The sequence below is a fragment of the Sceloporus occidentalis genome, unplaced genomic scaffold, assembly GCF_023333645.1.
Source record: "Sceloporus occidentalis isolate IW3139 unplaced genomic scaffold, rSceOcc1.0.p SCAF_5, whole genome shotgun sequence".
Taxonomy (NCBI): Eukaryota; Metazoa; Chordata; class Lepidosauria; order Squamata; family Phrynosomatidae; genus Sceloporus; species Sceloporus occidentalis.
Window position 1 is genome coordinate 158673226 of NW_028316985.1, and position 284255 is coordinate 158957480.

The 284255-nt window shown below is 39.1% G+C and overlaps 1 protein-coding gene across 3 annotated transcripts; it reads left to right on the plus strand.

Annotated features, from left to right (window-relative positions):
• Positions 1–48475: 48475 nt before the first annotated feature.
• On the plus strand, positions 48476–213267 carry LOC149313033 (N-heparan sulfate sulfotransferase 4). Of its 3 annotated transcripts, XM_089527066.1 has the most exons (16): positions 48476–48832; positions 74690–74810; positions 78142–79392; positions 111864–111951; positions 123306–123460; positions 141912–142097; positions 145460–145588; positions 189952–190134; positions 194038–194134; positions 197216–197339; positions 198973–199147; positions 200692–200862; positions 203046–203155; positions 207704–207806; positions 209164–209674; positions 212898–213267. In XM_089527066.1, the coding sequence occupies exons 3-15, from the start codon at positions 78412–78414 to the stop codon at positions 209281–209283; spliced, it is 2622 nt and encodes an 873-aa protein (XP_089383192.1). In that variant the 5' UTR covers positions 48476–48832; positions 74690–74810; positions 78142–78411; the 3' UTR covers positions 209284–209674; positions 212898–213267. The 3 variants fall into 3 exon arrangements, with proteins under 3 accessions (XP_089383192.1, XP_089383193.1, XP_089383194.1); XM_089527067.1 differs by lacking the exon at positions 74690–74810; XM_089527068.1 differs by lacking the exons at positions 203046–203155; positions 212898–213267 and having other exon boundaries at positions 209164–209240.
• The last annotated feature ends 70988 nt before the right edge of the window (positions 213268–284255 follow it).

A 284255-nucleotide genomic window follows, 5' to 3' on the forward strand; every position in this document is an offset into this window, starting at 1 on the left:
TGAACATTAGGAGGAACTTCCTGACAGTAAGGGCTGTTCGACAGTGGAATGCACTCCCTCGGAGGGTGATAGAGTCTCCTTCCTTGGAGGTCTTTAAACAGAGGCTGGATGGCCATCTGTCAGGGATGCTTTGAATTGGATTTCCTGCATGGCAGGGGGTTGGACTGGATGGCCCTAGTGGTCTCTTCCAACTCTATGATTCTATGATTCTATGATTCTATGATTCTATGAAATATTTAAACATTGCTATCATCATTTGCACCAGATCCCTGGCTTTGTCTGCCTTTGTCATTGCCTCCTAGCTACCCTTGCTCCAATCAGAAGCCATACCTGACAGATTTTCATTTTTACTATCTAGTACAGGGTTATTCTTTTTAACTGTTTTCAAATTGTCGTGCTTCTGCAATATTTTTTTCAATAAACATGTAATGCTATGTACACTTACCTGAAAGTAAAAACAAAGATGCTTCCTTCTGTGCAAACATGCAAGTTAAATGTAATTATAACATAGGGGGCTCCCCTCATTGGCGCCATACCAACCACACCACATCAAACTGCACAGCACTGACACACTCCCTAAAAAGAAACCACCTAGAGTGGTTTCTTTTTAGGAACATCATAATGGTGTTTGCATGCCTTGATGCTGCTGCTTCCGGGAAGTGCCATTTGGGTGCACAGATGCCCATGCATCATTGTTGCATGCCCTGTGTGGGTGGGGCCATGGCAAGATGGCACACAGGCACTGCTAATAAGGCTGGGCACATATGGACGCCCAGCCCTATGGAGCCCTTCAATTGGCCCCAGCATGGTGCTTTTTGCCCATCTGTATTGGGACATAGTTATGTGTATGCAACAGTGTATGTCTCTGTGAAACTCCTTTCCTGGACTGATTTTATTTTCATTTCAAAGAAGGATAGGAAAATATTTTGAAGCCAAAAATTCCAATTTGAGATGCATCTCATGAGCTACATTCAAACAATAAGCATTTCTGAGGCATGAGACAGGGCAAAGGACAAAGTAAATGGTGCTGAAACAAAAGTGTGTGGGGGTTTTCAATCCTGTATATGTCTACTCCAGAGTAAGCCACAATACAAAACCTTATCTACTTATAGCTTAGTTTCATACAACAGATTTCACGATTAGAAGGATCACCTAAGCTTTATACAAATATTTTAAAACCCTTATCTCTCATAATTACCATATTTTCCAGTGTATAAGATGACTGGGCGTATAAGGCGACCCCCAACTTTTCCAGTTAAAATATAGAGTTTGGGATATTCTCACCGTATAAGACTACCCCTCTTCCAACGCACACCAAATAAAAATTTAAAAAACATCAGATTTGATATCAATATGGTAATTTTAATTCAAATGCTTATGACATGCAGGTACTTAGCAGGAAACCTTGTTGTATACAAAGCCTGCTTAGATTGGTCAGCTCTCCCAGCTTGCCCAGCCCTCCCTGTCTCCAAGACTATCAGAGCAATAGCTACTTACATACGATCGTTGCATACGGTGGGGATGCGGCCACGGCTGTTTTTGAGCTCCCCTCACCATATGCGGTGACTGCAGATTCTCCAGTACAGCTCGGAAGTTTCAGCACCAGCTCTATAAGACGACACCCGGCGTAGAAGACGGCCCCCAACTTTTGAGAAAATTTTCCTGGGTTAAAAAGTAGTCTTATACACCAGAAAATACAGTAAATGGAGATGCAAACAGAAAAAGCTTGCTGACTGGCTGATGATACCCCATGGCTACATGCAACTTATAGACTTGGGATCCTTCATCTTTGATTTTTCCAAGCTAGCCACCCAATTATTAATCTGGTTGTCAGTATTACCATAGTAGCCATGAGTTGCCTAAATCCAGTTGCTCATTCCAACTAGAACAGGCTCATTGAATAAATTGCTACAAGAAGAAGACATGAAAGACACCACCATATAGCTTGCTGGGCAAAAATTCTGCACAGAGTACATACAAAGTTGATGGGACATGGATTTAGTACCATCAAGAGAGAGAAATACTCTTTCCCCAAGGTGAGTCCCAAGGCATGTGAATCAAAGCAGCTATAGGCACACTTTGAAAGCAGCAGTTTCCATTGACATGGGAACGACATGCCAATGCAAAGGCTCAGAAAGAACAAACCAATACTAGAACAAGGAGCTATCCACTGGAAATGAAAGACTGGAGAGCAAGGAAATATAAGGAAAAGAACTTTTTCTTACCACTCAGGCTGCTGCAATACTGCAGAAATAATGTAGTCTGACACCACTTTAACTGCCATGGCTCCATTCTATTGACTCCTGGAATTTGTGGTTTGTTGTATGGCACCAGACCTCTCCCACAGAGAAGGTTAATTATCTCACAAAATTACAAATGCCAGAATTCCATAGTATTGAGCTATGGCAGCTAAAGTACATCTGCAGTGTAGATGCAGCCATAGTTAAAATTTCAAAATTTCCAGAGCTTAGAATTTGGATTCTTGGAGTTACAGTTTAAAAAAGTAACTTTTTTCCCAAAATGCTGGAAATCATTATAAGAGGATAATGTAAACAACAACAACAAAAAAGACAGATTTGAAAGGGAATTAGACAAGTCCATGGCTGACAGGGCTGTGAATGCCCATCAGCTAAAAAGGAGTAATCCTCTGCTGAGGCTTCTGACTGGTCACTCTGAGAAAGAATTCTAGACTTAGATAGGCCTTTGGTCTAATTCAGTATGACTTTTGTTATTATGTTCTCAAATACCCAGGATAACATACACATTCCTTGACATATCCAGGCAGAGGTCCAGCTATTACTTGATTTCTTGTAGGGTTTAATTTTTAATTTGGGCATTTGGAACAAAAATGCACTGAGCTTTCTTCTAATCCATATTTCAGCAAACCCATTCTTTCTTTCAGGATTTCGCTTCATTCTCTAGTTCTTCTGTACATTCAGTTTAAGCCCTTTTTTAATCCCAAACCATAACAGGTATACACCATCCATTTAAAAAGTAGTCACTAACTAGGTCAGTATGAGCTTGTTGTGTGAATGTGCAAAAGCTTTAAACTCTATGGACATTATTTATTATTATTATTATTATTATTATTATTATTATTGGATGATACTCAAAGACTTAGAAAGTCATTGTAGCTGAATAAGCAGTCAAGAATATGGAGGCATTACAAGAGTAAATTCATCTTGGATTGAATATGCATCTTGGATTGAAATTACTTTACCTTTCTTTGGTTTGCAGTGAATCTTTTTAAAGCATAAACACACGCAAACACATATACCCACATAGCCAAGAGGTGATAAGTTGGCTGAGATACTGTACAGAAACATCTTTGTGGTGGGAGCAACTTAATTGTGAATGCTTCTCTCAGAAGAGACTAAGGCACGAGACAGACCGCCCAAAAGGGCGGACTCCCAGTGCCTGTTTTTCCGCTGGAGAGAAGCCGCAGCCACCAAACTGCATGGCTTACCTCTGGCGGAAAAAGAACCCACAGAAAAGGTTCTTCTAAAGCCGCAATGGCAGCATAACGAGTGCGCCACTGGTGCACTGGTTACATAAGCGCCATGTGGATGCTGTGCAGCGCTTACGTAACAATGGCAGCACCCATGTATACAGGGCTCCGCCATTGTTACGACCTCATCACATGCTAGGGTTGTGGGACGTGTGGGTGCTCTGCCCCCAGGCAACCCTAGCACATGATGAGGGCCTCACAAAGGGCCCGTATGTACCAGGCCTAAGGCTGCATCTGCACTGAAGAAATAATCCAGTTTGACACCATTTTTAACTGTCATGACAATGGAATTCTGGGAATAGTGGTTTTGTGAGATATGTAGCCTTCTCTGTCTAAGTGCTCTAGTGCAACAACAAATTACAATCCAGAGTTCCATAGCACTGAGTCATGACAATTAAAGTGGTGTCAAACCAGATTATTTCTGCACTGTGGAAGCAGCCTAGATGGCTTCCCCGTCATTAATGGTGTTCAAGCAGATGATAAAATTATGCTGGTTCACCAGGTCTTTGAGTTATTTGAATTACCATTTGTTTGTACACTGATGATAGGGTTTGGTTTAATGCTCCCTGGTTTTATAAGTTTTTTTGTCTGAGCTGTCAGTTCTAGTGTTTTATTTTATTTTATTTTATTTTATTTTATTTTATTTTATTTTATTAATATTTTTATTTTAAATCACTCAAATACAACAATATATGCCTATATGTACATGAACCATTGATATAAGTACAATCCTCCTAGCTTTACATTAGATTACTCGTTTTCATTATACAAATAATAATTCGTACAGGTCTATGACTAACAATATCACCTCCGGACGGGCGTGCCGTGTGGACCGGCGCACACCAAAAGGGCACCCTGGAGGTGGGGTTAGGGCATGCAGCATGCGGACGCTGCACCCTAACCTCGCCCATAGGCCGGCACAAAGTGCTGGTCTGTATTGCCTCTGAGTCTCCCAGGATTGGGCACAAGATTCAAACCATTTATTTTAGTTCATTGTTAGATTATGATGGTTTAGTTAATTGCAAGGTTTAAAGACTTTAAACGAACAAGTAGTAAGTGAAGCTTTAAAGGGAATGATCTTCTTTGCATCCAGAAATTCCTGTTGTGATATACACTGGATAACTTTGACAGACTCCTCAACTGTAAGAACCTGAATTTAGAAACTCTTAATCCTTGGTTTTTTACTTATGTAAATCAGTAAGCTAAAGAAAAGGTGGAGGAAAGGAGATAATTTATAAGGAAAGGTGAAAAGGAAAACAAGCAAAGGGTTTTTGATGGGGTGGATGACAAACAATGGCGGGTTACAGACCGCCATTAAAGTATGCGTGGAGCGCGTACTAGGGTTAGGAAGGGGCGGTGCTTCTGCACCCCCCTAACCCTAGTACGCGCTCCGCACGCACAAAACAAAATGGCGGCGGCCGTTCCACATGGCCGCTGCCATGGCATCACGAACGCGCTGCCTCCACACGAGGCGGCATAGACGTGACGCCATCGCTCCATGCGAGGGCGCTTAATGCGCCCTTTCGGCAGAGCAGGAAGGAGCTCCGAAACGGAGCTCTTCCTGGTTTAAGTTGCTGGTGCAGCCGTTTATTGATTTTGTTTGCTTAATCTTTTATGTATTGTATGTGTTTTGGAATTTTATAATTTTAATGTTGTAAACTGTTTTGATCTTCCTGAAAAGGCAGTATAATAATAATAATAATAATAATAATAATAATAATAATAATAATTTACAGACAAAGTGCTACACCAGTCACCGACCACAACAACCCAATAACAGAGATAGTCACCTTCTCCCTTTTATAGGTGGTCTTCTGTGAAGTCATTTGATAGCCATGCCACCAAAGAAACCTTGCTGGTTTCATCCCCAGGGCAGGTTGCATCATACCATATCCCATGATGCACCCATTGACTGACTTCACCTGCTGTGCATGTTGTATCAGATGTCCCATGATGCACAGCTCCCACATGCTGACTCATGCACACCTGCCACTTGAACTGTGGTTACCTCTGCTCCAGTTCCACTTACTGGCCACATCTATGTCATTTCCAGTGTGCCACATGGTCATGATAGTGTTTCTGGTTTCTGTCTTGAAATTTGTTGTTTAATTCATTTAATTTAAAATAGCAATTTCAGTGGAGTTTATTTATGTGGGAAGCTGCCAGAGTGTCAACCTGTGCCACAATACCCTGCAACCTGGCAGGAAAGGGAATGAGAAGGGCTTTGTTTTTACATGGTGCTAGATTTTGGCACTGTGTTACAATCAATGGTGGCTGCAACTAGAATTCCCAGATCTCAGAATCTGGCCCTGAATTTCAAGGCTGTGATCCTCAGAGTGAAAGCACTGCCTTGGAAAGTGTGTCTTTATATTTCTTCTTTGTTAGACCTGGGCCCAAAACACACTGGCACAATGCTTGTCCTGAACACAGCATGAAGCCACACCAAGACCACATCATTTGCAAGGAACTGGATCAAGAAGGAGCAGATAGAATCTGCTCCTTCCAGCAGCCCAGTTCAGGACCACAGTGGCAGGCTGGACTGGAAACAGGCAAGTACAATTGCCACAATCCCAGCATGACTGGTGCCAGTGCAGTCTCCCACTGCTCTTTTTGGCCTGTCTGTTTCAGGCCTTTTTTAAAAAATTAATGGAGTATTTTTCACAATAGTCGATGCTCAGTTTATCATGCTTAAACATATTCCTAGCAGCTCCTCCCCCTAAGATCACCCTTGTTAAGATCACAAGATCTCAGGTTTTGCTCCAGAATCTCAGGGTCTGGGGTGGTCTTCACCTGGCAAACTTATCATCAGTTAGGAGGTGGTGAGGACCACAAAACTGGCCAAGAAAGATGCACGTATTCCATTGGTCACAGTGCTTCCACAGTGCTCCTATATCAGCTGACATGATATTTTTGAAAGCAAACAAATTCCCAGATCAGAAGCAATATGCCTCTAATTTGCCCATTGTTAATAGCAATAGGAGAAGATTATTGTTGTCATGTGATACAGTTGTATTCAAAGAAACATCTCAATGAACACTGTGAGAAAGAGGATGCTGAAAGAGATGACTCATTGTTCTTATCTAGCTGATATCTGATTCTATCATTATGCTTACAATTGACATTTTGACAAAGGACATAATTTTAAACTTGTTTTACTTTCCTAATATGTTGTTGCTAGTTCTCTAAAAAAATTGCAGTGAAATCATATCATCAACTTGTTAAATTTAACCATTACAATATGAATTGGATGTGAACTCACTGTAATTCCATATTGCATAAAAACAGAACTACAACATGAGAATAATTTGCAGATGTTTTTGGAGGCTGTAATTCAAGAGAGTCTTCATGTAAATGAAGCAGGAACTACCAGTACTTCAAAGAATATTGTAATGTGTAAGATATGGTTGACTTGTATAAGTACCTGTTGAGAATTTAAATGAATAGCATCATAAAATGTTCAAACTGTCTTCTGGCAAATTCGTCTTCAAATTCTACTGCTAAATGTCTCTCTAAAGTCAGTTAGGTTAAATGTATTTTAATGCAATTGTTTCCAACAAACTTCAGTTTAGAGGAGATAGCTGCAAGCACTGACTATTTTGTAGAAAATTATTTGATTTAGCATCGTTTTACCCCAGGAAATGACAAGCAAAACCCCCTGCTGAGGCAATCCCTGTAATAGGTTTGGCTGGCACTGTGGGTCTTTATAGTCCTTAAAATGTGAAGAATGCAAGGATGTGAGCATTTCTTACAAAATTATTGATTCTCAAAGAGACAGGTTGCCACAAAGTGCCAAGAGAACCTGTCAAGAAATTGTTGATCCCTTATGAGTTTCTCATTCCTAGTGTGAGAATTTCCATCAACGTTTCTGCAATGTGTGCAAGCTATTTCTGTACAAAATCAGTGCATTTTTCCTTTGTACATAGCAAAACTGAAAGCACTGGCTGATTTCTCAAGAAGACACAAATAACTCATTTGCTTCTGATTTTTGCAAGTGTGTATAACATGGTAGCAGCTATGTTACTTTTGCACAATTTGTGAAAAAAATCATTCTGGAAAACATGCAATGCAAGCGGAAAATATATCTCTGAATCACAGGACAAGAGAAATGCTTTCTATCATTTTCTTCTTCAGAATGAGAATAAAAGAAGAAGAAAATTTTAACCCTAAGAATATACCATATTTTTCACTGGGTGGGCAAAGAGACAGGCAAACTGAACATTAAAAAGATCATTCGTCATGGGCAAGAATAATGTCTGTGAAATTGACTTGAGCAATTTTAATGTTGTTTAAGGTAGATGGGAGTGGAGGTAGTGGAGACAAAAACCATAACAAAACCCCCAAAATCATATGAAGACTGAACAAGTGTTGCAGGTTCCACTTGAAAGGAACTAGTTACACAGATAATTTGGTATTGGATGGTTCTGTGACTACACAATTTAAAGCTCTGAGAAGGCTTTCCCCATTCCTAACTCTACTAATTCCATCAAATCCCCAAAATTCCAAAGAATTCAAATTCAGTCTTGTCAAATCCAACATTAATTGTAAGTAATGTTAATTGTAAGAATGCAATAAATGAGTCTAATTCTGGATCCCGTTCAGAAGAAAGGTGAGATACGCATCACAATTTAAGGATGTGGGGTATGGCTTAGAGAGGAATACAAAGGTTGCCCTGCCCTGTTGTCCTCTCCAGTTAATGCTCAACCCACCCATCTATGGTAGCAGCCAAGGCAGGCTTTGGGTAGTCCCTGAAGCAGAGTGGTAATTTGTTTTCCATTCCCCTCAGTTTTAATCATTAGTTTTTTCATTTGTCTCACACCAAATCATGAACAATAACAAAACGAGATACTCTTTCTCCAAAAACTGGAGGCTTGTAATGTTCGATTCTCTTTCGTAACCTTCCAGTGTTTTCAATTATGTCTGATACATAAGAATTGTGAATATGGAAGGTTATTTTTAAAAGGCCTTAGATGATAGCTGTCATATCTTAAAAAGAATTAACATCCCTTGGTTTTCTGTATAAGTTCATTTCAAACGAGCCCCTTGTTGTATGGATATTTACATCCAAAAAATTAACTGTACAGGAACTATATATTATATCAAATTTGAAGCTTTCATAGATACCATTAAGAAAAACCAAAAATTCCCTCAAAGAAGTTTCAGATCCCACCCATATGCAAAAAATATCATCTAAAAATCTCTTCCACGTATTTATATGGGGGGGAAATAGTTCATTACTTAATATATATGAGCATTCAAAATGGTCCATGTATAAGTTTGCTAATTCTGGGGCAAACTTACAACACATTGCTACCCCAGAGGTTTGCCAATAGAATTGGTTACCATATTTGAAATAGTTTTTGGTCAAAGTTATTTCTATAAGGTGTAACAGAAAATGAATAGGGGGGAGTCACATATGTCTAGACAGTAAAACTGCTTCTAAAATCTCCAAGGCCTCATCTTGAGGAATGTTGGTGTAAAGTGATATGACATCCAGTGTCACCAAAAATAATTTTTCTACAGGTGGTGTAAGTTGTTCTATATATTTGATAAACTCCTTGGTGTCCTTTATATAAGATGGTATATCAGGAATTAAAGATTTCAGAAAAGATGAAATATATGTAGCCAATGGTTCCAAAATAGAACCACAGCCTGACACATAGGTCTACCCGGAACTGGAATCTTATCCTTATGTATCTTAGGTAATTTTTGGTTTTTTTTAATGGTATCCATGAAAGCATCAAATTTGATATAATATATAGTTCCTGTACAATTAATTTTTTGGATGTAAATATTCATACAACAGGGGGCTCGTTAGAAACGAACTTATACAGAAAACCAAGGGATGTTAATTCTTTTTTAAGATATGACAGCTATCATCCAAGGCCTCTAAAAAATAACCTTCCATATTCACAATAACAAAAAGAAACACTGATTTTGAATGCTACGTGTAACCAGGTGGGGAGAGGAGGGAAGGTTGCTGGAGGAGAAGAGGATGGACCAGCAAGAGAAGAGGGTGTGGAACGGTCCCCGGAGTGAGCAAGGAGATGGGAAGCACCTGCTGAGGAATGCCAGGAGGGGCGGGGCGGTGAGGATATAAGAAGGCAGGGAAAAGTGGCCGGAGGGAGGTGTGCCAGAAGACGGGGACGTGGAGACATGGACGCGCGAGGGTTAGAACAGGTGATGCTGAGCCCGAGAAGGGAAGGGTGGCTTGCACCCCTCCAACACAAAAGAGGCTGCATCTCTGCTGGGCACCAGGGAACCGTGTTGCTGAGGGACCCCACGTGGGAAGGCAACCTCAGGGTGAAGAAGGACTTCTGGTACCCCTTGCCCACAAGAGGACCCCCTGAAAACCTGGAAGGGACTTGGTGGGATGAGAAAAGGGCGTGCTGGGAGCACAGGTCGGGACCCAAAGCCCTAGAAAAGGCTGAGTTGGAGACGAGTGAGAAGGGCGGACGCCAACCCTGAGGGTGAGCCATAGCTCCCAGACGGGGTGGAGTGAAATAACTCTCCCCACCGTTTACTTTTGTGTTGGAGTCGGACTGTGGTCTGGAAGTTTCTTGGTTTGTGGAGTGAATTAAAGTTGGTTGCACTGCAGCACGTGTGCGGAGTTTATTGCCGAACATGGAGGTGAGGAGCCCAACCGGAGCCCCAGGAGTCCTAGCCCTGCCCACACTCCCTTTTTGAACAGTTGTTCAAGGTGAAATTTTAATATAGAAAGGAAAGTATCATTACTTCTAATGTGCATTTGGATTCACCTTTACAGTGAAAGGTTGTGTCTCTGGCTTACCCTTCATGCTTTCAGGTCTTGAAAATGTACATGGGTGGCTCACTCTTGCTGAACTCCTCTGTTGCAGTTACAAATGCATAGCCCAGAGTTATGCATTCATGACTGTTATGTATTCATGATTCCTATATAACCTGTTGTTTAGGGATTACATAGACAATGAAAGTTCCACAACTCTGCTTACCAGAAAGAAGCTGTTGCAATCAACAAGGCTGTTCATCTGTGAGTTGGGAAGCAACTGACTGACATTTCTAACCCCTCGTGCTAGCATCTCCAGTGTGCAGGAACAGTGTGACCATAATTCTACTGCACTGGACATCATTCACAAGAGAAGATAGAAACAGAAGTCAAATTTCCTGGTGTTTGACAGGGGAACAGATTGCCATCAATTGAAGCAACTGCTGATCAATAAATGTGGATCAGAGAGGGTCATGCTGGGATTTACTGTATAGCAATGTAACTACAGTGCTCACACATATGTAAATCTCATGCAGGATTCCAGCCCCTATTACTTGGCTGTAAGAGAAAATCTTAAGGGATCACAACGTCATGATAATTCTCACATTACAGGGACCTCTCAGAAAATCTCTTTGAGTGGTTTAAAGGGTCATGACCCTTTTTTACCTAACCTTTGCATCCTGCCTCATTCTTCCTATTGAGTGCACAATAATTGTGATATGGCCTTATCTTTCAATATGTAATTTTAGAGGGAAAGATCTAAATTGTGTTATCTCTTAGTACCTCACTGTATCAATGTATCAATGAGATTTACCTACGTGTTGACTCACTATTCAACACTGATTGAATGAGTTTATTCTACTTAGATCTTAAAAATAAGATCTAAGTGCATACATCTTCTAAATTTCTAAACTTGTTGTATGTCCATTTAATCTCTTCCTGGTTTTTGAGTAACCTTGTGGTAAATGTGTTTTAATTAATAATTTGAAATCATTCCAGGAAGGCATTATTATAACATAGTAGTAGATGTGTGGGTCTAGAGGGGAAAAATGGGATAGAAAAGCATAATTATTTTTAAAAGCTAAACTGGAATAACTCAGGGCCTGTTCCCACTATGATTTACATCAATTTACTGATCACTTTATTTGTGCCTCGTTCCCATTGGAAATGGTTTCATATGTGACTGTGATCATTCTGTCTCTCTTTGAAGAGAGGCAAATGCAAAAAAATCACTCTTTCCTGACACCAGATTTTTGTCAGTTATTTTGAAAATAAACAATTAGCAAGCATGTTCAGCAAGTGGGAATGACAGACCTGAATTACATCAAACTGGAGGGGAGGGATTATTGGGGCAGTGGGTGTATCCCATCCCCAGTTTTGGGGGAAATCCACCTTTTTCCCCTCTCCTTTCCCAGGACCTGCCCTACACTCCAGCCTTCAGCCCAGGAGGAATTCGAAAATGCCCTCCATTCCATTCAAATCTGCACTGAGCCATGGAAACTCACTGGGTCGCCTTGGGCAATAATAATCCAGCCAAGTCCTAAAAGGGATGGAAAGTGGGGGACTTTTGCTGGGGAAGGGCTGCTGACGTAGGCTGATGACTCACAAATTCCCCTTCCATTCAGGGATCCCAGCTGCTGCCTCCTTCTCCGGGGCTCCAGTCTCTTAGCCTCAGAAGATGGCAGTGGCAAAGCTTCCTCTGAAGAAACTGGCCAAGAAAATTCCCTCAGCTTCCTCTCCACCAGGGATGTTGGGCATGCCCCCCCCCCCCGCCAAGGAGAGGAAGTGCAAGAAGAGTGACCTCTTGGCCAGGCTTCCCTATGGTGGGTAAGTGGGGGTGGGGAGTCCCAAAATCTCTGGCAGGTGGTGGCAGCAGCAGGAAAACAGCTGGAAAAGGATGACATCTGGGGAGGAAGAGAAAGGTGGGAGGCAGAAGGATTTGAACTCCCACTGACCCATGCAAACCACTGGATGACTTTTGGCAAGTCCTATTCTCTCAGCTTCAGAGAACAGCAATGGTGAAGCCTCCTCTGAGGAAACTGGACAAGAAAACTCCCTTGTTTTCCTCTCCTGATCCTGGAGTCCCCGGAGTGCCTGTCCCTGGAGTGCCTTGGGAGCTCCGGTGGCCCAGGAAACAGTCAAGGTTGGCACCGATGACGCGTACATGAACGTCATATGATTCTCTCTCTCTCTCACACACACACACACACACTTGATCTTAGCCAAAAGGCCAAGAAGTGATATATATACTGGCTAGTGTGAATGACAAGAGTGTCAAAAAAGACATGAATGCAAGGAATTCTTGAAATAATTCATTTTCATAGTGGGAACTAGGTATTGGCCTCAATTGAATCTGCGACCCAGCATCAATACGATTCGCAAACTGGTTTAAATGTAAGTGGGAATGGGCCCTCAGGTAAAATAAGCCTCTTGGTCTTTCCCCCAGATCCAGTTATCATAACCATTTCACATTTTTGGTTGTTTTGTAAAAGGTTAGGTTTCTCCGCTTCTGGTTTTATGTGATTCTCTATGGCTCCAGATTAATTTATTTATTTAAGAAATTCAGTTTAAAGTACTTTTCCATAGATGTCTTATAGGGCAGTATTCAGGCTTAAAAATTTAGCCTTGTTTGGAAATAACATTGAAATTCCAAGGAGAAAGTAGTTTAATGCATTCAGCAAGCCCCAAACATCTACCTCTGTAATATATGATGTGAAATAGGCTATGATGCTTAAAGGCAGAATATAAAATAAAATAATAAAAAAATTAAAAATTCAATAGAATCCCACTGCTCCTGTTTCTCTAATGGTGTTTTGAGGAAGAATGTTTAATGCTAAAATGTGGCAGCACTGTTTGGACATGCTCTATCACAATGGATAGTGATGTAAATATGGCAGGCTTTCAGGACATAATGAGACTATATCTGTGGGAGTGTGCAGAACTGCCAATAACAAGAATGTTGTGGTTTCATGCTACAACAGAATGCAGAGTTCCAACAGTGCAGTAGCCCAAGCAACAAGCAGATATCTGATAACAAACAGTTAGGAATCAGGAGCCATAAATCAAAGGAGTAGTAAGAAATCTCAGTCAAGAAATAGTCCAGGGTTGTAAATCACAGGGTCATATCTCACAGGAGGCACAGGCTAAGAGTGAAAACCAGTTTGTTTTCAGCAGAGCAAATGGGGAAAGGACACTAAGGTATAAACCCCACCAACTTGCAGACTATATTTCAAGAAGGTATTTCCAACCTGCATGCATGCAACCTATCACTTTGCTTTTTGGGGAGGGAGTGGCTTTGTGCCAAATGCTGAAGTCTTCACCTTTCTGGAGGACTTGAAGATATCTCTCCAACCTCCACCTCCTCTGGACAACTCATATGACTGTCAGACTGAGCTGAAGGAAGGCTGAACTGCAGAAGGTCTGTTTTGTTTTCTGGAGCCAAACTTTAATGGTGGGGCAGCATGACAGGTAAGTCTGTTTTGTCTTGTGACAGTGAACTCTCAAGACATAAAGTGCCTTTCTTAATGGAAATATACTATGTAACTAAAAAGAGGAATCGTAGTATCATAGAATCGTAGAGTTGGAAGAGACCACAAGGGCCATCCAGTCCAACCCCCTGCCATGCAGGAAATCTCAATCAAAGCATACCCAACAGATGGCCATCCAGACTCTGCTTAAATACCTCCAAAGAAGGAGACTCCACTACACTCTGAGGAAGTGTGTTCCACTGTCAAACAGCCCTTACTGTCTCATTGCCCTTAATGTTTCATCAGCAATAGTGTCTGATGGCTTCCATGTCAGCTTGGTTGTGAATTTACCCTGTGTTTCAGACACAATTTTAAAAAAGCTGTACAAGGTGTGGAACAAAATCTTGGATAGGTTTTTTAATGTTCAGAGTAAAAAATCTAAACAGATTTACCAATCCACTGATATAGGAATTACCATCTACCACTGTTTTCTCTCCTTTAAAATATTGCCCGCTATACATTAGTGAAGATTTGAGGGTATTGAGGGATTTCTCTCGAAATACAAGGAAGTGTCATTCTAGAGAAGCACCCTACTCCCATAGATGATTCTTTGTGTGCATTCTGATGCAGCAGGATCATCTGATTTGTACCTATATTGGCAGGGCCAATGGTAAATGGAACCCTGATCAATTTGATTTACAGGGGATTTCATGTTCCTTGCCCTCATAAGGGCTATGCAGATCTGCAGCTTGGAGCAGCCTCTGGCTGCTCCAGCCCCAGTCAGCCCCTGACTGGTGCAGATCATGGTGACTGCATGGGCTCAGTTCCAATCCTTCTTCAGGTCCTCTGATAATGATATGGACAGTCTAGGCTGAATGACATGCAGTCTAATCATGCAGGAGCTGGAATCTCGATATGTCACATCTGGCCTGTATTCATTGGTGGTTTCATCAAGGCATGCACTGGGGGAATCTGCTGTCTTGGATCATCAAGTTTACTACAGCTGAGTCCTTCTCAATGTTATTCTTCTTCATTTGGGTGAGAATTATCTAGTTAAGATGTGTATGCGCTAGTTGCTTGACATGGTGATTGCTGACCTCCATAATATACAACACCTACTACCAGACATTTGCATCTTGTGGACAAAGATGTTACCAAGACAGGTATGGCATGACATGTGTAGTAACTCTACTATTGATGTAGATCAGCACCATGTTAATCAGAACATCATTCATAACCCTGCCTGGATACATGGCATTCCTATCAGCCACCCAGACATATGCACAGACTTGGTCTACCAATATATAGAGACATACACCTCTCTCTGTAGGGCTGTAATCTCTACTTTGACTCATTGATCCTTCAGTTATGGAAATACATTCAACAGGCATGTTGGGGGAGGGTGCCAACCTGTGCAGACTCCCTCCTGTTGTGAACGTGGAAGGAAAGAGGGGGCATAGGGCATGATTTAAATTTGGGGGAAGGGAAGCCCTGAGATGACTAATTAATGAAGGGTGAGCTCTGCCTGGCAGCTGTTGAATGTGACTGACATTCAGGGAGAGCTTTTCAACCTCCCCAACCATTTTAAGGGGTTAGATTCCTCCTAGCAGGCCTTGAAACGAAGCTTGCAGCTGTTGCAGAGCACACTTTACAGCATGTGTTAGCCCAAGAGTGAGAACAACAGAATAAAGAGCATGCTTCACACCTAAGGCTCTGCAACTGATAATATATAGATGTGACAACTGCCACTTAATGTAAGATGGTAGCATCAAATGTAATCAGTATCTTTAAAAATTAAGCCTTTGGCATGGCTGCTTTCCTCACAATGACTTCAGAGGAACATCTAGCCTTCATCAAAGAGAAATTGTCTTACAATGAAACTAGACTCAGTGGGATTATGGATGTTTGAGAAATTCAGTTATCATGAATTTTGATATGAAATGACCAGATTAGTTAGCTTCCAGCTTGCTTACCAAGTGTTCCATGTTTACATTTCCCAAATAAAGTTGTGTGACCCCCATCTTGAAAATAAATAAATAAATGCAATTATGATATTGCATTTCATTATTTTTGAAATGTACAAACCAACAAGTGATCCCACATACTTTAAAAGAATAAATCCAAATAGAAAATTGTATTATTGCAAACTAAGAGTCAAAGAATCCAGAAAACATATTCCAAGGTAGCTATGTTGGCCATAGAGCAAAACATCCAAAATCCACAAAGCAGTGATGCCTTTATGGGGCCTACAAAAATGCTCAAAACATATGATGCAGGCTTTCAAATCCTCACTGGCTTCTACATCAGATGAAAGTATTAAAAATCACATGGTTAGAGTCACATGCCTACAAAATCTTTTTGATGGTTTTATTTGAGGCAGGAAATCATGTCTTCAGGTCTACCTCTTTTTATCTATATAACAGGTTTTGATACTTACACTAGTAGTGGACTTGATAATATTATCTTTCAGATAACTTTCAGTTCTAAAGTTCTAGAAGTCTATATATTAGGGATGGGATGACATAGGAATTCAGTGATTTCATAAATGCAGTTGAAACTGGAGTTCCTGATCCATTTGAGAATTAGCTCAAGAAAGAACAAAAACCCACAAAGGCCTCAAACAGATGGCCTAAAAGGGCTTCTGGCTGCTGTCAGACTGATCCGGGGAAGGGCTGTGCATATGATGCATACCCTTGGAACACTTGAAGGCCACATTGGGATAGCTGAAAACAGCCCAAAAACAGCTCCTTTTTGCAGCCCTTTCAGGACCATGGCAGTGCGTGCCCTCAGGTTGCCATGGCCCCACGGTGGTACCATGGTGATCAGGGAGCGGCCTCTGGCCACAGCTTTGCTGGAACTTGTTTTTCTTCCCAGCCCAGAAGTGCACAGCTTTCATTGAAAAGTGCTTAGCTTTCCTAGCTGGCATATACTCTCTGCTGTTTTTTCTGCAACTTTTTCCTCCCTTCTTCTCTCATAGCCCCAAAGTTGTGCAAACATTGTCAGCTGTGAAAAGATGTTACAGCTGTCAAAGTGGCTGGGGCTGCTGGGGAGGAGAATAAAATTTACCAGAATGTTGAGAGCTCTCATTTGAGAGCTGCAGCCTCTGCCAGGATTTCTGTAAAAGATTGGTATGTAGGGAAGAGACTTGTGGATCTTTGGCAGCTGACGATCTAGTTTTTGGGTGGGTTCCCCCTTCCTACAACTCCTAGTAAACCCCAATTCTGATGGGAGATTGTGAAAAGGCATTTCAGCAGTCAAACCAGTTGGGGTGGTAGTGGAAAATGAAACATCTTTTCACAGCCCCTTAGTCAGAATTTTTCACCATGGCCTGTGAGGGGAAAAGTTGCAAAAAGCAAAAAACCAGAAACTGGATTGTCAACTGCCAAACATCCGTAACTTCACCCCCTCCTGATCTTTCACAGAAATCCTGACTAGAGGCTGTGAAAAGACATTTCAAGACATTTCATTCACATACACCCTGTTGGTTTGACAACTGAAATGTCTTTTTGCAGTCTCACTTCAGATTTAGGGCTTGGTGGAATGTTGCAGGAAAAGCAGAAACTAAATTGTCAGCTGCCAAGCATAGGCAAATCCTCTTCCTCTCCCTGGTCCCTCCACAACTCTTCCTCCTCTCTCCAATCTTTTAAAGCAATCCTGGCTAGAGGCTGCAGCTCTCAAATAAGAACCGTCCACTTTCCAGCAACTTCCCTCCTTCCCTTAGCCTCTAGCTGGTTTGATAGTTACAATGTCTTCACAGCTGATCATTTCAGCACAGCTTTGGGGCTGCAACAGAGAGGAGGGAAGGAAAGGTGTGGAGAAAATAATATATAGTACATGTCAGCTGGAAAAGCTGTGTGATTTTCAATGAAAACTGTGCAGGTTCCAGAGAAAGCTGCACAGTTTCTCATCATTTCAGGAGTAAAAAATATTTCCCATGCCTGCTGACTTCATAGGAGGAAAAATAGATGCCCCCCCACCCACCCAGCAGGACAGAGGAAATCAAGAATTATCATCCCTACTATAGATTCAGATGATGGGATTATCAAATTCATATTCTAATTTCCACTTAAAGCTCACATGGTCACCATGAATCAACTGCAGCCTCTTAGCTTAGCTTACTTCAAAGAATATTGGTATTAGAATAAAAGTGAGGGCAGGAAAAAAATAATGCACAACACCACCAATTCTGGGAGACAGATGGAATGAAAAGAGTTAAAATGCATATGGTAGTGATTGGGGCAGAATGACACCTATAGAAATACATGCATTTCCAACAGTGTTTTTAGGAAATTTCATTTGTGTTTGGAATTATAACCTATTTAACAGTTGTGAGGACTTCATTTAAAAAGCCGTCTCTGAATCCCTCTATAGTGGTAATTATTAGCCAATGTCCAACCTATCACTTTTGGAAAAAATACTAGAGCATGTGATGTCATCCTAACTTCAGAGGTTTCTGGATGAGATAGATTATCTAGATCCATTTCAATCTGATTTCAGGGCTGGTTATGGAACAGGTACAACCTTGGTCAGCTTAGTGGATGACTTATGAAGGAAACTGGACAGAGGTTCACAGTTTGGGTGTACTCTCAGACTCAGTTTTGAACCTGGAGGCTCAGGTTTCTGCAGTGACCAGAATTGCTTTTGCTAGTGAGCTAACCGTGCCCATTCCAGGACTGCAGCAAGACAATCCTGGGCTGGTGAGATAAAGTCTTCTAACTCCATCTGTAAGGTCTCTGAGCAGCCTTTCAGATATTGCTTCAAGAAGTGTAGTATCCTAGTTTCTCCCCTCTTTTACCTTGGGCTGGTATTTGCTTGCTCCTGCACCTCCATTAGAGTCCAGGGCAAATAGAACTGTTAGACAATATGATTTTTACTTAGTAACTCAAGGAACACACAAGATGGATGATAACAGAAACAATAAGAGAAGCAAGATGTCATCAAGGAAGAAGAAGAAATGGGCAGTGGGTCCTTAACTAATTGGGAGCCCATAATTATTGCACCAATTAAATCATTGCTAATTGGGTTTTGGCTTAATGTGCATATTAAATAATTTTATTCTTTGTTTTCTATTCCACTTGAATATGTACAGTACTAGAATATTGCAGGGGGGAGACTTTTTAAATTCTTCTTATTATTATATGTTTGACCAAATTAGAATGCAGAAGATTAATGCAGCTGCATTTTCAGCCAAAAGCAGAGAGAACTTTTTTGCATATTTTTGATATGTGATCTTATCAGCAGATAGCTTTTTTCCCTTCCCTTTTTGGCTTTATACAATAAATCCTTGTAATTCCACAGCACAGAAACCTGACAGTACAGAAAGTAATCTTTATGATTGCTACAAGTCTTTGAGCAGTATATATTGTAGATTACAACAGTTGCCTCTTACAAGCATAATCATTATAGAATGCTTAATTTGCTTCTGGACAGTGGGCAACAATATATGATATGAGGGAATGAACACACAAATGCCTTCCCTTAAGTGCCAGTTAGTTTTAGTGTTAAAACCAAGATACAATATTTTATCTGTAATGCATTATGGACCTTTAAAAAAATAGCAACTACAAGGCCAACATATGGATCTTGTGATTCATCTAGATAAATTTACCTACCTAGCCTCTTAACAACCACAGAGGTTAAAATACTAGCTTTAAAAGATATGTTAGATTTCCAGTGTGTTACTATTGCAAGATGGTTCCCTGAAGAATATCTTCCAGCACTTTCTTTTTTTACAATATTTCCCTTCCTTTATTTCAAATTTTCATTTCATTGCTTCAATGTGTAACAAGGTCTCATTTACTTTCCTGGTTAATTTATTCCATTGCCCGATTGACCTTAAGATTAAGGGGTTTCTTTTCTTTTCATTTCTTTTTTACCAATGCTTAATGTGAATTTTCTCTTTCTTACCTGCAAGCCATTACACCCTTTAAGTACCCAATCATTTCTCCCCATCGTTACTGTTGCTTTGCTTAGATACTTACCTATGTTAATCACCTCCTCTTTCTTCTCATCTTTTTCTGATGTGGTGAAATGTCAGTTGCCAAAATCACATTCAGTCCTGGTTTTGTGATGAAAGGTAGGCTATAAATAAAGTTCACCTTTGTCACTGGCTGAAAAATAAATAAAATAAAGGTGTTTTTTAAACATGAATATTTGTGGTATCTTTTTGATCTCTGAATAAATATTTCTCATATTCTGACATTTTATTTATTTACTTTAAACATATTGATCTTACTCTTCAGGTGGAAAACATACTTCCAAAGCCATTAACCACAAATTTAAATCTGGGAGCTAAAATGATGACAAATTGTCTAGAAAATAATAAATAAACAGAGGCTGGATGGTCATTGGTTGGGAATGTTTGGATTGGGATTCCTGCATGACAGAGGATTGGTTTGGATGGCCCTTGTGCTCTCTTCCCACTATATGATACTAGATTTCTCTCTTCCCACTATATGATACTAGATTTAGTTTAACTGTAACATCAGCCTAAGCAGGTGCCACTGCCATTTAAAAGCAATGTCCTTGCACCAGAAAGGTGTTTAATATCTATCTCCCCATCCAGTCAACCTGCCAACCAGGGGAACTTGGAGAATGAGCCAGACCACACACAAAATCTCACCTTGCTCTTAAGTAATGCCAGGCCAGTGAAAAATAAGACACATCTTTTATGATCTCCTCAAAGATTAGGGAGCTGACCTGGTATGTTTCACTGAAACTTGGCTGGGAGATGACAGTGCCCAGGCCCTCGCAGCCTGGTACTGTGTTAGTGAGCAGCTGAGAGAAAGTGGGGTAGCTGTGGTCTATAAAGACTATCTTAACCTGACCAGATTACCTGTTAGGATGATGAATCATATTGAGGCCCCATTTCCACACGAATCGATGGGCGATCCGAATCGATGGATCGATTTGACAGCAGATCATGGTTCCCATTACATTTGCCACAATCTCATTTTTTTCCACTGCATTTGCCCCAATCTAATTTTTCTCTCCAAAATAATCCACTTGTGGTTCCCTTTCACAAATGAATAGATTCAAAATAATTCGTTTCCAGCCAGCTGAAGGGGAAATTTGAATAGATTCCGATCCACGTGTGATTCATACTTGAGCAGATTCGATTTATTGAAAAAGAAGCGGAAAAAATCAGTGTCAAAAAGATGCAGGTTAAATGGGTCTAGTGCATGCCCCTCCCCCTCTCAAAATCACTTTAGCAATTCAGATTAAGTGGGAACCAGGGTTGTTTGAACTGGTTCAAACCGATTCACAATCCAGTTTAAAAGGTAGTGAGAATGAGGCCTGAGTGTGTGTACCTGACTGAAAACCAGGGATAGACTGGGTATTCTGTTAGTGTACCGCCCATGCTGCTGCCCAACAGACTCCCTGGCCAAGCTCATGGAACTAGTCTCGGAGGTGTTGTTGGAGTTGCCCAGACTTTTGCTTCTGGGTGACTTCAACTTACCACTTGGGGCTAGTTTGACAGGTGTGGCTCTGAAGTTCATGGTATCCATGACAAACATGGTCTATCCCAATTGGTTTCTAGACTGATGCATTCAGCAGGTCATACCCTTGATATGATTTTTAGCTCAGAACATATGGATCTGTGGGCAGAGGTGATCGATAGCTATGAATTGTCATGGGCAGGTCACTTTCTGGTCAGGGCTAGTATCACAGCTACAACCTACCCCTGCAGGGGTGGTGGGCCTATTAAAATGGTCTTCCCTCAAAGGCTTATGGAACCTTTGAGATTCCAGGACATCTTAGAGGGTACTGTGGCTAGCATCACTGACTGTCTTGTTTAATCCCTGGTCAATAAGTAGAATCAAAATTTGACCAGGGCTATTAACTTGATTGCCCCCAAACGTCCTCTCTGACCCATTACAAAATAGGTTCCCTGGTATAAAGAGACCCTCAGGGAAATGAAATAGGTCATACCTCTCAGGCAGGTCCCAGACTGTGGTGCTTGGGGATAGTAGCTCCTCAAAAAAAGGAGCTGCTATATGGCATCCCACAAGGTACCATTCTATCTCCAATGCTTTTTTATATTTACATGAAACTGCTGGGAGAGATCATCCAGAGGCATGGGGTGGGGTGTTATTAATACACTGATGACACCCAAATAAATTTCTCCATGCCTTCCAAAATAGCCTCAGCTAAAAATAGTGTGTCTCCTCTGAATTAATGTGTGGAGGAGGTAATGAGCTTGATGAGGAAAAACAAATTGAAACTGAATCCAGACAAAACAGAGGTGCTTGTCATCAAGGGTCCTAATTTGGGAATAGAGTTGTATCAACCAGTTCTGGATGGGGTTATACTACCCCTGAAGGACTGTGATTACAGCTCCTGGATTCGTCTCTCCAAATGTCAGCCCAGGTCAGGACTGCTTACTATCAGCTTTGGCTGATATGCCAGCTATGCCCCTTCCTAGATCTGGAGACCTAAAGATGGTGGTGCACACACTGGTAACCTAATGTTTGGACTTCTGCAATGCACTTTACATTGGGCTACCTTTGTGTCAAGTTCAGAAACTTCAGTTGGTTAAAATATGGCAGCCAGATTGGTTACAGGAGCATCCAGGAGTGAACATATTACACCCATACTCAAGTCATTCCATTGGCTGTCAGTTAGTTTCCAGGCAAAGTACAAAGTGTTGGTTTTGACCTTTAAAGCCCTACATGGTTTGGGTCCAGGTTATCTACTGGACCGCCTTCTCCCATACAATCCACCTTGAATATTGAGTTCCTCTGGGGGATAGTTGTTGCAGCCTGCAAGAACCTGACTGGCAGCTGTTACCTAGAGGACCTTCTCATCGCACACCCCAAGACTGTGGAATGACCAGCCAGAAGAGATCCGACAGCTTAAGCAGCTTTCGGAATACAAGACACATTTGAAGACACATCTCTTCCAGCAGGCCTATCCAGGCAGTTTTAATCATAAATTTTAAACATGAATTACATATTTAATTATTGTTCTTTGTATTGTAATATAAATATTGTGTAGATCTCTTAATATGTGTATTTTATTCATCTTAATATGTGTATTTTATGTAATGATTGTGTTTTTACTATATTGTAACCCACCTTGAGCCATAAGGAGAGGCGGGTAATAATAATAATAATAATAATAATAATAATAATAATAATAATGCTAGTTAGCAAACTTGTTGAGACCCAGTGTGCTGTAGATGGATTGAGCATTGGACTCACTCTGGAGACCAGGGTTTGATTCCCTGCTTAGCTGTGGAAACCTCCTGGGTTACCTTAACAAGTCATAATCTCTCAACCTCAGAGGAAGGCAAAGGCAAACCCTTTCTGAACAAATCTTTTCAAGACACCCCTGTGATAGCTTTGCCTCAGGGTCACCATAAGTTGGAAATGGCTCAAGGCCCTCAACAAAAACAATCAGCCTTCAGGTAAACATGCATTCCCTCCCCCCCAAAAAATTCAGGTACTGTTCTGCAATACCAATAGCAGGCATACGCATTTGGTAACCTCTGCAAAAGCCAGTGTTTATACCCTTAGGGCCAAGATGGGATGGAATAGTCTAATTTTGTTCCAGAAGGAAGTAATTAGTAATTTTAGCAATATTACTGTTGAAAGAACCTATTCTATGCAAAATCCACACATGTCTTTTTTCATAATGCAATGAGGGGGGGGGGGAGAGATAAGGAAAAAGAGAGGTGCTTTGATGGGGTGGGGATGAGAAATTTGTTTTGTTTTGTTTTAAACCTAATGTGGATATTTGCTTCTTTCTCAGTCTTAAAACATGAACAGCGAGTGAGGTATAAAACCCTGGTATTTTCCAGCTTCATTTTGATTATGTTTTTAGTGCAGGCATTTAATTTAAATTTAAACAGCAAATTGACTTCAAATTAATATTTAATACTTTATCCCGTCTAACAAAATTTCAAGTGAATTTCTTTTAAACTGTTTTTTAAATGATCAACTAAACACATTAACCTTATCTCATTATGTTTCCTATCATACAGCCACTCAGTAACATTAATAAGTTAGTGGTCTTCTTCATACAGATCCTAGGGTCTTATTTTTCTTCATGGTCCACTGTGACCTACGTCCAAAACATTTAAAGTCCAAACCACTCTGATGTATTAGACAAGGCATTGGTCAAAGTGGAGTTCTTTGTAGCGTGAGGCTCACCATGAAGAAGAGATAAAATATCAGATCTCAGAGATAAACACACATAAAGAAGAAAGGCTACAAAGGAGAAAGACAATCAACTCCTCAGTAAAAGAAGTTGAAAATATTTTGGTCTTAGCCTAGAGACATAAGGATAAAAAACTAGGTGTTCTTGGTTACAAAGAAAGCTACACAAGCAAGTTAACATGACTAGAAGCCCCCTTTCCTTCTTGTTATCTGACTCCTCTCAAAGTTGGGGACAATCACCACACAAGATGATTTCAGATTTTGAGGAAAATTGATGAGTTTACCAAACAATTAACTACACTGCAAGCAATTAATATTTGCTAATAGCTGTTTTACTGTGGAAATAACAAGAGTGACAACAACTTAGCAGGACTGCACACTCAATTACTAATGGATGAGAAGAATAAAAACAGCCTTACTTTTTATATATATACTATAGAATCAACTGTCATGTTTCCTGATTATAACACACTCCAGTGCTTTTGTTAGGAAACACAGGGTGCTTTTGACAGGACTCCAGTCAATCTTACCACTTCACCATCATTATTAAATAACTGGAGTTTTGAAGCATAAATTTTAGAAGATCTGTTAAGCAGCCCAGTTGCTCGCAATAGGGCTATTTCCTGGGAATTTTTCTTGTAATCTGTCCTCTAACCTGACAGTGAAATTCAATTCTTTTGGGTTGAAAGCTTCCTCGTCTTTACATTTCCCCTTCAGTTAACAGCAGGGGACAACCCCTCTTATTCTCTCTCTCTCTCTGTTGATACAGAATTGTAAAATGTGCATTTATGAAACCTAACCCATTTCAATGGCTATATATTTCTATTACCCAGCTTATATCAGGGTTATGCTGTCTGCTTGCATGTAGTCTTAGTATCCTTGCATGTAGTCTTAATATCTTTTATATAAGCTATTACCACTATAGTGCTGTTTTCCACTGCAAGAATGCTGGGAAGCTTGGTGTGTGGGTGTTTTGTGTGTAAGAGTGAGCGAGTGAGTGTGCATGGGTATAACATATCCCTTTGACACACTCATTCACACCTGTGTGAAAGCCTCTTCTCTAAATTTTTATCTTATCCCATTAAGTCAGTGTTGAGGTGGCTGTGTACACACACACACAAACACTTCTGATTTCCTACTGAGAATGACTCCTATCAGAGTTTCCTTACAAAAGGACAAATCTGTTTTCTTATATTCTTTGCAAGCAATGTAGAAGTGCACAATCTTTTGTCCAAGGGGTGCAAATTGTGTGACCCTCCAGCTGTGATTGCACTGCAACTCCTAGAAGCCTTGAGCTGGCATAGGCAATGGTAATAAACTCTTGGAGCAGGAATTCAACATTATCTAAAGGACTACACTTTGCTTACTCCTAAAATAAGCCTTTTCTGTGAGATTGGCACTCTTCCCAGGTACAGTTTTGTACCCGGGAGAAATCCCAGAGCTTCACCAAGTAATTATCCCAGATCTTCACCATGTACACATGAGTATGCCATGGGGGCACACTGTTGCATGGGAAGGGTGGATTACATTTGGAGAGTGGGAGTAAAAATACAGTAACACAGCCCTCACCAGGCTGTTGAGGATTCTGGGCCAGTCACTGTAGCATTCACTCCAGTATTTCACAGATGAAAATGGTGTTATAGCAAAGATCACTGTCTATTTCTTTTGTATGCAACTGATCATACTCATTACACAGTCCTACTAATCCTAAACTATCTTCTGTGTAATGGATTTGTTGTGATGGGTTGAGAATCAGAGTAGACCTCTGAAATGAGTAAGATCTAACTTTGGCTGGTGCCACACTGCAGAAATAATGCAGTTTGACACCAGTTTAACTGCCATGGTGCATTGCTATGGAATCCTACAATTTGTAGTTTATTGTGGCACCAGAGGGGTTTGTTGTTTTTTGTTTGTTTGTTTGTTTTGACAGAGAAGGCTAAATATTGCACAAAATTCTAAATCCCAGAATTCCATAGCATTGAGCCATGGCAGTTAAAATGGTGCCAGAATGCATTAACTCCACAATGTAGATTCAGCCACAGACAAAAACAATATTAGTCTCATTGAGTTCAATGGGTGTAGTCTTAACCATGGATAAGTATGAACTCAACATATTACTTATTGTCAACACTTGCGTTGTTCTTTTCCATACTCAATCCTCAAGGCATGGAACAAACATAAAAACACATCGAAACACAATTAAATATAATAGAGAAAAAAGATAAGAATTGTAAAGTTTTTTTTAAAAAAAATGCCCTTAAGATCTTGAAAATGGTGTTTTACAAACTGCTATAGCCATTTAGAAAAGTTAATATGCATAAAGAGTAACAATTATTCTTCACTCCTAGTTTGCACTCATTTCTCCACATTTGCGGCTTTGATTTTTGCAGATTTGATTATTCATGGATTTTATTAATATCTAGGGCTTCCAGCACAACTCTATGGTCAGCTTTAACCAAAGGTTACACTGAAGGAATTAGAGATTCCTAAAAATAACATTTCACTAGGTGTTTGTAGCTCCTCCAGTGCAATTCCACTGTCAATGTCTGGCAGATGTTTACCACAGAGTTGCACTGGAGGACAAGGAGATTCCTAGTCAGGTTAAAAACATAGTGTTTTTGTTATTTGTAGTTTTTCCATGTTCACAGGGTCCGGTGCCCCAATGCTAGTAAATGTGGAGGGACGAGTATATTACTATTAGGGAGTGAGTGATTTTTGAGAATTTTGGGCCATGTATTTTTAAGTGTATTTTTTAAAAAAAGTAATTTAAAATGTAACTAAAAGTAGCAAGCAACATAATCTGTTATTTCTTACATATCAAGCCATAAGTAGGTATAATCCTACTATAAACCACTTTTTAAAAGTCGTTTTCAAATTCTGAGGCCGTTATTATAACTGAAAAGTAAATGTAAAGTTGAAGGCTTTCATGACCGACATGCATGTTTTCTGTGGGTTTTTCGGGCTATGTGGCCATGTTCTAGCAGAGTTTCTTTCTGACGTTTCACCAGCATCTGTGGCTGGCATCTTCAGACATGACAAGTAAATGTTGCACTAGAATAAAAATAGACAAGCCAGATTAAAATAAATCCATTGGGCAAGTTTAAAGCCTCCTGGAACCAGAAATGTATTGTAGCTCAGGGAAATGCCAACAGAGAGGGTGCCACCCATGCCTTATTTGAACTGAAGTTCAAGAGCCTTGAAAATCCCACAACTAACTTTCAGAAGCTGGTGAGACAGTGCAACTTCTTGTCTTGTTCTTTCTAAAAAGCCTGACCTGTGCTCTGCATTAGAAATATGCCAAACTCCTTTTCAGGCATCTGTGTAATTTTATTAGGGAAAGAGAATGGGGTTGTGCACTGAATCACCACCATTATTCCATAGCCTTTCTGGGTTTACTGGGAGTATGTAGATAGATAGTTTTCTATGGCTGCATCCACACTACAGATATAATCCAAGTTTGCAACATGTATATGGTGCATTTTGGTTGGCCGATAAAAATATAACTGTTTAATGGAGTTTTTGATGTTATTGGATTTGCTACAGTATATGGCCAACATGGCTATGCCTGGATGTAGTTTTGAGAGATATTTAGCCTTCTTTGTTAGAGACCTCTGGTGCCACAACAAACTACAGTTCCCAGGATTCCTTAGCATGAAGCCAGGGCAGTTAATGTGGTCTCAACCTGGATTATTTCTGCAGTGTGGATGCAGCCTAAGCGTGAAGGAGGATTTCAAACTCTTTGGAATCTCCATCTCTGGGGAAATTGCAGCTGTTGAATGTCTGCATCTCCTGCATATGGAAGAAGAAAAGATTGTAAAGGCTGGTAAAGCAAAGGGCTGTAGAAGTGCAGTCCTATATAACGTGGAAAAAAAATATAACTGTCCATCTGTAAAACAACTTTGAAAAGAATACCTCTGAGTGAGTGTGAAATTAGCAGTATGTGTATGTGATGGTCAACCCTTCCATGACTAGGGATGTGAATCTGCCTAAAATTTGTTTCTGCAGGGGACACTGAATAATTCATTCCATTAGCTTCTCCCTCTGTGAATAGCTTTGAAAATGTGAAATTTTTGAGGACATTCTCACAGTAGGGAGCAAGTTACACCTTTATTTATTTATTTATTTATTTAATTTTTTTTATCCTACTCCTTTATCAGGGGATCTCAATATGGTGAACAGATGAAATAACACAAAGCAATTTAAGCCATCCCAGATTAAAATCAATGAATAATGTAAACAAGAAAAAATATACTAAACAGTTCAATAAGTTAAAATAGTTTGAAAAGGCTAAAAGAATTCAAAATATATATGTACATGCCTAAAAGTAAATTAGGTTCCAAAGGTCCAAAGAAAAACATGTCTTGGCCTGCTGTGGAAAAGAAATACTGATGCCAGTGAGGTCGAAAGAGGAAGGCATTTCACAAAAAAGTCTTTGGCTTTGTCTCTGATTTGTCTCTTGAGGTTTCCAGTAAGGGAATAGCAAATTTAAAACACTCCAGGAAAGAATTCATGGGGATATGTATAGTATTCAGTAGTCTGAATGAAGGTGGTGTAGAAGAGGCTCCTATTTATGTTACATAATTTCTTACCAATAAAGTAATACTACTCTGCAGTTTTTGGATGATTAAAGAGATGCAAAAGTGACATGTATATAAAATCCTATAGATACCTGCCTTTCTATGGCATCTTTAAAAGCTGTCATAGAATTTCTGTCTAAAAATGTGCACATCTGCATGTGCATGTGTCTATGTCTTTGTGGTGAGAGAGAGAAGTACCATATATACTCGACTATAGGTCGACCTCATATATAAGTCAAGGGCAAGTTTTGGGGGCAAAATTATGTATTTTGTTGTGACCCATCAATAAGTCGAGCTTAAAACTTAGGGACATATAATAAAGGATGTAAAGGATTGAGGTAAAGGAAAACAATTCCAAAGAACTTACAAAATTTCAGCAGACATTAACTATTAGTGCACATACTAAAGGCTGGATGGATGAGAAAGTAGAAGGGGGTCAGTGCTTCTTGGTCAGATTAAACTCTTGCCTTTCACCATATATATATATATATATATATATATATATATATGCATTAAACTGCAGTACTTACATTGACCCATAGATAGATAAGTGGACTCAGATTATTTGGGTCAGTTTTTAAACCTAAATTTCTAGACTTATACATGAGTATATACAGTAGTACAAAAAAAGAGAGAGAAAGAGTTTCATGATGCAGATGTTTCACAAAATGGTATTTTGCTTATTACAAAGATGCAACCATCTTTGTTGAAGACATGATCCCAGTATGTATTGCTATTTTATTCATCTGCTGAAAAACTGAAGTTTAAATGCGGTTGTTTATTCCCTGTACTCTAGTGGTGACTAGTCTACAAAATTAATTTCCTTCACCTTTAATGAAGCTCAGTTATGTGGTTATTGTGTGCATGATTGTATGTATTAGTCATAGTGTTACTGAAGGGAAATGCAGCATCAAATTTATTGTCACAGCAATTTTCTCGAAAGTATATTAAAAGACAAATTGGCTCATCCCTAGTTCATTTGCAGAAGCCAATATTTTATGCAATATTGCCCTCTATGGGAGCACTGGATATTTTCTAGATCAGACACAAGCTCTCTGTTTGTGATGTTCAGCTTTTTCTCATATTGCTGCAATCATCTCACTGTGTTGTTCAACTTGTTCTTGTCTTTAACACCTATTAAGAGAATGTGCCGATTGCTGTTGTTGTTTAAATCTTTTTTTTTAATGCTTCCCACCCAAGTGATCAAATTTCAATAAGCAATGTAATTTGCAATTCATTAAACCTTCCTGGAGTTTGTCCACTCACATTTGTTTTATGAAATCACTGCTCATTGGTGGTGGTGGTTGGTGATGATGCTATCACTGTAGATGGCATCTTACAGAAGAAATAAACAGCCCTCTCCTCCAGTGTATTTATATCTAAGAAGAAAACAAAGAGAAACTCAACTTCTAGAAGGGTTGAATGTATGCAAGTAGTATCACATTTATTACAGTTTGATAATAGTAAGGAAGTACAACTGAGAGGCTACTCTTCATATGTGGAATGGCTGCAGTGGCTACTCTTCATATGTGAAATTCGAGAATATTTGAAAGAAAGGAGTGAGCACATCCACATATTTTTTAAATAACCATGAGTGGACATGGTTTGCACGATCAGCATGAACAATAAAATAGATAAAAAATAATGCAATTCTCTTGTAGAAAATATTGCACAATCACACTTTTAAGGAGGAAACAGTTTCACATGTGCAAAGTGATAACTTCAGATTGCTTCTTTCAGCAAATGGAGATAATAACTATGGATGGTTAATTGCATGTTGTTGTGCAGAAAAGTTCCTGCAACTGGATCAGGATGAACAAATAATGCAAGCAAGAGAATGTATTTCATAACCGAGCATTTCCCATCCTTGCTGGCATTTTCACATTTTTATACTCTAGCTGATATTTTATAAATTTTATAAATTACATATTACCCATAGGTAGTCGAAAAATAGTGGAAGTACCTGAATGAGTAGCAAAATGATTTAAAAACTGAAATTCTTTGTCTCTCTCTCTCATATTGATTAATTTATAGTGAGACATATTCTAGCTGGCATAAAAATCTAATCAAACAATGATCAAAATAAGCCTGCTATTTTGCAGACACATAACTATATGATGGTTCAAGTCTCCTTTAGTAGCAAATGACTTTGTAAAGGAGCATATTTTTGTAAACTCTGGAATAAATTCATACATGATGAGATCATAGTCTTCATCCCACCACCACCCCACACCAAAAACTGTCATTATTTGCTTGATCAGATGAACATATCATTTGAAGATGGAACTTCAGTAACAACATCTTTGTATCCATCAACAGTATTTTTGCACATTTATCCATGGGCCACTATTTAAGGACTTCTCATTCCTTTTCATGTACTGAATGCTTTGGAGGTTTCCTTGTCTCCTCCCGCCACACACTTTTTTCTGAAGATAAATAGATTTAGGTCATGGTGCCCATTATTGCCCTGGGGAGAAATTAAGTCAGCCCTTGAAATAAGTGGCTTATGTCAGAGCTCCCCAAAGAATGTGGGCATTCAAAAGTTTCAAATGTTCAGGGTGATATGAATGGGAGGCTGTCATGATCGTGTCACGCAAGAATTATCTGGCTTTGTTCTTATGCTGGGTGGAATTTGGTGGGATTAACTGGAAGTAAAGCATGCTGAGGATGATTGATGGCCCTCTATGAGACCTTCTGCTATTCATAATGAATTTAAAAAAAAGACAAAGGGGGGAAAGGGGGTTGGCTGTATATGTGATTGCCAAGCCAGCAAACAGGAATTTATTCTTCAGGAAATGTACAGATTGAATTTCTTCATTTTCCCTCAGGAAATCCAGGATTGCAGGTGGTTCCTGTGCCACTTTGTATCCTTTTTGCAAAGCATATCATGTTCTAGTCTCTAGCATCTTGAGATCAAAATCAGTTTGTCACAGTGTATGTGCATGGGGCAGGGGGGGAGTATCCCTTAGAATGTGCTTCACAACACTATCCCAGAGTCCTAATAATTCACAGAAGAGAAAGGCATGGCAAAGAATTTTGTTGGAGTCAAGCTTCTCCATGAAAGTATACTACTTCAAGTTTGTTGTGAGATACCGTACATTGCATTTGTACTTGGTATATATTACAAGCTTGTGGTCCAGATAATAATGATTAGAAATGCTTAGCATTGAAACTTTGGTCACTGGGGAAAATACTTTAAAAATCCATGCATTTGGGGGAATGGTATGAAAAAATTACATATTCCCATGTGAGAGGGTAGGGAGAGAGCTTCATAGCCTCATGTGAGCAAAGTACAGGATGACAGTGAAGGTGGTATTTGGATGTACACAAGGAATTTAATACCACCCAAATGCTGTAAAGAATAAAAAATATTTGAAGGGGGCTTAGTACAACATTAAGATTTTTAGAGTTGATTGGCATGTTAGGGAGAAACTTAACCATAAGACCCATCACACTTTTCCTTTTAGGATCAAAACAGAGAGAAAACAAATCATGCAGGCATTCTTAACATATGTGATTAAATAACTCTCTGGGGCAGGTTAAAAGATCAATGTGATGCTAACTTTAATAGGTATGAAATGATTATTAGTGGAGCAATGTGTTTTCTTTGGGGTTCTAGGGACAGGATTGTACCCAGGATTTATTTTAGATGTTTTCAAATGAAATTGCCTATTAAAGCCATCCCTGTAAGAGCAAGAGTGGAGGGAAATGATCAATAAAATGTGATGGAAGCTTGATATCTGGATTGCAACAAAAGGGAAAGGAAAAGATAAATGCTTGTGTAGTTTTCCCTTTGAAAGTAATGTCTTTTGTAGTTTTCCCTTTTATTTCAAAGTGGTTAGGGGTATTGAAAGATCCCCCTCCATGGATATGTTAAAGGAGCTTCCCTTTGGTAATACTGTCTGACTAATTAAGGAACTATATAAGCTCTTCCACGTGTTTGAATAAGGTAGGGAGGGGGTGATAGAAAGAATAATTTAAGCTCTTAAACCAAGAATTCGCAATGTAGAGCTATCTGATTCTGAACCATCAAGGAGACAGAGAAATCTCCTCACTGGTGTTTGCATGCCATGACTTGGGTTGCAGAATGATCCCGTCTGATGTGAAGATTGGTTTGCCAAATGCTGTTTTTGATTTCTGTTTATTAGAATCTATTTGCCTTTAGGCAAGTTATGACCCAAACAAGGCTTTGACTCTTTGGAGCGTTTGTTCTCTTCTGTTGCTTGTGACTGTTGACTCTTCAAAGGATATATCAGAAGCATTGCCATGCTGCTTTACCCACTTGTGGAATAATACACTACAGTGATATAAGCTCTCTCGATCTCTCTACGTTTACTTAACAAAGCTCTTTTGACTGACAAGTGTAACTGATGGACATACCAATTAACAATGCTATACTCCTGTTTCTCTTCCATCCTGACCCACCTCTTTAATAAAATTGTTTTATCTTTACTCCCCACCACTTTCTCTTTAACCTTAATCCACAGATTTGACAAATATTTCACTTTCTTCCAAATTTGAATTCTAATTTTAGGCTTGTGAATTTCAGCTCATTGCTTTCAGTAGAACCTGCTTCCAAGTAAGAGTAACTAAAGCATAGTACATAACATCTTTTTGCGCCATGCTGGCGGCAATTTTAGGATTACGGACCACATGGCAACCACACAGTCCCTGAGCCTAATATGCCATGTCGGCATTACAATGGTGGTGCCCCGTGTATATGGGCACCGCTATTGTGACATAAGTGACATCAGCATGTTGCCGCGTGTTGCTTACATAACAAGTGTGCCATTGGTGCACTTGTTACGTCTGCCTTGCAGCAGAAAAAGAACCCACTTTTCCTGGGTTCTTTTTCCTCCAGAGGAAAGTAGGCCGCTGCCAGGCCACCCTTTTCGAGTGGTCTGTCCCAGGCCTAAGATTATGATTTAAAGGCATAGCTGTGTTAGTTTGGAAAATCAATATGCAAAGGTCCCTAAGATAATGATGATTCTTATAATGATGATTGTGGTTCCAAAAAAGAAAGATTTGGGACTTTGAATGTTGATAGTGTTTATAATAATCACAGAATCATAGAATCATAGAGTTGGAAGATATCAAAATGTCCTTCCAATCCAATCCCCAACTCTCAATCAAAGCATACCTGACAGATAGCCATCTAGCCTCTGTTTAAAGACCTCCAAGGAAGGAAATTCCACTACTCTCGGATGGAGTGTTTTCCACTGTCAAACAGCTCTTACTGTCAGGAAGTTCCTCCTAATGTTGAGATGGAATCTTTTTTTCCAGTATCTTGAATCCATGGTTCTGTGTTCTATTCCCGGGAGCAGCAAAAAGCAAGCTTGCTCTCTCCTCAATATGGCATTCCTTCAAATATTTAAACAGGGCTATCATATCACCTCTTAACCGTCTCTTTTTCAAGCTAAACATCCCCAGCTCCCTAAGTCGTTCGTCATATGGTTTCCAGACCCTTCACCATTTTAGTTGCCCTCCTTTGGATGCGCTCTGAATTGTGGTGCCCAGAAATGGACACAGTATTCTTGGGGGGGGGGGGGGTATCACCAAAGCAGAATACAATGGCACTATTACTTCCTTTGATCTAGACACTATAATTCTATTGATGCAGCCTAAAATCACATTGGGCTTTTTAGCTGCCGCATCACACTGTTGACTTATATTCAAATTGTGGTCTACTTGGACTCCTTAAGTCTCCTTAAGCCAGGTGTCTCCCATTCTATATCTATGCATTTCATTTTTCCATCCTAAGTGCAGTACCTTACATTTCTCTGTGTTGAATTTCATTTTGTTAGCTGTGGCCCAGCTTTCTAGTCTATTCAAGTCACTTTGAATTTTCATCCTGTCCTCTGGGGTATTAGCGACTCCTCCTAATTTTTTGCCACCTGCAAATTTGATAAGCATGCCCCCAATTCTGTCATCCAAGTCATTGATAAATTTGTTCAATAGCACTGGGCCCAGGATAGAGCCCTGTGGGACTCCGCTGGTCACTTCTCTCCAGGATGAAAAGGAGCCATTGTTGAGCACCCTTTGGATTCAGCCAATCATCCACTTACAAATCCATGTAACAATTACTTTGTCTATCCCACATTTTACAAGCTTGTTTGCAAGAATGTCATGGGGAACTATGTCAAAGGCCTTACTGAAATCAAGATATACTATATCCACAGCATTCCCTTCATGCACCAAGCTGGTATCAAAAAAAGAGATCAGATTTGTCTGGCATGACTTGTTTCTCTGAAATCCATGTTGACTTTTGGTGATTATGGTATTGCCTTCTAGATTTTCACAGACTCTCTGTTTAATGATCTACTGTAGAGTCTTTGCTGGTTTTGATGTCCGACTAACTCTCCCCCCCCCCTTTTTTTTTTTTTTTTTTTTGAAGAAGGGGACAATGTTTGGCCTCCTCCAGTCTGCTGGGATTTCTCCAAGGAATTCTCCTGTAATGGTGACACTAATGATGAGTTGATTGTGATTATGATTTATTTATCACAATTTCAGTAAAAATGGCTACTTGAGTATATTAAAATATAATTCATAAAAGATATCATGCCATACCTCATTATTTTCTTATTGTTATGTGCTACAAGTTCTTTCCAACTTATGGTGGCCATAATGCCATAAAACTCTCTCATGGGATTTTCTTAGCAAGATTTTTTCTGAATGGGTTTCTGAGGCTGAGATAGTGTAACCCAGTGGGTTTCTGTAACTGAATTTTAACCCTGGTCTCCAGAATCATAGTCCAGTACTTAAACTACTATACCACATAGCTTTCCATCATTGCATTGGGGGACAAAAATAAGTTAAAGCTTTCCCAATATGAAGGATTAAGATGTTTTCCCTCCAACTCCCCATATCATATACTTAAGAGAAACTTTAACAGACAAGATATATAGTTTTGGGGGTTTTGGGTTTGTTTGTTTTTTGGTTTTGTTTTGTTTTGTTTTTTAACTTTACAAAGATGCTTACTTCCAATTGGAGGAAGCAATTACAACCATTTCCCCAAAATCATTTTGCCATATCAGATTATATACAGGAAAACCTCAAATAAGTAGCCAAAGATTTGAACCTATGGATTTAGGAATGCATAGATTTGTTGTTGTTATTGGATTTATACCCCACCTTTCTCCCAGAATGGGAAAAGTGAGCAAATAGGGATGTTCAGAGTCAAGAGAAAATTCTTAGAGTTGTTTATGTGAAAGAAAGATCTTGAACTTGGATTTGATCCACTTACCAGTACACAGAGGTAAATATTCAGCCATTTTTTCTGACTACCTCCTTGCTTTTTTAAAATAATAATAATAATCTAATGAAACTAAACATCAGAAGTGGCCTTGAGCAGTAATTCAACACCAGGCTAACAATAATAACAATTGGTACCAAAAACTTGTAAGCTTCTTTTTGTATACAAAAAGAAAGAAAATTAGATAAGAAGGCCATGAATGCTGGTTATGTAATGCATCCCTCTGTAGATCAAGAAGATAGTTCATCTTAATGGCTCTTCAAACCAAAAAGAAACGGTAAACAGAATGTTCAGAGATATGAATAAAACTGGTGGAGGTAAATGAGTCTCCAGGTAATGATCCTTGTACTGGGAAACACATATTGTGTCCCCCTCACTATAATTTCAGCTTCTTTAGTTTTTGCTATAGAACTGAAAGAATCCCTATCATATCAACATGGTGTCCACCAGTTCTTCGGCATATGTAGCTAGTGCTTGCCTTGGAGACTGTGGGGTTGTACAGACTGCCCCAGAAGGGGTGGCCTGCAGCCTCCTCCATCTTCCCCAGATCGGGGCCGTGGCAACCACATGCTGCAGCCCTGATCTGGTCTTTTCATGGTGGAAAAGGCAGGCTGATTGGGAAAAGGAGTTTTGTTCAACTCCTTGTTGCAGGGTGCAAGTAGGATGCCCTTTCCAACCCCCTCTCACCAGCAAAAAAAAAGCTACAACACTGAAAAGAGGGGCCCCGTCAAAGTCTTGCATGCTGATGGGATGAGGCTGGAAATTTCCTTGCACTCCAATTGGTAGGTGACAGACTTCCTTTGTTCACTTTGGCTACTACCTGTTAATGTGGACTGGGGAACCATTTATGTAATTTTACAGTAAGACTGAAAAGTCTACTGCATAGAATACATAACAGTTACGCATCCAAATTCTAGGTTATGAATCCATAATTACAATACAAGCCTTAGTTCTAAGGTGGAACTTTCTCTTTTTGAAGATCTTCAAGCACAGCCTGTAGAGCCATCTTTAGATGTTGCTTTAGTTTGGATTTCCTGCATGGAGTTGCAGACTGGAATATGTATCCTATATATTTCCGCTCACATATCTCCCCTCACTATCATGCATTGACTTTGTGTACCTTTTCGGTGTGAAAAGCACACTTGTTGATCTTATTTCAAAAACATCTGCACTTATGGAAGGTTGACCCATTCATTTTTCATAGGAACCCAAGAAAAGTAATCTATCTACCCTTTCTGAAATATCAATATGTCTTATGGCATTACATCAATAATTATAATTTTGAAATTATTCTGTCAATACTATAGAGCACATCTGTAAAAAGATAAAACCTCAAAATCTAGGTCAGAAGGAACCTGTCATCCATATATCTTCAATAATTAATAAATTATATTAAGAAAAGGATCTGGGAGGGGGAGTAATAACATACATTAATGTTACATAGCATTAAAGAACCATTTTGTGGTTTCTAAGTCTCACTCCTTTTTAAAGCAAGGGGGATTTGGTATTGACTTTTGTCGGAAGAGGATACATCCACAAAGGGCTTTCATCATGGCAAAAGCACGGAATGTAATTGAATCCTGAAAAATTAATGTAAAATATACAATGGCATTTTAGTAGACCGGGGGGGGGGGGGGGGGGAGGTTCTCTTATAGTCTATACTTTAGTTAGACTATAGACTCTGCTTATAGTCTCAGCGTTCAATGTCAAAATGAACCTTATGATTCAAGACACAGTAGTATAAAGAACTTGCAAAGAATGTGGAGAATGTGTGTACAATCACATGAATAGTCTTTGCAACAAGTGTGGTTGATACCTTAATCCATAACTAAGAGAAAATGTTGCTACTTGGAGGGGCAGGAAATATTGCTGTAAGGTAGGTGTTGGCAACACACAAACCTTTGGCCATATGTGTCCCCACACACATATTCTTGCTTTCTGGTAGTATCACATTTATATCATAATGCAAAAAATCATACATTTTCAAATGAAAGTGTGGGTTTCCTTAAGAAAAAGGTGCACAGTCCCTTTGCCTGATTAAACTTAAAATGTTTTTTTTAAAAAGCTGGTTCAGAAAGCAGCACTTTCCTATCTTTTTAAGGACATTTTCCAAAAATATAAAGCCAATATGCCATGCTGTGGTTGACCATGGCTTCTGTGCAGTGTTGTGGCCTACAATGGAATTATTCCCCGAACATGTGGCCACTCATGCTGTAGAAAAATAAGCACGATAGCAGTGAGATAAATTAAAAGTGAAAACATTGCTCAAGATATTTTTTCCCCTTTGAATAAATAAATACATTACAAGGTGTTCATTGAAAAGCTCATTTAAATAAGTGTGGGGTTTTGGTGAGGTTTTGTGTAGTTTTGTTTAAAGATTATTCTATTTCCCCCTTCCCCATTATGTAATAAATCTCTGGAAATAATTAATCTTCAGGTGCAGTTTAAACAGGAAAACTGATAACATTGGGGAACCTGAGAATCCAAAATACAGAGGAGTATGAATGAATTCATATTTCCTAATTATTTAGTGGAAATTTTAAAAATTGTTGAATTATAAGCAATAGTATAATGTCCTATTACATGTAGAGTCTACACACCATCAGGCTAGTATATAAGTCTTGGCTTGCCAGACCTGCTATGTATAGAATGTTGTATATTGGCCAGTGCTCATATGAATATATTGAGATGTGCCCACCCCATATATTTGACACATTTGTTACAAAAAAATTAGGATTACAGAAGCCTGTAAATTTTCAAAAGGACTCATAATAACCTGTTTCATGAGTCATACTGCCCTGAACTATTTGTCTTTTGTAGATCATCTCATATGAGAACTGTATCTTCAATAATGGTGGTGGTGATGGTGGGGAGAGATTCAACTTCCCTGATGTTATTTTAAAAGATCAGTGTGAAACCATTAGTAGGAGAATTATTTTTGTCCTTCAAAGCCTGAAGTTTTCATTTGCTTTTAATACAAAATACATGCTAATACCAAACAGTTTCCTGTCTACAATATTCTGGAGGAAAAGAATGAAACCATATCACTTCAAGTTCCTTAATTTAATATCATCCATAACTAGTGGACTACAATCCCCATTATTCCCATCCAGAATGGTTATAGACATGGAAACATTGGAATTTACAGCCCACAGCATTTGGAGGATGCCAGATTGGGGAAGACTGATTTATTGTAATGCTATGTATTTATCACTAAACTGGAGAATCTATTGTTCTCCAGATCTCAGAAGCAGATGCAGGTAATAAAATGAAGTATATTTTTAAAACACCACAGTTCAGGCAAAATTCTCTTTATTGTGTGAAAACGGTGCTTGGCATTGCTTCTGGAAATTCACTGAAAATAATCTATAGAATACAAAAGAGTTAATTAAAAGATGGATTGCTGTCTGGTGCAGATAACTGGAGAGCATTGCCATTCCTAGTGTTCGAGCTATAAGTTCCTCACTAATGGGAACAAAACACATTAATGACAAGCCAATTGACAATCTATAATGTGTATAGATTGCACCCTCAGTAACTGAAGAACTCTGCCTTCCAGAATGTATAGTATAGCTGACATCAGATGATCTAAACATACATTCTTCTTTGGTCTCGGAAGCTGGTATTTCCATTGCGGCTTCCACCCTTGCCCACTTTAACTTAATTGTTTTTGTTTTGTTTTTTTCTTCTTTTCTTAAAACTAATATTTGCCTCTAAAATAAAATATCAATGTGGGGACTTTGAGGTGAGGTGCATTTTTTTAACAAGTTCTGGAAGCAAATACTACTTTGCTGAGATTGTTTTATTCAGTGCATTTCTTTGATCCTTACTACTCTGACATTAACACAAGCTTACATACCTCCATCTCTTTGCTGATGAGTGCTTTGAGCTGATACTACAAATATTGGTACTAGTTAGCCGTTCTTAAGAATGTTGTTCCAAGGCTGGGCACCACCACAAAAAAGGCTTTCTCATTCATGAATTTTTCATTCATTCATTCATTTTCCAGTGTTTTGTTTGTGGTGCTTTTTCAGTCTTATACTCTGGGAACAGCACTCATCCGTTTAGACAGGGTGCCAGTAACTGAAGATCTTAAAACCTGTCATTGTTATTTGCCTTCAAGTTCTTTCTGACTTATGCAAACCCTAAGACCCTATCATGTGGTTCTCTTGACAAGTTTCCTCAGGGTAGGTTTGTCATTGCCATCATTTGAAGCTGAGAGTGTTTGACTTGCCCAAAGTCACCCATCAGGATTCCTTGGCTATCCTAGGATTTGAACCCTGGTCTCTGGAGTCATTGTCCAGTAGTCAAACAACTATACCATTTTGGCTGACGACTCTTAAAACATGGACAGAATGATATTATTGATATGAGAGGAGGCAATTGGGTGTTTTTTTTTAAAAAATAGGCTTCTAAAACTAATTTGGGTCTGGGAATGAATGGACAGCCAATGCACTTTCTTTTAAGAACTGATGTGAAAGGCTCCACCTTTCAATCAGAATTGTAGAAGCTGATTCTGAACTAATTGCCCCTCCTATATCAATGTCAAGGACAGTTCCATGTATAACACACTCCAGTAATCTATTTGGGAAGTTACCAGAGCATGGATCACTGTAGCCAAGCTGTTCCTGTTCAGAGCAAAACACAGTTATTGAATTAATCAAGCAAGTAAAGGTACTCTGTCTGTGCCATTTCCATACCTTAGCTCAGTCGTTAATCAGAATGGAAATTGCAGTCAAGAAATCAGAAGAAGACTAGGACTTGGAAAGGCAGCTATGAAGGAACTGGACAAGATCTTGAGGTGTAAAACTACATAATTAAATACTAAGAAAGATTGTCCATGACATCATATTTCCCGTTTCTATGTATGGTTGTGAAAGGTGGAAAGTGAAGAAATCAAATAGGAAGAAAATAAACTCAGTTCATTGTGGTGATGAAAAAGAGTTCTTTTTTTAAAAAAAAAAAAAATTTTTTATTAAATTTGATTGTCTCACATACAAAACATGAATTCTTTCACATATAGACATGAAACATAAAACTATCTTATCTTCATAATATACATTCTCTTACATAAAACTCTTCTTTCCCAGGCTCTTCCTTTTTCTTCTCTCTTCCTTTTTCCTTCTTCTTTCTTCTCCTCTCTTTCACCTTATTCCAATTTCTTTCTCTCCTCCTCTTCTCTTCTCTCCACATCCTTTCCCCCCTCCTCTTCCCCCTTACTTCTCATCTCTACATACCCAAACCTTCATCCTACATATTTATACCCTCTATTCTCTACCCTCTATCTTCCTACATCTTGTTCCCTTACTTCTTTACCTACTACCTATTAATGTCTACTTCTATCTTCTTCCTTATCCTCTTTTAGTCCAACCTAATTTCACATCTTAAAAACTAATAAACTAAATAAACTACATAAAAGATGAAAGAGAGTTCTATGGATACCATGGACTGTTAAAAAGACAAATAAATAGGTCCTAGAACAACCAAGTCTGAACTCTTCTTAGGAACTTAGGCGCGTTATAGATGGGCCTAAGTGGCGCCATCGTCGCGCCGTGAATACACGCGAGGGGCGGCGCTTCCGGATGCACCTTGCCCCTCGCACGTATTCCGTACGTCAAGATGGTGGCGCCCTATACAGATGGGCGAGGCCATCTTGACGTAACGGACACTGTGCGTCCGGATATCCAAACCCGGAAGAGACGTCGCAAATGCGCACTTTGGCATTTGCGGCGTCTCTTCCGGGTTTCCGGAAGGAGTGCGATTTGCGCGCTCCTTTTTTACAGCACGGGGGAGTCACGCGGTTTGGCTGCAGCGGCTTCCCTGCGCTGCAACCGGCAGCGGCCCAAGACCGCCCCTTTTGGGCGGTCTGTAACGGGCCTTAGATGACTAAAATGAGGCAGTTGTACTTTGGCCATATCATGAGAAGACATAACTCAGTAGAAAAGACAATAGCACTTTGTAAGATATAAGGAAATAGGCAAATAGGTAGGCCTCGTTCCAGATGTATAAACTCAATCAAGGAAGCCATGGTCCTGAGTTTGCAAGACCTGAGCAGGTTGGTTGATGATAGGGTGACTTGGAGGTCTCTCATTCTTGAACAGGCTATAAGTTGAAGTTGACTTGATGGCAGTTAACAACAACAAATGTGCCATTGAGGCCCACTTGGGGCTCCATTAACAACACTGAATCTAAAAGGCAGTGTGTGTGTGTGTGAGAGAGAGAGAGAGAGAGAGCTTTCAAATCACAGGGTTTTCATAGGCAAAGAATATTCAAAGGTGGTTTTGCCAGTTCCTTCCTCTGACATATAGAATTAACCCCTCATTTTTATTCTTTTTGAAGGTGTACTTTCCTAAAGCTATGTTAAAATGCTTTGTCTTTCAAGGTACTAAACCATTTAAGGTGGTAAACACCACTAGACATGCTGCTTTCTGTTGGAATCTTCCTCAGGGCAGGCTATTCTGCTAAGGAACAAAGCTTTGGGACAGACTAAGCACATTGATTTTAGCATCTAAATTAAAACAAATTTCAGAGAACATTTGGCTGAAATCCCTCACCAGGAGCATCTGTGCTATTTCATTCTATTGATGTCCCATTAAATACAAAGGAATAGCATGGTGTGTATCTAGGAAAGCTTGGCAAAAAGGACAGAGAAACATGCCAGGTCTGAGGAACTTAACTGTTGCAAAAAAGTGGAAAATGTTGATCTATCCAAGGCAGTGTAAAATTTTAATAGACAGGAGACAGGAATTGTGTAAAGGCAAAATTCAGCATAGGCCAGGAGGGTGAAATTGATCTTTTGCATTGTTAAAATAAGTATTTCATTTAGAACTCCTGCATTTATTTTATGCTCATATACCTCATGATTAGTATAATGTTGCTTACTGATGACAGTCTCTCTCCTACACTCTCCTCTACAACATTTTATAAAAGCAAGCATGTGTATGTTTTCCAGGCCCCTTTCAGTTGTTCCCAACTGTGAGTTTTCGATCCACACAGAAATATTTGCTAAAGAAGACTTGAAGACAATAAAATAAAATGGATTATATGGATTTCTTCCCCCATCCTGCCTTTCATAAAGAAAAGAGTGGTAGTAGAGATTAACCCCCTGCTGGTCCACCCCAAAAGCCCATGGCCTGTCTGAAGGCTTGAAAACAAGACTTAAAAATGGGAGACTCACAACTGAAAACCCATTGTCTTTATTATGAAGCTCCTTTGAATTAGGTTGCCAGTTTCCTGTGATAGTTTTATTACTGAGTCCCTGAAGCAATCCTGTTTTTGTGAATTGATTTATCCACAAGAAAGAACTGACCCTGACAAAGATGTTCAAAGGCAATTCTATGGATGGAAACAGACTTTTAAATGTGCTTGGGATTATCCTTCAGTAAGATATATGGTGGATAACCTACTTCCATCTTATGTTTTCATAAGTATGAATTCATGAGAAAAAATGTATGATCCTACCCCATTATATCAAAACTAGCCCTATGTGATTTCAATAGGTCAAGTTCTCCTAAATTCAGAATGCATGCAGTATCTTAACTCTATCCTTTGGATTCATAGGAGAAAGCTCTAGTATGCTCTTTAGCAGATAATTCTAAGTATCTCACTAAATTATAGTATTTACAGGACAAAACCATGATAGAGTAGTATCAAACTGCTAGAAACTGTGTACCATAAATAAATACTCAAATTGGATACTAAATTGTGAATTCATATGTAGGGTGGAATTGGATCCTGGAAATTCTGGAGTTATCTTAGGGTGCGGGGGAAAGAGAAAATTGTCTAAATTTCCTGACTATATTCCGAATACTTAACTGTCATCAAATTGCATACAATATCCAACAGGATCTGGCTTCCTAGTATTCAGAATTGCAGAAGTGCCTAAAGTGGCAATTTTGTTCCAGCTTATTTGGAATCCTGCAAAATTTATAGCTCTATCATTTCACTTTAATTGCCATGGTGACATCTATGGAGTCCTCAAGCTTACAGTTTGGATTCTCAGCTGGAGAGTTCTTGTGCCTCACCAAACTAACTGTCTCATTAACCCATAAGACATCATTGTGGTCATTAAAGTAGAATCATAGTGCTGAAATTGTGTAATGTGAAAGGTCTTCAAGTCCTATTAAATTCAGTGGAGCTTAGTTACTTGTAAACTAGCACAGAAAGATGATAGTGAGATCCTGGATCATGTGAGTAGAGTGTGATGTCTGTCGATAAAATTCCATTCCCTCCTGTTTTTCAGCAATTGGCAAGCCATTAATAGTACATTACTGCTGCTACTACTTGTAGGGGAGGGAGGAGGCAATTCAGATGAGGAAGATATGGAGAGTATCCACTGCAAACAGGAAAGTAATGAATATGTGCTCCTAATTGGAATGCTCCCTCATTTCCCTCTCACTTAATGGGGAGATATGGTCTCTCAAATAGTCTGGACCTAAGCCATGTAAGGCTTTATAGGTCATGACCAGCACCATGTCTCAGAAACATCTTGAAGGCACACAACATACACAAAGAGAGAGAGGAAGAGAAGGAGAGAGAGAGGACTTGACAACTGACTGTGAAGGCACTAGGAGTTCCCCTGATCTTTCCTGGATTCCATTCTGGGAGTGGGTTGGCCAAAGGCTTACTGGTCAGGGGTTTTATTCAAAACATCAGGTTGTATTCATACTTTCAAGGAATTATCCAAAGTGTTGAAGCCTATCCCCAAAATAAGTTTGACACCATGGAAAGCTCCTTTAAAATTTGGAATAAAACCCAGCACAGATTCACCATAAAGAGTTGGAAGCCAGTGACTGCCCATGATTGCAACAAATACATACAACTCATAAAATGCAGGTTATGTTTTGATTTAGTCCATCACACATTGTGGATGCCTACTTTTTATCTGACACATTTTTACACAATTTGTGTATTCTCTTTTAAAGAAAAGAAAAGCGATGTATGGAAAAACATCAGATGCATAAGAGAATGATAGCAACTGATGAAGCAGCAGAATGAGCAGGTCAGAAGGACTGGTGCTGAAAATACATTGGTTTAGGCAGCATCCAGAAGAGAATTCAAAAGCAGGGTGCCACAGCTGAGAATGCCCTGTGAGCAGTTGTTTGCCATCCATGTCAAATAAGACAGCATGGCAGACAATGCAAAGAAGACCTCAGTGTATGAACAGGTTGCTATGTATGCCACTTATAATGATATATGGTGCCCCAAGACCATATATCCCATTTGTGCAACCTTGTGCATTGTATAAGTGATTGCTGGGGAAAGACATAGAGTCAGGAAGTGTTGCAAATGTCATCCATGGGGAATCTTCACTAGGTCTGATAGCAACATCTGATTGTGTCAGTTACTGCAATTGCTATTTAGATTCCTTTCATAACACTTTGGTTTGTAACAAAGCTTGAGCACTCAGGTTTCTGAAAGCCTTGTCTGAAGGGCTAAAGTATTATTAGGAACAGAAGGAGAGGTGACTCGGGGTGTTATGAGGAAGGGGAGGATCAGCCAAGACTACTTGTCTGACCTCTTCATCCACCGAAGAAATTCTGAAGAATCCCTTTGCTTCTCATGGAAAGACTCCATCGTTAGTGTGGAATCATTCCATAAGCAGACATTTGATTATGCTTTGTTTTGCTTGTTCATTCCATAAAAAGCAAGTAAAGGAACAGAAGTGTGTTGTGTGGTTAACACTGATCACTTTGAGAATACTACCACTGTGACTATGGAAACATTTTGTAATTTTGATAGGCCAAGTGAGCTCCAGAAGAACCCATGAGGGGTGAAAATTAGTTCCCATTCCTGCCCTAGAAATTAGAGGCAAGGCACAGAGTATCTGGGACAATGCCTAGATAGATTTGGGATGCCTGTCTTAGTAGTATCTATTCAATACCTTCCAGCATTTCACAGATGGTCACATGTGTACCAAGCAACATCAGAGTGTGTTCAAGATGGCCTCAGTTAATGAAGATTTTCATACCAGTGCTTATGATTCAGGGACGCTGGAGGTGAGAGGATGATTCCCTGCTGTTTGGGAAGCATATCAGGCTTTCATACATGCACGCTTCCCTGACATTTTACCAGTGTTTTACCAGTGTTTACTCTATGGTAAGCACTGATATGAAAACCTTCATCAATGAAAATGCTTTTGTCTGAGCCTAGTGGGAAGATCAAGAGTTCTGTCTCTCCTCTTCCTTGTGCTGAGTTAAATGAATGCACACTGGGAACTTTACTGCACTGGCCCTGGAATGGGCCTGTAGTGTTCCAAAACGGAATATTCTGGAAATGGGAGGCAGCGGGGAATGTATTTTATTGCACAGCAAGAACGTTTCCGCTGCCACCAAGCATCCCCATCCCATTCCGGATGTGTTCCCCAGGGGGCAATTTCCGGGAATGCTTCTCAAGCGTTCCCAAAAATCGCCCCCTCTGGGGACGCATCTGGAACAAGATGGGGATGCTTGGCGGTGCCAGCAGCATTCTCGCTGTGCAATAAAATACATTCCCCGCTGCCTCCCGTCCCAAGAATGTTCCGTTTTGGAATGCTACAGGCCCGTTCCAGGACCAATGCAATAAGGTTCTATGTCTGAAACTAGAACTCAGTTAGCAACAAAAGAAATAAGTCAAGGACAAAGAGGAAAAGCAGAAAGAGGAGAGTGAGAGTGAGAGTGAGAGTGAGGCATTAAAATGGGGGGTAACAAAAGCTTAATCTGGCTTGTCCTTGCCAAATAGGGACAGATGGAGGGCATGTTATTCCTCAGTCAGTTCATTATAGGAATTATGAGGCCTGTGGATCATATGTCAAGGCTCCGAGTGAATCTCCTGGGAAATTCCTGAATGATCCTTGACAAACACTGGGGGGGGGGGGGGGGGACAGCCAAAAATGACCAAATGTACCCTCAACCCCTCTGTTTTTGGAATAGACCATCAAATTTCTCCTTCCAGTTCTAGAGTTGAAATTGGTTTGTTTTTTCAGGAAGGGTGTAAACACATCTTTTCAACCTTGTTCTTTAACCTGTTTCAATGTTTATTAATTACTTATATTAATGTTTTAGTTTTTTGTGATAATTTAAATGTTTTTATTGTCCAACTTAATTTTTAATGATGTTTGTAGACTCCTTGAGCACTTATTTAGTAGAAAGCAAAGATTAAAATGTAATAATAAATACATCAAAGCAGTCCTAGGCTTTTTTTTTTTAAGGCTAATGTGCAGTAACAATTGAAACAACATCCTTGACAAGTCAGTCTTAATGTCATAGGTTGTTTTTTTTTAAAAGTTATTGCATTATTTCTATAGGGATGTGGTTACTTCAATTGACCACAGGCACTTCCCCAAGCATTCATATAGTACCATCTAAAACTGCTTCTACCCCCATGCAAGGGATTTGTGGTATCACAAGGTCAGGACAAGATAGCTGAGTATCGACTCATATAGTTGATGGCTGCAGCATATGAATGGGGTCTTCTGAGCAGATCAGTGGCAAACACAGTGCTTCTGAGCAAAGGAATTAAGTATCAGAAAAGTACCTCCTTTTGCTTTCTTTTCTTTACTTTCCATTTTAATGGAATTATTAGTCCTTAAGACTCAAAAGGTAAGCTTGAATATGTTTCTCATAAAATCTTCCAAAGTAAAAACAAACAAACAGGCTGACAAGAAGTTAATCTAGATGGGATACATTTTGTATTTCTAGACATGGGTAGTGCTGTGTCCCTACCAGTGACAGCATAGCCCTATGCATGCTTACTCAGAAGTAAGGCCCCCCTCAACTATGGAAACCCACTGCGTGACCTTGGGCAAGGCACACTCTCTCAGCCTCAGAGGAAGGCAAAAACAAACCTCCTCTGAACAAATCTTGTCAGGAAAACCCCATTATAGGTATGCCTTAGGTTTATCATAGGTCAGAAACTACTTAATGGCAGACAACAGCAACAAGGATTTCTGATTTCAACAGTGTTTATTCTTAGTAAGTGTAGATAGGATTGTAGCCTAGGAACAATGGAAGATCTTTATCAGTACATTAGTTCTGCTCTGATAATTCATCAGAGTAATAGCAGTCAGGATATTTTGCTTCAAACTGTGGGAGGGGTATGCATGGAAAGCAAGACAAACACACACATATATGTGCACACAATTTTTAAACCCACCAGCTACTGTAATAATTCTGGATTAAAATGGTCTTCATATTTTTCTGAATTAGGTAGTGGAGGGTTGAGACCCTATCAGTCTTGGACAAGCATGACACTCCTGCTCTATCCCCACATCCCTGCTTTAAGACTTTCTTTCTGATGACAGAAAAATGGCTCATCAAACTTTTCATTTCTCTCCAATGTCTCTTTTCCCCAGCTTTTTCAGTGTTAGGTGTCAAAAGTCAGGTATGGCATTTCCCACTTCTGGATCTAATGCAGCCAGGTGATAGAAAAATGGGGTTCAACTGTACAGTGACAGATTATGCAAATCCTTCAGGAGCAGCTAATCAATCACCCCAGTGTGAGAAGAATGCAGCTGATCTCTGAATTAGCTACTGCTGCTGGTGCTGCTGGAATGTGTTTGGTGTGTAACCCCACACTGCACTGTCTGGATGACATCACAACCGCTTCTAGTCCTTGAAAACCTTGAGGATGATTAGCTGAAGGAATTGGCTGCTTCTGCCAATCATAATCTGCCAAAGCTGCCTTTATAGTTCTATAGACATGCTGAGGGAGGGAGGGAGAGAGAGAGAGAAGAATACAGTCAGGCAAGAGTCGAAGCCACAGAAGCAGCTGGTAGTCGGATGATGAAGTAGTTCCCATAGCCTTCTTTTTTCTCCTCTTCGGCAACTGCTCCCCGATGCAATTCTGATGTCCAGAAAAGAAGCTGCATTTTAACGGTGTGCTGAACTGTGGTTTGAATCATTCCAGTTGGCTGGCTGATTTTGGAGAAAGGAGGGGGGGAGGCAGGGACCGTGTGTATAAATAAAAATGTGACTGCTCCTGAGGAGTTCAGTGGACAAGGAATGTCTTTGTGGGTTTATCTGCAAGCAGTGAGCATCATCTTTGGAAAAAAGTAAAGGAGAAACTCCTATCTTACCTGGGACTGAATGAAGAACATCTTAGGGACAAACTTCCCATGGGCTGCTACTTGGAAAGAACATCTCATTGGGTAAGCTTATTTTCTATTCTCTAGTTTGCACATCGTGTTGGTTAGGATGAGTTGTAATGCCCTTTTAGATGTATATGAACAGATAAATGTGGAATGCCTCCAGGGATGTAAATAATGTTTATTATATTATGTAGGCTGACTGAACAGGGAGAAGCAAGATGTATCATCCACACTTTGCGAAGGGAATTTTGGATCTGTAGTGCTTTTCATTTATGTTTCAGAGCTATGGGCCCCCATTAAATACATAGCTGTGATCTTTCCACTGATAAATGTTGGTCCTAGCAAGACTAGAATAGTAGAATTAAGTTAGCTGTAAATGAGTGACAGGGAGGAAAAGGACAAAATTAAGTTGAAACTCTTTCTCTGGAGTTGTACTTCATGCTCTCCACTTTCTGACAACTGTGCCTGTTTGTTTAAAAAGAAATCAAGCATAGGCAGACCAAAAGATTGTGATTTCCTAAGAAGATGACAATTTTGTGCTCCTCCACTAGGAACTAATCTGGTAAGTGGTTGGAATAAGCAAATGTGGTCTCTTCCACTGTTTTTGTAGTTGAACAGCATCCATCTGGGATGTTTAAAACTGAGTGATTGTTCCCTGCTTGCTTTAGACTGGAAGAGCAGGGGGGATGTGAAGGAAAAGGCAACAAGATATGAAGAGAAAGTGCCAACTGCTGCAAAATTAGAGCATGGCATCCCAGCCATTATATTTTCTGGCTCCAAGTTGCTGCTGCCAGTAATAAATACTCAAAGGAAAGTTATTCCTAGAAGTGAATCATATTCTTCATAGTTGCTGGAAGTCAATGTAAACCACGTGAAGGCAGCTACAGCTACTTCTGTTCTAGTTCCCTTGTATGCCTTATTCGTTAAGGGAAACCACTTTACAATTACATAACCCAAGGAAGCAATTCTTAAAACACACACATACACACAGAGTAATCCTTATTAGCCATGCCATATGAGGTTAGTCATGTCCAGCTGGAAGTAAACGTGTTTGAACTATGGCTATTCCAGGTAAGTGAGCAAAGGTTTGCACCTTTAGAGCTATTCTTCAAATATCCTTTGTTTTAGGGAGACATGAATTTCCAGTATCAATCCAGCAAGAAATACAATCATGTTATGTATGTGTAATACTGTATATACTCATGTATAAGTCTAGAAATTTTAATCAAAAAATTGACCCCAGAAACCTAGGTCGACATCCATGGGTCAATGTAAATACCATACTTTAACACCTATTAAAAAGAGAACCATCCCTGGTGAAATGCAAGAGTGATATCTCTCTTGGAAGCACTGATCTCTCTCTGCTCTCTCTTCCATTCATCCTTTAGAGTAAGCCAAAACAGTTATGCCTGCCATAATTTTGTAGGTTCTTTGACATTGTTTTACTTTGCTTTATCATTTAGCTCCTTTGTTTTAAGTTTTACCCTTGACTTATCCAAGGGTCATATCAAAATCCATAATTTTGCTCCCAAAACCTGTCCTCGACTTATACATGAGGTCGACTTATAGTCGAGTATATGCAGGTATACTTTGATATGTTTTATATCCAGTTATTCTGTTCTGTTGTTAGAGGAAAAGATGAATCTACTATTATAAAGCAATTTCAGTCATGTGAAAGGACTGTATTACAATAAGGAGTTGGTAGCCCAGTTCTCAGTCAAGTCAAAGAAAGAACTGGGCTTTCACATTTCTCTGAGTGCTTTTAGATGCCTCCCCCCCCCCCCAGCATTTCACATGTCAAGGTATTACCTGGAAGCTTAACTTTGTGCAGAAATGTTGAAGATTTGTTTCAGTGCCTTGTGGCATTTCTTTTCCTAGCCTTGGAGCCACTCGTTGATTCTCTGCACATGTTTAATGCCTTATAGCCTTCAGCAAGCCAAATATTCACTACTCAGTGCCAACCTGGCAGAGAGTAAGCTCTTTCGGTAATGCTACTGAATAGTTCTGCTCCGTCTCATCAATATGACAGAAGGAAACAAAGCCTGTGAATTAGTTTGAAATATAAATAGCAATGACTGAGTCACAGACTACTTGCTTGTCATTAACTTCTATCTTTCTATAGAAATTATATACTAGTGCTTCTTAAAATCCAGGAACTTCAGCAGCTCTGATTATTACTTTAAGACTGTCTAGATGCAGAGATAATACAGGAATGAGTGGACAATGTGATCCAAACACTGTGTGCTTATTTTGTGGTGCTTGTAGAATCTTATACTACAGGATTTATATAAAAGTGTGACAATCTAATGCAATGGCAATATAATCTGATTGACACATGCTTCACATAACTGGTCATCATTCCTGATCATTATCTCAATCGTAATATGCTTTCCTGAGAAATAAGACACTGCCTCCAGTTGAAAGTCCAATGTGTTTTTAATACAAGGCAGCTAAGCATTGCTCACAAGTAAAGCTCCTGCAAAAGTTAGAAAGATCTGAAGAGATTTTCTAGCACATTACCTAGCCAGTGCACCAATTTGATTCATTGGCAATGTGTGCATATTATGTGGAGTAGGCAACGTCTCTTGGCTAGACAGCCACATGGTCACATACCTTGTCTATGCCCATATGAAGAGTAAAAACACTGAGTATCTGAATGCTCTCTCTCTCTCACACACACACATTAAACACCAAGTCCTTCTGCAGATACCTGAGATGTGAGAGAAAGCTTTAATCTTTTCCTAGCTGAAAAAATATATTGGGTAGTATTACTGGGACAGAGGAGAGATTATAACCTTCCCAAACATTGCAGGGACCACTGTGCTGTGCAATAGGCTTTCATGTGACTGCTACCCAAGTGATGGGCAAGAATATACAGTCTCTCCCCCTATCACAGTACCTTAAGCAAGTATGTTCTATAGAATATACTTCTATAGTTTTATAGTTTCCTCCCCTATCACAGCACTTGAAGCAAGTATGTTCTGTAGAAAAGTGAGAGGCCATACTCTTGCACCAGTGAGTTCCAACAGGGAAAGTGGGGAGAGAAAAAGCAATAACTTAATTCGTAGCCACCTCTTGTTAATTTTGGGGAGGGAAGTGTTCAGCTGGAAAGACCTTTGGGAGTGTGTATGTTGCCCACAGGCTGCATATTGAACTACTTCTGAGAAACTGATACATAACTACCACAAACACTTTTTAAAACTGTGTGACAATGTGTTTGATTTAGATGGGTTGACTTGTTTATGAATATAGTCTTGATTGCACATATGTTGTTGTTGTTGTTGTTGTTGTGTGCCTTCAAGTCACTTCCGACTTATGGTAATCCTAAGGAGAATCTATCACAGGTTTCCTTCGCAAGTTTCTTCAAAGGGGTTTTGGCATTGCCATCCTCTGAGGCTGAAAGTATGTGAATTGCCCAGTCACCAAGTGGGTTTCCATGGATTTAAACCAGAGTTGTAATCCAATGCTCAAACCACTATACCTCACTGGCTTTCTTGATCACACATAGCTAGATGTAAGTCCCATTGAACTCACCAGGTGTTTACTTTTAGAGAAAGATGCCTAGAATCACACTATGAATTCTTCAGTTCTCTTTGGCCTAAATCCAATTGTTTATCCCAACTAGAAGAGATCTGTTGAATCCACAGAACTTATGTAAGTATTGACTTATCAAGCTCCCACTCATTCTGTGGGTCTTTTTCTACTTGAGACTAAGTATTGTACTTAGGCCTTTTCTGTATGGAATGACTGTGAAATTGCTCTTGGAAAGAACAGATTTCCTTGAGTTTACATTCAATATTCTTAAAATTATTCCCACATTTAGGTCAATCACATGCTAAATTCTGAGAAACTTCCCAGAGAAAATGGGGAATCTGACACATCAAATGTTTTTAGCATTACATAGAGATTAAAGCTAATAATTTTCTTTTAGAATATGCCAGCGTCTTGTTTGCAACTAAAAGATGGGAGAAAAAGACAAAAGTATTGTTATCTTCTTTTCTTTTCTTTTCTTTTTTTTTTTTTAAAAAAACCCACAGCAGAAATTCGGAAAAACAGTGTGTACTTACTCTATCCTGTGGGTAAGATGCTTCACAGAGATGCTTAGATGAAAATTAGAATTTGGAAGCAATTCTTTGTTTCTAGGGTCAGAAAAAAGCTGTGATCTTTACTTCTGGGGGCAACAAAGAAGCAGTGGTATTATTTTCAAAAATAACAATAACAACAAAAAGAAATAAGTATTATCATCCTTGCTTTTTGGCATAATAAATAATAACTACTCATTACTTCAAAATTTATATTGGGAAAGATCATTCTGTGGAATGGGGATCATGTTTGTGTTTATCAGTGATTATTTTTTAAAGTTCAAAAGTAGCACACATGCATCCTTAGTAGGGTTATTTTTCTTTCAAAGAAACAGCAGCACATTAGGTTTTTGGATAATATTTCTAAGATTTAATTAAAATCCCAGTGCAGCCTTGGATTCTTCAAGTAATTCTAAACAATTTGCCATCCCCATAAAGTGTGGCATGAGGATTTAATGCTCTGGAGGTATAAGACCAGGCAGCTGTTGCATCTGGAATTAACATATAAAGCCAGTTCACAGATATGCCTTCCTTGAAATGATTTCTGGGAAGAAAAAAAGTAGTTTGTGAAGGTTTCTTGTAATGCATTATTGCATACATGTTGATAATAGGACGTTTTGCTTCCATCAGATGTTTAGAATACTACAGAAAGCTGAACTCTTGATAGTCCATTGATGGCTGGACCATCATCTTCTATTTTCAAATGTTGTAGAACATTTATCTAACAAAATCAGATTTTTTTTTTGCATTTTTATTTTAAATTATTTTAAATCACTCAGATACAACAATATATGCTTATATGTACATAAACTATTGATATAAGTACAGTCCTCCTAGCTTTACCTTAGATTACTTGTTTTTGTTATACAAATAATATTTCGTATAGGTCTATGACTGGCAAGATGTCAAACAGACAGGCAGACCAGCCACTACTAAACAAAAAAGAAAAACACACCGCATTATCACTCACAAAAAATAACCAAGTGTATTGCTTAGTGACATTTCTCTTTTATATTTTCTGTATATCATTATATCCTTTTGGATTCCAAAGTTATCCTCCCAATATTGTAATACTGGCAGCCATTCCTCTGCCAGTTTGTCTTTGGATTTATTTCTAATCAGTTCAGGCCAGTATGGCTGCTGCAAAGAATGTATTCTTGACTAGTTTCTATAAAAACACTATGTGAAAGTACATGAATATACCTGAGCTTTGTCTTCAAAAAAGTTTTTATTTCGTATTGGCAAACTTCCTTTTTGTACTAATGAGAAGTTAGTGTAGCTTTATTTAAGAATACTTTAAAAGGCCTCCTTGATGGTATTCACTGAAAGACACTCAGAACAGTGTTATACCCATTCAAAAAGGAAGAGCAAATGTCCTTAAGATTATTTTAAATGAGAACAGACTTCAGCCTATTAAAAAATGGGTGGCATGAAGAAATTGAATATCATGTATAATAAATCAAAGCTTTTAGTAATTTGGGGATTGTCTACAACAGGAGAAACTGCTGAAGTTCAACCCAAAGCAGATTCTGGCAGTCCTCACAGCTTATGGCTACTTCTGGGGAGATACTGCAGGTTTTGGCCTTTAACCTGACTTTGCTCCAAACTAAGCAAAGACAGGGAAAAGTCTAGTATTTCCCTGAAAACCTAGAGTGATCTTAGGGATTTTGTGTGTGACTAACTGGATTGGGTCCAATTTGTCTCAATCCATAGTTCACATTAAAAATCATGCCATTCCTGTTCTCCACACTAAGCAGCACAGGAAAAGTGGGTGGCTTTTTCTTTTTTTTCTTTTTGGAGCAACCACTGCTGCTTCCTTGTGGTCAGGAACTTCAGAAGGCAGTGCCCCTGCAATCAACTAGGAGAGAGTAGTGCTCTCACAAGGAGCTGGCTGGCTGGCAAGGTTGAGGGAAGCAGGCCAGTAGGACCAATGTGGTGTCAGGCCAGTTGGCACAATGATGCAGTGTCACACCAGATTCAGCCCCTTGCTTGTGATTGCTACTGTGATCAGTCTCGATCAGTCCAGGGCATAGTGCTCTGCATTATGTGGCCAGTGTAGATGTGCTCCAAGAAAGGAACTGTGCTTTAATATCTGAAATATTAATGTAGTGTTTAGTAATAGTGTAAGGTTTTTTTCCCCATGGGATGAGTTTTTCAAGAGAACAAATGTTAATGTACAGCCACATAGGATTTCCCCGCACTGTTGCTCATATAGTCTGGTGGTCATGAACATGGACAATATGTTGGAAGTTCATGGTTGAAGTTACAGTTTACCTATGTATTCATGGATTTGCCTTGGATAAAGGTTTCAGTTCTTCCTCAAATCTTCCTTCTTCACAATTTAGTGAGGTCACACACAAGTGCAGTGAGAAACCTAACTAAAGGTTATAGTGTCACAACGGAAGGGATAAAAGCATTCTTCCTTCTTAAGATAAAACATTAATTTAGTGATGCCTTCATTTGGACAACATGAATTAATTGTAAGTAATTAGTTATTTGAAACCTTAGAAAACTACTGCCTGTCAGAGTTGTTAGTACTGGAGCAGAGGGACCAATGATTTAATTTTATGTAAGTTAGCTTCCTATGTTGCTAATCCTTCAAAAAGATGAGATTTTCTACAATGTAGGATATATGTATATGGCCATTCAATAAGCTGTAAGAATTCCATGTGCATATGATGAACAGGGAGCCCAGAAGTTAGTTAAGGGAGTTAAAGAAAGCTTGAGAAATCCTGTTGTAAAATGAATGTTTCTATAGGGAAAAATAGTGTGAATGAGTCATTTCTAACCAATTGATTGGAAAATTGGGGTGTAATTAGGTAAGTAGTGGCAGCTAAGGGCTACCCTATCAGTTGGGCAGATTTTAGTTTACACTAAACTTTAAAGGAACTATCCAAGGTGCCGAACTGTAGCCTCAAAATAGCTTCAGCACCTTTGGATAGTTCCTTTAAACTTAAAGCAGCTCCACCACCCCACTGGCATGGAAACCACCAGTTAGTAATGAAAGGAAGCCTCTCATTGCCAAGGTGTTTTTTTTAAAAACCACATTGAAATTGTCTCCAAAATAGTTTTGCTTCTTGTGAAGGAGAAATTTCTTACTATATAGGTTACTACACATACCAACTTTATCAGGAATGCTTCAAAAAGCAAAATGACCTTTTCATCTCTATAGCATACTTCTTCCCACCTCTTTCATCTCTGCCACAACCTATTTTCTGTTAAATTTTAGATATAGCTACAATTTCTCCTCTTGTTAAAAGTAGCCCCCAAATTGTCTACTGATAATTCATGGGTCCTACATCATCTAAAGAGCCTGAGAAACAGCGTTGGGGGATGTAGCTCCAATTCTATAATACTGTGCCTTTTTGGTGATGAATATAGGACTGACACTGCCACATAATTACAGATAGATCCAGATAAAATTCACCTTGGGTCCCATATTAGATACCTTGGCTCCCATAATAGGAGAAAAGCAGGATAAAATTAAATTAAATTAAATTAATAAAATAGATTAGAGATTAATCTGTTTTCTGCTTTCTCCTTTCTGCATGACCAGCCTGGCAATGAGGGCTGGCAATCAAACCTAAAATGGTGACAAAATGCCACCTCTTCCTATTCCAAGTACAAAAAGCAAAGTGGGATTTTTTTTTCCAGCTCTCATGATTGGACAACATCCTCTGCAGAAGGCAGCAGGCTAGCTTAGGGTGTACAGGGCAGGCTACTTAGTATGCAACTTCCTGTTTCAACAACTTCTTTCTGTCATCCAGATTCTACCACCTGGTGATTGTCTTACTCTTCCTAATGGCAGGTTTTCTGTTAATACAAGGAAAAGAATGATCTGGGAAATATAGTTTTTGGTGGGGAAACATTCTGGTTTGGATGAGAAATAATATAAAGTTATCTTCCTTCCTTCCTTCCTTCCTTCCTTCCTTCCTTCCTTCCTTCCTTCCTTTCCTGAAAATGTAGTGGGTCCTCTGGAAAGTCTTTTCATGTACAGTTCCAAACTTCCTTGTGTATAGACATAATAGGAAAACCAGAGGCAAAATGAGTGCAGATGGCAGCAATTCTTATCATTTTATGGTGTGCCATGATTACAGACATTCTTAGCAGTAGGGCACCAGCTGCACTCAATCACACCCAACAACCCAAGATACTTTCCTGTCTAAGAAGGAAGGGCACTGTATGGTACTCATCCCTAGGTACAGGTATATAATCAGTAAATTCAGCCAAATCTTTTTAGTCCATGAAGCAGAAAATGCCACTACCACCAATCCCTCTTCCTGGAAGAAAAAGAAACCTACAATAATCACAAATGAAATAGCCAACTAAAGCATAATAACTCTAAAAATGCCATCCAATGCATTTGCCTCATTAGATAATTTAGGTTCCTCTCTCACCCCAGATGCCCTGCAGATATGTAAGACAACAGTATCCATCTTAAACAGGGAGATGCCATGTAGGGTGTATGGGTGGGAAAGGCTGGGCTAATGGCAGGATTGAGCCAGTCTGGCATCTAGTTTATATATAATGTCTTCACTCAAACATGTTCCCTAAAGGAGAAGAACAGTCATGTGTTCAGTGTAGCTTCAGTCTCATTACTATTAGGGGTTGGGTGGAGATTGGCTTCACTATAATTATGGTACATCAGGATAGCCATAATCAAGTGATCTTTTCCTAAGCCTTTTTGCATTTGCAGGGATATTTCTCTTCAGGGTAAGTCCAAAACATTTTGTTGCATGAGACAATAGAGACAGAAAATTGCCCAAAGGTTATTCTGGAACTTGAGACAGAAAATACCACAATTACATCTTCTCATTCCTGGCAATTAAAGTACAATAACAAGTGAAATAACTAACCATGAGCTCCCGTTTCATGACATCCAAAATCTGTGTCCTCAGGTGGACTCCTCACCCTGACTAATATTAGGAACAGGCCTCACCCTGGTAGTGACACCAGCTACTGCTTCCTCTAATGCAGCTGGAATAGCAGAAAAGGAATGTTCTGAATGTTTGCATTTAGAGGCAGTCAGGGCTGATCAGAGTAGCAAATTAATATCTTGTGTGAACTAAGCACTTAAGTTAATGGAATATTGGAAGGATGTGCCATAACAATGCTTTGCGCTCTCTCTCTCTCTCTCTCTCTCTCTCTCTATATATATATATATATATATATATATATATGGTTTGGTGATCATAATATGGATTTGCTTGCCTGGAAATTAGCCTGAAGTGTAAATCATCAGATGAAGTTGTTTTTGCACTATGCACAAAACAGACTAGTATACAGAGAACAAAATGTCAGCTCTTGAACATCACCGAATAGTGTGAAGGAGAACATTTGGCATCCTTTAATGGCACCCCAGAGTGTGCTGGAAAAAGGCAGCATCCAACACAGTGTTGATGCACTTAGAATGACTCTGTCATTTGAGATGCTGAAATGTAATAGGGTGTGGTGTTCACAAACATTGACAGCAGTAGTATGCAGTAGCCAGAAACCTAATCACATATCTTCCTAAGGTTTAGGTGGAATCTCTTTTCCTGTAGCTAGCATCCATTGAGCCATGTCCTATTCTCTGGAGCAGCAGAAAATAAGCTTGCTCCATACTCAATATGACACCCTTTGGAATGTAAACAAAGATTTTGGTAATGAAGGGGCTCCATCCCAGGAAAGTGGGAGTTGGTTATCCTCATGCTGAACATATACTCATCTGAACATGTTGCTAAACATTCAGCCATTACCAGAAGTACAGCCATCCACCTTGTGATATACACACTAGCAAATCAACCCTTAAATTGAGACTGAACTGGGGAAGCTTGGGATCCTGGAGCACTTTTATGGTGACAGCAGGAAATCCTTCGCTTTGATATGAAGCCTTGTGTATGCACAGGGAGCTGCTATATAGAATTTTTTCCCATTTATTTTAAGAGGGGCAGCTTTGAATCTAGTTGATAGTCATACGTAGGTGTGTAAAGGAATTTAGATCATTTCCAGGTCAGGAGTGGGGAATATTTGGTGTGTCAGTTAGTTTGGATTACAACCTCCACAGTCACTTACTCTTGGCTATGAAGGGTAAGACTGATGAAGCTACAGGTAAGAATGTCTGGAAAACCAAAGTCTGCCTAGTCTTGTCCAAAGTTTTAAGATACACATTTCAATTAAGTATAGCATGTTACTTCATTAGAATGTTTTGAAAAATGTTTAAGAATGCTATTGTAATATGCCATGCTTAATTTCTAATACATATATTGTTGTTGTGCTGGTGTGGGAATTATCCAAAACCATAAGTTGTAATTTTACCTGATTTTTCCCATGTACAGAGAAATCATTGATTGGACTCACAACTTCTTTTACTTAGGGGATTATCATACAGAGGCTTACCATCCCCCAGATGTCACCAAATTATCAGTAAAGTGTGAGAGTGTGATCGCCGGTTGTGCTTGTCCCTCGTGATTAAATTGTCATAGAGGCGTCCTGTATTAAAGCATTCACGGAGCAGCCATTTCTCTGCATAATGGCAGTTCCCCACAAAGAAGGAAAAGTGAAGGCAGAATGTGCCTCCAGGTTGAGATGTTTATCAGCACTTCAATTCTCTCAGTGGGCTTGCACGAGCTTATGCTCATTCCCACAAGTATTCAATATTCATTGTGCCAGTGCACCAGTTGTAAAGTGTAATGGTGTGTACCAGTTTGCATAACTGATTTTTCCCAGAGAAATACAAGAAACAAGAGCACATTATCTCTGTATAAAGTATTTTTTTTAAAGACTAGAGGGATATGGGTCAAAAGTTTTAAATATAAAAAGTATAAGCTGCGCATATGCCCCAAAATTAGAATTGGGATATAGTAGCTTCCTGTGATATCTGACAGGAAGCCAGTGGGTTCAGAAGCTGATATGGAACTGATGTAGGAAAGCAGAAGGACAAAAAGCTCTTTTCTATGCCAAATTGTCTCTTTGAATCACAGTCTATGTATAGTCAGATACATTTGCCAAACGTTTTAAAATTATCCCTTTCCTACTACATTTCTCTATATAAATTTCTGAGCCAAATGAACCTTTGGGCTTTGCTGCTTTTTGAGCATGATGTCATGGTTGCACAACTCCTTATAATGTTATTAAAGCAGTTTCAATTTGGCATCGCTCTAACACTCTAAACATATTTAGTCATGTGCCCTCCAAGCAATTTCCCAGTACTTTTATAACCTAAAGACCTGTGATTTCATCAAGGTGAGGAATCCCTCCACCCGATAACAGACAGTAACTATTCCAGACCTAGTAGCTAATTACAGAGAGGATTACTCTGAAGGATTGCCATCAAGTGACTGAACAGCTAGGTTGATCTTCAGGTGACAAACACCCACTGCTGAAGCCCTTCCAGCCTGGTAAATCTGTCAGAGCGTACACTCTATTGGCATAGCCTTTGAAAATATTTCCATATCATCATGAGATAGTAGGGTAAGACCTGTCACAGCTGTTCAATTTAACTTTCTCTTTCAATGAGACGATCTCCCATTGTCTTAATGTAGCATAACTCACTCTCCTCACTTAAGAGATCTTAAAGAACATGAATAAATTAACCTAGCCTATATACATTATTTCTAGACTATATAGGCTATATAGTCATTTCTACATCTCTTTCAGCAAAGATGATAATTTTTTTTAAAAAAAACATAAATGTATGCAAAATTTAATCTCGCATTCAGTGGTTTTCTGCTCCTTCTCACCACACACTGGCTAAAAGCAATTTAGAAATGGTATACTGCTAGTGTAATAGACTTCCTTTTCTTCTCTCCTTCAGCCTACAGTGCTTCCCCCAAACCCTCCTAAAGAGCAGGTTTTGAGGGGACGGGGAGCAGGAGGGAAATTAGTGTTCTTTGGGTTTTTGCTGGTGGAAGCAGTTCTGTCAGTAGAAAATCTCCATTGGGCCATGGGCAACATCTTCATTATGGTTATGAATAAAGGAATATATCTCCAACACTGAACAACTGAACAAATGTTAACTTTCATAATGAATTGGCAATCAAGCTTGAGATATACTTGCAGTTTTAGAAGACATAACTCTCACAAGCCCATAGTTTTAGATCCATGTCTCATGACATGCCCATCCCTAGACTGAAATCTATTCCGGTTTCAGGAATTCTTTTTTTATTTATTCATATATTTATTTATTTTTTAAAAAATGGCAGACATATTGGCTTGGACACCAAATAAGTATCCTTCCATTTACGGATATGACCAAGGCATCAGGGAGGATTCAACCAATGAAATAGGAAAGCAGTCTTCGCCTATGCAGCCTTTTCCCACCATTGGTCCAGAAGGAGCTATCCAAAGTGTTGAACCCTGTTGTTCTCAATCATTTAAGTTCCTTGGATAGAAACTATAAAATTTCAACTAAATAGATTCACCTCCTGATTGAAATGGAAATCACCAGTTGCCACTGAGTATCTGAATTTTTGTCTTCTTCAGCATGTTGGATTTATGGTCATCTTTATGATTTACCAAAATGGAAAGCAGAGTTCCAAAGCTTCCAACCCAACTCTTCTCATACATACACTTTTCTGTCAACATAGGGAATACTGGAATCATTTCAGTCTTGCATGTGAATAAGTGCTTCAACAGTTTCAAACTCTATTTCCTGTCTGTTTTCAGTATCTAAGTTCTAAATTAATTCTACTTACAGAGACAAGATATCAAAGATGGAGTAGAAATTAATGTCATCAGCACTTTGGAGTGATCCGTTACACTTCAGACTAAAACCTGGTGTAAATTCATCACTCACTTCATACGGGAGCCATGAGTCGCCATAGCTTGCAAGTGGAATTTGATTAGAGGATTCTGAATTTATCTCTCTTCTAGGAACAAATTAAAGATGCTAGCCCTTATACTGGAATTCAAACTGCATGTCATTTTTCCTTATAGTAAATCTATGAATTGGAACCTAGTGTCCTGGCTCAATTGTATTTTCTGAAAAATACAAACAAGTTGCTCTGGCTGTTAATGATACTTCATCCTAAAGCACTGAAGATTTTTCAGACCAGCACTTAAGTGCTGGTAGAATGGCGCTAAAACATTTAGGAAGTGTGCATGTGTGAAAGCCTGATGTGCTTCCTAAACATCAGGGAATCATTGGCTCCTCTCCAGTGTCCCTGAATCATTTGGGAAGCAGCCATTTCCTATGAACACAAAGTTTACATTCATAGGAAATTGCTGCTCCCTGAACGATTCAGGGATGCTGGAGGGGAGCTGACGATTCCCTGATGTTTAGGAAATGCGTCAGGCTTTTAGCAGCGCTTGTCCCATGGTAAACGCTGGTCTGAAAATCTTCTTTATTCCCCAAACACTACTTAATTGTAAGTGCCTAGATCAGCTTCTTAGTTAAGGAGAAATAACTAGATAATGTCCCCTGGCTTGAATCCCCCTTTCTGTCCACCTTAAGAGCCAGTAACCTGAGAAAGGAGGTTCATTCATGACAAAGACTTGTGACAGGAATCCTGCTTCTGAATGTCACAGGCTTACTGGCTGGCAAGAAGCAGGAGGAAGTGTCATCCTCCTTGAACCTCAACTGTCAAATGAATGAATTTCCTTTGTCTGATCTGGTGGCTGGCTCTTAAGGTAGGCTGGAATGGTATTTATCTAAGATAATACTAAAACTATGCAGTTGTACTGAATATGGATGTCGTGGATCCAAGCCTCTAAGTTACGAATTTGTAACTGCAATACTGAATACCAGCCAAGTAATGTCAAATCAACTTTGGCTTCCTGAAATGTGGATTCAGCTGTCACTACACAAATTGGTTACTTTGAAGGATAAGCAAACAATAGCATTGGGAATTTGTACAACTGAGTTCCCAAACCATATTTACCCTTAAAGATTTTTCAAATGCCATTTCATATTATTATAGCAACTGTTCCAAGGTAGAAGACCCAAATAGCTTTAAGATATGAAATACTACAGAGCTTGTGGAAGTTTGGAAAACTTTTGTGTCATAAAGGAAAATACAATCTCTTTGCTACCATAAAATCTTTAGTGGATTAGAGAGTTTTACATTCATGCTGCCTTCATGGTATTTTTATTGCATTATGAATTTTTATATTCATGAGGCCTCATCCATTTTACAGACCACTGAAACAGCATACACAGACAGCATGTAATGTTGTAGTACTATAAGATTCCTATGAACCAAAAAAATGTTAAGCAATATAATGCAGGCAGTGAATCACACACACACACACACACGTACGTGCGAATATGATCCTATTTGGATCTGTACTCCAGTACTTGTTTGACTCTTCACTTCTTGTTCATGCAATTCCTTCCATATTATGTCTGTTAGCCTGTGAGTTCAGAAAATTTGTAGCAGTAGTACTTTTGGTAGTAATAGTAGTATTCTACTTTATTCTCTGTGTTCATGTCGTATTTCAATAATCTAACATATTTACCACATCTCATGAGTGAAGATCATAAGTGTAACATACAGAATCCAGCAATGTAGAAAGCAGAAGTCAGTATAACCCATCCTATTTTTCTTCCTCCTGCACCTTGAAAGCTTGCATCAAATATTTTGCACATTTTAGTCATTCTAATGAAAGTGTAAGTTTTCTGTGGATTTTTGGTGTTACATTCATCAGTGTGGTTTAACTTCCTAAGAAGTGAAACAAAGGCTGACTAGCAAACATGTTCCAAAGGATCTTGTAGCAACTAACTGTGTGAAAGAAGTTGTAGCATAAGGTTAAGTAGACAAGCCTATGAAAACTTATGCTACAGCATCTTTCACACAGTCTCAAAGGTGCTACAAGATCCTTGTAGACACCCAAACTAACATGGCTATGTCTTTGAATTTTGTTCATCAGGAATGAGACAAAACTGTGGATAAGGCCTAACCCTCTTAGGTTTGATTTCTTGCTTCCTTCTCAAAACACTCTAAAACAAAATGCTCTGGAGTTGTAAAAATGGGAGGAAATTGCAGGAACAATTCTTCTTTGTTTTGCATATTTTAATTTACTAAGAATTTATGCTAACACAGTCAAATATCTGCAAAGGTCTAGAAAACGAGTAAGAAACATGTTTTCGTACATAGATGGTGTAGAATTATACTTTTCTTCATCCATGCATTTTGGGCTGAATTCCAAGAACAATTGGCCACAGGTTCCCAGCATCTGGACAAGAGTGGTATAGTTAATTGTATGAAGTGCTGTTTATTTTAATGTACAGGACTCCCCTATTTTTTTTTAAAAAAAGCATTATAATCATTGGCAAAACAACTCTATGAGGAGATCATCCTAATATTGGGGACATGGTCCAAACTTGTACAGGCATGTGATTTTTTTTAAAAAAGTGTAGCCTTGTAGAATTTGAGATTCACTTCTCTTTCATAGCATAGGAATAACCTATGCTAAATGACAGAATCCTAAAATGTTTAGGAAATAGAAGGGCAGCTTTTCCTAAGGTACAGCTCTTTGTGTGCTGAGAAAGAATTGTGGATTTGAGGGGAGGGGTGCATTTTAAGGATGGGGCAGGAATTAATTTTGTGCACATTCTAATATGAACCAAATTCCCACTTCCGCAAAATAATTAATGAAGCAAATCACAGTCAACCTTTTAGTTTCAAATGTCACTGAATATTTGCAACACACTACTTTAATCAAAATATAGACATCAATCAGGGAAAACTGTATGCAGAAATGTGTATGGCAGGATAAAATCCATATATTGTAATAATGTAAAGCAAACCAAAATGTGTACAGTATTTATTTATTTTTTACTACCTGGGCTGGTAAAGAATTCTGGGGAAACCTGAATGTTCACATGCTTTAATTGCATTTTGGTTGGTCCTTGTAAAGGTGTAGCCCAGCTATGGGAAGTCACCAATGTTCTACATTGCTTACTTAATTATGTATGTGTAAATAAGTAACATCTCCTGGTTCAACTTCTCCAGTCTCCCTTAAGAGCCAGCAGTCAGATCGGGCAAAGGAAGTCTGTTCAATTGACAATCAGGGGTCATCTACATTTTCTAGAATGTAGTTATTCTAGATATATCCCCTCTAAGTATTCTGGCCCCAAATCCCCTCTTTACCTGCTGCAGGTTTTCAGCAAAGGATAAACAACTATCCTCCTGCTGCAGACACTCAGAACAACATTGCTTTGGGTTTTCTGGAAAACCTGGAACAAAATGTTATGTGGTTTTAATGTGGGACAAGGGATGGAAATCCTGAATGGGGTCCAGGTGTCATGTAAACAGCCCAGACTCAATTCATGGATTTGAGCCTGTGTAATTTAAACAGCACAGAGAGAGATTTAGGAGTATTCAGGGTTTATAAGTAATGCAGGATCTTATTGCTCTGCTTAAATAATCTGGTTTAGCTAATCCAAATTTAAGCCTAAATCAGGAGGCAGTTGGTCCTACCACAAGGATTTTGTTACCGAAGCTGCTAGGCGAGTACAGCCTGGCTGCAGCCCGGGTCCCAGGCAAGCTCTAGTGGCCATTTTTCCAAGTTGGAAAGCTCCTGGCTTTGAAATATGGCCACTGGAGCTTGCCTGGGACCCGGGCTGAAGTCAGGCTGTACTTGCCTAGCAGCTTTGGTAGCAAAATCCTTGCAGTAGGACCCTGCTGCCCCCCATTTAGGTTTGAATTAAGATGAGGTAAGCTCAGTTATTTAAGTGGAGTGATATGCTCCTACATAAACAAGAACTAGGGCTCAAAGAGGAAGGATTTTCAACTCTCTCCTGCCAGTGATTGCAACTGGGGGCCTGGTTCAGATTGTTACAGCCTCACCCATTGGTGGGGGGAGACTGGAAATAACATCCTCCTTGCACACTGATCAGCAGCTGAACAGATTTCTTTCACCCAGTCCAGCTGCTGGCTGATAAGATGGGCTGAGGAAGCATATAATAAGGCTATGTAATATTACTGAATATAGAGTAGTCACTCAAGGTTATGAATCCCACAGGGCTCTGTCCTGGGCCCAGTGATATTCAACATCTTTATCAATGACCTGGATGACAGGACTGGGAGCATACTTATCAAATTTGCAGATGACACCAAATTAGGAAGAATAGCTAATACTCCAGAGGACAGGATCAAAATTCAAAATGACCTGAATAGACTTGAAAGCTGGGCCAAAGCTAACAAAATGAAATTCAACACAGAGAAATGTAAGGTACTGCACTTAGGGCAGAAAAATAAAATGCACAGATATAGGATTGAGGAATGAAACGATGTGTGAAAGGAATCTAGGAGTCCAAGTAGACCACAAGTTGAACATGAGTCAACAGTGCAATGCGGCAGCTAAAAAGGCCAATGCAATTTCAGGCTGCATCAATAAAAGTATAGTGTCTAGATCAAGAGAAGTAATAGTGCCACTGTATTCTGCTTTGGTCAGGCCCCACCTAGAATATTGTGTCCAGTTCTGGGCGCCACAATTCAGAAAGGACATTGAGAAACTGGAGCGTGTCCAAAGGAGGGCAACAAAAATGGTGAAGGGTCTGGAAACCATGCCCTATGAGGAACGACTTAGGGAGCTGGGGATGTTTAGCCTGGAGAAAAGAAGGTTAAGAGGTGATATGATAGCCCTGTTTAAATATTTGAAGGGATGTCATATTGAGGAGGGAACAAGCTTGTTTTCTTCTGCTCCAGAGAACAGGACCCGGAACAATGGATGCAAGCTACAGGAAAAGAGATTCCACCTGAACATTAGGAGGAACTTCCTGACAGTAAGGGCTGTTTGACAGTGGAACAAACTCCCTCGGAGTGTAGTGGAGTCTCCTTCTTTGGAAGTCTTTAAGCAGAGGCTGGATGGCCATCTGTCGGGGATGCTTTGATATGGATTTCCTGCATGGCAGGGGGTTGGACTGGATGGTCCTTGTGGTCTCTTCCAACTCTATGGTTCTATGATTCTATGATTCTATGATTCTATGATCCATAGCTGCAATACTGATTACCAGCCTATGTTTGTAATTCCACAGACCAACATTCTACCTTTTTAAAAAAACTAATTTTTGTTTGTGTACTTAAAAAGTATAACCAGTTTGTGAACTATTGTGAATTGGAAAAGAGAGAATCTGAGCTTGAAAACCCCCCAAAATGTAAAATGTGAAACAGGCAGAGTAATCTGTCCCTAATACAGATAGCATTCAATTCATTATTACAGGTACTAATCTGAATCTCTCTGCATACCTTTCAAGGAGCTTGTAAGGAAAAGGGGATTTGTGTCAAGCCACATAAGAAATACATGGCACCATATGCTATCTAGTCCCAAGATATGAGGTATAGCAAGATTAATTGTTCTCTACAAGTGCATTCTATTCTAATGTATGAGCGTTATGGAAGAAAAGGGATGAGGCCTTAGCTTTGAAGCATGAAGACTTAAAGAATGGGAGACAAATCGAATAAAAAAGTTATTACTCACATGGACTTTTTTTCCTCCCTGTTTTGCTTTTAGTTTACTATGGCTGTTGAGTCACCAGCTGTGTGCCATAAAACCCACTGAGTACGTGTTCAAATTAACAGTGCTATTGGAACCTTCACATTTGCATTCCCTGCTTCTTTTTATTTTTAAAAGTGCAGCTTTAATGTTGCATTAATGCAGGTCTCTTGGCTGAAAAACGGAAAGCAAATCATACCTCAGAAACTTGATTGTGTTGTTGGCAGCGGTACAAAACCAGCAGTAAATGTAATATATATGGACTTCACCAAAGCATTTGAGAGTGTCTCACAAAAAGTTACTTGCAAAATTCAATTAAATCAAATTGGCTCAGAGCAAGGACTTGACACATGGTCCAAAAATGTAGCCAAAAAGCATTTTCAGATCCCAATGATTAATGTTAATGTATTGAATTGTAATATCTTGGGGACTGTCTAAATGCTGGTCACAATATCATTTGGTTATTCAGTCTGTATCATTATTGCTTATGAGGAGAGAAATGGTTCAGGACAGAATCATTAGATTTGCAGATTTTAGAAATGTGAGCAAAGACTTTAAAAGGAAATGTGGGATCAGGTTTCTCATATATATACATAGCGAGAGGAGAGAGAAGAGAGGGAGAGAAAGAGAAGAAGTGTGCTGAGTGTCACAATCTGCTCATCAGCCAATAAATTCTTGCAGTAAACCTTACCAGCTTTTTGAAAGATGCCCTCCAAATGCAGTTCAGTGCAATTCAGTCTATCAAAGGCATTTCAGAATGCAAATTATATATACATACAGTGCACCCACAACATACGTGGGCAGCTTTCAGCTTACGCTGAAAGCCGCACCAACGGGGTTGCAATGGCACGCATGCCACACCACACATCATGCACAAACCCCATTCTTTTCAATGGGGCTTGAGCATAAGCACTATTTGCCTTATGCAGAGGGGTCCAGAATGGATCCCCCACGTAAGGCAAGGGCACACTGTATATTTATTTGGAAGTCAACCCTGTTGAGCATAGTGGGGCTTTCATTGAGAGAAACCTTTTTCAGATGAATCTACAGTGCCATATAAATAAAGCATAATAATAATAATAATAACAACAACAACAACAACAACAACAACAACAACAACCCTCCACATGACCTCTGGGTCATCCCTTCCAGATGAATCTATGAAGTGAGGGAGCAGTAAGAATTGCTTGGAATTTAGTCACTTACTTACTGTGTGCTACTGGGTCTCTGTAGGACAGCTGCTTTAGAGTTTCTAAATATCTCCAGTTTCCTTTGCTACATTTTAGCCCTCCTCCATTATGTGTTATTTGAATGACAGCCTATGACCAACTGTGGTTGATGGCTGATGTCCTGCCTCCTGTTACTTTACAGTGGCTTTCCTAGTTTTTGGATTTGGCTGTGAAATTTCAGGGCCTGAAAAGTTGCTGACCTGGCAACTTTATTCCACATATCTAAAGTAACTTGCATAGAGGGGGAAAGAGAAAATTATTCTTTCAGGCCCTTGCTTCTCAAACAAACCTTAAAGTCCATATCTAGATCAGAAAGCTAGCTTGAAAAGTTGCTTTTGACTGCAACTTGAAGAATTTCTTAGACAGCAATCATGGCAGTGCATTGCCTGGATAAGAACATTCCTGTCTTTGATTCCTGACAGAAATTCAACAGACAGGGAGACCACCTCTAGCTTTCCTTGGCAGAGCTCCAGAGTGTGCAATGTCTACCAAGATGGTGTTCATTTTCATCCCAACCAGTTGTGTCTCAAATGTTTTCCCCTTCAATGCAGTTCTAAGTGAGTGTGTGTGTGTGTGTGTGTGTGTAAACAGATCTGAAACTTTGCAAGGCTTTCTCAGTGGTGGCATGCTGACCTTAGAGCTCCCTTCCAGATTGTGTTGTTCCCCACATTTTGTCTTTCAGACAGCAGGCAAAATGAGGTTTGTAAATATTTGCTCATTTCATTCTTTCAAGCAAGCATGAAACAATTCAAATTTTCCCTTACTGAACAACTCAAGTCATCACTGAACAACACAATGAAATTTTCTACATTCATCCATTATTTTTTTCACTTTCCAGTACTTCTCTCTGTGTGTGTGTGGGGGGGGAGGGGGGATTAGCAGGTAGTGTGCAAAATTCATTGGCCAAGATCTTGCATGGGGGACACAGCTATGATAATGTCTTCCACTCCAACCACTTAAAACTCACTGTAAAATACAGATAGCTAAACCAATGAAAGCAGTTCTGCAGCATGGGCAAACACATCCAGCCCTTCTTGCAAATGAGTCATAGTGTGACAAACAGCAGCAGGTACCTCTGTGGGATCCTGTCATAACTGTTTCTTGTAATGCTGCTTGCTGCTGGGATGGGGATGGATGTGTCATTTTTCAGTGCCCTGTTCAGCCATGCCACAGAACTTCTTCAGTTGGCACAGCTGCTTGGCTTTTAAGATTGGTTTCGGTGCACATTTGCAAGTGTGCCAATGATGCCACAATCATAAATGTGAGTATCAAAATTTATGGGGCTGGAAGTCTAGCTTACAACTTAATAAATATTGAACAGGATTATGGCCATTGCATTTTGAACCAACTACTTCCCCCTCCCCCCATTTTCCTTTTCCTTTCACATGTATGTACTTAGCTATTGCTGACAACTATACACAGAAAAAGAACTGGTTAGCTGGCCAAAATCTCTCATGGCTGTTAACATTTTCTTCAACAGGATATCTGAACATGACTAAATGCCTTACTCATCAAGGACAAAATAATTGCAAATATGCTTTACATCTCTAGGGAAAACATATTCTTTGTACACCAGTATAAGCAACTTTTTATTATTATTTTTACCATATGCATTTTCAATTGTTTTTATTCATGATTTTAGATATTTACAATTTGTGGTTTTAATTGTACCTTTATGTAGGATCCTATGAAATTCTGAAAGGGAGGGCAGGGTATCATTCAATCATTATGTACTACTCCTGTGCTCTGTCTCCTTTCCAAGATTAGAGAGCAGTAAAGCTTGGAAATTGACACTGTGGTCTCTCAACTTACACTGCCTGACATGAGGTAGAACGTGAGATCTCTAGTATTAGGAAGAGCAACAGTTCAGGAGAAGCTATCTCAAGATGTGGTATCTGTGCAGGAGGCTCTAGTTCAAGGGGTCCTGACTTGACAAAATCTAAGCTCAGGATCTGAGTCCAGGGTCAGTAACTCTGTGACTTATATTACTGGTCTTCCTGACCAGACTGATTCTTCATAGTTTTTTGTGGGTTTTTCGGGCTATGTGGCCATGTTCTATAAGAGTTTATTCCTGATGTTTTGCCAGCATCTGTGGCTGGCATCTTCAGATGCTGGTGAAACATCAGGAATGAACTCTTGTAGAACATGGCCACATAGCCCAAAAAACCCACAAAAAACCTATGGATGCCAGCCATGAAAGCCTTCGACTTCACATTGATTCTTCATCCTTTGTATCCTAGTCTTTTTTCTTCTTCTCCTAAGGGATGGGGCCATGAGAATGAAGGTGAATGAAGCAGAGACATCATCCAAATAAGTTGGCACCTACCAATAGGACAACTAAGGTCTGTGTGCAAGGGCCAAGAGGACCATGCTCCCCTCAGCCTCATGACATCCTTTATGGACAATGCAGGCCATTAGCCCCGGGTTGGAATCAGCCTGTCCAGATACCAATCTGGCAGTTCCAGACCAATCCCGACCAAAAGGGACCTTAGCACAAGTCAAACAGCCCCACAGTTTGCCATAAAGTTTAATGGAAACCCTGTGGCAACAGCTGGCACACTACACTGCCCCACATATTCTATACCTGCCTCCACTGTTGCATTTGCATGGAATACCCATGTCAGGGCCTATGGCATCTGATAGGAGTGCCTGGCCATGTGAATGTAGCCAGGCACCCTGTTTTTGTCTCTATGGGCTGCAGTGGGAGGGATCTTTGGGAAGATGTGACAGCTGAGGTAGGTACAAGGTGTGCGGTGGTAGCATGTCCATAGCATGGTAGTTTGTCAGGCATGTAAATACTTATTATTATTATTATTATTATTATTATTATTAACCTTTATTTATGAAGCGCTATAAATTTACACAGCGCTGTACATGCAATCTTTTTAGTTAGACGGTTCCCTGCCCTCGGGCTTACAATCTAAAAAGACATGACACAGAAGGAGAAGGGAGTGGTGGCGGGAAAGGGTAAGAGGTCCAGCAGTTCCTCTCTACCTCCGAGGCCTGGACCAAGGCAGATGGACTGGAGGGAGGGCTTGGCTTCAAAATGGAAGGTTAATCTTCATCCAGGGAAAATACATACCCAACTGTTATTGCACTGGCCTGAGGACTGACCCGTGTCAGAACTTGGGGCAGGATAGCAAGGGTTTGGCCATGCTATCCTGCCCATATGCCTAGGGCCTAAGACAAAAGGTATATGTTGTGCCTCTCTATTTTCATGCAGCCTGGAACATCAGTCCTCAAACAGCTACAAAACTGTCAGAAGAATAATTATGGGCATCTGTCTTTTATTTGAGCTGCTATTAAAACAACAACAACAACAACAACAACAACAACATTTAGTTGATAGCAGTTGCTTCATTCTTAAGCAGGGTTCCATTCTTTCCAGAGGAAATGGTCATTATTACCATAGCCTCCATCCTCTAGAATTCCTTTTGACACTACATCCTTTGGAAGTTCAACCATGAACTGAAAACAATGTATGCTTAATTTTGTCCTTGTGCCCTCACATGTTTGTCTAGTTGTTGGCCTTTTCCTGCTTGTTGTACTTTCTGCCATGCAATGACAGAAAAGGACAAGGCCTTTACACTAATTCAGTAACAAATGTTTTTCTATTTAGTAGTTCTTATAAGAGCAGCATCTAAACACCTGCTATTTGAAAATACCCATTAGATCAGGGAAGTGAGTGAATAGTGGTTACTTTGCTTTTTGCTCTTGAGCTACCATCAAAGTTTTAAGAAGTACGGGAAGTTTATAAATAGAGTCTACATCACATAGCTTACTGAAAATGGCTAAAGCAGTTTCCTCATCTTACAAGTGAAAAAAAATAATAATTCATATCAAGACAGAGCTGAAATTCACAAGAGACTTTTGGTTTTCAAACCAATTGTAAGTTTGCCACTGCAATAAAAGGGCTTCTGACATTTTTAGAGATGGTAGTGGAGAAACTTTGCCAATGTCACTGCTGATTTTCACAGTTATCTCATACTATTATCCCAGTTTAAAGATCTTGGAAGTGGTGAAACAGCAAATATGTGTTTGAAGGAGAAGGGGTTTGTCATTTCAATTTCAGTCTTAACCATCTTTGCAGAGAGTCTAGCAGATTACTCACAATCAGTACCAAATTTTACAGGACCAGCAAGTGGGAGGGGAGGCAAACAGAAGATGTTCCTATAGTGTAAGAATCCTCCATATTCTATATTGTTCATTATATCTAGTTATATTATGTCTTTAGTAACTTGTTGCTATGTCTCTTAACATGTTTATGCTGTTATTATATGAGAGTAATATGTAAGGATGTCAGTCTTCACTTATTTCATTCTCACATATAAAAATAAACATTTTCAAATGTTTTCTCTCTGGTGGGTGAGACTATTGCATATGGGGGGCATTTTTGTAGGAATTTTTTGAAAACAGCGCATGGATTATTTTTGGTGCTCAAAATTGTGGGGGGGGTTGTTTGTTTGTTTGTTTTTGTTTTGGAAAGCTCAATGTTTTGTGCAAAAATAATCTTTTCATGTGAAATACAAATTTTTTCTGCCAATTTTTAACCATGAAATATAGAATTGGAACATTAATATAGCAATACTTCCAGGATCTTGCAGTGGTGGCAAGAGAAGGCAAACTAAAATCTGCTGGCTCTGGGGAGTCTATTTCCACATTTGCCTTATTTGGTCATTGTCACTATATGCATTGCCACTATATGCATTGCCACTGACTTTGTAGTGCGCCAGCATGTTCCCAGCCACAATGCTATTTAGCAAAAAAAAAACAACGATGAAAATGGACAAAACGGGAAAACATTGGTCCTTTACCTCTTGCACATGGGAAACACAGTATTCTTGAACATAGAATCAAATAATCATAGAGTTGGAAAAGATCACAACGGCCACATAGTCCAAATCTCTGTCATGCGGGAATAAGCAATGGGAGCCTCTGTTTAAAAACCTCCAAAGAAGGAGGATCCACCTTTAACTGAGGCAGTGTATTCCACTGTTGAACAGCTTTTACTGTCAGAAAGTTCTTTTTAATGTTTAGGTAGAATCCCTTTTCCTGTAACTTGAATCCATTGCTCTGTGTCCTAGGAGCTTATCACATACCCCCGGATGTTATCGTACCTAAATCACCACCAATCTAGTTGGGATGCCATTGCCCAGATGCATCCCAGGTCAAAGCCTCACTCAGCCAGCACTTTTTTGAAATCAAGGAGGCTTCAACCTAGGATTCATCCTGGAGGCGGCATCCTGGCTAGATCGGTGGCAATTTAGGAATGATAACATCTGGGATCCAGAATTGAAGCCAAAAGAGGTAAACTGGCTTATTTGCCCAAGCAATGAGCTCCCTAGTCTCTAGGGCAGCAGAAAAAAAGCTGGATCCATCCTCAGTATGACATCCTTTCAAATAGTTAAACATTGCTATTTTAACCTTCTCTTCTCTAGCCTAAGCATACCCAATTCCCTAATCTTCCCCTCATGGAGCATGGTTTCTAGACCTATTACCATTTTGGTCACCCTCCTCTAGACACATTTCAGCTTGTCAATATCTTTCTTGAATTGTGGTACCCAGAACTGGACTCAGTATTCCAGGTGGGGGGTCTGATCAAAGCAGAATAGTGTGTTCCATTATATCCCTAGATGTAGACACTATGCTCTTATTTATGCAGCTTAGAATCACACTAAGATTTTTGCTGCCACATCACACTATTGACTCACATTATGCCTGTGCTCTATTAAGACTTCTTGATCCTTTCACATCTATTGTTGTCAAGCCCGCTGCAACCCATTCAATAACTGTGATTTTCATTTTACTTTCTGCCTAGGTGTAGTACCTTACATTTCTCCTTGTTGAAATATGTTTTGTTACTTTTGGCTCAACTTTTTAATCTGTTAAGGTTATTTTTAATTCTGATGTTGTCCTCTGGGGTATAAGTATGCCATCTAATTTGGTGTCATCTGAAAATTTGATAATTGTGTCCTCTATTCCATCATCCATCAGCATCATTCCATCATGCATTTAAGTTTGGCTCACTCATTTCCAAAGAGGCTTTGAAATGAAGCTGAAATCTAGTAATGAGACTTTTTGTTAGATTTTCTGAATTATGAAATAAAGAGAAAAACAAAGTGAAAAAGGAAATCTCATCAATAATATAATCCATAACATAGATTTTCTTTCTTTGTTTTATATCATAGAATATAAGTGCCAAAGGGAAAGGAAGCATTAAAACAAAGACACAAAGAAATAAAATGACAGCCTTCTGATCCCATGATATTCACATGTTCTACAGATCTAAACTTTAAAATAGGAAATATTGTAAGTATCAAAATGATTGCAATATCTTATTTTAAGTACTTGAATTATACTATTTTAGCACTAAAGTCTACAATATGTGTGCTTCCTGTTGTTCTACCTATTCCTTTAAATTCTTGTTTATTCTTGAGATGATTTTACATGTTTGTCCTTATAGGTAAACCGCTGGTATAGTGATACAACTTTTTGTTTGGGAAAACATGAATGTATTGCCCTCTAGTGTTTAAAAATATATATCTGGTGTGAAAACCAAAAGGGACTTCACCTAAAATCTCATCCCCACCCCTGCCCCACCTTTTAAGTTGCAAAAATGCAAAGGTTTTCATTTCCTGGAATGGCCACACACTGATTTATTTAGAGGGAATGTAACATATCCCTAATGAGACTGGAAACCACAAATTGCTATTATTTATCATTCTCAATAGAGTTTCAAAACGGAAATACAGCCGTGTTGAGAATTTCACATCATCCGCTTTTGACTTTTTTTATCTTTACTTTGAAGCCTTATCATTTACAAAAAGCATTAAAGTGTAGTAAGCAACTTATAAATAGTTTGCACTAATAAAGAGTTTTAATTTCACAATTAAACAGTTACTGAGGCCTAAATACTCAAAAGGCACCAGATCCCATTCAACCTAAGAAGCTAAGCTACGTAAGCCATAGAGAGTATTTAGATGGGAGAGCACCAATTAATACTAGATGATGTAGGCTACATTTCAGGGGAAGGAACAGGCAAAACCATTTCTGAATATTATTTGTCCTAAACTCCTCATCCCCCACAAAATTCATGGGGTCACCAAAAGTCAACACAGACACAATGGTAATAATATGGAGGAGGGATACCTTCAGAAGGTTGTTCATCTATGTTTTTTATATCTTACTGAGGTATTATTCTGCAATAAATTTTACAATGCTAAACATGAGGTGGGGACCATCATCTCCCAGTTCTGCACAACCTCAACCAATGTCATTCTAAGAATGAGCAAGTTCAAGACTGTAAAGCATACTGCATTCTGTAATGTTATATTACATAAATGATATAACATTATTAATGTCTGTTTTCCACACTGTTGAAACAATGTTTTTCAAAAAAAAAATCATATCAAGAATAATGGGACTTTTGCAGAAGTTATAAACACACTGAGAGTATTATGCAATCTAGCAATAGACCACTAAAAGTTAACATTCATGGATTGATAGAAAGGGGAAATAGCTTAAGCAGTGGCAGAAGAATTCACAAAAACTAGTTTAAAGCATTAGGTGACAACCCACAAATACATTAACAATGGATATATACTAACTGAAGTTAAACAGAAAACTTTTATGATCATTAACCATTCATATAAGTCCATCTGTATGCATAGCACTTTACAATATGCAATAAACTAAATGTACATGTAGTTTACAGTGCTATCCTATGGTCTCTGAGAAGGCATTCCAGGGGCTATTGTCTAGAATGGATTTACCCCATTCAAGAGTTCAAGGACTCAATCTTAGAGGGGAAAGCCAACTGTTGTATCCAGATCCCACCTTGAAGAACCTTCTAATGTCTCCAGTGTTCTCTGACATATGATAGGGAAGAAAAGAGAAGGATCGGGGTATGGTGTTGGTGGATCAGGATGGATTAAGATTAGAATCCTGTGACCAATTTTATTGGACAATCAGGGTGATCAAGACCTTTTATTCAGAGAAGCCAATGCAATAAGGACTCCAAACTTAGAAGGCTGATCTTTGATGCTATATTATTGGGACCACTATATTAAACTCAACTGTAACTTCTCAAGAAAGATGCAACTCTGTGAGCCTCTATTGCCACATTTATTCTCCTAAAAATTACTTTTAATATCCATGCCTAATGGATAAGCCTGGAAGCTCAGAAAGCTTGCATAATTTATTCTGTGATTTTTTTAATTGGTCTGGTAAAGGTATTACTGTAATGTGTTGGGTTTCACACACACTGTGTATGGAAGGGAGGTAAATGCCACTTCGACCTTACTTCTGTTTCTCTGGCAAGAATGCAGTAGGTCTTTGAATAGGTCAGTGTCTCCAACAGGAACACTGTAATTCCTTACGAAGGATTGTTCTGTGAGCTCTGTAATTTGCATAGACTGGGATATGTCAATAAGAGGGATGATGGTTTTGAAAGAAACAAGGGTTTCTTGTTGGCCACCATAGTGTAGTGGGTTGAGCACTGAACTACAACTCTGGAGACCAGGGTTTGGATCCCTGTTCAGCTATGGAAATTCATGACCTTGGGCAAGTCATACTCTCTCAGCCTCATAGGAAGGCAAAGACTAACTCTTTTGAACAAATCTTGTCAAGATAGCCCTGTTTAAATATTTGAAGGGGTGTCATATTGAGGATGGAGCAAGCTTGTTTTCTGCTGCTCCAGAGACTAGAACACAGGACAATGGATGCAAGCTACAGGAAAAGAGATTCCGTTTCAACATTAGGAGGAACTTCCTGACAGTAAGAGCTGTTTGACAGTGGAATACACTCCCTCAGAGTGTGGTGGAGTCTCCTTCTTTGGATGTTTTTAAACAGAGGCTGGATGGCCATCTGTCGAGGATGCTTTGATTGCGATTTCCTGCATGGCAGAGGGTTGGACTGAATGTCCCGTTTGGTCTCTTCCAACTCTATGATTCTATGATTCTAGGTTTGCCTTAGAGCCACCATAAGTAAAAAATTACATGAAAGCACAGAACAAAAAGAAACAAGTATTCTTCCTACCTTGCAAAAGGATGGTTCCATCTACTGATTGTAGAAGTGAAACAGGAACTCTGAGGACCAAGGAAACTAAGGTGGAAATAATATCCACTATCCTGGTCATTTATACTGTATCTGTAAATGTATTTTTTTTTCTAGACAAATGCATGGGTAGCTCCCCAGCAATTGATATTGCTTTCCATTGTCTCATTATCTTTTTTTCCAGTCCTGTTGTAATAGGAATACGCTCCTGGAAAGAATAACAGAAATTCACAAAATTAAATGTTTGCAGAAGATTTACCTTAATGTAAAGAATTTCCTTGCTCATCATCTTTTTGTCCCTGCAAACTCTTTACAATCAAGCAGAAGGTATAGTAACATTGTGCTTTTTGTGTAGCATGTAGGCTTCAATGAATATGACAACTTTATGAATAGCAGCCAGTGCACACACATGTGCACGCACACACACACACACACACACTACTCTCATTGTCTACTTTGGAATCAGTAAAACTTGTCATGCTCAGGAGTTTTTTTTTTAATTAAAAGTAACTAGCTGATTTAATTAACACATTTTAATTGCTTTATGGATTTTCTTAACCTACTCTAATTTCTCCCTTTGTTGCAGATAATGTTAAGTGACTTTTCCATTGATTATTGGGAACTGGTGCATTCAGAGAAGACTGCTTCCATTATAAATTTGCAATCCTTTGGACTTCAAGATCGCAAAGTTTCGTAGCCTCATCCATCCCCCATTTAAATGAATTGCAATGGTCACATGAATGTTTGAAGAGTGGTACCAATACCATCCATTGGCTTGTTTAAAATTGCACTTTAGAAGGAAGAAGCCAATTGTTTATTAAACAAATAAATAATAAACAGAAAGACTTGCAAAAAAATGAATCTGATTGTGAAACTTCGTAGAAGTTTCCGAACTTTAGTAATACTCTTAACTACTTTCTGTTTAGTTAGCATTGTCATTTCTGCTTATTACTTATATACAGGTCACAAGCAAGAAATTGCTCTTATTGAGACCACAGATGGGGTACAATGTGAAAACCTTAAGCTTTTACCATACAGGTCAATGGAGCTTAAAATGGTGAAGACAATTGATCCATCCAGGACTGACCCTACTGTGCTGCTGTTTGTTGAAAGCCAGTACTCTCAGCTTGGCCAAGATATCATAGCTATTCTGGAGTCTAGCCGATTTCAGTTTCAAATGGTGATCGCATCTGGAAAAGGAGACATTCCTCCACTAGCCGATAATGGCAAAGGGAAATACATCCTTGTGATCTATGAAAATATTTTGAAGTACACCTCCATGGATTCTTGGAATAGAGAACTCCTGGAAAAATACTGTGTGGAATACAGTGTTAGCATAATTGGTTTTCATAAAGCCAATGAGAACAGCTTGTCAAGCACTAGACTCAAAGGATTTCCATTACACCTTTACAATAATGTAGCTCTGCAAGACTGCTTAGTAAATCCCCAATCTCCTCTACTGCACATAACCAAAGCCCCAAGGGTTGAGAAAGGCCCCTTACCTGGTGAAGACTGGACCATTTTCCAATATAATCACTCTACTTACCAACCTGTGCTTTTAACAGAAATTCAGGCTTCCAAACCATTCCCACCATCATTGCCGAAGGTTAATTTTTATGCTACAGTGATACAGGACCTGGGACTACATGATGGGATTCAGAGAGTCCTTTTTGGAAACAATTTGAACTTTTGGCTCCACAAACTCATTTTTATAGATGCCATCTCCTTCCTGACAGGAAAGAGGCTTATACTGTCCTTGGATAGATACATTCTTGTTGACATTGATGACATCTTTGTTGGGAAGGAAGGAACAAGGATGAATGTAAAAGATGTCAAGGTAAGATGAGCATTAATGGTGGAACCTCTTGTCTGTAATATATTTCCAAGACACAATGATACAGAACCATCTGAATATCTTTCAGTATTGTGTTGCCATATATTTTGGATATACCATCCTGCCCTGTAAGTTTTTAAAAGCCAGAACTAATTGGATTAATATATCACCTTTTGAGAGTGCCACACATGTCACCTCTTCCATGTTGTTATCTCCACAATCATTTTATGAAGTAGATCAGTCTGGGAAATTCTGATTAGCCCAAAGTCACACAAGAAGCTTCATGAGGCAGAGATCTAGTTTTCATCCAGATTTGAACTTTTGTCTGTTACACTTATAGTCCTGTGTGAAATTTACGTTATATGGACGTATAAGTAATAATACAGAGAACAGATCTTTGAAATTGCTATTGGGTAGTTAAGGAGTTGATAATTCAACTTATTCTTCCTGCTGGATGTTTAGCAATGAACTATCAGGATGGTGGATAGAGGACTGGGCAAACTATTGTTGTGTGTCTTGAAGTCATTGACTTATGGTGACCCTATGGATCACAATATTTTCTTGACATGATTTGTTCAGAGGTGAGGTTGCCATTGTGTTCCTATGACACTGAGAGAGAGACTTCCCCACAGTCACCCAGTGGGTTTCTGTGGCCAAGCGGGGATTTGAACCCTGGTCTTCTAGTGTCCAATTCAAACTCTCAAACCACTGCACCACTTTCTAACCACAAAAAGGTAATGATTACTTTTAAAAATGATTGAATGAACTAGCAGTCAATTCTGGAGCATATTGTTTCCAGTCAGTTCAGGAAACAGCACACACTAATATTCTCATGAGCTTTCAGTAGAAATATTTAAATATCTGGGTATTTTGAAACCAGAATTCTTGGATACAACTTGGAAATTAAAAATAAGTTAGAAACATAAAGAGTATACCCAATTAAAATCTTCACCAGTATTGTCTAAGTATGTTATGGTCAACTGCAGCCATCCAGAAATTTTTGAATTTCAATTCTCACAATCCATCATCTATGCTGGCTGGGTCCTGTGGGGACTGTAGGTTCAAAGATATCTGGAGAGCCACAGATACCTACTCTGATCAAAATGGGTCTAAATATCAAATGAATTCTTGTTATGCAGGCAAATATCACAACCATTTCCCAGCTTTCAGAACAACAAGCATTTACATTATAGAAGCTATGTATGTACCCTTTCAGTGCTGAAATTATTCTCTAACACATTCACAAAAAGATGGAGCCAGCCCTACTGAATGAGACAGGGGTTTCAGGCAGAAGACGATGGAGCAGCAACAGTACCAGCTTGTTCTCTGAAGCTGCCAGCAGTTGTTCAGTGCTGGAGAAAAGAGTTGTATATTCCTCACAACTTCTTCTGGGCTCCCTAAATCAGTCTTCTGCCTATTGGTGCAGTGGAGGATGCTATCCTGTCACCAGGGTTGAATTAACGGTCATCTATCACTCCACCTGATTTCTCTATATTCACTGGGGAGGAAGCACTATCTTCTCCTTTGTTTTAGGTAGTGAAATCCATCGTAGAAGCCTTGCATAATCTCTCTCTCTCTCTCTCTGCACACATCATATGTATTTTCAACCTGGCTTACCCAAGCTTTGTTATTTGATCTGTTCTGCATGCTGTCAAGAACAACAGGTGGTTAATCTTCAGAGTTCATTCCCCTAATGAATCTAGCAAAGGCACATAAAATGTTCCATATTAAAATATTTGAAAAAATGTGAAAACCATTGCCTTGGGGTGTTTCAGTCAACTGAAATAATCCATGATTTGAATAATTGCTTGCTATATGTAAAGATATGCAAAACTTATCCTTTAATTTTTGTAATCTTTGGCTTTTCTGGCCCATGGTCTTGGTTACCCACTGTGCCTCAAATACCGCTGCCAAGCACAACTGTTAGCATAAATGGAATGCTTACACAGATGTCATTCTTAATTCTGAATCTTATTGATAGTCTAAACTAGAGTAGATCTAATGAATCTATCTTTAAATGATGAGTCAACACTTGTGTAAACCACATTGATTCAGACATTTGTTTTCAATTTTTAACTGCCATGTCTTGTTCAAAGGTTTCACTTTGAGCTTAAGCCAATCTTTCTTCCTAATGGAACGTAAACCAGGCAGATGCATACAGAACTACAGTAATGAAAGTACCAGATTGTTCTGCATGACTCTTCCCAATGGTTTGTATCTTTTTTGATGCTAACAGTGGGAAGGGATAGCTTTATGATAACACATCAGTGGGCTTTTTGCTTGGTTCTGTTTTTGTTGTCTTCAAGTCAGTGATGTATTCAAGTCTTTTACTCCAAGTCTCAAGTCAACCTCAAGTCTCTACCTTCAAGTTTTAAGTCAAGTCTCAAGTCCTTGCTAGATACGTTCATGTCAAGTGTCAAATCAAGTCTCTAGTCTGGGAGCCAAAAGAAGGCAGGGTACATTTCTCACAGGAGAACCGCAGGCATGTTAAACAGTGGATTTGAAGTAGAGGTTGAGATCTGCCTCCCAGGCTATCCTTGCTCCACATCAGAGGAGCCGTCTAAAGCTTTTCAAAAGTTTCCAAGGGATCCTTCCTCTTCAACCCTATTAGCACATTTGTTGTTCCCCTTGGAAAAGCATGTCCTGTGCTCTTGGGGTAGGTCTTGCCTGAAGCTTGAAGTGAATGTTGTTAGCAAGTCAGTCACTGAAAATATACAAGCTGTGAGTTGAGTTGAGTCAGAGCAACATATATTGCTGAATCAAGTCCAAGTCAAGTCACTGAAGTAACTTGAGTCCAACTTACATCTGAGACAATCAACTTGAGTATACGTCACGATTTCTAAGTACCAAGCAAAGGTCATCCAGGAAATCCAGGATGGGCACTAACTGGCCACCATTCTCCTGCCTGCAGCAGAATCCCCTCGAGCTTCATAGCCATCTTAGGATGTTTTGTTTTTGCATGATTTTGCCTACTGATTAGCCTTTGGCACAACATCCAAAAGAAAACTTATGCATAAGTAACTCTGAATTACATGTATGCATGTCATAATCATGAGGTGTCACCAGTATGCTGATGACACCCAACTCTATCTCTCCTTTCCATCTGATTCCAAGGAAACTGTCTCTGTCCAGAACCAGTGTCTGTGGTCAGTAATGGACTGTATGAGGGCAAACAAATTGAAGCTTAATTCATACTAGACAGAGGTGCTCCTGATCAATCATAAGGCAGATCAGGTATTTGGGGCTTTGCCTGTGCTGGATGGCTTTAAAGTCCCCTGAAATCTCAGGCTTTCAGCTTGGGTGTGTTCCTGGACTCCACTCTAAGCCTGGATGCCCAGGTCTCGGCAGTGGCCAGGACTGCATCTCCACAGCTTAAACTTGCGCACCAGCTGTGCCCATTCGTTGAGACATCAGATCTGGCAGTGACACATGCCTTTATAACATCCTGTTTGGAATACTACAATGCACTCTACGTAGGGCTGCCTTTATAAACTGTCCTGAAACTTCAGCAGGTTCAAAACGCTGCAGCCAGAATGCTGAGTGGGGCCAGTTACAGGGAGCATATAACTTCCTTGTTAAACAGCTCCACTGGATACCCATTCATTTCTGGGCACAATTCAAAGTGCTGGTCATAACATATAAATCCCTACACAGCTTGGATCCAGTCTATTTGAGAGATTGTATCTCCCCATATGAACCTTCAATATTCCTAAGAATGTAGAAGGCTTTCTCTCAGTCCCATCAATATCACAGGCTCACCTGGTGAGGACACAAGAGAGAGAGTGGCTGCTCTCACCATTTGGAATGCCCTTCCTCGAGAGTCTAGGCTGGCCCCTCCTTGCTGGCCTTTCCCTGCCAGGTAAAAACATTTTTATGTTGGCAGGCTTTCTGTACATAGCAGGGTAGTTTTATGGAGCAGGTGGGTTTTTTGTCTGTTTTTAACTTAACTATATTCTATGTGATTTTATATTATATTTTATGATATATAGCTTATGTGATTTTATATATAGATATTTTAATTGTTTGAATTTTATAATAATTTTATAGGTTTTATTTGTGAGCCATCTTGGATCCCTCTGGGGAGAAAGGCAGAATATTAAATAAATAAATAAATAAATAAATAAAATCAGGATTCCAGATAATTCAAATTAACACATGGTACACAAAGTGGGGGACCAAGAGGAAGGAGGGACAAATTAAATCCAGTGCTTATCATTATTATAATGACATTATATTATGACTAATATGCAGTCTCGGGCCCCAACATGATGGAGAGGTGCCTGGTTGTTGTCCCTCTGCTCCCTTTATGGTCTAAACAGTGAAGTGGGACCTTTTCATAGCATTGAAGAAGTAAGTTTTAACTAAGCATTTTTTAAAATCTGCTGGTTGATGTTCTTCATTTCTGTCATATGATATTGTATTTTTATTGAGGCTGCTGTCACATTGTAGAAATAAAGCAGTTTTATGCCACTCAATGCTATGGAATACTGGAATAGCTTGGTGGGGCACCAATTTCTCTGACAGAGAAGATTATATTTCTCACAATATTACAAATCTCAGACTCTGATAGCACTGAGTCATGCCAGTTACAGTGGTGTAAAACTGCTTTTTTCTGCAGTGTGGATGAGACTGAAGTAATATAAAATAACAATATTTCATGAGGTTTGTTGTATAAATGCCTTTCACACCCTTTCTGGTGAAAGATGGGGTATACATACATACACAAATATATACATCATACACAATATATAAGCTATGTTTTAGACAATTCCATGCTTACAAAGGCAACTAAGCCTGCTTAGATTATTGTACCATAAATCTTATTTCTTATTATAAAAACATCAGGCTTGCATGTGGACCATAACAATATTTATTTACATGAAAGTCCAATTTATTTCAAAATGATTCAAGTACAAGTCAAGCTGTTCAGTACTGCATTTTGGGATCCAGTCTTCCAACCTCTCATTACACATCAGAAGGACAAGAAATGAGGTCAAAGTACACGTGACAAGGAAGGTGTCTCATTCATGTCTTGCACTGACACTGGAGACAGAGGATGTATCCACACTGCAATATTAATGCTGTTTGACAACACTTTAATTGCCATGAGTCAATGCTGTAGATTCTGAGATTTGTAGCTTTGTGAAATAATTAGCCTTCTCTGTCAAAAAGTGCTGGTACAACAAACTACAAATCTTAGGATTCCATAGGATGAAGCATTGAAGTTAAAGTAGTGTCACACTGCATTGAATCTACAGTGTGGGAATAGCCAGAATCTGCACATTTTCAGCTGGCTCTGGAGTTATGCAATAAAATTTGTATATTTGAAAAATATACATAGCAATGTTAACATTTAAAACATGGGGGGGGGGGGCACAACATGAACAAGTTTTCAGTGGAGGAGATCAATGCAAGCAATGTATACAATATAATCTGATAGGTGTGTAATTCTCTTGTGGTCATTTTTAATATTGTAGGAGTCATACTATGGAGATAAGAGTTCCTCTGTAGTACAATCCTCTTTCCCTGCTTGCATACTTTACAAATTTTATAGCAGAAACATATTATAGATACTGCCTCTTTCTCTGCACACAAGCATAGCTAGCTGTTGCTACTTTTGATTAGTACTTTTCCTATTGGGAAAAATGATGCTTTCTGCCAGTGGGGATGATATCAGAAAGTAAAACACTTTAAGATTCTTCCGTAACCTACATTTAACCTTTATCAGAAGCTTTTGAGTTTTAAAGCTCTCAAATAAGATTGATTTTTCAGTGTATTTATTAATGAACCATTTACAAGCCATATAATTTTTAGGTGAATTTGAATCCAAATCAAATTCTTTGTTAATGAATACGTTTTTTAAAGGGGGGAGTTGCTTTCCAGTAAAGCAAAACAATTGAGACTTACAAAAAAAAATATATCTGTCAACACTGGCATACAATGAGAGAAAATACAGTACCCTCTACAACAGGAGAAATAGAAGGTCAAGAGACAAGGGGAATGGATTTTTCTAAAGGATATGCCTACTGATTCTGAGATAGTGGTTTGTGCTGTGCTAAAATACTGAATATCAGATTCAAGTGATCAACTAAAGTTCATGATCTCATCTTCACTGCACTACTGCAGAATGTGGGGAGCTGGTAATCTGAATGTGATCTCACACAGGACAAACATTTTCTGCACATGGGAGTGAGTGAGAAAAAAAGGTTGTCCAGAGGCTGAAGTAGCCATTTGGTATAGGGAACAATCTTTAGAGGTTGGAACAACCTGGGGGCTGGAGGCAGGAGAGTTTCTTTCTTTTGTTCCTACCATCAAACCGCTTAGTTTGGTAGCTGAAGAAGCGACTCTCAAGGAGTTTATTTTCTTTTCCTGACCTGCTTTGGTCCACTGGGGGACCAACTAAAATCTTGCAAATGATTTCAAATTTTATCTAATATTATTTGTTTAAAAAAATTATAAAGGATATAAAAAATAATTGACAAATAATAACAATTCCCTAAAAATGCAACAGTGGCTGCCTTCTACACTGCCAGGGCCCATTAACTTGTACTAGGACCTCACATCTTGTCAGCTCTACTCCTCTTCTGTTATTTAGTTTTAATTAATTTAAATTAATTATTTAGTTTTATTTAATTTAAATTAAATTTCTACATTAAACAGCTGGAGAAATGAATAACCCATTTGCTACAACCATTCTTTGAGTAGCATGCTGTTATTCTGTATATTATAAGGAAATAAGAATGAACAGAGCAGATTGGGAACACCCTCTATGCATTTACTTCTTTCCCTTATGGACCTTATGACCCCCAAACATTCAATTTCATTCACATGTTCAAAGCACTGATTTCCTTTCTTTGCTTTTCAAATGATATAAAATGCCATTAGTCTTTGGTACCTCCTTGGATTTTTGAAGGCCTCTGTTATTATTTTTTTCACACTCACCTGATCTTTGTACATTAAAAAGCACTTTGAACTCTGAAAGAGTGTTCTCATTTCAGTACCATAAAGCCACAAATACATATAAGAGCCACAAAGTTCTTTTGATCACAGAGAATAAAATAGCACTGTAACATCAGGGAACTGTATCCTACATGTGTTCAGGGAAAGGAGTTAGGTGTGATAAACCTAATTATAGAGCTTCCATTTGGTAAGTACTATGATCCTTCTCAAAGAATAATTGATTTGATATATAAAGGATGACAGAAAAGAAATTGTACATCATCCCCAACCCATGGTCAAACTTTTAAAATAAAGCTTTTTTCTTCTTTTTTTGCAGAGAGTGTATAAAATCCATTTGTTAAAAGTATGTAATGTGGCAGCCCCAAAGTGGCAATACAGATGGTGTCTGGGACAGCTGTTGATGCCTTTTAAAGGCACTGAATGCCTAACAGAGCCCATTACAGACTTTCAGGGTGGATATAACTGAATGTGTCTTAGGAAGGGCAAGGGAATGTGGAGAGTGGCATTGTGTCTACCCAGGGTTAGAATTTTGTATGTGTGCTATAAGAATGAAAATAATATTTTTAAATATTTAAAAACTTGAGTTTAGTTCTTTGTTTTGTTTTTGAGCGTCAAGAAACCCTGATGAGTAGAATCCTGGACTGTTGAGAACATTTGCTTTTCTGAGCTTACTCTGTGCACATTATTGTTTTGTGCAGAAATGAGTACTTCATGCATAGAAAATATTGGCTGGAAATGTATTGAGTAGTTACAAATGCATAACTATCATAGTTAGAGAACTATGCAGTGAAGTCCAGCCCAGCTCCTCCCATCCCCAATTATGAGGAAGTAGTAGTTGCAATCAGTGGGGGTCTATTCCCCTTTGCACAGTTGACTGACAGTAGGCTGCTCTGAGCCAGTAGCCGTTCACTCCCATTTACTATAACAACTTCATCTTCATCTTCCTTTCTTTGCCACCTTTTCCTTTACCTGTGGGAAGGATTTACCACCCCTATCTCCAACCTGTTTTATGTCTTGTTGTCTTGGTCACCTGATGTGACTGCCTCAGAATGCCTAATGGTAGGGCCAACCCAACTGCCTGGTAACTGGCTACACTTCCTGGCATCACATCACCCTGTCCTCAACTCTGCAAACATGTGATAAATAAATAAACCTAACCAATGTGTCCTTACTGTCATTGTCAAGACCATAACTTATAACTGCATATTGGCCAAATTCATAATGGCAGACCTCACTGTGAAGTAGTTGCTACAGAACAAACCACCTTATTTTAAAAAAATGACAAAAAGTGATTAACCATAAATTGATCAGTATTTGAAATGTCAGAAGACTCCTCCTCTTTATACTGAAACAGACTAACGAGTTCATAACTCTGAAAATTGCTACAGAGTAACCTGGTGTCATGTTTTTAGAGCACTATGTTTAACCTGTATTTAACTCAACATCACATGTTACTCAAGAAAAAGAATAAAACAACAAGCAGTTGCTCCCTATATTTGAAAATAATGCATTAAGTGCTGATTGAATCAGTCCCATGTCAGCAAGACTAGCTAATCCAAATTTAAAGACCAATCATAATTATCATCTTAAAAGCCTTTTGTGCAGCAATAAATGCTTCACGAGGAACGTCAGATGTAATTTACTTCCACCAGTAACAATATTACTTAGGTTAACTTCCCTTGATTCTGTCTTTGTGATAGAAATGCATGGAGAAGAAAGAGCTCTCAGGCCAACAAAACCATTTTGTATCATAAACTTTATATAAGAAATTTGCAAGCAACCTACTTCAGACAAGGACATTCTTAATTCATTGGAAACATGCATAGACAAATAGTGAGATAAGGGGGAAAGATGGTTGTAAAGGAAACTCTCTCTACAATTTACTGTCTGGGTAATCTTTTTGCTGTTGGCAGAGGGCAGGTGCATCAAGCAACATTTGGAATCAGTAAGTTGCTCCTGCAATATATGCATGGCACTGTGGTTGCTTTTTTTTCTTTTTTTAAAGAAGGATATCTCTCTTGTTTATCCCATTTCAGTGCTGAAACAAGTCTCATTTGTCATAGACTCCAGCATTATTTAACCCAGTGTTGTAAGAATGTAACATGAGTAGAGCTGTACGGGATAAGACCAGAGTATGGTTATCGTATTCTAGTCCCTCATATCTGGGCATCTAATTTGCATATTTTGCAAATTATTATAATTGTGCATATTATTAAATTTCATTCTGATTATACAAAATCAACACATTAATCATTGTTTTTTCCCCTACCATTATATTTCAACCTGAGTACCAGTAACAAACTAAGAGCTTTTCTCTTATTCCCCCCTCCCCCCCCCCCACTTAGCTGGTGTGAAGAGAGGCATACTTCCATTTTGATGTACTGAGTACATCATAGGGTTAGGGAGCATCTGAAAAGGATGCTCTCGGGAAACCCTAGCATGTACTCAGTACGTGCTTCAAGTCCCATCTGTACAGGGCCAAAGATACTACAAATAAGCATACTTTTTTATTTTCTTTATTCAGGCTTTCAGATTTTTCAAGATAGTTTTTAGCTTCCCACCACTACCACCATTACCACCACCACTTATTTCAGTTAATGCTTTATACATTAGCCCAATCCATTTATTTATTCCTGTCCATCTTGTAGCAACAAAGGCTGCAAACAGATTAATTTTTTTTATTGCATCTCTTGTTCTCAGTTCAGTAGCTCAGCTCCAATATTAGATTAGTTTAGCCTTCACTTCCTGTTTGTGTGCCTTATATCTTATTCATGGAATTAATAACTCTGTTATCTACATGTCCTTTGTACAGATGCAGTTCTAGTACTACTGTAGCACATTTTTTGAATTATCGCTTCTCAGAGAATGATATCGCCTGGAAACAGTATGAAGGAAGCCTCAACCTTGTACAGTCAGCTGAAAATTCTATATTACATAGCGAAAAATATAATTAGTGTATCCAGAGGAAAAGCCAAGTTAGGTCTGTGGTAGCAAAATCAGCAATAAGTCTTGTTGTACCTTTGAACGTATCAGGAAATTCACGTCTATCAAAGTTTGACATGATCTGGAACTACAATTGTTAAAATCACTCTCCATGTGTTAATTAGTAAATCTCTGCTGATATATATTATTTGTTATTGCATTATTTTATTCCCCTCTTACCACACATTGAAGGAATCTGTGAAGAGGATCACAAAGTCCTTTGCCAGCTACTGGACTCACAACATGGGTGTAACTGTAGAGTGGACAAAATGAAGGAATTGTCCCTCCTAAAAGAATTCTGCCACACCAAATCACTGTGTTGTGTTGTTCAGTCCAAAAATTTCTAGCTTGTAGAGAATGAGACAGTGAGAACTGGTCACACCAGAAATCTTATATTAGCAGTATTTATTTTCCTTTGGTAACTCTTCCTGCCCTGTTTCTTTGGATTCGTAAACTGTGGCCAAGTTCTGGCATTGTCAAACCTAGCTACTTTGGTCAATGCTATTTCCTCCCCAAAAAGCCTGTCTCTTTAGCTTGCCAGTACCCCAGTCAAAAGGTTTCTGAGGAGCTTCAGATCAGGGCTCTGGAAAATGATGAGGGCAGCATTCTCTTGGTCGTAGGTTGCATTGAAACAGGTGGCTAGAGAAACCCTGTATCCTTCAAAACTGTATTCCTCAACATGTCCTGTGATTGTTGCCTAATCTGCAGTGCAGAAATAATGCAGTTTGACATTCCATTGTCTGTTATGGCTCCATCCTTTGAAACCTGGAATTTTTAGTTTAATGTGGCACCAGAGTTCTCTAATAGAGAAGACCAAATATCTCATAAAATTACAAATTCCAGAATTCCATTGCATGGTGCCATGGCAGTTAAAGCTGTGCCAACCTGCATTATTTCTGCACTACAGGTAAGACCTGGGGAGCACTGTAGTCTTCATTTCCCAGCACCTTGATCTGCAACATCTTGGAAACCCTTCACTTGGGGCACGGCCTGTCTTAAGGGGTAGGTTTTGGAATCACGTCCAGTCATTCACAACCATAAATGTGAATCCTAAAATTTACAAGAACGTACATCTGGCTTAAAATCTTCTATATATTAAATAGAATGCCAGTCCCTATAATCGGGAGTGCTCGGCAAACTTTACATTTCTACAGTACTATAAATCTGAAGACTGGGGTGAAATTTAATTTGGGGGGTGATGCCTTCATTCTCTCTCCCATAGCTATGTCTCTGAAACCATAGCATACTCTCCAACATGACAAATGTGTATTAATGTGGGATATCTTTTTGCCCCAGAGATAGGAAAGTTAGTACAAAGGGTTGGATGTGTTTAATTAAATGTTACTAAAATATCATTAAGTTGCACTTCTATTGGTGGGGGAAGGAAGACTAACAATTGTGTTTGTGCTATTTAAATTTGTATTACATGCATGCACTAAATGTTTTACCAGAATGAAGCTGAAAAATATTAGAAGCTTCTCTATGCAATGGCCTCCCATTGATGCAGTTTACCTTTTAACCATTTAGTAGGTAGTAAAGGTTGGTGACTGGCCAGGTAGCCCATGCCCTTATTGCTACTACTGGACACATACAGGAAACATCACCATCCTAAACCGTCATCCTTCATGGGAGTGCTTTGGAACATATGCATCCGGACTAGCCCACTTCCCCCCATCCAGCAAATGATAATGGAGTGGAAGCTTCAGCAGTAGGCGTGTAGGTTAGGCAGAGAGGAAAGGTGAAAGAATGCTTGAGTGACCTTTACATTCTGCCAAGCTGAGTCAGTCCCCCCCACACACACACACACAACATGAAACGTGGGTGGGGTGAACATTACAGATGCATCCAAATTATAAAGTTGTCCAGTGGGTTCAGTTTTTTGTTTGTTTGTTTTGCACTTTGCTTTTTTTTTTTATTCCTGTGTATGCAGTGAAGATGTAAAACCCTACAATGAAATGTTTCATATCCTTACTTTAGATTTCACACAGCAAACTTTTCTTCTGAAAGAACCCTTATAGAATGAGGACTGATATATATTATGTCAGAAACAGCCTCTCTTTTCACTTGGTCTTAATGATATCATAAATGGCAGAACTCATTCATTCAGGTAACACTAGTGTGTGTGTGTGTGTGTGTGTGTGTGTGTGTGTGTGTGTGCATTCTTTTATTTCTCTCCCCAGTAAATAGACTCTTGTAGACCCTTTTGATTACATAATACTAGGAGCAAAAGGAGCAAAATGATGGGTGGGATCCAGTCTTAGGCTGCATCCACACTACACAAATAGTTTAACACCACTAACTGTCCAATGCTATACATTTCTGGGATTTGTACTTTTGTGAGATATTTAGCTTTCTCTGTCAGAGCTTTGGTGCCACAACAAACTACAAATCCCAGATTCCATAGGATGGAGCCATGGCAGCTAAAGCAGTGTCAACCTGGATTATTTGTACAGTGTGGATGCTGCCTTAGTAATGCTTATAATAAACTCGTTCAAACTAGCAGGATTTAGGATAATCACAACACACTTAATTCCCATTGATTTCAATGAGTTATTTTAAGTATCATTAAATCTGGATCCAATCCATGTTTTTCATAACATGATTCTTCAAAAGGTTATAATGAGCAATATTAATCAAGGAAACCTTTTGAAAGTAGCATTAATATTTCAGCACGTCTGAGGGCAGAAAATAAACCAATAAAGAAGATGTTAACTTTACAAAAAATTAACATTCTAAAGAATCAGTGGCATAATTTGCAATTTATACATAAAGTGCAAAGCCAACATGGTTCAGTGGTTTGAGTGTTGCATTAGGACTCCAGCAGACTGGGGAGTTCATTGCACGGGGCTTGTAGAATGGGACCAGAGCAGAACGAAAGGGCACATGAAGGGAACGGAACAGGGAAAGAACGCATATTACCACTTGGGAGAACACCGCCAAAGCCACCAGAAGTCTCCAATCCATTCCCCATCTGTCCCACAGTAGCTGATTTTTAAGAACTGTTCAAAATTGTTCTTGAAAATCGGCTGCTGTGGGATGGGTGGGGAATGGATTGGGGACTTCAGGCGGCATCGATGGTGTTCTCCTGTGCGGTAATATGCATTCTTTCCCTGTTCCATTCCCTTCCCAACCCCTTTCATTCTGCTCTGGTCCCATTCTACAAGCCCCATGTGATAAACTCCTAGGATTCAAATCCCAGCTTGCCTAGGGAAACCCACTGGATGACTTTGGACAAATCATCCCCAGGGCAAACCCTGTCTGAACAAACTTTGCCAAGAAAACCCCATGATAGGTTCACCTTAAGGTTGCTATAAGTAGAAATTGACTTGAAAGTACACAACAATAAATATACAGTACTGAAGTGTTACACATAAAGCTGTATCATTCACCACAACATTCTGGAACTCTTGTTATAATATAGTTTCCTATTACTTTGAGGGTCCTCTGTCCTCTCAAATGTATTGCTGCATAGATATACATTTACTGGGTTATGTATTCCAGAATTTATCGCTTAGCAGTTTGGCATAACATAAGAACAATCCTCCAGCATTTGCAGTTGGGAAGAGCTCAAAGAAAACATACGCTTCTTCAGTTCTTATGATTCAAAGCTGAAAACCTTTTTTGTACATTTGCCTGAACACCATATCCTTTGCACATAATCAGTTACAAGTCAGGTCTTCCTGCCTTGCCCATGAAAAGAGAAAAGAAAAAAAGAATATTATTTGAGGATAAAGTTGTGATGGAATCACAAAGCAATTTTCCCTCATCATTTTCCCCTTCCCAGTTACATCAGAGTAGCCTGTATACTTTCTGTTCCTGGAAACCTATATTCATATAACTGGTCAACCAGTACTGGGAGGTGAAGGGAATTTTCAAAGACAAACACAACCTGGTCTGCAAATAGCACAGATGTTGAACCTATAGTTGTTGTATCCTTCCTTCCTTTATTCATGAAAGCCAGGTTTATGAATTACAGTATTAAATCCATATTTCTGTAGTGCTGAAGAGCTGTTCAGATACATAAAAGACCCAAGCTCCCCCCAGTTAAATAGTATAAATAGGACTGATTCAAGAAAGAATGATTTAAGCAGTTGCTTTATGAACACTTGAACATAAAAGTCCATAGCATCGGCTGATTTGTGGGAAAACACTACACAGATAATGTGGTTCTTGCAACAAGCATGTATGTCACTGTTATGCCTACCTACTGTAGACAACATCTTTCCTCTTGCTTTTGACCCTAGTTAAAACTGAACTTGTCATAGCTCATCAATATATCCACAAGTTTTGCATTTCTAAGGCTATTCATACAGTCTGATTATAAAGGTTTTCCCAAGCAACAGTTCACTCCGTGCATCTGAGAAAGTAGATCAACTCTACGACAGCTTTTACTACAACTTCTTTTGCACAGTTAGTCTCAAAGGTCTACAAGATCCCTTTGCATACTCATATTCCAAACTAACATGACTTATATCTCTGAATTTTCCTGTTTCTGGTAACCTCTTACTGGTTTTATCCTCTTCTAAGGTATCTAGCCTAATATCACTGCAAATTAGCTAAATTGCACTAAATTAATAATTTTTACCTTCCATTACATACACTTTAAAATTGTTCTCCAACCACAGAGTGATTTCTTTAATATTGCCGAACCTTTCTGTGTGCTTGTCTCTCAATTCACCCTGAGATTCAAGAATACTATAAGCACACATCTCTAGTATTATAAAGTGTAATTTCACTGTATTTGTTATTAGGAAAGGGAATAAGGTTTCCCATCTGTTTTCATCATTATTTCTAGTGTAACTGGAAACATGCTGCTAGGACATTATCTGGAAATAAAAGCAACCCAGAGGTACTGTAAATAATTCTGGGAGGCCACTGTAGATTGGATATCCATTAACAGTTGGCAGAGGTTTCTTCTGAAACCTGAGAAGAAGCTTGCCTATCCAAAGCAAGGGAAAGCATGTAAATCCTGTGACTAATGAAAGACACCATGATATCTTTATGTGGTGGAGAGGAACATTTCCAATTCATAGCCTATAAAATGGCTTCAAAGGTAATGAAGGATGCCTTTGGAAAGTGTAGATGTTGCAAAATATATTGATAGCTGACAGAAGAACTATGTGGGAAGAATGGCAAAATGGGAAACAACTTTGGGAGGGGAATAGCCACCCACTGACTCTATTTATTTATTAATTTTTGTGACCAATGAAGGAAAAAATGCCCCAGGCAGTTTAAATTTTAAAACTTATTCAGAGGTAAAGTTAAGCCAAGCAAGGGAAACACTTTGCTGATTATGAAGCTGGTTTGGGACTCTGTTTGTGTGTGTGTGTGGTTTGATGATTCACTGCTGTTCCCTCTTAATCTTACAGCAAGGGCTTATGTGAGGGAAAGCAGCAGGCAGAAATTGGATTCTAGTTGTACCCTTCAGGATGCAATGTTTGACAAAAGGCAGGATACAAACAAAGGAATAAAACAAAAATAAAAGGATTTTCACCATTTTTTCTCATATTGTAGTGTCGAGGAAAATGCTCCTCTCTCCAGACCCATTATTTGGCACACAAGACTGTTGCCAATTGGAGCTTCCCTCTAATGCTAAAAGCAGAGGCAATATTCATTGGGATTGCACAGAAAAAAAATGGTTAAATCCCCTTCTCCTTGTTTTGCAGTGCTCCTCGCAGTTGAACACCCCAGTTACAGCTACTTACACATACACAAGACTCACACAATGCCATACTAACATCATATTTGGGATGACTTTGTGACAAACCATGCATTCTTAGCAAAGCAATAGTGCTCTAGGATATTTATTACCATACCATTTCTGTGAAAGAAGGCACTCTGTATTTTATTACTGGATGCTGGAGTTATTTCTGTATTTGGTTGTTTGGGACTTGATTTTTTACAAACCCAGGTAGTTTACACCAGTTCCCTATTTCAATATGCAAATTCAAAGCCATTAAGAAGGTGAAAGCTACCTCTGAATAATTTCCTGGGCTTGTTATAATAATTTATAATAGTAATGGAGCTTTTCTCAAAACTGAGTGGTGTTCTGCATTGGTACTACAAGAAAGTAAACAAGTGAGGGAAATAATTCATTTCAATGACTGAAAGATCCACCTTCTAAATGTAGGGCACATTATGCCAATAGCTTTCCTCTTGCTGCAGCTTTCAACTTCCTTTCTGTTTGCTTGTAGATGTATCATGGAAAGAGATGGAAACTAGCCATGTGATAGAGATTGTTATTAATTTTTCTTGCATAAGATTATTATTCTTGAGTTGAACTATAGATGGAACAGAATAGTTTCATGGGATGAAAAGTACATATAAGACATGGTAGTGAAAGGATGGGCCCATGAGATGATTATTCTTGTAATTCCACCATGTTTCTCTATTTAGAAGTACATAAACTGGTTTTGAAGCATTGTGGTTTCCTAATCCTATCCTACTGAAACACTGCAGGTTTCGTTATTCAGGATACATCTATGACTCAAGATGTCTCTATAGGAATGCCTCTATAAATGACACCATTTCACAGAAGAAAGGAGAAATGAAACACTATCCCATTCAAAGCTCATATAGGGTGCTCTTTCCAAATATAATTCACTGCATCTATCCTAAACCTTGGGAGATTTGTTACTATGGGATACTCTATGCCAGTGATGGCGAACCTTTTAGAGACCAAGTGCCCAAACTCAAAGGCATTTCCACATAGGGTGTTACTCAGTGTTGGGGAGCAGGACTTCCAGGAGTGATGGGACTTTTGGGGTTGAGACTTACACCTTCTGGGGTGAAACTTCTCCAGAGACAGCTGAAAGCCTGGGAGGGTGGAGTGAAGAGGATGAACAGGCACACACCTGTTCCTTCTCTTCCCTGCCCTACCAGGCCTTTAGCTGTCTCCAGAGAGGCAGCTAAAGACATGGGAGGTTGGGGTAAGAGCAGGAATAGGTGTGCACCTGTTCCTTCTCTTCCTTCCTTCTCCCATCTCTCTGTGTGCCCTCAGAAATAGCTTTGGGTGCCAGAGAAGACATGCATGCTATAGATTTGCCTCTATGCCTTTGATCATTTTCAGAGCAATGGTCCACAAAGAACCTAGGAAAATAATTGTGCATTCTTTGGGAGGGGGAATACATTTGAATAGTTTTTAGGTCTAGTTGGGTGTAAACAAGGCATGTCAAATCCAGTTTTGGGTCTTTGCAGTATAGGCTACTAAGATCATGTCCAACTCAGGAACAGGTGTCCCACTTCACCCCAGTTGCAGGGGCACTAAACACACATGTGGGAACCCAAATCGATCATTCCAAGACAGGCTGCATTGGTTCTGTTTCCAGAAAGCGAGCTTGGCAATTTGTTTCCATTTGAAGGCAGGTGAGTTGATAAATGCCTGGATGCAGACCCATGATGGAACCAAGCCTCTTAAACTGTAGTCAATAAAAAATTTTGATCTCTTTTATCCCAATAAATGCATTTTGTATCACTATTGCTAAGCAGAACCTCAATCACTACTGAACCCACAAGTATGCATTGTGTAGTAGCCAATCCATGTAATCCCACACACATCTATTCACAACCAAGTGTTTACACACTGATAGGTTTATACAAGTTTGCAGCCTGAAGAACCTGATTAAATGAAGCAATATTTTAAGATCTTAGCAAAGTCAATTATTGTACCAACATATACAAGAGATTTCAAGACACATGTGTTATTTGCCTCCAATGGAACTGTCTCCATTTTGCTCTTTTAAGACTTTTTGCCATTCTTTCTGTATTTAGAAACTGCTGAGCATGTCATTTAAAACTATCTAAGTGACCCAAAGCTTTGGTAGTTATGGGAAGACTTTTGGCTGATTCAGGGATTTTTCAGATGCCATTTACAGCTCTTGCCAGTTACTTTAGACAGCATCATGCATTATGCCAGAGTAAGGTAATAAGGCTGGAAAATGCATGCTACACTGAAAAAGGGGGGGGAGGGGGATCAAAAGCACTTAGCCTAGTTATAGGAAAAAGAATATTCTGTGTTTAGCAAGTCCTCTGAGACAGATTGCAATTTCTACCATTAATCTTTATACGAACAGATTTATTTTTTATAGCTTGCACTGAACAACTGGGACTCATTTGCAATATTGTATCTCATATGGGCAATGGGAAGGGGTGGGTGAGGGAGTTTAGACATGATTCAATAGTTTGTAAATGAATAGTAAAAAATGGACTGTGATATGGGGAAGAAATAAAAAATCTGGTCTTTTAAAAAAAATCAATATTATTTTCTAAGGCTACACCAGTATTTTATTTATTAAACTAAATGAAGACATATGTATTTGTAGTGGGGAAACAGCATTTTGCAAAAATGAGCTTGTTGTGTGCCTTCAAGTTGTTTCTGACATATGGTGACGCTAAAGTGAACCTGGGTTCTCTGAGGCTGGGAGTGACTCACCCAAAGTCATCCAGTGGATTACCATGGCCAAGTAAGGAATTAAACTCTAGTCTCCAGAGTTGTAGTCCAACATTCAAACCACTATGCCACACTGGTTGAAAAGAAAGAGAGAAAGAGAGAGCAAGAGAGAGACCACAAGAAAAATGATTTGTCATATAACTTCCCTATGTTTCAACATTTTGCTTTGGCCTGTATGTTAACACCTCCCCTATTGGCAGTTTGCCATTCGTGCCCATATTTATCTGTTGTTGTTGTTGCTTGATGTTCTATATTCATATCCCTTCCTTCTTCCAAAGCAAACCTAGGAAAAGTTACTTTTTAGACTAAAACGTCCCAAATTCCCCAAGCAGTATAGCCATTGGCTGTATAGGTTGTGGGATTTTGAGAGTTTTACTCCAGTGTCTTTTTCAAGATTAAGACCAGAAACTATAGAAAGGGGTGTGTGTGTGTGTGTGTGTGTGTGTGTGTATTCTTCCCATACATAAAATCTTTATCCTGTGAAGTAGGTTAAGCTAGAAATTGTAACTTATCCAATTTAAGTCAATGGGCATTATCTAGTTGACATTCTAGTGAAAATTACATTGTGCTCATGAACATCTAGCTTCACAAAACATACAATACAGACTGTAGCTGCCCAACTGCTTGCACAACCCATTAGGCAACTAGTTGTCTCCCAGCTGTGCACGTGATAGCACAGCCTGAAGAACACCTAGGAACCACAGAAATGAATATACTATTACAGCTACAAATAACTATGAAAGGCAGCTAGCATAACACTTCTTCCAGGAACATGACATTAAATTTATTTTGGAGGGCTTCTTTTGCTTTTGAACTCTTGCCTAGCCATCTTCCACCTAATCTGGCCATTTCAGCACATTGGTGTTTAATTGCATTCTGGTCCTGATTCAGCAAAAATAATTTGCAGCTAAGACCTGTACTTGCATTGCTTCACATAGAAGAATTTCCTGTTTAATATAACAGCATGTGTACATGGCATATTTGGAAGATAGATGGATAGATAAAATAATGTCATATTGTTTTTGTTATTGTGTGCCTGCAAGCCCTTTCTGACTTATAGCAATCCTAAGATGACCCTATCATGGGGTTTTCTTGACAAGTTTCTTCAGAGAGGGCTTGGCATTGCCATTCTCTGAAGCTGAGAGAGTGTGACTTGCCCAAGGTCACCCAGTGAGTTTATATGGCTGAGCCAGGATTCGAACTCTGGTCTCCAGAGTCCCAGTCCAACAGTTAAACCATTACACTACACTGGCTTTCATTACTATATAATATTATATACTGTATGATATCTAATTGATATTAGACATATAGGCTGGCATCCTATTAGTCATTTTAGTGTCCATAGTGAGATATAGGGCATTGTAACTGCTTCATATCCTCATTCACAATTGTCGCATTATTGCCATGATTGCAAATGACCCTGAAATACAGCTTAAAAGCCAGTCAAATGGAACAATATAGTTCTGTGTTGCTGTTACACAGGTGGATGTAGGATGACAAGACCAGATCGTCCCCACTCAGTAGTGAGCTACATTTCAAAAAACAGGAATCCCTGCAGACACATGTCAAAAATCATCACCACAATATTGCTCAATATTGGGAGAGGGCTGCTAATGTGACTTTGCCACATCTCACTTGCCAGAAACACATAACACCATTGCTCAAGACAGCTGACTGGCTTTTAAAGTTGGTTTTAGAATCAGATGGGACATTAAAGCATAGCTACAATATCATGGCTACATGTCTGATGCTTAATGTAATATAGTATAATAATATAATAATAATATCTATATTAATGGAGTTGCTGTGTGCCTTCAAGTTATTGCCAATTTATGGTGGCCCTAAGGCAAACCTATCATGGGGTTTTCGATGCAAGCTTCTTCAGAGGGGGCTTGTCATTGTCCTCCAAAGCTGAGAGAATGTAGCTTGTCCAAGGTCACCCAGTGGGTTTCTATGGCTGAACTAGGATTTGAACCCTCATCTCCAGAGCCATAGTCCAACACTCAAAACACTATGCCATGCTAGCTCTTATTTACAGAGGTAAAATTAGAGAAGAAAACCTGTTCTTTGTTTATTTCTTTTTTAACACAACTAGCAAAAACTTACATACTAATATAGCTTACTTAGCTCCACAATTTTTTAAGCTTAAAGGTCTGAGAGAAACACATCATGCTTTGTAAATATAATATCACAAAAGTGTAAATATAGCTAAATATGGGTAATGTTTTCTTTGTTCCAGTCTTTTTCTCCCCCAATCCTTCTCTCTCCTTCTGTCTCTGGCAAGGGAAAGTGTGACCATCATGTGGTGCTAAAAATTATTGTTGCCACAGGCCATGCGTCTCCTATTGTGGCTGGTTTGTGAACAACATATTTTAGGCACAGATTTAGGATGTCTGAATTCAAGGCATCTGATAAAATGCAAGATAGTCTGAAGTAATTTTTAAAGGATTTTATAAAACAAGTTTTGTTCAATAAATAATTTACAGGAATAATAAAGAATAAAGAGGAAAATACTGATTATATTTTAATCTGTCTGAAACCAAAAACTCTTGGCAGTCCAATAAACAATCCCCAGGAGGTTTAAAAACATTCAGTTTTATATTTTAAAAAACATTATGCCTCTATGACTTACTTCCAGAGTGAAAAACAGAACTAGAAAAAGTTACACCACTCTGTAGTAGTCATGCAAGATGGAATTCTTAGAGTTATGATCCAAAAAAGTAATTTTTCCTCACTCTGATTAAAAAAAGAACTAAGCAGCATTTCAGGTATTTAAAAAGGTTTTTAGCCCACCAGACTATTACACACATACACACATGCCATAATGAATTTTTATGAAATATAGCGATTATTTTAGAATGATTTTCACCAGTGAGTCTCCAAAGTGTGTTTCCAAGGGCACAACACCATTTTCAGGGATAAAAGTGGATGCACACTTATTGTATCAATTGATTGTCGGAACAATGGGCAAGTACCCTAACTGAAACTCTGGGACTGCATTTAGGGTAATCATTTACCCGTTAGTAAGATATTACTTCTTGGTATTTCAATTCTCTCATTACAGATGGGAAAGAAATTAGTTGAATTTATACTTCCATACAGAAATATCCCCTTTGCACTTCTTGAGACTGTGAACAGATTGGAATGTGATTTGCCTCAGAAATCAATGTATTTTCAACACTTGTCTTGCACTTGGGAGAAATAAAATACACACAAGAGCAATGTGTGCATTTCAGAAACATGGACAATTAAAAATGCATATGTTTACAAAATATGCAATCACACACACACTCACATATAGTCATGCACTTATAATTCTTCAAACATTGTAAAAAATTAATACAAACATGCACACTTTGGGAAAATATACACAAAAATAGGCAAAAAAGAATAGGAAAAAATATGCAAAATTGTTTTTAAATGGCTTAAATGTTTTATTATCATTAGTTTTGGTAAGTGCTTTAAACTTTTTTCATTTCTACCTCTTTTAATTTTGGAAACTGCCTTGAGTCCCAGTTCTGTGGGGAAAGGTGGAACATTAATTGATTGATTAATTAATTAATTACAAAATTCTAGACTTTATAACATGAATGGAACTTAAGTGACCTGGGGGGAGGGGAGCACCCTGGGATGTTATTCAATCAGGATTAGCACCACTCCACCCAGTCCCTGCCAATGGAGGAGAAAGGAGGGCACAGTGGTGGCATAGCAACAGTTCCTTAGAGAGAACATGTAGATCCAGCTTATTGTTTTGACTGCTACTAGAGCCAGGATACTATGGGAAGATGACTGGGAAATCACCCATATTGAAGCACAGATTATTTTCCCCATCTTCCTGTCTCACAGTGCTAAGGGTCCAACAGGCAGTCAAAACGATAAACAGGTTCAATCCTGCCCTTCCCAACATGGCCATTTCTGTGTAGTAAAAAAGTGGAGGAATCAATGGGAATGCATACAAATATTTTCCAGGCATCAAAGCAAGGTCATGAACATCTGCAGGGTGTTGCTAATGATATTCTCACAATGCACCCAGGTAACATAAAATAACTCCACAACTCCCTCACTGATCCATCGCTCTCTGGCGATATGGGAGTGGATGTGTAGAGGTTGGCTGCACTGCTTACAAGGTGGGTTTTGGAGGCATTGGTCCAAAACACACTGCAGAAATCATCCAGTTTGAGATCACTTTAACTATCCTGACTCATTGCTAGGGAATCCTGGGAATAGTAGTTTATTATGGCACTAGAGCTCTCTGACAGAGAAAGCTAAATGTGTTACAAGACTACAGTTCCCAGAATTCCCTAGCATTGAGCCAGGGTAGTTAAAGCAATCTCAAACTGGATGATTTCTGCAGTGTGTTTTGGACCATTATGTCCAAAACAATGTTGTGATAGTTAGTTCGACTTATCACTGAAATTCATTAATAGGATACCCACCATGGTGTTTTAAAGTTGTCTCAAAATAATTATTTTAATTTGTGATTTAAATTAATATGTGATTTATTGAGATATTTGAAGATGTTGTACTCCACGTTAAATCACAACCTTGGAAAAAAGTTATATTGAAAGAAAATAACTAAATCACAGGCTTTATCAAGCAAAATTAAACTGTATCTCTTAATTAGGCACTTTCCTCTTCTGCATTTCACCAGCTTTCCTATACTAGTGAGAGCGGTTCACATTTGGTCCTTATGCTTTTTAAGGTATTGCTATCACTTCAGCACCATAATGTAAACAGTTTAACCAAATAGGTTGCTGCAGTATTAGCAGTACTGACTGTCAATAACTCAAGAGTAATTGGTTTACTTGTTACCACAATACACATTCATCTCACTCAACTGAAATTGGTTACCTATAGAGGAATGGCTACAGCCTTGTACCCTGAATTATAGGCAATTAGACTCCAGAAACTTTTCTGATTCTTAAAGTTAGAAAAGAGCAGCTCTAGGAGTTTTTACTGCTGCTACTGAAGTTCAGGTCAGGGAGAAATTATTGATGTTAATTGATGTTGTTGTTGTTCTCCATCCGTCCATCCAGTCTGGATAATGCATGTCAATATTAATAAATACTAATGAATAATGAATATTAATTAATGAATAAGAGTTAAACACTCATATCTGCAAAATACTGTCAGTTTTAGAAATTATCCAACACATGGAAACAGATTTCCAAAGTATGGCTAGCTTGGGAAAGTTTCACATGCTTCACAATTTATTGAACTACATATCAAAGGTGGGCATATGCCAGTGGTCAGCAGGCAAGTTTTGTTTCTGCTGGCCTCCCAACTGGACTTTCCAGTGACTGCAAAGGGCTTGTCTACACTGCTTTAAAACTATTTTAAAACTCACCCTCTCCTCAAATCCAGTACAATAAGGTCACAAGTTGGATGGTCCTATGTGCCCTAGATTATGATTTGTGTTGTTAACCACCCTCGAGTCACTCTTGACCCATGGTGACCCTGGGGATGAGAGATCTCACAGACTCCCTGTCATCCATTGCTCTGCTTAGTTCCTGTAAACTCATACCCATGACCTCCTTAATAGAGTCCATCCATCTAACATATGGCCTTCCTCTCTTTCTACTTCCCTCCACCCTTCCTAGTATTATTGTTTTTTCCAATGAGTCCTTCCTTCTCATGATGTGTCTGAAGTACAACAGCCTATTTTTTCTCATCTTGGCTTCCAGGGAGATTTCTGGCTTGATCTGCTGTAGGGCCCATTTGTTTGCCTTTTTGGCCATCCATGGGATCCTCAGCACACTTCTCTAGCACGACATCTCAAATGAATGGATTTTATTTCTAGCTTCTTTCTGAAATGTCCAGCTCTCACATCCAAACATAGCTTACCTTATTATTGGATTTTTAAACTATGGAGTTTTCCCTCACAGGCAATTCAAATGTTCTGAATAGTTCCTGAACCTGAATAGTGAGGTGTTTTTTCCTACTCCCTCAGCACCACTGCCAGTGGTGGCTCCCAGCCTCTTGCTTTTAAGGTCAGGTGAGGCATCCAGATCTCATGCTGGGCACTTTATATCTCAGAGTGACAGATGCACCCGTGCAGCCAGTGCTGATGGAGGAGGGAAAACTTCACCGTTCAGGCCAAGTACTGGCATGGAGGTGCCTGTCAGGATCTGTCCTGGCTTTGAAAGGCAGGTGGCAGTGGTGGTAGTGGCTGGGGTAGTGGGATTGGCAGTGGTGGGAGCAGTAGTGGTGGGAGCATCAAGGGTGTTAATGATGGGAGGAGCAGCAGAGACAGACTCAAGACACTCTGCAGGAACAGTCAGGTAGTGTAGATAATCTACCTGATGTTCCTGTGGAGAAAAAGGTTATCCAAAATGACTTCAGGGTGGACCCATGACGAGCAAAAGCCCATTTGGACTTTTGTTCCTAGTGTAGACTAACTCAAAGAGGTGACATTCCAGGAAGTTATTGATAGGAAATGCTGTGAGGATTTTTGGTTGTTGTTGGGTGGAATCCAGAACCAAAATTCTTGCCAATTTCTAGTTCTGAGTAGGCATGTGCACTATAGACAGATTGTATTATAACTGTGTGGCAGAGATGAATAGGTAAACTCAGCATACTCCATATGTACCACAACATCTTCTCTACTTGGGAGTACCATTTATTTATTGAAATACTTATATGCTGCACTTTATTATGGGATTTCAGGATAGTATACAGATAAAACAATGAAAGATGTTAAACACTTCCAAATTAAAATGATGATGTGTCTAAAACAGGATACAGCTATTCTATTTATGCTTAATTTTTTAAAAATTATTTTTATCCCACAAAATAGCTGAATATCTTGGGTTGCGCAAAATAAAATGTACTTAAAAGAATAAATAATAAAAAATTTAAAAGATTAAAAATATATGAAATCATTCACTGGTTAAAAGAATGAGACAATTTAAAACTAAAACAATTTTAAAAAGTACCAAGCATAGCACATGTGCATCGTGGCAAAAATCATTTAGGCACTAAGACTTTAATCAGTGGCATTCCTGAGGTTGGGGTCACCCTGTGTGAACTGCCTTGCCTTTCCCCCTCAACACCTACCTGCCCAGACCACTGCAGCCCCCTAAAGGCCTTCAAGATCCACTTGTGTGTCTGCAAGTGCTTTCTGACTTATTGCAACCCTAATGCAAACAAATCACAAGGTTTTCTGAGACTGAAAATATGGCCCTGTGCAGACCAACCTTAAAGGCCGGCTTGGGGGCGTAGTCAAACATAGCCTCCACATGACGCATGCCCTGACTTTGCCATCAGGTTGGCATGATGCTGTGTGCCACTCCACACAGCATGTAGCATCATGGTTCTCCTCTGGCACTGTGTTCACACGACGCAGCACCAAAGGAGAGATGTAAAGCCGCAATGCCGCAGCTTTTGCGCCCTTTGCAGGGTGCAAAGAGAAGCTGCTTTTTGTGGCTACTTTTTGCACCCTACAAAGGCTATGGCATGCAGTTGCAGTGGCACCGATCTGGCAAAAATGGAGGCGGCTGCAGGCCACCCCTTAGGGGCAGTCTGCACAGCCCCTATGTAACTTGCTGAAGGTCACCTAGAGGATTTTCATGGCCAAGTGAAACCCTGATTGCCTGCTGCCTGCTTTAAGAGGGTCAGAGAAATCTTATTTGCTGGTTAATCCATCATGGGAAAATCACCACCCTATCAAGACTCATGTCCTGATTGATCTCTTTTGCTCTTCTCTTTCCCCTGTGTTAAGGTCCATGATTGTTCCCTTTATGCTTCACAACATACAAGGATACTACTTTATCTTCCTGTGCTATTTCCTCTTTTTCAGAACCTTAATGAATAGACTATGTAAATATTGTTGGAAGTTAAACTGCAATTTTCATCAAAAGCTTTGAGTTCCATGATGGGAGAATTGAGTTTCATGATGATACAATTAATAATTCACACACACCCCACCCAAAGTGTTGTATTTTAAAACATGTTCTAAGATTATAATTGTAACACAAGTTAACTAAACAGAGAGATGTAAGCAAATTAGCTCTAGTTTCCATGGTATTTCCCTATCTGCCTGCATTATCTATGCAACATGGGCAGGGGAGGGGGATATCCAATTAGTCACATAGATATACATGTGTATAAAAGAGTGATCTGCTAAGTTTATCAGCTGGACCCATGGAGCTGTCTCTTAATAAGGAACCCTCTCTTTCACTACAGAAAAAGGAAAGAAAGTGAAGAGAACAGAAATGCACGGACACTTAGGATTTGTCAGTTGAAAGTGGTAGTTAACCTTGAAAATATGGACCAAGATCCTACACTGTGGAGACAGCCAGAAACTGTCTCATCAGTGGTGCCTGAAATTGTTTCAGGCTGCCAAGTGGATGAATTACATACTGCAGTAATCTCAGGATTCCTTCTGGTGTCAGGCAAGTCCAGGGGTAACCAGCCTTCTATTAACTCCTCTTTAGAAGTGAGAGATTTTCTAAAGAGCTGGCCAGTTTGTGCATGTAGGAGATTCTCAGCCTCTACAAGGAGGAAGCAATAAACTGAGAGGTGATGGTGTATATTACTGCCCAGGGACTTTAGGATCCTGGGAGAGGGGCTTGTTGAGGACCATTTTGCCTTGAGTTGGAAAAGAAAAGAGATTAACGCTTTGCGCAATTTCTGGGTGATTTAGGACATGTCCCATTCTCTCAGCCTCAGAGGAAGGCAGTGGCAAATTCACTGAATAAATCTTGAGAAGAATACCCCATGATAGGTTCTCCTTAGGGTTCCCATAAATCAGAAATTATTTGAAATCACACAGCAACCAGCACCAAACCTTGAAGTTGTTCCTTGCGGGTAGCCCGAAATCCTTTGACAGGCAACATGTGCCTCCCCCTCCCCCAGCCATGTGTTGTGCAGGTCTGCTATAGACTCATAACAAATTTTCCTGATAACCACACTCGGTACACCCTACCCAATCAATACAGAAGTGGGAAGCCTAAACATGCAAGGAGGAAGAGACCACTAGCTATGCTCCCTCCATGGGCATTTGGTGACCCACTGTTTGGGGGACAAGTTTCTGGAAAGGAAAGCCCCCTTTGTCCATGACGTTTCCCCTACTTAGAAAGTCACACTTCATGTAAAAAGAAGAGAAATGGTGAGGAAAGTAGTGTGCCTTCCTTTCTTGTTTATGTAGACATTCCCCTTATAAAATGCCGGTACTGCACCCTTTTCACACATGCATACACACATCCCTAAATTAAATAACTCCCAGATTAGAGTTCAAAATGTGGGGATTGTACTACATTTATTTCTTTTTTCCTCTCAATATTAGGTTGGGAGCAGATAGGCAAGAAAAAGCAATTTGATCCTGCATTTCTGAAAGTGGGTCAAAACCCCACTGCCCACTTGACCTGCTCCCAAGGTGTGCCAAATATTCATGGGCAGACCACATGGCATGGCATCAAGCCTCACTGTTGGCTTATTCTTTTTTGCTGCCCCCTCCCCACCATACATGTACACCATCACACAAACACACCATCTGTGATCTCCAATTACTCCCACACCCACCCAGATGCCATCCCATAGCATGGGCACCCCTTTGATTGGCCACAGAGTCTTACATACAATACTCTGCAGGTAAAGGGCATCAGTGCATCGGTGCATGAGTGGTACATTGGAAAAACAAAATCATGGAGGTCCCCTTAACATGCTTCCTTCACACTATGCACCCCTGTTGGACTGTCTGGTTTGGGTACATTGTAATTACATCATTTAGAGTTGTCACACTTTCATTTTTGTGTGTGTGTGTGCTTTCTGCTGCCCCACACTGGAACCAGACTGTTTATATGTAGCCACAAAGATGCACATTTTCTCGGCTGAGCCAAAGTATCCCAGCTTGGTCCAGGTTTTAGCCCTAGAGCATGGGTTTGTTTTGGTTTCCACATGCTTTGGAGACGTGCATCATTTAAACACCAACTTTCAAAGCGGGTGGAGGCCACTTTATCTTGTTGATCCTTGTTTTCTGTCAATTAACTGTTTTCATTTTCATTTTTAGCTACAAATAATCCAAATATTGAATATTAAATTAATCTTATGGTGTGGTTTTAAGTAGTCCCTCAAAGGAGAGAAACAATTTTTGGGAGTCAAATTCCGTGCTGCACACTTTTTGAGATTCACTGTAAAGCAAAAAACAATCTTCCTTCAAATATCTGAACATTGGCAAAGTTTGAGGTGTGGCTTGGAGAAATAAAATGTGAAGAACTAGAAATGTGTCCACTTGAATCATACACACAAACAAAGCTCCCCTTTCCAATGGAGACTAAAATTGCAATGAAAAATGTGTAGATTAGAAAAAAATCTGCATGGGAAATGTTTATAAATTTCTAAAAAAAAAAGAAGAAGAAAAGTTTTGCAACCTCTCTCACATACACAAAAAGGACAGGATAAAATGGAAATGGGATTAGGAGAAACACAACGAACTTGAAATTGAGTTTTTATATCCCCATTCCATCCTCACAATAGGGATGAAAAGAATATATGAAAACATTTTTTTTAAAAAAATGGATAAAACATGTTTTTCATGTGTCAGGAAACCCCAAGGAGGAGAATCCTGGACTGAAGAGAATTTTCACAGTTCAGGACTTATTTTGTGAAAAGTTTACATATGGGTTTTTTGTTGTTCTTGTTTGTTTGTTTTGCACAGAAAACAACATTTTCTGAACAGAGAAAAATGTTTCCTGCATAGAAAATACTGGGTTTTGCACAAAAATACCACATGGAAATTTTGCAAATCATTTTTGAAAAATAAAATTCAAAGACTGTTTGCACTAGGAAGCAACTGCTAAAATTACTGTGGCTTCCTTCTAATAACAAAATTAGCAAAGAATTACATTAATCCTCTACAGATCCTTCTGATAATGCCTTATTCTCAAGTTGACCCAACCCAACTAGAATATGATATGCATAGTGGGGTGGCAGTGATTGTACCTGAGCAGACCTTCAATATAATTAGTTGTTTATTAATATTGGTCAGGTATCCACATCATAGAAAGATACTATGCATCACAATATGTAAAACACAAAACAAAACAATCAGGTTATTGATTATTCTCACATCACTTTTTCCTAATAAGAAATATATCATTAGTTTTTCTTAGCTCAATTAATCTGGCATCTGCCTTCTGCACTTTTACAAACTATTCCTCACCCAAGGAAGGAATCCTGCTTCAACAGGGGTATTAATCCACAGAGAGCTTTAGTTTAGGAGCCAAGCCTCTTTAATTACTTTGGCTGGCTTCTGTTTTTTACAGTGTCTTGGGAACTCTAGCTCCCACTTTTGAGTGTTGTTATCACATATTTTAAGAACTGTTTTCCCTGCTGGTGTAATATTGTCCCACCCAGCTTCCCTGTCTCTTGTTAGCATAAGGGGGCGGGCGGGGGGAGAAGTAAGAAAAAGCTATTCCTTTTGCTTCTCTAAGGATTTGATAACCTCTTCACTCTCCTTAGCTAGAGGTGTTTTGACCTTTAATTAAAAGGCAAATTTGTTGTCTTCCATTCAGAAGACAGCAAATAATGATCTCATTAAAATGAGGTTAGTGTTCAGGCCTTAGAGCAATAAGAGCTGAAGTCTCATTAGTAGCTAACAATCCAGAACACAGCACATAAATAAGCTAATATGGCAGAGCAAAATGCCTTGGTGCATTAAATTTGAGCAGAATCAAATGTTTACAGTCAATGATGTCTGGGGCATGAAGTTTTAATGTACTTAATAAAGGAAAGCAAATTGCTTCCTATTAGCCATGAAATGTTCCCGGAGAACTAGCTCCCTCCACCCAAAAAAGTTTATTATGCAAATGAAGGAGATAGCTGTAATTAACAAGGACATTGTGGGAAAATATCACTCTGGCTTAATAGAAGCAGCAATTATGAAGAATAAAGAAAGACAAGGCAACTCAAACCTACAAAACCTAATTAGACAGTTGAATCTAATAGCCAGCTGAATGGAAAGATGATGTAAATAAATAAAAGAGTTGCACTGTGGATACTACATGAAGAAGCATAGTCCTATGAACAAAGCTAAAAAGCAATCAATATAATGAAACCTACAAATATCCTCAACAACTGAATTGCTTGATTTCATTACTTGTGCGATTACAAGTCACAAAGCTGTATGCCACTCTGATGTGAATCATTCTGAATGCAAAGATTGTTGACTACAGCACCAAATAGTTCCTTTATTTATTTCACTGAGTTTAAAAGATGCTATTTTTTTTTAAAAAAAATACAAAACCAAACCATAGCTATGTTATGTTCTAACGTGAGAGTACTGAACTATATGGATTACCTGAGGGTGAAAACTCTTCTTGAAAAGACAAACAAAAAGCCAATAATTACTACAAATGGTTTTAAATAATATATAAAGACGTTTCCAAATCTTTTAGTGGTAACTAACAACATTTTGCTATAATTGCCTTCTCTTGTGCATTTACAAATAGCTCCATATAACCCATGTATAAGTAAAAATGAATATGTGTGACTTCACAGTTAAGGGAAATTGCAATATTCATTAATTTTTATTATATTTTTCTACTCATTCTTAGGAAAAACTGAGATTTGGGATGATCTCTCATGGAGGTTCTGATCAGACCCACATCTACAGTCATACCAAGTCAGCTTTAACAATATTACATACTGGGTCACAGAGAATAATGAAAGTTGATTTTGCACATGTCACTAATAACCTATTTACAAATGTTTGTATGTTCATATTATAATTACATTTTAAATTACTATACTTGGCATATATGTTTGTGGCGACACCAATTTAACTCAATGAGCACCAATGAAAGCTGGCCTTGAAACATCATGTTGTAATGTATCTCCTGCCCTTACAAACCGGAATAACCTGAAGCAGGGGAAAAAAGAACTTCTGTTGCAGGCCTCATCTGATCTGTAGAGGTTCTCCATTCAACTTATGGAGAATACTAGAAAGTCCTTCCCTGAAGCTTCTCCCCTTGCAGTGGAAGGGGTTGTACTGGTATCACTGATCAGAAATAACAGTAGGGTATACACACTGCTGACAGTTAATACAAGTCACTCCAATTTTCCAGTTACAGGAAGACAGCTGAGTACATTTCAACTTATCCTCCCTCATGGAAATGTTCATGTTGTGGGGTTGGGGAAGGGCATACTGCTTAAAGATAAGTTTGGGAGTAACTTTCAGCCATTGCATGGCTGGGAGAGAGTTTTTAACCGCAAATTATAAAAATTGGGATGCACACCTCAGAAGAACTTTTATACGGCCAGAAACTACAGTTCCTACAATGGGAAGGGCTCAGTACAAATACACACTCAGACGTTCTGTTGCCATCACCATACACACACACACACACACACACACACACACACACACACACATATATTCTTAGTCTTTGTTCATGAAATATGAACCAAGTTTACCTAAACAGACTTAATAGACAATAATTCCCATTTAACACATTTAGGCTTAGTGTTTAAGAGCCCAAACAGACAGGCAAAAAAGGCTGCTTCTGGGCATCATTGTTGCACAGCATTTAGACATTGCACATCCTGATGATGGCCAGAAGGTGCTTTGAACCCATCTGGCTTCCCAAACATGGACAGCTTTATGATGCTCCAGTGGTGTAGTGTCTTAAAGCCAGCTTCAAGCCACAGCGGGGCAGGAAAAGCTAGCTTTTTGCTGGCCAAAAAAGGAGCTGATCTTATCAAGGCAGATTGGGACCATGGCATCAATTCACCGTGGCCCCAATCCATTTTCAGAAGGGGCAGTTTCAAGCAGACCCTTCTTGCCTATCTGTTTCCCTACATCCCTTAGAAAGCATGCATAGAAATGTACTGCTAGTTGTAAAAAAATAAAACGAAAATAAAAATACAGTCATATAATTTTGTCCATAATGTTAGTTTTCTAACCATAAATTATATCACCATGTCAAGTTTCAATTTTACTATAATTTAAACCTTGAGGAAGGGGAAATGACTGACATTGGATCATACTTGTTAGCATTCCTAACTTTATAGCACAATAACACCAGTTTAAAAATGAGGCATTAATTTTTTTTTCTAAATGCATGCTATTTCTTATTTGTTTCAGGCCTTACTAGAGACTCAAATTTTACTACGCACTCAGGTTGCAAATTTTACCTTCAACCTTGGATTTTCAGGAAAGTTTTACCACACAGGTAAGAAGGAATTCTATAGCTTCAGGAAGCAATTAAGAGGGTGGAAGATTTTAAAGCAGAGTTTTCATAGTATAACATATAAATGGCACTCCCAATCCTGAAGTTAAAATATACATACAGACCTAAAACTTAATACATTTTTAAAATTTAGACTTGTGTCCCCAAATTTTAATTCAGCACTATTTAGAATGTTTGAGTTTGAATAAAACTACACTTATCAAGACATATCTTCCAGAAGAAGATTTCTTAAGCTTAATGTCATTGCCCAATGGGGTTAAGAGCAAAAATGTTGGGCCTAAAATCTTACTCTCAACTTGAGTAGATTCATGGTCTTTATCTACATAGTTATTCACCATTCAATAATAGATTTAATGTGTCCACATAACTAACCTTTAGGATACAGGTGTTGATTTCATAAATTACTCAACTTGGTGTTGATTTTTATATTTTGTCTTATGATAGCCATTGGCAGAGGGAAATTGGAAAATTACCATTTTGGGGTGCTTTATGTCTAATTAGAATAATAAAATTCATGTCATGAGTCCTATCCCAGACATACAGTATATGCTCAATTATAAGTCAATCTCATTTATAAGTTAAGGGCAGGTTTTGGGGCCAAACTAATAGTTTGGTATGACCTGTGAATAAATCAGGGGTAAAACGTAGGGGCATGTAACAAAGGATCTAAATGATGGAGCAAAGGTAAACAATGCCAAAAATCTTACAAAATTCCAGAAGGTATAACTTTGTGCTCGGGCTAAGTACTATCTGAAGGGGTAGTACTTTTCCAGAGCTGGTATTACATTCTGGTTTGTGTTTGAGACATGTGGTTCTGGAACCTCCTCCTGCTCTGTTTCAACAGCAGGCCCCAGCATGTCCACCGTTTCAATCTCTGAGTCATATGTTCAAAGACAATTCTTCTGGGAAGGACACATATATTTCACTCTCTTGCTAGCTGCCTTTGGAATTGTCATGCCCTGTTTCCAGAACATGGACATGGATCCTGACTCAGAAACTGAAGCAGTGGACATGTTGGGGCCTGCTGCTGAACCAGAGCAGGAGGAGGTTCCAGAGACAGACTAGAATGCAATACCAGCTCTGGCAGAGTCCTGCTCATTCAGTTACTTGTTACGTTCAAAGAGAATTCTCCTGGGAGGGGCACATACATTTCAGTGTCTGGCTAGATGCCTATGGAATTGTCATGCCCTTCTTCCAGAACATGGACATGGACTCTAACAGGTATGTAGCTAAATCAAAATGCATATGTTGAACTCTTTTGCCTTTTAGTTAAAAATGTCTATGTCTCCATATTTTAGAATCCAACTCAAAATATCCAAAAGTAGCTTTTGAGACATACGGGTTGTCAGTCTTCCAAATTGTTTAAGCTTAATGAAACTGATGAAGCAGTGGTGGATTCAGTTCAAAAGTATACAAAAATAAAGGGTATACTGTACGTTAAAGGACTGCAGTTATTTTTCTAAGCAGATAATGTCAGCTGAGATTTTAAAAAGTAGATATGATGCCAGGTAGTTATTCCAACACAAGACAAGGCAAAGATGACACCATCTTTTAGCTTTAGAATAAAAGACAAAATACTGTATACCAAGTGTTCTGACCGTTCATAGGAATCACAGCCATGTGATGCACACCCCACTGGGACATCACACAGTTATGAGTTGGACATTATACAGTGGTTTGTATGGGTTTTTTTTAAGTGTACTGCTCTATCCAGGGAAGAAAGATGTGGATTAAAGGAATTTAAATTAAATGAAAAGAGGATTACTCCACCTTTTGAGTTCTAAGTAATTAATTGATTTTGTCCTTCCCCACTGATTCCCCAGATTAGCATTACTGGCTTCCAATCACATTTTTTGGATTTTCTATCTCTGGCAGCACTCTTTCTTAAGTCTTCTATATACTTAAACTTTACTTTATTGTGGTTCTTCCCTAGCTAGATCTCTTCTTCATTAAGAGACAGCTTTAAGGGTTAGCACAGATTAGAGGCAGCAAAGTGGTCAGCGTTGCCCTCTTAAATCTAGGTCTATTTTCCTTCTCCAAGCAGCAGCAGCAGCCTCCTTACAGAACTATTAAAATTCCTGCACTACAGCCATAAAATGTTAGATGAGTATCTCTGTCGTCCTAAGAATATATGCATGCAAAATTTAATTTGCATTTTCAGCTTGTCCTCAGCAAATATTTGCACTTCGGCCTCTGTTTCAGGTGAAATAAGATTGTTGGAGCTCCTTGTCCAATGTATTAAATGATCAACAGATAAAACAATCATTAGCTGATGTTGCCCAAACTTTAAATAGAGGTATCATGTCACTTGTTCGATGAAGGGAATGCTGTGGCTATAGTATATCTTGATTTCAGTAAGGCTTTTGATAGGGTTACTCATGACATTCTTGCAAACAAGCTAGTGAAATGTGGGCTAGACAACGTAACTGTTACATGGATTTGTAATTGGTTGACCGGCCAATCCCAAAGGATACTCAACAATGGCTCCTTTTCACCTTGGAAAGAAGTGATCAGTGAGGTCCTACAGGGTTCTGTCCTGGGCCCAATGCTATTCAACATCTTTATCAATGACTTGGATGACAGAATTGGGGGCATATTTATCAAGTTTGCAGATTCTCTGAAGATGCCAGCCACAGATGCTGGCAAAATGTCAGGAAGAAACTCTTCTAGAACATGGCCACATAGCCAGAAAAACCCACCAAAAATGACCACATATTATTTACATAACTTTAAAGGAGATGATGAAGACATTGAAATAGTCAAAGATTTTCCATAGCATGCAACTCCCTTGTTAAAACTGACTACTGGTTCCATTTTGGGCACAGTTCAAAATACTGGTCATGAGCTATGAAGTGTATGCAGCTTGGGTCCAGACTATCTCAAAGATCATTATTTCCTCATATGAACCTGCCAGAGTTTTACGATCCAAAGGGGAAGGCTTTCTCTCAGCCTCCCACCATCACAGGCTTGCTTAGTGATGACACAAGAGAGAGCCATCTCAGTAGCTGCTCCCACTCCCTGGAACTCCCTTCCGTCGATGGCTAGGCTGGCTCCTTTCCTGCTTTACTTTCACAGATGGGAAAATACCTTTTTATTTAATCAGGCATTAATATGTAATCAGGAGAGCTTCTTATTTAGATGTTTTATTTGTCTTTTTAAAAGTCCCTATGTTTTAAATATGATTTTATGCTGTTTTATGTGGTATTTTAATTGTTTTATATTTTTGTTGTGAAACAACTATGTTTTAATTCACCTTTACAAAGCAGAACACTTTTCTTACAGAAAGCAGCCCATTAATTTTAATTTCACTTTAATTAATTGCTTGTAATTTAATCGTAATTTAAATTGTTACATTAATTAAGTACAAATGGATTTCACTTACTTAATTAATATAAAAGCCAGAAGGAGTGTAACAAGGTCAAGACCTGCTGGCAACTAGTTTATGGTTCTTTGCTCCTTGGTCGACTGATAGTCCCCCTCGAAAAAGCACTATGGATGATGGATATACAGCTTTGTGTTTGTATCTCTGACTTTCCTTCTCTCTCTCTGGTTGCTATCTCAGACACTGATCAGATAGGCCAAGATAGCATTGGCTGAGCCCATGCTTTTCTGACCCCGATGCTCACCCAGGTCGGTTTCTGGCTCAGCAGGGGGATGGATGAATGTTTACGCATCCATCCCTTGCACCAACTTGGGACCTGTTACCGGTTGTGCACTCCTTACCTTGCTATGCTATCATTGGTAATGAGAAGCCCAGTTGTGAAATTTGCTGTGGAAATGGGGTGCCTGGCTGCACGCATGGGGTAAATTGACCTGGAGTAAAGACTGTTTACTTTGGAATTGGGATCGATCCACTAGATCTATGAAATTTATCACATGGGGCACTTACTGCTTCCCAAAGGTTGCTGAAGTGTTAACCAAATGTTTCAGAAGCGCCGGAGGTGGGATCGTCCGTCACACTTCTGAAACATCATAAAGGCTTCCTGCTTTCCTTCCAACATGGAAGCATTCATGGGGAAGCCTCGGAAAAGCCATTTTTATTAATGAAAGATCCCATCTCCGGTGCTTCTGAAACATTTATGTAACAGCAACATTTGGGCAGCAGTAAGTGCCCTGTGTGATAAACTTCTAAGTCTGGTTAGGCAGGTCTAAGCCTGAACCTGACTTTGGGGCTTTGGCCTATGTTGTCTGAACTGGATGATACAAGTTTGGGGGGGACACGGGCCTTCTGGCTCATGCAGACAATCCCTCACCCTTTTTCACTGCAAAAGGATCTTATAGCACTTTGAGACTACCTGTGCAAAAGGACTTATAGCATAATGTTTCACAGGTTTGATCTATTCCTGCATATACAAGATTTCTTTGCATACTGATATTCCTAACATGGCTATGACTCCGAATTCTTTTCTCACTCTAATTCTTTTGCTCAGTTTATCTTCCTAAATTTCACTCATTGCCAGGAGTCTACCTACAGAGAGTTCAAAATGCAGATATTAACTCACAAATGAAAATTCTGACCACCATTAAAATTTTCTTTATTCCCCAAATTTTAAATAACTTAAAACATCAGTTGTTCAATTAGAAATTTAAGTACAGAGAGAAAAGAGGAACATAAAGTGTAAAGAGGAATACAAACAAAGGAAATATAAGAGCCCCAATGTCATCATTTTGCCCTCCCCTAAATGGAAGCAATTCTCTCTCTCTCTCTCTCTCTCTCTCTCTGATTCATCTTCCCTTCTTTTTCTGGTTGCTGTCTCTGTCTCTCTCAACTCTTTCTCTGTTTGTTGAATTTTCATGCAGCTGTGATGGGAAGCAATGAAAGAGTTTAACACCAGCATATGTACTGATGGGAAATGGGAAATCGTAGTAGCAATTTGCTGCCAAAATTCAGTAGCAAGCAATATAGTCATTTGCTGTTGCTGCTGACTTTAAGCTACATGTAATTGCTGGGGTGGGGTGGGGGGAATCAAAAAGGGTCTTAGGGTAGAAGTGGCCCGTGGGTCACACTGTTCATTTCTGCTCTATTTCAATTGCTCTAAAGTCCAAGGGAAATTTAATGAGGAAGAGCCATTAAATGAAATAGAGCAGAGAGTCTGAAACTGCTTATCACATATCACCTGAACAGTAAGACATAAACCATCACGCAGTGAGTGACCCAGTGTAAATGAGATATCAAGCAAGCATGCATGTGATCTGTATAAGATTTTACTCTCAAGTAATTGTTAGTATTGAGAGTAAAAGCTTATACAATGTGATCCCGTGCACTACATTTGATAGTCTGGATGGGAAATTTGTACTTGGAACAAGAGACTACTGTAAGAACAGAATATAGAGAAAGAGAATTGTTTCCAATTGGCAAGAATGTCAGTCAAGGCTACAATTGTTCAACAAGTATACAGAAAATATCATATGAACTGCAGGTTTAGACTTGGAAGAAGGAGGAATGAAGATGGGAGGAAGGAACTTCAACCATTTATATGAAGATGACACCAATACTATTAACAGAAAACATCATAGATGGAAGAATTACTAAGGAAAGTTAAATAAGATTGTGAAAAGGCGGTGCTGAATATAAAACAAAAATAATGACCACAGAAGATTTACATAAATTCACCCTAGATAATGAGGGAATAGTTTCCCCATACCTTGGATCAAACATTGATCAGAACAAAGAATGAAGCCAAGGAATCAGAAGATTAGGCAGCTATGAAAAAATCAGACAAGATCCTAAAATGTAAAGATATAGAACTAAATACTAAAGATAGAATTCCCAAGCCATTATATTCCTCGTTACCATGTATAGATGTGAGAACTGGACAATGAAGAAAGTGGAGAGAAAGAAAATCAATTCATTTGGGATGTGATGCTGGGGAAGAGTGCTGAGAATATCATGGCCAGCCAAACAAATAGGTTCAAGGACGGATCAAGCCTGAACTACCACTGGAAGCCAAGATGAGGCTGTCATGTTTTGGCCACACCATGAGAAAGCAGGAGTGTCACTACAATGTTGTGGCCCACACCAGCCATGTGTGCTGCACCTTGAGGGAGTGTCCAAACATTTGCCTTTGGGCAGAAATGGGCTGTGATGTCTGTTTGTTTGTTTATGGTATTTATACCCCACCCTTCAGTCCTAAAGGCTATCAGAGTGGCTTACAATTATTATTTTTAATTAGATGGTTCCCTGCCCTCAGGCTTCCAATCTAAAAGACACAACACAAAAGGGGAAGGGAATGGTGGTGGGAAAGGGGATGAGGTCCAGTTTTCTTCTCTCCCTCTGAGGCCTGGACCAAGGCAGATGGACTGGAGGGAGGGCTCTTCTTCTTCTGGCTAGCCCTGATGGAGCTGGGCCTGCCTGTTCACTCCCTCACAGGCCGAAGGGTGACAGTTATCATGGAGGGAGGGCTATCAGGATCGAAGTCAGGAACGACAGCTTGATATTGGGATCCCACTCTCATTCCTCCTCTTCCATGCTCTTCATCGCTGGAAGAGTGCCTGTGCCCTTGTAAAATATTGAAGGGATGGTATGAGTGGGTGAGACTCAGTGGGAAGAAAAAGGAGAGGCCCCCAGGTTTTTAAAATTAATTTGATTTTTTAAAATTCTTTCAAAAATATTTTTTTTAATTTTAAAATGCTTTTAATTTTTCCTTTAAAAATCATCTCTTACCAAATTTTTCACTTTAACTACATGAAATCCCATGTAATGCAAATATATTTAGGCTTTGCATATGAAGTAATTTAAAGGTATAATTTTTATTTTGCTATTTTTTGTCATAACTATTACTATTGCATTCAATGATATATGGGAATTATGATTTATGAGTAACATTAGTACCAAAACCAAACAAACCCATAACTAAGGATTCTGTATTGAGTGGTATGGGAGGATGTCAATGGGGGTGAGTATGACACCAAGAGTTACCACATGTAAGGGTCCACCAATGTAAGTCACTGCAGGATGGGACCTCTGGCTGCTAGTCTCAGTCAGGTAGGTCACAGGCCTGAGTCTGCAGGATATGAATAGAGAGGTTGAGAATGGGGTGGTGGTATTGAAGATGTTTCATTCACAGGGTTGCCATGAGTCAAGATCGATTCAAAGGCACTTAACAACAATGCATTGTTACTATGGCTACCTTTCTGGTTTGTATGAAGCAAATGGAAATTCAAGCTAGTTTTACCAATTTAGAGTTGCTCTGTGGATCAGGTCCCATTGTAACAAGTAGTAAAGCCTTTTTTTGTGTCAGCCAACTAAATGCTTTAATTTGTAGAAAGCATATATGAAGGAATAACAGACAGTCATACTACCCAGGATACAACATGAAGTAGACAGCAACAGATAATAAAACAAGATTATGATCCAAGAAGCAGTAACAATACAGATTCCACAGGAATCTGTACTTCTTGCAGGTCTCTTTGATGAAGTTTGGACACTACAAGGACTTGCAACAGCTGCATCAAATGCCCTTTTATTGTTTTAAAGCTTTCTACCAAGCCTCTTTCTGTGCTTTAGCTTTTCTGACTTTCTCCCTTCACAAACTGGCTATTTTTTAAAAAAATCTTCTTTGTCAATCCCCCACCCCACCCTTTCCCATTTCTTATACATATCTCTTTTGAGTCTTAGCTCAGTTGAAAGTTCTTCAGATATACATCTTGGTTTCTTAAGACACCTCCCATTTTTCCTTCTCAGTGGAACTGTTTGAAATTGTGCCTTCAATTTCTCACTTTTTAAAAACCTTCCATCCTTCATTAACCCTTCTTTATTAGTATTTCTGACCATGGCATTGTTGCCAGTATTTCCCTAAGTTTACTGAAATCAGCTTTCTTAAAGACTAGAATGCATGTCTGACTATGCTTGGCTTTCCCTTTCCAGTGTGTAACAAACTCCAGGAGAATATGGTAACTTTCACCTATGGATCTGACCACTTCCACCCCATTTAACTATTCTGTTGATGAAATCAGATCTAAATTAGCTGGTACTCTGGTTGTTTCTTCACTTTTCTGAACAATGAAATTGTCTGCAAGGCACTTGAGGGATTTGTTGGACCTTAAATTTTTAGCAAAGTTTGTATCCCAACAAATATCAGGATGGTTTAAGTCCCCTGTTACACCTCTCCTTTCTAAATGTGTAGTCATTTAGTGTAGTCTGTTCCAGGAAGGCATCAACCAAGTCCTCCATTTGGCTTGGAGGTCTGTGTTAGACATGACCACCACCACATCCCTGTTGTTTATGTCCTCCTCAATTTTTACCCAGATGCTCTCAACTTGGCTTCCAGGATTTAAGTTATGGATCTGTTCCCAGGTGTACACATCCTTAATGCTAATCCACTTCCTTTCCTCTTTGGTCTGTTTTTTTTTTTTTTTTAACATGAAATAGGCTGTGTCCCTCTATTAGTACATTCCACTCGTGAGATTCATCCCATCAGGTTTCAGTGAAGTCTACTATATTGTATATGCTTTCTGTGCTAAGAGTTCAGGCTCATCCTGTTTATGGTCCATGCTCTGTTCATCTAAAGACATGTAAGACCATGGGCTATTCCCCATATCTGCCTTTTAAAGGTTTTTTTTCCCCTTCCACTGCTGAGTTCTTGTGCTCTTTGCCATGTTCCCTGTATAGTATTTGGGCTATTATCTCCAGCACTTGACCAACTCCTGCCCTCGAGAATACTGTCTCCCTCCTCCACATAACTCAGTTTAATGCCCTCCTGATCAGCTGTTTTCAGACTCTGACAAAAAATATTCCTGGCAACTGCTCTGAAATGCAACCCATGCCTCACCTTCATGAAACTGCACACCATGGTACAGGAAGTCAAATTGTTCCTGGCACCATAATCTGCTAAACCAGTTGTGCACATCCACTGTTTTTTTGTCCCTTCCTGGGGCGTGTCCTTCAACTCGAAGAACAAACAAAATAAGTACATGTACATCCAGACCCTTCACCTTCCTACCAAGAGCCTCACGGTCCCTTCTGATATTCTGAAGGCTATGCCTTGCAGTATCATTGGTTCCCACATGGACCAAAAAGAAGGGATAATGGTCAGTGGGCTTGAAGCATCTTGTCAGCCTCTCAGTTACATTACAGATTTTTGCCCCTGGAAGACAGCTCACCTCTCAAAACATCTTGTATGACCCACAAACTACTGATTCAGTACCCCTCAGCAGGGAGTCTTCTACCATTACCACCACCACATGCCTGCTCTGAGATTTGGCAGCAACCATTCCATGAGAAGTGAGTTCTGCTTTTAAAACACTGCTACATGTCTTAATGTGAAGGATTTCCACGTATACAGCTGTTGAATTCTGACTTGCCATTTTGATTATATTTTTATGCCACTCATGTTTGTCTCTGTTCCCTGTGGGAATTCACTGATAAAATTCATATTTTAAACCAACTGTTTAAATTTTCTGTTTCCTAGTTGTTCTAAACATTATCAATACCAAATTTATGATGGTGCCAAGACTGAGGCAGTGGGCATTTGCCTATGGATGACTGTTTATTCCTCAGTGATTTTAAATGATCACAAAAATAGCACAAAGCTACTTAATGAGTTGAGGCATGTCAGTGCGTTCCATCAAGGGACTTGGTATAGTGTGTACTCAGCCAGGCATCTTGGATTTGAAGCAAGCCCTACTTTTAAAGTTGGTATAGTTGTTTTGTCACTTCAGCTTAGAGGTAGCATGTCAAAGTATTCCCCATGCAAGCATGCACTTTATTGACTCATTATAAATAAAACATGCAGAAGTATTCTTTAATTACCTTTAAATGTGGCTTGCTTACCCAAGGAGGCTTTTATTGTAAGAGGCTGAACATATTTTATTAGCACATGAAAGTGGCAGTGCCTTATTGACTTGTTCCTTAATGCACAATTCTCTTATACATCTCTTAAACTCAAGTTGAATTGAGGATCCCAGAAAGGAAAAGGCAATTATGAAATTGTCACAAGGTTTGCGAGTGACTTAGATTTGAGCTTCCAATAACTACGGCACCTTACCCTGCTTTTGTGTCTTTATTACTCTGTCTTCAGGTGGGATTCCTGTTGCACCCCAACAGGAAACATTTACCACCTTCCTCTATGTACCTAACTACACTACTGGATTCTTGATACAAGGAGAAGATGGAGGTGCTCCTTTAAGGAATAAGGACAAGTAGTTGTTATTAAAGGCCTGTTTATCTCCAGAGCTTGAATAAGTTATGGTGTGTTGTTTGTTTTTGTCTTGTTTTTTAAAAAAAAAAACATGAATCCCAAATGTACAGCCAACATGGTCTGGCTAAGGAAACTGAGAGTCATAATGTCTCTCCTGCCCCCCAAAAAAATAAATTAAGAAAATCTAAACTCATATTACTGCAGGCCTGCTTATAGGAATATGAAGAGTGTTTTCTTTTGTGACTCCTGATCAAATGGTCCTGACATTCCTGTTTATAAAGAAACTGAGCATTCAAGGATGAGGTCAACAGAATGAGAATTAGAGCACTCATTTCCTGCTTATGAGGGATGCAGTGGCTAAGTGGGTAAGATGCCAATTCTGATGATCGGAAGATTGGAAGGTTGGCAGTTTGAGGCCCAAGTGCTGTGTGATAGGGTGAGCTCCTGTCATTAGCCCCAGCTTCTGCCAACCTAGCAGTTAAAAAGCATGCAAATGCATGTAGATTAATAGGTACCACTTCAGTGGGAAGGTAACAGCATTTGGTGCAGTCATGCTGGTGGCATGACCACCAGAGCAGTCCTTGGACAATGCTACACAGGCCCTATACCACTGCTGCCAATGCTTGAACTAAAAGAAGATTCATGAGCAATCATCATTACCTGCCTTTCTTGAAATGATATGATGGGCCAAAGTGCATGCAGTCATTGCTTCTGTCTCCAGTCACCTTCCTTTGCTCCTAGCTTTTTTGGTGCACCAATGTGTTAGCAAGAACAACATACATATAAATACCATATTGAGCCAGTGAGCCTTAATGCCATCTGGAATAGGTTGAGATGAGTAACCTTTACAGATGCTTCACTAAAATTTTTGGCAGGTTGAGTGTAAATGTGGCATTGGGTTTGTTAAATTACTTAAATAAACTACATTCTGTTTGTATCACAGAGGGGGAAAAACTGGGTTGTTGATGTGCAACATACAGAACTACATACTTCTGAGCTAAATTTCCCTGGTGTTCTAAAACTGTACATCAGTGCATGTAGATGCTGGCAATACATTTGTAGTGAACCAAGTGAAGAGACTCCTGCTTGAGAAGGTTTTTGATGTTGCCTGAAAGTAGTATGTGATTTTTAATTTAAAAAGCAATTACATTTATGTTGCCATTTTTACTGGTGTAATATCTTTCTTTCATTTTCTAGGAACCATTGAAGAAGATGAAGGTGATGACTTGCTGCTGAGTTCTGTGGACGAATTCTGGTGGTTTCCTCATATGTGGAGCCACATGCAGCCTCATCTCTTCCATAATGAGTCATCACTGGTTGAACAGATGATTCTCAACAAAGAATTTGCTCTAGTGAGTATTTGAACACCCCAAATCATCTTGAAATGCTCAGCTGCATTGAGCATTTCATGGTAGTCTCTCCTTGAGGTAATAAGAGGATTAATTATCTTAGCAGGTTTAAATTAACATGGATAGCTTCTCAGCAGGTGAGTGGCAGAAAATATTCTTCACCAACTCTCATAATCTCATCTTCTAGTTCTACTGCTATTTCTAGAAGTGTCTTGTGGCTTGACTAATTTAGCAATGCCAGACTCTTAGAGGATGTTCACTTAAGCATCATTCATAAACAAGAAAATGTTTTTCTTGTTTAGCAACCCCCCCCCCCCCCAAAAGCAAAAAGTAAAGGAGGGGAAGCAAATATTTGCATAAAATTTGTATATGATATTGTATTACCACAAAATTAGAAGTAATTCCTAGACTTTAAAATTGAAATGCATGTACCATAGCTATAGCAGGGAAACTTTTGAATTCTTTTATCCTGTAAGAATTCTGCCTTCCATAAATTTTTCCTCCAGACCTCAAATTTCTAACACTGCAGAAAGTAGCCATTCAAAATTGCCTAGAATGTTTACATTTACTGTGCTCACATTCCCTTGGTGACTTTGTCTGAAATATTTAAAATGCATTTATAAATATTAAGCTTCAGTTTTAAATTATCTCAATGTTAGAAATTTAGAGAGTAAAAAAAATATATTTGGTGACAGAAGTCTTTTTCAGAAGGAGCAATGCTCTTAGTTCCCAACCTCACACCCCTCCAATTACACCCAGGACTATCACCTGGCAGCTCTTCAAATATGCAATTGTCCTCTAAAGCTGGACAAATGACCAACCTATGTTCCTACCTTTATATTGTAAATTATTTTTATTGTAAACATTTTTAAAATTTTAAAGTGGTTTCTTAGTTATATTGTGTGTGTGTGTGTGTGTGTGTGTGTGTGTTAGGTTACTGTATATACAGTCACACTTAGTAGAATACTAAATACAGTGCCCCTAAGGTAGTACTCAGGGTTTTTTTTTAAAAAAAGTTAAGCTGATTTCATCTCTTAATGCAGAACTCTGAAGTTGCAGACTTTCCTTTTGAGCACGCTATTTAAAAAAAAAAAAAAAAGGGGGGGGGGAGACTTTGTTGTGAGAAATTCATCTTCCTGACAGAATAGCCTCCCTGATGTCTAACATGGAGGTTGAGTCCATGAACTTAGAGTAATCTTGCATGCTTTTCAATTCCTATTGCTTTGCTTTATTTCCAGCTGCAGGCTTGTCGTGAACTCAAGCTTTGCTTTCCAAATAGTCTTTTCTATCATGAAGCAAGCTTACTATTATACTACAGGAACAACGCAAAATGATTAATGCTGGATATTGTTCTCATGCTCTCTATCTCTCTCATACACACCCCTACAATTAACTCAATAATTATAGACAAATTAGAAGACATCTCTTAATGTCATAGATATGAAATTTGCACCAAATGGTAAACATAACTTTTTGATATCACTAATAAGAGTTTGGGGATGTTAATTTTTGGACTATGACTCCAAGAATTCCTCTGCCATCATGTGCACAGACTACATTGGCTGAAGATTTCTGGGAACTCTAGTGTAACATTTCATATTAATCCCAAATAATGAGATTGATGTCAAGTCACTACCAAAAAAAACCTTGGATGCCAAGGTCTGGAAACCAATCCCTATATGGTGAAGAGAAGGTAAAGGGCTGACACGATAGTCATGTTCCAGTGTTTGTAAGGATGTCATATTAAGGATGGAGCAAGCTTGTGTTTTGCTGCTCCAGAGATTAACACATGGAGCAATGGATTCAAGCTACAGGAAAAGAGATTGCACCTAAACATTCGGAAGAACTTCCTGATGGTATGAGCTGTTCAACAGTGGAACATACCTCCTCAGAGAATGGTAAAGTCTCCTTCTTTGGATTTTTTTTAAACAGAGGCTGGATGGCCATCTGTTGGGAATGATTTGATTGTGTATTCCTGCATGGTGAAGGTTTGGACTGCATGGCCCTTGTGATCTCATTCAACTCTAGGAGTCTGTGCTTTTAATAGCCATCAAATTGTACCTTTCTGGGAAATCTCACAATTGTCCATGCCGTACAAAGATGTTTGTACTCAAATGGAAAACAAAATATTCCAAGTAAGGAAGAATGGATGATGAAACTGTTTGATATATCAGAAATGGACAAACTGACTCAAATGCTAAGGAAATTTGAAAGAGTAGTACTTTGTGCCAGAATATATGAAGGAGCAATCGGGGGACATAATAGTAAAATAAAATAGTAATACAACAAATAAATACAATATGATTTTGTCTAGTCAGGCAGACAATTCGATGTTAAGAACAAAATACAAAATAAAAGAAGAGGTAAGAGTAAATAGATAAGGAAAATATATCAAACTGAGCTGAAGCTAAATCATAATAATACAAGAATTTATAAGATGGATAAAGTTAGAATAGGAAGACAAAGAGTAATTAGATAAATGTAGCAAAGTCATCTAGTTATAGAAAATAGAAGTAGAATAGTAGAAAATAGAAAATAGTAAGAAAGGGGACTTGTTTAAGGAAAGATTAGAAATCAGGGAGGAAGGAAGTCAGTGTGTGAGTACGCAAGATGAAATAGTAATTTAGAAAGAATGTTTGTTAGAAGGGACAAGTAAGTAGGTGAAGGTTTGTGTAGGTGAAGAGGAAGGAGAGAGGAAGTAAGAGGAGAAATGAGGATAGAAGGGAAGAGGGGGTAAAAGGAGGAGAACATAGGGGTAAAAAGAGGAAAAAGAGTGAGAATTGGAAAGAGATAAATTTTAAAAGAGAGAAGCAGTGGAGGAAAGAGTGGGTAGTGGGGTAGGAGCAATGGGAATTGGAAGTAGAATGTATGAGATAAAAAGATAGGATTGATAGGACATAATATTAACTGTGGGATTTTTTTTAAGTAGGGGTTTTTCTTAGGGGTAGTTAGGAGTACAGGTATAAGGTTCAAGGTTTAAGAGTTGGTTTTTATAAATATGTTAGGAGCATTTGGTTGGTGTTTTTGATGGGAGGTGATGTTAAGTAAGTTAGGAATATTTGATTGGTGATGGGGCAGTGATGGTGGATGGGGGGCTGAAAATGATGATAGGTTTGAAATGAAGATGTTGTATCTTTGTATAACTTTTAAGCAAGTGAATATCAATGAATATTATAATTAAAAATAATTTTAAAAGGTCCAACAAACATTAATTTACAAAAGTAAAAGGGAATTAAGCATCAATATTATTAAAAACATTTGAGTCCCCACCATGAAATGAAGAGACCAGACACATAAATTGGATGTAAATAATGGGCCTTTATTAGACCTTAAACCTATTTAAACCCCAACTGATAACTGTAAATTTTCGAGACATCAACTGAGGGTGAACTCCTGATGCGGGTTCAGCTGAAGCCAGGTGTCTTTACCTAGACTACCTCTTCAGCCTTCCCATAGGACAAAAACACCAGACTCTGAGGGCAACTGAATCCTCGGATTGTATCCTCAGCCAGTCATAGGAAGGTAGATATGAGGCACACTCTCCCAAACTCCCTCAAGTTTGTAAGAGAGGGCAAACCCCCCATATCTTCCCCAAAGGCTGTTTCATGAGCAGCCCTCATGGCCCTTGACATGTAAAGGCTGCCCTGATCCAGATCCTTCACCTAAATGGGGTGCCTAGGCGCACACCAATCGTTCCTCCACCCCATTAAGGCCGGGGGAAACCTAGTTAACATCCTGCCCCAAGCCAATCACCAGACCCTAGAAACAGTATGGGGTAGGCAAAAAAACCCGGGAAAGGGGGAGAAAATTCCTACCTGGCCTGAAGTGACCAAATAAAATGCACAGATATAGGATGGGTGACACCTGGCTGAATGAAACTACGTGTGAAAGGGATCTAGGAGTCCAAGTAGACCACAAGTTGAACATGAGTGAACAGTGTGATGCGGCAGCTAAAAAGGCCAATGCTATTTTAGGCTGCATCAATAGAAGTATAGTGTCTAGATCAAGAGAAGTAATAGTGCCACTGTATTCTGCTCTGGTCAGGCCCCACCTAGAATATTGTGTCCAGTTCTGGGCACCACAATTCAGAAAGGACATTGAGAAACTGGAGCGTGTCCAAAGGAGGGCGACAAAAATGGTGAAGGGTCTGGAAACCATGCCCTATGAGGAACGACTTAGGGAGCTGGGGATGTTTAGCCTGGAGAAAAGAAGGTTAAGAGGTGATATGATAGCCCTGTTTAAATATTTGAAAGGATGTCATATTGAAGAGGGAGCAAGCTTGTTCTCTGCTGCTCCAGAGAACAGGACCCGGAACAATGGATGCAAGCTACAGGAAAAGAGATTCCACCTGAACATTAGGAGGAACTTCCTGACAGTAAGGGCTGTTCGACAGTGGAATGCACTCCCTCGGAGGGTGATAGAGTCTCCTTCCTTGGAGGTCTTCAAGCAGAGGCTGGATGGCCATCTGTCAGGGATGCTTTGAATTGGATTTCCTGCATGGCAGGGGGTTGGACTGGATGGCCCTAGTGGTCTCTTCCAACTCTATGATTCTATGATTCTATGATTCTATGATTCTATGAGGTCCATACTGTCTTGAGGGTGGGAGGGAGGGATGAAATCTTTCAAAAGAGGCCAATGAGGGCGCAAGATAGCTTAAATAGCTTAGGACTGCCCCCTGTTGGCAAGGTTGGGCCCATGAGGCCCAGCCCTCTTTTAAAACCTCTGGGCTCTATTCATGGGCAGCCTCAAACTCTACACCCAAACAGTGGTGAGCTACTGTTTGGGTGTCCTTACTAAAAACTGCAAAACACTTAAAACATATTTAACCCAGTTTTTGCTGAGCTAGTGACAAGCACTCAGAGCAGAATAGAAGGAAAAACTATATTTACAGCCATAGCATTGAAAGTACACAGGGTCACTACTTTCTTTCTCATCAAGATCTGCATAGTTTCTGGAGACTATCTCTGCACAATATTGGTCTTCTTACATTTTGAGAAACAAAGAGCATATGCAAAAAAAACACATCATTTTTTTAAGCAGAAGAGATTGCAATTATTTTCCCCATTATGTCAGCATGTATACATTATTTTAGGTGTTCACTGAAATTGTAGAGCCTCTTAAAAATCTTCCACCTTGGTTAGGCATATGAATACATATTGCAGAATACATATCCATTGACTGGTTTTTCCTTTTGTTTGTTTCTCCTTTGTTCATAACTTTTTCTTATGGCCAGTGGCCGAAAGAAATCAACTGAACTCAATGGAGGAGCCTTTGGCAGTGTTCCCAGTCAATGTTTCCAATCAATTCATTGCACTGAGCATCTCTACCTCTTCTTTTTCATCTTATCTGGACCCCCAGATTTCATTCTCTAATGAGTCTGGCCTAGTGCTCTGATCCTTCAGATTACCTTTGAAGATACACATGAATCTAGATTTCCAAAATAGCTATTGTTCAACTGAAAGATGTGTTAGAAAATGATCATTGAGTGTAAAGGGAGAGAGAGAGGAGAGAGAGAGAGAGATGCTTCAGGTTAAATATTGACTGTGCTCATATTTAACTTAAAAATAGACTGGGGTAACATCTAAAGTTATCTCAAGACTCTCTACAAAGAAAAGAGATATCTTTAATGTGCCTTTTTATTATTACTTTTACAGTAGTCATGGTTTATCACAGACTACTTACAATGATATAAAAATGTTCTTGGAGACATTTGTTGCAAAGAGGGTCATAATTCCCAATGGTATGCTAAAATGATGCTTGCCAGAAGTAAACTAACCAGATTTAGGGTGCATATTTCGCTATGTGCATCTAGGCTAGTAGAAAAGACGTCCCCAGCCACTGTTTTCCCCATGACAGTCTCCTCAATGTTGTGAAAATGCTACATATTTGAGGTACCCCATTAAATGATTTGAACTGTGCTGCACAAAGGAGAGGGTCTTTAAGGATCAGATGAAGGCAACTTCCATGAGTGGAACATTTCCACCATAGAAAAACAGATCCTAAAACCAGTCCTTCACGTTTATCTCTGCTGTAATAGCTTAAGATGCATCTGCCTCAAAATGTATGCTTGTTTGTGACAGTCAGACACCTCAGAGAAGACAGAGAACTGAACATCTGAATTAAACCTCCATTCTGTGCAACACAAGTTAAAAGACTGACCAGATGTTTAAATAGCTAAGTTCACTTCCTGAGCCACCAAACAGAATTTACATTACAAAAATCTTACCAAGTTGAACAGTGTTTGTTGATATTTTATCTACCCCCATTCTGTTTGCTCTCGATCGTGATGGTGAAACGTTATCATTCCTGGAAAGATGTTTTGATGGAGCATACTTCTTCTGTGTCCCAAGGAGATATCACAGGAAATTGGGCTGTAGCATCCAAGAGACTTTCTGAGGAGATTCTGGAAGGTGTTGCTAGGAAAAGGAGTTTTGAAGATGGAAAAGATAGGGCAAAAAAGACTTTGGATGCATCTGCACTGTAGAAACAATGCTGTTTGACACTACTTTAAGTGCTGTAGTTCCATCCTATGGAATCCTGGCATTTGTAAATTCAGCCTTCTCTGCCAAAGAGTGCTGATGTCTGACAAAGATACAAATCCCAGGTTTGTGTAGGATGGAGATAGGGCAGTTAAAGTGGTGTAAGTTGAATTATTTCTACAGTAGATGCATCTTGGGGATACTACAAAGAAAGAGAGCGGGGGGGGGGGATGATAGATTACATGAGATAACAGCAGCTTTCTGCCCTTATCCAATGACATTCTCCAGCAGCAATAACACAACTTGTCAGTACAGTGGGCCCTTGGTATCTGTTGGGGTTTGGACTCTCCCCCCCTCCATGGTTACCAAAATCTGTGGATGCTCAACTCACAGTAAATACAATGGCATAGTAAAATTGTGTCCCTTATATAAAATGGGGAAAAAATAATAAGGTTTGCTTTTGGGAATTCATAATTTTTTTTAAAAAAAATTCAAACAATGGATGCTTAAACCCATGGATAAAAAAATCTGTAGATATGGAGGGCTGACTGTAATGGAGAATAAGGCCCAGAATGACTGTAACAGTGCACAGATCGGAGGGGCTCTAATCACTCTCTGGCTTGCACCCTGCTGGTTACTCCCAATTATAGTAGATCCATCCAGTTAATTGTTGAATGATGAGCCAACATGAAGTAAATCCCACTGGTTCAGTTATTTTGCTCTAATCAAGACTAAGACTGGCAACATAATTTAGACCTGCTTCATTTAATATATTCTCACTTTTGCCCTCTTTGTCTTTGTCCCCACCCACCCACTGACCCATCCACAAACACGACATACACATACACAGTTTGGATTTAATATATTTTGTTGAAAGCTTTCCAGGTACAGAGTACAAAAGAGAGAGAGAGAAATTGCACTTATCATCTGCTCCCTCACGCCAAAATGGAAAGCTCAACTGTACACTCATGGAAATAGTTATAAGATGTTATCACAAGCTATGACATCCCTCCCATGATCTCTGGGTATCAGACATTTTTAATAGCTATGCATAATGCAGCGAAGTTCATGAAAATCAATTGCAGGATAGATGTTGTGTTTTGCCCCTATTGAAAGTGGTTTGTGCCCAGAATTTATACATGCCAAAGCTAACACCACCACTAACAATTTACTCAAAAAAAGCTATAGTCTGCAACTGAGCACAGAAGGATAAAAATGTAATACTTTAAAATACTGAAAATTGACAACTGGATGGATCGCTGGTATATTCCCCAAAGCAAAGACATTCACCTGACCATACCCATAAAAAGGAAAGGAAGTGTTACAAAAATAAAATGAACTGAAGTAAGGCATTAAGCTGACATAAGGTGGAAAAGAATAATCTCCTAAGGGAAGTCTCAGTCTGCCTGAACAATAATGCTAGGGGGAAAAAATGTCCTAGCACTAAAAGTAGATAAGAGCTTATGTAAATGTTTTAATTCAGAAAGGTGACAGTTTAGAAAATGCTCAGTATCACCTCTTTGCTTATGACAAGACTGAAAGCATTTCAGCAGGGATATAGCCTTCTTCATATAGTCTTGTTATGCCAGCAGAGAACAAAAACAATTTTATTTCTTTCAAACTCTTGGACTCAGACAGTAGCTACATGGGAAACAGGGCTTCTTAGGAATATGGGGGCAGCTCCACTCAGATACATACCAGTTCAGGTCCTTCTAGAAAGGGAACCTTTTTTAAAAAGGCATATTTACATAACTTATACTTGTGTAAATGTAAAGAAAATATAGCAGACTCTTGGAATCCACTGTGGTTCGGTGCCAGGACCCCCCTCCCCCCCCCCCCCCGATACCAAAATCCATGGATGTTCACATCCCATTGGTTTAATAAAATGGTGTCCCTCATATAGAGGCAAAATCAAGGCTTGTTTTTTGTAATTTATTATTTTTTTAAAAAAAAAATAACTATGGTTGGTTGAATCCACGGATACAGAATCTGTGGATATGGAGGGGCAACAGTATGTCAGGCATATTTACCACATTTCTGACTCAGAAGTAAACTTGGTCCCACCTTGCATTTAGGGTTGTCCATTTTGCTGCTTGTGGCAAAGCAGGAAATAGTGCCACTTTATCCAAGACATGGTGAATAGCACATAATTCCAGCTAGGGTATTCTGGTAGGTAAGGCAGAAAATTCCATACCTGGGGGAATGGTACCATGTCAGTTGGTCACCACCTGTTCAGGTTTAAGTCTCATCTTTAAAGAAGTTATCCAAGCTACTAATCTCTGTCATCTAAATGGGCTCGGCACCTTGGATCTAAAGTTCATCCTAAAATTTCAAATGGATTCACCATCCTAGTGACATGGAAACCACCAGATGCTCCGGTGGCAGGATGAGGTGGCAGGACCAAGATAAAGATCTCTCCAAAGATCCCAGAGCCTTGATATGGTTGTATGGGAGAATAAAGACCCTCAGAAAGTCTGGACCCAGGACATGTAAGACATTATAGGCCCTTTCACCCTTTCACAATTATAGTCCCATGATTCCACTTTAACTGCTGTGCCAATGTACTATAGAATCCTGGGATTTGCAGTTTAGGGGAGAGAGATACCATGCACTTATTTAATTATAGTAGACTTTGCTTATACTTCATGTGTTTTAAGTTTAGTGAATTTTAATTTTTTTACAAGCCAGATTTTTATGTTTCTTATTTTATGTAGTACTTTTATATTGTTGCTCGTTCATGCTGTACTGCATTTATCCCTTTGTCTATGAATGGCCTATGGTCTAAGCATTAATAAAGGAAAGAGAGATATCACACCAGAGTGGGGAAAGAGTGACCAGGGGACCTAAGTAGTTCCTTGGTCTGTTATCTAGATGGTAATGGTTGTTGGGCAACTTCAAAACCCCTGCTATATTATAGTTTATTAATATGTATTTTTCAACTGGATTTGGACTAGACTGCCCTTCAATAAAATGATATGTTCATAAAGCAGAACCTTAGGTCATTCTATTATGACCTCAATTTTATTTTCCTACCAAGGTCCTGATGAAAATCCCCCAAAGAAAGAAAGTTTCCATTTCTCCAAATAGAAGATTTCCTCTTAGGTCAAATAGGAAATTGGAAGGAGAAGTTATATCCTTGGAAATTGGGTGGAATAAAGTGTTAACACTTCTCTCTGTTATGTGGTGACACTGATTCTGATCTCTACTTTATCCCTCTCAGTATTATAACTTATATGTGGAAGGAATGAGAAATAAATTGACTGTAATCACAAATAGTTTGACCATGAGTGTGCATAGACAAGGGAAACTCAAATCTACATTTTTGCTCTTACTCCATTTTTACACTATTTTCTGCTCCATCTCCAATTTCCTCTTGAAGATGAAAGGTGGCAAGTTTTGTCCATTATGAATGGGTTTACTGGACTGACTTGATAGTAAGGGAAAGGGAAGGGAAAACACTTTATGGATTACTGTGTAATATGTTCCATGGATGGGTCTTGAACATGAATAGTAATTCTTATGCAAAACCCAGACTAGATCTGGTTCAAATTAAGCTTGGTTTTTTAAGCTGCCAATAAAATACAGGCATTTGGGCAAGTGATGTGTTTTCCACCCTCTCTTATCTACATGGTCCATCAAAACTTTAAGCATTATTAATAGGGTTGTTCTTTCTTTCTTTCTTTCTTTCTTTCTTTCTTTCTTTCTTTTTTGCTCATTGCATGCTCACATGTGATAACAACAACAGCTCAAAAGCTTTCTTGCCTCTAAGCGAGTTTATGAGGCATTTTTTGTTCATGATACTTTTTCTCATTTTAAGGTTTGTGTGTGTGTGAGAGAGAGAGAGAGAGAGAGAGAGAGAGAGAGAGAGAACATTTCAGAAAGTTCTTTTGTGCAAAAAAAGGAACGGATTGAGCAAATCACACTATTTTTCTGCAGAAATCACTTTTTTTATTCTGGGCACCTCTTGAACAAGAATGTAAAATATTACAGTAATTGACAGTCTTCACCCATGTGGTACCTTGGCATGTTGACATAACCTTCCCCTTCAAAGAGGAGAAAACTGATACTCACATTAGCAGTTGTGATTACTCTAAATTTTGGCATTGCACAACAGCAGAATTCAATACCTCCTTGTTCAATGGGCTCTCTAACAGCTATTGGATAGTCCTGGATGCACCTCTGTCCTCTAATCCAACATTCCAGGGGCATGTTACAATTGTCCTGTCAAGCATTTAGCAGATTTACAGCCATAACCCTTCATGGACTGAGCTTCTCCTTCCAAGTTTGGGATTTCTTAATACATATTCCTTATATGGAGATATAAGGAGAAGCTCAGTCCATGAAAATCACTCCATTGTCTAAACATTGTCTTTGAAATGTATGTGTTAAAACCCAAACTGCTTAAAGGTTCCTAGCCATGCATTTAGGGGCTGTGCAGACCATCCCTAAATGGGCAACCTGCAGCTGCCTTTGTCTTGGCCAGATCTGGGCTGTGGTAACCGCATGCAGTGGCCCTGATCTGGACTTTCCACAGAGCAAAAAGGAGCCACAACAAGCCATTCCTTTTTGTGCCCTGGATAGGGCACTGTAGCCACTGGCACTGCGGCTTTACAGCACTCTTTTGGCACTGCATCATCTAGATGCAGTGCCAGAAGAGTGCCGTGACAGCACTTGTAAAAACAATAGGACACCTAAACTTTGACTTAGAACAGAACCAGTGCAATGTACCATGTGAATATTCTACTAATGCTTGAACATTTAGTGTAAAAATATTGCTATAGGGTTTTTTTTTTGGGGGGGGGGGTACAGTGATTGAATATCAAATATCCGTTGCTTATTTTACATTTTCAATATGGAGTATAAAGCTTTGCTTCTTTAGAAAAAACGGACACCAATTTATTACATATTGAATATCATCTCCAGAAAATATAAGAGAAGGATATTAAATTTCCTTTCAATATCTTACCTGTTCCCCACCACATTTGATTTTATCCTGCTGGCATTAACTAGTATATAAATGGAGTTGTTTTGTTTGTTCAGTCAGTTATGGACAGTTTTTCCCCCTACAAAATCTCCTTGCAGACTCCTGTGAATTTTCCAAGTATCTCTTATGACTAAAAGATCTTGGCCACTTTTTAAATTGCTATTCCCAAGGGTACTTGTAATTAACATATTGGATTGCAAAATAGGAGTACTTGTTGATATGCAAATGGACTTTAAATTTCCTGGACTTTGAAAATCTCCCTATTGCCACACGGCCAGGGGAGGAAGAGCCAGCCTGCTAAAGATACCCACATACCATCTTAACTAAGGACAGAAAAAACAAAATGCAGGCATCTAACATCTTCAGTTTTTTTCCTGTTTGGTATGTAAGATCTTGACTGATGAAGAAGCCAGTGGAGCTTCAAAAGCTTGCAACAAGTAAATTGATCATTTTGGTTGGCCAATAAAGATATCACTGTTCGGTGGATTTTTGTTTGAATTTACATTTCCCATATGCATTTTTATTGACATTTCAGATGGAGATTGCAGATGGAAAAAGAACATTCTAGTAAAACAGTTGGCCTGTATGCATTGGCCTGTATGCATTGTTTGGATAGGTCACTTCCATTCCTGCTCCCCACAAAGTGATGGAAATATAGGCATTACCACTTCCAATAGTGCATTAGTTAGTTTTTTCTACTTCAGGTACATCAGGTGTCTACTATTCACCATTACATTTGTGTTAACTATTATACTTGTGTGAATGGGTGGGCAGAGGTACAACACTGAATACAATATTCTCATGCCAGGAGACAAGGGATCTCAGTTGCTATTTTAATCTGCCTCAAATATACCATGGTAAATTTTCATGGGGTCCTTTTGCACTACACAATTTTTACTCCATCACATTGCAGCCCACTGCATTCTCACTCTCTTCCTATTTCTCCACCAGCTGAGTGAACAGTTAAAGGGCCTTTTTCTGCTGCTTCTTTACAGTTACAGAGAGGGCTAGAAAACAAACTGAAAGAACCTTCCTCTTTTTTCCCCAGTGTTACCTATTTTCTCCTGTTGTGCTTTCCTTGAGCTGCCCTGGCTGTCTCAAGCTGAGCTGACCAAAGTGGATGGATAGAAAATTGTTTTGATAATATTTTTTCACTTTGCTGTGGCTAGGTGGGAAAAGTGGATTTCATACTGCTTATGTTATATTTTGTTGGATTTTTCCTGGTCAAGGGGCTGCACCTACGAGCAGACTACATGTTGCTTTACTCCCCTTAGAAAGCAGAGAATACACAGAACTGGGGGTGGGGAGGGGAAGATCCATAGAACCACAATGTTTTCATCTTGATAGCTTTCACTATTTACAAAATGCATTTAGTTCAAAGAAAGTTATATTTAGTCCCTGCATCAAATAGTGTATTTAGAACCAGGCTGCCCAGGAATTGAAGTGTTTGTGTTTCTAGTTTGAACTTCACAGCAACTTCATGTTTAGGGCTATTTTGTCTAAATTAATTATCTGAGGGAAAGAATCCATTATAGAAGATGTAGCAGACAGCCCAATGTTATGGAAACTGTGAAGCCAGTCCTCAAGGTCCTGCTGCTGTATATGGGAGATTCTTTGATTCTCAGGCAGCAGAAAGACATTTTTTCTCTGCATCCCTGAATACTTCTTCCTTGGTTTTCTGCACTAGTAACTAAGTATATACCTCTGAAAAGAATGTAATGGTCGCTTCTAGGCAGAAGCTCTCCAAACTCGTCCTGATGTTTGTTAATATTACTGGACTTTTTTGAGTAGAGTTGGAAGGGACCATGGAGATAATCTAATCCAACAGTTTACAGTCCTAAACTGGCAGACTAACTTCCAGTGGAGAAGAGTCTACCACATTCTGAGACAGTCTGTTTTAATGCCAAGCAGCTGTTACCATCAGGAAGTACTTCCCAATATTTAGTTGTAATCTTCTCTCTTGTAATCTGAATTCATTGTTTCAAATCCTATCCTTTGCAATACTATTTTTTTAAAAAAAATCCATCTTTTTTTCTGACAGCCCATCAAAATTTGAAGATGGTATACTCTCAGCTAAACATACATAACTTTTTCAGTTCTTCCTCATAGAGGTGAAACAGATGGGCAAAATAAAGCAGATTCCAGCCACTTTGAAGGCAGGACGTTTATATAATCCACACCTCCAAAGTGGATGGAAATTGAAACGATGCCATACTCTGAGCCTAAAAACTGGAGCAAAAAACCCGACACTAACGTGAATGCGGGACTGCAGCAAAGCAAAATTATGAAAGTGTGATAACTCAAATGGATGTAATTACAACACAAACCAGACAGTCCAACAGTGGGTATGGGTTGAAGGGGGTGGTGGAGGAGGCTTGTATGGGTGGGGGTTTCGATTATTGTGCTTTGCCAATCTATCACTTGCACACTGATGCACCAATGCCCTGTACTGGTGGAGCATTACACGTGTGACTGTGTGGCTGATCAAAGGGGCAGCCATGAAATGGGATGGTATCTGGGCAGACCTGGGAGATTCCTGGAGGTCTCAGGCATGTCTTTGTCCAACGGTGCACATATATTGTGTGGAAGCAGCAAAAAAAAAAAAAAATCCTACTGGTAATTACACAGCATACAGTTGGGGAATGTGTTTTCAACCCACTTTGGGAGCAAGCCATGTGGACAGCACAGTTTCAACCTACTTTCAGAAAAAGCCATTTGTCCCAGCAGATAGATCTTGGCTTCCAGGCTCTTTACTATCTTTGCTGCCCTCCTCTTGACATATTCCTCTACTTCGTTATGGATTGATTTTGGAGTAGTTGTGGAGCTCCTCATGATATATTTGTATATGTATCCATCTCCCAGCTGCCTTGTATCTTAGGAAGGGGTTTTAAAATGTCCTAAGCCGTATATCTCCCCCTTGCCTTTACCTTGATTCTAATGACTTTAAAAAAAAAGCATGCAAAATATTTGCATTCCAATAGTTGCAAATGCAGTTGGCTAGGTTTATGGTGATCCCATTCTCTCCACCTTAACAGTTTCACTTGACACCAGCCTTTATGTCTGTATTTTGAAATAACAAGGTGAAAATATTGAAAATCCCAAACATCAGAACTCTCATAGGACTACTGGGAGTAAATTACATGCACACCACTCTGCTATGAAGTTGGGAGCAATGATTTTACTGTACTGATATTCTGACTCTGCAAGCTCTTGCACTGCTTTAACACTGGGTTGGTGGAATCATTTCCCTATCCTGAGGAGGTAGGCCTTTCTCAAGTCAAAAGAGTAATCTTTTAATACTGATTACTAACAGAAATAAACCTGAAGTGAATATGTGAGATCAGAGCACAAAGTAATAACTGAGTAAAGGTGACTGGGGAAAAACATTTTTATAGTGCACAAAGCAAGCATGAATTTACTGTAGGGACACAAAGAATATTCAAAGATATTTCAAAAATGGTAAAAAAAAAATCCCAACCATGTTTTTCAAGCATCAAAGAAACCCTGCTGAAGAGAACCTTGGACTGTTGAGAATCATCACAGTTCAGGACTTATTCTGAGCAAAATTTGTGTGTGGTTCTTTTGCACGAAACTCCAGCATATTCTGTCTAGGAAATAGCATTTTCATCATAAAAATAATATTTCTGCACAATATGCATAATATGTTCCAGAAGAAATACATTTTTCTATGCATAAAATATTATATTATGTGTATGGTCATAAAAATATTTTTGCTATGTATTAAATAATATAATAGGGAACTTATTCTATGAATGCCGGTTAGCTTCTAATAGCATGGAGCACTTCAAGGGAGGAGCTGCCTTTGATGGCCTCCAGTAGAAAGAGGCCAGATAGTGCTGTCATCAGGTGTTGAAGTGTCTTGATGTTGATCATGGGTGGGGCATAGCTATTACATTTTTAAAGAGGCTTCTGCCCCTTCTGTGCCCTCTTTTAGACAGAAAACCCATTCTCCCACTTCCAGTGCAGTATGAGCTTTGCTGGAGACTTCAGGAGCAGTTAGGAATTTGCTCTTTTGTTTGGACATTGTTGCCTACCATACACTGTGTCTAGGAAGACTTTGGCAATCAGTTAAGGGTGGAGTCTTTAAATAGGTGATCACCTTGCAGTTAGTAGGGGAAGAAACCTAAGACTTATGGTGACCATCTTGGCACCCATTTGGTGAAGGGATAGGCTCTGGAACTGCCTTTTTAGGTCCTGGGACCCAGGAGTGGGGAAGGAGACTACCCTTAGGGCTGGCTTGCAGGGTTTGCCCTTAGGTCCTGGGATTTAGGCAGGATTCCTTGGGTCTATCTGGCAAAGGAGCAACCCAGCTAGTGGGCTGTCCTCCAGACTCAGGGTTTTACCCAGGAGAAGGCTGAGGAGGAAATCAAAGAGTGATATCTGCTTCAGCTGATACCACACTAGGTTGCTCCACTACCCTTTTTGTTTTCCAGGTAGTGCGCAAAAGGAAATTTTCCAAATTCAATACAGTTTAAATAGGTTTTAAGCAAAATAAAGTTCTCATTGTTCAGTTCAATCTTCTGTGTCTGGTTTTGTTATTTTATGGTTGACCAACAAAAATTGATACATGGTTAATTTGCAAGGCGGGGGAGAGAAACAGCACAGCATTTTTTGTGCAGAAAATATTTATGTGGAGAAATAGCATTTTATGTACAGAAAACAGTGTTTACTGTATGGAAAACATTGTTTTCTGCACAAAACTATATGTGCAGAATAAGTCCAAAATTGTGAACAGGCATTGAAAACTACTGTGTTTTCACAGGGCCATTACAAACGGGCCTAAAAGTGCGCGCTCTGCACGTGCTAGGGTTAGAAAGGGGCGTCCTTTCTGGACGCACCCCAACCCTAGCACGCACAGAGCGTGCACAAAATGGTGGCAACCATTCCACATGGACGCCGCCATTACGATGTCACGACCGCGCCGCCTCTATACGTGCCAGGGCGCATAGTGCGCCCCTTCCCCAGCCGCAAAAGGAGCTCCAAAATGGAGCTCCTTTTGCCGTTTGCGTCGCTGGGCGCAGCCTTCAGACGGCTGCGCTCAACGACGCAGAGGACTCCTCCCTGCCGCTGTGGGGTGTCCTTGGGGCTTGAAGCCCCAAGGACACCCCTTTCCAGGCTGTGGGGAAGGGGCCTTTTGCCGCTTCCCCGCAGCCTGGAAAGCGGCAGATTGGGGCCTCAGCGGCTGCCGCTCTAGCCACTGAGGCCCCGATCCGGCTGGGAAAGGGGCAGGTGCAGGCCGCCGCTTTTCGGCAGTCTGTAACCCGCCACAGTTTCCTTCAGTGGGAAGAATATTGTTAAAATTACTCATTGCTTCCTTTGAGAGGAAATTAGTGAAGAATTGCATCCTTAGTTTATTGTATATTGGACCAGTGATAAGGGAACTAAATCACACCTTTAGGTTACATACATTTTTTCCCTATAGCATAGATGTTTGGAATAAAAATTAAAGGAGAAAGGGCATGTTGTCTTGGGATTTAGCTGAATGTTGCTTTTTAGAGCAAAAAAAGAGGAGGTTGAAGCAGTCACTATGGTTTACATAGTGTTCATGAGCCTGGGAAGGATGTGTTTGTGACATTTTCTGTGCAATAGTTTACATTTTTCCATAAAGGCCCACTTCTTTGTACATGTGTCATCGTTACTTGTGCATAAATATAATGCTACCTTTTAAGATATCATATAGTATCCTTTGATGTGCAGAAACAGAGAAGTAAAAATTTTCTACCTTTAGTGCTACCAGGGTATTGCAAAACGCATGAAAGATAAGCAAAATATAGTCATGGCATTAGTAATACTAGAAATACCTATAAGACATTTTTGAAAAGCCATTTATTGTGACACTGTATATTGTCCACTGACCAAAGGAGCTTAGAATGTCTGGGAAGCTGGCCTACCAGCTTCCCAGACAAATACCTCTGTTGTTTTCCTAACAACACAGAAGTCACCTTTTATATCAAAGAACATATGCAACTTTTAGAAATAAAAGACAAAAATAAGTATATCAACATATTGATTCAAAGAATAGAAGCTTAAAATAACAAAAGCTTGAACAATGAATCAGTTCTTATTGATCTTGGATACACTTACACTTACATTCACGTATCACAATAAGGGTTTTCTCTATGATATATCCCACCATGTAGAATAATTTCTCCAGTGAAATCAGGCTGCCTCCCATTGCTGAGTGTTTCTGCTGTTAATTACCTGTAATAATTTACTTGTACACTCAGATATTTTCCTAATTGTTAACTACATCAAGTTACCAGTTACTGTTTTTATGGTTTTATGGATTTCACTGTTTAAATCTTTTTATTATCTTTCCCTCTTAATCCTCTAAATGTTTTTCTTTAAGATGAACCATTTTGGTTGGTTTGGTTTCTTTTTTCAAATAGAAAGTGGCATATAAATGCCGGGGCACTTTCAAACCATTTAATTACAGTACTATGATTCAATTTTAAGTGTCATGACAAATCCTGGGATACTGTATGTAGTCTAAGGAGCAGCATTTTGAATTCTCAAGTAGAGCACTCTAGTGCCTTGGCAAACTACAAATTTCAGGATTCCGCAAGATGCTTCCAAGGCAATTTAAATGGTATCATAATGCTATAATTGTATGAAAAGGCTCCTGTAAATAAATGATATAAACAGATCCAAACATTTCCTCCCTCTAGTTGAGATTATGTTGTACAGTGCGCCCTTGGTATCTGCTGTTTTTTAGTTCCAAGACCTTTGGTGTATACCAGTTTCTATGGATGGTCAAGTCCCATTAGATACAATTACATAGTAAATGGTGTGTTGTAATGGAAAAATTAAGGTTTGCTTTTGGGGATTTAAATTTTTTATTAAAAAAATATTTTAAAGCCATAGATGGTTGGATCTGTGCATAAAGAATCTGTGAATACAGAGGGTTGACTGTATATCATCCTTCTACATATGTCATGTTTATTTTGTTTTTCTCTTTCCCCCACTCCAGGAACATGGTATTCCAACTGACATGGGCTATGCAGTGGCTCCTCATCATTCTGGCGTCTACCCTGTTCATATTCAGCTTTATGAAGCCTGGAAGAAAGTATGGGGCATTAAAGTCACCAGCACTGAAGAGTACCCTCATCTGAAACCTGCACGGTACAGACGGGGCTTCATCCACAATGGCATCATGGTACATTGCATTTCCATTACCTCATAATCGTTTTTCTGCAAACATGGGTAAAACAATGCTCTTTCCCACCTTGCTTGGAGATTAAAAAGTGGAGTGTAATAACTATCACTGACAAAGCAAATTTAAGCAATTGTGCTACTCTTGAACTGAACATTCAGTTACAATCCATTCCACCAGTTGACATTCCAGTTTCCCTGTATTTATTGAAAGCTGGCAGAGGAACACTTGAAGAGAGTATCCAAATAGCAAGATTTTGCGGTAAACAACCACAAATATTTTCCACAGGGATAAGCAAATCAATTCAGAGATATCTTCTGATGATAGACAAAACTACTAATTTTTTAAATAGTATCTTAAATTAAATTTATCTGTAAGTGAACATTCAGACAATAAGCACAATTTTGCTGGGCTGCAACTTTGCCTAGGATTACAACATGTTTTATATATGTTCTGAACAAACTCAGATGGCCTACTAATTTTTCCTTGCCAATGTGTTGTGTGTGATGTGGCAAAAGCTTCAGTTGCCACAGCAAAAGGGCATATACCCAACCACTACAAAGAGATGACAGCTGTTTATATTTTCTGCTGAATGTCATGGCATGAGGTCAGTGATCGAGTCCAAGGTCATATCTATGTAGGATTAACTTGGCCCACATTGTTATAGAAAAAAAAAGCTCTGGTTAGTTGGCAGCTGTAACAACCAAAGCAGAGAGAGGGAACAGATTGGAGCAAAAGGCACAGATGAACATTATCTCCAAAGGAAATGTCAAGGAAATTTCAGGCAGATGGGAATTAGAACATTTGCAAAAGACCAATCATTACTGTATCAGTATAAAAATTGGTTCTAGATGTTAGCTCTAGATAGATTTTACAGGGTCTGCTCTTGCATAGATTTCATCCTTATAAACATTTATTTTGAGTCCTTGATTGGTGTCTGAAATGAAGACTCACAAGGACTCCATAGGTGGGGTATGTAGAGCCCTCCAAATATTATTTGACTGTCAACTCCCTTCAGTTCTAGCAACCAAATAAGTGGTGGGGGATCATGGGACTTGTAGTTCAGTAACACCTGCAGTGCTATATGTTCCCCACACACTAATATTTTTAGAATATTTCAGGCACATGCAAGTTTTGAAGTGTGAGATAGTTCCAAGCCCTCTGCAGATATAAAGAGGATGCTTTTTGCAATGTGAGCATTTGTGTCAAAATTCTCTTCACATGAATGGCCGCTTGATTTCACTTTATTTGTTGCTGCTTGCAGAAATGAAAAAAACCAAGAAATTGTAAACTTTAAAAAGTTATTTGAAGGATGAAAATGCAAAGGAGACCCTTGATAGGATGTTCAGGTCATCTATTCTCTGATGTTCCTAACCCATGAATTATCAGAGATAAATCACGACTTGCGGGGAGATATTAACCAAATATAGGGATTTTGCCACACATACAATTGGCTTTAAATTAAAATCTGGAAAATTGTAAGTAACACCTATTAGTCTTGATTATTATATGTAGAACCAGCAGAACCAGCATTTAGAGCAGGCCTTGTTGGACACCTGCAGAAATCTATATCCTTGCAAGTGTCTTGGTGTCAATCCCTGGAGCCTCCCAGCAGTGCAGCTGTTCCACCTTGCTGATGTTGCTTCTTCACCTGCCTTCCATAAACATGCAAGCAATAGGGATGTAAATTGTCATTTATTTTGTTTCAGCATGAGAGAACAAATAATTTTACCAATTTCCTGTGTAAGAGTACAATAGTTTCTGCACAATTTTTACTGATTATTGGCACTTAAAAAAAATCTATTCACACAAAAAAGTACTTTGGAGGGGACAATAAAATATGATTTCCCATTCTAAACAAAAACAGGTTTTATGTGCAAATATGCCTATTTTTAAGCACAAATACATTTCTTTTATAACCACTCCTGGACTGTGAAGAATACTGTGTCCATTTTCCATTTCCCCAGCAGGCTATCTTGATGTTTTGAGAAACCATTATTTCACTGAGGATATGAAAATTTTCAAATATACTTTACATCTGTAGCAAGTAGTCTTTAGTGTTGGTCTCTGCTTCTGAAGGGAGGGCAAGACTTTCCATCGCTGTTGCAAAACATTTTGCCCAAGGGCCCACCAAAATCTGGGACTGGCTTTGGCTAATCAGAACCAAGATCAGAAGTAGTACATCATTGTACCAAGCTGTTCAAGATGACAATAGGAGGGGTTTATAGCTTGTCTTGCTTGTGAACTTCCTAGAGCTTACCTGGCCACTGTGGGAAACAGGATGCTGGAAGATATGTACTTGCAAACTGTTATAAACCTTTGTTTTCACTGATGTCTATATGTATTTGAGCATGATGCAGTGGTTTGAGTGCTGGTCTATGACTTGGCAACCAGAGTTGGAATCTCCATTCACCCATGGAAAACCACTGGATAACCTTGGGCAAGTCATACTCTCTTAGCCTCAAAGGAAGGCAAAGGCAAACCCCCTCTGAATAACTCTTGCCAAAAGTTGGGAATCACTTGAAGGTATACAACAAAACTGCATCTCTTCCAGCAGGTATTGTCATAAAAGAGACATTTATATGTGTGTGAGAGATCAGAAACTATTTTCCAAAATGGCACTTGCTGGTTGCAGTTTTGTTATATTATCAAAAGTAATTCATGTTTGAAAACTAAGTCTATATGTACATACCTACAGTACTCCAAACAGAGAGAGGATGACCATCAGTTCCCCTATGTTTTAAATGTCAAGTTTACTCTTCCTTAACCAACCAGGCTTTTGCATACAGTCATAAAAAGTGAACTGATCTCATATGCAAGTATGATTAACATTAAATAGTTAAATTGGTAATAGAAACATACAAAACTCAGAGTTTTAAGGATTTTATATAAGAATAATAATTGTTGGAAATTTTTACATAAAATCATATGTAAAACACGAAGCATGAATTGGTGGACATCATCTTTCAATTTGGACTAAGTGATCTGGTATCTGATAGTTTGTGACACTGTTTTAGTTGATGCAGATATTCATAATTCAATTCATTTATTTATTTATTTAAACAAATATTTTAGACCTCAAAACTATATCATAATATAGTTATATTTTAAGGAAGGGCCATTTATGCAAACATTTGGCATTGGAATATCAACCCAGGGTTGATAGCAGGTTAATTTGAGGATGTGCAGTACACATTAAGTCTGCCATATTATTATAAGTCCCTGTGCTAGCTTCAGATTAAGGTGTCAGAAAATGAAAGAACAGAGAGAGAGATATACACATACATGCACACAGAGAGAGAAATACATACATACAGATCCATGTTTACACATCAGTCCCTATAGCTCTCCTTTGTCTTTCTCAGGTACTCCCTCGACAGACATGTGGACTTTTCACCCATACAATTTTTTACAAAGAATATCCTGGAGGGCCTCAAGAACTAGACAAAAGTATCCGAGGAGGCGAACTGTTTCTTACCATTCTTCTTAACCCTGTATGTACCTTTTGCTTTACAATAGTAGTGAAATTCTATGTGAGAATAAAATAAGTGTGGGGTTTGGACGCTGCAATCTTTATTTCTATACAAACTGGGAATAACATTTGTTTGGTACCATGTATACTAGCATTCAGATGTTCTGTAGCCGATACTATTTTTGTGTGTGTGGAAACTTAGATGAATGAAGAGTGATATCTTTAAAGAAAAGATGCACCCCAACATAGGGAGCATATCTGAACATGATAATGGTGGTGGTGGTGATGATGATGATGATGATGATGATGATGATGATGATGATGATATATTTATTTATGGTATTCAAAACATTTCACAAGTGTTGTTGTACAACAAATCCTGCAATTATCTTATTGTTATCCTCATATCTTAAATACAAGTGAATTGGGGGAGGGGACACTAAAGTCTGTCTGAGGGGTCAAGTGGATTGGAGGGGCCCAACTGAGTCCTGAGCAGCACAGGACCACAGCAACTGGATGCCACAGTCCCAAGGCTGGCCACTGCCATGATCCACCAGCAAGGAGCTTCTTTTGTGACCAGGTTTGGGCTTAGGTCACCCCAACACAGCTTCCAGATGATCCGGGGCATGGGTCTTCTGCATTTCACACCCCCGGATTGGCCTGAAGCCAGTGCTTTTTGCCTGTGTGTTTTGAGCCTGAGCTTACCTAAAACTAGGTATGAGTGATATTTTGTTTGTATTGCTTTTTTTTTTTTTTTGTAAAATTCCACAATTCACAATTTTCTTATTAATTCAACAGGGAAAAAATGAAAATTATTGGGATGGAAAGCACATTTGTCTTTTTAAGGAAATGACATTGTGTGCTTAGATCATAATGTTCTGGCTTTGAATCCCTGTGTCTTCATTCTCCTGATTAGAATTGTCACCTCTGTTTTTCTCAGGCAGAATCCTTACCTTTAACAGATATATGGAAACCAAGTATGAAATGATTCTCTTATCGGTCTCAGTGTTGGACTACGCCTGTGGAGACTAAAGTTTGAATCCCCACTGGCACATGGAAGACCACTGGGTGACCTTGGGAAGTCACACTTTCTTGGCCTCAGAGGTGTGCAAAGGCAAACTCCCTCTGAAGAAAACTTGACAAGAAAATCCCATGATAGGTTTGCCTTAAGGTCACTATAAGTTGGAAATGGCTTAAAGGCATGCAACAGCAACAATGAGAATAAATTAAATTTGTCCAGCATGGATGGTTAAGAGTTTCATTTCATTCATCTTTCATAGGAACATTCACAAATTTCTTAATGAATCTGACAGGGAAAAAAAAAACCTTAAGATTAGACATAAATGATGGAAGTCTAAGGCAAAACTGACACATGTATCCAGCCTTATCCAGACCCTTGAGTGAATTCATGGAAAGCCATTCAAGCAAGTGACTTTCTAATTTGCAGCTCTGTCTCTTAGCATCTATAGCTCATCACCAATATTTCATATTTATATGTGATCCTGGATTTATTTTCTTAAAATTCTTCACCGTAACATAAAAGACCACCAAGACTGTAAATACTTTGCGGACGTTTGACTCAATTTCCGACAATAATACATTGCTATAACTTCTGCTAAATAAATCAGTCAAAAGTCATCCAAACCTAAGTGAGAATTTGCCTACCCTGGGAGGAGTGTGATCTCTTTTATCCTAAACTGAATAAAGACCATTTCTTGCATTCAAAGAAATCAACCTTAACACAAATGCCATTAGGGCTTACAAAGCTGGAGACAAAACTCTAATTTAGACCTTCTGCAGAATCAATCCAAATGATCTTCAACATAACAGCCTATATAGCAACATCTAATCAAGTATTCTGTTATTGTGGATGACAAAGTAATATAAAAAAATATTGCATTCTATTGTCATGTTATACATGTTATACGCTGATCTCTGAATTAATAGGTCCATTTTATTGGTGATCAGAGGAAGTTTGCCAGGATAAATGAGGTACCATCCATCCTGCCACCAGGGACGTAGCCAAGGGAGGGGGTTCTTGGGGTCCGGACCCCCCCTTCCATTAGAAAAATGAATGGTGTGTGCTGCTCCGCCGCTGCACCCAAGCCCCATTATAATGGTGGCATTTAGTCTGGACCCCCCCCCTTCCTAAAATCCTAGCTACATCCCTGTTGCCACTAGGCCATGATCTGTTCTACCTTTTCCCACTGCCAAACAGAAGATACTCTACATTAATATATTATTGACATAGCTTCTCTTATAAGGAATTGTTAATTCAAGTTGATCTCAAAATGACTGTGAGATCAATGCCAGATCAGAAGTGGTTCACTTGAGTTTAATGAGTGCACAATTTATTCACAGATGTACATGAAGCAAACTCAACATGCTTATCTACAAACTCATTTGTCCACAGATTCCATTAATGTTCCACTAAAAATAAAACTCTGCTTGGTAACATGCTGTGGTAACATGCTTGGTACTATGCTTTTAAGTAATTATGAATAAGGATATACAGAAGCTTAGGACTTATGACAACACTAAGGTGAATCTATCATGTGGCTTTCTTGGCAAAATTTATTCAAATTTTTTGTTCCTCGGAGGCTGAGAGGGTATCACTTGCACAAAATCACCCAGTGGATTTCCATGGGGATTTGCACTCAGGTCTCCAGAGTTGTCATCCTGTGATCAAACCATTGTACCATGCTTTTATCATATAAGGCCTATTAATTATTTTCATCTGTTGTATTAACATATGGACAAGAGAGTGATGAGCATGAAGAGGAAGAAAATTGCTATCTATGCGAGGCTCTCTGTGTGGTTTGGAACCCTGGAATATCAAGGTTCCAGCTCAAATGCAGGACATCCATGGACAATGAAGGATTGTTTAGGCTTGTAGTAAACCATGCATAAAAGAGCTAATAAACTGTGGCTGGAGGGAGGTAGAGGCGACAGGGACAGGACACCCTCTCTTCACATTATAATAACAACATGTAAAAATAATGAGTTGCAGGACTGTAGTCATATGTCAAATATTATGCTCTTGTTACATCAACGAGAGCTGGAACCTTTTCTCAACATTTGTAATTCACTGATGTTAGTTGCCCTTGAGTTGACCTCAACTCATGACAACCCTGCGGATGTCCTCATCTTCTCTGCTCAGATCCTATAGGCTTAAGATTGTGGCCTCCCTGATTGAGTCTATCCATCTAGCACATGATCTTCCTTCCTTTGCTGCCTTCCACCTTTCCTAGCATCATTGTCTTTTCTGATGATTCATTTTTCCTCATAATGTGACCAAAGTACAATGGCCTTAATTTAGTCATCTTGGGCCCGTTCTACATGGGCCTTTACCATGCCCCCAGTACGTCCTAGGGGTTGACTGAGAACGCAGTGTCCAATCAGGCTTCACCTCTAGGATGTACTGGGTATGTCAAAATGGCGGCGCCCTATACACATGGGCGCCGCCATTTTGGCGTTGCAGATGCTTGGCGTGCGCATGTTGTGGCACGGTAATGATGCCGCAAGTGCCCCATTGGCGCCTTGCGGCATCATAACCGCGCCACAAAAAGAACCCACTTTTTGTGGGTTCTTTTTGATGCACCAGGGAATCACGTGGTTTATCCACTGCGGTTCCCTGGTGCAGCAAACACGGGCACCAGCAGAGCGCCCTTTTTGGTCGCTCTGTAAAGCGCCTTGGTTTCCAAAGGGAGTTCAGGCTTGATGTGTTCTAGAACCCATTTTCTTGTCTTAGCCATCCATGGTATTCTCAATACTGCTTTGCAGTACCACATTTCAAATGAATTTATTTTCTTCTTATCAGCTTTTTTTACTGTCCAGCTCTCACATCCATACATGGTGATGGGTAATACAGTGGCATGGATGATCTTCACTTTAGTGGTCAGTGTCTTTATATTTTATGATCTTGTCCAGTTCTTTCATAGCAGTCCTTCCTAATCCTATTCTTCTTGACTGCAGACTTGCTTTATTGGTTCAATAATTCAGTTTGAGACCACTTTAACTACCATAGCTCAATGCTAGGGAATTCTGGAAACTGTTATTTTGGCCTCAAACAAAAGGGCCACCGTTAGGCCATGTTGGGAGCAAGGTGTTCAGATGACGCATGCCCCAAATGCGGCCAGAAGCTGCCCCGGGCATGGCTATTTCCCAAACATTTCCTAGACATTTAACCTTCTCTGTCACAGAGCTCTGGTGCCAAAATAATCTACAATTCCCAGGATTCCATAGCACTGAGCCAGGGCAGTTAAAGAAGTCACATACTGGATTATTTTTGCAATGTGTTTTGGACCATTGATGGCAGTCTTCATTCTGATCAATATTTAATTCAAAGTATGGGAACTCTTTATTTCATTTTTTTCGTTGTCTAGGATGGATTCTTTTAGATCTCCCATGGTCTTTTTTTTTTTTTTTTAATGTTCAGCATTAATCCAACCTTGGCACTTTCCTCCTTGACCTTTTTCAGTAACTGTTCCAGGTTTGTGTTTGTTTCTGCTAGTAGGATTGTGTCATCTGTTTATCTTAGGTTGTAATACTTTGTAATACTTTGGCAAAACTTTTGTGATACTGTGGGGTTTTTTTAAATATCATTCCTCCTTTCGTAGATTCATACAGTTTTTAATATTTAAATTTTATATGCTTTTGATTGCTTTCTAGATGGTTCTTTTTTAGGTGCATCTTTATAGGCCCGTGAAGTTGACAAGAACACATAGGACTCATAGGACCCAGCCCTTGCTGCCAGGAGCCAAATTAACCCAGCTCTTTTTTGCTCTGGTACAAAGAACTGGAGCATGGCTTCAGTGTAGCTTTGGGCCACATTGGATGTATGTGGCATTTGAGTGCCACACCTCCAAACTGACCAAAAGCCATGTTCCAGGTTATTGTTAACAAGAATAAAAGGATTAAACCAAGAAAATCCATAATTTAGTCATAGGAAACCTGCGTCCATCCAGATGTTGTTGGTCTCCAGCTCCCATTAGCCTCAGCCAGAATGGCCAACAGGGATATAGCAGCTGTAATTAGGCAACCTCTGAAAAGGCCTCATGTTCTCCTTCTCTGCTTTCTGCAGTTGCCAATACACTTCCAGCCATCTTAGCATATAGTTCATGCTTCACTTTAGGGCTTATTTCATTGTCTCAAATCAGCCCACAATCTAATTATAATTTGATACCATTGCTTTCTATAGAAGACAAGTCACCTCTCATTTTCTATCAGTTTGTGTCCTTAACTCTGCTCAAAAATTCATTTCAACCTGCACTGATTTGTCAGTTTCCTTTCTGAAATTTCATTTCAAGCAGCATTGATCTGCAGACCACAAACAACTGTATCTTTCCTTCCACTTACTAAAATAAATCCCATCTCCCTCCATCCACCCACTCACCTTTGTTGGTGTTAGTTGTTTTATCATCTTAAAATGTACAGAGGTCCCACTGGATTAACAGCCTTGGCACTCATGCTTTCAGTCATTCATGAGGCCAAGGCCATGACTCCCCCTCCCTCCCTTATCAGCATCTTCCCCCTGGTACTGGGGGGGGGGGACTTTAATCCCAGGCCACTGGGGTTTGTAATCAGCCCCGTCAGCCATCTGGATTCTCTTTCCCAGCAGCGCTCGGGGTCCATTGTGTGCACACCCCACTCGCTCCACTGCATTTTGCATGCCCATTTGCTGCAGTGGAGGGGGAAGGGCATGTGCACTCTGGGTCCCAAGTACTGCTGGGAAAAAGAGTGACACCATTGAGGACAATGGGACTGGAATATTTGCAATGTTCAGGTTCATGGGAGGGCGGAATGTATCCCCCACGAATCCAAAGGGACCACTGTATTAGATGTCCTCTTAAGCAGAGATGTGTGAGAAAGTCAGTTCATCTGATTAAAGGATTTAAAATTCTGCATGCCTCATATTGAACATGGACTGCAACACAAGTTTTAGTGAGAAAGTGGTATATTTCCTATCTCTGAGTATGAGTGATGAAAGAAGAACATGTGCACATCTGAAATATACACAAAAGCATTGCATGCTAACATGATTTCAAGGGCAAATGTTCCTATAAATGTGTTCTTTGGAGGGGGGAATTGCAGTGAGAGACTGAGAGAGAAATGTGTGTTGATATGTTTTTTCTCCATTAAAGAACATCCAACTAGAACTGAAATGATATGGACTTTGAGACCGAAAAAAAGAAAAGAATGTGAAAATGGATTTCACACATCTGTTCATCTTTCTCTTGAGGGTCTATGAATTTCATCAATAGTTGTACCCATAGATTTATATGTATAATCTTCTTCCCTCATTTCACTACAGTTTGGGCCCTGTCATGGGATTTTCATATTGTTGGGACTTCTTTGTTGTCATTCATAGCATTGCTATATGTATACACTTGGTTTCCTAGATTATCTTGTAATGTCTCTTTAATTAAAAAAAAATGGTGATTGATCAAATGTCTTCAGTAGGAGTTTACTACATCTAACTAATCTAAATTTAACATCTGCCAAAGTACTTCGTATTTCTTCTTTGTTTCCTAAAGATCCCACAGTTCTTCTGTTAGCATTCTATTCTTATCATTCTTCATATATTTTTGGATTATCAGGATTTCATTCATCCCAACACAGTTATTACCTGCTTTCAAACAAAAGTGTTGCATTCAGTACAAAAATATTTGTGGTATATAAAATATTTGGATGGTCATATTAAATGGCTTCTTAATTCAATCCTCCAACAAGTGTGTTCACACTTGCATTGTCATTGAACAATTACAGATTTAATCTTGTGTCTTTGACCACTATTTTTTTAGACACACTTTCTTTTACCCTTGCCATGTCTATGTCTCACAGGATTGTTCATATAAATGAATCCAGTTTGCACACATCTGTTACTTCTGCCCCACTCTTCTTGAGGACTGTTTATTCTTCCCTTAGGGAATTTTGTCATGCAAGAAGGCCCAATTCTAAATGCACACAAACATGTGCATGTTTGTGCAAATGTCTAGACCTTGTTTTAAAAAAATGATATAAACATGAGTAAGACAGATAAAACTGTAGTTCCTCATAAAGAAAAAGGGAACCAAAAAAGGAAAGGAAAAGACAAAGACAGAAAAGAGAGAGAGAGAAAGAAAATAACATTGGTCATTGGTTTTCTTTTTTGCATTTTTCCATAACTCCTAAATATGGATTTTGTAGTCTAGTTTTAGATACCTGCATATTGAAATGATGGCTTCTGGACCTCAGGAGTAAAATATGATTTAACTTCAAAGAGATTTAGAGTTGATTTAGATATGTGGAACATTTTTATTTAAGAATTGTTAGATAAAATATGACCTCTGCTTTGGTATAAAAATAAGAAATGCTTTTTCTAAACCATGCTTTTATTATTTAGAAGATATTTTTGACTCCAGACTTGCTTATCACTGTCTCTAGACTATGATTAGAAAATGTTCTTTCCTTGACCATGCCTTCACTTCATTTTAATCCTTGCTGTGTACCTCCACTTCCTACGTAAGCTTCTTATGATTTCCCTGAACTACTGCTTGCTAAAATTGATGAAGTTCTGAACTCTGAAACTTGATTTTTCACTTGCTTTATGTAGTAACTTACTGAAGCTATTGACTAATGCCAAGCAGGGGCACTGCCATGCATGCCAACATAGATAACAGGTTTTTAAGTGCAAATTTATTTTCTTGCCTTTCATCGTCTTCAATTTTAAAACGACAGTCTCTTGTTCAAACACTGACCAGACCGAGACCAACTTAGGTTCAGTAGCATGTCTTAGCATGTATCCTACAGTTTCAATTGACTATCCCTTGGGAATTGCTTTACTTTTTCCTGTTTTCTTAAAAAGAATCTTCACTCCCATTTAATCCAAAAGCAGCAATCTCTTTGGAAGTCAAGTAAAAAATATTTCTTTATAGAGTGTAGGGATAGACAAATCATGGCTCTCATCCCCATTTTAAGATAAAACTGAACAGCATTCTTAAGTAGTTGGAATAATGGCACCTGTCACCTCTGTCTTGAGTAACTTTCATGTTCTGCATGAAATACGTTCCAGCTATTCTCTACAGAATAATCTCTTGTCCATCTTCCCAAATGCCTATTGGGGTTTTTCTTTGAGGTTGGCCTTCAATTGTTATCCCTATATATTTTGTGTTCCTACACATTTCCAAATAACTTCCCAAATAACTTGCTGTTAATGGGATACACAAAATTAGCACTGGCAGCTGGTGACTCCCATGGCAGCAGGACAGTGGTTCCAGCCTGGATTTTAATATGAACTTTAAAGGAGCTAAGGCTCTTAAACTATTTTGGCAATAGGTTTCAGCACCTGACATAGCACTTTTACAGTTTGGACTAAAAACAGGAGCAGATTTGCCAATCTACTGAGATGGAAGTCACTGGCAGACAAGTTAATGCAAGATACTTTTGGTCATATCAGAGTATATTTTTACATTTTTTTACTAAAATGTATTTTAAATAAAAATGTTTATCTTTTCATTTTATACATATGCCAGTCTGCTGTATGGAGAAAGTGCACATATTTTTACCATGGAAGAGCATTCAAATATATCACTGCCCATCTCAATCAAGAATTCTACCACCTCTTATTGTTGTAAAAGGTTTAACACAGCCATTAGCATACATGTTTGTCCACAGACATGCATCTTATGGACTGAAGTCCAGGAAGGCTTGTGCTAGATTTTTTAGTCACAAAAGTGCTACAAGATTACTTTCTATCTTTTTTATACAAAGCACAGCTGCATCTTTCAGTATCTCAGACTTCATTGTTAGTAAGAAAGTGTGCAGTTTCATGTTGATGTGGTAAGTGAGATAAATCTGCTTGTCTTGCGCCGATCTTATACACTGATCTGAAACACATTTCTTGGAAATAAATAATATGGTTTTCCAAGGAGTTTATTTTCAGATAAGTCTACTAAGGATTTTAGCCTTGGAGGACTACTTCAATCAGTTGTCATGACTCAAACCACCACTTACAGTAAATTAGGTTGATAAGGACATGCTGTTAAGTGCAATTTTGTGAAACTATTGCATTATTGGAATTTCTTGTTCCAAAAAGGACTCCATTCACATTATTTGTTTACCTTTACAGTCTACCTTTACATTCTAACTTAATTGATACTAACCTAGGCAAATGTAAGGAAAGTGATCTTGTTATGTTACATAAAAAAAAACATTTCACTTGGCAGAACACAAGCTCTTTGGGCAATATGTGTGTTCAGTTACGTTTAGCCAAATAATTAAACAAATACTGAAATGGCAAATATGCAAATGTGTGCACAATCCCCCCATTCCTTTCCTTCTGTTCCTTGCATAAGAGAGACCAGATAAGGGTTTTTTGAGCTTAGATAGCCTTGTGTTCCCATATAAAGGCATCATATCTGTACATGGATTAGCTGGAAGGACCACTATGTAAAAATGCATTCACTCATGTACCATTAAAAGCCTCTTTAAGTTTATCATGTTAATTGTTCCAGCCATGTGTAGATACTGCTAATGCAGGAGAAAAATGGAAAGAGATTGTAAAACTATAGTTTAATAGCAGCATACATTCGAGCCAGTATTGATCTTATATTCTCATTACAAACAAATCATATGAAGACTTTCTTAATCTTCTTAATCAGCAGTGGAGGCCAAGGATAGGGGGAAAATGTGCACACTCTGGGCTCTTCTAGCCTGTAAGCAACAACTGAGGCCTAAGTTTTCATTACTGCAGAGGTGCCTAGTGGCAATGGTGTCACTATTTATAATGGTGTCATATGAAATGAGGGATCACTTCCATCCTTACCTTGTCCTTTCCTGTCCTTATCGCAGCCACACTTATCCTGTCCTTCTCCTGTCAGTGGCCCCATCATTAGATTAACAGGAGTTTCCATTAATACAAGTGATGGGGCCATGCCACGTCAGTGATGAGAGAAGGGCGGGATGAGGGCGATGTCATCGGATAATATTATCGCAAGGACAACTGAAGGACAGGATAAAGATAGATGTCATCTGATAAACTTCATGTGATCACAACATAAGGATGGGAGGGATCTGTCCTTTACCGTGAGTGATAATCTCCTTGGGCTGGCATCACCCAGTGCAGCAAATTATGGTGCCATCCCCCATTGACTTCCTCCCATACAAAGCATACAGAATCTTTAGTAATTTTTTTCTGTACTAATTTTATTCATAAATTGCAATTCCAGTATATCACTGATTGCAATGATAATAGTTGTGACTTAAAGTTGTGATAAAATAAAAATTATGCCTTTAAATTCCACTGTCATAAGCATAGTCTAAATATATTTACATTTGCATAGTTTTATGTAATTAAAGTGAATATTTGGTAAGATGTGATGCTTTAAAAGAAAATTTAGAAAGAATAAAATGTCTACACACACACACACACACACACACACACACACACATGCCTTTCTTTCTCCATCCACTGAACGTCACCCACTCAAACCTACTCTTCCACTGAGCTCCAGGGTTTTAAAAGGATGCAGTGAACACCACAGCACATTTTGGGCAAAAAGCAGACACTTTTGAGCAGTGGCATCATACCCCTTAGGGTCATAATGGTGACCCTATGGCACATGTGCTACAGGTGGCACACTATGCCATTTTGCCAGGCACAGGCCTGTGACAAAGAGGAATGGACACGCACGTGCACATTCCTCCTCCTCCCAGCCTTTTTCTGGTCTCCAGCTGTGTTTCCGAGACAATTGGAAGCCAGAAAATGGTGCTCGGGAGGAGCCAGAGGCGTGTGCCTCTGGCTCCTCTACCCAGCCTTCTCCCAGCCTTCAACTGTCTATCCAAGAGAGCTGAAGGCCGGGAAAAGGGTGAGGGGAGGAGGAACGACCAGCACATGCCAGTTAATCATCCCCAGAGACCTTTTCTGGCTTCCAGCTATCTCTGGAGAGACAGCTGGGGGCAGGAAAAGGTCTTTAGAGAGGAGCAATGGGCATGTGCCAGCTCCTCTGCCTCCCACGGGCCTTTGCTAGAGGTGATGTGTCTCTCCAGGGACTCCTCACCACTAGCAAATGTCTGGGAAAAGGATGAGGGGCTGTGTGCCAATCCCTCTTCCTTTTCCCAGACCTTTGTTAGTCTTGAGGTGTCCCTGGAGGACAAGGAGGCCACATGCCGATCTCTCGTCCTTTTCCCAGACCTTTGCTAGTGCTGAGGTGTCCCTGGAGGGACACCTCAGCACTAGCAAAGGTCCAGGAAGGGACATTTCAGGTCCTGGAGGGACAACTCCCTCCAGGGACACCTCAGAACTAGCAAATGTCTAGGGGAAGGAGGACGGGGTAAAGACCCATTGCTCCTCCCCCCATGGGCCCTTACTGACCCCCAGCTGACTCTGAGAGACAGCTGATGGCTGGGGAAAGGGCAGTGGAGAAGTCCTGCCCTGGAAGCCCCGCCTCCAGAGGGCAGAAGTCCTGGCCTCCAGCCTCCAGCTCCCCACCAGGGACAGAAACCCTGGTCCTGGCACCCGGATCTGAAAAGGTTCGCCATCACTGCCTTAGGATATCACCTGGTTTGGTCTGGACCCTGATATCCATTGTAACACCCCTGCCTAGTGTGTAGGGATCTAAAGACATTCTTCCAAAGTCCAATTAGTCACTGAGACAGGCTGTCCTAATACAGTGAAAAATCCTTTCAGCTCTTTTATACATCCCAAGAGATCTGATCTACCATGGACAGAGTGAGATAACAATTTGCTACTTTCCCCTTCTACCCCACCCCCCTGTGTGTTTTCTGAAGCTAAATGTACACAGAGAGAGAGAGGGAGAGGGAGAGAGGGAGAGAGAGAGAGAGAGAACAGGTTGATTCTTCCTCAAAATAAAAAGCCCCCACCTGCCCCTCTCCCAAAAAAATACCTATCTAAGGCATGCAATTTTTAATATTCTATGGAAGAAATTGGTATTTAGCTTAAAATTTTGCATGATTACACAATTACAGAATTATCTCACAAACACACGGATTCTTTCTGAGACCAACCAAAGGAGATTTGGTGTAGGATCCTGCTGATTCTCAAGTTAGCCAGAACTTTTAAGCCAGGAATAAACTTTGGTGTGATGTTCTTGGCTTCTTAGGAGATAAACAAACTGCGATCCCAGGACTGGACAGTGTGCTCAAATAAAAAAGTTTTTCTGCTTTGTTTAGCAATAATGCTATGAGAGCGAAGCAATTGGGGAGCAAACAACATGCAATGTGTTGCAGTAAGGCAGCATTTTGACCCGTATTTTTTTAAAGGTGACTGAATGTAAAGGAGGGTAGCATGGCTCCTCTAACTGTTTTGTAGGAAAGGGAATTTGGACAAGATTTTATAGGTTTTTATATTTCTAATGTGCCAGTTTTCACATGCAACTCCATCTTCTAAGACACTGAATAGCAAAAGACTTCCATATTTTGCTCCTTGCCTTTGTTCTTCTCTCACACACACATTGTCTCTCCTCTTTTGCTCTCTTTAAACAGAATAGGAAACCAAAAACAAGAAAGAAAGAAAGAAAGAAAGAAAGAAAGAAAGAAAGAAAAGGCAACCAAAACTGGTGGTGTTGCCATTGGAATGGTGCCCCAATGCCAATTTAACCTGGACAATAGTGGCAGAGAAATCATTTTGCTTCCAAAACATATAGAACAATATATAGAATTTTAAAACAAATGCAGCTTGGCGGGTGGGTGTTTTTATACATCAGGATATGCTTTGTTTTCATAATAAAACTTCCTGCTTTGTTCCTGCTCTTGAAAAAACATTAAGGAATTTTCCATACCTTTTTAAAAGGTAGAATCATAATGTTAATAAAGACACCAGCTGAGATTTGTTGACATTACCAAATCTGACTCCTTGGACAAATAAATTCCTAGCTACAATTCTTACAAGTTCTGTATGAACAAGTCTCTCATAAAGACCTGGGCTGTGCCCACATGAACCAAATATCCCATCCTTCCCCCGTGCTCATGGCATGTAGTCCAGATGATGCAGGGCTCAATGCTTTATTCTGTCACAAATGGTCAAGACAATATACAGCCAGTTCAGCAACAAGTCCAAAGTGTGCCACTACCCTTAACATGAATTTTAAAAAGTTACCTTTTGCTTTGAAACTTCTCAGCTCTGGAGCCCTGCAGCGTGGCACGAAGTGGACGTTCGCACATGTGTCCCACTGGTTTCATCTGAGTTTAGAATGAGGTGCCCAGCAACTGATCAATGCTGGACACCTTGTTTTTGGCCTCAGGTAGTGACTAGTGTCAGCAGTGACCGAGCTGGGTGGCACAGAGGGACATACATGCCAACAGCCACCATCATTATTCTGGAGTGCCCAGATATTGGGGAACTTTGGTGCAGCCTTAGGGCCAGGATACTCTGGGCTGTTCCTAGAGTATTCTCACATCCATTTCTGAAAATTCTTTGCCACTCACCAATGGGCCTACTACCATTGTTATCCCTCATATTCTATGAGGAAAGGGAAGAAGAAAGTAATTTTGTCTTGATGGGAAATGTATCCAAAGAGCCAAAGGGACCAAATTTAATTAATAAATAAATAAATTCAAAACTGATTAGAACAACAGAGCCAAATATTTGGCTCCACGTCTTTAGTTTAAGATTTAACAACAGTGTCAGCAGCATTTACAGAGAGAGGGAAAGAAATATATATGCTAATAATATTCACTACCAATCTAAAACTCATTCACTTTAGGTATAGTAATATAATAAACATATAATAGACATTTTATTGAGACAGATATTGAATAATGCTATATTTATCCAGAGAAATAACAACACAAAATGTATTCAGTAAATAACTGTACATTAGGAATAAGGAAAACATAGAGTTGTGTGCACAGTTGATGACATACATTATCCTGGAGGGATAGCATTTATGCAGATAATTTAAGTGACTGAATTACACTTGGAATGAATAGGGACCCCTGGAGCAATATATATACTGGGACAATGTCAAAGCTAAATTCCATTATCAGTCACTGGAGGATAGCATGTTCCAGAGTTATAAATGTATTGATCCAATAGATTTCTTTACAAAGTACACATAAATGCAACAGGTCACTGAGCAATTATCTTCAGGCAAATACACTGACTGAGTCTGAGACAGCACCCAGTGGAGTTTAAAAAGTTAAAACGTGAAAGATTTATATGATCTGAAGAGAAACCAGTTGTGGTTATGTTCTATGAACAGCCATACCTTTTGCATTCACTCTCCATCATGTTTTGGGAAATTACTGGGTTGGATAATTTAGAATATCGGTTTTCAAAGCCCAACATAATGCCTTGATTTATAGCTGTGTCTTAAGAGATTTTGAAGAATCAGCAGTGCAAAATATAAAAGAGGACCAAGTGAACTATCTATTCTTCCAAAACTGCTATTACAACCAGTTAAACTCTGCATGACATCTCCCAAATGGAGTGTAAATAAAAATGCTGCCTATGTGAAAATCACTACAGCTTACAAATGTTGTCTCCATTATCCAATAGAAACTTTGTATGTCAACAACTTTCCCAGGTCTTGTATTCACTGTTGTCCCTGGCTCAGGTAAGCCTTTGGCATTTATGCCAATTTAGACCTACATCTGCTTTGCAGATGGTCAGTTGAAATAGCCTTCATGGTTTAACGAAGGGTGAATACAAATTACCATTTGTCGGATGGTACTTTACTACAGTATAACTCTCAGTAAGGTGGTCAACTTGCTGGACCATTTATCTGACCCAATATGGTTGATCAAAGTTACGTTGTTTCTTCAGTACATTAAAAAATTATTTTTTTCAGCAATGCCTCTAAAGCTGAGTGACTTACTATCCTCAAACTGGCATACCATTAATCCTATTAGTCACCATAACAGGAAGAAAATAATTGAAATGAATAGTTAACCATCACTTTTAAAATGCCATGTAACAATTAGTGCTTTATGTGTGTCATCTGTAATTGTGGAATACTGGCAGACAAAAGAAGCAATACTGCATAGTCCTTTAAGTCTCCACCATATGTGTATTACAATATGGAATTAAAAGTTTTAGCTGTGCTTATTCAGAAGAAATGCCACACTTCAATATTTCCATTAAACTGTTTCCTAGAATACACAACAGTGGCAGCTGTAAGGTTCAATCGGATAATAATGAAAGATATTATTTTCTAATTACACACAATTCATTAACTCATTAATTATTTACGATATTTACACAATGCTGCCAATAATCTTGTTCTACGGCTGGCACACATAAATTACAATCTTGCTTTTTAAAAAATAGTATTTTAATCACAGTTTGCAGCATTAACATCCTCTTTCCAGGCAGAAAGAGGATTGCTCCTGCCATATCAGTGGAGAGGCATGAGTGCAGAAGAGGAAGTGGCAGCAATTACCAATAACTCACACAGATTTGGTTTAGTATGACATACCACCTGGATTCAGTCATTGAGCAGCTGATCTGCTTGTGAATTACCTTCTCATCCCAGCCCACTTGCTGGGAACAATGCTGACTGTAATAGGACTGTGAATCCCATTATGACGTGTGCCATTCTCATGGGCTCTTATCACCATCTAAATGTGGTAGACATGTCAGTTTCCTTAAAAAGTGTGAAAACGTGCTACTAGGTCTGTATCTGCACTGCAGAAATATTCCAGTTTGACTGGATTTAACTGCCATGGCTCAATGCTATGGAATTCTGGGAATTGTAGTTTATTGAGGCATAGTGAAATCTAAATATCTCACAAAACTACAGTTGCCAGAATTCCATAGCATTGAGCCATGGCAGTTAACCTGGTGACAACTGGATTATATCTGCAATGTTAATGCTACCATTGATGCCTTAAGGCAGGGTTGGAGAACTTCAGGTTTGAGAGGGAAATCCATCCCTCCAGCAGTGCCAGTTAGGGATATGATGATAATTTGTTGCAATTTGGTAAATATAGGGCCTTTTGTTTTCTCTCCACTTCTAAGTTTTTCTTAGTGAGCTGAGAAATTTGTCACCTCCTTGGACTAAGCGTGAGAATCTTCATATGGTTCATGTGCAAATGAACTGAGACAAGTATGCCCATTTGGAATTCATTCTGAATGATTTTATGGGTTCAGTACTAAGTTGAGCACTTAAGCAGCTGAGGTTGATTCACAATCTCTCTTTGTCCTTGTGTATTTTCAAGTCATTTCTGACTTATGACAACCCTAAGCCAAACCCATCCCTGAGTTTTCTTGGCAAGATTTGTTCAGAGAGGGTTTGCCTTTTCCTTCTACTGAAGCTGAGAGAGTGTGACTTGCTCAAGGTCACCTATGAGTTTCTGACCCAGGATGCTTTTTAGGGCCATCTTAGATATAAGGTCCAGAGAGTTCAAAGTGTGTGTGCCTTCAAGTAGCACAGTGTCCATGGTCTAGATGTTGCTGACTGCAGCATCTCAGGATTTCTCAGCACTGCCTAAACCAGCTAGGTGCTGGGACTTGTAGTTCAACAATAGCTGAAGGTCTATATGTTATGATAAAATCACACAGTGGCCCAAAAGTAGCTTTAAAAAAAAGGAATATCTGCATAACTGAATGGGGCATCAGTATTCTCTTTTGAGTTCAGAGAGAAATATGAGGGCTAGGATTAAATCTGATAACATTTGTAAGGTAGGCCTTAAAGTCTGACACTGACTGCTGTCAGGGACATAGCTAGGATTTTAGGAAGGGGGGGGGTCCAGACTAAGTGCCACCATTATAATGGGGCCTGGGTGCGGCGGCGCAGCAGCACACACCATTCATTTTTCTAATGGAAGGGGGGGTCCGGACCCCAAGAACTCCCCCCCCCTTGGCTACGTCCTTGCTGCTGTAAGACCATAATCTGAATTTAAGTTGTATCAAGGATGGGAAACCAGATATTTCCACCTGAATTCCAACATGCTAAACACCATTGGCATTCTTGAACTGGACATCACCTGGTGCAGGGGACAGGGCTTGTGGGGGAAGAACCAAAAGGGCACCCACCCCACCTTGCTGCCATGAGCCATTTGGCTCCCAAGTAAACTAGCATGTGGCAAACTGAGAAGGTGCTCAGAGCACCCTTCCTCTCTGCCACGGGCTGATTTACTCAGGATTAAATGGTGCATGGCAGGCAGTGCCCAAAGTACCCTCCCTCCCTGCCGTGTGCCATTTTACTCCTGAGTAAACTGGTACATGTCAGAAGGGGGGAGTGTGCTCAGCCATGTGTCACCCCTGTTCTGGGGGTATCACCCCGTATGGTCCACACAACCCCACATCCCCTAATGATGCCACTGCTAAACACTACACTGGTCTATTTTCTCTCTGTGTATTAGCTGATCCAAATAAGTTGGGCACTATAGTATGCCCTGGAGAAAAGGGGGTGCAGAGAGAGAATTAGAACTTGGAAAAGTTTTGGATAACAGCTCCTATAATCCCCCACCCAACTGTGGGATCTGCAATCCAAAAATGGCAATTTTCCAAGCTCTGACTGATAAAACTACTAAATAAATATTTGTAGTCTCTTCAGGGAGCTGCCTCTGAGAACCACAGTGTGTGTGTATTTCCTGAGGTACACAGAGTGCTTCTTCAACTAAATCATTTTGGTTGGAATGCAACACATAAGGAGTCGAAATGGAAAACTGATCCCAGGTTGTCTTTGCTATATTATTAAAAACTATACCTTCCCATAACAAATACCTCCCCCTTCCTTTGTGTAACATTTTCTGTTTTAAGGTTGAAAAACCTGAACCCAGTCATTTGCAAAGACAACAACAACACAGAATTTCAGCATTTCATTGTCAATATGTATGTACTAGTCTGCCTTTATTTATTATGATCTAAGACAGCCCCCAAAAACAAACAAACAAACAAAACCCATTGGGAGACCTTGGGAAGGTCACACTCTCTCAGCCTCAGAGGAAGGCAATGAGAAAGCACTTCTAAAGAATCCTGCCAAGAAAACCCTGTAATTGGTTTGCATTAGAGTCATTAAATTCAGAAATGATTTCAAAGCATGCAATAACAAAGCTCCATTGCAACCCCTGCTGTTTTATTGCTCATTTTAGTAGTCTGGCAATAAAGCCATCCAGAACATTGAATTTCAAATGGAAATTCCCACCTTCCCCATATGTGAGAGATGAAACATTTTATTTTTCTCATATTTTACCTGCAGGGAGAACAGTAAATGTATTTCCCACCCTTATACTATACAACCTTTTCCTCTCCCCCCCCCCCCCCCACCTCACCATTCCCTTCTCCTTTTGTGTCGTGTCTTTTAGATTGTAAGCCTGCGGGCAGGGAACTGTCTGATTAAAAATAATAAATGTAAGCCGCCCTGAGAGCCATTAGGGCTGAAGGGCGGGATATAAATACCTAAATAAATAAATAAATATAAATAAGGACGAGAAGAATTTTGCCAGCTATTTCCATTCTTAGGCCCAATCTAGCCCTATTGGGTTCCCCTAGGTATCTATACATCTTTCCCTATGCTTCAGTTGTTTGGTAGGTTCCCAGCCTTTCTAGAAAAATATTCAGTCTCATTCTAAAATATATTAAAACATTCTGAAGTCAGTCAAAGCATTAATAAAAAAAAATCTACCAGTTTAGTACAAGAAGTGAATTTTATTCAATTTTATGCTGAGCCCCTGTCAGGATACAAGAACAACATGTTGTTAAGGATCATAACAGAGATGTGACAACACTGATTGCTGACATTTCAGAGACTGGGATCAGAAAAAGTGACCACCTTCATTTTAGTATATTAATTATCTTATGTTTTCTGTGTATTCCATTTCCTGTGCACTCAGTTATGTGTCCTCCCTAGTATTTTAATTTCCTGTCATTTTCATTTCACCTGCCAAATCGCTATCATCTACTCTGCATCCTTTTCCATTCTTTGTGTTCCCCTTATCTGTTCCCTGCAAGCTTTATTATGGTTCGCAGCTTTTGTAGCAGAAAGATCAATTTCTAGCACCCAGTGTGGTTTCAAAGGTATCCAGGGCACTAACTGCATCTCAGTTGGAATAAAAAATACCTTTAGGCTTCATTGTATGGAAAGTACAATTTTTAAGTATCAATAACTACACAAATGTTCATGATCATGTTAAATATTATTTTGAATCTTTAATTTTGGTAGCATTTGGGATTAGCTCATCGCAGAGACTCTTATTATTACTTATTCTGACTACAACACTAACTACTGAATGACCTTGAATAACTGTGAAAGAAGAAAAATGTAATCAACATAATTAAAATTCTATTTGAACGCTGCATTAGAAAGTCAAAATACTCATTTTTGGATTAAAAAGTGACTTTGCTTTTAAACCTATCCCAGAGGAAATATCAAGATACTGTTGATATAGATAACAATCTTTACTTTTTACAGAATTCCATGAGCAAAGTTTGTTTGTGTCCTTTGCTAAAAACTACACTTCTTTAAAAAAGAAAAAGTTTCTGCCCCACGGGAATAGATGAGAATTAAGTTTGATCTGTTTACTTTCTTAGAATAGATCAAATTTGCCAACTCCTTCATAAGCAGGAAAGAAATAACTTGTGATTTAAAAATAAAAATGTGTGGGATATGAAACTGTCAAAATTGTCTACCCAGGCAGAAGGCTTTGAGGCAGAGGACTTTGAGCTTTGAAAAGTCTAGGTTTCAATCTATTGTATTCTCCCACGTTTATGGTGCTAAATTAAGATTTCCACCTCTCTTTCTGGTAGGATCTCTCACCTTTGCCATCTATATGGCAAACATACAATATCTGTGTTGGGAAAGCCAATTTCTATAAAACTGTCACCAAGACTGTTACCCTAACCATTTCAACTAGCATACATCAATGATTTTCTTCAAGGCATCTGTATGGGCAACTGGATACAGGATAGCAGATAAATAGTTTCACAGAGACTATACAAAGGCAATTTTCTGTATTTTTATTTATTTTTTTACTATACCAGGTTGAAAAATGAGGGGAATTGCCCTGAGCTCCTTGACCAGTGCTCTTCATTCAGTCGAGAAGAGAAGTGTTCTGGCATATTTAAAGCATCCTCTGAGACAAGGAAATATATCATATGTGTTCAGTGTCCACAAGGTCTCACACTAGACACTATCTCTTTTCCAGTTCATCTCTTTTACTCCCTGGCTCCATGGACTATAAAGTATAGATTCATAAATGTTTAAGAAAGAAGATAAGCTAATAAATACACCTCTAAATATTATCCACTTGCAACCAAAAATAGTGGGGTTATTTGTCCTGAAATCATCCTGTAGGCCTGTCAAGGCTGGCTTCTTAATAAACTAGAAAGATTAATTAGAGACAGTATCACAAAGCTGTATGAATGCCAGAAAGCAAAGTGCTTGCATTCAGGGTTTGTTGTTGTTGTTGTTGTTTCAAAGTCAAAATTATTATTTTTAAAAACCTGAGGGGGCGGGGGAATAGTTATGGGCAAGACTCTGATCCATGGCTAATTTCAAGTCTCGTCTATCCTGTTCTCAGTTTAAAGCTAAACATTCAAGACAGTAAGACTGGAAATATGTTCTTACTCCATTCTGCCTAGTTCAGATGATTCTTCCTTTGAGGAAACATTTTCACTGCTGTTTCCTAAAAACTTGTCTGTAATAATCCAGATGTCATGTGCAGTAAACTATTTTTTTTTCAGGGCCCTAAATCAGCATTTCTCAGTCTTTGGTTGTCCAGCTATTTTGAATTTCAAACCTTAACTGTACTTTTTCGTACTGCCAGTGGAGCATATTTATTCATTAAGACAATCCAATCCAATCCAATCCAAATCTATGGGCCTGTACAGACAGGCCAAAATAAAGCTGCTTTGGGTCACTTTGGAGGTATACTGTTTAAATGATGCATGCGTCCTAAGAGTCCAGAAGCCATGCCAAAGCCATGTTCCAGTCCTAAGGACTGGAGCGCAGGTTTGGTGAAGCTTCTGGCCTCTTCAGATGTGTGTATCATTTAAACAGCATACTTCCAAAGTGACCTGAAGCAGCTTTATTTTGACCTGTCTGTACGGGGCCCAAGTTGCACAAACTGCTAGAAAGGCTTCAATTCATGTGTGTGTGCTCCACCAGAGATTGGAAATTTATCATTTTAAAAAGCAGTTTGTTACGTTACACTTTTTTTATTCACTCCGGTGATGAAAAAGACTATTGACGAAGATCCTACAAAAAGGCTGTGCATCATAAATCTCCACATGGGAAGTTACACATTGATTGTGCTACAGAACCATTGTGTTCAATGGCAATGTTGTATAACTGAGTATGGGACTAAATCAATAAGAAAAAACATTTAAAATAATGTGAAATTTGAAATATTCCTGTCAACATGCCCCATAAAAATGTCCATAAATGTAACTTTTGGAAATAAATAAAAATTATGCATTATATAAATAAAGTACAGTTGTCCCACCATATTTGCTAGGGTTAGGGGAACAAGACCCTGTGAATATAGAAAACCCGCAAATAACAAAAACACTGTTTTTACCTGAGAGGACACCTCTCTAGGAATCTCTAGGTCCTCCAGTGCAACATACAATGACCATAGAATGGCACTGGAGTAGCTACAAATGGTCTTTCAGTGCAACTTTTAGTAAAAGTTGACCACAGAGTTGCACTGGAGGACCTAGACAGTCCTAGAGAGAACATATATAATGAAATCCGTGAATAATCAAATCTGCAAATATCAAAGCCGCAAATATGAAGGGATGACTGTAACTTTAAATTGGTTACATTACTTCTAAATATTCGTACCCGTTTTGCTCAAAAAAGTTGCTAGTTATAAGATCTTAACTTCCATGTTTCTGGGCCAAAAAGCCCAGAAATTCCAAACTTTGGAGAGATGATATATACAATTGTGTGCTGATAACTCTGCCATGACTCTCCTACAGAATACTGTGGTTTGCAGTTTGCTAAGGCACCAGATCACTATGATAGACCAGGCTGAACACTTTACCAAACTACAAAGTTCAAGATTCTGTAAGATAACATCATGCCAGTTAAAGTGATATCAAATTGCTTTAATTCTGCAGTGTAGATACACTCTCTGTTGCATGAAACAGTAGACAGTATACACTATTAATCAGGCAATGTCTGATTTTTTTTATCATATTACCTGTTTGTATTTGCTTCTTGTCTGGTAAAGTAGGTGGATCCTCTTCTTAGCCCAGCTAATAATTGAAAAAAAATACCTGAGTTTCTAGGCCAAGCCATTGTGGATATTAAGTCTTAGTGCCAATTAGAAATCATCTGAAGTGTGATTTAATTTTCAGGATACCCTGGGGACTATCTTGACTTATTTAAGCTAATGGGAGGTTTGTCATTGGTTTCAGCCAAAGTAATTTTTCTGTCTAGTCAACAGGGAGAAAAAATAACATATTTTAGGTGTTTCACCAAAAACACTTAAAACACTATTTTGAGATGAATTTCATCATACCATAATTATTATTTTTACATATTACTTTTCTTTTCAGTAAATTGACTGGAGATGACACATTAACTGAGGCAAAGACAAAATCCATATAATAACATTGGGAGGAATGGGGTTTTTTTCCTAGCTAATAGAGGCTAAATACTTTCTAGCTGCTGTGGGACCTTTTTAATTTACCAGGCTATTTTAATACATTTACATTATAAACATATCCAGCTTACTGTTGATTTCAAGTTATTACATCTAGGTTATGCAGTTCCCAGATGTATCATTCCTAGTCAGTCTTGTTTCCTTGTTATTTCTCAGCATTTGGATAGAAGTGAACTCCATGACAGAATATTAAAACAGACACAGAGAGAAGTTATGCTTTCCACAGGAGACATGTTTGTCCCAAAACCATAAGACTAAGTATTAATAAAAATGTGTCATTTTAATTTGCTGTGTTTCTATGGAGTGCACCTGTGGAAATGATGCATAAAAATAACCTTGAACACAGATTTTGTTTTTGTTTTGTTTTTTAAGTGGATTATGATTTATAATGCAGTTCCAATTAAGATATATCAGACAGAACAGTCATACATTTAAATAAGAAGGCAATGGGATGGAGAAAACACTTTTAATCATGTAAAAGTTTGCATCATTTGGCTTATTTGACATGATCACATCAAGGAGATGCAAATTTCTCCTTTGTGAGGCCAACAGGTATGTAATTGCTAAAACAGGCTGTAACTCCTTTTTGTTGCTTAATCCATCTTGACAGTAATATGATACATGGTTGCATCTGTAGTACATTTCACTTTTTTGTGTCTCTTGGTTGCAACTGGCACAACATCTGGCATGGTCTATTTGTTGCATATAAAGATAATGCAAATAAAGTTTTTATTCTTTTAAGTGTCTTATGCACACCAAACTGTGGTGCAGAAGAAAAGCTGACTTTACAATTCTTGGGGAATTCAGTCTGACTTTTCAAATGAATTGGCCTAATCTATACATCCCAGAATATGGTATGGGTTAGATTTTCACTATCCAGAGGTTTTCATGAATCCCAGATACTGGTACAACTACTGGCACAAACCATATAAACAATGCATTAAATTCTTCTGATAGTTGTGTTCTAATGTAGCTTAACAGGACTGAGAAAATCAAAATGAAATTTTATCTCAGTTTTCCATGTACCAAGTGGCCTGCCACCATTATCATGGGTGACCCTGTTGAGTATGTTTAGCAGAAGAGTGGAACATATAGACCTTATCATGTTTAGAGTAGATCCACTGAAATCAATGGCACTCAGGTTAGGAGTCAGTGGATCTTTTCTAGTTATGACTAGGTTTGGATCCAATTCCTTGGTTGACATCTTGTTGATGGTATATGCTACCTAAATCCAATTTCTGATTGCATATTGCTGAAATCTCACAGTTAGTTCTGACTAGACTATACATAATGAATCAGTAAGATTTACTTATGTGCTAAATTAATTCAGTAGTTGATTCAGTAGCTCAACTTCAGTTGGTATTAACAAACAGAACACCAGCCTAGGTCTTCTGATGGACATTGTATAGGAAAGTATTCACTGTATCCTTCACACAGCCACCCTCTGACAACTGAAACTTTGCCCAAAACAGATGGGCAAAAAGCTCCACTTTGGGGGCAATCCAGGGGTGTGCCATGCAGAGGACACATGTCCCTGGACCGGCCAAAAGCCACACCAAGACTGGCTAATACAGCTCAAACACAGCTGCAAAAGGAGTGTGGAAAAAACATTCCTTGCCAGCAGTCCATTCTGGACTGTGGCAGCAGCTGGCTTCAGGACCATGGTATCCACTTGCCAAGGTCCTGCACCACTCAGGGCTCACTCATGGCTGGAATGGCCACTCCAAGCCACCCATTTGCTTGAGTCCTATGTCTCCTATAAGAATGGAAAGAATATTCAAAAATATTTCAGAAATGGCTGAAAAATATGTTTTGTGAATGCTGAGAAACCCTGTTGACAAGAGCTTTGGCATGACAAGAATCTTACAAGTTTTGGACTTATTCTGAACCAAACTTGCATGTTGTTGTTGTTGTTGTTGTTATTATTATTATTATTATTTATTTCTATAGCGCTGTAAATGTACACAGCGCTTTACATACAAATAATCAAATCAATAAAAATATAAAACCTACTAATGGTGTACAATCTACAAAATACATATAATCAATAGGCAATAATATAAAATAGAATTAGTTAAAAAGCAGGCAACAAAACATCAACATCCACAATATAATCAAATAACAACTAAATAATCACACAATGCCTGGAAACACTTACCTGAACAGGGTGGTCTTCAACTCAGATTTAAAAGTGGTCAAAGAAGTGATGACCTCTGTTCATGGGGGAAGAAGGTTCCAAGAGTAAGGGGCATCAAGTAAAAGGGGACAAATCTGGGATGGGGCATGTCAGATTTTCTGTCTTGAAATTAATGTCCCAACACAAAAATATTAATTCTTGTGCAGAAAATGCTGTAATTATGCTGTATAAAATTTGCACATGATTGTTTTACAGAAAAAACAGCATTTTCTGCACAGAGATAAATATTTCAGCATTGAAACATTATTTGCCATGCTGTTTTCCATGCAGAAAATGCTGTCTTCTGTGCAAAACATCATCATGCAAATTGTATGTGGAATGAATCCCAATTTGCAAATAACCTTCAAAAACTGTGTGGTTTATGAAGACTTTCGCCCAGGGGAAGAAAATTGCTGAAATTACTCATTGATACCTTCAAGAAGAAACTTGGTGAAAAATTCTATTGTTAACCTCCTGATCAGTCTCCTTGTCACCAATCATCAAGGGGCTGGTGAGAGTAAGGGACAGCCACACTGCATCCCAGCTGTATTCCTGTGGCTGGACACACCATAACAATGACATCTTCCAAGACCTCCCAAGGGTCCTCTACAGGTTCCAGGGGATGACATCATTCTCATGTGATCAACTACAGGAACATAGCTGGGTGCAACATGTCTATCCATTACCTTTCTCAAGCCATGAAATGGCTGTGGAATGGGACTGTGGGAGACCGGTGAAATCTTCACACAGGGAGAGGAGACAAGGTTTAGTTCCATCTGCCAGAATTTATATTATGTCAGATAATGCAGAAGTTAAGTCGATGTGTGCATTCTGCTGTGGTTTTAGATTTTGATTTTCACTTTTATTTGTTGCTGGTTTTAATATTGCCGCAATACATTTTATGGAAACAATGTGTGCAGGAGGTGTGAATTACTGATAAATAAAAATTGAGACTCCTTTTATTATACCGATGATCAAATCAGCTCCCTCTGTTCTCAGGTTTTCTGAATCATTTTTCTATGTGAAACATCTTCTTTCACACTTTTTTTATATCAGCCCTTTTCATTCTGGCCCAGGGACATAATGTATATTGCAGAAGCATACATAGCTAGCAGTATCATTTAAAATGAAATGAAATGAAAAATAAAATAAAATAAAATAAACTTCATGCTCAGAGCTTACTGAAAATCCCTTGCACCTTAGAAGTTGCCTTCCTTATAATCATTTAATCTACTTCATCTTCTTTGCAAATTCATTTTCATAACATTTTTCTCCAAGAAGTATTAGCCCTGTGCCCTGGCTGAAGACGCTTCATCAGAATTAGTCCTGGGTGACTTAAATGATGACAGATATAGGAATAAATGACCATGCATCAGCTAGAGGGTTGCAAAGGAAGTGTAAAAAAAAATCAGTTACCTTCAGCACTCTCCATAAGATCATTTGTTAAAGTGTCAAAAGAAAACCTAAAAAGGTTATATTTTAAAGAAGGAGGAAGCTGATTCAAAATTTTCTTATTAACAAAAATGAAGCCATAATAGATGAGAACAGAACACTTTTGCATTTTTCTCCAGCATTCAGTATTAATGGAAAGACATGAGATGAAAGTATATAATCTCTAGTAGGAAAATTCAGAATGTAATATTACCTGAACCAATAGAGAATGAGCAGATTAACTCAGTGGTTTGTTTTCTTGAAGTTGTACACCAAATGGATAAATTAATCATCATTTATAGGCTGCACATGAAATGAATCCGGTGAGTTCTTATAAAACTGCAAGAGTTGCAACCTGACAACAAAGTAGTTATGAAAAGGGATGATATATTTTCTTTATCTCCCATTTCCACCAACTTTACTTCTTTCTTTTCTTACCATTTTTTTAAAAAAACTATTGCTAGAAAATCTTACACAGTGTGATATTGGTATATAGCATTTTAGAATCAGACATGCAGAGAGAGAGAGAGAGAGAGAGAGAGAGAGAGAGTATTCTACAGTTGGGTTGCCAAGGCTGAGGAGGTCCTATCCCATGTCCCAACACAGTTTATTGACCTTACGGATGGGGAATCAAGGAGCCCTCCCAGCCAGCAGATCTTAATTGTTGGGTAGGTCCATATGGGACTTCAAGTATCAAGGTTGCAAGCTGTTTAGAGCTTTGGATGTAATCACAAGTACCTTGAATTGAGGCCAGAAACATATTGGCAGCCAGTGCAGTTCTTTTAAAGCTGGTATTACATGTTTTCTATATGATATTCTACTCAGGAGTTGAGCCGCTGCATTTTGCACTACCTGCAGCTTCTGAGTCTTCTTCAAGGGCAGGCTTTTGTAAAACACATTAAATTAGCCTAATCAGAAGGTTACCAACAGATGGGCTACTGTGGCTAAATTACCTCTGTCCAAGAAAGGCCATAGCTGGCACACCAGTCAAAGCTGGTGCCAAGCAGTCCAAGCCATGGAGCCTACTTGAGCCTCCAGTAACAGGGATGAATCAAAGAGCACTCCTAAGCTATGTACCTGGTCCTTCAGGTGGAGTGCAACTTCATTCAGAACAGGCTGCTTACCTAGTTCCTGAACTTAAGAACAACCAGTACACAAAGTTTCTGTCTTATTGAACTCACTTCATTGGATTTCATCCAGCCCACTACACCATCCAAGTACTAGTCTAGCACGTGTACAGCCTCAGCTGAGTCCAATGACAAGGAGAAATAGAAATAGCAAGTACATTTCTGTACTGCATACTGATGTACTAAGCAGTTTACAAAGTGTAAGCTAATTGCTCCCAACAAGCTGGGTACTCACTTTAGTGACCTAAGGAAGAATGCCAGGCTGAGTTGACCTGGAGCCCTTGGCTGGTACTGAACTCACAACTTTGTGGTTTGTGTGTGAATGGCTGCAGTACAGGCATTTAACCACTGAGCCACCAGGGCTCCAGTGTCATCACTGAGCATACTGATGACATCCCAGATGAAACACCCTTTTGACCTCCCACAGTAGCTTCATGTAGATATTGAACAGCATGAGGGATAAGATGGAACCCTGTGACAACTGAGAACTAAATAGCTGAATAAAACAGGAATCTCCCATTGTTACTCTCTAGAACTGGTCATCCAGGCAGGGGCATAGCCAGGATTTTGGGAAGGGGGGGGGGGTCCAGACTCAGTCCCACCATTATAATGGGGCTTGGGCGCAGCAGCACACACCATTCATTGTATCTAATGGGAGGGGGGTCCGGACCCCATGCCCTCCCCCTTGGCTTCATCCCTGATCCAGGTAGGAGCAGAACTGCTGTAGTGGAACCTAAAGCAAATCAAGCATGAACTCTTCCTAATCTCTGTCATTAAACTGTAAAAGCTGCCATTATTTGAACATATCATAAGAAGACATGACATGACACGCTAGAAAAGACAATAATGCTTGACAAGGTAAAAGGCACACTACGGGTGGATAGACTCAATCAAGGAAGCCACAGCCCAGAGCAGAAGTGTTTATGGCAAGGTGTGTTGGAAGTCTCTCATTCATAGGGTTACTATAAATTGAAGCTGACTTTATGGCAGTTAACAACAGATCTTTATGGCAGATCTCAGGACCTGGACATGGGTCTCCAGTTTTCATGGGTCCTCTCCATGCAGGAGATGCTCCAGTTTTGTTGGGCTCGGCTTCAGACAAGAAGAAAGAGTTGTGTCCACCTCAGCTAGAAGAAATAGAGCATGCAAAGATGGTCTGCTAGCTCATGGATTTACTTAATTAACTTAGTCTTCCCTTTTCCCAGTCATTGTGGTGCCAGATTCCTCCTCTGCTCTGCACTGCATCCAACGTTTGGCTGGAAGTAAGCAGACATATTTCCAATCCCATTTCCCAAAGGAAATGAGAAGAAATAACCCCATCATTTTATTTTGATCTGGGAAGTTATTTTACTAAGATTTCTGTCTTAATTTCCAAAGAGGAAAATAGGTTTTCTGTGTGTGTGTGTGTGATGTGTGTGTTTCTATGAGATGAACATCTCAAGTTGGTACATAATGGATAATGCTTAATCATATCACTAGTGGCCATCCCTAGATGACAGATTTTGGCCCAGAAACCTCAGGGCCTTGGATAATCCTAAACTGGCAACCCTAGCTCTGAAAGATGGCATACTGGGGAAGCAGGCAGTAGTTTCCACAGAGGTGGGCAAATAGGTAGAGTAGCAGGTAGTAAATTAAAGATACCCCTTTCAGACAAACATAGGAGATTATCACTAGGCTTGGAATATAAAATACAAGGAGGGATTCTACCGCATAGCCCCATCCCCGGGCAGTACTCATCCCATACCCAATCCAGGCTTCTCCAAGATCTTTTAATGAACAGGATTTTCATGCTCTTTAAAAGGTCCGGGAGAAGATCAGGTACAGGAAAAGTACTGTCCGGATATGGAGATGGGCAATAGAATCTGTCCCTGTGCACTCACATCCCACACCTAGCATGGGAATAAAAAGCTAGTGCAATAATCTCCATAGTCTCTTCACTAGATGGAAGTGAAGCCCCCAAAGATATCTCAAAGATTCAGAGCTGCAGTACTATATTAATGTGTGTGTGTGTGTGTGTGTGTGTGTGTGTGTGTGTGTGTGTGTCAAGAACAACAGTTGGCAGGGATGGGCAGACAGAGAGTCAGAGTAGGAAGCAAAGAAATCTAACTAAGACATGCCTTCTATCTAAGCATAGGGCATAAGGAGCACCATTCTATAGTGGATTTTGAGTTGAAATATTGCTTTGGAGTGTACTATAAGGAGCATCTCCTCATCTCTTGCTACCACATCCACAAGGCATTTAGTTATCTCTGCTTGCATTTGAAAATCCCTTCTCATGGTTCATTCATTGTCCTATCTCATCAGCCCTATGTTGCCCATCTACTTAGAGGTTTTAGTAATACAACAAAAAGAGTGACATTACAACCACAATGTAACATAGGCACTGGAAAGAGTACTTCCAGGCTCTGGGTGATCCTTAGTACATGTGTGTGTGACAGAGAATCCCCTTCTAGCTCTGGACAATATTCATTAGCCAGGCAGGGGGCCATTTTGTGCTGCATATAAGTGCAAAAAAACTGGGTGCATAAAGTGAACCTCCATCTCAGTAATCCCATTACTAATTTCCTTCCAAAGCCAAGCACAATTCCTTTGCTGCTGTTAAGTTTTTGACTGTCATACTCTCTTGTTCTTATGCAAAAATCATAAGTATCACAGTATTATAGCACTTCCATAAACACTGAGTCCTTTGGGGTTTTCACAATTTTGAGATGTAACATTACTTGACATATAGATGTGATGTTTAGATTTTTTCAAAGGAAGAACAGAGAAGATTATTGCCAGCAAAGTAAAACATAAACTGGATGTAAAATTTTAGTGACACATGGGGGGAGGAACAAATTTGAAGAGTGTTGTGAATTGTATGATATTTTATATTTTCTGTACAGTTTGGATGGTTATGGGAGAAATCCTAATTTCTTGAGGAGGGTAGCAGAAGGAAGTCCACAGGGAAAGGCTCTGAAAATTTCCTTATTACCATGGTGATTTCTACTACCATGGTCACACTGTTGTAATACTTGTAAGGGGGATAGGGGAGTGTTTGGTCTAGAGCCAGAAAAGTTGCTTAAAACAGTAGTTTATGGCTGGCATAGTTTTGTGACCCATAAAAGTAACAGGTTAGTAATTTAGTTGCCATTTTTGAAAAATTACTTTTTCCAATTTTTCAAAAGTAACTAAAATAATTTGTTAAGAAGTCCCAGATGACGTCCTTGCTGTTCTCCATACCATCCTTCTGATCGTTGCTCATCACTAAATGGCTATGCTTGGGGAAATGCAGAAGATAAAAGGTGTGTGTGTGTGGGAGGGGGGATAGTTTGGTCATTGTGTGAGGTTGCTAGAAAATTACAATAACAGCAACAACAACAAACCAGACATATGCTGGCATAAATTAGAGTTACATCTATGTACATTACTAACAAGCTGCCAGGGAGAATCTCAGGAATGTCAGAACAAATACACATGATTTTTGAATATTTTTAAAATAAAGGTCAAATATGAAATGCATCCTTCTGATATTATTTCACAGATAAAACTCTAAATTTAGACAATTTTTAATCTCAAAATAGCTTGGGTTTCTGCTTGGATATGATCCTTACCAATATATGAGTGTTTCTGAAGAATTATGAGTACCATGAAACATGTGTATGAGGAATATGAACCTGTGCCCTCTCCTTAAATGGCATTCCACTGCCTCACATTGTTTCCAGACTGGCTTTGCTGAATTATAGTCTGTATTATCTAAGCAATATCAGAAGTGAAACAGACTGTAAGGATTAACAAAGCAATACCGCCATCCAACAAGTGGCACTGTTTCATGTCCTTAGTACTGTGCCCTTGTCTTGTTCTGTCTTGGAAAAGTTCCTGAAAAGGGCAATTTTTAAGTCATCAATAAAATGTGGTTCTATAAGAAAGTGCTACAATATTATAGAAGAATAATAAGTTGCAATTTTAGCCTATTTCCCAGGGCAGGCATAAGTTCCACTATGAACTCTAATAGTCATATTTATGTATCTTTGTATGATAGATGACATTTCATATTCTTCATGCATGTATTGTATTTTGTCAGGGTTGTTACTCCTCATGGGTCTTAGTAATAAGGCATGCTATAAGTATAAACTCCTCAAGTAAGACAGATTACTGATGTTAAACCCAGGGCTAAAATAGGATGGAATTTACAGGTCTGGGACGTTTTGACAAACTGATGTTGGGAAATTAAAATGCCATTGCTTGGATCACAACTATAGACAAGGCTATATATCCAGCACTCCCATACAGCCAGCATCAAAATCTGAGTAATTCACTTGGAAATGTAATGAATGCTCTTGGGGAACTCTGTTATTAATTTCCTCATGAAAAATTGAATTTATGTTTTCATTCAAGACAACAAATAATTGCATTATATTCACATATTTGAAAAATGGGATACATTTTTAAAGCGGTTCTCAGGACAGCTCACAGTGTTATCTTCATAGAAATGATCTGTGCTAAGACTTTCATCTCTGTCACACATGTAGAGGAAGAAGAGATTTTCTGTGAAAGCCAGAGAAGGGTTTGTATTGGATGATCAAGCAGAATGACACCTAGTAAAGAGGGAAATACATAAATCATGACCTAGAGAGAGGATAACCTATAATTTATATCTACCAAGAAAAGGATGGCAGTTTTTGAAGTTACTCTCAAACAGGATGGGCAGATTCTGCAGGATTTTGTCCTTTTCTATGGCTTATGTCCTACTTTCTTCAACATTCTGCTTGACCCTGAGCAAAGGAAGAGTCATGGTATAAGAATCTGGAAGAAGAAGAACTGGTCCATGTGTGAACAGCAACCATTGTTGTAATCTGGGGGGGGGGGGGGGGGGTATTAATGTTCCCCTTCCACGGGAGGAAACCACACATGATGACACACCAAAGGTCTATCCAGTTCAGTATTCTATTCCTTTGTTGACCAACCAGATGATTCTGCAAGCTCACAAACAGCACATCAGCACACAAGACTCTTACATTCATGTTTTCCAGCTACTGGTGGTTTCAGGTACAGGTATAAGTGAAAGATAGGATGTCTTTCCCTTGAGTTACCATATGGTCTTGATGAGTGTAATGCCCTGCCTCTGCCTAAGGCTACATCTGCACTACAGAAATAATGCAATTTGACACCACTATAACTGACATGGATCAATGCTATGGAATTCTGGGATTTGTAGTTTTGTGAAATATTCTCTCAGGGAGCTCTGTTGCCACAACAAACTACAAATCCCAGGATTCCACAGCAGTTAAAGCAGTGTCAAACTCCATTATTTTTGTCATGTGGATGCAGTCCAGCTCAGTGAATACCTTCATAGAGTAAACCAGAAAGATTTTATTGAAAAGATCAGCACAGTAACCCATCCTTTGCCAGATTTGAGTTAACTAGGTAAGTCTCTTTTCAGTCCCCTCTGTAGATTCACCCTCTCCCTCCCTTCACATTCCATTCCTATGAAAAGCCAAGCACTATATGATCTTGGTTACCACACCATAATTCCCAGCAGCTGCTTACCTCCCTCCCCTTACCCCAAGCCCCCAACATAGCTACAACATGGATAAACAGGCCTAACTTTAACATGGCAGAAGGAGCCATGAGGGGTGATTATTACTTTTGATCATCAAATCCAACATGAATTTGTCATAGCCATTGATAAATTTTATTCTCCATCATTTTTTCTATCTCTTTTTAAAGATACATAGTTTGACAATCCTCACTGCATCTAAACTGGCACAGCTGAATTGCCCACTGTATGAACTACATTATTTCATTTATTCAGAGTATTTAATTTGATTTCAGTCATAGGACTGTCCTTCTGTAAGTCTCCAATCGCACACCATTCAGTGACATTATTGCCTGTGTTTTGTAGTATTACAAGAGAGGGAGAACAACTTATTTTTCTCTTTCTTTACACCATACATAATATTATATATACTTTTCCCATGTCCTCCTGACTTCCCCAGTCTTCTAAGTTAAAATGTCCAGTAGGCTGCTTGTTTTCCACAAAGGTAGCAAGCATATTGAGAATCTAGTCATAAGAGCACCTTAGCCAAAATTTCATTCAGGGATAGGAATCATGTGGCCCTCCAAACATTAATGGACTGCAATTCCCAATGGGGCTAGTCAACTTAGCCAATAAGAAGGAAGACTGGAAGTTACAATCCAATGAAGTATGGAATGCCACAAGATTTCTACCCCTGTTCTAAAAGAGGGGAGTTCTATGTATCTTGATTCCCCCCCCCCCTCTAGAACTGGCATGGGAATCATGTAGCCTTCCAGCATTCCTTGCCATTGACTGTGCTGCCTAGGGTTCCTGAATGGCCACAACAGCTGGAGAGCCATATAGTTTCCATGGCTACTCTAAAGTTATAGACAAATTCTCTCTGTGTGGTTTTCATTTCATGACTTTCTCTGGGGTGGTCCTCTTTTTCTTTTATACAGGAAGATTGCCCACCTCCTCTGTCTGGTCCCATTAATTTCATATGTAGAACTTGCCACAGGAAATGCCAAAACCACCCATGTAAAACCCTTGAGGTATTAATGGAGAAAGAATTTGGAATGTGGTGGGTGGCATTCAGGAGATGGAGGTTACCCAGGGAGAGGGCAGATGTCTGCTACTGGAAAAACTCTAACAGATTTGACAGGTCTACATTTTTCCCTTGAGTGACATCTGGAATCCATGTGCTGAGATAACACACTGTTGTTTCCCACTCTGTCTCTCTCTGCTTGAGGCATCAAAGAGCAGAAGACTAATGCACATAAGAAAATGACACAAAACATTACAGCATGAAAAAGTCCTATTGGTTACACTTTATGTAATAGGTGCAGAAAGGAACAAATGATGTGCTTAAAGAAAAAGAAAAGGAAGCAGTAAAACGGCTTCCCTAGGAGAAATTGTAAATTGCAAATACTGTTTTTATTCTCAGGTTTCTGTGAACAAAGGCAAAGCCCATCAGTAAAAACAATGAAAACAGCATGCCTGTTTGTATGTCAGATAATTTAACTTATAGAGGAGACAAAGAGATCTAAGAGACTCCCTCCTGCTACTTCATAAGGCAACATGACTCTTGGTTCCTAAATGGCATTTTCACACTGGCTTTTGTGTCAGTGAAAGCAACTGAGAAACAAGATGGTCTTACCCAACCTTGGATTTCAACTTGTATTGTGCTCACTGAATTGTGAGAGTAAGATAAAAGTTCCCCATAATATCCAACACTTGAAGGAGGGTGGATCGAAATCAGATTTGCTCCAGGTTTTTGAATGATGAATCATTTCGGAATTTACACCATCCAAAAGAGCTTAGAAAATTTGAGGGTCTATAACTTCCACAGTCCTCCAGATAACATGCCCAGCTAGGGTGTATCCACGCTTCAGAAGTAAAGAAGTTAAACTACTTTATCATGGCTCCATCTTGTAGAATCATGGGATTTGTAGTCTGGTGAGGCCCAAGAGCTCTCTGGCAGATCAGACTGAATATATACCAAACTATAAATCTCAGATTTCAGCCGGATGGACCCATGACAGTTAAAGTGGTGTCAAACTGCTTTATTTCTGCAATGTGGATACACCCCTTGCTGGACATGTTGTCTGGAGGATTGTTGAAGTTATAGCCACTCAAAGTAACTATTTTAAGCTCTTGGGATGGTGCAAGTTCCCAAACGATTCACCTTCCAAAAACCTGGATCCAATTTGATTTCGATCCAGTCTCCTTCATGTGACAGTGTGGCAATAGCCTGTGAGATTCTGGAAGCTACCACTACTGCCACACTGCAGAACTATTTTAATTGTCATGGCTCCATCCTATAGAATCCTGTTATTTGTAGTTTATTGTGACACTAGAGCTCTCCGGCAGAGCAGACAAAATATTTGACAAAACTACAAATCCCTGAATTCCATAGTGTTGAACCATGGCAGTTAAAGAAATCTCAAACGGCACTAATTCTGCCATGTAGATGCAGCATATAATTCCAAAAAGAGTAACTTTTTCAAATTATCTCCTTCCTTATTGTTGAGCTGTGGAAAAAAAGGTTCAGTTTTCTAGGATTGTTCCCTACCACAGATCAATCCTGGTTCAAGTCACAGCACTTCTTATTTATGAAAAGTTAGGTACTGGATTCAACTGTTCATTCAATTTTACTGGGTGCTGCTACTTTCTTAGTAAGCACTGCCTTAGGAGTTCCATAATGTTTGAGATAGTCCACAGTATATGGCAAAATATTATCCAAGTATGTTTAGCCTAGACTTAATCACACTGTATTTAAGCATGCATTGCCTTTTTAATGAATTAGGCCTGTGCAGGCAGGGAAAGAAAAATGGTTTGTCAGGCAGTAGCTGGATGAAATATAGCAAGAGCCTTCTGTTCTTTGTTCACACAGCTGCCCTCTTAGACTTGCTTTAATGAAGTCACTACCTGCGCTCTTTATTTGGGAAGATCAGTGTTTACAAGCTCATCTGTCCCAAGTCAAAACAGTTCCTGCTCATTAATAATTCACTAACCAAATATTATAAGTGAGATTCTGGGAACCTGTTAAATCACCAGATGTAGGATGTAACTTTGGTTGCATTTTGTCAGTTAAAGGAAATGTTAATAACTCCTAAAAAGCAACTGAAATGGCCAATAGTAATTAACCAGCTTCACATAGCTTCATGGGTTACTACTTGCAACTGCAGTCCTAAACATGTGAGGATTCCTGTTATTGGTCCACATCCCTCATCAATGCTTGTCAAAATAGTCAATAGTGAAAGATGATGGGAATGACAGTCCCAACAACATGGGGAAGGCCACAGGTTGCCAACCATTGCTACATATATGTGCTTGGGAGTAAATCCAATTGAATTAAGTGGCTCTTAATTATGGTTCAGCTACAACATAAACAGGTTTTCTATCGATTGTTAGCATCAGAGTACTGTTGGTTGTGGTGTTTAATTTATATAGCATTACCCATATGCATTATGGGTAATGCTATATAACAAAAATTAAGAGAAGAGATTTCTGACCTAAAATCCTACAGTATGGTATAAAAGGCATGTGAGGAGAATGCAATGCTTTTGAGTGGTTGGGGTTTGGGGTGTGCTTTTCAACCATTATGCAGATCAGAACAGTTGAACACTTTAAGGGATTTTTGGGGATTTTCCAATGTATATTCAGAATAATATAATAATAATATACCCCATATTATATTGTTCTGGGCACCACAATTAAAAAAGGACATTGAGAAAATGATGAAAGTTCTGGAAACCATGCCCTATGAGGAACGACTTAGGGAGCTGGGGATGTTTAGCCTGGAGAAGAGAAGGCTAAGAGGTGATATGATAGCCCTGTTTAAATATTTGAAGGGATGTCATATTGAGGAGGGAGCAAGCTTGTTTTCTGCTGCTCCAGAGACTAGGACCCGGAGCAATGGATGCAAGCTGCAGGAAAAGAGATTCCACCTCAACATTAGGAGGAACTTCCTGACAGTAAGGCCTGTTCAACAGTGGAACAAACTCCCTCGAAGTGTAGTGGAGTCTCCTTCCTTAGAGGTCTTCAAACAGAGGCTGGATGGCCATCTGTCGGGGATGCTTTGATTGTGATTTCCTGCATGGCAGGGGGTTGGACTGGATGGCCCTTGTGGTCTCTTCCATCTCTACGATTCTATGATTCTATGATTCTAATAGCCAGACCTCATGGGACTGGCTACATGTTAGCTATGAATGAACACAAATCTTCCTTTTAGCATTGTGTATGGGGGAACATGTAACTTGCATCCTGCAAGCACAGATATATTGGCATCAACAGTGGTGTTCCTCAAAATAGCAACAGCTATCTCCTCCTGCAATCCCTACCTCGCACCCCTAGAGTGAGGACAGAAAGCATTTTACGTGGTTTCAGGACAAATTAACATGCCCATGTGGATTTGGTTACATAACAGCTTACCAAAGACACTTGAGATGGAAGGCAGTGAGTATCAAATTCACTTTGATTTGGCATAATGGCAATGCCATGTAGGATAACATCCAAATCCAAGTGAAATGAATGCTCTTGCACTCTTTCTGACATTAATATGAAACAAATTTGGAAGTGACACTGAATATAGTTCATTTCTCTGATGTAAAAAAAGCCAGAGGGGAAAAAGGCAGGCAGGCAGACAGACAACATATTTACATATGACTAAGCAAAATTAAATGAAAGTACTAGTCATTTAAGGTTGAAATAATTTTATTTTCATGATTGGCTGAAAATAATTTTACAGCAGGAATGGGTAATGTATGACCTTCAAGATATTCTTGGATTGCAGCTCCCTCTATACTCAGTATTGGCTATATTGGCAAGGACTTGAATCCAACAACTTTTTGTAACACCATATATCCCCTTAAAAACTACTTTCTGGGTGCAACGTAGCCAAACAGCAGGTTAAAAATATTTTATTTATTTATTTATTTATTTATTTATGGGAATTTTCATTCACATTTGCTTTTTCTCTATAGCATTTTAAGAGGTAAGTGGATAGAAAGTAAGAGGAATTGTTACTTACTTTCTTTTTGTTGGCTGCAATGTTGTAAAATGTTACCCCGTGACTCACCTTGACACTCTCTGAAAGCCCTCTGATAAACATTTTCATTACTTTTTATAGAATGTAAACCAAAACTAAAATTATTGTTAAGTTGATTACAACTGACTTAAAAACTACAGTGTGTTCACCACGTTACTCATAGGAGGCTCATAGGAAGACAAAAGCAAGTCTGAATGACCTTTTGTGAAATAAAGTGGATACAGTGCTAACATAGCTATGGATGGGTCATGAGGGAGACTCTACTTTCAAATTCTGTCCATCCTCACCTCATGGATGTACTAAAAGCTCGATAAATAATTTAGGAAACTAATGGACATGTTTTTAAACACTGTGAACCCACTGTTAAGGAAGTGGCACATTGGCAGAAGTTGAAAATGGAAAGCAAATGGCTTCTATCTCACAGCTGTTCTAGACAGCAATAGAAAAGGGTGTGAAAGCAGATCTCTAGGTCACAGAAGGTTTCCAAGGCTCCAGTTCAGTTCCATGCTCACAAGGATTTAGAGCAATGTTGTTGTTGTTATGTGCCTTCTAGTCATTTTTGATTTATGGCAACCCTAAAGTGAATTTATCATGAGGTTTCATGGTAAGATTTGTTCAGACAATGTTTTGTTATGGCCTTCCCCTGAGGCTGAGGCTGTGACTTGCCTGAGGTCATTCTGTGAGTTTCCATGGTTGAGCAGGAATTTGAATTATGGTCTCCAGGGTCCTACAATCTAACACCCAAACTACTACACCACTCAGGCTATCTTGAGCAGAACTGTACATTATAAAAAAAGGTATGGAACTGCTACCAAAACCAGTTACTTTCTACCAGATTTCTGATGCAGAACATGTAGCATGGAATCATAGGGCTGCATGGCCTCATGGGCCATCAAGTCCAAAGCTTTGTTCAGTGCATAATCTCCAGCTAGAGCATCCCCAACCAGTACTTGTTCAGCATTTTTAAAATGTCATCCAAAGTAAGAGAATCCACCACATCTCTAGGCAATTGGTTTCATCATCAAACAGCTCTTACTGTCAAGAAGCTCCTCCTAATGTTCAACCCAAACCTTCCTCTTTCCCTTAAAACTATTTAGACAGGGTCTTCCCCTCTGGGACAGGAAAGAACAAACCTCTTTGTAACAGCTCTTGAGGTATTTAAATATTGTCACGTCACTGCTCTGTTTTCTTTGTACCAGGCAAAACATGTGCAACAACTTTAACTTTTCATCATATATTTTGTTCTCCAAATCACTAATAATCCTTGTTATCTTTCTTTGAACTCACTCCAACTTGTCTAATATTCTTCTTAAAATGAAGTACCCAAAACTAAATGGCCTGGCCAGTGCAGAATATAACAGGACTATTGCTTCTCTTGATTGGAAACTTTGGGGCTAAACAGATGGCCCCAAAGGAACAGCTTGCTGCTGCCCCTTTCAGCACCGGATCAGGAATGCAGCAATTACACACTGCATGTCCAATCCAGAAATTTGTCAGCTGCAAAAGAAGCGGCAGAAAGCCACTCCTTTTGGAGCTGGCAAAAAGCCACCCTTGCCACTGTGGCGGCGGCTTTTCCCCATTTCTTTGGTCAGCATGTCTAAATGTTGTGCCACAAAAACATTGTGATGCCACCCGCCCTCTGGGCGGGTGGGCGGCATGATGCCAGCATCGGGGTGAAGTTGGAGTGGGCAGAAGGTAGTCTGAATAATCCCAAAGTCCTTTTCACATGCAGTACTGCCAAACCAAGTATCCCTCATCATATACTTTTGCATTTGGTTTTTGTGGCCTAAATGTAGACTTTTCACTTGCCTTCCCAATCTCATTCTCTTTCCCTCCTTTATATTGCCCAATAGATTCATTTAGCTCCTGTGCTCTTTCTCCTCTTCCTTTCTCTGCTTTGCTACTCCCCATCCCCTCCCTCCTTCATCACAACTACCAGGCAGATCTGCCATCCATTTTCTTTCTCAATCCTTTCCCCACCCTTACTTTTTCACTGCCTCCAGTTCTTCCGGTCAGTACCTTTTCAGAAACAGCTTGAGAAAAAGCTGTCTCACACATCTCTGGCATGAGTGAAAGGCAATGGTGTAATTCAGCGAAAGGGCAGGAGAAAGGGGAGGATGAGGAGAAAGCCAAAAAGACAGTAGGTGAACCTAGGAAGAATGGGGTAATTCACTTTTCTCCCTCACTGTGCCCTTGCTTTGTGCATCCACCCTTCTTTTCCTATTCTGTCTTTTCTTCAATTCTTTTCCCATCTTTTTTGTATCTCAACCAAACTCTTCCCAAATTTCAACAAATGCACCTTCTCTCCACTCCATCCCAAAACTTTTTTTTTCACATGTTGCTCATGTGTTTGCCTCCACTTTCTTCACCTTCTCTTTTCTGTATTTGCCTGCTTCTTTCTTTCTCTCCTTTTCAAAGCATGCATGTGTCTTCCCTTTCTTTTTACACTGCCTCAGTTTTTCTTCTTTTCCCCTGACTGGTTAACTTCCCTTTATCTTGTCATTCACTCTGTATGCATTTTGTAGTGCAAGGTATAGATGAAGGTGAGACAATCACTCCAGCAGTGGAACAGTCTTTGGTAGCAGTTGTGTGGGGATATTTCAGACTGGAGCAGCCTTGGTAAATATGTTTGTGGGATTCCAGGGGTTGGGAGATGCAACGTGAAGTGAAACATTTCAAGGTGGAATAATTAGAACTTGGAAAAGTTCATCTGCTTTTTGAACTCCCAACTGCCAAAATCCCCAACTAATGATGGCTAGCATATTTTGGAAAGTGTAGTTCAAAAAGAGAAACTTCCCCAAGCTATTGGAATAGCCATCAGAGATGCATTCAGGTGGGATCAGCCCTATGTTGCACCACCACTCATCATTAATTTCAACTGTTTTGAAAACATAACACCCCTACACACCATAGCCATTTGCTATCATTTATGCCCATGGCAGAAATATTTTCAATGTTCTATCTTCAATATGACATTCCTTCAGATATTTAAAGATAGCTATCATATCACCACAGTCTTCTCTCCTTCAAGGTGAACATGCCAAACTCCCTAAGTGGTTCTTCATAATGTTTGGTTTCCAGCTCTCTTGATCAGCTTGGCTGCTTTTCTCTGAATGTGCTCCAACTTGCTTGTAACCTTCTTGGTGTCCAGAACTGGACACAGTATTCCAAAGCAGATCTCACCTGGAGGTCTTCCATTTGGATGTGTTGCAAAGGGGTATCTGTATGTTTGGTTTATTACACTAAACACCTCCACTGAAGAAGGAACCTGATAGGAACAAGATTCTCCATATGCTGAAGAACTCTATATGTTGACACCAGTATGCCTAGTATCTTTCCCAATCATCTGAATAATCAGATGATAGGGATATTTTCAACCATTATAATTAACATGCTACTTCTACACTCTGGTACAATCTTTCCTCCCAGTACACAGGAATCAAAGACTGAGGCCTCTTCTGAATCTTCCTCTTGAATCTACCATGCAAGCCTTCCTTGCCCTTATTCCCCCCCCCCCCCCGAACACTGTAAAGGCTATCCAAATGTATTGGCTGTCGAAGAGTGAAGAGTTACAGTAATTCTGGATTTAATCTTTTCCAAGCTTCCTTAGGAAATGCTGAAAAGACCCAAAGCATTTACCCCCATAGCAATTCTCTAATTTTATTTTACAGGAGCTAATAATGAGGAAGGGAGGTGCATCACTACTTTGTTGTCCCTTCAAGTCAATTCCAACGTATAACTACCTTATCCTAGGGTTTTCTTGGCACAATTTCTTCACAGGTGGTTTGCCATTGCCATCTTCTAAAGGTGAGGGTAAGTGTGAATTGCCCAAGGTCAGCCACTGAGTTTCCATGGATTAATAGGATTTGAATCCTGGTTTCCCAAAGTCCTAGTCGAACCACTACACTATGCATCATTATTTATACTCAGACAAATCACTGTTTCCCCTTTATCTGCCATAAACCCCTTCCTCCATGAGTCACCTACTCTTGTATATGCATGGGAAAATTGACTTCAGTGTACACACACTGACTCTGAAAAAAACATAAAGCCCAGTGAATGCAAAAGTCTGGCTGTTTTTTTTTCTTCTTCCATGTTGAGTGTCCTTTAGCATACTATGACAAAATACTACTCCAATGAGTGTATTGCTAAGGAGTCACTGTATTTCTTCTAAGTTGAGGGAATAAATCTTTACTTCTTCATTACACCACCCAAAGCATTCTATAATAACTACAACTCTTTTGCATGTTTTTTCTGTAATTACAATCATGGCATACATTTGTAGTTCCACCAAAATCCTTAACTCTGTTTAATTCAGAAGTAATTCTGCTAGGAACAAAAGTAAAATATAATAATCAGCTACTGCTCTTGTTATCTCTTAAAAACTGTGTAATTAACTCATTTTCTATATACATCATAATTTTGGTTAATCTAGTTATACACACTGGCAAGTAACAAATCTTTAAATAGCTTGAATCCACATAAAGCTAGATAAAGAACATTTATTGATAAAACAGTGACTTTGCACTCATGAAAGTTAATTTTTATCTCTGCATGAATTATCCTTTATGATGTTCCTACTTGAAAGAGATGTCACTATCTGAAAAACCATAATCGTGGAGAGAAAGAAATAAAATAAGAATGTAGAAGAGATATTAGCAAGGAAAAATGTTCTTTCAAATATTTAGACAGATCATTGCTGCTTACAATGGGCTGGCTCTGATAAAATTAGAAGCCTATCTATGAATTATTGTGAAATTTTAAATAAATAATAACTTCATGTTAGAAAAACCAGACATATTGTGGGCAGATTTAAGGTTGAGGTGAAAATTAACTCACTGGTGAACTTTTTATGATGTGAGAGTAAGCTTCTTTTAGAGTGGAGGTAACATTTTCGTAAAAGTCCCCCATTCCCCATTTCCATTACCTTTCCCCACTCATTCTTATTCCTTCATGATAAGGAAACACAATCAAGGAAATGATACCTGAAACATTAGAGTGAGAGAAATTCCCAGATCCTCACTCTCTCACCATTTGGGGAAAACATTTTTTTAAGTGACATTTGAAATACAAGAGTAAATACAGTGCACCCTTGCCTTATGCAGGCGATCCACTCTGGACCCCCCCTCCCCACATAAGGCAAATAGCAAGCCCCATTGAAAATAATCCAGATGGATCATTTAAAAGGGAAAAAAAGTATTCATAGGAATTTTTTCCCCCAAAATTAGGATGCATTTGTGATTGATCAGGAGAGGAGCCTTCAAATAATAACTGTTCCATATGTTATAGGTTCAGTTTAAGAAACTATAATGAAATTATGAAGGTAAAAAGGTGAATCAATACATTTTTCTAGAGCACACCTAAGCAGGCAACTGGGAGAGGTCAACCCCCTGCTTCTCTGTATTTTGAAGAAAAAATTATAAGATTCATGCATTGTTACACTTTTTAGCAATTGTCATAATTTGTTTTGTATTTGTCAATTGTTCATGACTACAAAATGATTCCTATAAAGCAGCTTTGTACGTATGTATAATGTATTCATTTTCTAATCTATGTGTATGTATATTTCTAGATTTAGAGAAAACTAACTTATGGTATGTTTGGACTTTGTAAATTTGGACCTTGGGATGAGGGTGATGTTAGTGTGTTGGACTAGAATAATGGGAGACCAGGGTTCAAATCCCTGTTTAGCCATGGAAAGCTGAGAGGCAGTAAGATTTGATCCACAAATGGATCAAAATGGACTTCTTTCCACAAATGGGTAAAAAAAGTAAAGGGACAGCAATTCTCAGCTGGCATGAATTTTCAAGAGCAGAAGGTGGAAACAAGAAAATGGTGACACTTGAGCAATTAGAAACATATGCCTGTTGCAGCTTAGTTTCATTTCCCCAGTGAAAGAGCCATCTTTTGTCGAATGAATCTACATTGCTGAGGGCACTTTTTCTAGACAGACAGTACATTTGGGGATTCTAACAAACTATACAAGTCTCTTGTGCCTTCTGATACTGTCATATTTTGAAGATATTTTCTGCACAGCAAACGGCATTTCTGTGCAAATATATTATTTTCTGCATATTAAATGTGATTTCCTCTGTTAAAAATTTTGTGTGATATAATCCACACTTTTGGAGGCTGTAGGAAATGGAATTAAGAATTAAGTAGACACTGCTTAGACCCCCCCCCCCCCCCCGGTTCCCTTTGACTGCTTATCTCAAAATATCAGCAAACCTTTCTATGTATTTAGCAGTTAAAAAGTATGGAAGATTTTGGAAAAAAACTACAGCTAACCAAAGTGATCCAACTGGGATTACAAACTGCTACATGCAAAAAGGCTGCAAATAACTGATATGACCTTTTCCTTAAAGTAACCAAAAGTCTGCCCATGTACACCGTTGCATAAATGAATCTTTGTGACAGATGCAGACAGGTTGTTGAACGCTTTAAAACAGTAACCTATTGAATTCCTGGTTGAAAATACAGTTGCTGCCATCTGGTGATATCCTCCTGGTGCTACAACTAACAAACATGTTTTTCTGCTTACCTTTTTCAGATCAGTATCTTCATGACTCACTTGTCAAACTATGGGAATGACCGTCTAGGTTTATATACATTTGTCAACCTGGCCAGCTTTGTTCAAAGCTGGACTAACCTGAAGCTACAGACCCTCCCACCAGTTCAGCTGGCTCACAAGTACTTTGAACTCTTCTCTGAGCAGAAAGACCCGCTTTGGCAGGTAACCCCCTGCTGACTGAACAGTAGGAGCCCCACATTCATTTGCGATGTTGTTGCAGGGAAGACTGCTGGGGAAAAATTAGAAAAGCAATGTCTACCAATTAAGACATTTTAATCAGCTTTAAATGGCCTGCTCAGTTCATTTAATTTCCTTTTCAAAGTCAGCAATTTGGCCAATGAATACATTAGCTAACAGATAAGGAACTGGCTGTCATATTACCTTCATTAACACCTGCCTGGAGCCCGGCTGCAAATATCAGCTATTAGCTTGGCTGTTATTCATCAGAAAAGAGAGGGAGAAAGAGAGAATGCAGAGCAGAGAGATTCCCTAGCCTTTTAATTTAGAAATAAAAGAAGCTTTGCATTAACTTGTTTTGATGAACTAAAAGCAGATTCAGCAGACAACTGGTGTTATGATATAAAATTGCTGCCATATCACTGTGCAGGATAGACCCAAGATGTGGGGGAATTTTCAGTCAAAGATCCGATTCCCTACCTATTCATCCCCACCTTCCATGGACAAAAACTGACTGTTTTTGAACATACTGTACCTCTACATTGGCAACAGGTTGGTATAATTCTACAGGCACCAGAGAGCAGCCATCTATTCAGAGTCCACAACAGGCTCTGTGGAACACTTTGCAATGTCCTGTAGGAGAGGAAAATAGCCTGAGGGATCAGAAGGAATGGTTGTGGGGGTAATTGTTACAGATGTCTTCTGATATCTCCTGCCTGAAGCAGTTGGCTCAGTCTGGCTAATGATGAGGCCAGTCTTAGCACTGCAATAGATCAAGATATCAAAAAGAGAGCATTTGATACATAAAGGGAGATAGGGTTTCTCATAATAGCCCAACAAGTTTTGTCTAAGCAAAAATCTGTGTGAAAAAAATTGATGTGATCTTTTTCAGAAATTGTTTAAAAAGGAAAGATGAAGGGGAGGATTTATTTTTACCTTACACAGGAAACACAGAATAGCTTCTCATGAGTACCTCCTCAAAATTTCAAACACCTTCTGCCAGCTTTTCTTTCTTTCATTAGACTCAGTCTTAGGGCCTATCACAAGACACAGTTATACAACAATAATCTATTTTAACTGCTGTGGCAACATTTTTATGGAATCCTGGGGCTTATAGTCTGGTGAACCACTAGAGCTCTCTGGATAAGAACTCTAAATACCACTCCCTAAACTGCAAATCCCAGAATTCCACAGAATGTTGACATGGGGGCTAAAGTGGAATCATAGTACTATTATTGTCTAGTATGAAAAAATTCTTCCAAGTGCTCTAGTTATGGCCTGTTGCTGGCCTTCTCTACTACACAAGAAGGATTCCTTTATGACCTGTAGTCTCACCATGCCTATTCCTTTCCCTGTGAAAACTGCCATTGGAAGTAGCTTCCAGTGACATTTGCTTGGAAATCTTGATACATTAAGGGGGGAGTGAACCATCTGAAAAGCTTGTGCTGTTTGAACAGATAATTCCAAGGATACAGCCATCTGAAGATAAGCTGGAGCTACATTATAATCTGAATTGAACCAGGAATGAAAAATAAAATAAACTGTAATGAAAGAGAATAAGAAAAGACCAAATAGAAATGTAGCAATTACAGCTTCTGGAAATGGAACGAAAGGAAAGGAAGATTTTTCAAGTCCATATTTCAAGTGAAGTCTAGTAAATAGTAAGACGGAAGATGAAACAATGGTCAGATTTGATGTGACAGCTCCTTATATATTTAAAAGGGACATTTCACTACAATTTACATTGCTGTTAGAAAGGATTACCCACTTGCTTCAAGCCATAGTGTCTGTAGGCTGTAATAAAGCTGTTTGATCAATACCATCTGAATATCTAGCCCACTGCATACCAGGATCTCATACAAAGGAAATTCCAGCATAATAATTCTTTTGAAGAGGCTCCTTTCATTTTCCTCTCACATTTTTATTTCTTATTAACATATGGCCAAAAGAGAAATTGCTAAATAATCTTGAGCTATGATTTGTTCCCCTTTTTATGTCAACATGCAAATGCAAATATTAAATATTGCTAAACACTTTATCTTGGAAATGTATGTGCCACCTGGCTTTGAAGTTGAAAAATTTAAGTTTGCATGCCAATGTTACTGATCACTTCTTTTAAAACAGAAAAAAATCAATCTCTCTCTTAATCAAACATGAGACCTGGCTAGTACTTTGGGGGCAAAGATTGCCTTACAATGGCCATCTTCACAGTGGGAAAGAGACTAAGATCCCTACTATATATTTGTGACTGACAAAAAATGGCTGCTTAGTACTGTGCCCACTTTACATTATAGTAATAGTTATAGTAGTGTCATGGGAACGATTTTCCCAAGGGTTCATAATTTTGGTTTAGGCAATCACATGTTTTTCCCAACCAAACAATGATAATGAACAACCTGTAGAATCAGTCCTGTGCATATAAACAGCCATTAACTGTTACTTGAACTGTGGGATAAAGAGTTTCTATTCTACTACTGTAATGTATAGTCTATCAGAGTACATAGTGCAAGAGTTGGAATCAAGTGACCCTCCAGAAGTTGCTAAACTGCCACTCCTGCATACTAAACTGCATAGTCATCACAGCCAATGCTGAGAACTGCTAAGAGTTACAATTCAACATCAACTGGAAGGCTACACAGTTCCCACTCCTACTACAGCAGAAGTAGGATTGAAACCCAGGAACATGGAAAGCTACCTTATATAAAGTTAGCTCATTGGTACATCTAGGTCAGTACAACCTAGCAGCCCTCCACAGTTTCACAGTCCTTCCCAGAACTTTATTGCATTGGTCCTGGAACGGGCCTGTAGAGTCCCAAAACAGTACATTCTGGGGACAGGCGGCAGTGGGGAATGCATTTTACTGCACAGCAAGAACGCTGCCACCACCGCCGAGCATCCCCATCCCGTTCCTGATGTGTTCCCCAGGGGGCGATTTCTGGGAATGCTTCTCAAGTGTTATTTAGGGTCAGCCCTTTTTATCCACTGATTTCTTTTTATCCATGGATTCAACCACCCAAAGCTTGAAAATATTCACAAATAATAGAAATCCCAAAAGCAAATCTTATTTTTGTCATTTTATATAAGGGACATCATTTCACTGCTTTTCTACCTACTGGGACTTGAACCTCCATCAATTTTGGCATCCATGGGGGGGTCCTGGAATCAAACCCCAGCAGAAACCAAAGGCGAAACTTACTTCTTTTTTTTCCAGAAAAACTGTGCAAAAAAAAGGGTATAAGATAGGAATAGCTCTGCTAGGAAATGTGCCTTCTTCTCTATACAGAATTGACAGGGGGCTGCATTGGATGCCCATGCTAGTATATGGCGCAATCTATTTCCCAGCCTATGTATGCTGACCAAGTTTCTTCATATTCAACAGTAACAAACTAGTGCTGAAATGTATGGGGGAAGGAACATTACAGAACCTGTTTACTATCAACACTTTGTTGCATGCATAGAGCAGAATGATGTATGCATATATCAATAGGCTGATCTGAGCCACAAGGCAGTTTCTATTAGGTAGCATAGTTTTGAAAATATTAAGAGAATTCAGTAGAACTAAGCAAATGCAAAAGTAGATGTGTTCATTGGAACTAAGCAAACTTGTGTATGTCAAAGAATGATGCCAAATACTCTAACAGTAGTATGAATTGTCAGACTAACTACTTGGTAATGTTCCATCTTATCCTGAACAATTATTGGGTTGCTTCATCTTGCAGTTGAACTCCAAGACCAGCTCTGACATCATGTTAGATTTCAAGTCAGATTGTAGAGGAAGTATTCCAGCATAGAAAGAAACAAATTTTGCTACATGGGACTTTTCATTAGAGCAGACCATTGATTATCTGGTTATATTCTGGAAGTAATTAACTTTTTTCTTTCACTCAGAATCCATGTGATGACAGACGCCATAGGGATATCTGGTCTAGAGAGAAAACATGTGACCACTTACCAAAGTTTCTTGTGATTGGACCCCAGAAAACAGGTAATCTAATGTTGCACTATAGTTTAAAAATATATCAACACTTCCCATCTAGTGATAAAATATAGTGAGTGAAAGGACTGTATGGAAACTTTGCTGAATTTTATAAGAGCCTTGAAAAAGAACCACATTTTAAAAAAAAAACCTTTCTCTCCCTCAAGCAATTTGCATAACCTTTTATCTTGGTGAAATACATAGACTGCTGGATTAGTATACCCTTGGTGAATGTGAGTCCACATTGAACAGGATTGGGCATCAAATTACTCTTCTGTGAATCTGGATTGTGGTTTGTTATGCCATTACTTAACTACAAGGCATTGGTGGGCAGTGAAATGACTCAAACTTAGTTATGAGACTATAGAAAAAGTATTGACTGTGAAGTATGTAACCCACATTCTGTCATCCTAAAAGAGTCACGTGTATTATCATTTTTCTTGAACAGTCATTTTTCACATAGAAATTTAGAAAGTACTGTTCTCTCAAGAGTTCCCTCTTTTCTGGTCAATTTAAGAACTTATGGAATTCAGCAAAGCTGTGATTTTGTTTTCATCTATAAAACATCCATAGATAGGATCAGGGAACAATCTTCACTGTAAAATCACTCCTGCTGTTTCTTATATAAATGCTTCTCTTCTCACTATTGTGGAACTGTCTGAAGTCTGTAGTTTTGAAGAGACAACACTGATAAAGAAGGAGAAACATATAATCTGGTACAGAAAAGAGAGAAACTCTGTGATCCAAGTGGTCTCCTGAGTAAATATGATGTGATCTAAAGACAGAAACAAAATAGCCTGTTTCTATTTTGATGAGAAAGAAATCAAGAAGGCAAGGAAGGTGCTGTGTAAAAGGTTCATCCCTGAGCCATACTGTGAGCCAGTATCACATTAAGAAAAAAGACTAAAGCTCATGTTATTCTTCTTTTAAAATGTGTACAATTATGTTTTTATGAGTATCCTTAAAATTATGATAAATGAATAAAAGAAACACATTTTTGAAAACAGGTGTCTATGTATGAAGACAGGTATATTCAAGGTGACTGGCTGCAATATGCTCTACATCATGTATTAGTAGTAGTAGTAGTATTCCTGTCTTTCTGCCTCAAAATGCATTTAAGATGTTTGCCAGTAACATTTATATAGAAACCCAACAAAACATAAAAACAGATTAAACACACTATTAAAAATAAAAAAGAAATAAAAATCAACTATTTAAATGCACTACAGCAAGCTCCAGTCACAGACTTGCTTGAGGAAGCTGGCTTGCTGGGATGTGAGAAAGGGGCAAGATCTGGTGGGGAGCTGCCATCTTTTCTTCTCCTTGTGCCACACTGGCATATAACACCAGTCTGTTTAGCCCTTTAGTAACCCTACGTAAGTTCTTAATCCTTCCAAATTACTGACTGTGAGCCCATAGGTATTTGTGCTATCCACTTTTAAAATTTGCTTTAAAAGAGTGCATTAATATGTGAACAGAACTACGCTAGTAGTGCTTGCTCACTAATATGTATGAAACAAATGTCACAGATTGAGATCAAATGAAAAGTTTTAAAAGCAGGGTCAACACTGAAAAAAAGAAGAGAATTGGAGTGTCTCTGCCTACAAAAACAACACAGAGATCAACAGAGAAGCCTTTGCAAATGAACAACAAATCAGAGTAAGGGGGTTGGGAATCCATTGCAAAAGTTGCATTGAAAATTGTGTGCTGGTAGAATGCAGGAAAGGGAATTACAAGCTACAGTTAATATGAAACTGCCACCAAACTTCAACAAACTTTCCCAAAGATATTTCTGCTGCTAATAGAAAACTGGTGGAAAGAATCAAAGAGAGAAGATAACTCCTCTCCATCTCGCTCCCCAAGCACTGTAATTGCAGCATGCTGGTGAAATTCTTGATCCAGATTGAAAGCTAGACCTGTCAGTGAGTAAACTCCCCTCCTTCCTCCTCTCCAGTATTTTCCTTTTATTTTTGCAATACTTGGGAGACGTACTGTACTGTCAGACTTTCTTTCACTTTGGTATAATATCCAGATTGCTCAATCAGTCTGAATAGTAAATAATCCTGCTTTGCTCAACTCATGCCCGGTACCGACGGGCCAAAAAGGTGCATAGCAGCACCGATACTAGGGTTCGGGAATGCAAATTAACCACACACTCCCAACCCCTATGGTGTATCAGCGGTGGCATCATGGCGGCAGCTCATCGCACAGGTGCCACCATTTTGATGTAAGGGACGGACAACGTATACACGTTGCTGTGTGTCCCTTATGTCATGAGTAAGCCAATGGTGCATTCGTGATGTGCCAGCGTTGTCACAAAAAGAACCTGTTTTTTCCAGGTTCTTTTTGAGGCAGAGGGACGCTGGGCAGTTTGGCTGCTGCGGCATCTCTCCGCATACAAACAGGCCACTGCCACCATACCCTTTCCCAGAGGTATGTACTGGGCCTCAGTAACACACTCTTAGCACTAAACATTTTGATTAAGAGTTGGCTAAACTTATATTTATTATTTTATCCCAAAACTGGCATTTTATGTCCAGCACACTTGGATACCTGGATGGCACTTTCTTTTCATCTGACCAGACTCACAAGATTGTTATGAATATCACACAAGATGTGAATTTGTGGCTATTTACTATAGGCCCATGAAGAGGGAATAGATTTTGTGTGAATGAGACTGCATTGTAGATATTATTTTGAACAAAGATTTAAGAGTTGACAGAAGCACATCAAACCACACACACACACACGAAGATAACACATCTGGAAAGTATATTATTGGGCTGAAAAGATTTCTTAGATCCCAGAACAAATTTTCTTTTAAACATGTAGACACGCTTGCCACTCAAGTCAGTTGGGGCCTCATTAACTCATCAGAGAGTAAAATTCAAGTAAAAAGCAATTTAAAAAAGTTTTTGCTTCGATTGATGTAAAATTACATAATATTAACATATTCTTCCATAGCTGGGATTTCTTTACCTCTTTGGGGATATATTTCTTGCAAAGCCCTTTCTAACTGCATTACACCCTTTGTCCTTTCCTAAACTGTGGTATAATCCTACCTTCTGTTGTTGTCTTTTGTCCCTATAGGAACAACTGCACTTTATTTATTTCTCCTTATGCATCCTTCCATCATTAGCAATCTCCCTAGTCCAAAAACCTTTGAAGAAGTTCAGTTCTTTAATGGAAACAACTATCACAAGGGAATTGACTGGTAAGAATAATACACACAAAATAGTCCATTGTTAGCATACGCTAAATCACAGAGGAGCAATTATCGAAATATTTCTGACATCTACATAATTTCCAGATGAATTTTCTGTACATGGTGCTGCGAGAATGAATTAGAAATTAGTCTGTACTGGTGAAATGATTGCCAAAATGTTGCTCTTTCTTTTCTCTTTGACATTACTATACCAATATTTATATCTCTAACAAACAAGTGCTGTTTCTCTCTCTCTCTCTCTCTCTCTCTCTCTCTCTCTGTCACTTTGTTTTTAACTGGCTGTCTTGAATAAGTTATGAATTACTATCAGTAAGCAGGAAAAGTAAATTTGATGTCAGCAATCATTAGGAAAGGGAATAAAAGCAAAGCAGAAGTATCATTCTAAGGTATAATTCAAACACCCACTTTTAGAAGATAATGCTTGCTAGGACTGACCCAAGACAAATAACAAAATAGTGTCCCTTCCCATCCCAAGTGGACTGCCTCTTAATTCTTTCTTGAAGAGATGGGAGAGTTGCACAAAAAGCAGCAGAAACGTCAGGACTAACAAATTGTTTCTACTTTCCTACTTTGGCTGCCTGAGGCAACAATTTTGTTAAGCCTAATAATAGGCCTAAACCTACTGCATACCCAAAACTGTCCTAGTTTGATAGTGACGGCCCTGATTAATCATTTGTCATCCTGCTTTTTCAGCTGCTTTTAAAAAGTCTCAGTTGCTCTTTCTTCTTCCATCTCTCCCCCTTAGTTGTCAGCTTACATCAGTTGGTGCCAACTGAATTCAACAATGGAAGGTTAAGACAATGCAGTAATCCTCAGGGATATCTTGTAAGACTAAACACCTACAAATATAAGTATGATCAGACCTTTAAAGTAACTAGTTACAAATAACCAAGTAACTATATGACAATATGAATGTAACTTAACTAACAGTGACTTCTTTTGGTACAATTTATCTTTTTATGTTTATAGTAAATTTTGGTATAGCTTCTGAGAAATGGAAAAGTGAAAATATAATTAAGACAGTAACTAGTTGCTTTGATGTTGGGACAACAACTGTAACTACCTGCATTTTAAAGTAATTTGCTGAGCTCTGGGGATGTTTTATTCAGCTATAGGTGCAGCAGTATGCAAAAAGCTCAATGAGACATTTTTCTTTTCAGAGACTGAGCAACCTGAGCAACAGGTGATGCCTAATTGTATAAACAGATGGTGAACATGGCACTTCTCCTAGGTGGCATGTGAGTTTTATCACATTTGTGCCTCCTTTCCAATGTCCAGTCAGTGAAGAAGGAGGAGAGAGGTGCCCATTTAACAGTCTGATTATACCCAAAGGCATGAGTAGCAAACCTTTTGCCCTTCAGATGCAGTCTTAGCTAGAATGGCCAAATCTCAAGCATGATCCATGTTAAAACGTTGTGGTTTCTGGCCAACTACATTTTTCACATTCTTAAACTATACTAGTTGCACCTTAAATGAGGATTGTGGTCTTTATTTGTTTGTTCATTTCATAAATGTTTATATTTGATTTCAATTCCATATTCTTTCTCTTTCTAGCTTTCTCTCATGAACACCCAAAACAAGAATTGTTCTAACTTATGCTGCTGTTTTATTTTATTTGTAGGTACATGACCTTCTTTCCTACCCCTTCTAACATCACCACTGATATCTTGTTTGAGAAAAGTGCCAACTATTTTCATTCAGAAGATGCCCCCAAAAGGGCTGCCTCCTTGATTCCTAAGGCAAAAATCATCACCATTCTCATTGATCCATCAGACCGAGCATATTCCTGGTATCAGGTATATTAGAAAAGAACCTGAGTTATCTGAAGTGATAAACCAAAATCATATCATTACTTTGTTAGATGGGAGATGTTTTCTTGTGGTTTATTATTCCATGATATCTAAACCCTAGATGGAGAAGCTACATAATTCCTTCTCTGCTAATATTGTCATCTTTCTTACCAGCAATTTATGAGAAAGCATGAAGAATTGTCTCTTCTGTTGTTTCAATAAAGTAGAAATCAGATACCAGATACCTTAATCTAGCAATAGACTCTCATGCTGGTGTGAGAATTTGGTTGTGATCTATAGCTCTAATGCAACAGTGGCATGTTCACAGTCCAAGTAGTCACTCTCTCGCCCCAGAATATGGAGTAGAAGTGACCTCATGCTTTGTTTGTGCACCACCAAAGGGTCTCAGTGAATCACAGACAGATTGAAATGGGCTTATGGATCTCAAACATGAATTAATCATCCAACTTATAGTGTGTACCACTTTGGAGCCTATGTAGAAGATGTAGCTTTCATTAGAGATTCTCTTGCCAACATAAGATGGAAAAGGGTTTCATTTGCAGGGTAGGGATGTTTTATAGGGAAGGTTGTTCCCTCAAATAATATTGATGTACTAATTTGCATTCATTTATACTCACTTTTCTCTCAATGTTGTACCCAAGACACAATATAGACTAAAATCCATCATAATAGTAAAAAGCTAGATAAAAGTAATTGAATAAATATATTAAAGTCACAAGTAGCCACAGGTGTTCAACCTGGAAATTAACTAGTGGCTGATGCAAATATCTGATAGACCATCTCTATCCACATGAGCCTGCCCAGACCAGAAATCTGTACAAGACAGCCTTCTCCCAGTTCCATCACCATCACAGGTATGGTTGGTGGAAACATGAGAAAAGGTCTTCTCTGAGGCTGCCCCTAGGTCCCTGGAATCCTTGCTGTCCTTCTGATCACAGGTGAAGACTTTTTTTACTCAGGCTTTTATACCTGAAGGCTTTTAAGGATAAAGTTGTAAGAGAAATTGTGTTTTGTGTTTTTTTTACTTTTTAAAATCTTTTAATTTTTTTTAATATGGTAAATAATTTAATTTGGTTTTAATGTTGACTTTTTGTATTTTTAAAATTGTGTACACCGGAATCCTGTTTGGCAGTTACAAAGGCATAACCTAGAGCATGATGGTGATGATGATGATATTTTAGAACAGGTGCATTTTGTTATCACTTGTCAAATTTAGTATCTGTTACAGTTTGCAAACCATCTGCAAGGGAAGCCTTCCACAGAACCTATTGTAGTAGTCTAATCTGGAATTTACCAAAGCATGAATTTCAGTAGATAGATTTCTATTTTTCAGTGTTTCGATATATCAGTAGCCATCTGAATTAAAGGGAAAAAAATAAGGAAAAGTTTTGTGTCGTCTTAAGAATAAAAAAATTATCATGGCATAAGGTTTTATGGACCAAAGCCCTTTTCCTCAGATGTATAGTATGTCATCCTGAGTTGGAAAACATATACATACACACAATATATATATTTATTTTTGTCAATAGCATCAACGTTCTCATGATGATTCCACTGCTCTTAAATTCAATTTCTATGAAGTGATTACTTCAGATGACTGGGCACCCTCTGAGCTAAAGATTCTACAGAAAAGATGTTTGATTCCTGGCTGGTATGCTATCCATATAGAAAGATGGCTAACATACTTTCCGACTTCACAGGTAATTTCTGTCTCATCAGGTATATTCCTGCTGTGATAAATGATCATCATAACTTGGTAGCATGTTTAATATTGTAACATGTTTAATAATGGATTGTAATGTTATAACTTGTTTAATAATGGATTGATAAACTCTAGCATGCATTTTGTGCCTCATCTCAAAGCACTTCAGCATAGAGATGCACATGGCTTCAATACAAAAATGCAAGATTACTTTAGGAAATGCTGGAAAAATCCCTTGATACCTGAAAATTGGAGATTTCTCTTGAAGAATGTTGAGATATTTCCCCCAGTCCTTGAAGATAAGTGTTTTTTTTTTTAATTTCATTTTTTTAAATGATGCTGCTACCTAGGCCCGCTCCCCCCCTTGTTTTTCTAAGAATAATTGTTTGTGTGAGAGTTATTTCTATAAGTGCTCTGGGCATTGCAAACATGCCTTGGAGCAGCAAGATATCTCAGTATCTAGTCTTTATTCAGGCAGAGGATGGGACTCCAGCAAACCCTGAGCTCCAAGTGAAACACTGAAACATTCCTAGCAGCACTATTGCCTTTTTTTACAGTCCCCCCCCCCCCCTGGTTGGATTCATTTTACAAGACTGGAAACAGTGAACACTTGACCAAATGTACTGAAGTGAATTTGTTGTGCACCCATAATTAATAATGTGCACTCAACATTTCAATAATTCAAACGAAGCACTCACAGAACAGTATCCAGGACTGGAACATTAAAAACAGTCTACAGTTCCTTAACAGATGCAGTAATACTGTTAGAGCCATTTTTGATATGTCAGCCAAAAGCAGAACAGTTTAACACAAGGACCAGCCTAATTACAATTTGACATAATTTATATCTAATAAAGAATACAGAATAAACTTCCATTTACCTTGAAAATACATTGACTTTTATTTGTATATACCCATTGAGCTCTCTCACTGGAAAGAGTTTAATTACCTTTACAGGTATAAGCATGCAGGCACCATAGTCAGACAGTATGAAAGTATAGACTTGGGATCGGGACATCACATGTAGGGCAAATTTAGTGATTGTTTTTCTGTCTGTGCCTTCACTATACATTCTGGAGCTGAGGCAGCTACACCAGGATGGGCAAGTTCAATATAATCTACCTTTTAGAAAAATACTAAAATACAACCAAGTGTATACTTATACTAGTTTAAGATCCACCAACAGTACAACAGTGCACAACTGATCCTACTTGTGAGTAGTTCTCAATATGACTGGGCTTCAGAGTAACATCCGACTGAGTGTGCAACTCACATTTATCAACTGATAAATATTAATTGATTACTTTGTAAATGTCTACCTCTGTAAAATAATATTCCATTTACATGAATGATGCAACCACTTACAAAATCCATATAATAATAATAATTAATAATTTGTTTTATTTATATACCGCTATTCCAAAGATCATAGCGGTGAACAGCAAGTAAGCTAATTAGCAAGTAAGCTAATTTGCCCCCAACAGTCTGGGTACTCATTTTAGTGACCTCGGAAGGATGCAAGCCTGAGTCGAGCTTGGGCCCTTTTGCTGGTCTTGAACTCACAACCTTGTGGTTTTGAGTGAATGGCTGCAGTACAGGCATTTAACCACTGCACCACCAGGGTCCCTCCAACTAGACCTTAATTTCTGACTCACCTTTCTCCCAGTCTGGGACTCAAGGCAGCTTACAAAAAGGCAGGGAAAAAACATATACAAACCTAAAAAATTAAGATTTAAACAATATTAAATAAACAAATATTAAAAATACTGCAATTCTATAAAAACCTCAGTTCTTGTTAAAAATCTATTTCTAAAAGCTTGCTGAAAAAGGAAGGTCTTAACATGTCACTGAAAAGACAACAAAGAAGTAGTGATCCTACCTTTGATAGGAAGAGAGCTCCATAGTCTGAAAGTAGCCACAGAGAAATCTCCCACAGTCCTACCTACCTGCATGTGAAGGCAGTTGGATAGAGAGATATACCTCCACTGCATATCAGTGTTAAGATCAGAACTATACTAAATATCATGATTGTGGTGCATATGTTCTGCCATGTCACAGCAAATATGATTCCGTGGTAAATCCACCTTTTGTCTAGATACTAACTCTATCTTCTTTACTTCACTCTTTATCTGAGTGTTATATTTAATGATATATTATAATTATAACTATCTGCCCATACAGTTATTAATTATTGATGGACAACAGCTAAGAAGTGACCCAGCTAGCATAATGGATGAAGTTCAAAAGTTTCTGGGAGTTTCTCCTCATTATAATTACTCTGAAGCCCTAACGTGAGTCCCTTTTATCTATTTATTTTTTATCTTTCTCTCTTGTTATATCCTGTACTTTGCACTAGTAATCTGATACTGCAGTAATATAACAAGAGGGTCATTTAAAATCTGTAATGTTTACTTGTTTTATTCATTTTATTCTTTAAATTGTTTTGTAATGGTTTTATTGTTCAGTGTGTTTTTAAACATGTTTTCTCAATTGAATGTTTTCTGTAGTGGTAAAGTAGAATAGAAATGCAATAAACAGAAGTAAGAGAAAAATGTTTACCTACAAAATCAAGTTGTCTTCATCTTCTGGAGATTTGAGGCCTTACAATTATGTGTTGGAGGCAGCTCCCATTATTCCTTATCATTGGCTATGGAGCGTTGATGGGAGCTGAAATACCAGGAGTAGGGATGTACATGTTTTGCTTATTGCATCCTTGCAACATGAGGGTGCATAATTTCTACAGTTATTCTTCCACTGCAGAAGAAAACAAGTATTTAGTGTGTTTTCATGAAAATCCTGGGTTTTGGTGCAACCCCCCCCCCTTTTTTTTTTAAGCGCACACACACACATACACAAAATTGTTTACAGAAACACAGACAGAGTGGGCTTTTTGTACAAAATTGATGTGTTTTCTGTAAAAAAAAACTGTGCAGAAAAATCAACATACTTTTGGACAATGTTTTGTGTGTGTGTGTGTGTGTGTGTGTGTGTGTGTGTGTTATGTTCATAACATAATGTTATGGTATGAGTGAACCCCAACTCATACTGACACTGTGCATGAGACATCTCTAAGACCCACTGTCATGCACTGATTTGCTTAGGTCTTGCAAATTCAGGTCTGTGACCTCGCTGATTGAATCTATCCATCTGGTGTGTAGACTTCCTCTCTTTCTATCACCATTTATCTTTCCTAGCATTATTGTCTTTTCTAATGAGTTATGTCTTTTCATGTTGTGACCAAAATATGACAGCTTCAGTTTAATCATCTTGATTTCCAGGGAGAATTCAGGCTTGAGCTGGTCAAGGACCTATTTGTTTCTCTTCTTGGCTATTTATATTATCCATAGCATTTTTCTCCAGCACCACATCTCAAATAAGTTGATTTTCTTCTTATCTACTTTTTTCCACTGTCCAGCTCTCACATCCATACATGGTGATGGGGAACACAATGCATTGGGCAGTTCTAACTTTAGTTCTCAGTTGTGTATCTTTACTCTTTAGATTTCTTTCTAGTCCATTCATAGCTACCCTTCCCATTCCCAGTCTTCTTCTGATTGCTTGGCTGCAGCTTTCATTCTGTTTGATGTTTGATCCAAGATACAGGAACTCTATTTCAGGACTCATTCCCACTTACATTTAAATCGGTCCACAATTCAGTCAGTGGACCAATTTACATTTAAATCAGTCCATCAATTCCAGTTGATGTGTAGTTCCTGGCAGAGAGGAAGACAAGAGAGACAAGAGAGGCAGTGGCAAACCACCTCTGAACGAACCTTTCCAAGTGTGGTGCAAAGAGTCAATGGGCTATGACTCTGGACACCCAGGAATGGGTTCCTTGCTGGGTGACTTTGGATAAGTCACATTCTCTCAGCCTCAGGGGAAGGCAATGGCAAACCCCTCTAAACAAATCTTCCTGCCTCCCGCCTTTCTACCCTCCTCAGGCCTGCTCCTTTTCCAGGCTAGGTTCTCCATTGGGGCAGGGACTCCCTCCACCTGTCTCTGCCCTTTCCCTCGGGGGCCCCCATCCCTGCCGACACTGGTCATGCCCCCCAGCTACTCTTGGGTGTGGGTTCCTGGGGGGGGGCAAGTCAAATCCCCTTTCCCTGCAGAGGGAGACTCATTGGCTCCTACCCCACTCCCTCTGGAACCCCCACCTTAGATTGCACCCTGAAGGGAGCCAGAGGGGGACAGCAGCAGGAGCAAATCTCAGGCGCTAATCAAGTGACACTCTCTCAGCCTTGGGGAAGGTAAGTGCAACTCCCCCCCCCCCCCCCATGGCCAGACATTGCCAGGGAAGCCCTGGGAAAGGCAGGCTGTAAAACCACTGCAGCAGCTAGGAGGGGACTAAGAGAGACAGGAGCCACCTTGATCATAGAGCCCTATGAAGTCCCTCCAGGGGGAAAAGGCTGGAGGGGCCACCTGGTTGTCTGCCTCCTCTTGGAGCAGAGGGGCACTCGAGGGGCTGGAGGAGGAGGAGGAGCCCTAGGAGCCCACCAGGACTAGCACCACTGGCAGCAGCAGCAAGCGCCCTCTCTGGCTGTGCCTGTGCCCACACCATCAGGGGCTATTGGGTGGTGGGGGACAAGAAGGCCATGGGCTGTCTGAGGCAGCGAAGGTGGAGAAGGAGTAAGGATGGCCTTGCACTGGAACCGAGGAGAAGGAGTGGCTGCCGAGAGAGAGGCAGGCAGGGAGGGAGGGGGCAAGAGGAAGCTCAGTCCAGCACTTCCAAGGGCTCCAGGCCAAAGGGTGGCAGCAACAACACACTCAAAAAACATACACCAACACAACCACACCAGGGCAACACGTCCTCTTTTTCCAGGGCACGGCCCACCGTTCTCTTTTTGGAGAAGGTATAAAAAAATGGTAGATTTCCCAAATGCCAGGGGCAAGATGGGTTATACCCTCTGCCAATCCTCTTTGCCATTAGTCCCTCCCCTCCAGTGTGATGCAATACAGGTCCCTCATTCCCACTTGTTGAACACTCTTCCAAACTGCTTAAAAAAAAAACCTCTGAAGAAGTAGTGTCTGAAAAGAGCAGGTTTTTGCATTTGTCTCACTTCAGCGCAAATCTGATCGATCACAGTTGAGTCTGACATGGTTCCTAGTGTGAACGACAGACGTATAAATCGAGTGGCAAATTGATTTATATCATAGTGGGAAGAGACCCAGAATTTCCTCACTGACTAGGTTGAATTTATGTAGATTTTCTGTGGTCAGCATTTCTGTTTTCTCTTTGTTCAGCAGCAAGCCTACCTTTGCACTTTCTTTTTTGATCTTCCTAATAATTGTTCAAAGTCTGTGGTGTTTTCTGATAGTATGGGAGCATATTTTAGATTGTTGTTTTACCTCCCTCCTATTTTCACTTCCCATTCTTTTGAGTATAAACCTAACCCCCCCTCCGATGGTATGTTTTGCTTACAACCTGACCAAAACTCTGCAAAATTTTGCTCTTTGTCAGAATCTATTTTTCAGCCAGGAAATATTATTTTTAATCCTAATCCAGAGTGATGATATCAATTAATTTCAGGTATTGATTTTCTTTTTTGGTTTGGTTTTATTAAGCATTCCAAATAAACACTTTTCATTAGTAAAATTAAATACATTTCCTTTAAGCAGATATATTGTTTGGAACATCATTGTACAGCTTTATTTCATTCCATGTGTAGAGCAAGCAATATTGTTTCTCCTCTTGGGAAATTACTGAAAGCCAGCAAAACTACTTTACTATGCAAAAAGGAGATTGGGAAATCCAAGCTAGAAATGAATCTCTTCTCAATGTATCCATTTAATCAATGATTTATTTAATTTTAATTGATACCCCTACTAAGAAAAATTTGGATGCTGTGTATTAGAACAGTAATAGACTGAAACAGAAAATAAATTGCTCTTCATTGCAAATGCACTCAAATATGTGCGTACATGCATAGTATTATTATCAGAAAAAGTTCAAGGCATGTGTGTGTTAATATTCCGAGTGCAATACAAGGTGTTGGTTATCACCTATAAAGCCCTACATGGCTTGGGCCCGAGTTACTTGAGGGACCACATCTCCCCTTATAATCTGCCCCGCACACTTAGAACATCTGGGAAGAACCTGTTGGAAATACCATCTTCCAGATATGTTTCTACTTCCCAGAAGGCTTTTTCCGTAGCAGCCCCGCGGATCTGGAATAGTCTTCCCGAGGAGCTCCGTCTTGTAACCCCCCTGGAATTATTCAAAAAGAGACTTAAAATCTTTCCCTTTTCCCAGGCCTTCCCCTCTGCAGAATGAATAGTATTCGAATGCGATTGATTCCCTGCCTTACCCTGTTGTACGTTGTCTATAGAGTTTGTAGAATTTTATATTGGAGTTTATTCGGTTTTTATGAGACTGTGTAATGGTTTTTAATTAGTCTGTAACCCCGCTTCGATCCAATGGGAGAGGCGGGGAAACACAAATAAAATTTATTATTATTATTATTATTATTATTATTATTATTATTATTTCACCCTTCCCAATTATTTGCCAAACAGAATGCATACTTTCAAATGCAAAAGGTTGAAATAATTTTGCAATGTTCTTTATACATCCCCCAAATCTCAAAACAATGTATTAAAAACCATGCATGGTCTTTAGTTCTTTATATTAAAACTCAGCCATGATTTTAGTGTATATTTTAAAAATCATTGCAGGATCTCCATCTTTCCTTTCAAAGGTTGTCACTACAAATCTCTACCAAGATTGTTTTTTTGAAATGGACAAGTTAAAATGGCTGCCTTAGTTTGGTTACACTGGCTTTGGGATTTTGTTTTCCCTACCCTTATGTAGAACCTATGTTAATTTAGACAAACATTTGTAGGTTCGATCCTCAGAAAGGATTTTGGTGCCAGCTGCTTGACAGTGGAAAGACAAAGTGCCTGGGAAAAAGCAAAGGCCGAAAATACCCCCCAATGGATCAAGAGGTACAATTTTCATGTATCTAACCTTGCAATTTAAACTATCCTGTTGTTGAGCACAATTATAGGACCTGAGCAAAGCGAAACAACATCATAGACCATTGTGGGAGCAGGATTGGAAGAATCTTTTGGCAAATTGTGTTACTCTCCCTTTCCTGCATTTTATTTCAGCTGCCCTTTCACTTGCCTTTTTTTCTCTCTGAGACAAATCTGTACAGCTAGCCTGTGGAAGAGACTAAGGTAAATGGTGGTAAATGGTGGCTGCTCCTGCTTTTCCTTGTTCCTGTTATAGCTTTGCTTTTTTGGTGAAGGCAAGTGAGCTGGGAGAAACAGGAATGAGGAAGAGTAGAGCAATAAGATTCCAGAAGCTGACAGTGGACTCCCTACATTGAGATCTCTCATGTGATTCCCCACCACTACCTCTGACCAAGTTAGCTTTCCTGTCCTAACGATAAGCCCCAGCAGGAACCTGACACGTTTAACTATTGATGCTGGTCTTGATTTGTAGGTGATTTGTGCAATTACAGTGGGCCTTCCCCATACGTGGTGGATACTTTCCAGCCCCCCCCCCCTCATGTATGGGGAATATTGCGTACACTCAATTCCCATTTGTTTTAACAGGGGGGCACTCCTGTGTGCAGCATGCACACCATTATATCTCCCGCAGCTTAACCTTCCACGTAAGATTAAAGCTGCGTATGGTGTGGGCACACTATATTGTGCCAGTGTAATGATTGTGTTTATTGTAGTTCACAGAAACCTTTATTCAAACTAATCATGATCCTTCTTTTAGAAGTAATGTTAGAATTCCAGTGTTGGCATAAGAAGACAGTTGATTCCATCATGCCAGCACTAGAAGTTCAAGATTTTGGCACCAGTAACCTGTTTCTGTATGATCTGCACTATTTGCTCTTTCCAGAGCTAATGCCCTACATTGACAAGGGAAAGGGAAAATTTGACAAGGGATTTTTTTTTTTACCTATGTGATCAGTATCCTTAAAAATTCTTGGAGAAGCACAGAAACAAATTTCAGAAATAATTCATTTTTAATTTCAAAGGCTAGGATTTACAATGCCTTCTCAACCATATTTAGTTATGATTTGTAAGATATGGTGATCATTCCAGTTTCAACACACCTATTCAGTATTTTAATTATGATGAATTAAATCATTCATGGTTCATGATTTAATGAATGAACATCATAACCATATCCTTTCTGAACATATAAAATCCCATCAAGGACAAAAGACTTAATAGACAAAAGATTTAATTTTACTTTCTTCCTGCCTGAATATGAAACCATTTACAGGATCCTCGACTGTTGTTAATTATCTAACAATTTCTTTGTCTCTTTCTCCGTCAGTCCAGAGCATTCCTTTCAAACTACTACAGAGATCACAATGTGGAACTGTCCAAACTGCTACACAGACTGGGACAACCATTACCATCCTGGCTAAGACAAGAGCTTCAGAAAGTGAGATAGCATCAAGAAGAATCCAGAGAGCTTTACATCCTGCTTCCTTCACTCTACCACCCTTTAGTTTCCTGATGAATTTTCAGTTATAGAGGACATCTGAAATTTCTCAAAATCAATAAAATTAAATTAAAGCCACACACAAAAAGGAGGGGAGAAATTATAACGTAAATGAACATGCTGACCATTGCTAGTATCAGCTTTTCAATCAGCTTCTGAAGGGAAAAATATCAGAGCTATGAGGAATGGTTTTCTGTCTAGTTTGGGATTCACACATACTCTGTTTGCCAGGAAAGTCACAGAAACTGTATTTATGATCGATACTCTTCATCATATATGATAAATTACAGTCTGTCAAGACACAAGCCAAAGGATGGAATATATCTCAATGGATTGCAAGGTATGTAATTTCCTTGACAACTGCAATTTTTGTCAGCTTTCTGGCCCATCCCTCCTTTGTTATTTTAGAACTAATCTTCAAGATACCTGGATTGCTCCCCATCTAGGAAATCAAATGTAGTCATATTATACAAAGATCTTTCTTTTGTAAGAACATTTGCTTGTTGCATGTCACATATTTCATTCCTCTTTTTTAATAACACAGAATATGCTTCAGACAGAAACAAGCACAGTATATGGACCAGAAGATTCAGCAGGCCCCTTAGGCAACTCTCCTTGGTTTTGGTACTTACTGTAAAACCATTCTACTTTTATCTCGCATGGCAACAAAGTTACTATATTGCCTGCAGAAATGAGAAGGGAAGGCTTTTGATAACTCCATGTTATGTTTCAATGCCTTCTGTATTTTTAGGGATGGTACAATCAGTATCACATTCATCCATTTTAAAGATTCCAAGTAGGACGAAATTTACATCCTACATAGGAAGAAATTTGTATTTCTTGGTTAAAAAATATTATATCAAATATGAACTGCAACAAATGAAAGTCTCCACTTTACCAATCCCTTCAAACAATACAGTGACTTTGTTAATATGTAAGAACAAAAGTGGGAAGGACATGTCAGATTGCTGAAAAGCTGGTGGTTGCAAAAGGTCATGAATAGCTATTTCTAGCATGTAGATCATGTCATTATTGTCTGCTAAAGATGAGAAGCCTCTCTGAAAGAAAAAGACAGAAACTCTAATTTAGCATTTGCATTGATTACACAGGTATAAAACCCAAATTTTAAAGAATGAAGCATTGAAAGCCCTGAGACCAGATGGACAAATGTTTCCGTTTCAGATCTCACAAAGAAATACTCAAACAGGCTGAAATGTAACCAGACTTTAGACCTATTTGCCAACAATCTAATATCTTAATATGGAGCCTCATGCGATTTTTGCTTGGAGACAAATATTTGTCTGCACTGAAAATTTCTTTAGATTAATTTTTTTAGGACCAGATACTTCTCTTATGATCATACACATACCTAAGAAAATGGACAAATGTTTCAGTGATGTAATTCAGTGATGTAATTCTAGGACAAAGTTAATCCCACTGAACTCAATAGAGTTTACTTCTAAGTAGATATGTATATATATTTTCAAACCATGGATAGTTTAATCCATGGATAAGGAGCCAACTGTGTTTTAAAAAACAAACTAACAATACGTTCAACTGTAATTCTTGCCAAATCTTAAGGACAAACAAACAAGGGAAATAAGGAAATATTCACCATTGTGATGTCCCAACCAAAATACATTCCTTAGGGAAGTACAACTGGCATTCGCACTTGTTTTGATGTGAATCAGCTTCAGATTGAGAGCTAATGTGATGGAGTGCTTTGAGTGCTAGGCAAGGACTCAGTGGGGACCAGGGTCCAAACTGACATGGGAATCCATCCATGAGAATGTTCACACTTGCCTACCCTTGGGCAAGTCATTTCCTCACAGCCCAAGAGGAGAGCAGTGGCAACTTTCCCCTGAATAAATCCTGCCAAGAAGATTCTAGGACAAGGTCACCATAATTCAGATATGACTTGAGGGCACAGAACAACAACAGTTTCGAATTTTCATTCTAATTGACTGCCTTAGAGTGCATGTGCACTACAGTTACAGCAGTTTGATGCTGCTTTGTCATGGCTTCTTCCTTTTGATTCTAGGACTTGCAGCTTGGTGAGTGATACCTTAAATTCTCTGCTAGTGAATACTAGTCCATTCCCTTGCACTACATTGTCCATTTCCTTGCATTACGATGCTAGAGAATTTTGGGTAGCACAGCAAATTACAAACCCCATGATGCTATAGGAAGGGGCCATAATAATTAAAGTTACACTGTTTGTCTGTTTTATTGATTTGGCTGCTTCTTTTTATGTGATTATATGTCTTCCATGTTACTGTTTAAGGCTATTTTATTATACATCAGCTCTGGTATCCATAAGAGAGAAGGTAGTTTTAACATTTTAATACATAAATAATGATTAATCATAGAACAGCAGATTGTTTCCATATTGGGATTCTATAAATGAAAGGGTTTCTTTTGTTTTTAAAAAAATTTCATAGAAGATTTGAAAACAATCGGATGTTTCCTTCAGAAAGGCAATTTTCATCAATGTACTCTTCCCCCTCCAGTCCCTCATAGATTCTCTCATGCTGGTTTGAGGGCTCTCACAACACTCCATAGCAGGGTTTTCAAGATCCAGGAGGAATTGCAAGGGGAAGAAGCTCATTCAGGATGAAACCTGATTCTGGCCCTAGCTTCTTTCAGTGGCGGCAGAAATCCACTGGTCATAAATCTGGACCCAACTCTTCTGTATTAAATCAAAATTGGAAGAGATAAAGGAAACGAAGTCCCACATGGTCCACAAACTTTATTATCTGGGGGGAAAAACACGTTTCGGCCTTGTCAAAAAATGCCTTTCTCCAGGGGCTATTGTAAAATGAATAAAAGTACATTTATTATAGTTGTGCTCTTGGGACAACACATAAATTATCTCTAAAAATATAATTTCTTAAAAATCAAATACCATGTATTATCTATATTATCATATACATATCTATTACCAAAGATTTCAGAAGCAATTTCAGGAGTTACAGTCTGTACTCTCAACAAAGTGTTTAAATCAAAATTGCTTATAATGACTACAAATTTCAAGAAATGATGAGGTCCCGGGCTCAGAATTTCTCCATACTGTCATACATACACACACACCCTTGATGTTTCTTTCACAATCTTTCAAGGCCAGTATCTTGCCAGTCTTCTTAATATTCTAATTACTCCAGTGCATTCAGCTTTCTTAAAAGTGTTATAGAGCAGGGTTATCAACCTTTTGTCCTCCAGATGTTTTGGACTTCTAAGTGTTCAAGTCAAAACATCTGGAGAAGCAAAGGATAGGAACTACTAAAGTACATCTGTGCTACAAATGCCAGACTAGTTTCAGTGTCATTTAATTCCCTCTTACCTGAAAAGCACAATTCTAAAAGGTGGCCCAATGAAGGTTCTCTAAGAAAGAACTCTGTACTCTCATGGAATTATAGTTCCCATGCTTATTTGGTGGGAAAGGAAGAGGGAAAGGCCATTGGTTAAAGTGCTATTAATTTAATCAGAGTTTCTAATGTAAAGTTGTAATCAAAATGCCTGAATACATGTTTAACTGTGTTATTGTTTTTTCTCTCTGGATACAGTGCATCTTTTCCATGTAGTTCCTAAAATATGGACCCAAGGACTGGATGCTCCCATCATTCCTGCATCTCCCAGCTATGAATAAATATTCACAAGTGACACAAACTTGTGCATCTGCCAAGTTACAAGGACTAGTGGGTGGTTTTTTAAAAAAAGGATATTGCTATAGAAAACATAATCATCCCATTGAAAATGATTTCAATATACACTTTGATGTTAACTGCCTTGAAAATGGATTGTTTTCTATCTAATGGTTGCAAATCCCATTTGCCTGGATATATACTTGATGCTAGAACTGAAGGGGACATAACTTTCAATCCCTCTGGAGTATTTTTAGTTTATTTGGGAATTTGTTTGCTTTGGGAATGGACACAAAATTGTAAATACACAGTATTTTTTCTCACTTCTACAGAATAAACCTTTCTGCTGCACTATTCTAGGAGGTAGTATCTCATTGTTTTCTTGGGATTATTATTATTATTATTATTATTATTATTATTATTATTATTATTATTATTATTGAGTCTCTGGAGCCCACTCCTCCACCCCTTGTGGTTCCCTCTTGTAGGTTTTAAGCTACAGACAAAAGTTTAAACTGAACTGAAGATTAAACAGTTCAATACTTAAATGTTCTGCTTCTCATAAATAGTGTTTGCCACCCTATGTGCCATGCAAAATATAAGTAGTTTTCCCACCTGGAACATTCTGCAAACAATCATTTGCTTTTGCTTTTGTTCCTGTAGCTGTTCTACAGAGAATATTAACTTATACCATGAACATGAATAATGCAAGCATTAAAGTTCACTGAGAGTACAGTGTCTTAAGGGTTCATGGAGATGAATAGTTCACAAGATACTTCTGCTACATTGGTAGTCCTCAGGCAATCCTCCTGAAAGCCCTGGTTCAAAAACAATACAAATATACCAGGGTGAGGTGCCACCTTGAATTCCATTTTAGGAGAAAGGTGGAATATAAATCCAATAAATAAGTTAGGATCAATCCTAACCTGTGAGCCAACCATCACAAATTTTCCTCAGTAAAACTTGGACATATTAGGGAGGAGATACAAATCCTAGAATACCCAAGCCAAAATGGCCATGGGTTCATGGGTCTTGTGTCCAAAAACAGTTTCCCCCAAGTTCTCTGTGTTTGCTTAGGGTTTCTTTAGATGGGCAAGACGTTCTGGTAAACACTGAGCTAGTCTGCTACTGGATTTCACGTCTTGCAATAGTTATTTCCACTCTGACATCCAGTTGTGACCTAAATATACTGTAGTTTCTTCCACTTTTTTTCCTACTTGAGGTGTGATGTGGATGGTGGTTCTTTTCCATTCCATCATGCCCTCCATGAACTCAATACTATCCCCCATGCTTCTGTCACAGAATCTACATCCTTCGTCTTACACATTTAACATTTTCTTTTTTATATAAAAAGGCATGCTACAATAATGTGTTTTTTAATCTTAATTGTAAAGTAGAGGGGGGGGGGGAGAAGAAAATTCAGCCTGGTAACCAGAAATGTAACATGGGAAGTAGTATCAGAGGGCAAACTCTTTGGAAAAGATCACACTCCCACACAACACTTCACTACTGGGCTACACAGAAGCAAGAAAGGAACCAAGGGTGCATCTACACTGTAGAAATAATGCAGTTTAGCACCACTTTTAACTGCCATGGTTCTGTCCTACATAATCCTGGGATTTTTACTTTTGTTAGGCACCAGACAGCTAAAAATCTTATACAAGTATAAACCCAGGATTCCATAGGACAGAATTATTTTTAGAGCAAGAGCAAGAGCAAAAGCAAGTTGTATTATTATTATTATTATTATTATTATTATTATTATTATTTGTATCCCGCCTCTTCCTGTATTGGATCAAGGCGGGTAACAACAAACAAAAACAATAAAATCAAACATGAATATCAATAGATAAAAGCATAACAGGACATATTAGATCCTAGTTCCCCAATCTCCCTCCCACCCTAAAATACCATTAAAAACAATTCCCAATAACATGGTTAATAAATAGATCAAAATCCAGATTGCAGATTTTTGGAGCAGCAACAGAGAACGTCCTCTGGGAAGTCATCTTCAGCCTAGTTCTCTCTAACTGCAGCAGGTTCTTCCTAGAGGACCTGAGAGTGCGGGAAGGATTGTATGGGAGGAGGCATTCCCTCAGGTAAGCTGGGCCCAAGCCATGCAGGGCTTTATAGGTAATAACCAACACCTTATACTGTGCCCGGAAGCTAATGGGCAGCCAATGTAGGTATTTTAAGATAAATGTAATAGAATCAAATTTGGACCTGTCTATACCACTAATCAGTGTACTGAAGCACTCCCTAAGCAGTTTACAATGTGTAAGCTAATTGCCCCCAACAAGCTGGGTACTCATTTTAGCAACCTTGAAAGGTTGCAAGTCTGAGTTGACCCTGAGTTTCTGGCTGGTATTGAACTCACAAACTTGTGGTTTGTGAGTGAGTGGCTGCAGTACAGGCATTTAATCACTGCATCACCAGGAGGCTATTTTTACAGTATTAATTATTATTACAGTATAAATGCATCTAAGAGAATGGATACAAACTAAAGGGTTTATCTCTGCCTGTATCAGAAACTCAGGACATTAAAAAATGTCCTAGGTTCAAAATTTTGCAGTGAGTCCCCCCAAAATCACTAGGATAGGAAGTAAATTATATGGATATTATTTTTAAAATCCGAATATGTACAATTTCCATCAAATCCTAAATCATTTGGCTAGTCTAAATGACCACTTTACTTATCATCTGTCTGTGTGACTCCATTTCTGATAAATACGGGAACATATTAGTAGTTACTTTCCTTAATAGTTTTCTTCCTGTCACCCTCACCTCCCCAGCCCCACATGAGCTTTTGGAAATGTCAAAAGCACACTGAGCAAATCTGCAGCCATCCAAGGGTCACTCTTTGGGTTTTTATGACCTTTTGCTGTTCTTACATAAAACATTCTATAGTAGTATGAAGTATTATTGCTATTATTAGTTGTGCTGACCACAGAATTGACCATTTGCACTTCAGCCTGCCCTCTTCCTAGAGGCAGATTACATTGCCAAGGCCTTCAGGAAGCTGAACTTTGTGTGTACTGCTGCTATTTTTACTATGTACTTAAAATCAAAACAGTGAGGTGCTTTGTGGAAGCAACCCAAATTATTCCAGTAACCTTTTTGACTCTTTTCCTCTGCACAATTGTTGTAATCTTTTAAAAATATATGTTGGGGGAGATTGTGGCAGTGAAATAGTACACTGAGGTGGAAAACATGCAGTCCAGATATTGAACCCCCATTCTTTTCTAGTCATCATTAGCTATGCTGCCTAGTTCTGAAGAAAACTGCAACATCTGGAGGACTACACATTTACACACTCCTGTACGATATCAAGACTTTAACAGCAGAAATGATATTAACAATCAACAATTTAGTTGTTTCACCAGGGGCTACCAAAGGAAGGTCAAAACACAGCAAACTATGAGAGGTTGGACAAGAATTTGACTTCCACAGGCTTCATTTACCTCCTTTGCATTTGTATTTCTAGCCCTGTACATACGTCCCCTGCCATTTAAGCAATACATTGCCTTTGAAGGAATCTGCCACTGGAATAATAATAATAATAATAATAATAATAATTTGTTTTATTTATATACCGCTATTCCAAAGATCATAGCGGTGAACAGCAAGTAAGCTAATTAGCAAGTAAGCTAATTTGCCCCCAACAGTCTGGGTACTCATTTTAGCGACCTCGGAAGGATGCAAGCCTGAGTCGAGCTTGGGCCCTTTTGCTGGTCTTGAACTCGCAACCTTGTGGTCTTGAGTGAATGGCTGCAGTACAGGCATTTAACCACTGCGCCACCAGGGCTCCATATAAGCACAACACACAGTAATTGGAAGGAAAAGGCCACAACTTTATTCATAAACAACTATAAACAAGTATAACGTAAGGTTGGCCTCCAAGCATAAGGTCTGGATCTGCCATCCATCAATCCTTGATTGATCGATGAACCCAATTGCCTGGTCATGGCCAGGCTTTGGGATGACAAAGGGGGCTGACCGGTTAAGTGCCCATCTGAATTCCAACCGGTCATTTGATTGTTCACATCTTTGGTCATGTGATTGTTTGCATCTCTGCCCCTTGTCACCAGGGGATGCTGAATCGATGTTGCCCCCACAATGGCAACACAGCATCAACCTCAGCACCACCATGTCCCCTTCGGATTCCCGATCAAGTGCTATGCAGCTCTGGAAACCACGCCCACCAAATCCAAGACCTATGCTACCACCCCTGAAGTTTTGACAGCAAACTCCATGCCCAACAGAGGGTGGGTGGGTGGGGAGAGCCAAGTTGCAATGGTGCTGCCCAGGAGCGCCACATGACCTTAAATAGCGTCTGAGCCAATGAGAGGCCGGGATGGGAAGGGAGACCCACCTCCTGGCTTCCCAGCCAATCCTGGTTGGCGGCGGGCTACAACAATGCCCAATCGAGAGGTACTTCCGCCTCCCAATGCCTGCTGGGATTTGACGTCCCCAGTGATTGAAGAAAGTACCTCCCCTTACACAGCTCTATCTCAGCCCAGGCAGCCCTACGCACAGCATTCTGGGGCTGCTCTGAGCTGAGAGCAAAGCCAGCAAGCCGTAGCTCCCCCAGTGCAGCAACCAGGCCAGCCCAGTAAGTCAGGTGGCCTCCTTACTCCTTTTTGAAATGTTAGCTCTCAATCTTACACGCATATTATTATGTAATAGAGTTGCGGCCAGCATCCTTAGTTATATATTTATCTGTTTGTGTGGGGGATAAGACATTTGGTTAATACTCCTTTTGTGGGGGTGGAGAGGGAACATTCAACCTAGACAATGAGAAAATCAGAAAAATAAAAGAGTTTCTGTACCATGAATCAACACTGATCAGAATTGGGACTGCAAAGGAGTAAAGTTGCCAATCAATATATGGTGACCCCATGAATTTCAGAGTGTTTTCCTAGGAAAGGAATACCCAGAGCTGGCCTTGGAAGTTCCTTTCCATGAAATATAATCTACAGCATCTGCTATTCACTGGCATTACTAATGCTGATACTATACAAATACTAACCAAGGCTGACTCTGTTGAGCTTCAGAGATTAGATATTATCTGATGCCTTTAGGGCAGGAGTTCTGAAACTAACATTCCCCCCCCCCCCCAGGAGCTTTACAGCTGCATGTGCATGTTGGGTGGCCCTCCCACTCAACATATGTGAATAAAAATATATTTTTAGTGTATTTTTATTCATACATTTACATATACTCATATTTTAGCATTTTATAAAGAAATAACATTTTTCAAATTAGAACATTTTTATTTTAATAAATTCAATACCCAGTTCAACCCAATGTTCATACTTGATGCCAGCCATATGCCTTTGGACAAAAGGATTGAGAAAGTTTTGGAGAAGATTTGGGAAAATCCAGAGGGCTGATATGTGCATGGAAAGGATGGCAAAGTCCTGCTGTTCAAGGAAAATTCATTCATATTTTTTGTTACTGATCATAAACACAGAGCCTGATGCTGATTTTACCTTGAATTTTGTCCAACACAAATTGTTCTGAAGTACACAACTTACCACTCTTTTGAAAATATGCAAGTTGTCTCATCATTATTTCCACAGTAGTAAAAACACTGGAGGAATGTTTTCCTTTCTTTAATAAAATCAGAAAACCCTTAAAGTATTAGGAAAACTAAATCAAATTACTCAAGTGCCTCCTTTTGGTTTAGTGTCATTGCACAGAAGGTTTGGTGCACATATTTATCCCTATTACAAACTCTTCTACTAATCATAGGGTTCCTCCAGTTTTCTAAGAGTCCACATATTCAAGAACTCCACATATGGGTTAAGGTTAAATACAAAGCTCTGAAACAAGATATTAACTGGAGATGGAAAAATCAAGCCCATGACAAGTCTGATTCCAGACTAATGAAAATATTAAGTTTCTCATCATTGTTACAGCTAATAATTAACACCTAATAATTTAACAGCTAATAATAATGCAAATAAAAACATAATAGGTATAGTAATGCTTTGAAAATATATAATAAATATATAATATTCTTTCTGATTTAATCTGCTTGAAGCATTTCAAATCAACAGGATACTTCGTTTTTAACTGAATGACAGACTTTTGGAATTTTAATTACTTGCTAATTAAAGAACTCTTCAGGATAAAAGAAACCTTTCAACAGAAAACAATAGAAAGGATGGGGAGGGAGTTTTCCCAGATATATTCCTATTAGCAATGCCCATATATTAATCTACCTCTGTGCATATATAGAAATATGTAGGAGGCAGCATAGCATCTGCTTTCTCTTTTGTTATTTCAGCTCCAGTTCACATTAATTTTTGTCCAGGAGTGACACAATGTCCTTGGTAAGACTGTGCTAGTTCCCTCCAGTTTTCTCTAAGAATTAGTTGATCTTTTTGAGTTTAAAAAAAATGTGGTTTTGTTCGAGCCTATGAAATGAACATGCAACAAAACCAATTCTGAGCATTCACCTTTCACAGAGCTTGGAAAATATATTTGGGTGGACTGTGACTACAATGAGAGCCAGTGTGGTGTAGTGATTTGAGTGTTGGACTAGGATACTGGTAGATCAGGGTTCAAATCCTCGCTGAACCATGGAAATCCACTGGGTGACCAGAGGCAAGTAATACTCTCTCAACCTCAATGAAAGGCAAGGGCAAACATAAAGATCAGGAAAAACTTCTTAACTATAAGAACTGGTCAACAGTGGAATAGACTGCTACTGAAGGTGGTGGCCTCTTCTTCTGCCCAACTGAAGTTGGACAGTCATCTTTTGGGGATGTTTCAGCTGTGAATTCCTGCATGGAAGAACGGGCCTGTCATGTTCCAAAATGGGGTGTGATAGGGACAGGAGGCTGCATAGAACACATCTTACCACACAGGAAAACACCGACGCCAGAAGTTTGCATTCCGTTCCAAACGCGTTCCACAGGGGCCGATTTTTGAGAATGCTTTTGAATAGTTCTCACAAATTGGCTCCTGGGGAACGCATCCAGAACAGAATGGGAACTTCCAGTGGCAGCAGCAGCGGTTTCCTGTGTAGTAAGATGCGTTCTATGCTAACTCCCATCCCCATCATGCCCCCTTTTGGAACATGACAGACCCATTCTAGGGCCTGTGCAATAAGCTCTTGTCTTAATATATCATTTCTGGTCCACAGAACATTTGGTCAGTGTATTCTACTCTGAGTTCTCTGATAAGATGTCTCTGTATCTAGTTACAGTGCTCCACCTAAAATTGTAATGCTCTTCACTACCCCTCAAGGAAATTTAATCCTGTTGTCACCCAAAATCTGTTTTTCAATAAGTTCTTTTTTAGCTCCCCTACCTGCATTCTATTTGGAAAGTGCACACATCTTAGAGAAAGACTGTTCTGTTTCAGAGTGGCAAGTGTCCAGGGGTCCACTCACACTACACAGTAATAACACTATGATTCAATTTTAATTGCCATGGTTCCATCTTATGGGATCATGCAGTTTGTAATTTGGTGAGGAGGCACTAGAGTACCAGAGTGTTTTCAAGTACTGATTCCATGCCACTGTGCCAGTTCTGTGCACCACAAGTCATCTTGTTAATTTTTATCAACTGTTTTCTAATACTGTAGTGCCAGCTGGCAGCAGCTACCTGCTGAGTAACAAAGAGAGCTGTGTGTACTTTTCTCTGTTTCTAAATAAGCAGATGCAAGGGAGTAAAATGAGAATACATTCAAGAAGCCCACAGAAGAATGCACAAGTCTCTTTGGAGAAAAGTAGTATAACTCACGAAGTAATTACCATTCACAAGTACAAAAAGAGCAACCAGTGCCACTCCACCATCACCACATGGGGACAAGCAGACAAACAAAGCATTTGTCTCTCTTTGTAAAAACATATTTAGTAGGCTTACTTACAAATACTAAAAGTTTTGTAACATCTCATAGTTATATAATATGCTTGTCTAACATGGAGGGTAGAGAGAGAACTGTATACTACAATATGGAAGATAATCAAACTTGAACTAATGACAGACTAACCAATACAGGAAGAGAGAGGGTATGGCTAAGGCCAATGAACAAGAAAAGACACAAATGCACGCTATACCTAAAAGTTTTCAGGCACATCAGAGACATGCAAACTAGCAACATGAATACATTCAGATGGCTTCCTCAAGCATTTCCGACTGAAATATAAAATGCTGTGAGGCCATCCTAGGTGATAAATCTGTCCTCCACAGCCAATAAGCATCCTGAGGGAGAACCCAGCCAGTTGACCTGAAAGAATCCAGTTCCAATGCCTGGAGAATGAAATGCCTTTTCTGTAGATCAGAAGCGGGAAACTTGTATTCCACTTGCAGTGTCCAAAATACTGTTGTTTAGGGATGACGGGAGCTTTAGTTCCATGACATCAAGAGAGCTAGACCAGTTTTCCACTCCTGTTCGAAGCCACAAGTACTCAGTTAATCTAGTGATAAAAATGATCTTTCTGAACAAAAGCAGATTTGTAGAGTGAGACTGAAGATCAATGAGGAAAGTTTTTAGGGTTCACTTAGGTGTAAACAAAGAGCAAAGCAACCACCACAGTGTTCAAATTCTTTGCACAGAAAAGCTTACTTAGCATATAAAGAATCCTTTCAAATTAAGAAGTCTTTGAATGGGACATTTATGCTTGAGGATATTGTCAATGGCCCAGCTAGCTAGGGATATGAGGGTGCTAGAATCCCAGCAGCTGACTCAGAGGGGATACAGACAGGCGGCTCCATGGGACCCATTTTTGCACCTCGTGGGTGGTGCACAAACCATACCATGCGGCATTGATGTGTGCCCTAAAAAAGAAGCCGCCTAGAGTGGCTTCTTTTTAGGAGCACCATGATGGCACTCACGCACATTGATGCCACTGCTTCCAGAAAGTGCCATTTGGGTGCACATACACCCACACGTCATTGTCTCATCCCGTGTGGGTGGGGGCTGCAGCAAGATGGCGCACAGGCACCGCTAGTAGGGCTGGGCGCATATGGACGCCCAGCCCTACCAAGACCTAAAATTGGCCCCAACACGGTGCTTTGCGCCAGTCTGTATCAGGCCTAAGTCTTAAAAAGCATGTCATGCACATGCCGCCCATTTGGTTCTTTTATACAATTAGGAAAATATATGCCTATTGGTTTTAGCATGCTGTGTAGTTGTGGTGGATGCTGCCTTCAGCTTCAGCAGAGTGTAGAATTTGCTCCAGTTTTTAGTATGAATTTTAAAGGAACTAACAACATGTTGAAACTTGTTAGGATAGTATTGGATTAAGAGCTCCTTCAGACTATAATGTAGAACATTTTTGCCATCTTACGGACATGGGTCTAATCTGCACTGCATAAATAATAGAGTTTGAAACCAGTTTAATTACCATGGCTCAGTGCGATGGAATTCTACGATTTGTTATTTTGTGAGATATTTAGCCTTTTCTGTCAGAGAGCTCTAGTGCCATAACAAATCAGAATCATAAAATTTCATAGCATTGTGCCATGGCACTTAAAGCAGTGTCAAACTGCATTATTTCTGCAATGCAGATTAGATGACAGAAGCCCACAGCCACCTCTGCTTTGTAGGATGGGAGGAAATCTATGCATTTTACTTGCATCCACAGACATCCTCCATATGAATTTAGTAAATTTTTCAAACATCCCCCATTTCTACTGGTTCAATTGAGCAGCTTAAGTTGTTCACAGCATGGGAAAGACCACACTGTATCCATCTTGTTTTAAAGATGAGATGGAGAAAATGGTGTCAACCCTAATTAAGCAGCAACATGGAGTGTGTGTGTGTGTGTGTATCTCCAGGGATGTAAACCAAGACTTCAAGAACCAAGGACTCAAAGCCCTTGCCCTGGGAGAATAAGGCTATCAATTCTATTTCCTGTGATGTTAAGATTAGTAAAGTTCACACTCTTTCTAAATGATTATGAATGAAAATGCAAATTCTAAGGGAGAAATCTATGTAAAATTAACTGAAACAAAATTTTCACACACTTTTGTTCTTTTTTAATTTGGAATTTAGAAGACCCACTGTTGGAGTTAACAACTGTTATAGAACCTCAGAGATAGAAAAGATCCTAATCTAATCTAACTTCCTACCAGTACAAGGATCTTCAGTTTCAGCATCATTGATATGAGCATCCAAAATCACTTTAAAGATCTCCACAGAAGGTGAATCCACCATCTTCTGAAGCAGTCTATTCCACTGTCAAACAATTATTATTGTCAAAATGTTCTTCTTTAAGTTCCAGGGAGAACCTTTTTTCTTGTAATTCAAATCCACCCGTTCAGGTTCTATCCTCTGGACCAGTAAAAAAACAAGCTCACTTAATCATCTACAAGTTGCTCCTGGATATTTTTTAAAGACTGCTGTCTTACATAACACTTCTCCTATCTATCTAAACATATCCAGTTCTTTCAACTGGTCCTCACAGGGCTTGGTTTCCAGACTAACTTAGCCACCGTCCTATGGATATATTTAGACAGAAAAATCTCCCTTGTAATTTGGATTCATTGGTTCAGGTGCTATCCAATAGAGCAGAACAAAACAAGCCCGGTTCATTTTTCTCCTGGCAACCCTTCAGCTACTTAAAGATGCAGATGGAATTTGGTTCCAGGATCTTCTGTGGACACCAAAATCTGTGGGTGCTCTGCTCAAGTCCCATTAAATACAAAGGCATAGTGAATTTGTGTCTCTTATGTAAAAGGGCAAAATCAAAGCTTGCTTTTTGGAATATACATATTTTAAAAATATTTTCAAGCCATGAAATCTGTGGATATGGTGGACTGACTGTATAGAGAATAAATATAGGATATCTTTGGTGTGGTACAGACCGTGCAAATGCAAGCTGTATTTGCTGGTGCCAATTTTAGGGTTAGGGACATGAGCGCTGCCATTGTTATGTAAGTGTCATGTGGCATCTGCACATGCGGCACTTGGCCCTGTGGTGCAAAAAGAACCCATTTTTTCCGGGTTCTTTTTCCTCCAGATGGAAGCTGTGCAGTTTGGTGGCTGTGGCTTCCCTCCGGAGGAAATTAGGCCACTTTTTGAGCAGTCTGTCCCGTGCCACTGTTCTGTAATTGCAAAATCTGACAAAAAACAAATCCACTGGCAGTGCACTATATTTTTTGAGGGGGGAGGATGTTAGCAGAATGAAACAGAAACTAAATCTACAGCAGTTATATTGTAAAGCCATTAAACCACAATAGATAGCTTTGCTCTTCATTTCCCAGTGTTTGCAATCAATGTGTAAGCTGCAGTAGTGCTGTCCTTACCTAGCAGATATTATAGGATAAAATGAGTGTAGCTGTACAAGGTGCCCCTTGCAGTTCTCTCACCTTATCTGTCCCTGTTATTTTAACCAATATTTCCTTAGCCCTTGGGAGCAGCTATAATTACAGCTTGTAAAACCCAAACGTCTCCTCCAAATGGATGTACAACACAGGTAGTTTTCAAAGGATGCCTTTATTCAGGACAGCTCCCAGGAGCATATTATCTCACCTTCAAGCAATGCCAGTGGAATTGTTTTTGTCAGATTTTGCCATATAAGAACAAAAATTCACCCACCAAGATCCCTGGAGGTTCAAGTATTTAGAGGTTAAAAATAAGATTCACCAGATGATGCACAACTCTCCTGTGTGTCAGCCTTAATTTCACCATTTTAGCTGCACTGTTTGCATATTTAATTAAGTGCAAGATAAGTATAGCAAATGGAAAACAAGAAACAAGGAAAAGGAAAAGGATTATTATAATCTAATTGAGACCTAATTAAATGCAGAAATCAAAGATTCCTCACTGCACAAAACTTGTTAGATATCTGGAAGTAGATGTCTGAGCTCAGATCTCTCCTTTAGCTTCTTCAAAATTCCAAACAGCCAAAGTTTATTTCCTGTTTGTGGGAAATGGCTTTTGGCTGATTTGTACATCAATCAAACTAAATCAAAAGCAGCAGAAAACCTATAAACCAACACTAGACCATAATCTTTCTTTAATGAACCACTTTACACCTTTGCATAATTTTTGTCGCTTTCTGTTTGACCCTTCAAAAAAAATCTGCGAAAAATTCTCATCTCATTATTTTAATGTGTGTACTGCCACAAGAAAGATCAAGTCCTATGGAGTACCATCCCACTGAACCATGACAGACAGTGTAGGAACAATTGAGGAGCCATGGTACCCGAAAGGCATATGTAAATTTTTATCTGCCAGTTCATTATTTATAATCTGCACCCATATTCCAACTTTGTGATCAATACACTTTGTTCTATACTTTCATGTGAGTGGTTTTGTTTCTTGATAATTCCAGAAATTGCTTTGACTGGGTTTTAAGAGGTTACAACTCCAAGATTAATGCACTGGCCTTACTATTATGCAGAGTAAAGAGGCAAAAACTGAGGGAAGGAATTACTGGTAGACCCCAGAACTGTTTTTAAGGTGTGAACTATGGGGCTCTACATTGGCAGGTAACTTACTGTTAATGTTACCTACTTCCTGGCACACTTTTGCAAAACAATAAAAGAACAGAATGCTTTGCATGAAAATAACAGCAGCAAAAACAAAAACAAAAACAAAACCTGAAATGGAAACAATATCATTTACTGGGAAAACAAAAGGACAATATTGAATTGAATATTACAAAACTGAGTAAATAAGAAAAATACAGTGAATATATCAAAGGGGAATATATCAAAGGGAAAACATATTGAGATCCTAATAAGTGGATACAAATGTGCCTCAAAGGTTTCATAATCCATCCATGCCTCCATTGTTACTGTTGGTATGAACTTTCAAGATGTTTCCAACTTATGCCAACCCTAATGGGGACCTATCATGAGTTTTCTTGGCAAGATTTGTTCAGAGGTTTGCCACCGCCTTCCCCTGAGGTTGTGAGAGTGTGACTTACCCAAGGTCACCCAGTGGGTTTCATGGCAGAGCTGGGAACTGAATCCTGATCTCCTGAGTGACAGTCGAACAATCAAATCACTATAGCAGACTGGCTCTCTATATTTCTACTACACTACTTTAAAAGCAAAAGCTGTGTAGAAATGTTAGAAAATACAGGGTCATGCACAAATAAAATGTGTATCTACCAAGCTTTATGTGTAAAAAAATCTCCTGATGCAAAACCTAGGGTGAAAGATATATAGTCAGATGGTTATATTGCTTGATGACAAAAAGTTATTTAGGATGCTGAGAATAAAAAGAGAGTGTAAAGACTTCTAAAAGTACCACTAGAAACTGGGAGAATGGATATTGTGGCAAAAAAGAACCCAGAATTCATATGTTTAGTGTTTGGATATGGTCTGGCAACATTATTGATATCTCTGTGAAAATGAAAAACTAGTGTGGAGCTCCTGTATACAAACAAAAAGCAACCAGAAATAACATAGCTAATAATATAATACTGCCCTTATACAAATGTAGGACGTGACCAGATCTGGGATACTGTATACATTTCTGATCACTGCACTTAAAAAGGATGTTGTAAAAGTGGAAAAGGTATTGACAAGAACAACCAAAATGACCAAAGGACTAGAGCAATTTGCCTATGAGGGCAGGTTGCACTGTTTGGAACTGTTTATCTGAGGGGGAAAAGTCAAATAAGGGGAAATATGATAAATATGTATAAAATAATGCATCTCCCATAAACCTAGAACCTAAGAGCATCTACTGAAACTGAATGGTAGGAGATTTAGGAGAGATATAAAGAAGTACATAGAGCATAGTTAAAGTGAAGAATTTGCTACCAAAGGTATAGTGATGGTTGTCAACTTGGATGGCTTTAAAAGGAGGTTGGTCCTTCTGAAGTCCTCCTAGTGAGCTTGTTATAGACAACTGGTTGGCCACTGTATGAAGAGAATGTTGTGCTACCAGAAACTGAAATCTTCTGAATTTTGGTGTGTGTATGTTCTCCCTATGGCCCCACATGGACTCTGTACTCTGGGCAGCCATGATCTCTGAGGCGAGTGGTCACGTCCACACTATCCCATAAGCACATCAAACAGAAGAGATGGGGAGTTGCAAATGAGAAATTTTAACACCTCTGAAGTCAGGAAGATAGGTGATTTAGGCAGGATGTTTTTCCAGACAAGCCTGATAAGGCCGATCCACAACTTTATTCTCACATTGCCAGACCAAGCAATAATTTACAATGTAGATTTTATTTCCTTTGATGTAGGACAAATACCTTTGCCTTCAGGCTAGTTTTGGCCTATAAAAAATCTCCAAAATCGTTTGTTAGTGGGCTAGATGGAAGGCACAGGGACACTCTGTCACTGTGAACTCTGACCGGTCCCGATACGTCCATTCCCCCTCAGCTCATCAGAACAGCCATTTCCCACACCATTCCCATCATACTTGAACCTGGAGTCAAGCCTCATCTTGTGTAAGTATCTCCATTAGTTCAGCCTCCAACTATTCCAAGGCTAACGCCTGATTTCTTTAGTCCATGTACTTATATGTGAGTGAACGTGGATTGTGATTCTCCCCCTGAATGAAAGAAACACTGCATTTAGAGAATTCTGTTTCTATAAAATTCCTTTGATCTCTTCTTTCTTGGTATACAAGTGGAAAATGATTCCAAAAGGGTTGCTTGTAGCACAACCCATTAATTAATTGAGGTAATTAAAAATTCCCCTAGAGAAATTCATTGATACAGTTGGATTAGATAGTTCCTCAGTCTAGTCCAAAATAACTCTTCTTAGCCTCTTAAATAAGCCCCAAGGTAGAAGAATCAAGAAAAATTCTGTAAGGTTCTACAAGAATACTTAAAATTAAATAGAAAATTAAAAAAAGGAAATTATTCTTTGTGCAGAAGCAATGCTTTGGGAAGAGTGAAACCCTCTTCCTGATCAAGGCAATAAGTGGCAAAGTATGACTTTCTTTTTCTTTCTGGGGGAAATCTCATATATCCTAACTAAAAACAAACAAAAACATGGAATCAGACCAAAAAAAAGAAGGGATAAGGCATCTATATATTTGGGTTTCTTGTTGATACAAAGCCCCAATAATCTTCTAACCATTGCTACAACCCCTTTGATGCCCTGTTAATAGTGCTATCAAGAATTTGTTCCAGTTACAAACTGCTTCTTGTGTTGAACAAGAGGTTGTATGCAAAATATTTTAAGGTAAAATGCAGTCTTATTTTCCCTATATTATGCACAGAAAAAAGATTATTACACCAGTGCTTACCATCTCTCAATTGGCTCTCAATCGTTGAGGAAGTGTGCGAGTGTGAAAGCCTGGTGTTCTTCCTCATCATCAGGGAATCGTTGGCTCCCTCTAGCATCACTGAATCGTTCCAGGAGATAGAATTTCCTCTGAACGGAAACTTTGCATTCAGAGGAAATTCCCTCTCCTTGAACAATTCAGTGACACTAGAGGAAGCTGACGATTGCCCAACGATGTGGAAGCGTGCCAGGCTTTCACTCTCTTAGTTGTTCTCCTACACTCCTCACTGATAAAGCTGGGAAGCTAAGTGAGGCTACAAAAATGTATTACTGATAAAGAGGCCTTGATTGTAGCCTTACACTCTATCTGAAGAAGATAGAATTGATAGCTATTGTTTCTTTGGCTCTCTTAGGGGATGAGCGGCTTTATTCATCCTGGTTTGATCCTGAGCTGTCTTGTACAATGAGAGGACTATTGTTGCTCTTTGAAGGATAATTTGGTCTTTTCCATTCCTTGTTAAGTCTCATTCCTTACCTGATGAAAAGTGCTTGAGGGGCATTGGATATTATATTTTGATCATCGACAGGTACAGCAAATACAACTGGGCGGTATTTCCGCACATGGAAACACAGTTTGCTCTATCAAATGAATTTTGTATCTCATTCTTTTTCTTTCTTTCATTTTTGCACTTGTTATGATTGATCCATGATTGATCTTTGGAAAAAGAATGAAATAATAACAATTACATCGTGGTTGATATAAAAGGTAAAACTCTCCAAAAAGCTGGCTTGAAGTTCTGTAAAAGAATATTTCAAGAGGGTAATGTAGCATTGCAGATTCCTGCTGCGATTAAATCACCATGATGGAACAATACACAGTTATTTTATATTCAGACAGGATAGTTAAAATATGTCGTTGTTAAAATAGAAAATATTCTTTACAAAATGCAGAAACAAAAGGAGATTCTTTATTAAAACACTTTCAGTGAATTTTCTCAACCAGGAAAAAAGTGCCATTACATCTACAAATGTTTAACAACTTCTTTGATTTCACCAACACAGTGGTCCATATTTTCCCCTCTTTTTACCAGCATATGTAAAAAGTGACTTATTTATAGACTCTCTGAAGGAAGTTAATGCAGCTCTTTATTGATGTTGGCATCAAGCTGTTGAATGAGTGTATAAAAGTATAAGGCAAAGAGAAATCAGATTGATTGATGCTGAATGAAGATGATGTTATAATACATTATTTGCCAGAAATAAAAAAATAAAAGACTTACATTGAAAAGAGTTGGGAAATGCTCAGAGCTGGCTATATTTTAACACCTTGATTCCTCTCGTCTGAATATAATGTCTTTCCAAAGATATACAAGTATCATTAATTTAATTTAATTATATTTAATACCAGTCTCATAAATACAAACTTGTGGAAATGAAGTACACAAGCTCTCGTGCTTTCTATGACACAGAAATATTTTATTTTAGATTTTTATGGATTTTAACACATCTCACCTGTATTCTGAAGTGGCCATGGCACACTCTGTTATTATAAGCAGAACTTGGTCTACAAGAACCATGTGAGTGCAAACCAAACATCAGAGCTTGATGAAGCTGCGATTACAGAATTCATCCACCAGCATGGTTAAAAAAAAGTAACAGAAGTATGCCTGTCTCATTGGCCTCATTCCCACTTAAAAATAAATTGGTTTGCAATCCAAATCAATGGATCAGTTTGAGAGTTCACACTACATTTGCCCCAAAAGCATTTTCTTGCTGTAAAATAACTCACTTGTCATTCACATTGACTATTGAATTGGTTCATAATGAACCTTCTTCAGCCAGCCAGCAAATTTAAATGGCAAATTTAAATCGATTCCAACCCGCATCCCGTTCACACTTGTGCTGAATCAATTTATTGCAAAAAAACACAGAAAAAATGAGCATCAAAAAGACATGTGTCAAATGGGTCTAGTGCAGGGGGCCCCTCACCAAACTGTTTCAGTAATTTGGCTCAAGTGCAAACAAGAGTCATTTAAATCACTTCAAATTGGTTAGCAAACTGGTTTATAATATCGTGGGAATAAGATCTAGGTATGTACTGAGGTGCCAATGCAGTACACAGCCAACAGTAGACAAAGAACAGCCATAACCAGATTAATGAAGCTTCTAATAGCAAACCTTCTTTTTTATAAAGGCTTTTGGACACACATGGTTAGAAGACAGTATATTCTCACTATTCCCATTCAGTGGAAGAGAAAAGCTCCTCAGAGATGAGCCCACCTGCAAGGCTTGAAGCTGTAGATGTGATTCACCGCTCTATGTCAAGCCACAATCAAACAGAAGACAAACACTTTTGGTTGTTAGCAAAATAATTAAGGCATAGGGCAGGTTACCTCTGGTGAGGACATGGCTCCAGAGGATTCCCAAAGCCTTCTCCCAACTCAGTTACATATAGATTAACCAACTGTGTTCAGATTTTCAGTGACTCTTCAGTGATATTAGATTGCTCCAGTGAGATGTGATGTGATAACAGAAAAAAAAAGAGGCAAGACAGGTATCCTTGCATTTTGGAAGAAGCTTTCAATTGGTCTTTAAAACTCTAAAAATGTTTCTGTTTACTTATTCAAGGATTACCAGACCTGTTTTCTTCATTTCACACGTGTAATGTTTTTTCCTAATAAAATATTTCCTGAAGCATCTTGAATAGCTCTTCCTCTTTGTTGTGTAGGAACATAGCCCATCTCAGTTGTTTCTATTACACTACAAAAATCCATTCTAAGAGTGGCTTGGTTGGCCCTCCTCGACACTCTTTTTGGTACAGACAGAACGACTTATTTTGATAGTCCTTCAGCCTTTAAATGGTTGGGGTAGAGGAATGTGCAATAGGTGTGTTATTTTTAATATAAAATATTTTAATATTTTAAACTCTTTTAAACTAATGTTTTAATTGATTGTTATTTGATGCTTAAAAAAAGAAAACAATTTGTACCACACATTGTTTTTGCTATTTTGTTTCAACTCACAGTGGAAGTCACTTTAGATCCCATATTGAGAAAAAAAGCAAAGATAAACATACCCAGTTCCCTAATCCGCTCCTCATGGGGCATGGTTTCCAGATCTTTCACTATTTTGGTCACCTTTCTCTGGATATGTTCCAGCTTGTCATTATCCTTCTTGAATTGTGGTGACCAGATAATATTCCAAGTGAGGTCTGGTGCAGTATCCATGGATTCTGTATCCACTGATTTAACAATCCACAGCTTGAAAATATTTTTTTTAATCATCTAACAACCAAGCCTTCATTTTGCCGTTTTATATAAGTGACACAATTTTTCAATGTCATTGTATATAATCATACTTGAGCATATATGGATTTTGGAGGTTACCTGAACCAACCTGCAGTAGATACCAAGGGTCCAGTTTAATCTAATGCATCTCTGACTGAATACTATGACATTTGGGCATAGCATGACATTTGGGCATTCCTTCCTATTCTCATCTGTGAAAGATTGGTGAGTTTGCCTCTCTTAGATTGAGAGACAGGAAGGTAAATGTGTCCAAATCATTGCCTGTCATCCACACTACCTTCACAGGCAACGGTTAGATTGTTGGACCTATGATCCTTTATGCAAGTCTAGGACATGGAACAAGGATTTTATTTTTGTTTTCGGCTATTTTCCTCCTGTTCCAAACATGGAATGAAAGGCAATCTATAATCATTTCCTGCATTTCCCCTCTCTGCAGCTTCCTTTCTGTTCTGCTTTAGATTTGCTGGGAGGTGATGGGTAAGGAAGCGATAATGAAAGGGGATGAAGATTGGTTCAATATATTTGTAAGAAAGAGGTCTGATGTGGAGAGGCCATGAATCAGCAGTGATTAATCTGGACTTCATCAAATTCATCGTTATGTAAAATCTTGAACTCTTTGTGCAAGGCATTAACAGTAATAGGCTGGCCATATACATCATGACTAATGGCATTTTGATAGACTGCCTTCCTGCAGTTCAGGAGCTATCCTCAGATTGGACTGCATAATTTATATTGCCAACAAAGAACTGCCTCACACTTATGTAAACACTGAGGCCCTGTCTTGGTGGACTTTGATTAACTGGAATCTTGCCCATATGGAACTCATGCCTGTTGATAGAGCGGCTTGTCTAGAGCAGGTGACACAGGACATTGCTCACTGTCACAGTCCCAATGGCCTGCTTCTTTGTGCTAAATCACCCTCTTCTTTGAAATGGAAACCATGCAGCAAGATTTGTAGGAGGGCTGGGGCCTAAAAGCTTTGAATGTTTTAATAAAATACCCCAAATAATATGATCTGGAAAATGAATTGCAAATTTTGGGGTGCGAGGGGTGCTGATATTGCTGTTACACTTGGAACATTTTATTTCTTGGGAGAAAAGATTAGGTTGTTAACAGGGAAAGGATGGCCTGTGTGGCACACATAACATTACTGTGTCCTCTGCATGCATGATGAAAAGTTCCAAGGGCAGTGTGACCCTGGGTTTTCTTTTTCTTAGGAGGGAGGGGAGCTCTTTGGAAATGGATGAAGGTTTTGTTTCATTTGCTATCTACAAATATGCATTAGATGCAGCCTTCTTGAACTCTGTCTCCTCTAGATGTGTTAGATTAGAACCAGAGCCAGGGTAAAATAGGTTTGTACTATACCTCCCAGAATTATCCATGGCATTTCTTAGAGACATTCCTAATTGCCTAATATGCTTTAATTCATGTTTAGGCAAATGTTATAGACAGCATTGTTGTAGTTGTTAGAGTAATGGACTGGAATTTGCAAGATTTGGGTTCAAAGTCTCACTGAGCAATGAAAGTCACTGGGTGATCACAGACTAGATTTAGATGGAGAATGCATAAATAATCCAGTTTGACACTGCTTTAAATGCTATGGAATTAAGGTTATTGTAGGTTGTTGTGGCACCAGAGTTGTCTGATAGAGAAGGCTAAATGTCTCACAGAACTGCAGTTCCCAGAATTCCACAGCATTGAGCCATGGCTAACTGGATTATTTCAGCAGAGCAGATTCAGCATAAAATTTAGAGACATTCCCAACGTGCACAGACCACATTCCAAAACTCCCCCCACCATTTAATTTTCTTTTTGTTGTTGTTGTTGTTGTTGACTTATGGTGACCCCGTGCATGAGGTACCTCCAAGACTCTTACTCTTCCCAGTTTCTTTAAGTTCATACCTGTGACCTCCTTAATTGAGTCCATCCATCTAGTCTGTGGTCTTCCTCTCTTTCCAATTCCCCCCAATTTTTCTAGCATTTTCTAATGAGTCGTATTTTCTCATGATATGAAAGCATGAATTAATGGACTTAAACTGCGAGTAATGTTTGTTTGCAGAGTAATTTATAGCATGCCACCCTTTAGGTAGCTACAGGCAAACAACAAAGAAAGCATCTCATTTGCATTTGAGAAGATGTAGGTCTTTAAAGAGAGTACATTCTGGGAAGATTTGCTTTTAAAGAAAATAGAGAGAAAGCCAGTGAAAGGCTATGCTACTTCATAAAGTCATAATTAGTATAAGATTCTATTTTATAACATAGCTTCAGAAATGTGTTTGTTACTGTTAAAAATAATCAGTCAAATAAGTGATTTCACAAGATCTTAAAATAAGATACAATCGGTAGACAGGCTGTTTTAATCACATCTTCAGTCATCCCATTGCTTGTCTCCTCTTTAACGTTCTGAGATACTGCTTTCAAGACTGCCCAGTAGTGAGGTGATCACACATGCCATATTTTAGTCTTTCCTCAGAATCATGATACTATTACCTATGTTACCATATGACACCTTTTTGTACTGAAAATTAACCTCTTAAAAACTAAAGCTTGTCTTCTTGGAAATGCTGTATATCATGCAGATACATAATGATGGAAACATTCTGACTGAACATTTGTTCATTACCACCCTGTCTACCAGACTTCCATGACAAGGTGTTGTGAGGAGGGGGAAAGGAGATGGGAGTATGTGAGAGGCAGCTGGCTATTGCTTGGTAAATATGAGGCCTCTGGCCAAGAATCAACTGAAATCTATTCATATCTGGAATTTGGTCAAAGATCTTTTGAAAGCTGAACCAAGATAGGGAAATAAGTCTAGTGCCCTGTTTAACTAGAGTACATAGTGGGCTAAGCTTCAATATAGATTTACCTGAGCATGTCCAGGAGTTTTGCAGTTTCATCAGTGTCAGAGAAGGATGGTGAGAAGCTGGGGTGTGTCTAGAGGTGGGTGACCAAAATGGTGAAAGGTCTGGAAACTATGCCCTATGAGAGAGGGGGAGCTATGTATGTGTAGTTTGGGGAAGAGAAGGTTAAGGGTGACATGATAGCCATGTTTAATTATTTGAAGGGAAGTCATATTGAGTGGATGTAATGGCTTAGTTCTTAAGACACCAATTCTGAAGATTGCAAGATCTGAAGGTTGGCAGTTCGAGGCCCAGGTACTGCATGATGAGGTGCGCTCCCGTCACTAGTCCCACTTTCTGCCAACCTAGCAGTTCAAAAGTATGCAAATGCAACTAGATAAATAGGTACCACTTTGGTGGGAAGGTAAAAGTGTTCTGCGCAGTCATGCTGGCCACATGATCACAGAGTCGTCTTTGGACAACACTGGCTTTATGGCTTAGTAATGGAAATGAGCATCGCCCCCTACAGTCAGTTACAACTAGACATTCATGTCAAGGGGAAACCTTTACCTTTACCTTTACCTTTTACTTACTGAGGAATAAGCAAGCTTGTTTGCTGCTGCTTCAGACACTAGGACATGGGACAATGGATTCAAACTGCAGGGAAATAGATTCCACCTAAAAATTAGGAAGAACTTCCTGAGAGTAAGAGTTGTTTAACAATGGATCACACTCCCTCGAAATGTGGTGGAGTCTCTTTGTTAGAGGTTTTTAAACAAAGGCTGGATGACCAGCAAAGGCAGGATTGCTTTGATTGTTCACTTCGGCCTGGTAGGGGATTCAACTAGATGGCCCTTGTGGCATCTTCCAACTCTATGATTCTGTGAACTAAATTGTAAGTCAGGAGGCACTTTGGTCATTGTAGATGGTAGAAGAAAATACCAATCTCTTCTGTGACTAAAAAAAAAGACACGCAAAGGTTTAAGGTGGAATTAAACCTGCATATGTCACCAACGGGATGCCAGCTATTATGTTGTATTGCCAAAATCAAACAAACTTGAGGTGAGGAGGGAGAAAGAGAGAGAGAGAGAGAGAGAGCACTTGTATATGAATCTGTGTGTGGTTGCACATATATAAATGCATATGTGTGTGCATGTAAAATAGTCATGAATGCTGTTCAGTTCTGGTACTCAAAACAAATTCCTAATTTGAAAATTCTCAGTGTATATTTTTCAGACTTGGCTCTATTGGTGGATATTAGTGCTCTAACAATAATGAGAATAGATACTGAAAGCCTAAGGTCACCACACTCTGCACAAGATCTTCTATCAAAATTAACCAAAGTCACACTTAGAAATGAATTTCCAGAGCCATTTATGCTTACATCAATGTGTAAAGTGATGCACAACGGAAAGAAAAATCACATTGATCACAATGATCTCCAACTTCACATATACACTGATTGGTTGGGAGTCCATGGCAGGTGGTGGACAGCTTGATGAAAAAATTATCACAGTGTGTAGCATCTGTCAGAAAAACAGATTCCATGTTCAAGATCATTTGAAAAAGATCTGAAAATAAAACTACCAGTATCACAATTTCCTTAACAAACACGTGGTGTGTAACTTCACTTGAGTTCCTGTATATACCCCTAGTGGCATCATTAGGGTTGGTGTCACCCCAGTGTGGAAATTCATAGTGTCACCTGAAGCTCTGGTGAGTGGAAGCTGCCAATGGAGGGAGGGACCTGGAGCAAAGACAAGGGCAGTAGGGGGCCCAGATCTCCCCCCTGCAGAAGGAGTGAGAGAAGAGCACAGAAGAAACACTAGAAAACAGCTGCCATTGGGTAGTTTGTACCAGACTGCTAGACAAAATCTGCCATTAGTACTCTGAAACTGTTTCTGACCACTGTTAGACAAGCATATAGAAATGTTTCTTTTTAAAAATGGCATTTGGAGTTCTCACCTTAGGGGCAATTGTGTCCTTTCTCCCCACAAGCTTTGGTTGGTCTACATTTCTTATAAATGTCTCCCTTTGCACACTATACTGATGTGTTTTATAACATGAAAGCTACGCTGGCATAATGTTAAGCACTTTGGGAATTATGGATTCTTTCATCAGCAATGTCACACATACATACCACTGCTGCAGATAAACTGCTTATAGCATAATCTCATGCATGTTTTCTCAGAAATGCGTTTCATTGAGCTCAAGGCACAGGATTGTAGTCTTAAATGAGTTTTTTGGCCTCCAATCAGTATAATTATTTTAAGATTGGCCACCACCATCGGCTTGGGCTGCTTTGTTGAATCCTAAGCAATTTCCTTAGCACTCTTTCCATGAGATAACAGCACACCCACTTTAGATTTTGTACAATCCACTAGATGTTTATATAGTAGGCACTGATTTATCACATCGATCTCCATTTTCTGCTACACAGGTTCACTCTTTTAAAAACAACTTTATCTAAGAAAAGGTTCCCCACCCCTGAAAAGAATCCAATCTTCTGTACTGAAAATTACAAAAAGTATGCGTCATAAACAATACCCTAGTGTATTATCATCAAATTAACTGTATAAGGTCTAAGACAGATGTGCTCTTGTGTAATGAAAACTATGTTAAGGATACTCCTCAGGTTTCAACACAGCAGCCAAACCCAGTGGTGGTGACCAAGTTTAATGCAGGTAAAATGAGAAAAATAAACTAGTTTAAGACTGCAATCCTGGGAAATGAGCAGTTTATCTGCAACAGTGGTATGTAAGCACGAGAATTCCTAGTGTACTCAACATTATGCTGTGGTAGCTTTTCTGTAAACAGTGTGGCTACCAATATCCCAAAACAACAACATTTAAAAAAACTGTGGCAGTATTTACTGTAAAATATTGTTGGTAAGATTCCCTATATTAAACAAATGTGGTGTCTTCCAAACGTGTTGGATTACAACTTCACTCCTCCCCACCCAACAAGTCCATTATGGAAGGGGATACTAGAAATGGAAATCCTGTACATCTTGAGGGTGCTGGGTTAGAGACACCTGCAAACATCATCACAACAGTTACACAAAGCTGGCATCTACTACAGCATTTGAGACAGTGAGAACCTCAGTTCTTCCTTGCTTTTTCAGAACTATTGAAAGTATTGGGCAGTGTGTGATAAAATCTCAGGAGACAGAGGTGGCAATAGGGATTTATAGGCCCTTCTTTCCCACTATTCAGGACAAGGGATAGAATCTCAGGATGAGGGTGCTGTCATGAAACGTGTGTGTGTGTGTGTGTGTGTGTGTGTGTGTGTAATTTGTTAGACCAGGTAGTTTTTACTTGAACGTCACACTCTGAGCAATGGTGGTTGATGCTAAATGTTCCGTGCTTAATTACATCATATGGAGGCTGCCCCATGGAATATCATCTAGACCTACCTCCTGTGGCATCACAAAGTACATCACTAAGTTTCATGTTCTAGCCCTAAAATTTCAAGAGTCTACAATAGCCCTGGCTTGGGAATCCTTGGGTAGCAACCTTAATTAATTAATTAATTAATTAGGTAAATAATAATAATAATAATTTGTTTTATTTATATACCGCTATTCCAAAGATCATAGCGGTGAACAGCAAGTAAGCTAATTAGCAAGTAGGCTAATTTGCCCCCAACAGTCTGGGTACTCATTTTAGCGACCTCGGAAGGATGCAAGCCTGAGTCGAGCTTGGGCTCTTTTGCTGGTCTTGAACTCGCAACCTTGTGGTTTTGAGTGAATGGCTGCAGTACAGGCATTTAACCACTGCGCCACCAGGGTTCCCTTGAAAAGTGAGTATTCAAAGCTCTGTGTCTGGATGAATTATTCTTCCAGTTGTGGTTTTGTCCTCATTTATTAGCCTTAGTATTGTTATTAATATCAATAATATTAATATTTCTCCCACATTTATGTTTTTAAACCTCAAGGTTTTTTTTCCATTCTGAGTATGAAGAAATTTGTTAATTTTTATTCTCCTTTTCATCTTTAAAATAAACATTTTTTTATTTGTGTTGTGGAAAAAATCATCCTTTTATGCATTTTGGAAGGACTGGTCTCTAAAAAGTTCAAACTATTTTCATTTACCCATGTAAGGCTTACCTGATCTGGTTGTTTCATTTCACATGTGCACATCTTTATTAGTTCTGAATAAAAGGTCTGCTGAAAGATGTTTCAGCTACTCTTCTGTTTTTTCTTTGTTTTTGTGGGAACCTATCTCTATTATTTCCATATTATTTCTTCCTCTGGTGCCAAAATACCTGTTAAAGAAGTAATGCCTAGGAACACATCTACTTTATTGACTGAGGCTGCAGAATTAATGCAGTTTGACACTGCTTTAACTGCCATAACTCAGTTATAGAATTATGGGATTTGTAGTTTTGTGAGATATTTAGACATATCTCTGTCAAAGAGCTCTGGTGCCACAACAGCTGCAAATCCTAGGATTCCACAGGATGGCATCATGGCATTTTAAGTAGTGTCAATCTTGCAGTGTGGCAGCAGCCTATGGGCTAGTCCACACAGAAGTGTATTATGCTCATTGCTGCAGATGTTTTGCACATTTCATCAATGATTAAGTAACTTCACTCTCCTGTGCAAATTCATTTATTCACCCTCCCTCTGCCAAAAATGTACAGTCATCTGAATCCAGTACTCCAACACTTCATTAAAAACTGGATCCAATACTCCACTAAAAACCACAATGCCTTTTCCTGTGGAGTTTAAGGAGTTTTTTGCCCTCCTGTTGCAAAAAGCTCAAACGTCTCATTCTATTTGACTGGAATGAAGACTATTTTAATTGGATGTCCTATGATATGTCGGTACTTTTAGAATCCCACTGTAGAAGCACAGAATGGGTAGGGTGGGGGAGCATGGGTCAATGTTTTTACAACAAACAATATTTCCAGATTGGATCTGTATTTCTTCTCCCCCTCACCTTGAAGTGTTGTTATAGTTACTCATAAATTGAAGACTGCTGGTATAAACAGACACCTGTTGCAGCCCCATGGTGTAATTCAGCAGTGCTACAGACGATATCCAAGCCCATTGCTATTCTGGCCTTGAAAGGAAACACACATGCACTCAATTGATTAATGGATCTCACCATCAGTAATAAACAATCCTGGAAGATAATGCCTATGTGGAAATTGTATCTTATATCACAAGACTGCTATAAATCTATTGAGTTTCTGATAAAGCCATTAAGGCTTATCCATTAAGAGACCCATCAGCAAGAACAAGCTGATTGTCAATCCCACTTTGCCACACCTTAGATTGTCCTTTCTTCCACTTCCCAGCAATAGTACATATGAAAACCTAACTATGGTTAATGCTAGGACACAAATCATTCACACTGATTTACACGTGTACCAAGGACATTAATGATTGCCTAGAAAGGCATTGGATTGATCAAAAATCTGGAAATAGAAAGACTTGCATTGGTAGGGGCAGGAGGGCTGAATAATGGGTGGCCCTCAACTCCAAGCACATATGAAATCTCTACATATATCTCCCATCATCACCATCATGGTCACAAAGAGGTCATGAACAATCTGGAGATATGGAGGTGTCACATTATGGAGCAACCCCAACAAAAAACTTGGATGTAACACATAGGCAAAATAAAGAATGAATCCTAATGCAACTTATTGATTTGACCCATATAAAGAATCAATATATTCAGACCTTCCAGCTGTCTCTGTTTAACAGGGAGCATCACAATTAATCTGTCATCCCACTTTTTCAACTGGTTTTGAAATGTCCCAGTTTCTCTCTCCTTCTTCCATTTCCCCCTTTTCCTTCAGTTTCCTTCAATGTCTCCAAATTAATTTCAAAGCACAAAAGTAGCCCTCATTCAATTAATACAGTAGGGGAAAGGAGAAGGGTTATAATCTTGCCTTTCATGTTAGGTTCAGATAAAAACCAACTGCTACAGCCTTTCCTAGCTTGTCTGTTTTTCCTCATTAATACCTTTTGTCACCATGACTACATTCTAATGTCACTTGGCCATGTGTCCCAGTTTTTATCTGTGAAATGTTGGAAGATGTGGAATATGATCTTCCCAACTTGGCCTCCTGCCATTGTGACTTTTTCTAGTATTCATACATTCATATTTGCTTTCTTCAACAATCCAGAGCATCACTGACCTACATGTCTCCTTGTTCAGTTTTCCTTACTGTAAGACCAAGGAAGACATACTCTGCCTATCCCTTCCACTCCATGTGCCCCAACCCTCACATAAATAAAATAATAGGCAATACTGGGTGTGACCTTAAATGACAGCAGGTGCTGACTGCTCTTCTGTTGCTAGCTGTTTAGCAATAATCTTTTCCTTTTCAATATGTGATAAAAAGACAAGAGTCCAGGACTAATGGTGGATTTGTCTTGAGCTGCTGCACTGAATGACCTTGGGCAAGTCATATGCTCCCAGCCTTGAGGAAGGCAATAGCAAACTTCTGAACAAATCTTGCTAAGGAAACCCCATGATAGTTTCAGTGTTAGGGTAACCATAAGTCAGAAAAGACTTGAAGGCACACAACAGCAACAAAAAAAACATGCTACTCTTCTCAGATCACTTCACCTGAGCAGAGTGACTAGGCTGAGAATGGAACTGGGGGTTTGCTCTTGGCCAAAACATCTTATTTTGCAATTTAGTGTCCATTCATCATCGTGAGCTCCAAATATCATAAACTACATTTGGTACATATCGGGGTCCTAATAAAGTAGAGGCCATGAAATTAAAGTTTGCTGTAGATCATTAGTAAAAATGTTGGGCTTTATTGCAAACGCAAAAAATAAATAGATAATCCATATCCATTGTGATTCCTCACTATGTACAGTGGACCCTTGTTATACATTGAGGTTTGGTTTCAAGATCCCCCGTGGATAACAAAATCTGTGGATGCCTAAGTCCCATTAAATATAATGACATAGCAAAATGGTGTCCCTTATAAAAAAAATGGAAAATCAAGGTTTGATATTTGAAATGTATACTTTTTTTAACATTTTCAAACTGTGGATGCTTGAATCTGTGCATTAAAAATCCATGTATAAGAAGGGACAACTGTATGAGGATATCTACAGTGAAATCAAGTGGGACCTCACTGATAAATATTTCTGTCATCACTCACGTATCATCCGAGCATGTTCCTGGGTTTTTTTTTTAATTTAAAAATTATTATACAAATTATAACAACAAAAGAAAACACACAAAAAACAGGACAATTGCAATCCCCATGCGGACAGAGAGTCTTTTGGAGAGGTACAATTGATATCCTCCCCTTTCCATAGTGGATCTAGAAGACCATTGATAATAGTTGATATGATGATTATGAAGTGACTCTTTGTAATTTGGGTTTGTTTTTTGCATGTGCCTGATTCTTTTATTGATTACTAACATCATCAGTTGCACCTAGTTTTTAATGGATCATTTCCATTTATTGTTCACAGTTTTAAATTCCTTTTATACACTATTTTCATTAATTTTTTATCATTTTTCTTGTAAATCAATGTGATTAAAAAAGTAATAATAAAAGCAGCACAAAAACGCTATAAAAAGTAAATGTGTGTACACACAGCATAATGGCTAGTGCAAAAAGATAAAGAAAACTACTACAATGACCAGTGCAGAGAAATAGAGACCTATTCCACAAGATACAGGAAATCAAAGGAAAATTCAAACCAAGGACTGGGACACTCTATGGCAATAAAGATAACATAATTCGAGGTCAGGAAGGAACAAAAAGACATTGGTTACAATACAGAAAAGAGCTATATAAAAGAGATGACAAAATGAAGGCCACGTGGGATGAAGATGAACTCCAAATGCTAAAAAGTGAGGTGCAATTAGATAAGTGGGGAAAAACAAATCACCAGGAACAGATGATATTCCAGTTGAACTGCTGTAATCCACATTGACAGATCAGTTCTAGTACTAACCAACATATGTCAGCAGATACGGAAAACAAAACAATGGCCAACAGATTGGAAATGATCAATATACATCCCCATTCACAAAAAGGACTACAGCAACTATAGGGCCATAGCACTAATCTCCTATGCAAGCAAAATTATGCTCAAAATTCTGCAATATAAACTCCAACTATATATTTAATGAGACTTGAGCACCCACGGATTTTGTTATCCACAGAGGATCCTGGAACCAAACGCCAGCAGATAAGAAGGTCCCACTGTATTCCCTATTACAGTGTATGGATGTGAGAGCTGGACAGTGAAGAAAGTGGATAGGAAGAGAATCAATACATTGAGATGTGGTGCTGGAGAAGAGTGCTGAGGATCCTATGGACAACCAAAAAGACAAACAAATGGGTCCTGGAGCAGATCAAGCCAGAGATCTCCCTGGAAGACAAGATGACAGAACTGATGCTGTCGTACAGAGAGGCTTGGAGATGTCTCATCCACAGGGTCACCATGGATTGAGATCAACACCAAGGGCAGTTAATGACAACAACAACAAACAATGACAAACACACACATACACATATGCTCTGCAAAAATTCAACATTGCCCGGATATCAGTTGAGGAATCCTAGTGTACTTAATGATTTTTTTTTAAATTAAATTGCCTATGTTTCTGAAAAAAATAGCCCAAATTCCCTAGTTTGGAGTGAGGATAAAGCTAAGAGAAGGCTGTGCCTAAAAGAAGACAAAGAAAGAATTCCTGGAGGTTAACGGCAGCATCACTTTTCAGACAAAAAGAAAGAAGTTATTTTTGCTGGCTTTTGTTATTATAGGCAGGGAGTCAGAATTTTGACAATGGCGGCCTTCTAAAGTGAGCTTTCCTGAATAGAGCCCGGACAATCATGACTTTGGAGTTTGCAAGTTAATTAACATAGCAAGTCATGGTGACATGCAAGGTGAAGTACATGCTTTGAAGCTATTTTGAAATGAAGAGCTTGATAAAAGTAAAATGGCTCTGATACCACCAGAAAGTTATTTGCCATTAGAAAAACTAATAGTGTGCATCTATGATTGGTTCAGAAACAGAAATCAGATTTTCCAGAGGTCTCGAATGCTTCATAATTCTACCACCTAGAGGTACAGTTAGCTCTCTGTTTCCACTGATTCTGCATCCATGTATTCAACCATCCAAAGTTTGAAAACATTTCAATTCCTCCCCCCCCCCCGCCAAGAAAAAGTACATTTTCATTTTTCTCTTTTTCATTTTTCGACTCAATTGTATATCATGGAACTAGAACATTCACAAATTTTGGTATCCACAGGATGTCCTGGATCAAGCCCCAGAGGATACCAAGAGCTATTGTGCCTTGAAAATGTAGGTAGAGACAGAAGAATCATTTTCAAGAATGTATCAAAGTACCATTCTGAGAAGATGTGTATCAATATAAAGTAGTGTTTTGTTTTTTTACTGGATGACAAATGTTGTGTTCCTTTTGCATTAGCTTCAGTACCGTATGCATAGAGTGGGAGCAATATATAACATAAGAGAGAAAAGCAAAACCCTATGGGCCAAACCTCAATTTGAGTAAAGCAATGGCTGACTTCATCACAGTTATTGTATTGTTTTTTTAAGTATGCTTTTATGTTTCTAATTCCACACTGTTTAATTGTATTTCAAGGGGGTGGGTGGGTTGAGGGTTTGGATTGTATATTCTAACTTTGTAAGCTGCCCCGATTGCTTCTGTAGAGAGGCGGGATCAAAATTATGATGATGATGATGACAAGACCTCATTCATTTCAATGGGTCTACTTTAGTTGGAACTAATAATGTATGTAGCATATCTATTTATATCTAAATCATATCAAGTTAGATAAAAGTTATATTTGAACTTTGCTTTCTGAAACTTCTCTTTTCATCTGTGTATATTAGTTTTGCATTTTAAGATGACAAAGCATGAGAATAAACAGGGCCAGCCTAATATAGCAGGATGAATAGCAACATATATGCATTGTTTTCCAAAGCTTTTTCCATCACAGTCATCTTCCACTTTTGGTCTGCTTTGAGAAAATGACAGTAACAACACAAGTAATAAATCTGACAGTAACAAATCAGCAGGACTGACCCAAGACATTTTGCTTCATGAGGTGAATTGATATAGCACTCTGTCACACACCCTGGTCATGGTCCATGGTAGCCAAGGCCAGATTCCAAACAGCTAAAGAACAATTTATTAAGGTGTAAGTCTATATCCTGCTGCTTAAATAAAAACAAAGTCTTTTCATCAAATTATGGCCAAGATCCTGTATGACACAACAATACTTTTGCATGTCTCCTCTCAACAGCCTACCAACTCTGGAACACACACATAATACCCCAGCAAGACCATTCATTAGATAGTGGAGAGTGAGGGGGGATTGAAAATGCATCTGGCTATATACCTGTAGCCAGATGCAGAATGATTACATTATCCACTGAGTTCCCCTAGGATCTTTCCAAAGTATCTGAAGATGATGTGATTATTTGGTGTCTGGCTACTGGAACATAGCCAGATTCTTCTCTGACCCCCCCCCCCCCTCTGCTTTCCACCAGACACAGAAAAGCTGAGGGAGGGAGATTGCTAAGTGGTGAATCTTTGAAGAGGCTTTGGTCATTGCAGAGGGTGGAATAGAATACCAGCCTCTGAAACAACTAAATAAAGACAGATACATGGAGGCATAAAGGTAACCATTCCGCTCTATTGTTTACATCTGTTTTCTATATATACATGTGACAGATGTGTATAGGCACATGCATACACATATATGTGTACATGAAAATAAACACATCAAATGAACAGATCAGGCACCTGATCCTATGGCAAATGATCTATAAAAACTCATTTTTCATGAAACTTAAAAAAAAATCTTATTAGACTTTAACGTTTAATGAAAAAAGGCTTTTGTATAGCAGGAGCTTTGGTCACGGCAGAACTCTTACAGCTCAGTTAGACTGTTAAAGTTTTCTAGAAAATACTATGAACAAACTCTGAGACAACTAATGGTATCCAGGCAAACAGTTCTCTGTATGTGTGTGTGCCTCGATAGTCACTTGTCGACTTATGCGAACAACATGAATTTCATGGGGTTTCCTTAGGCAAGGAATTCTCAGAGTTGGTTTTGAAACACATTTTTTCTATCCAAAGAATAAAGAGAACATCCAAATGAAGAGCTATATGAAGGACAAGAATAGTTTAATTTCTTTACCAGTACTTTATCTTCACTATGAACACTTTGCTATACATGCTTGGACTTATCAGCTGAACTGATCATTAAGTGAGGAAGAACCTACAGTTTCTTCTTTCTTTCTAGCTACAGGTAGAGATATGCTGTGAATAATGCATCAGTATATTATTTTGAGAAAAGCAAACACAAAATGCAGTGTGAAGCATCCAGCCCACATTTGATTACAATCTCTGCGCCATGTTCTTGTTATCCTGCTAGCTTTTCAGACATTTTTATTCTTCCTATCTGAAAACTGAATAAGAAACAGATGAAGTCAACAAACCAGAAACAAGGGACAACCTAGAAGGATAGTGTCAAAGTACAAGAGTACCTTGAGATATAGTGTACCCAAAAGGATTGTCAGAGGAAAGAGTACATTTGACTTGGCTTGGTCTTCAGCAGTGTATTTTATTATCTACTGAAGATGGAAGTGAACTTTTTAGATAAATTTCTAAGACTAGAATCCTGGTAGCAAACTGTTTAAGCAATGAGCTGTAGCACAAGTGGTTTGGCAGTTTCACACTCACAAAGGGAGCTATGGAAGACCTCTTTGAACATGCAGAAAGGGGGTAAAGTGGCTGTAGAAGGAGGAAGAGGAGAAAAATCCACCCTTTTATGCCTTCATGATCTCCTCAGGCATTTTCACTGCAGGAAAACAGAACTCACCAATGACATACTTCCTGGCGCTTAGGTTGCTGCTAGAATATAGAATTGATGCAGTTTGATGCCACTTTAACTGTCATGATCCCCACCTAAGGAATCCTGGGATTTGTAGTTTTTTGTGGCACCAGAGCTCTCTGACAGAAAAGACTAAATATCTCACAAAACTACAAATCCCATAATTCCATAGCATTGAGATATGACTGTTAAAGTGGTGTCAAAAAGCATTAATTCTGCTCTGTAGATGCTGTCTTACATGCCCTTATCCATGCTCAAGAAATCTAATTTCTGAAATTCTAGAAATCAAGACATATGTATTTGTAGGTCACTATTTCGTTTGCAGAATCTCTAGATTTTGCATTTCCATTTACAGTGATTGAGATTTGCACTGCTGTGTCACATGTGAATGGCACTGCTGGATCAAACTAAGCATCCTGTTTAAGACAAATGTTTCCATGGACTAAGGAGCTCTGGTGGTGCAGTGGTAAAATGCCTGTACTGCAACCACTCACTCACAAACCACAAGGTTGTGAGTTCAATTCCAGCCAGGAGCTAAGAGTCAACAGCCTGGCATCCTTCTGTAGGTCTCTAAAATGAGTACCCAGTTTGTTGGGGGAAATTAGCTTACACATGGTAAACTGCTTAAGGAGTGGTTAAGTGCACTGATACGTGGTATAGAAATGCACTTGCTATTGCTATTGGATCCCACAAGCAGGGTAAAAAATTAGAGACAGTAGCTTTAAATTAGCATTGTGTGGTGTGAAGAAGTGTATTATTTTGTATGGAACATGGGAAAGTTACTTTTGGGGAGCAGCTACTCCTAGAATTCTGAAACCAATGTTAAGCAATTGAACTGGGTGAGTCTTAATTGTACTAGAAAGGGAAAAGATGTCTTTACACATTCTCCATTCTTAATTCCATAAACTGTTGGAGTGGCACACACATATCATCACCCTTTTTCTAAAAGCATACTTACTTTAGCTTTTTCTCAAGGTGAATGTGGTACAACTTTTTTGCTTATTTTTAGTTTGCCTTTCTTGCATCTTTTCTGGTGACAGATGAGTGAGGATAACTGAAAACATTTGGTTGCCTGGGGCAGAGCAGAAAAAGGCACACTCCATAAATTAAGGTGCATAATACTCAAAACCAGCCAGTTTATTTTTCTATCTAAGCATAAAATTCAACAAATAGATTTATCCATGTCTGGCTGTAAAACAAATATAATTACAATAAATTAAATAATACATTGTCCATTCACTTTCACTTCCCTTTTCAAAATTTCTGAAATATTTGAAGTGATTTGCTTATCATATCTAATGGTAGGGCTAGCCCAGAAGTTAAGTTTCCCTTGGTTCACTTATAAATCTGCTCAGTATTTATGAGTTTTCTCAGTACTTTTTTAAAAAAAATGTTTCAGTAAGAAGAAATTGGCAAAACCACCTCTGAATATTTCTTGCCTAAGAAAATCCTATGAAATCCATGCAGTCACCATAAGTTGACAAGCAACTGTACTGCAAACCAACAGCTTGCATCATCTGTCTTGGGTTTTATCATCAGACCTTCCAAAATCATTTCCCAAGGATCAGGTCAAACACCTGGTCAAGACCCTTAATTTTGCTTTCAACTTAGACCAGAAATCATAAAATACAGCCTTGTTGCAGTTTTGCCATCACAACAATATGGAACATTGCCCTATTAACTATCTTCTGCACCACCCTTAAGAAATGGATCTAAAACCTTGGTTTTCACATCTCACTAAATGTCCGTTTAAATATCTAACTAGTCACAAGCTATTCTCATCCATCTCTGAGTTCATTCTTTAATTGTTTTTAACTGTCCAAACTTTGTTCTACTTCTTTCTTTTCTCACTAGCCTACCTTTATAACATTCTGAAGATTATGATAGGTTGAACTTTGGACAATTCTTCAATCCACTACTGGATACTTTTTGTTGTTGTTGTTGTTGTTAGGTTCAATGCCAAAGAAGAATCAGCAGCAACTCTGGACAAATCATCCATATATTGATTTATCAAATAAATAAATACAGGCACACACTAGTTTTGCACTTGCATTTGATATGAGATCAGATGACACCAGCGTCTTTACAGGCCACCATCTTGGTGGAGAACAGGCACTAGAAATCTCTCTCGAATGAAGAACTATCATTTTCACTTTCTCAAAAATTCAAATTCACTTTCTCCCCTGTCCAAATGTCAGGCCCTTTTCATCCCAAATACCAGTGGTAGATTATGATTCTCCTATCAACTAGTGATATATTCACTCCAAGTTTTGGAATAAATTTTAAAGAAGCAATGCAAGGCACTCAGTTCTGCATCTTGTATAGCTCCTTTAAATTTGAAACTAAAATCTGGAATTGATTCCCCAACCCACTGCATGGGGGGCCACTAGGCATCACTAAAAGTAAAGGTAAAGATTTCCCCTTTGACAAGTTTGGCTAGGAGGCATTGCTCATTTCCATTACAAAGCCGAGGGAGCCAGTGTTGTCAAAGATGACTCATGGTCATATGGCCAGCTTGAATGCCCAGAATGCTGTTACCCTATTTATTTACTTGCACTTTTACATGCTTTCAAACTGCTAGGTTGGCAGATGCTAGTACTAGTGATGGGAGCCCATGTGGTTCTTGGATCTCAAACTGCCGACCTGCTGACCTTGCAGTCATCAGAGTCAGCACCTTAACTGCCAAGCCACCACTACCAAATATGAAAAAGTTTGTAAATGTTGCTAATTCTTTTCCTTTAAAATGAATTAAAATAAAATTCTTTCCCAACTGTGCTGCCAAATTCAGTTAGTATTACTAATTTCATGACAAAAACAACAACACTGTGGATTGTTTGTGTGTGTGTATGTGGTGCCTGCCTATAATATATATGTGCTGTTGCAACAACAATCTGCATTTTGACACTGATTAAGTGCCATGGCTCAGTACAATGGAATCCTGGCAGTTGTAGATTGTTTTGTCACCAGAGCTCTCTGATAGAGTCTAAATATGTCACAAAACTACATATCCCAGAATTTTATATTATTTAGTCATGGGAGCTAAAGTGGTGTCAAACTGCATTAGTTCTGAGTGCAGATGCAGCCCACATCTTCAGCTATTTCATGGCTAGCCACATGTCTGGGAACGCTTTTCTGAACAGGATGGTCTTTAACCAGCTTCAAAACGGAGTTGAAGACCATCCTGTTCAGAGAAGTGTTCCCAGACATTGCTTGATTGTCACTTGCTATCTGATGTTCTTTTTGTTGCCTGTTTTATTGAACCATTTCCTGTATTGCTATGTGTTTTATTTGTATTATCCTATCATTTCTTAGATTGTACGCCACAGGCAGGTTTACTCTTTTATATTTGTTGTTTTTATGTACAGCGCTGTGCAAATCTACAGTGCTATATAAAATAATAATAATAATAATAATAATAATAATAATAATCCTACTTGTTTTTAGTGTGTCCTTTTTTTAAAGGGCAAACCAAGAAAGGTAATGGCTATTTGTGTCATTTGCCATTTGAAATTCTTGACTAAGGTGCTCTACAGGCTGCCCCTTTTCGCGCTGGATTGGGGCCATGACAAGCTCACGCCACAGCCCTGATCCAGCCTTTTGAGGGCGCAAGAAAGAGCCACAAAAAGGGGCCCCTTTTGCACCCTAGAAAGGGCACCATAGCTGTGGTGGCACAACTATATGATGCCCCTTTTGTGCTACATCATCTGGATGCAGTGCTGGAGGTGTGCCATGCACCGTCTGGAGTGGTGCTCAGCATCAGGGTGCCCTGAGGATGTGGAGTCAGGTGTGCATCGTCAGGACGTTATGCACCGTCTCTGCCCCCAGGCCAGCCTTTCAGGCTGGTTTGTAAAGGCCCTAAATACATATGAATATATTTTTATTCAGTCAGCATTGGGTAGATTTAGAGAGAATAGTGAATTACTTATCCACTTTGCTTGCAGCTCTCAGTGATGTTGTATAAACCAGATAAACTCTGGCTTCCAACCCTTATGAAATATAAGGCAAATCACTTAATATCTATCTAACTCTGGGGTGCTAGTGCTATTCTATACAGTTTAGCACCTTTCATCAATGTGGTGTATCGCCACAAGTTTTTTTCTTTTTCTTTTTTAAAAGTGGTGCTATTTTGATCCCTCACATGTTCAGTAGTCCATTTATTTTCCATTAAATAAATTTCGCATCTCACTGGGGGAAAAGAAACTCAATTCTTCTCTATAAATTATTTAGCAAACCTTGCAAAAATAAATTAAACTCGCAGGGTAAAGAGTCTTTGGTGGATTTTGTTGCAATGTACTGACATGAAATAATAATGCTCTGCATTTAAACATATTTACATCTTCAGACTATTAAACCTCCCAACTGTCTACTGCATTTTTAAGGAAACAAAGGAAATTCAAAACATATTTCTACATTTAAAAGAACTGGAAGAAAGAAACCCAGATCAAAATGGCACAGTCATAGAAATATGAAGGACTAGCTGTGTCTTCTTGACAGCAATATCTGAGAGAATTTGAGGAGCAACCAGTAACTATCTCAGAATCTGGTACATTTTTCTCTTCCTACTCTGCATCTTTAAAATCTAAAATCTGTTACTAAAGTAGATTCTATGACTTGAATATAATCCATTTTTCTTCTGTACCACTATTATGTTAACCTTTGACTTACTCTATTCAAATATTGTCATAATGTGCTTCTGAATTTTTAGTTCACCCAACATGGCAGCCTTAACTGTGTGCGCATGTATGTACATGCTGGACAATAGGGAGGCCAGAATGGGCTCCATCCTTACTTTCCTTCCTTACTTTCAACTGGCAAATTGAAACATTCTTGTGTCATCAGACTTTTAGAAACTGAATGGGATAGGTTTTTACAATGTGCTCTTCTGTTTTATGGTTTGTAGAGTCTCTTAATAAATATTAATGTTTTAAGTTTATAATTTTAATTGTCCTTTAAAATAAGTGTATCAAAGTTTTTATATAGCTTTTTACAATTGGTATTGTTTCTAAATATGTTATGAACTGCCTTGAGTCTCATTATTTGGAGGAAGGTGGGATATAGAAAGCAATAACAACTCCTGTAAAATACCTTGTTAAACCCAGAGAAGCTCCATTAAACTCAGTATGGCTTCACCATCCTGAAGCATTGGTGCTACTGATGTCTCTACCATATATGTCCAGTGTCTTATATCCATAGTCATGTGAAGAGGAGTGAAATTGCATTTTGGCCATGTCTCTTCATACATTACCATGGCCCATTCACTCCTTCAGGCAGCTTTAGTGAGAATAGAACTGCACACATACTAAATGCATACATGGGTTCACTACATTATTGGAACCCTGGGACAATCAGGTTTCATGATCAAAAGAAAGAATCCTTGTTGTATATGGGTAAAATAATCTTTCTAACACCAGATGTACATATATCTGGTGGTTGGGTGTGGTAAGCAGTTGTGATTACACTGAAATATCATATGTTGTAGGGTGCTTGTGTGCATTAATTTTTAAATTCTTTTTCCATGTCAACCTTGACTAGAAAATGATCCTTTCCCCACTTCAGCCAACAAAATTAAACATGACTGAGTTATGCCATCAAATGGTTTGGAGGAGATTCCAACAGATTAATGTTCCCCTCAAAAAAAAAAAAAATCCCCTGGATACAGAAGACCCTTGATTCAGAGGTGCATCACCATCCTCAAGTTAATCAGAGCCAACAACTTTGGGAAAAATATATAGTATCTTGAGTAGGTAAAACTAGAGCAATTTTCTTTTACCTGTATCCTTCCAGATGTTTTGCCCTATAACTCCCAGCAATTAGCATGGCCGCTAACCAGGAGTGATGGGCATGATAGCCCAAAACATCTGGAAGGATCCCAGTCTGGAGAATTCTGGAGTACATAATAGTGGGCTAGTTGGACTAAGAGTTTTACACAGTACATATTGAATTCTAGATGCAAATCTAGCTTTCAAATTGCTTCTCTGCATAGGCTAAGGTCACATGTAGCATCCAAACCACTTAATCAGTTGGGGATATAACTGAGGTAACATCCAATGGTATTCTAAGCATCTTTATTTATATGTAAGCCTCATTGCAAATGAGTAAATGTGCATTTCATCTCAGTAAGCAGGTATACATACCTTTCAGTAAGTGGGTAGAACATTGCGGCCACACCTCATTTCTCAGACCATAGTATTTATATCTCATACTAAAATAAAAATAAAAACACAAAACCTAAGTACTTTTTTCCAGCACCAAGTCCCTGTGATCTCTTTGGATTGTATATTTTATGTCTGAAAACTGATGGCTTGGAATCAGTATCAAAGATTATCTCATGCAAAGTTAAAATATCCATTAAGGAAACCACATTTGCTATATAAAGGAGGATATAGTTCACATATTATCCTCTATATAGCAAGCATGTGGTTTCATTAATTAGGCCATAATTCACATAGAGCCTAAATAACCTAAAGGCACCGGATGCAATCTGAACTTGGAAGCTAAGCTAAGCAGTGTAAGTCCTGGTTAGTAGTTGAATGGAAGAGTACCAATTAATACTAGATGCTGTAAGCTATATTTTGGAGGAAGAAACTGGTAAAACCACCTTTGAGTATTCCTTGCCTAAGAAAGGGGTCACCATAAGTTAAGCCACAACTTGAAGGCTCTCTCTCTCTCGCACACACACACATCATATGGTTACGTAGCTATGGCTACATGACTCCACCAAAGATTCTAAGGATACGTGTGATGGGAAGTGAAGTCAGTCCTGAAGATTTCAGTATGTAGCAACAGTGGAAATAATGTGGCCCTCCTGAGGTTGTTGGAGTAGAAGTCCAGCACCAATGGTGAAGAATGCTGGAAACTGCAATTTGACAACATCTGGAGGACCATATAATCCCACTCCTGGTAATTTAAGAAGGCAATAAATTGAAGAAAAAAAAACTGAAGAGAAAACATAGCAGGGACCTCTAGCTACCCACCTCTACCTTTCCTGCCCCTCTTAGATACATAGTTGCTTATACATGTGTGGTTGCATATTCCTCCATATCCAACATGGACATGCACAGGTTATGTATAAATAACTGTACTGCAGTACTTATTGGGTTATTAAGTAGGAGAGACTGCATTCTTGGGTGTGCTCCTGGACTCAACTCTGAGCTTGGATGCCCAGTTTTCAGCACTGGCAAGGAGTGCATTTGTCCAGCTAAAACTAGTGTGCCAGCTACATCCATTCCTTGAGGCAACAGATTTGGCTACGGGGGCACATGCCTTGATTACATCCCTTTTGGACTACTGTAACACACTCTATCTACATGGGGATGCTTTTGGAAACTATTCAGAAACTTCAGCAGGTCCAAAATGCTACAGCCAAAATGCTGACCAGAGGCCAGTTATAGGAAACATATAGGCTTCATGTTAAAACAGCATCACTCACTACCAGATTGTTTTTAGGCACAATTCGAAATGCTAGTCACAACCTATAAAGCACTATTATATGGTTTAGGTCTAGATGATCTATCTGAAAGACTGCATCTATCCATATGAATTTGCCTGAGTTCAGAGATCTACAGGGGAAGGCTTACTTTCAGTCCTGCCACCAGCACAGGCTCATTTGGGGGAGGATACAAGCCTTCTCAGGGGCTACTCCCACCCTCTGGAACTCCCTTCCACAGGAGGCCAGGCCAAGACCCTTCCTTGTGTCCTTTCACCAGCAGACTAAATCTTAAATCTTTTGTTTAAGGCTTTGAATATTTAAGCAGGAGAGATTCATAATAAGATTCTTTTTTATCTATTTAAACTTTAATTTTTAAAATGATTTTATACTGTTTTATGTGGTGATTTGAATTGTTTTTCAATTTTATTGTAAAGATTTTTAATGGGGCCTCTCTGGGAGCTGCCTTGGGTTCCACTCTAGGAGAAAGGTGGCATACAAATGAAATAAATAAATAAAATAAACGATGTTGATATGGTGAATCAGTGCTTTTGACCATTTCTCTTTGCTCTTTTTTTGTATCTAACATACTGATTGCAAGGCTTTGACTAAAGAGAGACAAAATATATTGAAAGGTGAGCTGGGACTGAGATTTGTCTTTTTAACAAACATACATCTTTAGAAAAGAATTCCACTTTTCAGAATTCCCCATGTTTATTCTCCATTTGTGTGTGTGTGTGTGTGTGTGTGTGTGTGTGTGTGATGGACTCCATTTTCCTCTACTGTCTATGATGAATGACCTTCTTCCATTTTGTTTCAACTGTGAGGCAGGATGGTGGACAGGTTGCCAGTACAAATTCTGTTGTCATCACTTATGGCATCAGCATAAACAACAACATATACTTTTGGAAGGAAAAAAGAATCTGTGTTTCCACTCTAGAAAACTATAAGAGAATTTCTCCTATCCTAAAGCAATACAGTGAATTACTCCTCTACCTCCAAATAGTGTGGAGAATTTAGAGGTTGGTAGTGAACAACTCTAGAGATAACTTTTTTTCTGAACAGGGCTGCTAAATGAGACAGATGTTGGACAATTAAGTTTACCCAAGCTGCTCATAAAAAGGAGGCTGAATATTACTTTGCTTAAATTATATTGTTTTTCAGATGCTACAATTGCTGACATTTTCAGAAAATTAGATGCAGTCTGAAAGAAAACGATCAAGAACTGGGATGGGAAAAAATTGATTGTATATGCTCCTTTCTCAGTGTTCCATGTCAGGTTGTTATGCCACAGTAATAGCTAACGTATTTATCCACACAAGTTTAGCATCCAGCCACAAGAAAAAGACATTAAACACACTCCTCTCACTAGATCTGAGCGTATGTTCAAAGAGGGGATGAATATGTTTCTGAAGACAGAACATCAGGTTTACATGACACTAATTTAAAGCAACAGCATAATTTTTTAAGACACTTCAACCTGATTCCTGAAAATTTGAAATGTCTCTGAGGCAGCTGACCCAGCTGACATAGACAATGGTGCTGCTTCCATTTTATTTCTCTTAAGATTATTTCAAGGGAAAGTCAGTCAACTGCAGGATAGTGCAAAATGATGAAGCTATACCTGCTAGATATGATAAATCAGTTATCTCGGGAAAGCAACACTATTACAGAAATGTGTATAGAAACAGAAGCCACCAGAGAGCTTCAGACTGTGACTAACTTTCAGTGCCAAAGTCAACAATCTAGCTCAATATTTGGCATTTCAAATTAATTTTCAAAAAAGGAGTCAGATAAGATTTATTAAGTTAGGATCCCTAAAGTCGACGAGCATCACATCTGGATTATTATGTCACTGGCAGCAGTACCTGGAGAGACCAAATCATGATTATCCATTGTAGTAGATATCTGATATCAGTAAACCAAAAAGCAATTGAAGCTGCTAAGTCTGCTGTTTCTTGTAAACAAAATCCTTTACAAGCAATCCATATTTTCTGTGGGATTCACATTACAAGGATCAGTGAATGTCTTGTTCTAAACTACTCTATAGGGTTATTGTAAAGACATCTAACCAAAATCAACAGAGTAACCAAATGAACAGCCAATGAGGTCAAAGAACATTTCGGTTTGAACCACTTCTGCCTTCTTTGTTGTTTTCATCTTTTTCAGTGTAATTTGCAATGAAACCCTGCTGATATCTGCTGAAATTACCACAATATAGAGAATGTTTTTTTTAAAAAAAAATACTATTGCAACTGCTCTTTTTGTCTTCTTGCAAGTCATGTTGTTTGCATGTATTCTGTTTCTGCAGGACTATCCCTAATATTTGACAGAGTGGTGAAGCTATTTCAGGAAGCAGATTTTATGTGTCATGAAAGAACAACAAAAAGTTTGTTCTTTAATTTATTCTGCTTGTGTTTTTTACTGCCCGGGAAGGAAAGAGAAATTGTCTGCCTTAGGTCTCAGGGCATGTGCCTTGACCTGACTGGATGAGGAACACAAGCAAATGTCTTGAGCTGGACCTATGGCTGAATTTTTTGCACAGTGAACTAGAGTTATTACATGATTAAAGAAATTGTACTTGATTGACCACATGAGTTTTAATGAATTTATCATAAATCAACAACATTTGCATATGTCTGCATCTGGATAAAAACAACATGAGCAATCTATGCACTATTCTGAAAGTTTCTTCATAACACTATTTTTATTATTAATAATAATTATTATTATTAAAATATTTTTGCATATATTTCTGGGGAAGTAGATGAGTTTGAAAGTTAGTTACAAACAGGATATAGTGCATTTTCAAACTTTGTGCCAAAATCATTTCATTTCCAGATTCAAGATTTCATCTGATCTGCAATAAGGGCTGGCTCCCCAGCCTCTAGTCAGCAGACCTGGGATCTCTGGAATACCTAAATACCTTATTTTCTATCTGACCCAAATCTAATCATGCAATAAACTGGCTGACTTATGCTCTCTGAGGCTAGCATGTAAGGCCAGCAATGAAAAACCTAGTAGAACATATTTCCTTTAAAAAAAATTTATGTTGATCATTTTGAGCATCAATTTGAGAATGGCTAGCCTGCTGATATGGTGGACTCACTGTAATTAAAACCCACTGTCCAAGTTCCTGCATCACAGACTATGGACTTTATCACATGGGGAAAATCAGGGGTTTAACCAGCGATTAAACCATGAAAATCGTGCAATTGCAATTAAGATTCTCAAACGACATCGACATTAAAATGTCATGATCCCAGGAATAAACTGGCAATAAACAGCAACAAATAATTCATGGGGAATCCTGTGAATTATTTTTTGCTGTTTATTGCCTGATTATTCCCTCATTATTCCTAAGATAATGGCTCTTTAAGTGTGGTGTGTGTGAAAATCTTTAATTGTAATTGCATGATTTTCACAGGTTAATCACTAGTTAAACCCTGATTTTTCCTGTCTGATAAAGTCCTATGATGCATAGCTTTATGTTGACAGAGCTGTGTCACTAACACATGCCAACATTTTAGTGAATTATGATGATGCCCAATGGGGCACTGTACAAGATGTCACACTGTATAACAGGGGTTCCCACTGTACAATCAGACCCACTGAATGTTAGAACAGGTTATGCACTGGGAGATATTGTGCAACAACCACACTATTGGCTTTGATTGATTCATGGTTCTGATGATGTAGCTACATCTCTGCCCCCCTCCTGAGAATACAAACATTGTGTAATAGTACAATTCAATTGTACAAAATCATTATTCAGTTTACTAAAACATACCTTCTCCACAGGATGCCAACCATTAATGAAATCCACTTGCTGGTAGGCCTAGTAAATCAAAGAGGTTTACATTCAGCAGTCAATTGAGTGAGTCAAATGAATTAACTGGGATTAATAGTTGGAATTATGCCATTATTAAGTAGCTAAAACAGAATTCTGAAGATTTATTTCTTTGGACTCTTACTTCCATGGTCCTCATCAGCACTGGCACCTGTACATTTCTAGGAGAAAGAAGTAACATTTCCATGTTTTCAGTTAAAGGTTGTCAGGGGGAAAACACACCAAATAAAAAGAATGTGGAACAAGAGGTTGAAAAGCTCATTTTAAAATAAATGGCTTTACTTCTCAGATAAGGGAGATGACTACCATGTCAATGGGGCATTGAATCTCCTCCAGGTTTTAGTATGAATTTTAAAAGAACTATCCTAGATGCTTGAATCCTATCCCCAAAGTATATTCAGCACTTTGGATAGCTTCTTTAAGTTTCAGGCTAAATTCAGAAGCAGATTCATTTTTCCATTGTCCTGGAAGCATGTAGCCATCACTATGCAGTATACAAGGATTCCTAGAATGGAGCCATTGGGTACAATTTTTATTCAGATTTTACAGTCATATATTCCATAAACCAAAGGTTGGAAGTAACTCATTTGAAAAAAGTTGTGATTACATTCACCCTCCAATATTCCACATTACATTATCCTTGTGATATATGCTCACTGAATGGTGGGAAAGGAACATCGTATGATTCTGTTCCTGGTTCACTCTTTGCCCTGTGCTGCTGAGTTAGTGAAAGCAGCTCTTCTAGACACTTCTAAGAAACAGCAAAGCCTACTTTAAAAAAAAAATCCACAGGATCTGTGATAGGCAGTCACAGGAGAAAAAAGAGTCTGGTGCATAAGACTAACAAATTTCATTTGGCATAAACTTGTCTGGACACTAGCCCACTTCATCAGACACATTGTGTGTTCCCTCAGTTGGCAGGTATTCATACACATTCTAGATGGGAAGAAATGTAGGGAACAGAAATTCAAAAGGCAGAGACAATGATGATTATGGTTCTTTGGACTTTTCATTACCATACAAGTGTTAACCTGCCTATCTATGCTAGGGCATACTTGTTACCTTTCAATGACCAGCCTTTAAGGGAATCCTTTGTGGGCTTTTTAACTACAACAATAACAGCACCTAACTGTGTCTTGGAACTATAAATGTATGTAATTAATTTTTAAAAATAATTTCCCAAGCTCTGCCATACAAATCTGCAAAACAACCAGTCCGAGTAGTGAAAATCCAGTCTGCAAAAAGTGTTAGGAGAGACAGACACTAATAATGTATCAGGAATTATTTATGGGTCTTTTATTTCCTTGAGGTTGAACTTCTACTCATCTGAAAAGCTTTTATCTGTAACAGAGAGTTCTCCTGTTTAAACTAGAGCCTTTATATATCATTACAGAAAGAACTGCAGCTACTATCACCTGTTCATTATCGAACTATCAGTGCAAGAAATCAAGGCAAGGTAATTGACACACGTTAGAACAAAGGGTGAGTCAAACTTCTATTTTCCTAGCTGTGCTCAGTCCTCTTGTTTAGTGTCACAGAAAAGTGATGGGCCGCTATCTTGCAACTGAAGGGAATACACACACACACACACACACACACACACACAATTGTATGTCTGTATGGGGTTGTCTGCATGGACCAAAAGCCTCATGTTTCCCCAGTTTCAGGTTATCCAGTTCAGATAATGCAGGCTAAAACCCGGGGGGGGGGGGGGGGGGAATTAGGCTTGGCCCTGTCAGACTGGATATGGCTCTGATGGATCTGGCCCAATCTCAGAGTAAACAAGCTTTACCCCAGGGTAATTTGACCCCTGGTTTGCCATGGAGTTTCCTGGAAACTCTGCAGCAAACCCCATTTGTTTAGATGCTCCAGTGCTCTTTATCTGCTGTGCCATTGCTCATACTCAGAAGCTCCCCATTGCTGCATCTGACATGGAAATGGAGCACCTGGCTATGGGGGTGCAGCTAGGTGCCCCATTTCCACATCAGATCTGGTGACAAGGAGTTTGTCATTACAATGATGATGTGGCAAGATAAGAAGTTCGTGCTGGTACCAGATCCAGGGTCAGCATGAGGATTGGTTTGTAAACACGCACCATCCCTGCACTGACCCAGGAACTGACCCAGGTGAGCACCGGGGTGAAAACGGCACAGGTTCAGCCTGTGCTACACTGGCCCATCTGCTCAGCCCCTACATGCTGTGGTAGGTTTTAGAAGAAGCTTCAATTTCTCCCTATCTTTTAAATGCCCTGTTCTTAGGGATGTAGTTACTGAGAGGAGGAGCAAAATGAGAAGATTGCCTTCAGTAAGAATACTACCCCACAAAATGATTTTTTTTCTCCAGTCCTGAAATTTTTAGCCTCGTAGACAGTGAAATGATGAAAACTGCTCACAGTTAGACCTCCTATATTTGCTGTGTTCAAGTGAATGCTGCAAGGTACTGCAGTGCTAGGAAAAAAATCAATTTGCTGGTAGGCCTAGTGAAGTGGGGGCAAAAAAATATATTGGGGGGCAGAATTCCTATTTGATGGGATAATACCCTCATTTTGTCCCCCACACCATAGCTGTTGCCCTGCCTGTTCTTAATTTATGCACTCTGCTTAGGAGAAACGTATGTAAGCAGGTAAGACAACAAAAGATCATTAAATCTGGAGCAGAACAAGAGATCAGTTCTTATACATATTTTGGACAAAAAATGTCACTATAGTGGGATTTCTGTGATCAGGGGAAATTTTTCTTTTGAATATGGAGCCATTTGGTAAGATGTTTTGTGTAAACTTAAGCACTTGGCTTCTGATGCATGTGCAGGATGTACTCTTGAATGACATCTCATTCCATAAAAAAAATCAAATGAAATATAAAAACAATTTCTTGCTAGATTTGTTTTAAATGGATATAATTCTGCATTAGCACATTTAATTAAAAAAAAACCTTCTCTGTTTTACTTATGTGTTTGTATGTCTTTTTGTTTGCGTTTGTTTTATATTTTGTAAGCCACCTTAAACCACAGTTTTAGGGAACCAAGTGAGATATAAGTGACTTAAGAGGAAGAAGAGGGAAAAGCAGCCCCAGACCTGTTCACTGATTTAATTATTATTAAGTTCAACCATGAAAGACTGGCTACTCCCTAGTTTTCCACCTTCTGTTTAGAAAAACCAGAAGGATAAAATAACACAGAAACCTGATTTTCCTTGAGTAATTACCTTCGTCTCAAGCCTGCCATCTAGTGGTAAAACTGGCTCATTACTGGCACTTTTGATTTTCCTTCTTTAAAAAATGCTAAGAAGTTTTTATTTTAATGGTAAGTCAGGAAAAGTGAGCAGAGGCCAGCTTTGCCAGTTTTGCAGAAACTCTGAGTCTTCCAGTGTAGATAAAGCCACCAAGGATATCTTTTTTCTTGTTGGTTTTGTCTAAGTCATGGAGGCATATAGAATTTGCCAATAAGGTCTTACTTATGGTCAGGAAATAGAAAAGAGCCCAAGGAAAGTCTTTGGAAAACAAAAATAGCATTGGCTGTGTAGGCTAGGTCTGCTGGTATATGCAATCCCAAGACATCTGGAAGGCCACATGAATCCCACTCACACCATGAAACCTGCTGGGGCTTTGTAATCTTCAGGGAGGCCCTTATCTTGGCCCTGACACTTTTTGAAACATGTTTGATCCTAAGCTTTGGAATTTCCTATTAACATCAACTAGCCTGGCTGCATGGGGACATACACCTTATTCTGGTGATCTTTTGGCAACAGACTGATTGCTAAGGAAGGGTGAAACCAAAAAGAGGCACATGCAAGAGAGATTATAATGTAGTTCAGTGATGACAATTGAGTCGTTCTAGCCTGGTAAAGCACTGGAGCAATTTGGCTGAGTATTTTAAATGCCTTCCCCTAAAATTGAAAATCCCTGGATTCCTATGTTGAAACTAGGGCAGTTAAATTGGAATCAGACACCCTTCATGTCTTAAGTAAGCATTCACTTACAACAAGATGCATCACATGGATGATAATACAGGGGCAAAACCCTGTCACAAACCCAGATGTCAGCTCTGTCCCGATGCCTACTCTGGGAGCAATATTACAGGGGGCAATAATATTACTCACAATATCAGAGATACATTCACTTGTTCTTCCTCCATTGTGATATATGCCATCCCATGCAAGCAATGCTCCTTCACACTCTATATTAGATAAACAGGACAGTCTCTACATGAAAGGATAAATGGGGGGGGGGGGGGGGGGACAGACAGTAGAAGAAAAATAATCCAAAACCAGTTGCAGAATATTTTAACCTCCCTGGACATACAGTATTGGTTTTAAATGTCACAGTCCTTGAACAGGGAAATTAGTCATGAAGACTTGAAAGAAAAACAGCTGAATTGAATTAGATTCACAAATTCCAATTCATTAGCAGAAGTATGAACACAGACAATGGCTTCATAGCACACTGCATGATTTAATACAAGAGTCCTTGCTATTTCACATGTAATGAAAGGAATATTCTCAGAGAAAATTTTAAACCTGAGAAAACTGACTTTTGATAAGCAGATTTATTGCTTTTATACATCAACATTAATTGCCCTGGCTGCAATTAATTCTGCATTTTATGTCCTTAAAACATCACAAGGAAGATCTAAAAGTCTTTTATCACTTTATTCAGCCCTTTGAAAATCTAGAGCAAGGGAATAGATTTACATCTTGCTGGATCCTATTACATTCCATCCCACTCCTACTCCCACAACCTTGTAAATATGCTTTATATCCTGAGGACTGGATATCACTCTGTACTGCATCTGAAGAAGTGGGTTTATATCCACGAAAGCTTATGCTAAAATGATGATGATGATGATGATGATGATGATGATCATCATCATCATCATCATCTTAAAAGTGCTGCTATGCTCCTTCTTCTCCCCCCTCTTTTTCATATTGTCCAAAAAGCAACTTTCCCAAAGTCTGGTGAAATCCAAATGCAGCTGGAACTCCAGGAAAAAAATCCTCTAGAAAAGAACAGGTACTACAGATTCTGTCCTTGACAGCCATGAGCTGCTCTGAAACCCCTATTCTTTTTATTTGGTCTCCAACAATGACCAAGCAGAAATTCAAGAGGGATTCACTGAACAAAGTCTGGCTTTGTGGCATATATAAAAAGGGCTTTATTAGTGTTTTGATCCTGATAGCTCATGAGATAAAAGGAAAAGCCCCAGCAAACCATACAATGGGTGCAATTTGAGACATCATGGCTCGTAATAATGCCATGGAGCTATTATTCCCTCCTCTCTCCCTTGCCACTCCACTTTCTTACCTCTTTGAATCATGACTTTCATGACTTTTCGTATTTGTTCCCTCTATGGCAATGGTCCTTACAAAGCTGATAAAGGAGAGAATTGTGAGGGAAATCACATCTCTCTCGCACGCCGCTGGGGAACCACAAAAATGCCACTTTCATTCCTTTCATCTTTCTAAATATCGCTGTTCACATTATAGCAGAAAATTAGCATGGTTGCATATTGTCTGATATTCTGTTCAAAGGAACTAATGTGGAAAATGATTCAAGGGGAAGATGGCCTTGTGGAATGAAGTCTGAAAAGTCGGAATGAAGAGGATAAGTGGATATGTCAGTGTTTCCCACTCATCCCCAGGCCACCTGCAGACATCTTTCCTTGTTTAATGGAAGCAGAAGCATGAGAATGCCTGGCTTTTCAGGCAGAATTGCTATGGTATAGCATAATTGCATGGCAATCACAACTGGCCTTTGTATGAAACAGATCTCACAAAAACTACTGATCTGGATTAGAATTCTCACTGGCCATGCTAGCTAGGGGAAATCTCACAATTGTAGTTGAAAAAGTAACTTCCCCAAGTTCTGCTATTAAGCAGTCATGTTCAATAGGCATGAAGGAGTATTATTCTGCCTTTTATGTCCTTAAAACATCACAAGGAAGAAGTTATGTCTAGAATAAACACTATTATTGGTACCTTTCCTAAGTTATTTGAATCTGCCAAATGATTAATCTGCTACTAAGATTTCAGTTTTGCTTACCATATATACTCAAATATAAGTCAGCCTCATGGATAAGTTGAAGGCAGGTGTTGGGGCCAAAATTATGGATTTTGATATGACCTGTGGATAAGTTGAGGGTAAGACTTAAAGGTTCGTAACAAAGGATCTGAAGGATGAAGCAAAGGGAAACAATGCCAAAGTAAAAAATTCCAGAAGGCATAACTGTTTATGCCCACCCTAAAGGCTGGATTGATAAGCAAGTAGAGGGGAGGTCATGGCTTCTAGGACAAATTACACTTTTGTCTTTCACAAGGAGTGGTTCATTTTTATGATTTTAAGTACAGTATTTACATTGACCAGTGGATAAGTCAACTCAGTTTTTTGGGGTCAATTTTTTGACCAAAATTTCTAGACTTATACATGACTATAAACAGTAGTTACCCTCCAATTGGTCTTTTACATCTTTTCCCTTGCTTTAGAACAAACCCTGCTGCAGGCATAGGTTAGGAGCCTGGTTAGTCAGAAATCTAAATTTAACATTTTAATGTTATTAATATTTTATAGAGCCTGCCCTGTAAATAGACATATAATCAAATTTTACATGTTTGCTTCAAAAAGTCCAAATTAGACGGTAAATTAGTCTATGCCTTTCTTATATGGCTCACAAACTGATTAACTGTCTTCTTCATTTTTAGTGCTAACCAAACTAGATCCTCTGGATCACTGAGAACTTAGTAAGTCAACATTTATATAAGTTCCTGATTCAGATGCTCTAGTTGGGACTAACAATTTGATTCAAGCAAGCAGATGACACATGTATCTTAAGAAGCCAGAAGCTGTGCCAAAGCTGTGCTCCAGTCCTTAAGACTAGAGCATGGCTTTGGCACAGATTCCAGCCTTTTAGGATGCATATTTAATTTAAACAACATACCTCCAAAGTGACCTGAAGCAACTTTATTTTGGCCTGTCTGTTCGGGCCCATAGACATCAACTTGTGGACTTGGAAAAAAGAACTCCAATTCTAGGCAAATTAGCATTTAACTAAGGCAAAAGCTATAATGGCAAAAGATATGAGCTGTTTCTTTCTTTCTAAATCTCTCATTCAGAATGACAGATTGATTGGCTCAATGCCTCCTTGAACTGCCCTTCTACTCAATTAATCCTTCAGGTTTGAGGACAATTGCTGTAAAGATTGCTCCACTCTTTAAAGGCAGAGTCTAGCAATTAGATCTCTGGTGTTCCATTCTTCAGAGGTGACAGATGTTGGTTCAGCTGAAGCTAAGACCAAATTTGGAGGCTCTATTATCTCACTCAGCAAAATATTAACCGCAATTTATCTAAACTGCCAAGATGGAAACAACAACATGGAACGTGCTAATCATTCCAGAATGGTGGGACTCACTCTAAACTGACAATGAATAAAAACACAATCCATGTTGCTAATCAAAGTTCTATTCAGCAAATATTTTACGACAAGGAAATAATTATTTAGGCACAAGCAGATTTGTCCCAATCCACCCAGTGTAAAGCACTCTAAGATAAATATTAGCAAAAGAGGTACAAAAGTGCCTGAAATAACTAACTAAATAAATAACTTTTAATAGAAAAAACATGTATATACCTAGTGACCATTTGAAATCAGAATTCATAGGTGAGAGTTTTCACAAGAACTGGTAGCTGTGAAGTAAATGTAGCTTTTCTAATCTTCCATTAGTGTGATTGCTTTTGCTTATGTACCAAAAAGTCAGTAATCGTGATGTGGGAGAGGGATTAACTGATTTGGAAGAAAGGACTTCCATGTTCTGTGGAAGTACAAATATTTCAGGCACAGAAAACTAAAAGAAAGAACTCAAAATATCCCAATTAGGCCTGAGGGCCCAAACAGCCAGGCCAAAATAAAGCTGCTTTGGGTCACTTTGGAAGTATGTTCTTTAAATGAAACACACTTCTTAAGAGGCCAGAAGCTGTGCCAAAGCTATGCTCCAGTCCTTAGGACTGGAGCATGCCTTTGGCACAGCTTCCAGACTCTTAGGACACATACATCATTTAAAGAGCATAACTCCAAAGTGGCCCAAAGAAGCTTTATTTTGGCCTATCCGTTCAGGCCCTGAATGAGCTCACTGGGACATGTGTGGCCAAGCAACATCAATGTGTGATCCAGATGGCAAAACATATTAATGATGTTGGAAACAGGCTATGACAGTTTGCTTTTGCCAGCTTCTACAGGGAGGGACAAGATGTTATTCAACATCTTTATCAATGACCTGGATGACAGAAATGGGAGCATACTTATCAAATTTGCAGATGACACCAAATTAGGAGGAATAGCTAATACTCCAGAGCACAGGATCAACATTCAAAATGATCTGAATAGACTAGAAAGCTGGGCCAAAGCTAACAAAATGAAATTCAACACAGAGAAATGTAAGGTACTGCACTTAGGGCAGAAAAATGAAATGCACAGATATAGGATGGGGGACACCTGGCTGAATGAAACTATATGTGAAAGGGATCTGGGAGTCCAAGTAAACCACAAGTTGAACATGAGTCAACAGTGCAATGCGGCAGCTAAAAAGGCCAATGCAATTTTAGGCTGCATCAATAAAAGTATAGTGTCTAGATCAAGAGAAGTAATAGTGCCACTGTATTCTGCTCTGGTCAGGCCCCACCTGGAATATTGTGTCCAGTTCTGGGCACCACAATTCAAAAAGGACATGGAGAAACTGGAGCGTGTCCAAAGGAGGGCGACTAAAATGGTGAAAGGTCTGGAAACCTTGCCCTATGAGGAACGGCTCAGGGAGCTGGGGATGTTTAGCCTGGAGAAGAGAAGGTTAAGAGGTGATATGATAGCCCTGTTTAAATATTTGAAAGGATGTCATATTGAGGAGGGAGTAAGCTTGTTTTCTGCTGCTCCAGAGAACAGGACCCGGAACAATGGATGCAAGCTACAGGAAAAGAGATTCCACCTCAACATTAGGAAGAACTTCCTGACAGTAAGGGCCCGTGCGGTCTCTTCCAACTCTATGGCGGGTTACAGACCGCCATTTAGGACGCACTCCGTGCGTCCTAGGGTTAGGAAGGGGTGCCCCTTCCTAACAGGCCCCGTTCCCAACATGCACAGAGCACGTCCTAAATGGCAGCGCCCATCCACATGGGCACTGCCATTTTTACGTCTTGGATGCACAGCGTCCAGACGTGGTGCACCAGAAGTGACGCCATGAGTGCGCGCTTTGCAGCGCCAATTCCGAGGGCCAAAAAGGACCTCCATTTTGGCGCTCCTTTTCCACTGCGGCCGGAAGCCTCGCGGTCTGGCCGCTGGGGCTTCCCGCTGCAGCTAATGGCGGGCGGTCTGTAACGCACCTCAGATTCTATGATTCTAAGATTCCACCTCTTTTCTCTTCACTACCTAAATTAATTTGTGCCAACTACGCTTACACTTTAACTGAAGTTTGCACCAATGGAAGTAAGCTGAGGGAAAGGGGGAAAGGAGGAGGAGGAGAGATAAACTGGAACATTTTAAAAGCAGCTGAAAAAGTGGGATAAAAGATGTGTTTCACTAACAAACTTTATTAGTCCCGTCTGTATCAGTCATGCAGGCTGCGTTCTATAATACAACACCAACGTCCTATTGGATCTAACTACATACACATAGATTGGCACACCACTACTCCTTCAGTAGTCCCATCCTATATATTCTAAAAGCCTACTTCAGAGATTTCCTAATCTCCCAGAAGAAAATGTTTGGATGCACAGAGGCTGCAACAGAGGAAATATGTCCAATTCATGTGGAAGAACTAGGCACCAAGTTAACTGGATCCCAACTGGATTCTGGTCTAAACTCCTGTGAATAGCTCAAAAAGGGACCCAGCATGATCTGGTTGCTCTGAGTGATTGTAGAGGAGAAAACATGGAGGGGAGATGAAAGGGAGGAGCTGCCATATTGAAAACAAAACACTCAACATTACAACATTTTATTGCAAGTCCAGCTTTTGTTTATATGAGAGGTATTTGACTGCACAGGGTGCAAGGGGCCAATTTCCCTTTCCTTTCTCCTCCACCACAAACCACAGAAGTTGTGATAATGGGCTGTTCCATTACCTGGGCAACACAGCTGAGGGGTATAATCTCTCCTCCAAGTAAACAAAGCATTAGTGATGTGATGGTTTTTAGGTTACATTTAATGGAGGTCAACATCATGTAGGAGCATCAAAGATCAGGAGAAACAATTGCCCAATGGAAATAACCAGTTTGGAAGACATATGGAAGCTTCAAGATGCTTCCAAGATAAGAGGTTATAAAACATTATGCCACAAGGCACAAAAGAGACTTGAGAAGCTTTGGGACTGATGGGGTGGGGTGGGGATGCTGTCTGCCTCACCATCCCTAAGAAAGCTTGGTCATAGTCTGGACAAAGATGTCCAGACTCCCCGCTTTCCATGAACAACCAAAGACCCAGAATACCATCTGTATCACCAGTAGAGTAGGAACGTTCAGCAAGTCATGTTAGGGCTTTGTGTTTTTTTCTGACCTCAGCTAAATATGACTTTAGACTGTTTTCTAACTGTAACTACTCCACAGTAATGCCTGGAGGAAAGTATCTTTATGTAAAAGAAAACCTTTTGCTAATTAGGATAAAAAGCTTTCCTTAAAAGATATCTTATTTTCCATTCTTTTTTCATACCTTCCAGGTTTGTGCACTTATGTATACAAGATTCTCATTTCCCAGAGGAGTGAGAGGAAAAATCTCCTTAGTAGCTTCCCACTAAGGTCCAAAACACACTGCAGAAATAATCTAATTTGAAACTGCTTTAACTACCCTGGCTCAGTGTTAAGAAATTCTGGTAACTGTAGTTTTGTGAGACATTTAGCCTTCTCTGTCGGAGAGCTCTGGTGCCACAATAAACTACAATTCCCAGGATTCCCTAGCAGTGGTGTCCTTAGGGTTAGTACTACCTAGTGCGGTAACTGATGGTGTCACCCCCCATTGACTTCTTCCAATACCACACCATACAGAATCTTTATACAGTGGGCCCTTGCCTTACACGGGGGATCCGTTCTGGACCCCCCACGTAAGGCGAATTTCGCCTATGCTCAAGTCCCTTTTATTTGAATGGGGCTCGTGCACGGTGGCGCGGGAGCGTGCAGGGCACCACGGGCATGCACCCAATTCATTTGAATGGGACGCGCCGCCCCTTGCGCCCTGCGTGCTCCCCGCAGGTTGAGCACGTATGCTCAAGTCTGCATAAAGCACGCCCGCGTATAACGCGGACGCACTGTGATTTTAAATTATAATATCATACACACAGCCTCAATGTATTTACACAGACATAACTTGATGTTCTTCAAGTGAAAATTGGTAAAATGTGATGTTTTGGTAAAAATGTAAGACTTTTTTTAAAAAAATGAAAATAAAAAATAATTTTTTGAAATTTGAAATTTTAATTTAAAAAGAACAAGTCAATGCCTCTCTTTTCTCCTCCCACTGAGCCTCCGCCCCTCATCCCATTTCTTCACCATTTTAATGGGACACAGGCAAACTCAACTTCCCTTTTCTGCCAAAAGGCAGATGTTTGAGGAACAGAGGGTTCACTTGGTCCAGTTCACACTCCTTGCACCCCCTTACTGACACCACTATTCCCTAGCACTGAGCCAGGACAGTTAAAGCAGTCTTAAACTGAATTATTTATGCAATGTGTTTGGGACCTCAGTGACTGAGTCACAGGGGAGTGGAGTAATGGACTAGGCAGCTAGACAGAATTTGTGGGACCTCTCATCTACTCAACAGCATACAGTGAGCAGAAGAGATGAACATTAAAAAATTCGTAAAAATCAGAAATGAGAATTGTTTCATCTACTATTTGTTAAAGAAGTTACTCAAATTCAAAACTTTCTTCATATTCAAATTTGAATAATTTTGAATGCAGGAAAAATGTAAGCTTCATTCATTTATGCCCAGAGTTTTGAGTCCTTAATTCTTGATAGTCTGGATGTGAATCTCTGTGTATGGAGTAGACATACACAGAGAGAAGGGGGGACTCCACAGGTTTTGTTCTTCTCAGTATTGCTTTGGAGTGTAAGCAAAGGTGCTCATGGCCCAAATACTAGCCTCAAAGGTAATGATCCTCATCTACATATTATATATTAAGAATATTTCCTTCTCAGATACAAGGATCAGTAAGCACAACAGATTTCCCCCTCACTTGCAAGTTTGTCAGATATATTTTGCTGGCATTGACAAGAGTTTTTGCAATTGTGTGTACCACCACCACCACCATCATCATCCCACTTTTCCCCAAAATTGGGACACAAAACAGCTTACAAACTCAAAGAACAATGCAATTTAATAATACAAAAGGGAACATTAAAATAGAATTAAACTAGTGCACTATTAAAACATACCACTAATTAAAAGAATAAAAGACAGAAGCACTTAAAAACAGCAGATATTATAACAATTAAAAATACTAAAACACATTAAAACAATAAAAATAAATGTTTATAGAGACCTGTAACATTCTTGAAAACCAGCACCACAGAACTAAGAGCTTCAACCATTTGTAAAAGCCTGGCACCAGAAAGACAGCAAGGACGGGATCATCCTGGCCTCTCTGGGGAAGGAGTTTCAAAGTCTGGGATCAGCCAGTAAGAAGTCCTTCTCCCTTGTTCCCACCAAATGAGCCTGAGAAGATGGTGAGGCAGAGGGGTGGGCCTCTCCAGATCTTAAAACACTAATGGGCTCATACAGAGCAATGAAGTCCTTCAAATAATCTGGCCCCAAGATGTATAGGGCTTTATGTATCAAAACCTATCAAAAACTATTTGCACAGATTACACAGAATAAGAGGTGCGGCCTTGTTATGTGGAGGTTTTTTTTAAAGAAAAAAAAACAGATGGGTTTCCATCTTGTTTTTCAGTCAGGCAGTCCTGAGCCTCTTGTCACTGTCTGTGCCTTGTTTCACAAACAGATCAGACACTTGTTTTGCACAGAACCATTCTGTGCAGAGACATTTTGGACAAATTGTAGAAATCTCTGTTAAACTATTTCTTGTATCTGTAGTGGGGGCAAGAAATCTCAAGGGGGTCACCTATTTCTAAAATGCTCTTGTATCAGTGTATCAAGACAGGCTGTCTCACAAAGGAGGTGGAATTATGTGAACAAAAAAAAAGTGGTCAGTGGTACAGGTTCAAACCAGATTGTTTACTTCGGACAATTCTGTGGATTCTTGCCTATAATTGCCCACTACACTTAGAAACAGGGATTTTAAGATGATATTTCATGGCCAAAGGCTTCTCTAACAGTATGATCCCCTACATAAGGGATTGGGGGTCTGATTTCCAATTTCACTCTCAGGGGCTACATTCCAAGTGCTTGATGGTGCTAGAGACTCAGCACTTGCAAAGCAAGCAGGTGGCTCTGGACACAAATCTTATCAACCTGCACATTTTTATACTTTGAGGATATAAAATATAGCTTAGTTCTATGTACTTACTTTTATGTACTTAGTTCTATGTACCAGAGTGCAACAGCTTCCAGACATGTTTACTTGGATGCAATTCCCACTGTGTTCAATAGTGTTCACTCCCATGTGCTGTCTAAAGTATATCGACTCTAGCCACTGAGTTCCAGAAATCAAGAAATCATTAACAGAATAAATGTGTCTGTATCAGGGTTTTTAAAATAGGGAACAAGAGCATTATTACTAAAATATTTGCTCCCTTCTAAATGTGTGGTGCTTCCTACCTCCAGTTTGTACTTTCATCCACTTGGCTCTGCCATTCCTACTTTGTAGCATTTAGTGTGAGGAATGCATTTGCCCTTAGTCTGAATTTACTAAGGTGCTGTACTGTCATTGAATAATAGGTAATGTTACAGCCTCAGATATCTTGTTTTCCCCAACAAGGCATCTTCTGTGCAAGATGAAATCTATCTGATGACTTTTTGTTTTAGGAGATGCCATTAATCCAAGGTAAATGGGCCTTGCTTGGCAGCTTCTTTGGTTTATCTCCAGGATGTGAAAGTACACCTTGTAAATGGTGACATTACTAAAAACATCTGATTGTTTGGAACAGTTTTGTATCCCCGTCTCCTGTTTTTCCTTTTTGCAACAGCCGATAGATCTGCTTCCTTAATTGTTAAGATATATGGTTTTCTTTAGCTCCTTATCACGATTCCTTTTCAGAGGGCTTCACAAAATGGAAACCTGATGGAAATGACTAATAAGATTTAAATAAATGGTAAAATAGATTTTCATTGGTTTATTATTAAAAAGTAGCACAACAAGATTTTGGTCATAACTGGCTAAAAGCAACAGAAGTTTCACAAAACATTACAGCTGAAAGCTAAACAGGCCATGCTTAATGTGTCTTGTTTTGAATGAAAATACAAGCAATTTGTGTTGTTCAAGATAAATTTTGGGGAAATAGTATAGATAGAAAGGCATAATAATTCCATGTACCACACATGCTTGCTGGGATTTTTCTTTATTGCTGTGCATTAATGGCACTGAGTTGTTATTCAGGGCAGAGAGGTAGCCGTCTACAATCAGCAAAGCCAACATGAATTGATCTACTGCACTTCTTTGCCAGTGGCAGAAATAAGATAATTTACAACTATACCTAAATTTTGTGTGTGTGTGTGTGGGGGGGTGTCCTGGTACTTTTGGAAACTGTTGCACGAGACAATAGCGCAAAACATCCACAATTCTCCACTGAAGCAGAAGAACCTGTATACACTGAAAGCTTGGAAGAAGTAGGATTATGCCCATTGACCCTACCATGCAATTGGGAAGCTGTCTCTGACCATACAGAGGTTTTTCTGTTCCTTCCTCTGAAATACTGCCTATTGCACCTGGTATTCACTGGTAATCTCGCATGAATCTGAGTAGCTTCCAAGATCACATGTGATCTGGTGCCTTTAGGGTATTTAGGCCCTTTTCACCAGTATTCACAGCTGTAATTCCATGCAAAAGGGAAGACTGGGAACATGAATTTAAAATTCATGGTGCACCTGCCCTTACAGTAAACATGTAGCAGTCAGGGTTGAGTCACTGGGTGTAATTCCATGCTTTCTTCCTGCCCTTACATTCAATCTATGCATGGAGAAAGTGTGTAGGAGTAGCTGAAGATATTTTGATGCCATTTGTATGAAATTTATTCTTACCTGAACTCTGGCAGCACAAAAGTATTTGCAGTTCACACAAGGGCAGGAGCATGGCTTTGAGGAGCTCAGAGAAGTGACATCATTAGGGTTGGTGGCACCTGGTGCAGTAACTCATGGTGTCACCTCCCCATTGACCTCCTCCCATGTCACACCATACAGAATCCTTAGTAAGGCTTTTTTGCACTAATGTTACTTTTAAATCATAATTCCCATATATCACTGAATGCAATGCTAATAGTTGTGACATAAACAAAGTTAAAGTTATACCTGCAAATTACAATATCATATGTATAATCTAAATGTATTTACATATACATAGTGAAGATTTAGTTAAAATGTGATGTTCTTAAAGAAAATTTTAAAACAATTAAAAATTCAAAAACATATTTTTTTAAAAAAAAATGAAATTTGAAATTTTAATTTTAAAAATTTTGAGGACTCTCCTTTATCCTCCCACTGAGCTTCACCCCACTCCCATCATCTCTTAAAGCATCTTAAGAGGAAGTAGATGAATGTCACAGCCCGTTTCTGCCCAAAGGTGGGTGTTTTGAGGAGCAGTGGTGTCACACCCTCTAAGGTATCTCCTGGTGTGGTCCATGCCCCCTAGTAACACCACTGGCTCAGAAGAACATTGAGGGAGCAGTTGGCACCCCGCCCTGACAAGTATCTGTTTCCTGAGGCAGCCACTTTACTCTGACTAACAATACAGACACCCATGAGTAAAAGTTAAAGGGAAAGCTAATTATATTCCAACTCACACTCAGGGCTGAGAAATAATCTAGCCTGTAACCTTGAAAGGTCATTAATGATAGTCAAAATTGACCATACTAAGCTAGATGGACCAAATGGTTTCCTGTCTGACTTGTAGAGATCTTTTGTGTGGTCCTATTGCCTCCCAGATCCCTCATAAACCATCTTTGCAGGAATCAGAAAATAATGCCTCTAGGAGGTAAGAGTCTCTGATTCCCTTGTATATTATTATTATTATTATTATTATTATTATTATTATTTATAGTCCAGCCAATCACAAGGAATCCGGGCGGGTTACAGCAATTAAAATACATAGAAAATACAATAAAATTCAAAATAGTCCCTTCCCAACCCCCCATCCTAATACTAAAAGTACAATTAAATATTCACAATTTAAAAACAATAAAATACAATAGTATTAAAATTAGGGGAAATTGGTGGACAGAGCAACAAAAATCACAGTATGTGGGAGAGGAGCTAGGTTGGGAAGGCCTGCCGGAAGAGATCCATCTTAAGAGCCTTCATAAAGGCTGTAAGAATAGAGATGTGGCAGATCTCCTCTGGCAGGTCATTCCATAACTTCGAAGCAGCAGTGGAGAAGGCCCTCTCGGTAAATGAAGTTAGCTTAGATTTCTTTCAGATGAAGTAGATTCTTCCCCCAGGACCTTAGTGTGAGGGACAGACAGTATGGAAGAAGGCGTTCCCTTAAGTATTTTGGATCCAAGCCATGTACTCCTGGACTCATCACTACAATTATCATCTCAAGTAGCTTTGGCTGATACGCCAACTGAGTCCCTGTCTGGACAGAAAGGACCTTGAAACTATAGTACATGCACTGGTAACTTCTCGCTTGGATTTCTGCAATGCGCTCTACATGGGGCTACCTTTGTACCAGGTTCGGAAGCTGTAACTAGTGCACAATGCTGCAGCCAGATTGATTACAGATACCCCCAGATGGGACCAAATAACACCTATTTTAAAATCTCTTCACTGACTACCTATTAGTTTCCGGGCGCAATACAAAGTGTTGGTCGTTACCTATAAAGCCCTATATGGCTTGGGCCCGAGCTACTTAAGGGAGCGCCTCTCGCTACACAGTCTGCCCCGCACCCTCAGAACAAAGGGTAAACTTCTGTTCGATTGCCCCAGGGTAAAACTGGCAGCAACTCACCGGAGGGCTTACTCTTCAATAGCCCCTACTCTCTGGAACGCACTTCCAGAGAAGATCCGACTTTGCCCCACAATAGAAACCTTTAAGAGGGCATTAAAGACTCACCTCTTTCAAGTAGCTTTCCCCTCTGATTTAGTTTAGATAATGAACCCTCCTACCCATAATCTGTTGTTTTTAACTATATGTACTCGCCCTGGGTTTTTATGCGATTTGTATGAAGTTGTGATTGTAATGTTTTATTGTTCTGTATCCGTGACATGTGTCACATAATCTGTCAAACTGTAAACCGCTTTGATCTATAGGAAAGGCAGTATATAAATAATAATAATAATATTATTATTATTATTATTATTATTATTATTATTATTATTATTTAGGGCTTTAAAGGTGATCATCAACAACTTGTACCTTGCCTGGAAACTAATTGGCAGCCAGTGGAGGGACTTCAAAACCAGTGTTATATAATCATTATGAGAAATACCTGTGATCAGCCTGGCTGCCATATTTTGTACAAGCTGAAGTTTCCGAACTTGGCACGAGGGTAGCGACATGTAGAGTGCATTACAGAAGTCCAATCGAGAAGTTACCAGTGTGTGTACTACTGTTTCAAGGTCTCCTGATTCCAGGAAGGGGTGCAGCTGGCGTATCAGCCAACACTGATAACAGGTGCTCCTGACTGTCGCATCCACCTGAGCTGTCAGGTGAAGCGACAAGTCAAGGAACATCCCCAAGCTGCACAGAGTCCTTCAGGGGAAGTGTTACCCCATCCAGAACTGGCTGACATAATTCCATTCCCAGGTTCGGATTTCCTGTAACAAGTACCTCCGTCTTACCTGGATTGAGCTTGACTCATCCAGTCCATTACCGCCCCAAGACAGGCATTCCGAGTAGAGATGTCATCCTTAGTCACTGTATCAGTTCAAGACATAGAGAAATATATTCGGGTGTCATCAGCATACTGATAACACCCCACCCCATGTCTCTGGATGATCTCACCCAACGGCTTCATGTAAATGTTAGCATGGGAGACAGAATGGCCCCCTAGGGGATGCCAAATTTTAGCTCTCTTTTAGAAGAGCAACTGTCTCCCAGCGCCACCATCTGGAATCTGCCCGAGAGGTAGGAAAAAAACCACTATAAAACAGTGCCTCTGATACCCAGCCATCTTAAGATGGCTCAAACCTGGGAAATTTAAAATTTGGAAGTGACCCAATTTTCATTGACAGTTATGAGGAAAAGGGTCTGTGCTCTATAGGAGTCTATAGGATGGCCAAAAACTGACACTCCACAGCTGCCCAGCCTTGCAATAAAATGTATAGAACCTTGGAGAAACCCAAAGAATCTTCTGTATTTTGCCTTCTCTACAGACTAAAAGCAAAAAATACCAAAAGGACAATTATTTTGTGACAATGATGCTAACAAATAAAATTCACCTAATACCTTGGTAAGGAAATATTCAAACCATCATTCACCTTAACATGATCTTGTCCTTGTTCTAAAACCATTAGGGCTGAAATGCAATAGCAATGCCCTTATTTATGTAACTGCAGAGAATGCAGAGAAGTATGATATGTCTGCTTCTTGAACATCAAGATGTTTGGGACAAAGACACCATATGTTTTCAGGTGGAAACACGATATACATAACAGCCACTTGGGTAATGCAGCCATCTGAATCATCATCTGTAGCAGGCAGACACATCTGTAGAATTCTAGTTCACCATTTCCCACCCCACACCCCAGATTTCCTCTGATGTGTAGTACCCTCACTATAAACATGGATATTGCATACAACCTCTTCTGAAATGTTAATCAATAGCATATGGCCAAGATCCTGCACCATCTCAGGATGTGATCCCTGAAACCTGCTTTATAAGCTACCCCCATCAATGGAGTTCTGTGGTGCTGGTGATAGGATTGCAACAGAAGAAGAGCCCTCCCTCCAGTCCATCTGCCTTGGTCCAGGCCTCAGATGTAGAGAAGAACCACTGGACCTCATCCCCTTTCCCACCACCATTCCCTTCTCTTTTTGTGTCGTGTCTTTTAGATTGTAAGCCTGAGGGCAGGGAACCGTCTAATTAAAAATAATAATTGTAAGCCGCGCTGATAGCCATTGGGGCTGAAGGGCGGGGTATAAATACCATAAATAAGTAAATAAATAAATAGGATGGCATGACCACCCCCTCCCATCAGTGAGCAATGGTGTAACAAAGAGTTGCCACAGGAGGGTCTTTGCTTTTGCTCCTCACTGTTGCTCACTGGTGGGAGAAAGCTGATCACATCAACCTGGCGCATCCTGCTCACCAGTGCTGCAGAATTCTGTCACCTATGACAGCTCTCTGGATTTTAAGGTGGGTTTCAGGGGCATTTACAGTTATGGCAAGAGTACCACAATTGTAAATGTGAATAGGAAACATGTTGTTGTATGCCTTCAAATCACTTATGACTTATGATGACCCTAAGGCAAATCTATCACAGAGTTTTCTGGGGCTGACAGTATGTGACTCACCCTGTGGGCTTTCATGGCCAAGCGGGAAATTGAACTCTGGTCTCTAGAGTCCTAGTCCTATGCTCAAACCACTATACCACACTGGCTCTCAGGAAACACATAGTCATAAGTCTAACTCATGACATTTTAAAACATGACAGTCATTGTTTTGTTTTTCTTTTTTGCATTTTTCACCAGCACCACATATTTTCCCGCTTCAATCCACCGGGAGAGGTGGGGAAACATAAATAATTTTTTTAATTATTATTAAAATAGGGTCTTTTATCTGGTAGCACATAGTCTTTGGAATCTTTCTCTTGGCTTGCTGGATTGATAGATAGTTTGATGAATCCAAGATGTCTGACTGACAACCTAATCCAATACATATCTTTCCAGATGTTACAGAGTTCAATGGGGCTTACACCCAGGTAAATGTACTTAAGGCTTTGGTTATCTGTTACTTGTGTCCTTGGGCGCCTCTCAAACCCCTACTACAATTCCATAAAAAATGATTTTAAAAAAACTGAGGACAGAGTTCTAGCTTTTGAAAAGTTGCCTTCTGTGCCTTCTTTTGAAGCAGAATTCCATTTTTGAAAACTTCAAGTGCTTATTTCCAGTTTCCCTGAAAGGGATACATTCAGAAATCCTGGGTTATATGGGAAATGGAGCAGGTGTGTTCCACAACCCCTCTGTAGTTGCCACCACCACCCCTTGTCTTAGATCTTGTTTTGAAGCTGTTGAGACATGCCAGTTTTTCTCCAGACTTTCTTAGCTTCTTGTCAAGCTAGGCAATTCTAGAGAGGGACAGATAGACTCCCTAACCTACATAACTTGAAATAAAGAATATTAAAACCTTGAATGTGAACATTCTGATCTGCCATCAGCCTTTGGAAACTGACATCTTAGCCAAAGTATCAAAAATGGACCTCAGAGTCATTCAATTAGAATTTGAATGGGATTACATTCTTAATGCCCACCATGCAGCTGTGCTATTGTAAAGCTGATTACCCCTTAAAGTCTTAAAAATGAATTTGATTTAATAGTAAATAAATATTATTTGGATTATTGTTGTCATTGTTTTCAATCTTCTGGAAACATGTCTTTGACAAAAGCATGGCGAATCTGATCAAGAAGGCTTTAAACCAGATCCTTTGGGGAGGGGGTTGGAGATAATGCTTTAAACATCTGTCCAAAAGCAAGCTCAGACACAAGAATCTGAATTCCAGATGAGAAGGTGAAGGAGAGAATGGGAGCTATAGTAAAATCTGCAGTAGAATAAAAGATGAGAATAAACAATGCTTTAGATGTGTATACATCAATGCTCAACATTTGGGGAACAAACAAGACTTGAAGTCCTAGTACATGAAGGTAAATATGATTTTATAGGCATTAAAGACTTGGTGGGATTTCTCTCATGAATGGAATATAACAATTGAGTGATAAAATATCTTCAAAAAGAATAGATGGAGGGGGAGTAGAGTTACATGTCAAAGAAAAAATGACTTGTACAGAAATCTAGACAAGAAATCATACTGGCCCAGTTTGAGAAATCCAGGTGACTGGATGAGGATCTAGAGGACTGGAGATGTTTAAATATTGTTCCTTTCTTTAAAAAAAAAGTAAGGCAAAAAGTAAGATCCAGAAAACTACAGACCACAATACCACCAAAATATTAGAACAAATTATGCAGGGGTCTATCTGCAAGTATTTTGATGATAAAACAGTGAACTGAAGGAGCCAACATGGATTTCTCAAGAATAAATCCTGCTGAACAAATCTTATTTCTTCTTTTGAAGAAATCCAGATTCCCATCATTCTTCATCACTGGCTATGGATAAACTACAACTATAGGTTTATGTCATTCACATGTTTAAAAAAATAAAAAAAAATGTGCTTAAACTAACCATTTTTATTTTCAGGAGAAAATAACTAAAGTCCTGAAATTGCCAACTCAATGACTTATGTGTACCATCCCTCTGCCCCATGTTTGCATGACATAGTATCTCAGTGGCCAAAAATCAACAGAAGAGAAAGGAAGCAGACAAAAGGGACCGGTCTGGATTGAGACGCTGACCAATTTGAGCAAATCTTCTTCTTGTTTTTAAGCATGATGAAATTGAAATGTGGGTGGCCCTGTGTTAATTTATTAAGATGCTCTCCTTCATGGCTGGGGGAAATCCTAACTGAATTGTTTTCACCACTAGGTGTCAGCAAAAGCTTAAGAGTTATTTTAAAAATACAGTATAAGGCCACAGATTCTGACAGGCATATTCAAGAAAAGTGCAGATTTCATTGGGTGAATTCACACAGAGATATATACTCCTCATGGTGGTAAATGCTATTTTTTAAAAAAAAAAATCAGCAACAACACAGAGATCTTTGTTTTAATCCATTACAACAATTCAAATTAGTTATCATATTTTTTTCTTTTTGTTCCTGTAACATTTTGCCTCTGCACATGCTAACTCACAAGTTGTGATGACCCAGTGTTACTATTTCATGTTTACCCTCCCTCATCCCCTGCAAAACCGTCATGAAAATTGAGCTGTACAATGCCTCACAGGCCTGATGCAATCATTATTTAGAATAAAAATCCTTCTTTACTCAGTATCACTTGTAAATGCTTTTTTTCCTGACTCAAGCTTTTTGATGCCTCCAACAGTACAATTCAGTATGTGTCTATTCAAAAGTAATTCCTACTTAATTTATTCTCATATAAATGCATAGATGATTGCCATTTCACTCCTTGGTGGAAGGAAGAATTAGAGACAGAGGACACCTACCTACCTAGAGGATGGGTTGCAAAAAAAATTGCTGCTTTGGAGCTTGTTTTTAAATGCTTGTCAAGGCCCAATGCTTTCCTGCTTGGTGACTGCATTCAGATAATTTATGGCTTTAACAGAAAGGAAACATTGTTGGTACAGGTGCCAACATCATAGGAATGGTTACTATGGATTGCACATATCTATATGTATTGTACAAATCAAACATTTAAATTTGGACAAACCAATATACTATCAGGCTTAGAGGGGATTACAATCACACCATGCGAATTCTCCCACTTTTGAAAGTGTGTCCAAATATTTCAAAATTATGAAGGGACAACTAAACCCAAACTATATCAGATGGTTAACACAGTAATTGAAAACAATGGAATGTACAAATATTAATACTGGCTGGATCTTGCCTAATAAATCTGCACATGTCATTGAGATTTCTCTCTTTGTAAAATGTGTGTTAAAGCAAAGCAATAGTAATAGCAAGTATTTCTGTACTGCTTGTCAGTGAACTAGCACTCCTAAGGAATTTACAATGTGTAAGCCAATTGCCCCAACAAGCTGAGTACTCATTTTACCAACCTAGGACTTTATCACACAGGCAAAAAAGATGGGAGCATAGCAGGATGCTCCCATCAATATCGCTCAATAGGGTGAAAAGTATCACACAACATTGTTTGATTTTCCCATGAATAAAAAGCACTGTTAGAATCGTGGGATAATCTCTATGTCATGCCACATCGTGTGATAATCTTTGCGCAATGAGTGATATTGACAGGAGCATCCCACTTTGCTCCCATCTTTTTTGCCCATGTGATAAAGTCACTACAAAAGGATAAAAGGCTGTGTGGACCTTGGAGCTCTCCTCTAGGATTAAATTTACAATGCTGTGGATGCAGTACCAGCATTTAACCACTTTTCCACAATGGCTCCTGGTTATACTACTATCATAATCCATTAGTTTCTGTTCACAACTAATAAAAGCCCCTCCATGTCAAGGCCATTAATTCATGAAATTCTATTATGTAATTAAGACACAGTTAAAGATGAACATGCCCATCAAGAAGTGTGCCCACCTTGATTTTCCTCTGCCCAATATGGCATCAGTGCAAACTACCATCCAGCATGAAACTCAGAATGCACAACTTTCAGCAATACATTCAAGGGTCTATTGTTTTCATAAAAGCTTTGGCATAAGCAGAATTTATAACGTAATTATAAGAAGTAGCTGTCAACTTAAATGAAAATAGTGGTTCCTCTGACTACCATGTTTTATGAGGACTGCTCTATGGTGAGCAGAGTTTCCTTGGTTCAATTTGTAGCCAGGGTCATCCAACCAAATTATCTGGCAATTTCTTTCCTTCTTCTCGCAGTTCTGACTGTTGAAACATTTATATTGGTAATGACATTCAAAACAGTGTGACTGTCTTCAGACTTTTCATCAGCAGCATCCTAATATCCTTACAGGCACATGAACTCTTCACTGATACTTCCCTGTCAGCAGTGACATCAGAGAGGCATCAATGGAGGCTTCTTGCAGATTCCTTTCTTTTGGATTCTTTTATTTTTACTTAGCCTTCTTAAATTAACCAGACTGCAATAGCACTGAAAGGAAAAATCTGGCACACATCTATAATGTGGACCCAAATGCAATCTTTATACCAATTGATATCATTAAAAAATACAAGGTGATATAAAATAGACACAACTTATATAAATGCTAATACTTCTAATGAGATATTTTCCAAAACAAAAATTCCCATCTTTATTTTCTATATGCCATCTTTCTCCTAAAATGTGCTCAGTTGTTTATACTTACTCTTCAGGATCTTATCTAAACCTTTCATCGTTGCCCTTCCCATTCCTAGTCTTCTTATTTCTTGGCTTCAGTCACCATTCTGATCAATGTTTGATCCAAGGTACAGGAACTCTTTAACTATTTCATTATTTAAATTAGTATTATGAAGTGGTGTTTGTAAATAGTGATGTGCTAATCAAATTAACATTCATGCGCACAACTGCATCTGCCTGAGAAAATTTATGAGGAGATAGATAGTTGAAACCCTTCCCTTACTCTTTATTCTTTGCGGAGAAATAATGGGTGGATCCAGCATCACTTAGTCACTTTAGCCACACCACAGTTAATGAGCAAATTAGTCACATTGGTTTGCAGTACAGCTGACATAGTGTGGATCCATCCCAATATAACCATGTGAAAAACCAATACTCTTTATGCCTGGAAAGAGTTTCTTCCTTTTAATTTACTGCCTCTGTGTTATAGTATGTAAACTCTTTTACACATGAAAGAAAGCCTGGGAGTTAATGAAAAAGCTCTGTATGCACATAGCATTTCTCTTCTAATGATTACTTAGTAATTGGTCAATCTTTGCTAAAATAAAGAGTTTGATAGAACTGACTACAAGTTTCCTGCAAATCTCTGTACTAAAATATGTTTACTTAAGGACAGCTCCTTCATATACACTAGGACCTTAGCATCCGCAAGGGGTTCTGTTATACACACATACACACACACACACACACACAGATGAAAAAAACCCACAGGAACTCCCCAAGACGCAGCGCCAAAGGAGCATCATAAAGCCAGGGCACCAGCAGCTACAGCGCCCTTTCCAGGGCACAAAAAGGAGCCGCTTTTTGCAGCTTTTTTGCACTGCAGCATGTGGTTGCTGCGGCCCTGATCTGGTGAAGATAGAGGTGGCTGCAGGCCACCCCTTCAGGGGCAGTCTGCATAGCCCCTTAATTAAAACATGCTGAACTGGATTAGCAAAATCGTCATATCACACCACAATCACATCAGAGAGCTGCTTATTCAACACTCCGCATCTATAGCTGCCCCAAAGCATTTTGCTACCTGAGGAAAACTAGTAAAAAGAACCCAAAGCCAATTGTTTTGCCAGCTAAGGCAGAAAATTTAAAAAAAAAATCTCTTCCTCCCAGACACTAAAAATCCAATGCTAACTAAAGTACATAACTATTCGCTTCCCTTTCATGATGACACTCTGTCTCTGACAGGCACTTCATGGGGTCTAATGATAGTGCCACCCCGCCCCCCATTCTAACATGCAAACTGTGAATTAATATTGAAAATAAAACTTACGTAAATGAAAGGGTAGGGCATTGCAAGTTAGACCATGGCAATTGCCTTGTGTGGGTAAGCTAACTTGCTTCCAGGGCTACACATCCCATCTATAATTCATAGTTACTATAGTGGAGCCTTGTTATACGCTGGGGTTTGGTACCAAGATCCCCCGTGTATAACAAAATCCGTGGATGCTCAAGTCCCATTAAATATAATGACATAGAAAAATGGTGCCCCTTATAAAAAAAATAAAAATCAAGGTCTGATATTTGAAATTTATACTTTTTTGGAACATTTTCAAACCATGGATGCTTGAATCCATGTAAAAGAAATCCGTGTATAAGAAGGGCTGACTGTATATTATAACTGCCTTGATAACTACATTCTGTATATGGAAATGTTTTCTTACCATTCTTCCAGGATCCTCCTTTTTTACGACCATCAAAAGGTCCCTTCTTTCTTGTATTATAGACAAGCAGCTCAGCTTGCAGCATGGCCTTTATAAACTCCTCACTGTGGTCACACCGGCCCGGTCCAGGCAGGCATGATGAGGGCATCAAATTGGTGGCGTCCTATACAAATGGGCGCTACCACCATTACGTGACGGACGCCTAGCGTCCTCCCATCATGGTGCCATTATGACATCGCGAGTGCACCATTGGCACACTGTGGTGTCATAATCGCGCCGCAAGAACCCACTTTTTGTGGGTTCCTTTTGGTCCATGGGGAAGTCCCATGGTCTGGAGGCTGCAGCTTCCCCTCAGACCAAAGCTAGGCGCTGGGAAACTGTCCTTTTTGGACAGTCTGTCCAGCGCCACCCCATCTTTCTCCTGGCTTAATAATAATCTTTTGGGTTAATCACTTGAAAATAAGTCAATTTCTGCTTCTATTGCATATTCTTTGGCATCTTAAGGCACACAAAAGGCAAAAGGCAAAGGGAAATAAGAGAATCACATCTCTTATTGTTTTGATTTCTTTTTACAATCTATATTTGGAGAACCAGTGTGGTATGGTGGTATGAGCATTGGGACTATGATTCTAGAGACTAGGGTTTGACACCCCATTCATTCATTCACTGGGTGACCTTAAAGAAGTCATGCTCTCTCAGCCTGAGAGAAAGGCAAAGGGAAACCCCCTCTGAACAAACCTTGCCAAGAAAAATTCATGATAAGCTCCCCTTAGGTTCACCATAAATAAAAAACAATTTGAAGGCAAACATCAACATATTATTATGTGAACACTAGTTACAATAGCATTGGCATATCATGTCAGTTAAGTTTTATTTGGTGGGGAGCATACTTTGTAGCTAATGTTTTTGTTGTAATCCACTTTGATTTCATGAGAAAAAAAGCGGAATAGAATTATTATTATTATTATTATTATTATTATTA

Coding starts and splice junctions, on each gene's coding strand:
- LOC149313033 (XM_089527066.1), top strand. CDS start 78,412: ATGAATCTGATTGTGAAACTTCGTAGAAGTTTCCGAACTTTAGTAATA. Junction 142,098..145,459: donor TCATCCACAATGGCATCATG/GTACATTGCATT, acceptor TGTCTTTCTCAG/GTACTCCCTCGACAGACATG. Junction 199,148..200,691: donor GAGCATATTCCTGGTATCAG/GTATATTAGAAA, acceptor TTTTGTCAATAG/CATCAACGTTCTCATGATGA.